The 288,358-nt window shown below is 45.8% G+C and overlaps 2 protein-coding genes and 1 non-coding gene across 3 annotated transcripts in view; 1 reads left to right on the top strand and 2 right to left on the bottom strand.

The window, feature by feature from the left end:
- The window catches only part of RAPGEF2 (Rap guanine nucleotide exchange factor 2), a 242,455-nt gene extending 239,212 nt beyond the window's left edge, over nt 1-3,243 (bottom strand). The window contains exon 1 of the mRNA XM_065877765.1: nt 3,175-3,243. Within this exon, the coding sequence (XP_065733837.1) occupies nt 3,175-3,243 (69 nt within the window). The remainder of the gene's footprint in view (nt 1-3,174) is intronic.
- Nucleotides 3,244-11,282: 8,039 nt separating this feature from the next.
- TRNAQ-CUG (transfer RNA glutamine (anticodon CUG)) lies at nt 11,283-11,355 on the top strand. The gene has a single exon. It is a non-coding gene; the product is annotated as a tRNA-Gln (tRNA).
- A 153,291-nt stretch (nt 11,356-164,646) lies between these two features.
- FNIP2 (folliculin interacting protein 2) lies at nt 164,647-286,258 on the bottom strand. The gene is made up of 17 exons (XM_065878108.1): nt 286,143-286,258; nt 227,665-227,791; nt 224,560-224,688; nt 221,577-221,677; nt 220,524-220,595; nt 218,480-218,580; nt 216,878-216,949; nt 206,126-206,255; nt 194,599-194,800; nt 194,212-194,300; nt 191,912-192,058; nt 191,624-191,793; nt 186,775-187,882; nt 185,810-185,966; nt 170,578-170,778; nt 166,883-166,998; nt 164,647-164,725 (listed from the first exon to the last, which is right to left on the bottom strand). The coding sequence occupies exons 1-17, from the start codon at nt 286,256-286,258 to the stop codon at nt 164,647-164,649; spliced, it is 3,117 nt and encodes a 1,038-aa protein (XP_065734180.1).
- Nucleotides 286,259-288,358: the final 2,100 nt, after the last annotated feature.

Below are 288,358 nucleotides of genomic sequence, written 5' to 3'. Positions count from 1 at the left end.
AGGCATTTAAACACTCTACCTAAAGCAATGTGAAAGGGTCTGAATGCAGTAAGTTAATAGTATGGTTTAGGAAAGTCATTTTATTGTTTAAAGACTTGGGGGGAAAGCTGTTTGTAATTTACTGACATCTTTCACTTCACTTAATTACTCAGGTGACCAAGCTTCCCATTTAAGTGATTAAAGACACAAACCCCAACAGTTTAATAAAGCAGTTACTTAACAGTCCTGTTTTTCAACAGAGGTGCACTGAAAAATATTAATAGAACATTTAGTGCTCCTTATTTTCAAGGAGGTTTGTTATTGAGAATACAGTGCCCCACTGACTAGAACTCAGCCACTTTCCAGACACACAATATGGGACACACATTGGATTAAAGATGGCTTTTCTCGTCCTCTCAGAGTATCAGGTGAAATAGTGACAGCCCCTTAAATATGAATATGTGAGATTTAGCTAAAAATTCGAGTGACAGTTTTGTTTCTCCTTGCCATTCCCCCTCTAGTGACATGCCTAAATAAACGGGAAAATGGGTTTCTGTTTTCCAGGTGGGCAGGAAAAGCTTCCTAATTTCATAACACTCTTCAAAGTTCCTGTGTTTGCACTGAGGCTCTCCCCACCCCCAGATTCTCTTGGAGCTAACCTCTTAGGTTACACGAGTGACAGCACGATTACTTCTAGGCAACTGAGTGACCTTGTACAAAACCACATCTTCACAGCGTTTGGGAGACAAACTGGGTTGGTAGGGTTAAAAAAAAGAAAAAAGGAAGAAAATGAATTTAACAAAGAATATTTATATATTTTCCTCTTTTAAGGCACCTTTCTCTTGCCTGCCGTAAGAATCGTACAAACTCCTTCACCAAATCTATCCTGAGAAACAGAAGGAAGCATGACAGCAAAACTTCCCTAATTCGTATCCGTCTGTCCGTATCAAGTTTATTTCATAACTTGGCTTTTATATTACAAACTTCTAACCCTCGAGCACTCAAGAGAAAAGACAGGGCAGAAAAACTTCCAGCCCTTGCATTCACAAAGCACTCAACAGAAAAGGCACCTGCTACCAAAACATTTATTTTTTTACTTTTGAGTAAATTTCAAACTTTCAGAAAAGTAATTATTTTTGACAAGCCAGGTGAAGGCGGAAAATATTCACATTTCCATCTACTTTCTCTTTAAAATAATAAATAAACACGTAGGTCCGCATTAGTAATAACCAAGGGAGCATTAGTGTTAATAGGGTGGATACTTATGAATGTTCCAAATGTTTGGTAGGCTTCTCTAAGGTGACTTGTTCTGTGAAGGTTTGGTGGGGGAAATGTGCTGCTTTCAGACGGTCAGCGAAGCGTTCACGTTGCGGTGTCAGTAGCAACTGGCCCACTTCTGACTCAGGCCAAGCTCTGTGCTGGTCGGTTTTCACTCTGCTCTCCACAACCGGCGCGTCAACAGGGAAATTTAACAGCTCATTTCTCTGGCACAGTCACCACGCGGTCACAGTGGAGGTTCTGTCTCTTCCAGTTTTGTTGGGGGACACACCCCCCTCCACCCACCAGATAGTAGGTTTGGAGTCATTGCTATTCTAATCAACCAACCTGAGATTCCACTTCCCGGCTCTCTAATTTCCACTAAAGGCCTCTGACATCATTTTCTGACCTGCCTTGCTAGGCTCTAATATTCTCAGCATGTGTGATTTCACTTGGCACTTCAAACACTGAAAGGGATTGAAACATTTCACTGAAATGGGCTCCTCCACCACACTGTGACTGAGAACGTGCGTTTTCAGCTGCATTAGACTGACTGACTGACAACGTAAAACCGACAGGAGATGCAGAAGGCACATGAGAAGCAGTGCAACAAGAGCAAAAAGCAGGACCTTCCTCGTTTTCGATAAAGTAATCCTTTGGATTAGGAACTTTCTGGAGACACTGTGAAATGAATTTGCCTTGCAAGATTACCATCTTCCACAGTCTGGTAAACGAGTGCAATCTACCTACGATCCCCAGATGTGCCGGCTCCATCAGAAAATAAATGAAAAATCAAAAACCGTACCAGGTGCCATTCCTGGGCCTTGTCCAAAGGCAGCCAGTGGAAGCGTCTATTTTATTCTCCTTGCCCTGCATTAAATAATGACAATCAACAGCAGAGGAGGAGAGCCTTTGGCTCTGAACAGATGGCATCCAACACCTAACAAGCGAAGCAACTCTTTCAAGCATTAGATCCTAAATGTCTGATGGTCCCAAGGATCAGGAGGGCTTATTTGTCTTAAGACGGTTGGCAGCAGGATCCCCTGTAGTCACCATCCCAACGCTTAGGAGCATGCGTCATTATCCAGTCAGCAGCTAAAAGCAAAAAAAATCAAACCACCACATTTTTATAAAATTTCCCCCTCTCTAAGTCCAACTTGAGACGACCAGATCCACCACCAACAGCAATTCCTCTACTTAAAGCCAGAGAAAAATAAGCCTGAAGGTAAACGAACGTATGAAGGTTAACAAACTTATCTAATTTTGACAAGGTTGTGCAACACCAAAAGAATCCGCAGGGTAACCTTCCCGGGGCTGTATGTGAATATGCCTGCTCTGCAGTTCTGTCTGCAGTTGAATCTAAAAGCACTAACCTAGCTATTCAACTTCCCCCCCACCAAACCCTTCCTTGCAAAGCGGCATCACTTTTCCAAATTAAAAAAAAAGTTAAAGAAAAATAGTAAACATACAAACATCTCAACCTTTTACTTTAGAAGACCAGCACGGGTTCGCGTTCCGCAGAGCCCTGCAAGTTTCCTCCTACACCTCTGCAAACGCCGAAGAACTCTGAAGGTAGCAGGGGCCACAAGCCCGGGGAGGCAAGGCGCCTGCGGCCGGGGTGGGGGTGGGGGGCAGGAGGGGCCGGCCGAGGGGAGGTGACTGCCCCCCGCCCCGAAAGGCTCCCGGGCCCCGCGCTAGGCTGGGCAGAGGGGACGCTCGGGAGAGACCTCCCTGCCCCGCGGGGCAATCGCAGGAGCAGGTCGGTACGGGGAGAGCAGCGAAAAGGAGGAGAAGATCCAGGAGAGGGGGAAATAACGCCAGGACGGCCAGGGGAGACGCGGAGACGCGAAGCCCCTGGAAGCTGGGGACCTGACGCGAGGCGCGGGCGCGCGGGGCGAACGACGTGGGCAGGAAGCGCGCAGCCGACGCGGGGCTCACCTGGGGGGTCCTCTCGGCCGGGTTCTTCATCACCGCCTGGCGGAAGCTGTTATCCACGTAGGACGCCATCTCCCCCCGCAGCCCGGGCCGGGGCCGCTCCGCGCCCTCGGCCGCCGCCTCCCGGCCCAGTGCCGCCGCCGCCGCCGCCGCCTCCGCCCTGCGCGCTCCGCCCGCCTCGGGCCAACCAGCCAAACCGCGGCGGCGGCGGGGCGGGGGGCGCGCGAGGCCCGAGGGTCCCCGCGGCGCCCGGCTGCCGGGAGCTCCCGCTTCCTCCGCCTCCCCCGCGCCGCGCGGCCGGGAAGGCTCCCCACGGGCCCGGGCTCGACACGCCTCCCCGGCTCCTCTTGGGGACGGCGGCGGCTCCTCCCGCCCCCCGCCGGCCTGAGTTATTTTTAGGGAGTTCGAGCGGCGGGGAGGGGTTGGCTGGGGCGCACGGGCCTCGCTATCCTCCGCGCGCAGGGCCGCCCCCTCCTCTCGGGGGCTCCGGGAAGCACTCGGGGGCGCCGCGGCCGCCGTCCGATGACCGGTTCAGGTCAGGGCACTGCGAAGCCGGGTCGCCTCGGCCGCCGTCCCCGTCGCCGCGCCGCGCCGCGGCTCCGTCTACTGCGCTTGGCCGAGACCCCCGACGGCTGCTGCATCCCCTCGGGCCGCCCCGCCGCCGCCGCCGTGCGCTCCGCCGCCGCCCCCCATCTGCACGCGCGGAGCGGCCAGAGCGCCCCCGGCTGCGCGCTCGGCCCGCTGGCTCTCGGCAACTTTGTTCCCGGGCTGCGGGCGCGGAGGGAAGGGGCCGCGGGCACCGGGTCCGGACTCCTGGCGGCAGGCGTCGCGCACAGCCCCCCTGAGAGTGTTTGGGAAGCGGCGACTCCCCTCCTCTTCCCCGCCTCTTCCTCCTCCTGCGCCCCCGCGCCGCCCAGCCGCGCTCAGGGAGGAAGCGGCCTCCGGGGCCGGGCGCTTTGTGCTGCAACCATGGTGAAGAGCGAGTGACGGGCCGGCAGCCACTGGAAGCGCGCCGCGTCGGCGGGGGCGGGGCGTCCCGGCGCCGGCTCCCGCCCCCGCGCCGCCCGCCCGCCGGCCGGCCGCGCCCTCGCTCCGGAGCTGCACCTTCGGCGGCCCAGGTGAGCCGCGCGCCGGGCACTCGGGGGTCGCCGCGCCCGGGCCGGGCTGGAGGGGGCCCCGCACCACCTGGCCCCGGGGAGGCGGCGCGCCCCGGCTGCCGGGCGGAGGGCGCAGCTTCCCCTCTGGCGGCTCACGCCGCGCCGCCGGCCCACACGCGTCCCGGGGGACCTGCAGCGTCGCGTCGCCCCTCCAGACTGCCCCTGGCGCCACGCCTCGGCCGCCGGGGCGGCACGTCGACCCGGAACAGAAGCCCGGCCCGCAGCTTGGGCCGCCCTGGGCAGTCGTTTTGAACCTAGGGGTTGGCTCCGAGTCGTTCCAGAGGCGATCAGTCCTCTAGGGATTTATTTGGCTTATCCTTAACTTTCTGCAGGGACAGCGTTCCTCTCCTGCCTTCCGTGCTCACCAGGGCACCTTCAGACACTTAAATGACTAAGAAAGGAGGGAGATGGAAACGAGCCAGTTCAACCCTAGACCAAACACCACCCGCAGACGGGCGAACACTCCAGATTTAAAGGTGAGACCCGGACAGCAAGTTATGTGACATAAGCAGAAACACTGGCAGATGTAGCTTGGCACGAGCCGGGTAAACGGCCAGACCCCGGAGTCACTTGGTGCAGAGGCACTAGGACAGAGCCCTTTAAGATGTCACCAGTCCTGCTGTGTCCTCCCCCCTCGCACGCCCACCCGCGAGCCAGGGCGAGGTGTGTGAGCCCAGCCAAGCGGAGGGAGCAGCTCTGGAGGGAGTCCTGGTCCTAGAGCTTGATTTTTTTTTTTTTTTTTTTTTGGGTACGCGGGCCTCTCACTGCTGTGGCCTCTCCCGTCGCGGAGCACAGGCTCCGGACGCGCAGGCTCAGCGGCCATGGCTTACGGGCCCAGCCGCTCCGCGGCATGTGGGATCTTCCCGGACCGGGGCACGAACCCGTGTCCCCTGCATCGGCAGGCGGACCCTCAACCACTGTGCCACCAGGGAAGCTCCTAGAGCTTGATTTTCATCTGGCTCCCCTTCCCCACCCGCATCAAGTTCGTGCTTTGCTGTCTCTATGGAGGCCGCACTCAGAGGAGGATTGCTCTTTTGAGGACCTACCACGCTGAACACTTTTCAAATTTTCAAACATAACTTTTTCGACATCTAGTTTATTGTAAACACTTGGAATAGGTTATGAACGAACGTTTTAGGGTTCCGAAGTCACCTGTGTGGCATTAAACAGATTGTGTGGCTTCCAAGAGATGGGACCATCCTGGCCGAACCTCCTGAAACAATCTTACAAATTATCTCTCTAGACCCTTGATGTTACCCTGTGCTCCAACTGCTTCCTCATATTTCTCTCGAAGCCCTTAGTTGAAACCCAGCATCCAATTCTTTATGACCTAGACCACCACCACCTTGAATAAGTGCCATTACAGCTCTGTGAAGAGAGAGGAGAAGAAAAGTCAGATCCAATGAAGTGAAAAAACATACCTGACATCTCCATCTGGTGCCCGGTAGACATCTCAGAATTCACCTGCGCAAACCAGGCTCCAGATCTCCTGCCCCAGACATGCCCCAGCCACAGACTTCCACATTCCTGCTAATGGCATCTACCTCTGTCACCCCTTGCCCAGGTGAAGAGCCTTGGCTTCTTTCTTGACTCTTTCCTTTCTCTTACCAACCCCCCCACCCCGGGTTTCAGTAAACCTGTCAGCTCAACCTTCAGAGTGCCATATCTGGAATCTAACCTCTACCCACCACCTCAACGGCCATGACCTTGGTCCACACCAGCATCAGCTTTTGCCTGAGCTTTGCAGTAACCACTTACCTGGCCTCCCTCTTTCTGCCCTTGCCTCCAGCACCAGGGAGTCGGGGTGAGTCTTTTCACTCCAGCTCATGTCATTCCTCTGCTAAAAACAACAACAAAGGGCTCCCCTGGTGGCGCACTGGTTGGGAGTCTGCCTGCCGATGCAGGGTCCGGGAAGATCCCACATGCTGCGGAGTGGCTGGGCCCGTGAGCCATGGCCACTGAGCCTGTGCTCCGCAACGGGAGAGGCCACAACAGTGAGAGGCCCACATACCGAAAAAAACAAAACAAAACAAAACAAAAAACAACAACAACAAAAAGTCCATCAGCTCCCCACCACTTTTTTTTTTTTCAAGGTCCTTATTTATCATGGCCTAAATGACCTATAGAACTGGTTCTCCTTCCCTCCCCACCCCCGCCCCCTTTATCTCTCTGACCTCATCTCCTACTATTCTACCCCCTGCTCATTTCCCAGCCACACTGGCCTCCATGCTGCTTCTGGAACACAGGAAGCAAGCCACAGTCTCAAGGCCTTTCCTTCTGCTGTTCCGCTGCCACCTGAATTAGTGACCCACTCCCCTAGGCCACCAGAAAACCAAACCAAACCAAACCTAGAATGGTGTTTCCTCGCCTCCTTCATGTCTTTATTCAAGTGTCACTTTCCCTGTATCTCCACATGCCCTAGTTCTCTCCCTTGCTTTGCTTACCACCATCTGACATATGCCGGATTTTACCTACTTGATTTATTTATTGTGTCCCTCCACCATAATGTAAGCTTCCGACGTCAGTGATTTTTTTGTTCCTTTTGTTCACTGCTGCACCCCCCAACGTGATGTAAATGAATGAATAACTATAGTGCTACCTTGTATGTGTATGGAACTGATACATACATTATCTCTGTTGGGGAAGGGGAGGCTAGGAGAGAAACTTAACCTCTCTGAGCCTGTTTTCTCTTCTTTTAAAAGCAGATAAAGATGGCATACCCTGAAGATTTTCGAGGATCCAGGAGAATCCACGCAAAGTGACGGTGACTTGTAAAGCGCTTGAACCACGGTGTGCGCTCAACAAACGGTGCGTATTTTTAAGATCGTCCTCATCATCCCAACCCTCTGAGGTTAGTGGAACGGTTATTATCATTCCTGTTTACAGATGAGGTAACTAAGACTAAAATAGGTTATGTGACTTGCCCTAGTTCCAGGCCTGCCTGGAAGTTTGGAAGGGCCCAGGGCAAGCTAATGTAGACCCCATCGTAAATGCCTAAAGCTATAAATTAACTGGAACACAGTGTGGCAGTGACTACTGGCTTCTGGCCTGAAACTCACACCCCATTTTCTTCCCATCTCTGCTCCATCATGTATTACAAAAAGGCTCATACACGCGAGGACACCCTAGCCTGCGCACCATACCCCTCACAAAAGCTACCCCCTGGCGATTCCTCCAGCCTTGGACAGTCAGGCCTGGAAGTGGCAGGGCAGTAAGTTCCAGGGCCTAAGGTGTTCAGAAAGCATGGAATTCCTTGTCCCATGGGGAGGGTGAAGCCGGAGCAGGGCCCCTCAAAGCCTAGGCAATGGGCAAGAACTCAACTCACCCAGGCCGCACAGCCAGAAAGCTGTGACTTACAGATGCAAACCCAGCTCGCTCTTCTGAGTGCTCTGCTGTGATACTGAATTGCCCCAGTGACCTCAGGTGAGGCCTAATAGTATGTCTTGTCCACCAACAAAATGACTACCTCGCTGTCAACCTCTAAGCTATCATTTAATTTCAATTAAAGTTAACTTTCCCGCTACTTATAATTACTTATGTAAGTACGTTAATAATGCCATTCGGCATCTAGGACACCTGATACTTGGCATGCATTGCTTTGTTTTATATATTTTATATAATATATTTTATATAATAAATTTTATATAATAAAATATATAGCTTAGGTGTTTACAGTCATCTTTTAAAGTGAGTAGATTTTTTTTTAATTTGTTATTTTTTTATTAACATTTGAGTGCCAGCAGTATGCTGTGTATACCATGGGTGACAGAATTAGACATAGACCTGCCAGTTTGCCAGTTAGCCTAAACCAAACTGCTCCAATAACCATAAAGTAAGCCATTTATTATGCTGCTTCATAAAGGCACGTATAAAGATGACAGCTTCTTTGTTCTGTTTCTACAACCATCATATTATCTAGAAAGTCATTAGGGGATAGAGAGACAGAACACTGTGTTTTAAGTCTAGAAATGCATTTCAAGTTCTGGCCTTAATACCATTCGACTTGTAACTTCAAAAAGCCTTGATGATTCCAACAGTAAAACCTAATATTAATACATCTCTAAATATATTATATAAGTTAGGTGTTTACAGTCATCTTTTAAAGTGAGTAGATTTTTTTTTTTAATTCCTATGGGTCCAGCTACAACATAAGAGTAATACTGATACATCTACATCTATCTATCTATAGCCATTTTGTTCAAAAAAACGCCTTGAACGTTCACTGTTCAGTCAATAAATATTGATATTTATTGCATGCTGTCTACTAGGTACTGATCTCTATGTTTGGAGTACCAATGGTGGATAAGACAAACGTGCTCCGTTTCCTGGCCTTGTGGGAGCTGACTCTGTGCCAGGCATTTGCCTCATTTACTCACCTCATCTAGGAGAATGGCCAGGGCACTAGGATCTCTTGTCTGAGAACAATCTGCGCTGTTCTAAGACAAGAGATCCCTCTCGTTACCATCTTGTCCAGCTGTTACAACTGTCTGAAAGCAAGGTTTAGAGCTGAGAGGGGTGGAGTTCTAGTAAAGGTGTTCCTCCCATGAATCGGGCTCCTCCCAGACAATTTTTATTCACATTGTTTTGCAGTTACTTGACTCTCAGGAGAGTGGAAGGCAATAGTTTAGACACTGTATCGCTTTCAACAGAGCACACTCCACTAGGAAATATTGTATCTACCTGCAAATAGCATTCCAGAGTCCCTGGTGGAGAATACAGTTACAGAGCCCAGGGAGAGACAGTGTATACATAGCAGAGAGCTCATGAAACAAGTTAGATGAAGTGTATCGAATACACAATTAGACTCAGACTCTTAGGTTTGATTTTATAGGAATCCTAATAAATTCAGAGCTGAGGATGTTGTCACATGAGTAAGAACGATGCTAAATCTCGATGTGTAGATATTTTGGACTTGATTCTAAAAGAAGAAACCATTTCTTCCTAATTCACCAATATTATGACCTTGGTTCTGCCTTGGCCACAAAATTAAATAAAAATATAAGTCAGAAATATATATTCGAGCTAACAAATAAAACTGTTTTATCCGGTTACACGATTGCATCCTGCACCCTGACATAACCACTTTCTTCTGCTGATGTGTTTGCATTTGAACTATTGGACCAGTGGGAAAGCACAGCCTTCTTTATTTCCTGATGGTGAGAAAGCTGATGCTGACATTTCTTAAAGGAAATGCGTTGTTAAACTTTTGATCCACTGTCAATTCCTTCTGTTGTTGCCTAGTGTTTGGCATTTATTTTTATGAATCGCCCTGTGGAACTGTAGTGCAAAATCAGTCTGCCAATTTTAAGGAGGCCTCTAAAAAGGTTTAGGTAAAGTATGCAGATTCAGGGTGTTTTTGTTTGTTTTTTTTAAGCCTGAAAATAGGTAAAATTAAGGACTTCAGTTCAAAACCTAACAATGTAGTTGCCACTACACAGTCAATGAGTGTTTAATGCATAGATTTTAAAAGCCCATGCTAGATATCATGAATGCTTAAATTAATTATGCAGAGAGAAAAAAAAACCTTCCATTTCAAACATGCACAATGGAACATTGTATAAAATTGTATCTGGGTTTCTCCAGTTATGTTAAGGTGGTTGCATACAACTGAAATTACATCCACAAACACACCGGTATGCAGTGCAGAATTCGTAAATGTGTTCCAATGAAGAAAAGCAGCTACAATTATCACCAGCTCTGGTCTCCAAGTGGTATTCAAGGGGAAAGCAAGTGTGCTATAATACAGCTGTCTGCTATAAGAGCTGCAAAATCAGACAAGGTCTGTGGGGGCGGGGGGAAGCAGTATTCTTGACCAGCTGTGATTTTTTTAAACACCAATACTAACAATCATTCTGAAGTCATGATTATTTAATATTTGTTAAACCTAAGACTAGTGCTAGACACCATATGTACATAAACAAAGACAGAGAGTCTGTGTGTTGAGCTTGCAAATCTAAATTAGGCAAAGGAAGTGAAGGGCAAACAAGGGCGTGGGAAACATGCACTAAGGGCCCGTTTGGAAAAGGAGGCTATTTTGTTGCATTGTATGTTAGTTTTAACTATCAGAAGGTGCGTTATTTCGCAACACAAAAATTTAAAGGAGGGAAGTCAGGAGTGGGGAGGGGGGGAGCGGGGAGCACATTGCCTTTATGGGGGTTGAAGGAGGAAACCTTCAATATGAAGAATATATCAAGTTAGAGACCTGAAAGAGGAAAGCACCAGTAAATGGCAAAAAACAAGACAAAACTAAAAGCAAAAAAACTCTGACCATTGGCTGGGATCTGATACAAGAAGCAGTAAAGATAATAGGTGAGCTATAGCTCAGAAGAGAACCTTCCGAGCCCTGGAGAGGCACATCACGACGGCCCTGCCCATCCTCAGTGTTCTTCTTATATGAACATTTTACTTATAAGTATGACCAGTGATAAGTGCTGGTAAGACATTTAAGACTGAGTTTGGTTCCGTCTCATGCTTACCTCACCTACGAGGAATGAGCCTGTAGCATCGTAGCTGTCTGTAAGAATCCAAAGGTAATTAAGTCAGGGTAAAGACCGAGTAAACTCAGAGTACTCCACCCACACCTGGTTGGGTGCGTCAGGGACGGGGCTGTTGACACAGAAGGTAGCATAGAAGTGATTGGACTAACAGAACTTTATCACGTTGCTGCAGGGGGAAAAAATGTCATCTTTTTCCCAGTGGAGTCAATAAAATGCAGCTTTATAAGGGCAGAGTGGAATATATGATATAGTGGGAAAACCTTAGAATCTACTATCACACAACCTTGAATTTGAAAGCCTTTTCTGATAGACATGAGCTCTGTGACCTTGAGGAAAGAGCTTAACCTCTCTGAACGTTAGTTTCTACCTTTGTAAAATATAGTTTAAAAATATCTTCCTTGCTAGATTACTATGACAATGACTCAAAACAGGATTTATAAAAGTAATATTCAGGAATTCCCTGGTGGCCCAGTGGTTAGGACTCTGCACTCTGACTGCCGAGGGCCTGGGTTCAATCCCTGGTCGGGGAACTGAGACCCCATGTACAAGCTGTGCGGTCCAGCCAAAAAACACTTTTTTTTTTAATTTAAAAAGTAAATACTCTTTCTCATCTCTCCCTTCCCCTTAAAGGAATAGCTTTAGTCAAAGAATATTTGTATGGCCCTTCAAATTTCTAGGAAAGAAAGATTTTAGGTTAAAAATATATGGACCTAATTGACTTTACATACAATAATTTTGAACTTAGAGATAGTTCTTTTATTTAGTCTATTTTAGTAAATAAACTTTAATTACTTATAGCAAGTAGCCCAGAGCCTCAAAGGTAAATAATGTTTTACCTGGGGCAGTGGTTCCTAGCTGGGGATGATCAGTATTTTCACAAGGCTAAGAGTGCTGGCAGAGCTAGGCAGGGCTGCTGTCTCCAGAAAGAAAGTCTTCTGCGCTCCACAGGGCAGAATAGGAGCTGCTTCTCAGATGCATCAAACCCAAGTCTGATGGCATCTCTGCTTTTATCAAATAAATGAAAAACCAGAATTGACTCTTACAAATATTGAATCTATTGCCAGGTTTATGCCCATTTCAAAAAGCAAGGGATGATTGCCATCTACTAATATGTGTGTTATTGTCCCATTTTTTCATTGTCCCATTTTTGTGTCAGAATTATTGATTCCAAATATGAACATGTGTAAATCTGCACCTAGCACTCCAACGACTAAATCTAAAAAATATGTATACAAAAATTAAATGAACCAGAGATCCTATTTAATTACAGACTAAAATTCACAGTGGTATGTTTTTTTAATGTATTTTATTGAAGTGTAGTTGATTTACAATGTGTTAATTTCTGCTGTACAGCAAAGTGATTCAGTTATACATATTCTTTTCCACTATGGTTTATCACAGGATATTGAATATAGTTCCTTGTGCTATACAGTAGGACCTTGTTGTTTATCCATTCTATATATAATAGTTTACATCTGCTAATCCCAAACTCCAAGTCTCCCACCCCCTCCCCCTTGGCAACCACAAGTCTATTCTCTACGTCTGTGAGTCTGTTTTATAGATACGTTCATTTGTGCCTTATTTTAGATTCCACATATAAGTGATACCATATGGTATTTGTCTTTGTCTGACTTACTTCACTTAGTATGATAATCTCTAGGTCCATCCATGTTGCTGCAAATGGCATTATTTCATTCTTTTTGTGGCTGAGTAATATCCCACTGTATATATGTACCACATCTTCTTTATGCATTCATCTGTTGATGGGCATTTAGGTTGCTTCCATGCCTTGGCTATTGTGAATAGTGCTGCTATAAGTATTGGGGGTGCATGTTTCTTTTTGAATTATAGTTTTCTCCTGATATATTCCCAGGAGTAGGATTGCAGTATCATATGGTAGCTCTATTATTAGTTTTTTTAATATATAAATTTATTTATTTTATTTATTTATTTTCGGCTGTGTTGGGTCTTCCTTGCTGCGCGCGGGCTTTCTCTAGTTGCAGCGAGCGGGGGCTACTCTTCGTTGCGGTGCATGGGCTTTTCATTGCAGTGTCTTCTTTTGTTGTGGAGCACAGGCTCTAGGTGCGTGGGCTTCAGTAGTTGCGGCACGTGGGCTCAGTAGTTGTGGCTCGCGGGCTCAGTAGTTGTGGCTCGCGGGCTCAGTAGTTGTGGCCTGCGGGCTCTAGAGCACAGGCTCTGTAGTTGTGGTGCACGGGCTTAGTCGCTCTGCAGCACGTGGGATCTTCCCGGACCAGGGCTCAAACCCGTGTCCCCTGCATTGGCAGGCGGATTCTTAACCACTGCACCACCAGGGAAACCCCTATTATTATTTTTTTAAGGAACCTCCATACTGTTTTCCATAGTGGCTCCACCAATTTACATTCCCAAGTGGTATGTTTGTGACAGTTGCAATTCGCATATTTTAAACAGATTTTCAGATCACATCAATCTGTGCCTTACCTGGCCCATCATGGGCCAAAGAACGATGCTCCAGGAGCTCTCCATGGTCTCTGCCCAAGGTTAGCGGCAGGGTTACAAGCTGGTAACCGAGCAGAATCTGTGCAAACTTAACTTGAAGCATTTCTTCCACCCATTTATCTTTATGGTGATTTTACACACACACACACACACACACACACACACACACACACACACACATCAACATCTATGGCAATTTGTGAACACAAAAGCACTGCAGAATTTTCAGAACAGATACTAGCAGCAGCACTGATCCTGGGTCCTAGGCCAATTGGTTTTCTCCCGACAATAATTCTACCAGAGATCTCAGCAGAGCACCTGTTTAGCTCTTTGTGTGATTAAAACATCTGCGGTCTACGCTACTATGTCAGATGCAAATTTCGCTGTGAGTCTCTTTCCTGGGACCTGTCAATGTTAGGGTGCATTCCTTTTGCTGTCCAAGATATTCCTTTGACCTTTCTTTTAAACACAATGAAATGGGAATTGGAGAAAATAAAGACTTTCTGAAAGGGTTTCAATTCTTCCTCCCCACCCCTACCCCTGGTCAAACAAAGTGCCAAACAATGTCCAGACCATCCAGTTGTCACTGCACGATTTCCAGAAGTGGGATTCTTATGAAGGATTCTGGGTCCAGGGTTGGGCCAACTCATGCAAAGCTGGAGACAGACTAAACCGGGTCAGTAACCTCTGTGAACAAGGCTAGGCAACCACTGGTGGTAGGGAGGGATAGGAAGTAGGATATGAGTTTTGACCACCTTCCTCGTTTTCTTTCAGAAAGAAATTGCGAGTCCATGGCAATATCCAGTCACAACTCTCATGCTTAATTTGGGAAATGTTGGAAACACGAATCAAAAGGCACTAGCAGCCCTGGTTTCTAAACAAAGAGCTTTTCAGCAGGGAATTTCAGATGCTATATATTCTTTCTCATATGCAGTTCACCCTTGGGAGGGGGGCACTGAGTCCTGGGCCTATATTGTGCAAGAAAAATCAACACAAGCAGTGAATCCCATCTTTTCTTGTGAAGATCAATAGTCATTACCGAACAATGCCAGGACTCTCAAAGACCATTAAGTTTTTTCCAAGGGATTTCCCCAGATGGGCTCCTGGCAATTCACTAATGTGACTAATAACTGGCTGACAGGTATTGAGTGCTCGCCATGCCAAGCACTGTTCTGTGTCCTCCAGATGCACCGTCGTAATCAATTTTCCAGTGACCCTATGAGGTGGCCACTGTTACCGTACATGCTTTACAATTAGGTGAAGCTGAGACTTGAGGTCCCCGAGCCAGGAGCTAAACACATGCTCTCTGGTGCCGAAGCACACGTGTTCAGCCCTCATTGCGGGGTTCTCAGATCTTCCTTGGTTTACTTCTTAAACTTAGAACAAGAACCAGAATTAACCATTTGATAGTAATTAAGATGACTTTTAATCCTCAGCCCTATTTCTTCTGTCCCTGGGAAATGTGACATTCATGACAAATGTGATTATACCAAACCTGAATTCCAACCCAGACAATGCCCCAGACCTCCAGGCTTGCCCACAGGACATCTGCATAAAGATGTACACAGATACCTCAGAATAGGCATGGCCAATAAAAACAAATGAAGTACTTAGGGCTACATACCAGAGCTGTATGCAGAAAACTGCAAAAACTCTGATACAAGAAATCGAAAATGTCTAAGTAAAATAGGGAGGAATACCATGTTCATAAATCAGAAGACTCAATCTTAAGATGTCAGTGTTTCCCCACTTATTTTATTGAATCCGTGCAATGCCAGTCAAAATCTCAGCAAACTTTTATGTAGGTATTGACAGTCTGATTCCAAAATTCACAGGGAAAAGCAAAACACTTCTGATAAAAAATGACCAAAGTTGAAGGACTCACCTTACCCAGTTTTAAGGCTTACTATAAAACAACATTCATCAAGGCGAAGGATAGACACATAGACCAATGGAACACAACAGAAAAACCGGAAATAGACCTGCAAAAATCAACTGATTTTTGACAAAGGGGCAAAGGTAATTCCATGGGGAAAGGGGCCTTTTCAACAAATTGGGCACCCATATGCAAAATCGACACGTTCAAATTCAAACTCAATATCTTTCCTCTGAAATCTCTCTCCAGGTGTATCCGTATCTTGGAGGATGACATAACCTTACACCTAGATGCTCAGGCAAAACCAGGCATCATCTTTGACTCACTTTCTGATTTTCAGTCCCTGAGTTCAATCCTTAAAATTATGTTGAATCAGGGAATTCCCTGGCAGTCCAGTGGTTAGGACTCCATGCTTTCACTGCTAAGCAGTGGGTTCTATCCCTGGTCGGGGAACTAAGATCCCACAAGCCACATGGTGTGGCCAAAAAAAAAAAAAATGTCGACTCACTCATTAAATTATGTTGAATCGCAATGCAATCCTCCCTGCCCCTCTACTGCCATTGACCTAGTCTGGGCACTCTTTCCCCCGAGCCTTATCTCCTGTCTCGGATTCCTCCCCCCGCCGCGCACACACACACACACACGCACAGGCACACACACACACAGTGCCTCTGAAGGAGCAGCATGGGAATTTCAGAGTATTCCCACGCAATTAGCAGAGGAATCTATTGCTTTCCTAGCACCATTTGCAAAAGTGGTACCTATTCAACATTTTTTAAAAGAACATGTTGCCATGATGCTTTTTATGAGAATGATGAAAAGACATTACAATTAGTCATATTGAAAGAAGGACCATAAGTTGTATAGAGAAGGCAGGCAAGGGTAGGACCCCCTTTACCCTGCAGCTGCCTCCAAAATGCGGGCCCCATCTTTCGGTGGGTACCCAGCCAGTGCCTGGCTCTTCCCCCTGGCTGGCTCCCCTCCTGTTAGAAACTGCCTGGGCCTTTGCACAGAAGGATCTTTGAAAAAGGCAAATCGATTGTATAGTCCCAAAGCTGAGAGCCCTTCCTTCAGTGGCTTTCTAACACTTACTCCATAAGATATAAGCCCCTTGTTTCTTATTCCAGAGCCCTGTCAGGTTTTCTCCTCCACCACTTTCCACCCACATAACTTCTATTCCAATCATTTCTAACGATAGGGTCTACAAGGATTTGCCAGACTCTCTTAATTCCTCAATGCCTCGTGTATTCACCTCTCACCCAGAAGTCTCTTCCCTGCAAGGTTCACCTGTAAAATTCTTACTCCTCTTCAAGGCCTTCCTAAGCAAAGGTCTGTGGGCAGGTGACGCTACCTAGCAAGATGGAACAAGCGTCCAAGACGCACGAGTCCTAACCTAGATTCTGTCTTGCTACATGCCAGCTGCTTGTCCAGAGGCAACTCACATGCCTCCCATGAGCCTCAGGGCCTATTTAAACGGAGACAATATTAGCTAGATAACATGAGCGAAGCACCTGGGAAGGGAGTTCATGGCCATGGCAAAATGTTTCAGCCGGGCAGACCTGTTAAAATATTTTCCCCGAGATTTGTATTGGTATGTCCAGGCACCTTTCCTACTAGTAACTTGTTTGACTTCTGCCAAATCCACCGTCCTTTACCCCTGCTTAAGTATAGCTGTTGTAGTTAGGACTTTCCTGTCTAGGACCACTATTGTTCTTGTTGCTGTGACCATCATTGTTTATTATTGTATCACTGTCCCCTGATTCCTCACCGTTCCTCCACACACACACCAGATACTGTAGGGCTTCTCACTCTGTGCTCCCAAAGCAGCTTATATGTACCATACTTACAATACTTTTTTTTTTTTTTTTGCGGTACGCGGGCCCCTCACTGTTGTGGCCTCTCCCGTCGTGGAGCACAGGCTCCAGACGCGCAGGCTCAGCGGCCACGGCTCACGGGCCCAGCCGCTGCACGGCACGTGGGATCTTCCCGGACCGGGGCATGAACCCGCGTCCCCTGCGTCAGCAGGCGGACTCTCAACCACTGCGCCACCAGGGAAGCCCACAATACTTTTTACATTATTCTATAATCATGTGTTATACAACTGCCTCTCCAGGTGACCCTGAACTCCTTGAGGACAGAGCCCATGTATTTTGTGTGTGTTCTGAGAACACTGGCCCTGGCTCAGAGTAGGCCGTCACTAAATTTTTAGTAATTGGATGAATAAAGGAAGAAACTATATTTTATTGATTGGGAGAGAATAAGAAATATTGCTTTATTGATTCCTAGCAGTTTCTGAGCTCCTAGAAAGCTGATGTCGTAGAAGAAATTCATCAAAAGAAACCAGTTAGCTGGCTTTTAAGGGGCTGGACTTCCTCAGAAAGCAATGGGCATTTGGCCCGTGACTTCTAGGGCTGACTGAACTCAGGTCTTCATGTGTGTGTGTGTGCTTAAATCTGTTTATCTAAATGATCTAAAATTACTGAAATGATCTATTAAAGCTTAGATTTCTTTGCTGAATCTAATGAATCAAAGCTATAGTCCTCCAACTATCTTACAGACTGTGGAAAAACCCCAAATCCTAGCTCCATATAATACCAACTGTGTTTCTTTTGATTCTTGGCATTCTAGTTTGAGTGATTATGTCGTTTCTCCCGTACGGAGAAGTTGAAAAAACAGTACGTATCCTACCACATTTTTGTCATATTTTGAATTTTCTCTCTATCTCTAGCTCTTTGTCTCTCTCTCCCTCTCTCTCTCCCTCTCGCTCTCTCTCTCTATATATATATATACGTTACACACACATTTTTTTTTCTGAGCAATTTGCAAGTTACAGACATCAGACAGTAAACCCCTAAATATTTCAGCATGCACTTCCTATCGATGAGAACATTTCCTATGAAATCACAATACCAGTATAATTCCTAAGAAATTTAATTTGATTATAGCTAAAATTTGGTCTCTGTATTCAAAGTCTTTCGATTGCCCCTAAGATACCTTTTTACCGTTGCCAATGCTTCCAACCAGGGTTATGCATTTCATTTGGTTTCTTTTCCCTTTTGAAGGAAGACTAAAGGAGCGGCAGTGGACGCATCTTCATGTTTTGAGTGAGCAGAGACATTTAGACATATTATTGCCATTTATACTAGAGGTGGTTTGTAGGGGCTCCAGCAGACTGAGGACATTTAGAGGTGTGTCCATTACTAGGGAGTGTTGAGTAACAGAATAGACAGACTAAACAAGTACATATTTAGGGCACCAGCATAGCAGGGACATTTTAAAATATATATTTTGAAAGAATTCAAGAGAAAGAAAGGGGGAAATGAAGGAAGGGAGGGAGGGAGACAGGAGAGTAGAAAGAAAAAAGGAAAAAGTGTCAGAAGGAAAATCAGAATTTGTTGGACTCTATCCTATAAATTAGTGGTTTTTTATTGTTACTGTTGTTTAGAATCACATGTGGGGATGAGGCACTGTGGGTTTTTTTCAGTGTTTAGGATTTTCTTTTTTTTTTAATTTAATTTTTATTTGATATTGGGGTATAGTTAACTTACAATGTTGTGTTAGTTTCAAGTGTACAGCAAAGTGATTCAGTTATACATGTGCATATATCCATTCTTTTTCAGATTTTTCCCTTATAGGTTATTACAAGATATTGAATATAGTCCCCTGTGCTGTACAAGATTATTTTATATATAGTAGTGTGTATCTGTTAGTCCCAAACTCCTAATTTATCCCTCCCCCCGACCTTTCCCCTTTGGTAATCATAAGTTTGTTTTCTCTGTCTGTGAGTCTATTTCTGCTTTGTAAATAAGTTTATGTGTATCATCTTTTTACATTCTGCATGTAAGTGATATCATATGATATTTGTCTTTCTCTGTCTGGCTTACTTCATTTACTATGATAATCTCTGGGTCCATCCATGTTGCCGCAAATGGCATTATTTCATTCTTTTTTAAGGCTGAGTAATATTCCACTGTGTGTATATACCACATCTTGTTTATCCATTCCTGGTGTTTAGGATTTCTAAGGATCTGTGACCGGGGTCTGTGAAAAGACAGCCCAGCATGATCTGGGGGCACCTGACCTAACCAGGAACAATGATGTGTGGTGACCACATTGGGAAGGTGATATCAGCCAAAAAAGTGTCTAAGTTCAAATATATGCTTTTAAAAAAACAAAATATAATTTCTTATACGACAGGATGAGTGGTAGGTTGTCTTCAGGTAGATGCAGGGTGAGTTCAACCCTGTTTAACCTCAGGTGTCAAGCATTGTTGTGGTTTCTCTGAGTAAGTTTTGTAACACAAAATCCATTTGATAGCTTTGCCCCGCACATATCCAAACTATAAGATTGCTCCACCCCCTATAGAAATAGCGCATAGGGCTTCCCTGGTGGCGCAGTGGTTAAGAATCCGCCTGCTAGTGCAGGGGACACGGGTTTGAGCCCTGGTCCGGGAAGATCCCACATGGCGTGGAGCAACTAAGCCCGCGCACCACAACTACTGAGCCTGCGCTCTAGAGCCCTCAATCCACACCTACTGAGCTCGTATGCCACAACTGCTGAGCCTGTGCGCCTACAGCCCGTGCTCCACGACGGGAGAAGCCACCACAATGAGAAGCCCATGCACCGCAACGAAGAGTAGCCCCCGCTCGCCGCAACTAGAGAAAGCCCGCACGCAGCAATGAAGACCCAATGCAGCCAAAAATAAATTAATTAATTAAAAATAAATTAAAAAGGGAGATAACCTTCTAAAAAAAACAAAAGTGTACAAACTTTTGTAATCGAACCTCTCCTCTAAGCATACCTCTTCATTCCACACAAAAAGATAATTCATCCTCACTTGTTTTCTTAAATTTGTAGGTAGCTAACTAGTTCATAAAACACAGCATATTGACAGGACCTAATCCTTAGTTTTTTGACCAAGCAGCTTTGAGTAACTTCAACGAGTTCCTTAAATCAACATACCAGATTTCCCTTGCGGTCCAGTGGTTAAGATTCTGCACTTCCGCTGCAGGGGGTGCAGGTTCGATACCTGGTCAGGGAAATAAGATCCCACACGGTGTGGCCAAAAAAATTAAAAATAAAAAAAAAATAAAAATACCATAGTAACATTTACTGCACTTATTGTATGTAACTGTGTAGTTAAACTGGGGAATGTTGTCCCCTGTGGTTCCAGAAGCACTTTAAAAGTAATGGAAATTACAATGCACTCTGGAGAGATTGATGAGAACGTTAATTAAAATCAACTTGTCCTAGTATTCAGTTTTCCAGAATTGAAAAGGATGATGAGTATGGGAAACTGACATGTTTTCAAAATACGACTGCTTCTCAAAGCTATGCTTTTAAACAAAGCCTAATGAATCTTCAGAAAAGATGATTTCTCTGAGAACATCACATTTTTACCTCAGAAAAATTACATGATCATTTATACTTAGCATACATGAGGGTCTCCGCTGAATTAATGAAATATGAAAGAAAGAAGGCAACTTCTGACAGTATCTGTGAAATCTGTAGCATTTCATCTCCCAAGGCATGGCCTATTCATAGTTTTCCTTTGATGTGCACCCACAATATGTATTAACATTGACAGGAGTTAAGCACACAATTTAAAGGAGAAAATTGTACCATTTTGAATCCATCTCCCGGATGATTAAAAAGCATCAAAGAACTACATTTAAATAGAAATATGAATATAACTTAAAATACCAGGAGCCAAGAAATTCAGCTCTGATGATGCTGTCAGGAAGCGGGTGGGGTCCCGGAGATGCACAAGTTTCATTTCATAGCTAGTAAGCACTTGAACTCTGAAATTGCATCAGTTGTTTACCTGCCAATTCACAGCCAGAATTGTTCCTGAAACCTAGTTTTCCTTACGAGCAGATTAATTTCATTTATGGAAATGTAGTTGAAATTGTTTTTACTAAAATTATATGTATTTTATTTGAAGGTAATATTTCAGCACTTCACCAAATACCATTCATTTTTTCAACCTGTTAATTGTTTTATTTATTAATATACATGAATTATATAAATGTATTATTAAATAAAATAAATTGAAAAGTAATTGCACAGGTAATTCAAAGAGGAGAAAGCACATATAGCTGAAAAATAATTGTAAAAATTTTCAGCCAACAGCATATATAGTTCGTCCTTCCAAATTTGCCCTGTCTTGCTGCAAATACTAGAATCCGAGGATGCCCAAGTTCCTTATATAAAAGGGTGTAGTATTTGCATAAAATCTATGCACACCCTCCCTGATACTTTATATATATATATATATATATTTTTTTTTTTTTTTTCAAATACCGTTCTTAACTTCCCACTCCCAGTCCTGAGACCCTTCATCTTTTCTGAACTCGTATTTGGTTAGCCCTCCCCCCATAAGGTCCAAATACAAAACAAAGCAAAACACACACACCACACACACACACAGAGGAAAGGTGAATTGTCAGATTTACATTCTCCTTCCTTCTGCTCAATTTTTTTCTTCAGGGCTTTTTCTCCTCAATCAGAGTAGAACAATTTTTCAAGTGTGCTCGTGTAAGCCAGGTGCATTACTTGTCTGTGTCGTGTCTCAATGGGGACATGACGGGAGGAGATGGGAAAATCAAGATTCTAGCATGCTGTACACTTAGAATCCCAGGCGCTTCTTGACTCATCATTTCATTTCCAGAAATTGATTATTAGGAAATAATCATGATGAATTGGGCGATTGGGATTGACGTGTATACAGTGATGTGTATAAAATGGATGACTAGTAAGAACCTGCTGTATAAAAACATAAATAAAATAAAATTCAAAAAAGAAAAGAAATAATCAAGAGTTATTTGCAGCACTGTTTACAATAGTAATAAAAAAGTGATAACAGGGAATTCCCTGGTGGTCCAGTGGTTAGGACTCGGGCTCTCACTGCGGGGGAAGGGGAGGTGGAGTGGCCAGATTCAATGCCTGGTCTGGGAACTAAGATGCCACAAGCCATGCAGCACGGCCAAAAAAAAAAAAAGTGATAACAATCTAAGTATTCAGCAATAAAGGGCTTATTAAATAAATTATGCCAAAGCAATACAATAGAATACCATGCAGCTATTAAAATCAGATTTTCAAGGTGGTTTATTAACATGAGTATATGCTCACATTGTATTTAGTGAGAATAAAAAAGTAGGCTCCAAACCTAAATTTACAATGATCTCCCAATTTCTAAAAAGGGATAGATAGATAGAGACATAGAAATAGAAACAGGGGCAACTTTCAGGCACTTCCTTACAAAGAACATCAAATGAAAGCAGAGCCTAAAATGAAATTCAGTATTCCCCGAAGTGTGCTTTAAATGCATGGTAGAGCCCTGGCTGGTAAAACCAACCAATTTACCAACCAAAGGGCAACCACAAAAATTCCAAGTCTTCTTGACGAAAAATCAATGTTTTAATGCATCCATGTGGCTTTTAGATGACAAATTGGTTTATCAATTGGAAATATTGATCTAGTAACGAGGTCCTGTTTGAATTGTGTCGTGACCGGCTCTGTCCCCGCAGGGAATGTGAGGGGTTTGTCTTTTTACTGCCAGCCTCTCCCGTGGTGTCCTCCCCACGGATCCCTCACGCTTTCTTCACCTCTTCATCCCCATCCATCCTCTGCTAAAAATTGCCAGGCTTGGAAAGGTTCTCGAAAATTCATTCGGCCTAAGATAAAGTGCTGACCAGCTTAAGTACCTTCACGGCAGGTATTTGCGTTTAGTAGGGGAAGAGCCCTGAATCCCTCAAAGTTTCTCCACTGGGGCACTTTTCGCATTTGGGGCGGGGCTATTGGAGGGCCAGTGTGAACGCCCCACCCCATCACCCTGAAAACCACAAAGTTCATGTAGGTCCAAGATCATCGTGTTCTATTCCGGACACTGGCTGATTGCTCAGGAGTTCATTCGTCTAAAGAATACGTACTGGGGACCCACTCCAGGTGAGACACCGTTCTGGGATTTCTGAGCATCCTCTGGTCCTCACGATTCCTGCACAGGAATCATGAAATAAAACACATAAGACGCTGAAGACTTCATTGAACAGACATGATTCATATGCTGTTCATTCTAGTTTTGTTTTTTATCTCTAATTTTTTGAAGCAAAAATTAAAAACAAAGGCTAGATGTAACTTGGAAAAGATCCATCTCACCAGGCTTCTGCTTTCGATCACATTTAAAGTAATACTTTCAGAGATACCTTGACTTTTGTGCTTTGTCATTTACCTGTGGACTTGAGACTCCTGATCACATCCCCCCTCTGTAAAATGAACAAGAAAATGAAAGTGCCACCTGCTTCCCACCACAACAGATCATTTGCATATCTCGGTTTCAGTAGTGTATTTGAGAGGATGGAGCTTTGTTCCATTAAATTGGAGCCTCTGTTTTTTTTTTTTTTTCTCTTTCTCCCAGATGTTAATAACCACCACTCTGTTACTCAAGAGGTTTTGTCTAGGTAATTAAAGATCTCTTCACATCATGGTTGAATATAAAGTCCTAAATGAGTCATGCAGTGAACTTGGGTCTTTTGAGTTTAATGAGGTCAGTTTTAATGAAGGAAATGATTTTTTTGATAAATTTTAAAACTGTAAAAGAAAAATTCAATTATACATTCCTAATATAGCCACTTAAAATAGAATTTAAGCTTATTCAGTAATGAGAATAATTTGTAAAAACTATTACAAACCTCAAAGTTCAGGTTAAAAAACAAAGAAGAATCCCCCTAGAGACACTCCCTTGAGAGAAAAACTCATTAAAGGAAAACCGTTTATTTATTATTGTTTATATGTTATCTTTAAAAAAAATGGACATCTGGATTTCACCCCAATTTTTTTGTTTTAAATAGTGAAGTGTATTCAATTTGTGGATGAAAATGGTGTTTATTTTATTTTTATTTTTTAATTAATTAATTTGGCGGCATTGGGTGTTTGTTGCTGCGCACGGGCTTTCTCTAGTTGCGGCGAGTGGTGTCTACGCTTTGCGGTGCGCGGGCTTCTCATTGCGGTGGCTTCTCTTGTTGTGGAGCACAGGCTGTAGGTGCACAGGCTTCAGTAGCTGTGGCTCGCGGGCTCTAGAGCACAGGCTCAGTAGTTGTGGTGCTGAGCTTAGTTGCTCCGTGGCATGTGAGATCTTCCTGAACCAGGGCTCAAACCCGTGTCCCCTGAATTGGCAGGCGGATTCTTAACCACTGTGTCACCAGGGAAGTCCAATAATGTTTATTTTAATGGGAACTTGTTTTCTTAATATAATGGTTGTTCCATTAATATTCTAGTGATGACACATTACATGTGTCTTTCAACTAATAGAAATAAGAACGATTACAAAAATAATCCAAAGTAACTGTGAAATCAATTACAGCCTGCCATAAGCTGTATAATAATAACATAAACATATTCATCCAGAATTAAAACAGTAGGTCAGAAGAGCGATCTATTGGGAGTCAATATTCTATAATCATCAGGACAAAGTTCGGAAGCAGACGGGCCGGAATTTGAAAACGGGCTTAAACACTTATTAGAAGTGTGACCTTGTTTTAATAATCCTCTCTGAGCTGCAGGTTGGTCACTTGTAAAATGGGGGCAATAGTGCCTAATCTTTGAATCCAGTTGTTTTGAAGAATTCAGTGATGCTGGCAAGAAATGCACTAGAAAAGTCCCGATCCATCCATATATGTGTGAAAATCGATGGAACTTTTCATCATCAGAAAAGCCTCTGTTGAAATTCAGTATATGCCCTGGGACGTATTTTGGACAAGTTCTTAGTCCAGATCATTTCCCGGAGGGGAAAATGATTGGATTGGGAGACAGCGTATGGCAGTGGGCTGTGCAAAGAGGGGAGAGCTTTCCTTTCTTCTCATTTTTAAATTAGCAAGTGTGGTTAGGTATCAATGACTAATAGTGGTGTTTTGGGTTTAATGCTCATTGTGGAACTTCACTTATTTAATTGTTTGGTTGAGAGAGCCTGAACGAATGTTAAGTAGGATAATAGAAGAAAATTTATTTATCCTAAACATAGTACTTCAAGAAAAGTACAGAGGCAGCACAAGAGACAGAAGTGGCATTTGTTCCATCATAAGAGCATCCCGCCTGCCGCCCCCTTTGCTCTGTGTCAATAGTATTTCCCTGGCAGCACCATTGTGAGGCTAACTAACAAAGCCCTTGAAAAGATAGGAAATGGTGTGTAGCTATTAATAACAGTTTATTTTCCTACATTTAGAAGTAGTAAGCCAACACAACTCACCGCTTTTCATTGTAGTTATCAAAGGACCTCTTTTCAGTAAAATTCTAAGTGTAGTTTTAGAGCATTTATATCATTATTGATGAAGTGGTTCTCTGGAGAACTTGGGACACGGAGTTTATAGGATTAACAATGAGCATCATTAAAACACCGTAACAGAAAAGACAAGATCGAGAAATAACTACAAAGGAGGGTTGGGGAACACTGGGAAAATATTCCCCAAGGAGAGGATGGGCAAGGGAGACATCCAAATCCAAGTTGTCCTCAATCTACCAACTGCTGTTTTTACTCTTGAAATGGATACTTGTGAATTCACTTGGAATTTACAAGAAAATATTCCTAGGGAACCAACGTTAAAAATGGTGGTTAGGTCTCTCGCAGGCCTTGTGAAACCACTAACCCCCATGTAGCTGCACCAAAGAACACTACTTCCCTGCTGTTCCTGAGGGCTAAATAGTGACATTCCAACCTGCTGCCAGGATGCTGGAATATCTCCCAAGCCGCCAACCCCGTAACCCCCCTAAAGTAGTTTCCTCCAGTCTCCTCTCCTACTGGGCCAACACAGAAGAAGAAGTCTTTGGAATTCCCCGTCGGTCCAGTGGTTAGGACTTGGTGCTTTCACTTCGGGGGCCCGGGTTTGATCCCTGGTCGGGGAGCCAAGCTCCTGCATGCCACGTGGTGTGACCACATTTAAGAAAAAAAAAAGAATTCTTTCCCTCGTGATGACAAAAGAGGAAAGAATTCTCAGGCAGCCAGTGTTAACAGGAAGGGGTAGTGACTGACATTTTAGGGATGTTCAAAGTTTGTTTTCAGGGCTTCGGAAAGGCCCACACCAGGGACTTGCTTCACTTTCTTTTACAATAAGTGTGTCATTGCTGCTCTGTGTTTGGTCGAGTTTATGGAAATAGCTGCGTTGCTTGTTGATCGTGAGAGGTGGGCACATAAGAGCATCTATGAATCCCAGGCTACCCCTCTGCCCAGCCCTCTGTCCTCCGCAGAGCCTCAAGGGGAAGGTCACCCTGGACCACTTGAACTGTGGTGCCAGGAACCACAGAAAGGTCCTACCAGCCACCTCACAAGATCCTCTGATGACACAACCTAACACAACCTCCTTTACAGTACTCCAACAACAACCGAAGTCAGAAATAACTCGGACATAACGCTAAAAAAACAAGTAAGCCTCAGAAGCTTTTCTTTTTTTCCCCTCAAAACATTAGCATGCAAATGAGTTAGCTAGTAGTCACTAATAGCTTTTTCCCTGCAGAATTATTGGCTAATTATACCAATTATTACATTCTCAGCCTATCAGGCCATGCTTTGTTCATCGAGAGACAGAAATATTCCCTGGAACCGGTCCACAGGGCAACAAATGAAGTCTGTTTTGGTGGTTCTTTCTTGCCAGGCGTGCTCATAATCCGTGCTGACCACGGAGGCCTGGCCTCGGTCCACAGCGAATGGTTACAGCTCATCATTCAGGGTTCTTCAGAGATGAGTCCTCATTTGGCATCTCTCCCTTCTGAAACATCCATAAAAAGGAGCCACTGCCACATAAACGTGGACTCTCTGGCACACAGAAGGATCGCCCTTATCTTTCAGGATACTGGAAACCATGATTACATGGGTATGGGCACATTTAAATGATAGAGCATCCTTCCCTATACACTGTACTACATTATATAGGGTCATACTGAGGACAATCTAACCAGATTAATGTCTTCGAAGTTAGCAAAATGCTCACACATAATAATGTCCAGGCATTAAAACTTAATCCCCATTCAGAAAAGTTTACTCCATATAGATCAAAGCTTAGTGAACTATTAAAGCTTTTTTAAACATAAGTTTAGGGTGGACTTGTCAAGATTCAGACAATATGATGGGACTATTAGAGTGAATCTCAAAAAAATAAGACATATTTACATTTTATCATTTGCCAGTGTCTATATTATTTTAGAATCAATTAAACACTTGATGACTTTTGATGTTCATTATGCCCAAAGTTTTCCTGACTCCTCTGTATTCACTGTATTGTAAGTGTAGTCATCATTACATTGTGGTTTTTTTTTTTTTTTTTTGCGGTACGCAGGCCTGTCACTGTTGTGGCCTCTCCCGTTGTGGAGCACAGGCTCCGGACGCGCAGGCCCAGCGGCCATGGCTCACGGGCCCAGCCGCTCCACGGCATGTGGGATCCTCCTGGACCGGGGCACGAACCCGTGTCCCCTGCGTCGGCAGGCGGACTCTCAACCACTGCGCCACCAGGGAAGCCCTACATTGTGGTTTTAAACCATTTGATAGCACAACACACTGTAGATTTTTATCTCTGATTTTATTCCTCTCTCACAGTTTTGGTACAAATGTTCTGTTTATGGTCGGGCATGGTAATTCAGGTTTGAGGCAGGTTGTAACAAGAACCATCTGTCCTTTTCCCCTATCTGAGTCCTTCTGTCATGATTAATTGTTGTTACCAAAAAAAAGGACCACCTCTTTGCTGGAGTTTTGCGAGAGGCTGCAGCCACTGCCTCTCTTTAGAGTAATGGAGCTTAAAATATGACATGCTTTGTTCCCTGTGGCCTTAAACACCCAGTCCCTGCTATCGTGGTTCCCAAGGCTTCCAGTAGATTTGAGAGAGACGAGAGATGGGTGGAAACCACTCTTGGTAACATCAGAAAATAGCAAGATGGAGACAAAATTGAAATCGTTACTCAAGGATGTTCCACTTTGTATTAAGCATTTTGGGTGTCTACCTCGTAGGGAATAAAAAACCACTGAAGAAAGTAATATACATATTGTGTTCACATTGATACAAATGAGCTCCTAAAGAGGATGAGAAAATGCTGATATGAAATGCAGCATGGTATATATCAAGGTTTGGTAGAAGTTAAGTTAAAAACACAAATCCACGTTTCCTAAAGACCTGTGTTGTTGCTTAATTTCAAAAGCATCTGAAGAGAAAGAGAAAGGGGCCAGAGCTAGGATTTAATTTTTACTAGAAGGAAATGCACTCTAGGAGGGACCAGTGTGGGAGGGAACCAAGGAAGGGAAAGGTCTGCTCAGAGGTGTTGCATCATTAGCCCTGCAGCTCCCACTGCAGTTCGAGTGGAAGAGTACTGAGTTGTGGTACAAATTCTCAGAAATGCTGCCCGTTTCCTAATTCAACCAGCATTTATCCAACCAGGATTGGATACAGAGAAGGGGGAAGAAGATGCAAAAGGGATGGGGGACGTTGTTGCTTTTGTGTTCAGTCATCAAGGAACTTTAAACAAGTTGGGAAACAGACATGAAACCTAGGACAACCATCTCAGCCTCTAGTGATGTGCTTTGCTAGACCACAAGGCTCCCTCCCTCTTTCCCAGAAATCCCCTTTCCTTAGTCTGCCCATTTTTCTGAAGTCCTCCCTGTTAGAGCCATCGTTCCTACTCAGGCTTTCTATGTAGGAAAAGATGTGGAACACACACACACACACACACACACACACACACACACACACACACACTGAATCCCTATAAAGCCCCTCTTACAATATAAATATGTTACTTACAAGGGCTCATACAGTTCCAAACATCTCAGTCTTGGTATAATGCCAAACAAGGTTCTCAGGAAAAGAGACACAAGATGTGAAACAAAAATATAGGTAAAGAAGGAAAACCAGAATGGTCCAGAATAAGATGTGGGAAGTAGCCAGGGGGAGTCATGAGATTGATAGAGTGAGTTCAAACTACAGCTCCAGGGCTTCCCTGGTGGCGCAGTGGTCGAGAGTCTGCCTGCCGATGCAGGGGACGCGGGTTCGTGCCCCGGTCCGGGAAGATCCCACATGCCGCGGAGTGGCTGGGCCCGTGAGCCATGGCCGCTGAGCCTGCGCGTCCAGAGCCTATGCTCCGCAATGGGAGAGGCCGCAACAGTGAGAGGCCCGCGTACCGCAAAAAAATAAAAAAATTAAAAAAACTACAGGTCCAGTATACAGGGGCATTTCAGTGCCAATGTGATAAAGCTGGACTTTGGCTTATGAAGGGTGAAAAGGCAAAAGAGGTGATTACCAAGAAGACAGTGTTAAGAACCTGGCAGTCACCCTTAGACTGGATCAGAAGAGGTGGAGACTGCGATTAGAGAAGTCAATGAGGAGGCTGTTGAGTTCTTCAGGAATAGAGAGACAGAAATACCTGAATTAAGTGATGTTATCATAAGAATAAATTAATATTTTGAATAAATGTAATATGCTGCAGGGACAGATTGGATATGAGAATTGAGGTTTCCCCTTGGGCAGTGATTCCCAAGTTTTAATGTTAGGTATCTGTGAACTGGTGATGGTGTTGAAAGATACAGGACACTGGAAGAGATACCTAATTTGGTCAGTGGTGGCAGCATGGTGAGATGTTACCTTCCTTTCTAATTACTTTTTTTTCCGCTTTTGTTGAGATTTAGTTGATATACAGCACTGTATAAGTTTAAGGTATACAGCATAATGACTTGATTTACATAGATTGTAAGTAATTACCACAATAACTTTACTTAACATCCATCATCTCATATAGATACAAAAGAAAAAAGAAAAAGAAAAGTTTTTTCCCCGTGATGGGAACTCTTAGCATCTACTCCTAGAAACTTTCATATGTAACACACAGCAGTGTTAATTATAGCGATCACGCTGTACGTTACATCCCCAGGACTTAATGTATCTCCTAACGGGAAGTTTGTACCTTTTGACACCTTCATCTAATTCCCCCTCCCTCTCCCCTCCACCTCTGGTAACCACACATCTCATCTCTTTTTCTGTGAGGCAGTTGTTTTCTTGTTGTGTTTTTTAGATTCCACATATAAGTGAGATCATGTAGTATTTGTCTTTTTCTGGCGAATGTTACTTGAAACACTTTTAGTCATGTAAGCAGCTGGACATTTCCTGTTGCCTTAGGACCCAGGACTGAGTTTTCAGTGAGATATGGAGCAAAAGAGACATGAATCTGCAAGTCACAGAGATTTGAAGCCTTGAGAGTAAATGACCAGCAAGACCAGAGAGCCGAGGACAAGTTTCCTTGGAACGTTCATGGGAAAGGACTGAGTCATCATAACTGAGGGGAAATGGATAATCAGGGAGATGGAAGGAAAGTGACAGCAAGAGCTTTAAGTAGGGTAAGATGATCAGTGGTATGAAAGGCTCGTCTAAAACAGTAATTTTTTTCTCACCCTATAATCGTTGTCTCCAGAATATAGAATTCTGACAGATGGTCTCTTAGTACTTTGAAGTTATTCCACTGTCTTTGTCTTCCATTGTTACTGTTCAGAAGTCGTATGTCATTCTATCCATCATTTCTTTGTGGGTAATTTGTCTTTTTCACAGATTTCTTTTAAACTGTTCTTGTTGTTTTTATTCTGAAGCTTCACTGAAATATATTTTTACTTATACTGCTTGGGACTCACTGTGAATTGTGAATCTGAGGATTATGTCTTTAGCAATTCTAAAAGTTTTTCAGACATTATCTCTTTAAGTGTTACATGTCTCCCATTCTCTTGATTCTCTCTTTTAAGAGATGCAAATGTTTTCTAAGGGTATTTGTGAGTTAGGCCTTATCATTTTCCTCTTCATCCCACTTTCTCTTTATCTCTGCACGGTAGAATGTGGGTCACTTTCCCAGACCTGACTTAGAGTTTACCAAGTCTCAGTTATGCTCTTTCACTTTCCCATTGGTATTTCATTTCAATTCCTTTTGTTTTTCATATTTATAGAGGCTGTATTTAATTATTTCTTTCCAATCTATATGTTGGGTTTTCATAGACTTACTATTTTCTCATATGTTAGAGTCTTTCTTTTATGCTCTTAATCACATTATGTCTATTTTTTTGTCCCTATTTAATAGTTCTATGTTAGCTGATGGTCTTAGGAAACTGAATCCTTCTGCTTGTGTCTGCTGACTCTCAAACTTGGTGAGCTGTTTCCTTGTGTGTACTGTATTCAGGAACCTGTGTTCACCTTCAGCAGGGGAATCCCTCACATCCCGAGCGAACAAGCTGTCCCTTCAAAACAGCTTTATGCTTGTTTCTTCCAGGAGCCTTAGGTGGCCCTGTCCAGTGGAGCCTATCACTGGACAGGACCAATTTTTACATCAATTTTTCAACTTACAGATACTTGGCCCAGGCAGATGCTATATTGGCGTTCAACAAACTACCATCTCTTTTTGTAAATAAAGTTTTATTGAAATGCACACATGCCCGTTTGTCGACATACTGTCAACAACAGCTTTTCTTCTCCAAGGGCAGAGTTGAAGAGCTGCAGCAGAGACTGTATGGCCCACAAGTTGATAATTTACTATCTGGCCCTGTACAGAGAATGCTTGTCAACCTCTGGTATAAATTCAAATCCTAAACCAGAGTAAGAGCAGGTAGAAGGTTACAGAGTCTCAGGGGAGAGACTAATTTTTTCCACTCAGAGTCCAAGCTGACGAGTTTCTTTGTTCACTCCATGTGCTAGTTGGGAGGTTGCCTTTGTTTTTGTTTTTACGGTCCATATTTTCACTAAGAACATAGCTTTTTAAGGTCCCGAACTCATGCAGATTTATTGATTCTAACTCTCTCTTGTATGAGTCTAGAGCCTAAGGCCTCATATCCTGAGGACATTTAAATCCAAATTCCTAGATCCGGGACAGCACATTTTTCTGCCACACCAACACCCCTCCACAGCACTGCTGCACTCACAACTCCTGTCCTAACTGCTCAGTTTTGATTCCTGCAGATATTACTTATAGATCAGCTCTGTATTAGGGTTTTTTTTTTTCAGCAATTATGGGTGTTTTATAGCAAAATAGTCCTCAAGTTATATAACAGGTCATATTTCTGAGAAATAAAAGTTGTGTAAAATGTAACTGGAATCTTGGAGGACTGAAAAATTTTAAACTTTACTAAAAAATTTAGAATATTGAATAAGACTATGTCTATGGAATCATAAAGGTGAAAGCCATTTAGGAAAATTGAGAAAGAAGTGAGCAGTGAGATATGCACCTTGCCACAATGATTGGAGGCCACGTGGCAGAGGGGACCCTGATATCAGACTTGCCCCAATTTGAATCCTGCCCATGTAACCCTTAGAAGAGGTATTTAACTTCTCATAGCCTCACTTTTCTTTATCTGTAAAATCCGGATAATAAAGTCTACAGCAAAATATCAATATGTGACCCTTGCAATGAATGTGAGTGCGTTACAAAGTCTTTAGAATATTAGTCACTCTTCAGAATACCCCTCTCCGGCTTCAAAGGAAAGAAAGAACCATGTGGCGTATATAACAGCAAGTATTTCTAGCTGAATTTAGCCACTGTCGTTTCCATGGCAACTACCTTACTCTGAGAAGAGGGGCAAAATACATCAAGATGCTATCAAAGATTTATAGTCACTTATTTGGGGTGAGCTCCATAATTCTCAGGGCTCTGAGGGAAGGCATTATCTCAAACATGTGGTATTAAAAACTTACAGTTATCCATTCTTTCCCTTGGAAAGCTATTTAGTAATTTCCAATTGTTTAGCAATATGGCCTCACTTTTTAAAAAACTAATCGTTTATTTTTGGCTGTGTTGGATCTTCGTTGCTGCGCATGGGCTTTCTCTAGTTGTGGCGAGCGGGGGCTACTCTTTGTTGCGGTGCGCGGGCTTCTCTTGTTGTGGAGCACGGGCTCTAGGCGCAGAGGCTTCAGTAGTTGTGGCTCGTGGGCTCAGTAGTTGTGGTTCGCAAGCCCGAGAGCACAGGCTCAGTAGTTGTGGCACACGGCTTCGTTGCTCCGCGGCATGTGGGATCTTCCCAGACCAGGGCTCGAACCCGTGTCCCCTGCATTGGCAGGCGGATTCTTAACCACTGTGCCACCAGGGAAGTCCCTGGCTTCATTTTTTAATCATGCCTATGCAACTGTCTTAGAAGGGTATCAGACTGGTATAAGTAATCTGTCTGGGTCTACTCATTAGGGAGGCAACGGGAAGGGAAACTTAGCCAGAAAATACAGGGTGAGGACGGAGGAGATGTTAGGGCTTGAGAAAGGAAGGCAGGGTGCTGGTGCAGACTGTGGTGGTTGGGAAGTGTGGTCCAGCCTAGAAGGAGTAGCATAACGGGGGGGAGGGAGAAGAGGAGACCCTTTGTCCTGTGCACAATGCAGTCCAGTGCTATTCTGATCATACGAGGGGTGTAGAGCCAGTGTGCGCGCTTTGTTTGCGTCTTATTTATCCAGATGGAGCATTTTTCTCTCAGTAAAGAAAGCAGTGACTCATTTCTCCAATAAATTCTTTAGCTCAACTTTGTTTTCAGGCAATCTTTTCTGATACGACTTTTCGTGGTGTGATACAACTCACAGAAAACACCACAAATCATTTTCCCAAATGAGTTTTCTCTATCTTGCAGTAATTTAATCAATCAGTAGTTTTATCTTTTAAAACTTAGACTTGTTTTCAGTTAGAACCTATTCAATTATAATGAATACAAGGATACAAATCCCCTTTGGTTATATATTTTGTCATTTCTAAACACATAATTAACATGGTGTAATTTCACTTCCCACCATGCCAAGAGAAACAGGAAAGCAATATAGTGCTTGAATACTTTGTCTATAAAATACAAATACCCTCAATCCTTATGAAGCTTTTGTTCTGTAGAGAAAAATGCCTTTCAAGAAATGGACTACATGAATAAATTCATTAAGAATATTAATTTTATTTACTATGAAAAGATATTCTTCCTCATGGTAGGAAATGTAGGTTATGATGAACTTCTCTAGAAACATCCAAGACATCTACTCAGAAGGTAGAGAGTAACTTCCACCCACCCCACCCCCCTGTTTTGTTTTTTGTTGTTTTTTAGCGGTACGCGGGCCTCTCACTGTCGTGGCCTCTCCCGTTGCAGAGCACAGGCTCCGGACGCGCAGGCTCAGCGGCCATGGCTCAGAGGCCATGGCTCACGGGCCCAGCCGCTCCGCGGCATGTAGGATCTTCCCGGACCAGAGCACAAACCCGTGTCCCCTGCATCGGCAGGCGGACTCTCAACCACTGTGCCACCAGGGAAGTCCCCCGCCCCCATGTTTAAAACAGGTGCTGCAGCTGGGTCTCTACTCAGTGTCAGATACTCAAAATCAGCTCTGTTTGCTACAGAATGAACGCTTGTGCACCCTCACCCTAATTCATATGTTGAAACCCAATCCCCAATTCGAGAGTATTAGGAGGAGGAGCCTTTGGGAGGTGATTAGGTCTTGAGGGTGGAGCCCTCAAGAATGGGATTAGCACCCTTATAAGGGAAGATGACCATCTATGAACCAGGAAGCAGGCCCTCCTCAGAAACTCAATCTGCCAACTTATCTTGGACTTCCCGGCCTCCAGCACTGTGAGTGATAAGTGTCTATTGTTGATAAGCCATGCAGTCTATGGTGTTTTGTTATAATGACCTGAAAAGATTAAGACAGGGTTCTAAAAGAAAATCTGCTTAGTGAGGAACCAGCAAGACACCTTTGTCAAATGGCTCAGCGCTCTGTACTAGAGAGCAGGTGAGTGCAGGGGTGGCCTCCGTTTACATGAGCAGGTATAAACTGAAACACTCTCAAAGGGCCCCTGACCAAATACACCTTCCCAAGAAGGTAAAATTCTTTTTGCAAATAGCTGCATGCATTATTAATGCAAAGATACAGAACCAAATAGGAAACACCATGTTGTGTTACATTAATGTAATTTGAGAGGTAATCAATGCTTCCTTTTATACCCTGGGTACAGATGTGTATCTCTTCCACGTGTAGAACTTGATTTGAAAAATCTATACAACTTCACAGGTGAAAGAGAGTTATCTCAATGGAATTAGACTAAGACATTTTAATGAAAAGAGCTTTAAAGCAATATACATGTCTAAACATTTAATGTAGTTTTCATAAATTTGGAGGTAGTTTAATTTTTTCAATATGATTAAAATAACAGAATTTGGGGGAGGAATCCCTAAACATTATAAATGTTAGCGAAAAGGTTAACATTGTTTTTTTCTTTTTTTGTTTTGCGGTACGCGGGCCTCTCACTGCTGTGGCCCCTCCCATTGCAGAGCACAGGCTCCGGACGCGCAGGCTCAGCGGCCATGGCTCACGGGCTCAGCCGCTCCGCGGCACGTGGGATCCTCCCGGACCGGGGCACGAAGCTGTGTCCCCTGCATCGGCAGGCGGACCCTCAACCACTGCACCACCAGGGACGCCCCTAACGTTGTTTTTAAAACAATCCTGCCAGTAACCATTTTTGAGTAAGATAAGAGGGAAACTCTTCATCTGTGTTTCAAACAAGAAACAGTGAAGAATTTCAAGATCACTGACACCAGAAGTAGAATTTTCCTTAGTAATTATTTTCTAGCTTACTTCAGTCATTTTTCTGAATAAAACAGAAGACGTGCGCTTCTCTGGTGGCGCAGTGGTTGAGAGTCCGCCTGCCGATGCAGGGGACATGCGTTCGTGCCCCGGTCCGGGAAGATCCCACACGCCGCGGGGTGGCTGGGCCTGTGAGCCATGGTCGCTGGGCCTGCGCGTCCAGAGCCTGTGCTCCGCAACGGGAGAGGCCACAGCAGTGAGAGGCCAGCGTACCACAAAAAAAAAAAAAAAGAAGACGTAACAGAGAAATTTCTTTTAAACACTAAATGAGCATTGAGATAGAATAGCAGTGAAGCTACTTTTGTTTCCATAGGCATTTCTGTCTTTGAAGTTTTAGAGACAATTTACTTGAACTGTTTTAAAATGTTCTAATACATTTTTCTGTTTCCACATGGTGTTTTTGCCTTGGCAAAATTTGAAGGACGCAAACCCCTGACACATTAAGCATCAATCACTCTCTCCTAACCATTTCTCAAACCAATTTTGTTGATTCGAAAATATTCACTGATCATCTTGGTATTCATTATTTATTCGCCAACTCTTATTAATAATACACAATCATAAATGACAAATATCCAAGTTAACACTCTTAGGGCTGTCTTTTGACATTATCCCTGTAAGCACCTAAGTAAACACCTAACGGCTAAAGCTTAAGGAATAAACTTCAATGAAATAAGGCAAGGAAAATGCCACCCTCCTAAAGACAAGTTTATTTATTTTTAGAGTACGATGAAGCTGAATAACTACTACCCTCACATCTTTTTTTTTTTAATTTAGAAATATGTATATATATAACAAAACACAACTAATCTGGAAAATGGTGAATAATCTAATTTACATAATAATTTGTAAACATTTTCCACATACAGTTGTATGAGATAAAGGGTAGACTTTGAAAAAAACAATCACTCATATCAATGTTAATAAGCTACAAATAGGATTAAACTCCTTTCATCATAAAACAGTTGTTGAACCGACAATTCGAGCAATTTATTCCTTAGGTATCTTTTGGGTAAACTGTATTTTCTTTTCCCCCCGATGATGGTTTTTTTTTTTTAACATCTTTATTGGGGTATAATTGCTTTACAATGGTGCGTTAGTTTCTGCTTTATAACAAAGTGAATCAGTTATACATATACATATGTTCCCATATCTCTTCCCTCTTGCGTCTCCCTCCCACCCTCTCTATCCCACCCCTCTAGGTGGTCACAGAGCACCGAGCTGATGTCCCTGTTCTATGCCTACCCTCACATCTTATGCTGCAGTTATCTTTGTGGGGTTGAGTCATAAATAGGTAAACTTAAACCAAACGGTAATTCTTCCTACATTTTTATCAACTTTGGGGGGAACAGACTATTTAAAATGCAATCGGTCTGAATGAACTGAACATAAATGGATCAATAACAGATGGTGAATCAGTTTTCAAGACTAGTCAAGACAGTGCCCTGAGGTACAGAGTTTACCGGGGAGAAGTTAAAGGAGAGGGTAGTGGGGGAAAGGGGTTCGGGAAAAAGGCACCAGACATGAGTTTGAGTCTCAGTTCATCTGCATGTCAATTTCCTTGCCTAAAAAAGGGGGATAGTTAAACCTTTTGTGCGTGTATAAATGGCCTGTGTATCATAATGACTAGCATGGAACAGGTGTTTTAAAATAGTGGCTAATGCGCTATGGAAAACAATCTGGGGTTTCCTTAAAACATTAAAAATAGAGCTACCATATGATCCAGCAATCCCACTCCTGGACATATAGCCAGAAGAGAGGAAAATTCTAACTGGAAAAGATACGTGCACCCCAGCGTTCGTAGCAGCACTATTTACGATAGCCGGGACATGGAAGCCATCGGCAGATGAATGGGTAAAGAAGATGTGGTATATAGATATGTATACACACGATGGAATATTCCTCAGCCATAAAAAAGAATGAAATAATGCCATTTGCAGCAACATGGATGGAGCTGGAGAGTATCATACTAAGTGAAGTAAGCCAGACAGAGACAAATGTCATATGATACCACTTATATGTGGAATCTAAAAAAGAAAAAAATGATACAAATAAACTTATTTACAAAATAGAAATAGACTCACAGATGTTTGGGATTAACATATACACACTACAAGGTATAAAACAGATAACAAGGACCTACTGTGTAGCACAGAGCACTATATTCAATATCTTAGCCTATAATGGAAAAGAATCAGAAAAATATATATGTACGTGTAACTGAATCACTTTGCTGTACACCTGAAACTAACACAATATTGTAAGTCAACTATACTTCAATTTTTTAAAAAAACAGTGACATTATTAATAAGAAAAAATATAACAATTGAAATTGCTTTTGCAACTAAAGCCTATTATCTTGGTTTCAAATCCGTGTAACCCAAGCTTTCTAGGTCAGAGCAGCCCGGCAGGGGACAATCAAGGGATAACTACTGCAAAGGTAATAAAATAGCATCGTGTTTGCCGTTCCTCGCACTGCAGCCACCGCGCCTGTTTCTCTGCTCTGGCAGGACCGCTGGGTGGCCCGTCTCTCCTTGGCAGGCAGCTGTGGTCCTACCCTCTGCACATACACCTGCGTGGGTACGGCCCCGGTGCCCCTGCTGATGTGTTCTGTGCTTCCCCACTGTTGCCGGGCTCTCTGGTCATGCCAGCCTCTGTGCCGTCGCGTGTCTGCTGACGTTGGGTCCCCTGGTCTCCATGCTGCCATGCTCCCCCCGTCAGTCATAGACAGTCACCATTTCCCAGAGGGAAGGCCTCAGTTTCCATGGGGCTCCTGGTGTTTGTGCTCAGTCTTTTAAGCGTTCAGTTCTCTTACAAGCCTGTCATCCTGTTCAAAGGATTCACGGAGGACCCACATCTCTCCCTGCCCACCATGAACGGGCGTCTCGGGATCCAGCCTAGGGCCAGCCGTGGCCCCAGTGTCAGGGTGAGGCAAGTCGGGCCTGAGGGTCTGGAGGGGAAGGGGCAGAGCCGCTCGGGCCTGGGGCTTGGGCGGTGGTGGGACCCGCCCAGCAGAGGCCAAACTCCCCGGCCCTGCCTCTGGTCTGTGGTTCTCCGGCTGCATGCCTTTCCCCCCAGCTTGCCCTGTGTTGTCAGCGTACTCAGATACCTTACATGTACTTAATACTACTCCACGAGGGGAAGTTTGGGGGCAGGACTTACATCCGGCCAAGGCATCTCACGGCTGAAGCTTATGTTAGTTGGTTTGCTTTGTGCGGGGATGTAACCACAGGATAACCTGCACCTGCTGCCCCAGAGTCCCTCAGGTTTGGAACTGTTAACAGCCCCGTCCAGACACAACTGTTCAGAAAATGCTTGTCTTCCTGGTCTACATTTTCTTAGCCGCTCTTCCTTGTTCAAGCTGCCATTGTTTTCCCCCAGCGTCTGGGGCATAATCTCTTCCCTGTTTGGTGCCTGGCTCTAAACCCTGGGCTTTGGGTTCTGGCTCTGTCCGTCTTTGTCCCACCCTGACACCGGACTCCTCCCTGAAGGTCCAGCCCAAGTCCATTTCCCTCTCTGACCTGGCTAGCAAAGTTGGAAGTCTGTGTTAATCCCTTTTACGGCAGCTTCGGAACGTACTCGATTCCTCCTGGACATTAGCTTGGCCCGCCCCGGGGCCTGGCGCCCTGTGCAACAGTCAAGCCTGGCAGGGTTCACTGTGCCGTGCCCTGCAGGCCTGGGGGGCCCCTGCACCCCACCTTGGTTCCGCACAGGCCTCAAAACCACTGGAGAGGCTACTCGTGCTTGGTGCCTGTGCTGCCTCGCATCCCAAAGGCGGAGGTCGGCCCCTAGTCAGGCACTTGCACACCTCCCGTGCCCCTCCAGTCCCCACCCCGTCTTCTGGAAGCCGTCAGCTCTGTCTCCTCAGTGAACCCTGTGATGGTCGCCCCTCCCAGCTCTGACGTTATCTCCCCACGGATGCCTTCACAAAACTCATCTGCCTTTTAAAATCCACTCTTAACAACCTTCACAGTTTGATTTGACCCCATATTTTATCACCCCTAGATTCACAGTCATTCTTTAGGATATGGAGCCTCAGGAAAGCTTGCCGTCTGGGGTCTGTGACAAAGAATAGACTTGGCCCTCAGACTCTTAGAGGATTCCAGTGTCCAGGGAAGTGTCACCCTGTATTGTGTATTGTACAGACTCATAATGTGTATCTACTGGCGGTTCTCTTACCCCTGCCATTGTCTTTTCTCTCTGTTCTCCTTGTGCTGAGCTGTCTGAGGATCTATGTCTACATTCATGTTACCCCTTTCAGAACATAAACTCTCACAGATTAGGTCTGTGTTCAAGATGTATTAGGCTATACATTTGTAGCAACATGGATAGACCTAGAGATGATCATACTAAGTGAAGTAAGTCAGACAGAGAAAGACAAATACCATATGACATCACTTACATGTGGAATCTAAACTATGACACAAATGAACTTATCTACAAAACAGAAACAGACTCACAGACATAGAGAACAGACTTGTGGTTGCCAAGGGGGAGGGGGTGAGGGAGGGATGGATTGGAGTCTGGGGTTAGCAGATGCAAACTATTACATATAGAATGGATAAACAACAAGGTCCTACTGTATAGCACAGGGAACTATGTCCAGTATCCTGTGATAAACCATAATGGAAAGAATATGAAAAAGAATGTATGTATATACACACACACACACACACACACACATAATTGAATCACTTGGCTGTGCCGCAGAAATTAACACAACATTGTAAATCAACTAGACTCCAATAAAATAAATTTTTAAAAGATGTGTTAAGCTATAGAGCATCCATCACAATGACATTTACACTTGGATTTTTTAAAAACTACCGTATAGTCATTATAATCACTATCCTAAAATCAAATTGGGAAGGCAAATTAAAGGTATTATTAGCCATTTGTCGGTCAGTATTTTACTTGACATAAAACTATAAAGATAATGGGTAGGAGCGTGCTTTGTAAAACACTGTTCAAGTTATTCAGTCATTCTTATGCCATTGTTTTTTCATAAATGTGCCAGTTAAAATGAAAAAGTATACTATCCTCTTTGTTATAATTATGCTTTTAACCAGAAATAAGCCACTCTTAGCCATGTTTTCACTATTTTCTTTATAGCTGTTTGTTTTCTTTATCCTGTAATAGCTCTGGTTCTGCAATGATAGTCATAGAATCACATGCCTGAAAGAGAGTTTAAAGTTCTTACCCTTTTCTCTAAGTTTAAGCAGAGCTGCCCGTAAGCCTATTCAGAAAGAAGAAGATATACACCGTTGAAAAAAAATGTAAAGTACATGTTTTCCTGTTTATAAATATGAGGCATACATTTTTAAAAAGAAGTTCTAAAAAATAAAAAGAAGTTCTATACCTTCCCTTCATTCAATACCAGACATTTCTGGTTTAACAATATAAACAAGGATCAAAGACAAAACAAAACAAACAGAAACTGTATTTCTTTTGCTTGTTCTTAGCAGAAGAAGCGCTGATTGTGGTTTGACACGACACTCTTAGCAACCAGTCTGGTTTTCTGTCCCCTTTCACCCTAGTTGCCTGTGGCTACAACCATGACATTTAGAAAATAATACCATTAGAAGATTGTGCAAAACAACAAAACAAGAGTTATAAAGAAAAAAAGCCCAAGGCAATACAATGACCCTTTCCATATTATTCTCCTATACTTACTAATTGAACTAGTTACTTAAAAAACTAATTACTAGTTACTTAAAAATTATAATGACATACTCAGCTTTTTTCCATATAACATTGCGTCATAAATATTTCCATATTCTGACATGGCACTGGTATCTTTCATTTTAATATTAACACACAGTTTGCTTCAATTGAAGTAGCATCTTTTTAAAATTTATTATTTATTTCTGTTTTATTATTATTTTGGCTGTGCTGGGTCTTCCTTGTGGCGTGTGGGCCCTTTGTTGTGGGCTTCTCTAGTTGAGGTGCGTGGGCTTCTCTCTAGTTGCAGTGCACGGGTTGAGTTGTCCCGCGGCATGTGGCATCTTAGTTCCCAGGGATTGAACACATGTCCCCTGCATTGGAAGGCAGATTCTTTACCGCTGGACCACCAGGGAAGTCCCTGAAGTAGCATCTTAATCTGAGTTTCCAAAAATGAACATTTTCAGGACTAGGTCTGTAATTTCAAATTGCTTTTCTAAATGATTCTCCTAGTTTCTCTACCCTCAGCCAAGCACAAGTGCTCCAGCACTGAATGGTTCAGTGATTTTCATTTGCACTAAGTTTGGAATAGGTGTCTGATGTGATTAATCTTTTAGAAACCAAATAAGAGGGAGGAAAATGTCACCTCAGCTGCTGTACACATCAGATTATTTTAAAACTCAGATTAATTTCAGATTATTAGAGAATGATGTAAAATCTTTTATGAGATTATCAGTTATCAGATGTAAAGGGCAGTTAAGAAATGAGAACACTGCTCCTTGCCTGCTCACGGCCCCGTCTGAAAACTTTTCTCTGGAGGCCCTTTGATAAACATAAGAACTGAACACCCTAAAGGTTATTCTGTCTTTTCTGATTATTGTATGTCTCCCTTGTTGAAAAAACCTTCAATGGCTCCAACTGTCCATAGATAAATTCCAAATCCTGAGACCTGGTTCCGAGGCAACAGAAAGGACCCAGGGACCGTGGAATCCCCAAAGGAGCACAGGCCACAGACTCAGAGGACCCAGATTCACGTCCCACCCCTGTGCTAACACTTAACCTTGCAATTTACTCATCTGCACGGTGAGAAGAATAGTATCTATTTTACAAGGCTCTGTAGAAGATTAGATGAGAATTCATTTGAAGGACCTGGAGTGAAGGGCCTCCTGGACGGGCAGGAATTCCTTTCTTTCTTTCCTCTCCAGTCTGGGCTCAGCCTGCTTTATCCCACCCACGGTGGATCCCTGAGCCCACCTGTACCTTTGCTGCTTCTATACATCTGCTTTTCCTCATAGTTTCTCCATCCAATGCTTGTTCCTCAGATCTCTACAATCCTACTTAAGACCCATGTAGGAAGTCTTGCCAGGCTTATCTCCCCAACTGAAATGGACTTGTCTCCTGTAACAGCGTCTACCTCCTAGCATTTATCAAGTTGCCGTGTGATGACTGTACACGGGGCTACACATGCCCCTTGGAAATGAAGCCTGTGTCTCAGACCTCGATACCTGTGTATCCCTTCATCACCTTGCACAGTGCCTGGTAAATAGGTGTCTGTTTACTGTTGGCTTTATTTACTTCTATGCTGTTATATTCCATGCCTTTTTCCCCTGCCCTCCCGTCTCTGCCTTTATTCCTTATATTTCATACGCAGGGACATTCATCCCAAAAAGCAAATGAAATGACGGTTTTAAGAAAGGGAGGGAAAAGAATACTAGCCTTGTCAAAGAAGCAGCTTTTACACGCCTAAACCTGTCTGCTTTGGGATGGGAGCCAAAGTCAGGGTGCCCAAGACTGTTCCAGTTCTTTTTCATTTATTTATTTATTTATTTTCTTATTAGTCATCCATTTTACACACATCAGTGTATACATGTCAATCCCAATCTCCCAATTCATCACACCACCACCCGCCCCCCGTGTTCCCCCCTTGGTGTCCATATGTTTTTTTCTTTACTACTGTGTCTCAATTTCTACTCTGCAGACCGGTTCATCTGTACCGTTTTCTAGGTTCCACATATATGCGTTAATATACGATATTTGTTTTTCTCTTTCTGACTTACTTCACTCTGTATGACAGTCTCTAGATGCATCCACGGCTCTACAAATGACCCAATTTCATTCCTTTTTATTGCTGAGTAATATTTCATTGTATATATATGTGCCACATCTTCTTTATCCATTTGTCTGTCGATGGGCATTTAGGTTGCTTCCATGACCTGGCTATTGTAAATAGCGCCAGAATGAACATTGGGGGGCATGTGTCTTTTTGAATTATGGTTTTCTCTGGGTATATGACCAAGAGTGGGATTGCTGGGTCATATGGTAATTCTATTTTTAGTTCTTTAAGGAACCTCCATACTGTTCTCCATAGTGGCTGTATCAATTTACATTCCCACCAACAGTGCAAGAGGGTTCCCTTTTCTCCACACCCTCTCCAGCATTTGTTGTTTGTAGGTTTTCTGATGATGCCCATTCTATCTGGTGTGAGGTGATACGTCATTGTGGTTCTGATTTGCATTTCTCTAATCATTAGTGATGTTGAGCAGCTTCTCATGTGCCTCTTGGCCATCTGTATGTCTTCTTTGGAGAAATGTCTACTTAGGCCTTTTGCCCATTTTTAGATTGGTTGTTTGTTTTTTTAATATTGAGCTGCATGAGCTGCTTATATATTTTGGAGATTAATCCTTTGTTAGTTGATTCATCTGCAAATATTTTCTCCCATTCTGATGGTTGTCTTTTCATCTTGTTTATAGTTTCCTTTGCTGTGCAAAAGCTTTTAAGTTTCATTAGGTTGCATTTGTTTATTTTTGTTTTTATTTCCATTACTCTAGGAGATGGATCAAAAAAGATCTTGCTGTGATTTATGTCAAAGAGTGTTCTTCCTATGTTTTCCTTTAAGAGTTTTATAGTGTCTGGTCTTTCTTACATTTGGGTCTCGAATCCATTTTGAGTTTATTTTTGTGTATGGTGTTAGGGAGTGTTCTAATTTCATTCTTTTACATGTAGCTGGCCAGTTTTCCCAGCACCACTTATTGAAGAGACTGTCTTTTCTCCATTGTATATCTTTGCCTCCTTTGTCATAGATTAGTTGACCATAGGTGTGTGGGTTTATCTCTGGGCTTTCTATCCTGTTCCATTGATCTATATTTCTGTTTTTGTGCCAGTACCATATTGTCTTGATTACTGTAGCTTTGTAGTATAGTCTGAAGTCAGGGAGTCTGATTCCTCCAGCTCCGTTTTTTTCCCTCAAGACTGCTTTGGCTATTCGGGGTCTTTTGTGTCTCCATACAAATTTTAAGATTTTTTGTTCTAGTTCTGTAAAAAAATGCCATTGGTAATTTGGTAGGGATTGCATTGAATCTGTAGATTGCTTTGGGTAGTAGAGTCATTTTCACAATGTTGATTCTTCCAATCCAAGAACATGGTATATCTCTCCATCTGTTGGTATCATCTTTAATTTCTTTCATCAGTGTCTTTTAGTTTTCTGCATACAGGTCTTTTGTCTCCCTAGGTAGGTTTATTCCTAGGTATTTTATTCTTTTTGTTGCAATGGTAAATGGGAGTGTTTTCTTAATTTCTCTTTCAGATTTTTCATCATTAGTGTATAGGAATGCAAGAGACTTCAGTGCATTAATTTTGTATCCCGCAACTTTACCAAATTCATTGATTAGCTCTAGTAGTTTTCTGGTAGCATCTTTAGGATTCTCTATGTATAGTATCATGTCATCTGCAAACAGTGACAGTTTTACTTCTTCTTTTGCAATTTGTATTCCTTTTATTTCTTTTTTTTCTTTGATTGCCGTGGCTAGGACTTCCAAAACTATGTTGAATAATAGTAGTGAGAGTGGACATCCTTGTCTTGTTCCTGATCTTAGAGGAAATGCTTTCAGTTTTTCACCATTGAGAATGATGTTCGCTGTGGGTTTGTCGTATATGGCCTTTATTATGTTGAAATAGGTTCCCTCTGTGCCCACTTTCTGGAGAGTTTTTATCATAAATGGGTGTTGAATTTTGTCAAAAGCTTTTTCTGCATCTGTTGAGATGATCATATGGTTTTTATTCTTCAGTTTGTTATTATGGTGTATCACACTGATTGATTTGCATATATTGAAGAATCCTTGCATCCCTGGGATAAATCCCACTTGATCATGGTGTATGATCCTTTTAATGTGTTGTTGGATTCTGTTTGCTAGTATTTTGTTGAGGGTTTTTGCCTCTATATTCATCAGTGATATTGGTCTGTAATTTTCTTTTTTGCAGTATCTTTGTCTGGTTTTGGTATCAGGGTGATGGTGGCCTCATAGAATGAGTTTGGGAGTTTTCCTCCCTCTGCAATTTTTTGGAAGAGTTTGAGAAGGATGGGTGTTAGCTCTTCTCTAAATGTTTGATACTATTCACCTGTGAAGCCATCTGGTCCTGGAATTTTGTTTGTTGGAAGATTTTTAATCACAGTTTCAATTTCATTACTTGTGATTGGTTTGTTCATGTTTTCTATTTCTTCCTGGTTCAGTCTCGGAAGGTTGTGCATTTCTAAGAATTTGTCCATTTCTTCCAGGTTGTCCATTTTATTGGCATACAGTTGCTTGTAGTAATCTCTCATGATCCTTTGTATTTCTGCAGTGTCTGTTGTAACTTCTCCTTTTTCATTTCTAATTTTACTGATTTGAGTCTTCTCCCTCTTTTTCAGTCTGGCTAATGGTTTATCAATTTTGTTTATCTTCTCAAAGAACCAGCTTTTATTTTTATTGATCTTTGCTATTGTTTTCTTTGTTTCTATTTCATTTATTTCTGCTCTGATCTTTATGCTTTCTTTCCTTCTGCTAACCTTCTTCTTCCTCTAGTTCCTTTAGGTGTAAGGTTAGATTGTTTATTTGAGATTTTTCTTGTTTCTTGAGGTAGGCTTGTATAGCTATAAACTTCCCTCTTAGAACTGCTTTTGCTGCATCCCATAGGTTTTGGATTGTCGTGTTTTCATTGTCATTTGTCTCTAGGTATTTTTTGATTTCCTCTTTGATTTCTGCAATGATCTCTTGGTTATTTAGTAACGTACTGTTTAGCCTCCATGTGTTTGTGTTTTTTACGTTTTTTTCCCCTGTAATTGATTTCTAATCTCATAGCGTTGTGGTCAGAAAAAATGCTTGATATGATTTCAATTTTCTTAAATTTACTGAGGCTTGATTTGTGACCCAAGATGTGATCTATCCTGGAGAATGTTCTGTGTGCCATTGAGAACAAAGTGGAATCTGGTGTTTTGGGATGGAATGTCCTATAAATATCAATTAAATCTATATGGTCTATTGTGTCACTTAAAGCTTGTGTTTCCTTATTAATTTTCTTTTTGGATGATCTGTCCATTGGTGTAAGTGAGGTGTTAAAGTCCCCCACTATTACTGTGTTACTGTCGATTTCCTCCTTTAGAGCTGTTAGCAGTTGCCTTATGTATTGAGATGCTCGTATGTTAGGTGCATATATATGTATAATTGTTATATCTTCTTCTTGGTTTGATCCCTTGATCATTACATAGTGTCCTTCCCTGTCTCTTGTAAACTTCTTTATCTTAAAGTCTATTTTATCTGATATGAGTATTGCTACTCCAGCTTTCTTTTGATTTCCATTTGCATGGAATATCTTTTTCCATCCCCTCACGTTCAGTCTGCATGTGTCCCTAGGTCTTAGTGGGTCTCTTGTAGACAGCATATATATGGGTCTTGTTTTTGTATCCATTCAGCAAGCCTGTCTTTTGGTTGGAGCATCTAATCCATTCACGTTTAAGGTAATTATTGTTATGTGTGTTCCTATGACCATTTTCTTAATTGTTTTGGGTTTGTTTTTGTAGGTCCTCTTCTTCTCTTGTGTTTCCCACTTAGAGAAGTTCCTTTAGCATTTGTTGTAGAGCTGGTTTGGTGGTGCTGAATTCTCTTAGCTTTTGCTTGTCTGTAAAGCTTTTGATTTCTCCATCAAATCTGAATGAGATCCTTGCCGGGTAGAGTAATCTTGGTTGTAGGTTCTTCCCTTTCATCACTTTAAGCATATCATGCCACTCCCTTGTGGCTTGTAGAGTTTCTGCTGAGAAATGAGCTGTTAACCTTATGGGAGTTCCCTTGTATGTTGTTTGTCGTTTTTCCCTTGCTGCTTTCAATTATTTTTCTTTGTCTTTAAGTTTTGCCAGTTTGATTGCTATGTGTCTCAGCATGTTTCTCCTTGGGTTTATCCTGTATGGGACTCTCTGTGCTTCCTGGACTTGGGTGGCTATTTCCTTTCCCATGTTAGGGAAGTGTTCGACTATAATCTCTTCAAATATTTTCTCAGGTCCTTTCTCTCTCTCTTCTCCTTCTGGGACCCCTATGATGCAAATGTTGTTGCGTTTAGTGTTGTCCCCGAGGTCTCTTAGGCTGTCTTCATTTCTTTTCATTCTTTTTTCTTTATTGTGTTCCACAGCAGTGAATCCCACCATTCTGTCCTCCAGGTCACTTATCCGTTCTTCTGCCTCAGTTATTCTGCCATTGATTCCTTCTAGTGTAGTTTTCATTTCAGTTATTGTATTGTTCATCTCTGTTCGTTCTTTAATTCTTCTAGGTCTTTGTTAAACATTTCTTGCATCTTCTCAATGTTTGCCTCCATTCTTTTTCCGAGGTCCTCGATCATCTTCACTATCATTATTCTGAATCCTTTCTCTGGAAGGTTGCCTATCTCCACTTCATGTAGTTGTTTTTCTGGGGTTTTATCTGTTCCTTCATCTGGTACATAGCCCTCTGCCTTTTCATCTTGTCTGTCTTTCTGTGAATGTGGTTTTTGTTCCACAGGCTGCAGGACTGTAGTTCTTTTTTTTTTTTTTTTTTTAAACATCTTTATTGGGGTATAATTGCTTTACAATGGTGTGTTAGTTTCTGCTTTACAACAAAGTGAATCAGCTATACATATACATATGTTCCCATATGTCTTCCCTCTTGCGTCTCCCTCCCTCCCACTCTCCCCATCCCACCCCTCCAGGCTGTCACAAAGCACCGAGCTAATATCCCTGTGCCTTGCGGCTGCTTCCCCCAGCTATCTACCTTACTACGTTTGTTAGTGTGTATATGTCCATGACTCTCTCTCGCCCTGTCAAAACTCACCCTTCCCCCTCCCCATATCCTTAAGTCCGTTCTCCAGTAGGTCTGCGTCTTTATTCCTGTCTTACCCCTAGGTTTTTCATGACATTTTTTTCCCTTAAATTCCATATATATGTGTTAGCATACGGTATTTGTCTTTTTCTTTCTGACTTACTTCACTCTGTATGACAGATTCTAGGTCTATCCATCTCATTACAAATAGCTCAATTTCATTTCTTTTTAAGGCTGAGTAATATTCCATTGTGTATATGTGCCACATCTTCTTTATCCATTCATCCGATGATGGGCGCTTAGGTTGTTTCCATGTCCTGGCTATTGTAAATAGAGCTGCAATGAACATTTTGGTACATGACTCTCTTTGAATTTTGGTTTTCTCAGGGTATATGCCAAGTAGTGGGATTGCTGGGTCATATGGTAATTCTATTTGTAGTTTTTTAAGGAACCTCCATACTGTTCTCCACAGTGGCTGAACCAATTCACATTCCCACCAGCAGTGCAAGAGTGTCCCCTTTTCTCCACACCCTCTCCAGCATTTATTGTTTCTTGATTTTTTGATGATGGCCATTCTGACTGGTGTGAGATGATATCTCATTGTAGTTTTGATTTGCATTTCTCTAATGATTAATGATGTTGAGCATTCTTTCATGTGTTTGTTGGCATTCTGTATATCTTCTTTGGAGAAATGTCTATTTAGGTCTTCTGCCCATTTTTGGATGGGGTTGTTTGTTTTTTTGTTATTGAGCTGCATGAGCTGCTTGTAAATTTTGGAGATTAATCCTTTGTCAGTTGCTTCATTTGCAAATGTTTTCTCCCATTCTGAGGGTTGTCTTTTGGTCTTGGTTATGGTTTCCTTTGCTGTGCAAAAGCTTTGAAGTTTCATTAGGTCCCATTTGTTTATTTTTGTTTTTATTTCCATTACTCTAGGAGGTGGGTCAGAAAGGATCTTGCTGTGATTTATGTCATAGAGTGTTCTTCCTATGTTTTCTTCTAAGAGTTTGATAGTTTCTGGCCTTACATTTAGGTCTTTAATCCAGTTTGAGCTTATTTTTGTGTATGGTGTTAGGGAGTGATCTAATCTCATACTTTTACATGTACCTGTCCAGTTTTCCCAGCACCATTTATTGAAGAGGCTGTCCTTTCTCCACTGTACATTCCTGCCTCCTTTATCAAAGATAAGGTGTCCATATGTGCGTGGGTTTATCTCTGGGCTTTCTATCCTGTTCCACTGATCTATCTTTCTGTTTTTGTGCCAGTACCATACTGTCTTGATTACTGTTGCTTTGTAATATAGTCTGAAGTCAGGGAGCCTTATTCCTCCAGCTCCTTTTTTCGTTCTAAAGATTGCTTTGGCTATTCGGGGTCTTTTGTGTTTCCATACAAATTGCGAAATTTTTTGTTCTAGTTCTGTGAAAAATGCCAGTGGTAGTTTGATAGGGATTGCATTGAATCTGTAGATTGCTTTGGGTAGTAGAGTCATTTTCACAATGTTGATTCTTCCCATCCAAGAACATGGTATATCTCTCCATCTATTTGTATCATCTTTAATTTCTTTCATCAGTGTCTTATAATTTTCTGCATACAGGTCTTTCGTATCCTTAGGTAGGTTTATTCCTAGATATTTTATTCTTTTTGTTGCAATGGTAAATGGGAGTGTTTTCTTGATTTCACTTTCAGATTTTTCATCATTAGTATATAGGAATGCCAGAGATTTCTCTGCATTAATTTTGTATCCTGCTACTTTACCAAATTCATTGATTAGCTCTAGTAGTTTTCTGGTAGCATCTTTAGGATTCTCTATGTATAGTATCATGTCATCTGCAAACAGTGACATCTTTACTTCTTCTTTTCCGATTTGGATTCCTTTTATTTCCTTTTCTTCTCTGATTGCTGTGGCTAAAACTTCCAAAACTATGTTGAATAAGAGTGGTGAGAGTGGGCAACCTTGTCTTGTTCCTGATCTTAGTGGAAATGCTTTCAGTTTTTCACCATTGAGGATGATGTTTGCTGTGGGCTTGTCATATATGGCTTTTATTATGTTTAGGAAAGTTCCCTCTATGCCTACTTTCTGGAGGGTTTTTATCATAAATGGGTGTTGAATTTTGTCGAAAGCTTTCTCTGCATCTATTGAGATGATCATATGGTTTTTCTCCTTCAATTTGTTAATATAGTTTATCACATTGATAGATTTGCGTATATTGAAGAATCCTTGCATTCCTGGAATAAACCCCACTTGATCATGGTGTATGATCCTTTTAATGTGCTGTTGGATTCTGTTTGATAGTATTTTGTTGAGGATTTTTGCATCTATGTTCATCAGTGATATTGGCCTGTAGTTTTCTTTCTTTGTGACATCCTTGTCTGGTTTTGGTATCAAGGTGATGGTGGCTTCGTAGAAGGAATTTGGGAGTGTTCCTCCCTCTGCTATATTTTGGAAGAGTTTGAGAAGGATAGGTGTTAGCTCTTCTCTAAACGTTTGATAGAATTCACCTGTGAAGCCATCTGGTCCTGGGCTTTTGTTTGTTGGAAGGTTTTTAATCACAGTTTCAATTTCAGTGCTTGTGATTGGTCTGTTCATAGTTTCTATTTCTTCCTGATTCAGTCTTGGCAGGTTGTGCATTTCTAAGAATTTGTCCATTTCTTCCAGATTGTCCATTTTATTGGCATAGAGTTGCTTGTAGTAATCTCTCATGATTTTTTTTATTTCTGCAGTGTCAGTTGTTACTTCTCCTTTTTCATTTCTAATTCTATTAATTTGAGTCTTCTCCCTTTTTTTCTTGATGAGTCTGGCTAGTGGTTTATCTATTTTGTTTATCTTCTCAAAGAACCAGCTTTTAGTTTTATTGATCTTTGCTATTGTTTCCTTCATTTCTTTTTCATTTATTTCTGATCTGATTTTTATGATTTCTTTCCTTCTGCTAGCTTTGGGGTTTTTTTGTTCTTCTTTCTCTAATTGCTTGAGGTGCAAGGTTAGGTTGTTTATTCGAGATGTTTCCTGCTTCTTAAGGTGGGCTTGTATTGCTATAAACTTCCCCCTTAGAACTGCTTTTGCTGCATCCCATAGGTTTTGGGTCGTTGTGTCTCCATTGTCATTTGTTTCTAGGTATTTTTTTATTTCCTCTTTGATTTCTTCAGTGATCAATTCATTATTAAGTAGTGTATTGTTTAGCCTCCATGTGTTTGTATTTTTTACAGATCTTTTCCTGTAATTGATATCTAGTCTCATGGCGTTGTGGTCGGAAAAGATACTTGATACAATTTCAGTTTTCTTAAATTTACCAAGGCTTGATTTGTGACCCAAGATATGATCTATCCTGGAGAATGTTCCATGAGCACTTGAGAAAAATGTGTATTCTGTTGTTTTTGGATGGAGTGTCCTATAAATATCAATTAAGTCCATCTTGTTTAATGTATCATTTAAAGCTTGTGTTTCCTTATTTATTTTCATTTTGGATGATCTGTCCATGGGTGAAAGTGGGGTGTTAAAGTCCCCTACTATGAATGTGTTACTGTTGATCTCCCCTTTTATGGTTGTTAGTATTTGCCTTATGTATTGAGGTGCTCCTATGTTGGGTGCATAAATATTTACAATTGTTATATCTTCTTCTTGGATCGATCCCTTGATCATTATGTAGTGTCCTTCTTTGTCCCTTTTAATAGTCCTTATTTTAAAGTCTATTTTGTCTGATATGAGAATTGCTACTCCAGCTTTCTTTTGGTTTCCATTTGCATGGAATATCTTTTTCCATCCCCTTACTTTCAGTCTGTATGTGTCTCTAGTTCTGAAGTGGGTCTCTTGTAGACAGCATATATAAGGGTCTTGTTTTTGTATCCATTCAGCCAATCTGTGTCTTTTGGTGGGAGCATTTAGTCCATTTACATTTAAGGTAATTATTGATATGTATGTTCCTATTTCCATTTTATATATTGTTTTGGGTTCGCTACTATAGGTCATTTCCTTCTCTTGTGTTTCGTGTCTAGAGAAGTTCCTTTAGCATTTGTTGTAAGGCTGGTTTGGTGGTGCTGAACTCTCTCAGCTTTTGCTTGTCTGTAAAGGTTTTAATTTCTCCATCAAATGTGAATGAGATCCTTGCTGGGTAGAGTAGTCTTGGTTTCAGGCTATTCTCCTTCATCACTTTCAGTATGTCCTGCCACTCCCTTCTGGCTTGTAGGGTTTCTGCTGAGAGATCAGCTGTTAACCTTATGGGGATTCCCTTGTGTGTTATTTGTTGTTTTTCCCTTGCTGCTTTTAATATGCTTTCTTTGTATTTAATTTTTGATAGTTTGATTAATATGTGTCTTGGCGTGTTTCTCCTTGTATTTATCCTGTATGGGACCCTCTGTGCTTCCTGGACTTGATTAACTATTTCCTTTCCCATATTAGGGAAGTTTTCAACTATAATCTCTTCAAATATTTTCTCAGTCCCTTTCTTTCTTTCTTCTTCTTCTGGAACCCCTATAATTCGAATGTTGGTGCGTTTCATGTTGTCCCAGAGGTCTCTGAGACTGTCCTCAGTTCTTTTCATTCTTTTTTCTTTATTCTGCTCTGCAGTAGTTATTTCCACTACTTTATCTTCCAGGTCACTTATCCGTTCTTCTGCCTCAGTTATTCTGCTATTGATCCTATCTAGAGTGATTTTAATTTCATTTATTGCATTGTTCATCGTTGCTTGTTTCATCTTTAGTTCTTGTAGGTCCTTGTTAACTGTTTCTTGCATTTTGTCCATTCTACTTCCAAGATTTCGGATCATCCTTACTATCATTATTCTGAATTCTTTTTCAGGTAGATTGCCTATTTCCTCTTCATTTGTTAGGTCTGGTGGGTTTTTATCTTGCTCCTTCATCTGCTGTGTGTTTTTCTGTCTTCTCATTTTGCTTATCTTACTGTGTTTGGGGTCTCCTTTTTGCAGGCTGCAGGTTCGTATTTCCCGTTGTTTTTGATGTCTGTCTCCAGTGGCTAAGGTTGTTTCAGTGGGTTGTGTAGGCTTCCTGGTGGAGGGGACTAGTGCCTGTGTTGTGCTGGATGAGGCTGGATCTTGTCTCTCTAGTGGGCAGGTTCACGTCTGGTGGTGTGTTTTGGGGTGTCTGTGGCCTTATTATGATTTTAGTCAGCCTCTCTGCTAATGGGTGGGGTTGTGTTCCTGTTTTGCTAGTTGTTTGGCATAGGTTGTCCAGCACTGTGGCTTGCTGGTCGTTGAGTGAAGCTGGGTGCTGGTGTTAAGATGGAGGTCTCTGGGAGATTTCCGCTGTTTAATATTATGTGGAGCTGGGAGGTCTCTTGTTGACCAGTGACCTGAAGTTGGCTCTCCTACCTCAGAGGCAGAGCCCTGACTCCTGGCTGGAGCACCAAGAGCCTTTCATCCACACGGCTCAGAATAAAAGGGAGAAAAAGTAGAGAGAATTAGTAGAAGTATGAGGAAAGAAAGAAGGAAAGGAGGAAAGGAAGGAAGGAAGAAAGAAGCAAAGAAGGAAAGAAAGGAGGGAGGGAGGGAGGGAGGGAGGAAGGAAGGAAGGAGTGAAAGAAGGAAAAAAGACAGAAAGAAAGATGATACAGTAAAAATAAAATAAAGTATAATATAGTTATTGAATTAAAAAATATTTAGAAAAAAAAAAAGGGACGGATAGAACCTTAGGACAAATGTTGGAAGCAAAGCTATACAGAGAAAATCTTACACAGAAGCATACACATACACCTTCACAAAAAGAGGTAAAGGGGGAAAAATTATAAATCCTGCTCCCTGAGACCACCTCCTCAATTTGGGGTGATTCGTTGTCTAAAGGAGGGAGGGAAGGAAGGAAAGAAAGAAAGAACGAAGGTAAAGTATAATAAAGTTATTACAATTAAACTTAATTATTAAGAAAAAGAATTTTTTTTAAAAAAAAGTCATGGACGGATAGAGCCCTGGGACAAATGGTGGAAGCTAGAGTATACAGACTAGATGTCACACAGGAGCATACACGTACACCTTCACAAAAAGAGGAAAAGGGAAAAAAACCATAGATTTCGCTCCTAAATTCCACCTCTTCAATTTGGGATCATTCCTTGTCTATTCAGGTATTCCACAGATGCAGGGTATATCAAGTTGATTGTGGAGCTTTAATCCGCTGCTTCTGTGGCTGCTGGGAGAGATTTCCCTTTCTCTTCTTTGTTTTCACAGCTCACAGGAGCTCAGCTTTGGATTTGGCCCTGCCTCTGCGTGTAGGTCGCTGGAGGGCGTCTGTTTTTTCGCTCAGACAGGACGGGGTTAAAGGAGCCGCTGATTCGGGGCCTCCGGCTCACTCAGGCTGGGGGTTGGGGGATGGGGGAAGGAGGGGCACTGCGTGCGGGGCCGGCCTGCGGCGGCAGAGGCAGCGTGACGTTGCGGCAGAGGCCGGCGTGACGTTGCACCAGCCTGAGGCCCGCCGTGCGCTGTCCCGGGGAAGTTGTCCCTGGATCCCGGGAACCTGGCAGTGGCGGGCTGCACAGGCTCCGCGGAAGAGGGGTGTGGAGAGTGACCTGTGCTCGCACACAGGCCCCTTGGTGGCGGCAGCAGCAGCCTTAGCGTCTCCCGCCTGTCTCTGGGGCTCGCGCCCTCAGCCGCGGCTCGCGCCCGTCTCTGGGGTTCGCGCTTTTAGCCGCGGCTCGCGCCCGTCTCTGGAGTTCCTTTAAGCAGCGCTCTTAAACCCCTCTCCTCGCGCACCAGGAGACAAAGAGGGAAGAAAAAGTCTCTTGCCTCTTCGGCCGGTGCAGGCTTTTCCCCGAACTCCCTCCCGGCTAGTCGTGGTGCACTAACCCCTTCAGGCTATGTTCAAGCCGCCAACCCCAGTCCTCTCCCTGAGCTCCGTCCAAAACCAAAACCCGAGCCTCAGCTCGCAGCCCCGCCCGCCCCGGTGGGTGAGCAGCAAGCCTCTCGGGTTGGTGAGTGCTGGTCGGCACCGATCGTCTGTGCAGGAATCTCCCCGCTTTGCCCTCCGCACCCGTCGCTGTGCACTACTCCGCGGTCCCGAAACTCCCCCCTCTGCCTCCCGCAGTCTCCGCCCGCGGAGGGGCTTCCTAGTGTGTGGAAACTTTTCCTCCTTCACAGCTCCCTCCCACTGGTGCAGGTGCCGTCCTTATTCTTTTGTCTCTGTTTTTTCTTTTGCCCTACCCAGTTACGTGGGGAGTTTCTTGCCTTTTGGGAGGTCTGAGGTCTTCTGCCAGCCTTCAGTAGGAGTTCTGTAGGAGTTGTTCCACGTGTGGATGTATTTCTGGTGTATCCGTGGGGAGGAAGGCGATCTCCGCGTCTTACTCTTCCGCCATCTTCAAGGTCCCCCCTGTAGTTCTTCTTGCTTCTGCTGTCTGCCCTCTGGTGGATGAGGCTATCCAAGAGGCTTGTGGAAGTTTCCTGATGGGAGGGACTGGTCCAAAACTTATCTTTGATGCTACAAGTCAGGGTATTGGTTACGCTTGGAAGCAGGGCAGTGAATGGAAGGGACAGAAGGAGCTTCTGGAGTGCTGGCGACATTCTACTTCAGGTGTCTTCACTATTTTCCCCACGATCCTGCAGCCAGTCTTCAGTCTTGTTGATCGGATTCCCTAGAAAAGCCAGACATCAGATCACCGTGGAAATTCAACTGTTCCAGTTCTATCGCATTCCATTTATTATTTATACGGTGCATATTGCTGCAGTCTCTAAGTGCTTTACAATGAAATACAACATACCTCTGGGAGGGAAAAAGGAAATGAGGGAGGCGGAGGGGGAGGTGCTGGAACATGGGTTATCTCTGTGAGCTGGAGAGATCTAAGCTGACACGAGCGGGCCCTCCCTGTGACACAGGTGTGAGCAGTGTATTGGTCACTGTCAGTGGCATAAACTCACATCGGGAGCTGGAAGCTAGCCTCTGCAGAGCAAGCTTTCTTTATCCTTGGCTTGAAAAATGCACGGTGCTCAGGAAGGGAGAGACCCCTCCTTCCCGGGTATCCACCGGAACTTCTGAATCTGGTCAGAGCACAATTGACACTGACGCTTACCGTATAAACCTTACCCTTCGAGAATTGTTTTTATTCCTTGTGGCAACAGAAACTACAAGGACGAAAGCTTCTGGATGCTGAGGTTTCTTCATGTGGTTCAGTTTCGCGTGGCCTTTGGAAGTCCTCAAAGGGAAGAAGGGAAGGAGTCAGGTGGTGCCACCAAACATCATGGACACCCCACGTCTTGTCATTCCTCCTGCCAGCACACGTGCCTCGGGGCTCTAATGCTTTTCTCCCAACTGAATCCTTCACGAACTCCTGGTGATGCGCCCTTCCTTAAGGAGGTCGAAGGGGATTGCTCCTGAAATAGGAAAGCATTCAGATGCTTTGACCCCAGAGCCCCACGCTTCTGATGGCTTTAAATGTGGCCATCCGGCAAACTCAAACTCTGTGGGGTGGGAGAGGCTTTGATAGGCCTTTTCAGTCCTGCAGATTTTCTTGGGGAAGCCTTGGACCTGGGGAAGAAGTTAAATCACGATGGTTGGTGCAGGGTGTCCAGTATCGTCTCGAAGGATTAAAAATGCTGACTCCATTGCTGGCAGAGCAGCTGCTGTAGAGATTATTATGGTGTGAAGCGTTTTCTGGAGGAGTGATGAGGGCAGGGTGGGAGGGGCCAGGGAACCAGACCAGGAAAGACGGCAGGGCCTCCAGCGAGAAGCCAGGAGGGTCTGGGGATTCAGCGACTCAGCTGGACAAGGACAGAGGCGCTGCGCTCAGGACGCAGCGCTGAGAAGTGGGCGGCCTCTGTGCTCCACATACCAGGTTTTCAGAACCCAAGTCTCCAGTGGTTTCCCACGATGTGTGTAAGGTCCCTCTGTAACTGCCTACCTTTCAGTAAAGAATGTCAAACACGCTGCTTTCTGTTCGCAGTGCATGCTGGCAGGTTAGGGAAGAAAGCGTCTGTGTGTGGGGAAGTGGACTGGAGAGAGAGGGGTGTCAGCAGAAGAGGAACAGGCTGCTTGTGGTCTGGAGTGAGGGGACAGTGCCAGCCAGACGGGCTTGTGGAGCCTGGAAGCAGGATCCCTGGGGTCTCGGGATCGTTAGGAGTTAGGGCTGCATTTCCGCATCCCTGTGAGATGGGGGACGGATGGGAGTAAGAGAGAGGATCGTTATTATACGAATTTTAGAGAAGGAGTTGAGCGGACATGGTGATAAACTGGAATAAGAATGGCTTGGATCTGTTTCAAATCAAAGAAAAGAAAGAAAAGAGGAAGGAGGGAAGGGAGGGAGGGCGGGAAATGTCTGCTGGCTTTGCTCCTGTACCATGCACGGCTTTAGTCTGTTGAGAACGACCCCGGGGCAGGGAGAGCCTGTCCAGGTCTCCCAGGAATGGCTCTAAGCGGTGGGGAGTGGAGAGGAACTCAGAAACAAAGCACACCTGGAGCTTTCGGGAACCCTGCTAGATCCTTGGAGGGGACCTGAAGGGGGACATGTGGGCCAGGTGAACCCACAGATGCGAAGTGCTGGGTCCCGGGTCCTGGCCATCCTTGTGTCCTTCTAGGTACTATTACGAACTCAGAAATCGATATATTAATGATCCATCCATGTCTGTTTGTATTTTTTAAAGAGGAAGCGTACAGCAGATAACACTTAACACCATAGAATGACCAACAAAATGTTTGGGCAGCCACGCAGTTCTGCCGTTCTGCCGTTCTGCATGGACTCGGTACCTTCACTCCAGTAGTTAAAAAACAAATGATCCTCATGACAGCCCTGTGGGGACGGACGGCAACATCACCCAGCCCACACCAAAGGAAGGTCGAGGCTTACATCTGCAAGGTTACACGTTTAGAAAGTGGAGGAGCCCAGTCCTAAGCCCCAGCCTTCTCTCCATTTTCAGTCTGCTTTACCCATACAAATGCGTAGTTACGGTCTGTGGCACTGGGTAGATAGATCCTTTATTATGTGCAAAAGATGTGTGTGTATGTATATGTGTGTGCATGTACACACACATGCATGTGTATGCATGTGCGCATATGTGTATGTCCGCACGTGTGCCTGTATGTGTTTTCATGTGTGTGCCTGTGTATGTGTGTGCATGCAGATGTGTGTACATGTGTGTATGTGTGTTTACACATGTATGTGTATGCGTGTGCACGAGTGCATGTGTATGTCTGTGCATGTGTACATGTATGTGCATGTGTGTTTGCACGTACTCCCCTGGGAGGCTTCTGCCTTCAGTCTGTGTCCCTGGCCCCTCCCGGAGTTCCTCCTGGTAAAGGGGGTAAAGGTGGTGCCCCGAGTCTGCACCCCCTGCCCACACCTTTCTCTCCAGTGGACTCACCTAGTCAGGATGTTTGCCCCGGATTCCTCCTCTCTTTTGCCTATCTCCCTCCACCTGAGTCATTTTCAGTCTTTGGGGGGAACGCTGGGAACTCAGGTGGAGGCCAGGGAGGCTTTAACATCCTGATTGTGGGGCGAGCTGGGTGGCAGGTAGTTAGAGGGGGTGGAGCAGGGAAGGAGGAGGAAGGGTGAGGAAGCTCCCGGCAAAGCGCCACCCCTAAGACAGGAAATGAGAGGATGGAGCTGACACACTCAGTACATATCAAACAGCAATGAAGTAGCGAGGAAGAGGCCGCAAAGACGTGTCGAGAAGCGCTCGGTGGTCTGCTGTCTTCTGGCACACAGCAGGGGACCAGGGCTTAACACACCTCTGCCGACACTGCCTAGGGCTTTGCTTGGCTGGGAGAAAAACCTGAGTAATGAATCCAAGGCCGATGTTCTTGCTGTTATGGAAACAAGCAAATGGTGGAATAAAAATGACAATAAAAGAAAGATATTCTCGTTCCATCATTCTAAATAGATGTTACATCTCATGGCAGATAAGATTTCATTAATTAGCAGCAGTAGATTTTGGAAATAGCCACGGTGTAAATGGTCTTTGCTCTGCATTTGGTAATGAAAATGCTTTTGAATGTGACACTTTAGTCATTCAGGCAACAATATTTCTTAGCTCCTGTTGTGTACCCTGGGGGGGAAGCAGGGAAATGGTAGAGGTAATCTTTTGTTTTTTGAGCAGCTTATAGTCTACTGGTATTAGATGTGCAAGGACAAGGCTCCCCCCGCAAAAGCCCATCTCAAATCTAACAGTTTCAAGCAAAAAAAAAAAAAAAAAAAAGCCTCTTCCAGAAAACATAGCACTTTGCATTCATCTGAACATAATTCAAGCTACATTTACTAAAACTCTTGCTACCCTGTTATACAGCCAGTTGGTTTTATGTTTCTGCAAGAAAATTCAAAGAAGAGCATTTTCTTGGAAGCCTCTTTAAGATTTTAAACAGTAAATTTATACTTACGTGATCTTAAGGCTGAGTCTAGGCTGGAGGTTTCAATGACTTATACACAGTGAGCCTTGCTCCTAACTCACATGTCTCTTTTCACCACCCATCTTTGTTCTGATTATTGTCCTCACACTACCGTGAATTGCAAACATATTTTATCTATTAAAAATGCGATCACTTCTCCCTCCCACTCACCAGGCCAACACTTAAGTTAGGCAGTCACACCTGTCTGCCACTTCTCAAGCCTGCCGGGGTTACCAGTAAGCACAGATGGTCAAAACATAAAACAGAACAATGGTAGCGCTAACCCAGTAAGAAGAATGAAATCCAGATGCTGTCAAAATTAAGAGAGGTTTAAAAAAAATAGGCTTGATTAATGCCACCATTAACTTTATTTTCACTGCCTTCCCAGCTGAGTCAAAAAAAGCTGATGTGCTGATACCAAGGGACATCTTTCAGCAAGGCACAATTTTTAAAATAATGTCTACATTAATTGATGTGTTATCAAAAGACTGTCTTCTTTCACCAAGAAGCTTTAATCCTAGGAGTCAAAAGTAGCCTATACCCCAATGCACATTTCCTACCAAGATTTCTCCAACGTTAAATCTACTTTTGTCTCTTCTGTGACAGCTAAAATAACAGGGCTGTAATGCAGTATATATTTGCGATCTCCAGGGCATCTGTGGAAGTCAGACCCTATTTTCCAGACAGACACAAAATTCATGTGGCTTTTAACTCATTTTTAAGTAGATCCTGACCTAATATAAAAAATTGAGAACAGGTGACCAATATTCCCAAAGAATCATAAAAATTCAAAACATTCTAAAGAATAAATACCTTCAAGGAAAGTTGACTGAAAATCCTAAGTTGGGATCAAATTTAGTGACTGTTTAAAATCACTTGGTCTGCATTCCATTCTTTAATCAATCTCTCTGAATCTCGATATTATCTATACATTTTCAAGCTTCTTTCTTACATCATCTCAGCGATTTTCAAAGCTATTTACTGTGGTGCTTTCAGGAAATCAAAAATGCCCGAGACTTTTGTGTGTAGTGAAAGAAAACACAGAAACAAAAAGCTTAACAGGTCCAGCTGTGCCTTCTTGTTTTTTGTTTTTTAAAGCTAATCTGTGTTGAATGTAGACTCCATTGAGATATGACAAATTGATGTTACTTCATCTTTCTTGACAGTGGTTTTTTCAGAAATCCCTATCATTTAAAAAAAAGTTACATTAGAAAACTGTTGTATTTTCTTTCTGTGGAAATTCGTGATGGATAATATTTTTTTTGTTTGTTTGTTTTTGTTTGGTTGTTTTGTTTTTTGCGGTACACGGGCCTCTCACTGTTGTGGCCTCTCCCGTTGCGGAGCACAGGCTCCGGACGCGCAGGCTCAGCGGCCATGGCTCACGGGCCCAGCCGCTCCGCGGCACGTGGGATCCTCCCGGATCGGGGCACGAAGCCGCGTCCCCTGCATCGGCAGGCGGACTCTCAACCACTGCGCCACCAGGGAAGCCCGGATAATTTTTTATAAGTATAATGAGCAGTAAACTTTTGACATCTATATTTTAAGGAATTCGAATCTTGTATTTCAACCTAAAAGCTTATGTTTTATATTCTGACGTTAAATAATGTCTTGAACTCTTTATCATCTGGTAAATTATCTCAGTTCTCTTTTTAATTGAAGTATAGTTGATTTACAATGTTGTGTTAGTTTCGGGTGTGATTGTCTCAGTTCTTAAAACTATTAGTTATCATTGTAAGCAAACTTCTTTGACAGTATCCTCATAAGCAAACCTAAGGCATTCTCAGTGAGGGTCCTTCTGCAGGTTTAATTGGGGGGGAGGCTGGGGGCGCCCCCTCCCTTTGTCTGCCTGAACGTGGCTCAGAAATGCCTGCGGAAGGGAAGCCGGCTCTGAGCTTGGTTAAGGACAAGAAGACAAAGCCCAACACTGCGGATGGAACTCCTTTAGGACCCTCTCCAGGGAACGGGGCGTTTGGGATGCCCTGCGTAGGAAGCCCGCTCTGGAGGAGCAGTGCAAGGACGCGCCGCCCTGAACTTGCACTTGGGCATCTGCTGGCGCCCGTGCTCACCGGGAAGCATCCCTCCCGCCCCTTCGGGCTCAGATGGGACGGGCATCTCTCCCGTCTGAGACAGAGGCCAGGTCTGTCCTCCAACACCACGCTCTGGCGGATGGAGGAGGATGTCCGAGGGTGACCTGAGCGAGTTCGGGGTCGGGGTTGGGGGGGGCGGGGAGTGGAAGAGAAGGAACAGCAGTTCCTCTCTGGACCACAAACATCAGTTTAAGAAGAACAAGCGTCTGTGCTGTAAGATAAGCACACCAACGGGTAAGCAGCATCTTGCCCACGTGTTGGGAGTTGCAGGACTTTTCCTCTTTGTTCGTTTCTCTATGATGTGCTGTCATACCATGGTTCTCACGTGTGAAACCCTCTCTTGTACGTTTTAACTTATTTAGGATCATGCAAAACCGCAAAAAAAGGAGGACAAAAATCACAGAACATCCCGTAGCAGGGCGGGCACCCTGTGCTTTAAACACCCTTCCCATCCACGTGGGCTCTACCCTGGTTTTTCCTGCAGGGCTTGTCTGGCAGATGCAGGGACTTCTACTCACCAGGAGTTTTAGTTATCTAGGAGCATCTTGGTATTTCTCAGATTACCAAGAGTCTGTTGTAATGTGACTCTGTGACATGACAGTTAAAGAGACCAAGATAGATCACTGATGGAGGCTGCCTAGGAATGGATGATAAGCATTGGCAGATAAAAATGCAATCCGTCAAGTCCTGGAACAAGGCAGGAATCAGAAGAATGCTTCTCAATTTTAAAGTCTAGTGTAAATTTTGGAGAAGATCAGAAGGAATTTTTAAAATATACAGTTAAGGAAGAAAAATATTGCTTAAATAGATGAGCAAATGGTTTTAGACATAAATACATGCATGTATGTATCTATATATTGGGGGAGGTTCCTTCCTTATTAGAATTAAATAACTTTTAGTGTGTATTTGGAGTTATTTAGGAGTTGATTACTTCGTTGGTCAATAGTAACAACCTACTTTTTATAGCTCTTAAAAAATTACTTTAGCTGTACACCTGAAACTAACACAACATTGTAAATCAACTATACTCCAATAAAATTAAAAAAATTTAAATTAAAATGTACAAGAATTGATGCTTGCTTTAGAAAAGCATGAGTGATATTGCTAGCGTTTCTAAATGGCAGGTTCCAGAATACTAGTGGTCTAACAGGACTGATAGGATCCCGGTCACTAAAAGTGGAAGGCTCCAAAAGGCCCCAGAAAATACAGGAATGAAAGAGTGAGACAAGCAAATATCCAAGTCTGGATAACTTTCAGCTCTACCCACCAACCCCTGCCCTCCCACACCCACCTCACCCCACCTCTTCAGTGGTGAGTCAGTCTCCCAGCCCTTGGTATTCGTACCCTTGTGGAGTGCCCTACCCTTCAGGGTGGCTGGGCTTAGTGACCCGTTTCTAGCAGATAGAATGTGGCAGAGGGATGGGATGTCACCTATAAGAGTGGGTGGCACAGTGGCTGTGGTCCCTGTCTTGGGTGCTCCCTCTGTCTTGTGGTCCATCTGGAAAGAGCCAACTGCCACGTGAAGAGGCAACAAACACGGCCCCGGAGCCCTTGAGGAACCAAATCCTGCCCTCAACCGTACTCTTAACACCAAGTCTTCACCTGAGACCTCAGCCTCAGCTGATACCTTCATGGCAACCTCCTGGGAGACCTTGAACCAGAGGCACCCAGCCAGGCAGCTCCCAGGTTCCTGACCACAGAAACAGCAAGATACTAAATAGTTGTTGCTTTAAGCCATTAAATTTTGGGGGTGTTTGTTACACAGCATCAGAGCTAATAGCCTGTTTGTCCCTATCCAGCTTCCACCTTCTCTAGCCCACATCTCTCCCCACACCTCCCGCCCTGTCCCTTTTTGGGCTCCCCTCACACATTCCTTTACTTCTTCTGTGGGACAGTTTAAACCATCTCTGCTTCACATACCCCTTCGGGCCTCACCCTCAGGGCTTCCCGTTCCTCACCTGAAATGGCCCCAAAATTATAAAGTACGAGAAACTCTAGTGCAGGCTGCTGTAAGCATGGTTTTCAGCTTATGTATTTTTTTTTCAAATTGTTTATTTATTTTTTTGGCCATGACACATGGCATGCAGGATCTTAGTTCTGTGACCAGGGATCCAACCCACGCCCCCTGTAGTGGAAGCACAGAGTCTTAACCACTGGACCACCAGCGAAGTCCCCAGCTTATGTATTTTTTTAAATTTTATTTTACTTTATTTTTTTATTGAAGTATAATTGATTTCAGCTTATATTAAGAAACTGTGAATCACGCAAAATAAATAATGTATCTGTGATTTCATCAACTTAAAAATACTCTCGCTTTGGTACATTTTATAAAGTTGAGATTAAAACACCTGATGACTAAATAATCAATTCCCTGATTACTTAAACTTTTTATAGTAATAAAACAAATTATTTTAAAATATTTTAGTTATTTTTGGCCTGCCATTTGATTTGGGTTATTGCTACATGTTACTCTGGGGTGTCTGTACCCCAAATCCTCAGGCTTGTCAGCCTTCTGGGCTCAGCGGTTACTTCAGTACCCCCAGTAAAATGTCTTTAAATACATAAAATAAAAGGCCTTTATTTAAATAAATTAATGTTATTTATCATAAATTATAAGTTTATAAGTTTTAATTTATAAATTAAAATAAAATTAATTTATTAAAATTATAAATTACGAATTGAATAAATTAAATTAATACAATAAAACATTTAAATAAAATAAAATGCCCCAATAAAACCCCTTTCCCTCAGGTCGTGGACATCCTTCTCTCAAGATTTCAGAGGACACCCTGAAGGTTCACTTTCCCATTTGTCTTATCTCTCTGGAATTACCCCTCCTCTGCAGCCTGAGGTGCATTTCCTGCAGAGTTTTGCTCTACAAAGGGCCCTGTCCTGCTTTCTTCAACTTCCCCCAGAGGCCACCAACACTGGCTGCCGAATGGGACTACAGCCAAGCACAAGATAATAAACAACTTAAAATTGAAATGAGTCATTTGCTGAAATCAGACTTCGCCAGTTTCTCGGACAACCAAGCACACGGAAGCATCACCACTGCCCTTCTGGGCACGTGCGCCCCGCCCTCACTGGCCTCCCAAACTAAAAAGCCTTCTCTTCCAGCTTGTCGTTTTTTCCTCTAGTCCAAGAGCCCCCAGACCCACTCCTCACCACAACTTTCATTTTCCTTGACACAGGGCATTTTAGCTTGGTGTTGTTTCAGCTTCTCCCATCTAGGTTGTGTGGGAGTAAATTTGGGGTTGGGTTCAGCTTCTACCACAGGGAGTTCCCAAACCCACCACGTGTCCTTTCCTAGATGCTGTCATCCTTCTCCGCTCAAACTGTTCCTAGACATTTTAAACAACATTTTTAAGTGTTACATTAGAGTTTAATAAAAAGATTAAGCTAAAAATCCTAATAAAATATATAAGAAGAAAAGTTATTTTCCCATTGACATCTAAATGGGATTTGCTAAAAAATGAAGTTTTTCAAAGAAGTCGGGTTTTTTCTTAAGACTATACCAAACACTTGTACTATAAACCAGTGTATAATCCATTTCAAGTGAGAGATAACAGCTATTTTTATTATTAAAAAACTTTTTTCTTGAAGTATATTTGATTTATACAGTGTTTCAAGTGTACAGCAAAGTGATTCAGTTACACATATATATGTTCTTTTTTATATTCTTTTCCATTATGGTTTATTACAGGATATTAAATATTGTTCTCTGTGCTATACTGTAGGTCCCTGTTGTTTATCTATTTTGTATATAGTAGCATGTATCTGTTAATCCCAATCTCCTAATTTATCACTTCCCCCATGGTTCCCCTTTGGTAACCATAAATTTGTTTTCTATGTCTGTGAGTCTGTTTCTGTTTTGTAAACAAGTTCAATTGAATCTTTTTTTTTTTTAGATTCCACGTATAAGTGATATCATAGGATATTTGTCCTTGTCTGGCTTACTTCACTCAGTATGGTAATATCTGTGTCCATCCAGGTTGCTGCAAATGGCATCATTTCATTCTTTTTTGTGGCTCAGTAATATGCTATTTTTAGATTGATTGTAATTATCAGACCTTCTTTGAGGTTCCATACATTTGAATGCTCTTTCTATGTCATGGCAAATGATTGGCAAATACTAAGAAGGTACGTCGACTTTTTCAACATCAAAGGTCAGACATTGGGGCGTCCCTGGTGGCGCAGTGGTTGCGAGTCCGCCTGCCGAGGCAGGGGACGCGGGTTCGTGCCCCGGTCCGGGAAGATCCCACATGCCGTGGAACGGCTGGGCCCGTGAGCCATGGCCGCTGGGCCTGCGCGTCCGGAGCCTGTGCTCCGCAATGGGAGAGGCCACAGCAGTGAGAGGCCCGCGTACCACAAAAAAAAAAAAGTTCAGACATTGAAACGAATCTTGGATTGTAGAACTGCTGTAAATGATGCTTAGTCTCCGGAAACTAGATGAAAATAAGACGCTGAGCTTCAGACATTTGTCCAGGTTTAGAAGAACCTATGGAAGCACACGTACTCTCGATGATATTTAATTGCTTTCCCCCCGGTAAGTATAAGTACTTATAGTCCATTGTAGAAATACATTTGCTCGGAAAGGTAAGAAAGGTTGGTTCCTGGCTGTGCTCTGGGGAAACCACCTTCAGCTGCTGCCTTGTCATTGCGTTCAGTGTTTTCAAAGGGAGCTGCGAGTTTCTCAGGAAAATAACTGGCGAACTGGATGAAGGATAGGAAGAATGGAGCTGGGTGGAGGGAGGGTGCTGATGGAGGGAATTTTCTACAGTAGATTTGTCCTGGCAGGAGGAAAGATTAAGTACGGCACGATGCCCTGGATTCGACAAAAGACCAGGGGGGCTGGAGGAGTCTCCAAATCACAGTGCCCCCCCCCAAAACCCACCCAGTCAGTAGTGTGCTCTTAAGTCATCAGAAGAGCTGTCACCCCAGACTGTGTTGCTCTTTGGGGCCCAAGAAAGTCTGTTGGCGGCCTTCCAAGGGAGCGTGTCATAGAGGAAGGGACTTGTTTCCTGCCCGCTGCATCCAGGAGTCTGGGTCTGAGTGGCGGTACAGAGAATGGCATGGCAGCCAGGAGCCCACCAGTGGTTGGCGTTGCTGGGGAGGGAAGAGCAGAATCCCACTTTGGCCGGGGCCACTGTGGAGAGGGACGCCTGCTTGCACAAAAATGATCTGCACAACAGCCAAGGTAAAACGTAAAGCCTGTAGGAGCGCAGAGAAGGAAGTGTGGGCATTTGAGGACCTCTGGAGATCTGTGCTGGTGGAAGGGGAAGAAGAGAAATTTGGGAGGGGGTTGATTTTCTTAAAGGCAAAGATGGGAAGGGTATTTGCCAGGAACATTTAGGAGGGAATGCTACTATTACAGGCTGAGAAGCTGCAGTAGCACCCAGATGGGAGAATTTCACTTATATTCAAAGTAACCATATTCATAATTTTGATAAATATGTTTATTTTTCATTTGAAATCCTTATACTGTGCTTTTTAAAAAAACTTTTATTGAAGTATAAGTGATTTACAATGTTGTGTTAATTTCTGCTGTACAGCGACGTGATTCAGTGGTACCTATATATACATTCTTTTTCATATTCTTTTCCATTACAGTTTATCACGGGAGACAAATATGTCTGTTGAAGATCAAAATTAGATTTCATTTCTACAACTCAGAAATAATTAACCAGATTTGGAACCCCACATTCTCTGTTATGCACAATGAGACCAGACTTTGACACTAAACTCTCTGGAACACACCGACCTCAACAATAAACCAGGAATAATAATTTTGTGTCATAGCACTGTTGTGCAGACAGTGAAAAAACTTTGGAGTGAGAGAGAGGCATGGACATATATACACTACCAAACGTAAAATAGCTAGCTAGTGGGAAGCAGCCGCATAGCACAGGGAGATCAGCTCGGTGCCTGTGACCACCTAGAGGGGTGGGATAGGGAGGGTGGGAGGGAGACGCAAGAGGGAGGAGATATGGGGATATATGTATACGTATAGCTGATTCACTTTGTTATAAAGCAGAAACTAACACACCATTGTAAAGCAATTATACTCCAATAAAGATGTTAAAAAAAAAAAACAACCTTGGAGAAAGTGTTTTGCACAGTATCTGGCATGCAGTAAGTGTCCAGTGATATTTGTTCACTGCTCAGTGAAAAAGTCTTCACCAGTAAGTTGAACTAGTGGCAGAAGGAAGACCGCATAAACCATTAGAGCAGAACTGCAAGGGCTGTTGACATCCACAGTGCCACGCACGAGAAAAAGAGACGACAGATTCTTGTACAAGATGGAGCAGGGAGAAGAGCGCCCTGAATTGAAGACCAGGCGGGTGGATTCGTCCTGGCTCTTCCTCCGGCTCCCCTGCGCCGTGGCTTAGCCCCTCAGCTGGCCTCTCCCATGATCAGATTGCTCGAGCGGAAGCCGAGGGGCTCTATCTCAGGAGTAGCTACGGTCCCTTATCACAATAACAGTTCACACATTTGTAAGGTATCACCCTGTGGTTGCTAAAGCACTTGCTTTAATTATTTATTGTTTCTCCATGTAGAGTATAGCAGTTAGGGGATGGCAATTCTAATGTGTTGTGGTTTTAATTTTCTAAACAGTGTTTTTATAGAAAAGGCATGTATACTATAATCCCTAATTATATTAACTACAACCGTGGGAGGTCAGGTTGATTGGACGGGCAGGGAATAGCATCTCTGGTGCCAACTTAACCCGAATTCTAGCTACATGAGTAAGATGAAGAATACAGACACTTTCGTGAGCTGGCCTTGAAAGCCCAAATATAAAAAGAAAGGTTATCATGGTCACACTTTATTGTTTTATTTACTTATTTTCATTATTTATTTATTTTATTGAAGTATAGGGTTTTTTTAAAACATCTTTATCGGAATATAACCGCTTTACAATGGTGTGTTACTTTCTGCTGTATAACAAAGTGAATCAGCTACGCATATACATACACTTATAATGTGTTAGTTTCAAGTGTACAGCAGTGATTGAGTTATGCATTTATATATATATAATATATATTCTTTTTCAGATTCTTTTCCATTATAGGTTATTACATGATACTGAGTAGAAGTTCCCTGTGCTATACAATAGGTCCTTATTGTTTACCTATTTTATATATAGTAGTTTGTATCTGTTAATTCCAAACTCCTAATTTATCCCTCCCCCCTTCCCCCCACCCCTACTATCCCCTTTTGTTTGTTTTCTATGTCTGTGAGTCTGTTTCTGTTTTGTAAATAAGTTCATTTGTGTCATCTTTTAAGATTCTGCGTATAAGTGATATCATATGATATTTGTCTTTTTCTGTCTGACTTATTTCACTTAATACGATAATCTTGAGGTCCATGATGGTCACACTTTAAATGTATATTAGTCACATGTATTTTCTAAGGGAAGAACGGGGAGAGGCCAAGGTAAGGGGGAGGTGATGAGACTAACATTACAGAGAATATTTACTGCATGCATGCTACATAGTGTGTCAGGTATTGTGACAAGCATTTTATATACGTTATTCCCTTTGCCCTATAGGGAGGGAGGCACAATTATTCTCATTTTACAGAAAATCAACTTGCCAGTGTTACACAGAAGACTGTTGGGATTTGAAGCCAGGTCTGTATCTCTATTCCGTGAGTTTTCCAGATCGTTGCCTAAAAACAGGAATGTAGGGAAAGGACCTAAAATTATTTGGCGCCTAAAAGTATAAAGAAAGATTTACCGGTATAGGGGTGGCAAAGCTCCCCAGTTTGCAAAGTGTGCTTAGTAATAGGGTATTTGAGCATTAATTTTAGCAAGTACTGACCCTATATTCACCTGGAGATAGGTTCCATTGCTGCATCATGGGAGTTTCTAGTTTGTATCACTTTCCATCATTAACTGTGTAGCTGGATGCGTTCCCAAACACTGGAACAGGCGTTTTTGCAGGGCCTCAGCACCGGGCACTGGCCTCCACAGCTGTACCGTGAAGCAGTTTTCAACTCTCAAGTAACTGTTACATTAGCAAAGCAAGACAACAGCCAACGTTTCATTTGTGCCGAGCAGTAAACCCTGAGCTTCATCAGAGGAGGTTGCGGCCGATTCATAAACAATAGGGATTTTCTCTAATTGAAGAGCATCTGGGGGCCACAGGAGATCGTCTTTAATCCCCTCTAATGAGTTCAGAAGCTGTCGCAGCTTTTGATGAAAATATGGGCTTCATTTTAACTGCTTGGTTATCCTGTCAGCTCCACACCGAGTTAACACCATCGCTTTACCTACTGGCCTTGGTTTTCTCTCTTTCTCTTGTTTTCAGTGTTTTATTTTGTGACCCTACTACTCACGGTCACCCAGGCTGGATAACCGGGGTCCTCCTGATTCCTTACCACCTAGATTCAGCGTGTTTCCCAAATGCATCTCTTCTCCGCTCACATCACCTCTGCCTTGGCCTCACCTGTACTTGCCTGGACCCCCGTCCCCAGGCTCTTCTCCTCAATTCGGTCTCCACCCAGCCAAGCATCTTCCATTTAAACCCAAGACTGACCAGTCTCTGCCTGTTTGAACCTTCAGGGGTCCCCGATGCCTACAGAATAGAGTCCCTGCTCCTGGCATGCCTGGCCGAGCCCCTTAGGCCTCCTCTCCCTTCTCCCCTCTTAGCCATGACCGTCAGCAATGCTGAACTTGTCTTTCTGCCATGTACAGTTCTGTGGGCTGTGTCTCCCCTCTGGGCCGTTTGCTCAAGCTGTCCTCTTTGTCCAAAATGCCCTTTCCGCCCACGCCATCCCCCAACCTCCCATCCCTTGCCTGGGTCCTCATCATTCTTTGAGACACAGTTCAGACGAGAGCCTCGCCCTCTGTCCCAGGAACGGCAGGTGACCCTCCCCTCTGTCCCCATGTCTCCAGGAACAAACTAGGTGTTAAATGTATTCCCGTAACCATCACTGCCCTTCTGACACTTTACTGTGATTCTCTGTTGGTGTGTCTGTTGTCCTTCTTTGGAATGTTAGCTCATTCTTGTAAAAATAGACAAAGCTCAGCTCCTGGTAGTAAATTACACAAGAGGGATGACCAGAAGGTCTTAGAAAATCATGCAAATAGCTCTTAAATATACGAAAAGATGTTCCGTCTTGCTGATAGGAGAGGAACGTCGATTACTATTTGACCAGTTCTTACCTGTCGTAAATCCAGAAGTTTGACAACATACTCTGTGGGTGGGGTCATGTGGAAATAGGCATTCTCTGACATTGCTGGTTGGACAACAAAATGGTACAGCCCTATGAAGGGGGGGAATTTGGCAGTATCAAGCTAACATATATATGCCTTACCCTCTGGTCCAGGAATGACACTTCTAGGAATCTATCCCAAAGATGTACTGCAAAATAAATGAGAACATGTTTGCAGAAACCTATATTTTATAGCACATTTTATAAGAGCAAAATATTGGAAACAGCCCATATAACCATTAATAGAGGTCTCGTTGAATAAAGGGAAGGTGGAAAAACACGTGTTTAGTTTGCTACTCTTTTTCTGAGAAAGGGGAGGATATGATTATAAATATATTTTTCTTTTAGTTTTTACAAGTTTTCCTATAAGGAGAGAGAAGTAACAAGATGTAGATGACAAAGATAAAAGCTAGACTTCTGTAAATATCCCTTATTTTAAGAATTTTACTTTGAAACCATGTAAATATTTAATTACACAAGAATTACACAAGAATTTTTTAATCCCTAAAAAATGAAACAAAGCTAAACAAATGAACCTAAACGTGTACTGAGTCGGTGGAAAGATCTCCCAAAGAACTAACTCTGATTTTTTCTCCTCTATTTTCCCTTCCCTCCAGCCTTTTGCCATCAGAATCCCTGACCCTAAGCCCACAACAGATTGAAAAGTTTGTAACAGTCTCTGAGGCAAAGTGGAAGCCTGCGTTCCTCAGGATGGGTTAAGGGGAGGTCCTGGGCCAAAAGCGAGATCTTTACTTCCTGCTTATTTTACTAAAGAATTTCTTTTTGTCACTCAGGTTCCTCCTTCCTTCCCTCTCCGCATCACAAAAACTGCAGTGAGAAACCAAATGGGCGGGCCCCTGACTTCCAGTAGGAGGTTTCACACTTGGCTGACTTGGAAAGTGGTAGTTCTGAGGACACAAATAGGGAAATTTCAGAGAGAAGCCTAAGGCTGGGGCTGGAGAGCCCTCGACCATAGTAACAAGGACTGGTTAACCTCAGAAAGGGTAGGAAAGCTTCTGACACTGCAGAGGTAAAGAAGAGTGCCATGCAGGGCAGATCAAAGAAGACCAGTAGACTTGCCCATGCTGGGGGAGTAGAATCAGCTTCTGGTTAGAGGGTTGAGGGGTTAAAACAGGAAGCCTTCTGGTGTAACATGTTTGTGCCTGGACATGTTACCCAGTCCAAGATGTACTGCTCGCCACACAACAGGCCAAGAAATCGGGACACAAGGTGTTGGGACAAGGAATAGAGATTTTCTTCAGGAAGCTGGAGATGATGGGGGACTAGTGTCCCCAAGAACCACCTGCTCCAACTTAGCAGTCAGGCTGCTTTTATACTAAAATGGGAGTGGGCGTGGCTGATTGTTGGAAATGTTTTGGTGCCGGAATCCTTTGTTCACAACTGTTATTCTCTGTTCTGCAACATTTTACCTCTGTATGAGTGGGAAAGTGTTTTACCCTTAAAGGTCAGAGCCTTGAGAATAGGCTCTCCTGTATATTTCAGGCTAGAGGCAACAATGTTTCACAAGGTGCAGAGCCGGCAGGTCTCAGCACAGGCAACAGAGCACAAGGCTTAGAGCTACAGGGATAGACCTGATGCGGAAGCAGGTTTGTTCTTCCCTGTTACACATCTGTGCTGTCTGGCTGCCACAAGTCATTGCCCTCCAGAAGTTGGTGGGGGGCAAGATGGTTATTTGGGATCTATGCCCGTGAACAGAAAGAGGCTGAAGCAGGATTGGGCAGAGGAAGAAGCTGAACTGTGGTGAGGGCCCAACACAGCCTCCGCTCACCGGGTGAAAAATGGTCCCATGGCAGGTGGAAACATCTGGACTTCATCCCCTCACCTTACTGAGTCTTCTGACCATGCTGCCCCGAGAGGGCTTGCCTCAGAGAGAGACACCCTGAAGGAGCTGACAGCTGCAGGCTGTCTACTGATGGTATTTCCTGCAGCTGGGGCACAAGTCTTTCCTTGGAGGGGGACTTGGGGGTTATATCCCTTTGCCACCAGGCTAGCAACCCTCTTCATAGTTAATGTAGAGTGTTTTTACTGTAATTTCTCTCAACAAACAAAAGGCATTACATTTTCAGTAAAGACCTCCATATAATTAAGGTTGAATTCAAAATTGCTGTTAGAACTTATATTCCATGGATTATCAGGTGGCCAATATTATATTTCTGGGCAGGCTGGAATTAGCTGTTGGTTCATTTATTCATCTCACAAACATTTCTTAAGCATCTATTGCATGACAGTCTCTGGAAATTGAAATATGAATAAAGATGCTTTTCCCCTGAACTGGGAGTGAGATTCTAGTAGGGAGGCGGACAAAATAGACAATTGAAACAACGTGGTAGCAGTTTAACAGGTAGGTATAAACAAGACGCCGTAGAAGTTAAAGGGGCGTGAAGGAGCCAGTGGTCAGCTGTGTCTGCAGGCATCCTCCTGTGAGAGGAGGCACGGGCTCCGACTCTCAGAGGAAAGAAATATTCACATAAGAACATTATCGGAAGAGCAAATGAATGGGTAAAGGCTCAGAGGAACGAAAGAGCATCACACATGATGGGAACCACAGATAGATTAATATGACCAAGGCACAGATTGTGTTTAAGGACGTGTTGAAATACGGGGCTGGGAAAAATGCATAAACAATGATCTTATTCATTTAAAATATAATTTCTAATTGTCTTTTATCTAGCCAGGGCTTCTCAAATGCCTCTAACCGTGGTTTGTGATTTTTGTTTGTTCGGTTTGTGCAGTGGCAGCCCTCTGCAGAACATTGCTTGGGATATGTTGGAAGACAGTGTTGACTGAGGCTGCCAGGTCTTTGGGGACGTAAGGCTGCTCTAGATCTAGAACCTGAACAGGTCTCTTCTGGACTCGATGTTGACAGGTAAGGAAAAGACTGGATGCCGTTCCTGGGGATGCTACAGCTGTGTCTTGTCCGTTCCTGGAGGCTGGAACACTGAGCTGTTAGAAGGAACACCCTGCCTTCCTGTCATAAAGAGTCCCTAGCAACCACCTAGTTCGGGTCACAGACAGGGAGAGGAGAGACAGAAGAGTCTTTGGCTGTTTCTGGTGCAGATAAACTGGTGTGAGGCAGCTGAGAAAGAAAATCCAGTAGCACAGCTACAACCATGGCAGGTGTATCCTTTCAAAAGCCAGTATCGACCACAGTGGGGAGGCGGATGGTTTTTACAGGTAAAGGGCTTTTGAGTATATTTCACAAGGAGAGTTAAGCTTTCTTTACCCCTCACCTATATGATGCTCACATGACAGTGGACATGAGAACGAAAGAAACACATGTTTATCTTACACGGTTCTGCTACTCTTATGCACTCAGTCTGGGCGTCGACACCAGGCTGCCATGAACAGCTGTTCCCGTTCTCACGACATCTGAGCTAACTTCCACAAAGGAATATTTTTGTATCATAAAGTTTATGTTTTGTGTAATGGGGGCTGCTCCTATGTTGATAAAAAGTATACTTGTGATCAAATTTTCATTAACACTGATTTAAGTTTCTTGCATTTTTATAAACTTTGACATATTTGGTTGATAAAAATTTGAGCAGGACGTGTAGTAAGCTCAGTAAAATTGTCGGCTGGCATCTTGTTCCTTCAGCTTGCTTTAAGTGATTTGAGTGGTGTGTGTGTGTGTGTGTGTGTGTGTGCGATTATGTGTGTGTATAAATGAATCCCTTTGTTGTATATCTGAAACTAACACAACATTGTAAATCAACTATACTTCAGTTAAAAAAGTGTAGTTAGGGCTTCCCTGGTGGCGCAGTGGTTGAGAGTCCGCCTGCCGATGCCGGGGACACGGGTTTGTGCCCCGGTCCGGGAGGATCCCACATGCCGCGGAGCGTCTGGGCCCGTGAGCCATGGCCGCTGGCCCTGCGCGTCCGGAGCCTGTGCACCGCGGTGGGAGAGGCCGCAACAGTGAGAGGCCTGTGTACCGCAAAAAAAAAAAAAAAAAAAGTGTAGTTAAATAGAATATGACTAATTGTGATGTCTGTAAGAAATAAACCATGTTTCATCTTATTTCCTTTATATTTTAAAATCACAAGCCTATTTTTAAGCATGCTGCTTGCATATCTGTAAATTCCCCCTCCAATCGTGAGAAGCCTGGCTCCCACTCGTTGCCGTCCATTCACTTAACTGTTTAATTTTCAGTATATGTATATACACGTATCAGAATCGTTAACCAGTTCTCCAGGGGAGGAAACCTTATCAACCAGAGTATGGTGCTTCCTTGACGTTCTCTTGCCCTTGGGCTTACAGGCTCTGCTCGTTTCCAAAGTTACTTGGGTCGGGACCTTTCCCCAGCCCCTCCCGTGAGGCTGCTTCATACATCTGTAATGCAGTTAGATTCTCCTGTCACTGTCTGAATTGTCCTGGAGTTCCCTAAACTCCTAAATGATTTTTTTTTAAATTTATTTTATTGAAGTATAGCTGATCTACAATGTTGTGTTGATTTTTTGCTTTACAGCAAAGTGATTCAGTTATACATATGCATATATATTCTTTTTTATATTCTCTTCCATTATGGTTCATCACAGGGTATTGAATATAGTTCCCTGTGCTATGCGGTAGGTCCTTGTTGTTGACCCATCCTGTATGTAATAGTTTGCACCTGCTAACCCCACACTCCCAGTCCATTCCTCCCCTATCCCCCCCACCCCCTTGGCAGCCACCAGTCTGTTCTCTATGTCTGTGAGTCTGTTTCTGTTTCCTAGATAAGTCCCCTAAATGATTTTTTTGAAATTGTATACATCAGGGTTTCCTCTTTGTGCTGTGAAGTCTACAGGCTTCGACAGCTTGGTAAGGCTGTGTACCCACATGACAGTATCATACAGAACAGGTTCACCCTTCTAAATGTCCCTGTGCTTCACCTACACACTCCCCACCTTTCTCTCCCTGAGACCCTGGCACCACTGATCTCTTACTGTCTCCATAGTTGTGCCTTTTCCTGAAAGGCCTAGAGCTGGAACCACACAGTGTGTTGCCTTTGCAGACGGGCTTCTTTCACTTGTCAGTAGGCACTGAGGGCTCCTCCATGTCGTTTCATGGCTTGGAGTGCTCATTTATTTTATCACTGAATAACCTTCCATCGTATGGTTGGATCATAACTGTTTACCTAGTCATCTTAGTGTCTGGCGGGTTTTGGCAATTCTGAAAAAAAACACTTCTGTAAGGCTTTTGCACGGGTATGTTTTCAGCTCAATTTGGTAAACACTTACTTAGCAATGGGATTGCTGGATCACGTGGTGAGACCACCTTTAGCTTTGTAGGAAACTGCCGCACTGTCTTCCAGAGCAGCTGCGCCACTTTGTGTTGCCACCAGCCAGCAGAGAGCGAGAATCCCTGTTGCTTTGCAGCCTTGTCAGCATTTGGTGTTTCTTATTTTTTACCTGTAGCCAGTCTAACTGGATGTAATTACATCTCACTGTTGTTTTAATTCCCTGATGACCAATGATCATATACTTATTTGCCCTCTGTATGTCTTCTTTGATGAGATGTCTGTTCACAATGTTTGCCTATTTTATAATTTTTTTTCTTATTGTTGAGTTTTAACAGTTCTGTATATATTTTAGATACAAGTCCTTTATCAGATAGGTGTTTTGCAAATATTTTCTCCTGGTCTGTGGCTTGTCGTTTCATTTTCTTAACATAGTCTTTGATAGAGCTCAAGTTTTTAGTTTTAGTAAAGCACAAGGAATCAATTTTTTCTTTCATGGATTGTGCTTTTGATGTTGTATCTAAAAATTCAAAACCAATTCCAGGGTCCCCTAGATTTTTCTCCTTGTTTTCTTCTAAAAGTTTTTACTGTTTTCATTATATCTGTGATCCATCAAGGTGATTTTTGTGTCTTTTATTTTTTTATACTATTTATTTATTTATTTGGTTGCTCTGGGTCTTATTTGAGCAGGAGGGCTCCTTAGTTGCAGCTTGTGGGCTCCTGAGTCATGGCATATGAACTCTTAGTTGCAGCATGCATGTGGGATCTAGTTCCCTGACCAGGGATTGAACCTGGGCCTCCTGCATTGGGAGTGTGGAGTCTTATCCACTGTGCCACCAAGGAAGTCCCCCTTGTCTTTTAAAGTTTTCATTTCTGCCAGCTAATTGATTTCCTTTTTGCTTTAAGCCAGTTTGGGTTGGCTTTTCTGTCACTTCCAACTGCAAAAGAGTCTTAATTGATACTTGAAATTTCTTCTAATCTATGTCAGTGTGTACTCAGTTTCATGTATTTACGTAGCTCAAATTCTTGTCACCTTTGATAGGTTTAAGGTTTTTCATTATATTGATACAAAATAATTAACTTCATATTCTCCTGTATTTTATATTTAGTCTCCAAATTTTCTCTTATAGTAAAGCTACATGAAAACTTTTGGGTAAATTATTTTTCCCTTTCTGTTATTTTCTTGTGGTATATTTACAAAGAGTGGAATTAGGTGGTGAAAGGTACAGACTCCTGTGAGGCCACGAACTTCAGAGGATTGTATAAAATACTATGAACAATGTATTTGTATTTAAAGCCTGCAAATAGTTTTAAAAATTACTTTTAGTTATTTATATTTTAAATATTTACTTATTTATTTGGCTGCATTGGGTCTTAGTTGCAGCGTGTGGGCTTCTCTCTAATTGTGGCATGCAGGCTCCAGAGCGCCTGGGATCAGTAGTTGTGGCGCGCGGGCTTAGTTGCCCTGCGGCACGTGGCATCTTAGTTCCCTGACCAGGGTTTGAACCGGTGTCCCCTGCATTGGAAGGTGGATTCTTTTTTTTTTTTTGTCTTTTTTGCTGTACGCGGGCCTCTCACTTCCGTGGCCCCTCCCGTTGTGGAGCATAAGCTCCGGATGCGCAGACTCAGCGGCCATGGCTCACGGGCCCAGCCGCTCCGCGGCATGTGGGATCCTCCCGGACCAGGGCACGAACCAGTGTCCCCTGCATCGGCAGGCGGACTCTCAACCACTGCGCCACCAGGGAAGCCCTGGAAGGCGGATTCTTAACCAATGGACCACCACGGAAGTTCCCCATTTTTATTTATTTTTGATAATGGAGAGGTATATATCAATCTTTTTTTGATACAATTTTTAAAAAGTTTGTTATGGGGCTTCCTTGGTGGCGCAGTGGTTGAGAGTCTGCCTGCCGATGCAGGGGACACGGGTCCGTGCCCCGGTCCGGGAAGATCCCACGTGCCACGGAGCGGCTGGGCCCGTGAGCCATGGCCGCTGAGCCTGCGCGTCCAGAGCCTGTGCACCGCAATGGGAGAGGCCACAACAGTGAGAGGCCCGCGTACTGTAAAAAAAAAAAAAAAAAAGTTTGTTATGACTATTTTAAAATATATCCCACTTACCTGTTACTTATGTTCAACAATTTATCAAAATGTTTCCACATTTGATCACATAGCTTTTTCTTTTTCATTTGCTGAACTATTTAAAAGTGAATTCCAGATATTCTATTGATATTATCTCACTCCTATATGTTTCACTGTGCATCTCTTAAAAAAAAAAAAGAACATATTCTTACATAGCCACGTTGATATTATCACACCTAGCAAAATTAACAAGGATCCTGTGACATTATGTAATAACTAGTCCGTGGTAATGTTTCCGTCATTGCCCCTAAAGTGCATTTTGATGATTGATCGTGAAAATACAGATTCAAGCTAGGTCCACACATTCATTGCATTTGGTTGTATTGTCTCTTTTGGTGTCTTGTAAGCTGGTATAGACTTCTTTTTTTTTTTCTTGTTGCAGAAATTGTGTCAGTCATCCAGTAGAAATAACCCAACATTCTGGATGTGGCTACTGTCATGTCATTTAACGTGTTCCTCTATCCTCTGTATTTTCTGAAAATTGAATTTGGCTGTTGAGTCTTGAGTTTAGTAGGTTCAACCCTTTAGGGAAGCTTGTTTCTTGAATGCTGCTGTGGTCAACACATCACACGTTAACTTTTATGCAGGTCAGATGTTACAATGTCAATTTCTCTAAGGCCCATCCCTTAGGACCTTTCTAAGTTATTGGAACTTAGCCTCTTTTCCCTCCAAGTTTGGAACTGATCTCAATGGGAAGTCCATGTTCTTATAAAAGTGTTGGCAAAAGCGGGTATGTACCCTGGTTAGGCAAATGAAAAGTGGATTTGCTGCATATTTTACGTCAAATATTGCATAGTTGCAGTAAAAACATAGAAAATATTTTGTCACTATTAATAACTAATGTAAAAACAATAAAATATCATGAGAAATAGTTTAAACAATTACCTCAAATGCTGATACGTAAGGAAAAACTAACCAGATTATAAGAGGATGAGAAAATAGCTGAGAAATTTTGCAGCAACTTTGAGGATGATTTCAGAGCACCTTTAAGAGTTTTATAGTGTTTTTGTTAATGTCTAATTTAATTTAAAAATCAAATTTTCCCTTTTTTGCCATAAGTGTGACACTCCTCATACTTATCATTGGTAGCTATAATTGTTTTAATTTCAATTTCTTTCATTTCTAGTGAGATTCCATTATTCTGTGAGACGATTCACAGTGTATATTTACTTAGTGTACTGTGACTACCGAACTAACCTGACCACTCGTCAAGTTTTATTTTTCTACCCAATTTTAATATTTTTCCCTTTAAAACATATTTCAGAAAAAAATTTGATTCTCAATTTTTATCATAGAGATTTGAAATCCAGTGTAACAAATAGAAATTGGATCCCTATTGAATACTAAAAAGTTGTCCACGAGCTTCGGAGGATACAAAAATGAACAGGAATAAGTTGTTTCCTGTCTTCTAGAAGCATGTAGAACATTATAGGTTATCCTGTTATCTTATTTAATCTAAATATCCATCACAGGTGTCCCCAGAGTGTAGGGTGACATTGAAAGGAAACACAAACCCAATTCCAAAGGCCTTGAGTAGTCAAGTAGAATAAGTGGGGATGGAGGACCATTACCTCATCGGACACTCCACAAACTACGCCCTGTGCTTTGTTTTCTTTTGTCTCCTACTCATTTCTTTTGACTGTCATAATTAGAGCACAGATTGTCTCCTCCATGATGGATGGATCTTAGATTTTATTTATTTTGCAACTAATAACGGGATAGAGATTCAAATGTCAGTGGGTCCAACTTTGAAAACTTTTTAAAAAGTTGATATGTAACATATACTCTAGTAAGGATGTCCGTCTAGTGTTCAGCTTGATAATATTTTACAAAGTGAACGCGCCGATGCATTTACTTTTCAGATCAAGATCGTGAATATTTTCATCATCTTAAAATGCGCCTTTATGTCACTCCCCAGCCGATCCCACCAAACTCAAACTGTTTTTATTTTTATACTCCATATGCTTTTGATAACTATGAGTTTAATCTGATAAGGTAAATTATTGTCTGTATTTTTAAAACATTTTATTTGCTGGCTTATTCTTTCATGTAAGTTTTATTATCACTTTGCTAAGTTTTATTACATAGTGAAGAGATTTTATAGATAATGTTATTTTGGCATTACAAAGGTCTTACTATGAAAATTAATATCATAAACAAAATTCTGAAGAGACTTTAAAGTGTTTTAGAGCATGGTTATGTATTTTTACAACATCTGTTTGCAAACAACTGATACTGCTTACCCAATTCCAGGTCCCATGCTGCTTTAAAGTTACAAAATTACATTTAAAAAATACATTTTTTCATTAAGAGTTTTAAATGAATTCCCACTTGGTCCAAATTGAGAGATTGATGGGATAATTACTATGGGATGTTAAATTTAAAAGGCACGTTCCTAGAGGGGTGGGGTAGGGAGGGTGGGAGGGAGATGCAAGAGGGAGGGGATATGGGGATATATGTATATGTATAGCTGATTCACTTTGTTATACAGCAGAAACTAATACACCATTGTAAGGCAATCATACTCCAATAAAGCTGTTAAAAAAAAATGGCACCATAACAGATAATCTAATTTAACCAAGATCATTTTTCAGATGAGATTCAGAGAGCTAAGTGACCTGCTCCAGATCACACAGCTTTAACCCCAAGGTCACACAGCCGTGATCAGAAGCGCGGAAGCCTCTGCCTGCTCTTGTTTATATGATGTATTTATGTGTGTTATATCCAGATTACTGACTAAATAAATATATTAATGTATTTTTTCAACCATCATAGATCTACTAGAAAATCTGCATATGTAAACCAGGAATATTGCAGAATTCCACCTTATAAAGGAGTGATCACAACATGGGACTTCTGTTAGAAATATATTAGAATTGGAAATACCGTCTAGGAAATGGCCAAAAACCAATATGATGAATGGAACTTTAGTGATGGGAGAAGTACATAAACGTGTATGTGATGATGAGCAGCTCGCTCCATTAGTCTGGGTTTCAGACCCATTTATTCATCTTGGTGTTTGCCTTGTGAAACTGTCACACTCATAGTCATGTCTCAAATTCAATTATTTTAAAAACAGAAAATGACTTCACACAGAAATGCCAGTGGTTTCCTATTTGAAGAAAGAATCAAATAGTCCTCCTGCAAATGCAGCTTAAGTCTCATCACTATAATTCAGGAAGCAAATACGTCCCGTTTTAAAAAACTAATTCATGACAAAAGCTTACACATTTTAACGGGCCTGACACATTTGGCTAATCTGCGTTTTATTCTGTAGTCAGAGTGTGTGGTTTGCCTGAATCAAAATTTATCTACAAGTGAAAGCAGTTTCAAATCAATCCTACCTTAAATTACTGACCATGTGAATCATCACCAATGTGACTCGCAGGAAAAAAGTATTAGTTGCTGGCATCCCTTTGAAAAGCATCTAAACCAAGCCGTTAGAAGAGGACTTCTAAGGACAAGCTTTGTCTCATACTCTATTTTTTTGTTTTGGGTTTTTTTTAAGACAATATACACCTTTATTGCATGAAGTAAGAGCGAAAGGAGAAGAATTGATTAGAATTTCTGGGCTTTGATTTGATTTTCCAAAGTTGACACTTTGTAGCTTACATTAGTATCGCTTCCTTAAATCAGGGAGAATTGCTCAGGATTAAGCAAAAAATGTTTTTTGCTTTTGAGACAGGGCTTGGAAAAATTATTTTGTCAAAGGTTAGTGGGTAGTTCTGTGTGCTAATGTGCCACCTGTGAGGAAGTCAACGTGAGAAGCCTGCTTCAAGAAGCAGGGCTGTCAGGTTAGCTGTCATCTCAGCTGCTTCTCCTAACCTTTTTTTACTTTCTTTTTATTGGAGTGTAGTTGATTTACAATGGTGTGTTAGTTTCAATTGTACAGCAAAGTCATTCAGTTATACATACATATGTATTCCTTTACAGATTCTTTTCCCATATAGGTCATTACAAGATGTTGAGTAGAGTTGCCAGTGTTATACAGTAGGTCCTTGTTGGTTATCTATTTTATATATAGTGGTGTGTATCTGTTAATCCCAAACTCCTAAATTTTTCCTCCCCCTACTTTCCCTTTGGTAATCATAGGTTTGTTTTCTGTGCCTGTTTGTTTCTGTTTTGTAAATAAGCTCATTTGTACCATATTTTTAGGCTCCACATGTAAGTGTTATCATATGATATTTGTCTTTCTATGTCTGACTTACTTCACTTAGTATGATAATCTCTAGGTCCATCCACATTGCCGCAAATGGCATTATTTCGTTCTTTTTTATGGCTGAGTAATATTCCACCGTATATATGTACCACATCTTTATCCATTCATCTGTCGATGGACATTTAGGTGGCTTTCATATCTCGGCTATTCTAAATAGTGCTGCAGTGAACATTGGGGTGCATGTATCTTTTCGAATTAGATGTTTCGTCTTTTCCAGATATATGCCCAAGAGTAGGATTGCTGGATCATATGGTAACTCTATTTTTAGTTTTTTAAGGAACCTCCATACTGTTCTCCGTAGTGGCTGCACCAATTTACATTCCCACCAACAGTGTAGGAGGGTTCCCTTTTCTCCACACCTTCTCCAGCATTTAATGTTGTAGACTTTTTTTTTTTGGCTGTGTTGGGTTTTTGTTGCTGTGCGTGGGCTTTCTCTAGTTGCGGTGAGCGGGGGCTACTCTTTGTTGCGGCGCTAGGGCTTATTGCAGTGGCTTCTCTTGTTGCGGAGCATGGGCTCTAGGTGCGTGGGCTTCAGTAGTTGCGGCACACAGGCTCAGGAGTTGTGGCTCGTGGGCTCTAGAGCACAGGCTCAGTAGTTGTGGTGCACGGGCTTAGTTGCTCTGTGGCCTGTGGGATCTTCCTGGACCAGGGCTCGAACCCGTGTCCCCTGCATTGGCAGGCAATTCTTGAGCACTGTGCCAACAGGGAAGTCCTTGTAGACTTTCTAATGCTGGCCATCCTGACAGGTGTGAGGTGACACCTCGTTGAAGTTTTGATTTGCATTTCTCTAATAATGAGTGATGTTCAGCATTCTTTCATGTGCTCATTGGCCTTCTGTATGTCTTCTTTGGAGAAATGTCTATTTAGGTCTTCTGCCCATTTTTTGATTTTCTTTTTTTTTTTGATATTGACTTGTGTGAGCTGTTTTGTGTATTGTTGGTTGCGTAGTTTGCAAAAACTTTCTCCCAGTCCATGCATTGTCTTTTCCTCTTAACCCTTGTGACCGCGGTCTTCTTATCGGTAATTTGAGGCTAGGAGTACCTATTTCATAGCATATTCTATGATGATCTAATGAAAGTGCCTGCATATAATAAGAATTCAGTGACTTTTTTAAAAACAATTTATCCTATTTATTTTCTTGAGAAGCTGATTATCTGAAGGGGGGAGGAGCTAGGAGAGGACACAAACATCATCTTAGAATCCTATTTTTTTTCCGTAACAAACCAGCCAAGTACACATTATTTCCTAAAGTCTTAAGCCATAGGTGGGTTTTTAATGGGCACAGAGAGAAATAATGTAAGACTACCTAAGCCGTGGTTTCTAAACTTCAATGTGCACGCGAATCGCGTGGGGAGTCTTGTTAAAATGCAGATTCCGAGTCCAAAGGTCTGGGTGGGCCTGAGAGTCTGCATTTCTGCCAAGCTCTCAGGTGATGCCTGTGCTGCAGGAACCATACCTTGAGTGGTGAGGGTCTGAACTCTTCTGGCTCTTACTGTTGTGGCTTTGGACTAGCTGTTGGACTAGGACCTTGGACTCTGTGCGCCAGTTACACGGTCTATAAAATGGCAATATTAGTATCTGCTTCACAGGGTTGCTGGGAGTTTTAAGTGAGTCGGTGCTCATAGAGTACTTAGAGCAGTGTCTGGCACGTGGTATGCTCCATATCTGCATTAACTGTTACCATGTGACATAGATCACTAGCAATATAAACTAGTAAACTGCTGGCTATGGGCCCAGAACACAAAATATATTTTTTAAGCTGCCAATGATTGGCCTTTGGAATTTTCCTATAAACCTGATCTAAATAGTACTAAGGAAAACAAGTTCCATTAAGACAATGTTGTGATAGAATGGCAGGTTTTAAAAAAATGAATTAGTTCATTAATTTTACTGAAGCATAGTTGATTTACAATGTTGTGTAATATAGAATGGCAGATTTTGGAATACTACCTTAAACCACATGAATGCACGGGATCTTGGTTTGGAAAACAACCCAGCATCCTGTCGTCAGGAAGGATAGAAAGGTCCCCTTCGGGGCCCTGGGTGGGAAGTCTTACCCTTTGTCTGTCTCCTTTGGGTCTGTCCCCCTCCCCTTTCCTGTCTGCTGCAGGAGGAGAGGCAAAAGCACCTTCCGAGGCACCTGCCCTGTGTGATCCTAGTTGATTTCACTCACAGCCAGTGAGAAAGGGTAAAGTTCCTGCTGTCTAGCTGACCCCAGGTGCCAGAATTTATCTCAGAAACGGTGAAACCTACCAAACGGCCCTTCTGACCACAGATACCATCTTTGAGAAAAATACACTCCAGGGAGGAGTCTGAGACAGATTGAAGATTGTCCAGGCTTTTAAGAATAATAGCACTGAAAGAGACCTCAAAACGCTTATGTGGTCGAATCATTTCTTTGGGGCAGCACTTTCTAAAATAAAGGAAATAATTTCTGGAAGCTACAGAATTGCAGGCGAGGCAGTCATTTGAGAAGAGGAAGTTCTGTATCTGGGATTGAACTCGACAGACCTGGCACGGAGCCCCAGCACCCCACTTCCAAGCGGGGGGCGAGCAGGACTGACCTTCCCAGACAAGGACCTAGAGCAGCCTGAGGAAAGCTTCTGGTGGAGGCAAGGCGAGCTCTGGTTTCTTTCCAAGCCTTATTCTTGTCAATCAAGGGAACTGCACTGGGGATGGAGGTGGGGAACCCCGAGTGGCTGGAATGAGTGCAGCACCTCCCAGGTTTGCTAAACAACATCAAAACTCACCAGCCCGTAATTGGGGGAGGGAGGGGCCTACTGAGGAACGGGGAGAAACAGTGCGCCTGGAAATAGGAAGCAAATCCGCTTTCTGCCAGCAATACTAAGACCTCCCCGCTGAGGACTCTGAACTAACCAGTCCCAGATCTAGGGCACCGATTCTCAAAATGTAATGTGCAGAAGAACCGCTTATGGAGACGTTTAAGGATGCAGAATGCCCCAGATTCTGAGTTAGTTTTCCTGGGGCCTTGGAACTTGCACTTATAGAAGCACGTGGAGAGACTATGACGCAGGTGGTCCGCGTGACACTTTGTGGGAAACACGTAGACCCTTGGGCAGCAGGCACTGTTCCTGTTCTACCCCAGGAAGGTCACAGGTCCTCCAAGGCTGGAAGGTCTAACTGGACTCTAGTCAGCACAGAAGATTCAGCTCACGAACATTGCTGTGTTTTTTTGTTTTTGTTTTATTATATTGGAGTGTAGTTAGTTGATTTACCATGTTGTATTAGTCTCAGGTGTACACAGCAGCAGAGTGATTCAGTCACATATCCATATATCTACTCTCAGATATATGTTTTTACAATGTAATCTAAAAGTTTTTCGATGTAATTTAAAGGCTCATAATTTTTTTTAAAAAGGTTGAGAACAGGGTTTCCCTGGTGGCGCAGTGGTTGAGAGTCCGCCTGCCGATGCAGGGGTGACACGGGTTCGTGCCCCGGTCCGGGAGGATCCCACATGCCGCGGAGCGGCTGGGTCCGTGAGCCATGGCCGCTGGGCCTGCGCGTCCGGAGCCTGTGCTCCGCAACGGGAGAGACCACAGCAGTGAGAGGCCCGTGTACCACAAAAAAAAAAAAAAAAAAAAAAGGTTGGGAACATTTGTATAATTCAAATTAGTATGTGTTATATCATTCTGTAAATGATCATATAAAACAAAATATGTCTTTCAGCCCAGTGGATTATGGCACTGATGACAGGATAATTAGGAATCTGAGTAGTCAAAACTTATGCAAGCAAAGCTATCTGAGGTCAAGATTGTTGATGGCAATCGGGTTAGATGAATTCTTTGTTCATAGCAAGGAAATAATCCCTCCCATGTCTCTTCCTTTTAGAGATACCAAACTCTTTCAAACTTCAATTCACAAGCTGAGTAGCCACCCTCTTTTCATAATATGGAAGCAGAATGAAGTAGGCGTGCTAATCACGTGGGCTACATAAAGATGTTAAAAAGCACAGCCTTTGATTCTGCAATCCTAGGGACTGACGTGGTAGATCTCGTTCATTTCCTTTCCTGGGGACTGTGCAGCCGCTTAGGACGGGCTCCACTGCTGGACCACACTCCCTCCCCATCACCTCCTCTGGGAACACGTGGGGGCGGGGTGCACACCGACACCCCCCCACACATTCTCAGCAGAAATCACCCGAGGACTGTCAACCCCTCTTGTCTGCAGGGATTAAACAAAAGTTACCAGTTCCAGATCACAGCGATTTCTTCCTTTCTTTTCTCAATTCCAATGTCTTAGATTTCCTTGAAATGCCCCCCTCCCCAAAAAATGATAGCTTATCATTGACTGTGGCTTATAATTACTCAGAAGAAAAGATTGAAATGACAGTTTGTGGTAAATCCCCAACTTTGTTGGAGGAGAAGTGCTGTGGATATACTGTCTGATTGTATGGATTTCTGGTGTAAGGACTATAAAGTAGGAAGTTATTTACACTAGTCTATGTATTGGTCAAGAACCCCATTAATCATTGTGGTATTTTTAAGAATATTTTTTATAAATTTATTTTATATATATATATATATATATATATATATATATATATAGGCTGCGTTGGGTCCTCGTTGCTGCATGTGGGCTTCAGTAGTTGTGGCTCGTGGGCTCTAGAGCGCAGGCTCAGTAGTTATGGCACACAGGCTTAGTTGCTCTGCGGCATGTGGGATCTTCCCAGACCAGGGCTCGAACCCGTGTCCCCTGCTTTGGCAGGTGGATTCTTAACCACTGCGCCACCAGGGAAGCCCTAATCATTGTTAAATGAATAGTTCCTGCTGCTCCCCACCCAGAGGGCTCTGAGGATGCAGCTTGTCCACAATCAATGCGGGAGATTGGAAGACTCCGCCTTTGTGATTTGGGGTCTGAGCATCTTCTTATGGCTTTCTTCAGCTGAGAGTTGCGTGCCTCTTGTTACACTCTTGTCTTAGTGGCCTTGGAGGGCGGCTTTGGAAGGCTCAGATATTCACACACAACAACCAGCCTTTCAGTCTAACTATCTTTAAACATTACCTCCAAATTTGGGTGGGAGTTTTTACAGCCATTTTTGTGTGATGATATAACGTAGACAAAAACTGTATGTGTAAACATTCACTTCATCACTGTGAATCACCTAAAAAAAAAAGGAGGGTGCCTAGCTAAAATATTTGGAAGTTGAAACATATATTTGGGACTGAGATTGGGCCCAAAGGCTGAGGTTGTACAAAAAGTTAGGACCATGTATTTCAGCAGAAAGTTCAGGGTTCACAGAAGGTGGGATAGGGTAGACACACTGATAAATGGAAAGGAAAGGACGCCCATCCCACCTGGCACAAAGGCAGAGGGTCCAAGGTCGAAGATACTTATCTTCTCACCTCTTGACCAGACACGGTTCAGAAGATAAAATTCTGAGCAAGCGACTTGAATAGAAGGAGGCTTCAAAGACAACTTCTGCCATGATGGCTCTTCCTGTAGTCTGTTTATCAGAAGGGATCACAAACATCGGGACCTTCTGTCAGCTCCTACCTTCATCAAATGACTGGTATACCCTAAACCCCCGTCTTCTTCTCTTCTGCAGTTACAAGGAGATGGAAGAAGAAAGAAGAGCAAAGAAAGCTGCACAGAGATTATCACAAACCCTACTTGGTCTCTGTTTACATTTGTCCAACTCCTACAGAAGGACATTCCGGGAATCCTGACCAGAGCTTTGAATTTCAGCCCTGGTACAGACCTGATTTACTGTAGCTCCCACCCCAGCAGGCAAATCCAACAGCCAGGTGGCTGGTGCCCCCCTCCTTGGTATGTCCTCTGCCCTCTGGCTTTAGTTTCTCCTGTTGTCCAGGCTGAGACCTTGTTCTAGCCACACCGCACTCTGTCTTAGGATGACCAGCTATCCCAGTTTACCCACGAGGAGGAGTTTCTTGGGACACTGGATTTTCAGTGCTAAAGCTGGGTGAGTTGGTCACCCTAATTCCAGCCCTATAACTGCTGCCCTATCCCAGCCTCAACACTTTTACTTGAATTCATTATCTGAATTTTGCACGAAGCAGAGTGGGGAAATGTTGGTGCAGTCAAAGCACCGGCAGGAGTTCCCTCATGTGTAAGCCTTTACTACCTTCCTCCCTGGTACTCAGAGGAAAATAAACAGGCCCAGTGGCTGCCACAGCGATTGCTCAGTAGATGCACCCCTCTGCACTGAGGACATCTCGCCCAGTTCTAGACACGTGTGTTCACTGGCCTCTCTGCCTCTGTCTGATCTGGGGCTGCTACTTCTCTTGACTAAAAACCACTTGTTTTGTGTGTCTGTGGGTCTATTTCTGTTTTTGTAAATTCAATTGAATCTTTTTTTTTTCAGATTCCACATGTAAGTGATATATATTTGTCTTTCTCTTTCTGACTTGCTTTACTTAGTATGATCATCCGTCCATGCTGCTGCATATGGCATAATTTCATTCTCTTTTTATGGCTGAGTAATAGTCCATCATATATATGTACCGCCCCTTCTTTAGGGGAAGGCAAGGGGAGGGATAAATTAGGAGGTTGGGATTGACATGTACACACTACTATATATAAAATAGATAACCAACAAGGACCTACTGTGTAGCACAGGGAACTATACTTGATATTTTATAATAACCTATAAGGGAAAAGAATCTGAAAAAGAATATATATATGTAACTGAATCACTGTGCTGTATACCTGAAACTAACATGGCATTGTAAATCAACTATACTTCAATAAAAAAATAATAGATCTCTTAAAAGGTTTATAAAAAGTTATTTATGAAAACATAGGAGTAGAGAGTAGTTAGACATGATACCAAAAGCACAATCCATGAAAGAAAAATATGCTGCATTGGACTTGGAAAAATTAAAAACTTTTGCTCTGCAAAGGTACTGTTGAGAGAGGAACATAAGGTAGAGTAAAATAAAATAAAATAAAATAAGGACCATTTGTATCAGGCCATCGAGTTCATCATAAACCCAGGAGACCCCGAATCTATCCTAAATTGTTTCCAGTAATCCGAGGGGGCCTCAAATTTTACAGGAGGGGCAAGACAGCATTTTGGGCCGTCACATTTGCTTACAGGCAAAAATAATAAAATCTTCTTTCCCTTTTTATGTTTTGGACTTTTTTTTTTTTGCCTTGGTCTCAACAATCAGCTGTCCATGTATTTGAGTGGTTTCTGTCATCAGTGGGAATGTCCTGCCTAACATGAGGGTCGCATAAATCATGTGAAGTGCAAATCAGAGGGACAGCACAGCCCGTGCGCTATCCTGAACTTGCTATGACCTAAATGAGCTGCGTCTGTGCCTTGTCGACTTAGGGAAGCTGGCACTGCATTTCCCAGAACCTCCTCCTCTGCACAGTTTTGGGCCAGTCGGGGCCAGGGAGCCATTGGCGTGAGATTGGAAGGCAGAAGGGAAGTAGACAGTATGCCTGTGCTGCCAGGTGCTGCTGCGGCTACTGACCATTGGCAGCAGCTTCCGTGACCCCTTCGGCCTCTCTGACTCCTGGGCCAGGTGAGAGACCCACTGGGGTCCAGCCAGCTCTGTCAGGTTCCAGTTTATCCTGCAACAGGAAAGCCCACTCTAAGCGGTCGGGAGCATCTCCGAAGCGCACCTGGGCACGGTGGCCGGCATCCTGGATCTGCGTGACTCATACCTGTGTGAGCCCGGCGGCTCGCTCTTCCTGGCTTCCCTGTGTGTCTTCTGGCCCCAAGACTCCCTCTTTACTGTTTTCAAAGCCACACTGGCTTGACCACAGCCTCTGATCTACTGCTTGTCTCCCAGCATCTGAATCACTTTCCTGACCCTCCACTGTGGGTGTGTCACACACAGAATTATTTTCTTGTGGAGCTGGGGGACCAGGACTTCTGGGACTCACCTTCTTTCTGGTTCCGGCTTCAGAGAATAAGCAGACAGGACATTGTCTTAGCACCAAGGGCAGCCTAATGCAGAGTATGCTGTCAAAAAAGCTTCTAGAAGGAAGGCGTGAATGAACTGATGAACTGACAGATCCTTGAGAAGTTTACCGTCTGGCATTTTCCTTTATCACATTATTCCCAGGCACTAACTTACACGTTTGACCAATCGTTCTCCTATCTAGAGAGTCATTCTGAACGTCTTTTTAATCCCTTAAGGGGGTCAAAAATGATCTCAGCATTAAAGGACGAGGCAGAGGGAACACATCGCTGTCTCCTCTCTGTGCTCCCTTCTTTGCCTGGAGTAGACGTGTGCTTGTAGAAAGCACAGGAGTCCTCCGCGGTATCTCCTTCCTCTCATCCAAGATGTCTCTAACTCTCCTTTCTCCGTGATTTATATGATTTGGTCCCTAATCAAGCACTTCTGAGACCAACATCAAGATTTCAGACAAGGAGTTTCCACCTGCTCCCGTCAATGTACACGCTCGTCACCCATCACCTCCACCCCCAGACCTTTCCAGGGTGGTGGTTATGTCTGTTCATGCTCCTTTGGAGACAGAGATGGGCTTTTTAGTGGAAATGGAAAAGTTAAGGTACTGCAGATGCACTGTGGCCAGTAACGGGAAGAAATCACACAACTTCAAAGGCAGCAAACGCGTTTAAGCCCCTCTTCTTACCAGTGGCCCAGCTGCTTCTCACCCAGTGTCTCCTTGTGGGGAGCGGGCTGTTATAAAAGTGAGAAATTGGGAGCCCAGTAGGACTCCCTACTTCAGCTTTTTAAACTGACAGACAAGCATGAAGTAGCTAGGCTGCAACCGCAAGGGGTTCCTAAAGAAAAGGTAGGAAAATAAACTAGAAAAGATGGCAATCTAGAAAACCTCCCTAAACAACAGAAAAAAAGAAAGAATAACAGAATGAATCCCCTCCCCTCTTCTGTTAACTAGAAAATTGCAAACTAGAAGAAAGAGCTGTCATTTTAAAATTATTGCATTTCCCCCAATAATAATTGACATGAAAAAGTAACACCTGATGGTGCAAAAGTAATGTTATTTTGTAATTTGAACGCTGCAGTAACAAATGGACTAAAGGGAGTTCAGCTAACTGGTCCATGGTTATCGATGTAATTTCTTCATCTGCTGGAGGGAATAGCCAGTGTTTGCCGAGGGTGGAAAACTCCGAGGTGCTTCTGTATGAACCTGTTCATGTTGTAGTGGTCTGGTTAATGGAGGTGATTGGCAGTGATGCTGGAAATCCTCTTTCCATCCCATTTCTCTTACACAGGCAGCAGGAACATTGAACGAATTCCCATCCCCACACTCATCGTGTATTTGACTGTATACATATATTTTAAAAAGTTACAAATTCTAATTTTTCAAACTTTTATGTTGACTCCATCAACCTGTCCAAGTCCTGTTCAAGACCCTGACTGAAACCTCACTCCTTCTTGGATGGGACTTGAACCCAACCAAAACTCAGATTGGGGCTTGAACCCTCGATCCCTGACTTAGGAGGGGACTCGAACCCACTATCTTTTAATTGAAACCGCTCACCTGGTGTCAGGACTTACTGAAGCTCAGATTCTTTTGTCTCGATGCAGAAAGAATTCAGCGGGAGGCAAAGTGACAGGTAAAGAGTGAGTTTATTAGCATAGGATGCTTGTGAGAGATACAAGCAGACAGGCAAGAGGTCGCAGCCCTGAGAACAAAGGGGGCTACATTTTCATAAAGAAAAAGTGGGGAGGGGAGAAGACCACCTTCTTCCTCATTCTTGGGTAGATGTCAAGGCTTACATCATTAGTTCCTCCGTTGACCCTATATGGTTTAACTGGGACTGTCATGGCACTATTTAAATCATATGTATATTAGCAGAAGGATGGTGACAGACTAAAATATGGTAATTCATCTCAGGTTTCCGTGTAGTGTCCACTTTCACCTAGTTTCTTTCCTCTTTCACCTGTATTCCTGTCTTGGCTACATGCAGAAATGCTACTCTTCAAGGACCATAACTTCCTGATTTCATGTAACAAGATTCAGACCCCATGTCTATTGTCTTGTGTTTTAACTGTCAGGGTTTGTGGCTTGAGTGTGCCTGGTGCTTGAATGCACCTAGTCTTCCTTCAAGGTAGAGTTGCTAGGTTACTGGATTCTTTCCTAGAGTGGTCATTAGCTTACAACAGTCTCCCAAACTCCCTTAAAATTCCCTTTCTGTCTTTAATCCCTTAGTGGGATTTCTAAACTAACTAATTATCCTGCTTTATCCCTATCATGACTACTTCTCACTGCTCCTGCCCTGTCTCTGAATTTCTCTTTCACTGCAAGGCAGCATCACCCAGCTTCACTCTGGTTGTTCAGTGGGTACCACTCCTTTCTTAGACTATAAGCTCTCTGAGGGCTGGGCTGGGCTGAGCCTTAGCCTTTTGCCTTCCCCTCATCAGACAGCATAACACTGCACACGTAGTAAGCACTCAATATAATTTTTAAACATTAATCAGTCTAATCACACAAAATTGTAGGTTTTTATCTTTTGTCAGCATTCTAATATACATTATTCATATTTATATGTAAATTACAATGCAAAGCATTACAAAAAGCTAAGTTTCTTTGTTCCAATTCTTTTCTTTCTAATAGATTATTTCTCTTCCCTTAGTCTAGCAAAACTTGGAAATTTTGTATTACAGTATCTGCAAAGACTGTAAGACACATACCCAGAAGTGGCACCAGTGTTCTTGGCTTTGGCTTTATGAAAGGGACTACGTGATACTGAACTAAATTTCATTTCTAAAGGCTTTGCTACACTTGAAAAAAAAATTCTTTTTAAATGGAAAATTATCAGCTGTATTTTACAATAAAAATTGCATTATTCCAGCGAGAGTGTGATACTATTTCAAAATATGTTGCTCTGGGGTCCGCACCTCACTGGTTTGTAAGAGACATTGGATTTCTCCCTTCCTTCAGTAAGGGAATTCTTTCTGTAACCTGCATATCACACACTATTCATTTAGTCCACAAATATTTACTGTAAGTCAGGAACCAGGCATTCTCTGCATTTGTGTATTGGTTGAGGAGGGGAAAGGGACCAAGTGCAAAACAAGCCTGGGACTTTCCAATTCTTCTAGTTTACAGTCAACTAACATCAAAGAATATTGTTAAATTATTTACATTCTCGTAGGGCTTGGAAGTCCCCAAACTGATTTTCCCATAATTCAGTAAATATATCATTTTATTACCATCATTGTGATGCCGACACTTGAGAAAAACTAAGTCACAATTCATACTAAAAATATAGAGATTTTATGGAGAGGTCGACATAGAGATGAAATGCCCGTCCTCTACATTTGAAAAGACAATGTGGAAAAAAAGCATAAACAAATAATTAGACCACTAGCTGATAGACTGAAGACACATCATGGCAACATAGTAAGTGTGTGTGTTTCAGGACAGAGACCCACCAAGAGTGAGTGCCATTTGGGGTCACACACTAAAGCATGAATGTTTGAGTACTTTTCTCATTTTTTTATTTTTAAAAAATTGTGATAAAATGACCATAATGTAAAATGGTACCCTTAAAATTAAAAAAAAAAGGCAGCATTAAGTACATTTACACTGTTGTGCGATGGTCACTCTCATCCATTTTCAGACTGTTTTCATCTTGCAAAATCGAAACTCTGTACCCACGAAACACTCGCTCTGTTTCCCCCTCCCCAGCCCTTGGCAACCACCATTCTCCTTTCTATTTCAATGAATTTGACCACTTGAGTAATCGCATATAACTGGAATGAGATAGTATCTGTCTTTTTCTGACTGGCCTATTTCACTTTGCATAATGTCCTCAAGGTTCATCCATATAGTAGCTTCTGTCAGGATTTCCCCTTTTTAAAAGGTTGAATAATAACCTTCTGTGTGTCATTATAGACTGAACTGTTCCGCCACCAAATTCATTTGTTGAAGCCCCACTCCCCAATGAACCTTCTTTGGAGACAGGTCCTTTATGAAGGTAACTAAGGTTAAGTGAGGTTGTAGGGTGGGACCCTAATCCCGTGGAAGTGGTGTCCTTATAAGAAGAGGGACACCAGAGCTCTCTGTGTGTGTGCAGAGGAAAGTCCGCATGAGGACGCACAGAGAAAGGGGCCTTGCAAACCAAGGAGGGAGGTCTCACCAGAAACCCACCCTGAGGGTACCTTGACCTTGGACTTCCAGCCTCCAGAACTGTGAGAAAACACATTTCTGTTGGTTAAGCCACCTAGCCTGTGGTATTTTGTTATGGTAGCCCTGGCAGGCTAACACACACACACACACACACACACACACACACACACACACACACCACATTTTGTCCATCTGTCCAGCCACTGATGGACACTTAAGCTACGTTACCTTTTGGCTCTTGTGAATAACGCTGTTATGAACACGGGTGTACAAACACCTGTTATGGTCCCTCCTTTCACTCCTGGTATATACCCAGAAGTTGAATCGCTCTGTTGAATTTTTTTTTAATTTATTTATTTTTGGCTGTGTTGGGTCTTCGTTTCTGTGCGGGGGCTTTCTCTAGTTGCGGCGAGTGGGGGCTACTCTTCATCGCGGTGCGCGGGCCTCTCACTGTTGCGTCCTCTCTTGTTGCAGAGCACAGGCTCCAGACGCGCAGGCTCAGTAGTTGTGGCTCACGGGCTAGTTGCTCCGCGGCATGTGGGATCTCCCCGGACCAGGGCTCGAACCCGTGTCCCCTGCATTGGCAGGCGGATTCTCAACCACTGTGCCACCAGGGAAGCCCTATGTTGAATTTTTTGAGGAATTATCATACTGTTGTCTACAGCAGCTTCACCAGTTTACATTCCCACTAGCAATACACAGGGTTCTAATTTCTCTGTATCTCTCATTTTTAAAACATCTAAGTATGATATTTTGGTTACTGGGAAGAAGCCGTGACCACTCAGTAATAATCATAGACCTGGGACCACTGACCACCTATTCAAATGTGTCAGTTAACTTGCTTTCCTGGAAGAAGTAATGCAACAGTACACAGTATTACTTTCGAGGGAGGGTTCAGAATAAATGGGAACATTTGGTGCCATGTTACATCAGCATTGCTTCATCAAAAACTATTGTAAAATTCTGCGGTGCTGTAGATTCACCAGGGTGGTTCATGTTAAAAATGAAACACACCCCTTCCCCAGCAGTGGCTTCATCTGTGTCAACAGAAACCTATTTTCTAATCTTTCCTCTCCGGGTGGTCTAAAGGTATCAGGTCAGATACCATCTGGGACTTCCCTGGCAGTCCAGTGGTTAGGACTCCGCACTTCCACTGGAGGGGGCGTGGGTTCAGTCCCTGGTGGGGGAACTAAGATCTCGCATGGCGTGGCCAAAAAAAAAAAAAGCTCAGATATCATTTCAGAAACCATCCCCCGAACTGAATGATGGTGTTTGTGATCCTGATAATATCTGCTTTCAGCTTCACATTTCCCATGATTATGTAGCTCATAAACAGAACTTAGGAATATGTTTCTTCATTTAACCCGTAAACTCCTCTATGCCGAGTAGAACGTCTTTATAAAATCTTTCTTTATAATTTTCAATTTTCATAGATCTAAGTGGCCACTGGAGGAGTAATTTTCACAAACACCAAAGTAATTAACTCGAAGGAAATGGAAAGAACGAAAACTTTGTAGTCATGTGTTCCAGTATAGTATCAATACCCACTAAATCCTTCAGCGAACCTGGGATCACGATTAAAGCTTTTAATTATTCTATACTGTTCCTAAACTGCCTTTTTCTGCACACATTGAAGAATGTGGGTATGCATTTCAAATATTTAATAGCTGCTGGGGAGTCTGAACGTTCCCTAGGAATTATTTACAGTGACTGCAGCATCTTTATTTCTCAGGCTACTTCAGCTGAAAAGCACTGAGGTAAAACTGGCGAGCGAGAGTCAATATTTAACTGGCACTTCACTTGGACATTTTATTCTGGTTTCAAGCTTTGATGTTTAATAATTGATTGAGGGAGGGGGGTAGGGGTTAGCTCATTCTGTTCAACAGTTTTCTGAGTGATTTGAATAGAGGAAGAGCACACTGTTAGGTTTGCAGAAGGCATCAACCTCGGGAAAGAGAGAGAGAGTGAAAATTAGATGACAGTTTGGGTTGTAAACGATAATATTTTAGAATTAGGGCTGAAATGAACAAGACTGTAATTTGACAGGAAGAAATATGAACCTTGCACTTTGGGTTAAAAATTCCGTAACACAGGTAAAGACTCGGTAAATCGTGGTGTGATTGGTTGGTGCGGAGTTTGTAGCTGACTGTAAACTCAGGGTGAACCCAGAGGTGAGCCTGGTTGCCGACAAAGCTCGCGTTATCACAGAGGTCTCTGTTCCACAGACAAGGGGGTCACACGTAGCCTCATTTTCAGCGATGAGGACCACGTTTTAAGGCAGACGCTGATGAGTGGGGCGCGGGGGGGAGGCATCTGAGCATCATGTCACGGGAACAACACCGGAAGGAACTGGGGAGCCCGATTTGCAAAAGAACCTAGTAAGAGCCTTTTCCCGTGTCCGACAGATGGTCCCCTGAGAGAGGGATTAGCAACTGAGATTCTGATTTCAGACCGATGTGGGACTGTTACAGAAAGGCAGATTTCAGCTCAACAGAAGAAAGAATAATTAGACCTGTCCAAAAATAGAATGTGCAGAAGCTGGGACAATTCTGGCAGTTGGATGAATGCCAGCAGTGGGAGGGAGCCCTACCTAAGGGTACAAGGTTATACCTGCCGACCAGTCCCAAGCCCCAGAACTCTCTGGAAATGTGTGCCTCTCGGCCAGTACTGTGGGTGCCGTAGCTGGCTTTAGGGCTGCAGTAATGGGACTGCCAAAGCTACGGGCAACCCAAGTGGATTGATATATGCACTAATGCAACAGGACATCTCTTTATTTTACACGGGAATGTTGCCCTGGTCTCCACGGCAGAAGCCACCAGAAATCACAACCAGTAGCACTTCACGGTTCATTCTCAGAGCCTCTGAACAGCAGCTGAAACATGGAAGTATTGGAAGATGGGTTACCTTTCCCATCTTCCCATGGGAGTAGTAGCTTGGGGTCCTTTCTTGATTCCAGGAATATATGTTACAAGCTCAAAGGCTCTTAGATGGCCCTAAGAATCCAAACACCATGTTGCTGCAAATGGCAATGTTTCATTCTTTTTTATGGCTGAGTGATATTCCATTGTATATATGTACCACATCTTTTTGTTGTTGTCGTTTGTTTCTGCTTTATAACAAAGTGAATGGACCTGGAGATGATCATACTAAGTGAAGTGAGTCAGACAGAGAAAGACAGATATCATACGATATCGCTTATATGTGGAATCTAAGCTTAAAAAATTATACAAATGAACTTATTTACAAAACAGAAACAGACTTACAGATATCAAAAACAAACCTATGGGGCTTCTCTGGTGGCGCAGTGGTTGAGAGTCCGCCTGCCGATGCAGGGGACGCGGGTTCGTGCCCCGGTCCGGGAAGATCCCACGTGCCGCGGAGCGACTGGGCCCGTGAGCCATGGCCGCTGAGCCTGCGCGTCCGGAGCCTGTGCTCCACAACGGGAGAGGCCACAGCAGTGAGAGGCCCGCGTACCGTAAAAAAAAAAAAAAAAAAAAAAGAATCAAAATACCAATATCGTTAGTGTCAGCACCCTAGCTAATATATGTTAGAAGTTACTGAGCTCCTCTGCTTCTTCAGAAACAACAGCCTGGTGTAAGGCAGTGGTTCTCAAACCCCAGCAGGCAGCAGACTGGCTTGGAGGGGTTGCTAGGACACGGAGAGCTTGGCACCACCTTCGGAGTTTCTGTTTCAGACCATGTGAGGCAGGGCCTGAGATTTTGCGTTGTTACTAAGTCCACAGGTGATGCTGCTGTTCTTTCCAGCTCTGCATTCAGTGACCTCAGATTGGTAGTTTGAAATTGGCCATAGTGGCAATATTTACACCACGGGAATTGGTATAAATTCTGAGAGCTGGTAGTTCAACATTTACCAGTAAACCATCCCTGTAGACTTAGAGCAGACAGAAATTATAGGATGATCAACACTGCTCAACTCACTTCATTCATGGATTTAATGAAGGTTCCCTGAGCCCTGGCTACGTAACCAGAGCAATATTTTTTTAAGCAATATTGTTTCAATTATAATGTGTTGCAAGGATTTACCAAGAATGGAGTTCATGAAATAAAGCGTACTCTTGGATTAAAACAATGAAATATGGTTCCATATATTAATTACTTGCTGTAAGAAAAAGTCAACATTTGATCCATTTCATAAACGTGTATTAAAATTATAAGTGAAAATGAACATAGACTAGTGATTCTTAAATAAATGTACATATCGATTCACCATTACCATCACCATCTAACACTTACTGACTCAGACTCATAACCTGCTCTAAGTTTATGACGATCTCATTTAATTCTTATAAAAATCTGTCATGTAGATACTGTTAAACCCACTGTACAGATAAAAACCTGAGTCACAGCAACAGGCCCAAGATGCTTATGTATCAGGGCGTGTGGAGCATAAGGCAGTCGTGGGTCAGGTGATCTCACATGGAAAGTCCTGGAAATCTCAAATACAGCGTTTCTTGTGTGTGTGTGTGTGTGTGTGTGGCTTAATGAAATTTTTAAAATTTTGTTTTATTGAGGTATAGTTGATTTACAATGTTGTGTTAATTTCTGCTGTACAGCAAAGTGATTCAGTTATATATATATAATATATATGTATATATATTCTTTTTCATCTTCTTTTCCATGATGGTTTATCACAGGATATTGAATATAGTTCCCTGTGCCATGCGGTAGGACCTTGGTGTTCCTCCATCCTATACGCAATAGTTTGCCTCTGCTGACCCCAAACTCCCACTCCATCCCTCCCACCCCCGCCTTGGCAACCACCAGTCTGTTCTCTATGTCTGTGAGTCTATCAAATACCGTTTACTGATGACAACTATATTTTTATTATACAATCACTATATTCTTAAATATATTTTTAATACATTTTAGAAGAAAACATTGCTAGCATCAGCGCTTCCACAACACACTCCTAGAACGCTGGCATTGCAGGGCAAGCTATGTAAACATGGGCTAAATGGCATTAAACCATAATAGCCTGACCATCCTACATCTCCTCTTTAGAGCTGTACCTCCCAAGAGGAGACCCCTCAGCCCTCTTCTGTGGTACGTGGGCATCATCACAGTTTGCCACTCTGACTCCTGTATCTCTGTGCTTCCAGGAGGTTGGCCCGCTATGCTTCTACATCCTTCTTAGGTTATTATCAGTCTCTGATAATAGAGTGACGTTACCATATCAGGCTGACTTCGAAACCTTCTGTCTTGAAGATCCTTTTGTGTCTGATCCCAGCGACTGCAGATCCTGGGGATTTCTGTTTGTCACCACCTAGATTGGCTACAATCCCTCCGTCATGCCCACTGCTTCGTTCAGAGGCATCGTGTGACCTAACACGAGTATTACGTGGAGTGAAAACCTAGATGCTCTCAGGCCGTGAGCATGTACAACATGTCCTGTCGGGAGTGTAATCTCGCTTTAAAAGGATCCAACTGTGAGCTGTCAGCCACAGAAACATGGGCAACAGGTTTGAGGGATGAGCAAGCAAGTCTAACTGTAGTTGCAGGGACAGGGCGTGGCCACATAGCTGCACAGCCAAGCCACTAGCCCTTCCCCTGCAGAAACACGGTTGCTCACTGCAGTCTCCTTTTGGTCGTCTGAACAGACCCTTCGGGACCACGTCTGTCTGACTCTTCAGCCAGTTATGTGCCCTGAAGACCTCGCCCTCCCTAACAAACATTGCAACAATTTCCCCAGTCGCCACGCTTACAGTGATTCACCAGCTTACATACCATAGAACTTCACAGGTTTCCAGACTCCACACCAGCACTGTTCAGTAAGAATCAAATGCAAACCACATATGTAATTCAAAATGTCCCAGTAGCCACAATTCTGTTTTTGTTTTTTTAATTGGAGTGTAGTTGATTGACAATGTGTTAGTTTCAGGTGTGCGGCAACGTGATTCAGTTACACATACACATATATATCTATTCTTTTTCAGATTCTTTTTCCTTATAGGTTATTACAAGATATTGAGTAGAGTCCCCTGTGCTGTACAGTAGGTCCTTGTTGATTATCTATTTTATATATAGTCGTGTGTATCTGCTGATCCCAAACTCCTAATTTATCCCTCCCCCATGTTCTCTTTAGAGAGGAGTATTTTTCTGTCCGCTTTGACGATGGGAAGAAGATTGTAAGGTCTCTTTTGTAGAAGAAGAGTCTTTTTCTTTTTTAGAGTAAGATTAAATCTGATGTCCATCTGTTTGGCACCATGATACTTCCTGTGTAATGTTATTAATCATTTCTCAGTATAATAGTTCAGGGCATCGCATTTAGTTATCTCAGGCCTAATCTTGTATAGTAGCATTAGCAGAGAGGAAGATAGGGCAGGGCAGAAGGTGATGGAAATAGCAGAAATGGGTAGAAGGTAGATAATATGATAATAGCCAACCGCCAGACATCTGCTATGTGCCAGGTTCACGTATAGACACGGCTGACCTAGCCTACGTACAATAGCTCCGAATTCTTACAACAATTGCATGAAGCCGTTAGACGTAGTTTCATTTTTCAGATAAAGAAACTGAGCCTGAGAAGCAGTCTTTTGAAGAAAGTGACAAACCTAGTCTGAAATAGAATCCAGATGAAGTATGGCCCGTTCTCTTTTCCCCAAACCATGATGCCTCCCAATAAAGCAAAACAAATGAAAGAGGAAATGGTTTGCTGTAAACCAACTGCAAACCATAAGACATATTGAATGAAAGGGCAGAGTGTGAATTACACAGAGCGTGATATAAACTTGGTGGGGAGAAATAAAGCATTTCCTCACTTCCCTGAACGACAGGGACGAGGGAACAATTGAAGAGGCAGTGAAAGCAACGGTGTCCTGAGGTGATGACAAATACGCTTCCACAGAAAATGAAGTTTCAGAGGAACAGTGAAAATGGAAGAAGTAGGAAGGACCGAATGTGTACAAGTGAGAAGTATGATTAAGAGACCAAAGCAGACAGAAAAAAGTAATTCCGGTGACCATTACATCAGTGGCATTCAAAGTTTTCTGACTGCAGCCCAGAGTAAGAAATATATTTTACATAGGGACCCAGTTAGCTAACACTGTGTGTGTGTGTGTGTGTGTGTGTGTGTGTGTGTGTGTGTACCACTAAAACACAGGTGCAAAGGGAATTCAGTGGAGAAAGGATAGTCTTTTATTTTTTTTAAGTTTTTTTAAAATAAGTTTTTACATTCTTTTTAAAAATACTTATTTAATTAACTTTATTGGCCGCGTCGGGTCTTAGTTGTGGCACACTGGGTCTTCGCTGAGATGCCGGGCTTCTCTCTAGTTGTGGGGCGCGGGGTCCAGAGCACGCGGGCTCTGTAGTTGGAGGCACGCAGGTTCTCTCGTTGAGGCACACGAGCTCAGTAGTTGTGGCGGGCGGGCTTAGTTGCCCCGCAGCATGTGGGATCTTAATTCCCCGACCAAGGATGGAACCTGCGTCCCTTGCATTGGAAGGCAGATTCTTGACCACTGGACCACCAGGGAAGTCCCCCATTTCAAATATTAAAAAAAAAATTATTTTATATTGGACTGTGGTTGATTTATAATGTTGTGTTAGTTTCAGGTGTACAGCAAAGTGGTTCAGTTATACAATGTATCTATTCTTTTTCAAATTCTTTTCCCATTTAGGTTATTACAGAATATTGAGCAGAGTTCCCTGTGCTGTACAGTAGGTCCTTGTTCTTTATCTATTTTATATACAGTAGTGTGTATCTGTTAATCCCAAACTCCCAATTTATCCCTCCTGCCCACCTTTTCCCTTTGGTAACCATAAGTTTGTTTTCTATGTTTGTGAGTCCGTTTCTGTTTTGTAAATAAGTTCATTTGTATCATTTTTTTTTAGATTCCACATATAAGCGATATCCTATGACACAGTTAGGAGGATAAAAATACAATGACAAACTAGAAGAAAATATTTGCAAAGTGCATATTGATAAATGACTTGTATCCATAATATGTAAATAACTCTCAAAACTCTCCATAAGCAAACAACCCAATTAAAAAATGGGCAAAAGACTTGGACCCTTCATCAGAGAAGATGTACAGATGGCAAATCAGCACAAGATGCTCAACGTTATTAGTCATAAGAGAAGTGCAGATTAAAATGAGATAACCACCACCCACTTATTAGAAGGGCAGAAATTAAGACCAGCTCTATCAAGTTTGGGCATGGAGGTGGAGAAAGCTCTCAGAACACTGCTGGTGGGAATGTAGAATGACATGACCACTTAGGGGAGGAGTGTGGTAGTTCCCTAGGTTGATGCGCCTACTGCATATGGTCCAGCAGTTCCACTCCTAGGTGTTTACCCAAGAGAAATGAAAGCATACGTCCACACAAAGATCTGTACACAGATGTTTATAGCAGCTTTATTTGTAACCACCCCAGACTGAAAACAACCCAAAAGCCCATCACCAGGAAAATGAATAAACTAACTACTGCACATCCGTACAAGAAGATACTATTCAGCAGTAAAAAAGAACAAACTATTGGTACATGTTATAATAATATGGATGATCTCAAAAGAAGTATGCTTAGCGTCAGTAGCCAGACAAAAGAGAGGGCATGCTGTTAGGCAAAACATTCTCTGACATAAATCGTACCAATGTTTCCTTCGGTCAGAGTCTCCCAAGGCAATAGAAATAAAAATGAAAATAAACAAATGGGACCTAATCAAATTTACAGACTTTTGCATGGCAGAGGAAACCATAAACAAAATGAAAAGACCACCTATAGAATGGGAGAAAATATTTGCAAATGAAGCAGCTGACAAAGGATTAATCTCCAAAATATAAAAACAGTTCATACAATTCAACAACAACAACAGAAGAACCCAATAGAAAAATGGGCAGAAGACCTTAATAGACATTTCTCCAAAGAAGACATACAGATGGCCGACAGGCACATGAAAAGATGCTCAACGTCACTAATTATTAGAGAGATGCAAATCAAAACTACGATGAGGTATCACCTCACACCAGTCAGAATGGCCATCATTAAAGTCTACAAATAACAAATGCTGGAGAGGGTGTGGAGAAAAGGGAACCCTCCTGCACTGTTGGTGGGAATGTACGTTGGTGCAGCCACTATGGAGAACAGTATGGAGGTTCCTTAAAAAACTAAAAATAGAATTACCACATGACCCAGCAATCCCACTCCTGGGAATATACTCAGACAAAACTAAAATTCAAAAGATACATGCACCCCTGTGTTCATAGCTGCACTGTTCACAATAGCCAAGACATGGAAACAACCTAAGTGTCCATCAACAGAGGAATGGTTAAAGAAGATGTGGTACATATATGCAATGGAATATTACTCAGCCATAAAAAAGAATGAAATAATGCCATTTGTAGCAACATGGTTGCAACTAGAGATTATAATACTAAGTGAAGTAAGTCAGAAAGAGAAAGACAAATACCATATGATATCACTTATATGTGAACTCTAAAATACGGCACAAATGAACTTATCTATTGTACAAAACAGAAACAGACACAGACATAGAGAACAGACTTGTGGTTACCAAGGGCAGGGGAGGGTATGACTGGGAGTTTGGGATTAGCAGATACAAACTATTACATATAGAATGGATAAACAACAAGGACCTACCATATAGCACAGAGAACTATATTCAATATCCTGTGATAAACCATAATGGAAAAGAATATTAAAAAAAGGATGTATATATGTGTGTAACTGAGTCACTTTGCTGTACAGCAGAGATTGGCATAATGTTGTAAATCAACTATACTTCAATAAAAAAAATTTTTTAAGGGAGTGCATGGTATATGATGCCATTTATATAAAATTGTAGAAAATCCAAGTTAATTTATAGGAACTGAACGCAGATAAGTGGCTTTCTGGGTGTAGGAAAGGGCAGGGAGTGGGAAAAGGTAGAATTTCCAAAGGCAGGTGAGAAAATTTGGGGGTGATGGATATGCTTTTTATCTTGATTGTGGTGATATTTCATGGATAGGGTTGCCAGATTTAGCAAGTGAAAATATAAGGCACCAACTAAGTTTGAATTTCGGATAAAGAATATTTTTAGTATAAGTACGTACCATGCAATGTTTGGAACATACTTATACTAAAAAAAAAAAACGTAGTGTTTATCTGAAATTCAAACTTAACTGGGTGTTCTGTATTTATGTGGCACCTGCTCATGTGTGTACGTGTTTGTAAGACTTAAACTGCAGACTTTAAATACATGCAGTTTATTGTACGTCAGTTGCACTTCAACAAAGTTGTTAAAAGAAGAAGAAGAAATTGTATTAACCAAGGAAGATGTGAGGATTTTCCTAGGTCCTCTCGGCGTGGCAGCCATGCCAAGACCAAAGTCCCAATGTCACTGTCCTCCTGTCCAAGGGCTCTCCTTGCTGCACCAAGTTGATTCGAGAAGAAAAGATTTGCTCGCAGGGAGGGGAGAGTAGATCCCCAAAGTAAGGACATGCAGATATGGACTGATAAGGAAATTTAACTTAGTTTTTTTTTTTTTTTTTAATTTATTTATTTATGGCCGTGTTGGGTCTTCGTTTCTGTGCGCGGGCTTTCTCTAGTTGCGGCGAGCGGGGGCCACTCTTCATCGCGGTGCGCGGGCCTCTCACTATCGCGTCCTCACTTGTTGTGGAGCGCAGGCTCCAGACACGCAGGCTCAGTAGTTGTGGTGCACGGGCTTAGTTGCTGTGTGGCATGTGGGATCTTCCCAGACCAGGGCTCGAACCCATGTCCCCTGCATCAGCAGGTGGACTCTCAACCACAGCGCCACCAGGGAAGCCCCTTAACTTAGTTTTTAATGTATAATCTCTGCTCTCACATGGCTTTGTGAGTCTAATATTTCACCTGTTCACAGACCCATTTTAAAAGCAAAGTGCCACAATGTAGTGAATCTGTTCTTGGAATAAATGAGGACTTGTTTCATTTCAATCCCCTTAACTAGTATCTGGGAACACAGCCAGTTCCCTGGCTGGCTGAGTCGAAAAGGGTAAAGGTATAATAAAAAAGATACAAAAATGTATAGAATGGGTAATTAACAAGGCCCTACTGTATAGCACAGGGAATTATATTCAATATCCTGGGAAAAACCATAATGGAAAAGAATATAAAAAAGAATGTGTTTATATGTATAACTGAGTCACTTTGCTGTACAGCAGAAATTAACACATGTAAATCAACTATACTTCAATACAAATTTTTTTAAAAGATACAAAAGTGTAAAGAGTACTTATCTGTTGATTACTGCTTACATGCTTTTTTACAATTAAACATTTCTCAATAATCCCAATAGCGAGTTTCCATGTTTTTCTTACATCCTACTTTCAGCCACTTTAAAGCCATTTTTACTCACTTATTATATAATTTACAAGGTGGAGAAACACCACTTACTAGTCTAAATTGCCCTGGTCTAAACTGAAGTCACTTACTGTCATCTAGAAATAAACAATCCTTTCCTGATGTCCTGTCTATCCAGGGGATAGAGAAGGAAATGGCCATATTTGATGAAGGCTAAGAAGTGTTATTTTCATAAATTACATTTTAACTTGTCTGTGATGTGCCTTGCTATTAATGCCTACATTTAAAGTAGTAAGTTTCTTTTCTTTTCTCTTTTTGAAGCAAACCTAGTATTAAGTCGATGGTACATTTTACAATCCATAGCAGCTGTTTCCACCCAGCCCAGAGTTAGTTAACTATATTTGCATCTCCTCATTGGTCACTTACACAACTCTAATAATATGAAAATCAGTGATCACAGAGTCAGAAATGAGATGGGCCAAATTAACACCAGCAGAGTAGAATAAAGCAACGCTTTCTCTGGGACCTTTTGTACAAATAAAAGGTAGGCTTTTTGATGCAAAATAGTGCATTTCAATGAAATACTAATTTTTGCAGTCATGTGCTCAACTATTTGACTCTAACAAACAAACGGAGAAGCTTTCTGTCTAAAATATGCACGGAGAAAGTGTCAAATAAAAGGCAAATATGAGACACACTCCAGATCAGAGGATAGTCAACTATGCCCCGTGGCATGCAGGGTCTTAGTTCCCCGACCAGGGATCGAACCCGTGCCCCCTGCAGTGGAAGCGCAGAGTCCTAAGCACTGGACCACCAGGGAAGTCCCTATGGCTCCTTTTTGTGCTGCAAAGACAGAGCTGAGTTGTGGTGACAGACAGGCTAAGGCCCCAGAGTCTGAAATATTTACTCGCTGGCCCTTCATAGCACAGTTTGCCCACCTCTGCTCTAGCTCAGAGGGTTTGAGAGCAACACGGCCCTCTCTCCCCTGAATTTTGTGAAGGTGAGTTCTGACGGGGCCCCTGGCTGGCCTCCATTTCTCTGTTTCCTTGTAAAGTCATATCCTCACGCATGAGAGCATAAACACCAAATGAATTATAATTCAGCATGTGATCGAGAACCAGATGGTAGTGACTTCAAATCATTGTATGTGGTATTAAAAGTAGATTGTAAAGCAGTAAAAAAAAGTCGCATTGGGTGTATGGTTTCCTTTTATTCTGTGAGGAGTTTCCCTACGTGCTCTGTGTCAGACAAGTCAGGGGCCTCACATCCCACTCCTTTCCAGGGAGCCACCGTCTTGTTTGGTTGCATAATTTGGCCTCATATGACTCAGGGTTAAACCCTGATTCATTCATGCCAGGCTCTGAAACCCCAGTCCTCTTCCAGTGCTTGGTTTTAGGAAGAGATAAATGACTCGGTTCTGACCAGTAAAATGAGAGACGAATTCACCTGTTGTTTTCGAGGAAGGGCTTCTCCACTGGTGAAACACACACAACCCCTCTTGGGCATTATGGTACCTGCATTATGATACCTGGAGCTGTGACAGCCTCCTTGGAGCCTCAAGGGGAGCTTGCCTGAAGGCGACCTGCTACCCTGAGGATGCAGAGCACAGACCTGGGAAGAGTCTATTCTTCTGAGGACATCGCTGGGCATTAAGCAAGCCCAGATTCCTCAGACCTCAGACCTTACAATATGACACAATGATTTTTCTTATTATTTAATTCATTTGTGATGACTTCCTGTTACTTGCAGTGCTCTGGTGGGTTTTTATTAGTTTTACATACGTACATCTTAATATCTTTTCTCATGGGAACGTCTGAGGACTGTCTCCATGAATGGTAAAGAGTTCCTTATAATAAATTGACTATTTTACACACATTTATACAGGAAAATTCCAAGTCAAAACCAAACCAAAACAATGAAACCTATTTATTATTATTTTTTTGTAAATTTATGTATTTATTTATCTTTGCCTGCACTGGGTCCTCGTTGCTGCGCGCGGGCTTCCTCTAGTTGTGGCGAGCGGGGGCTACTCTTTGTTGCAGTGCACGGGCTTCTCATTGCAGTGTCTTCTCTTGTTGCGGAGCAGGGGTTCTAGGCACGTGGGCTTCAGTAGTTGTGGCGTGCGGGCTCAGTAGTTGTGGCTCGTGGGCTCTAGAGCGCAGGCTCAGTAGTTGTGGCCCACGGGCTTAGTGGCTCTGCGGCATGTGGGATCTTCCGGGACCAGGGCTCGAACCTGTGTCCCCCGCGTTGGCAGGCGGATTCTTAACCACTGCGCCACCAGGGAAGTCTGAAACCTATTTATTATTATCTACTTAGATTTTGTCTTCAGGTGAGATAAACATGTAGAGAATCACCTGGTTGCAGTTTTGTCAAGATGAGTCTGTCAGCTTTATTTTTCAAGTAAAAGTCCAGAGATGTTTACAAAACGTTTGATCCTGCCTTTTTTCTGTGTTCGCGTGGAAAAGTACGGAATTTTATACTTTTGGATTACATCAGCAACTTGATGTTAAAGTAGTCGATCTTTCAACGAATATTACCAAGCATTTGCTTAGCGCACTGCACCGCCCAGGATGCTCTGGAAGCTTGAAGCAAATAGAAGACAGTTTGAGTCTCTAAGGGAACTAACCCGGGGCTGCTTGACAAGCAGAGAGACAAGACACGCTCCTAAAATAGCTGGACACCCTGACCTCACACATGAAACACGGACCAAGCTGTACTTTACCGCTTCAGGGAATGATAATGTCTGTCCTGAGAGCAGACAACGCTGCTGAAGGAGGAGAACGAGGTCTCTTTAGACTGTATGTTGCACCTGTCCGTTTGGGATTATCCTCTCATCTATGGGTCACCCACCTGGGGATGCTGTGTCTCCTTCCTTTCTATCCGTCTGATTGAGATTCCTTCTTTACATCTTTAGTCGTAGACGATCTTTCCTGCTAGCCTTCTGGTCTTTTGCATCCATAGTTGCTCTGTAAATAGTGGTGATTTTGGCGTGCTGGTGGTTGGGGGAGGGGAACGAGATCAGGGCCTCCCTACTCCACCATCTTCCAAACGCATATCGACAAACTAAGTCTTCCAGGTCGTCCGATGGTTAGACCTATTGAATACTTGCACGAATTGCATTGAAATACGGAGTTTAAAACTGTTCCTGTCCATGAGTCCGCTGTGTGCCAGTTCTTAGAAACGGAGAGTCCTGTGTACATTAGCAGTTATAACAGTTACCATCTCCTCTCCTTTCCCCACGTGCGTATGTCAGATGTGTCCCTTAGAGTTTGCTTCATATTTCACATCCCTCCCCCTGACCTTTGCCTTGGCTTGCTTCCCCCGACTAACCCTGTTGTTCTGCATGGCACATCTGTAGTGGCCAATTTATACCCGTATTGTCAACACGTTTTCAAATATACGTGTTAAAACACTCACTGCCGTGTTCCACTCGAGCCCTGTCGATTTATTTCCTTGGTGTGTTTCATTTGGGTCGCTGAAGTGGAGAATTGGCCTCATGAGGCCATATTATGGGACGAAGTGATATCGCCGTGAGCACTCATCCTTCTCTGTGCCTCCAACTATTCAGAATGAATGTTGTGAAAAGCAGCCCTTTCTCTGGCCTTACCCTGAACTGTCGAATCATGAAGTCCAGACTAGGAGGGTCTAAGGCAGCTCTGGAAATGAGATTGCTTATAGATATTTAAAGAACTGCTCGTTTCTCCCTCAGCATGGCTTTATGTACTTCCCAGCTTATGATGGAATTCTTTAATTCACTTATTCAACAAACAGTTCTCTTCAGCATTCAGCACATGCTTCTTGAGGACCTACTATGTTCCAAGCACTGTGCTAGCAATTAAGACTTTACAGAGATTATATGTGTATCTATATATATAATTCAACCGTGAGAAAGAGGACAGCTGCCATTTGTGACCACACGGATGGACCTTGAGGACATTACGCTTAGTGAAATAAGTCAGACAGACTTATTTCTGTCTGTCTTATAACTGATCTCAGTTATATGTAGAATCTAAGAAAGCCACACACTTAGTGTAGAATGGTGGTCACCAGGGGCTGGGAATTGGTGGCACAGGACAAATGTTGTCTAAAGGTACAAACTTGTACAGAGTAGCAAATAAGCCTAGAGATCTAATGCACCACATAGTGAGTATGGACCACAATATGGTATTATTATCATCAGACTTGCTAAGAGACTAGTTTTAATTAGTCCAACCACTAAAAAGAAATGATAGATGTGCTAATTATCACTACAATGGCAATCATACTAGAATATATAAATGTATCAAATCAACATGTTGTATACCTTAAATGTCCACAGTGTTATATGTCAAATCTATTTCAATTAAAAAAATGTTTTAGGTGTTCACAGAGATAAATAAAAGATACCCTTCACCCTCTAGGAGGTTACAAATGGAATAGATCCAATAAGTATGGTATTTTTAAAGATGAAATAGACTCCTGTGAACGCAGCATGCTGAGTGTCTAATTTTTTTTTTAATGTTTTTTTTTTTGTTTTTTGGGTTTTTTTTTTTTTTTGCGGTACGTGGGCCTCTCACTGTTGCGGCCTCTCCCGTCGCGGAGCACAGACTCCGGACACGCAGGCTCAACGGCCACGGCTCACAGGCCCAGCCGCTCCGCGGCACGTGGGATCTTCCCAGACCGGGGCACGAATCCACGTCCCCCGCATCGGCAGGCGGACTCCCAACCACTGCGCCACCAGGGAAGCCCGAGTGTCTAATTTTGACTTGGGATTAGGGATGTTTTCCAGAAGAGGCGGCACTCACAATAAGCCTTGAAAGATGAGTTCTGATCGTAAGGAAAGGTGAAGGAAGGTAAGACTCCATCACTAGGCTTGGCTCAGTTTATGAAGACACTAGTCAGAAATCCTAGGAAATCTGGATGAAAACAATTACAGGCACCATTATAGAAAACCATTTCGTGATTTTTAGGAGAAGAGATATGTTCTTTTACCTCCATTTTAGATTCCTCCCGGCAGCTGTGTGGAGGATGGATTGGATAGGAGAGAAGCTAGAGCTAAGAGTAGTTAGGAGGTTACTGTGAGAAGCCAGATGAAGGATGCTGAAGGACTGTTTACAAGTATCACCGGCCTCTCAAACACAAGAGAAGCTCCTTGAAGGCAGGGTCTCGGCTTTGTTCACTGCTCTATGCCCAGCACTTGGAACAGTGCCTGGCGTACAGTTCAATAACTGTTTGTTGAAGGAATGAATCAATCAGTGAGAGAATAAAGGAATGAGTTCATTAATTAATTGAAACACTGCAAATGCAGAGGAGAGAAGTCAGAAAGAGACATCTGCCTCAGGATGGAACTTTCTTTCTCTATTGACACATGCCATGGCCCGGCCTTTCCGAGTGTTGGCAACAGGTGACGCTTGTTGGGAAGCCGCCAGGATTCGCCGGTCTGGCCTCTTCCCACCCTCCGTTGCATCTGCTGCGTTTCTGTCCACCATCATCAGAGGTTGGCAAACTATGGCTCCTGGATCAAATTTGTCCTGCCCCCTGTGAGCAAAGAATGGTTTTTACTTTTTCTAATGGTTGGGGGGAAAAGCAAAAGAAGGATAATAGTTTGTAACATGTGAAAATTACGTGAAATTAAAATTTCAATGTGTATAAATAAACTTTTATTGGAACCCAGCCATGCCCACTTGTTTACATAGGGTCCATGACTGCTTTTGCCCTAAAGGGCAGAGCTGAGTAGTTGAGACAGAGGCTGTATGCCCTGCATGCAAAGCCACGAATATTTCCTCTCTGGTCTTTTACAGAAAAAGTTTGCCAACCCCTGATCTAGAAGAGCTCTCAGGAAAGGCTTCGAAGTTTATTCACAATAAGAAATAAATCGTTTATCAGTGAAAGCTCCTAAAATATATTTTAAAAAATGTAACAGGTAAGACAAAGCATCAAATTAAAACAAGAAGCGAACAGACAAGAAAGAGGAAGAGAAACGAATAATAATATTGCTGTATCTTATGTGCCAGATCCTCAGATAAGCACTTCTTTCAATAAAATTATTTCCTCTCCTTCCAGCAAGGCTACCAGACAGGCATCACTATTCTTTTTTTTTTTTTTTTTAACCATTTAAAAAAATTGAAGTATAGGTAATTTACAGTGTTGTGTTACTTTCAGGTGTACAGCAAAGTGATTCAGTTATACATACACACACACATATGTATATATTCTTTTTCAGATTATTTTCCGTTATAGGTAGTTCCGTTGAATGTAGTCCCCTGTGCCCTACAGTAGGTCATTTTTGGTTATCTATTTTATATATAGTGGTGTGTATCTGTTAATCCTATACTCTTAATTTATCCCCCCCCTTCCCCATTTGGTAACCATAAGTTTGTTTTCTATGTCTGTGAGTCTATTTCTGTTTTGTAAATAAGTTCATGTGTATCATATTTTAGATTCCACATGTAAGTGATATCATACGGTATTTGTCTTTCTCTGTCTGACTTACTTCACTTAGTATGATAATCTCTAGGTCCATCCACGTTGCAGCAAATGTCATTATTTTGTTTTTCTTATGGCTACATTCCATTGTATGTATATAATACATCTTCTTTATCCATTCCTCTGTCGGTGGGCGTTTAGGTGGCTTCCATGTCCTGGCAGTTGTGAACAGTGCTGCTATGAGCACTGGGGTGCGTGTGTCTTTTTTCATTTTAGAGATGAGAAGCCTAAACTCAGAGGCCGAATGATGTTCCCTGGGTCACAAAGCACAAGACAAAGCCAGGATTTGACCCTACGGTAGTTTAGCTTCAAAACCACATCTTCGACCGTAACTTGAGAATTTCAGACACTGATGAACAAGCCACGCTGGGCACGTACAGGGGAGACAGGATCTACCCGCTGGCCGTGAGATCACAGTTTCTCCAGGGCAGGAAGATGCAGAAATGAGGACCCATGAAGCCTGGCACAGATGTAAATGGAAGTACCTCTCCTTCCCCCATCATGACGTGGCTCTCCTGGCAGTAGACCAATGCTGGGCAGCTCTGTTTCAGGATTACAGCTGTGGGTTGTCCCCTTGGAGCTGGTCTTCAGGTGTTGACAAGAACTCCAAAGCAGATGGGCACATGAGGGTTTTATTAACCCAGGAGCTGTCAACTTCATGGCTGGCAAATGGGGGCCGGGGTTTTGGGGAAAACAATGAACGATCCAAGAAAACTTGCCATAAGATGAAAAACAGCTAGGAACACCCTAAGGGACATAGCAACAGTCGTCGAACAGAGATGATAGCCGTTAAAGGAAAAATAAAGCGACCATGGATTGGAGAGGAGTTGGAAGTTTGACCTTGAAGCAGGGAATCGGATCCAGCAGAGATCCAGTCTCGGATCCAGTCTCGGCTCTGGAGGGTGAGGGTTAGGGGAGGAAAATATGGGTCATTGAAAGCCAAACACCCGTGGAACTGCCCATCGGGGAAACCCCATGTCTGCATTGCTGGCTGGGTGGTGAGAGTGGATTTTTTGGTTAGGTGAGCAACGGGCCGGCTCCAGGGGACCGCTGTGAACCTGGCCCACTGCAGACAGTGACCCTCAGCTGCCTCTGCTTTATAGGCGGGTGCCTGCGTCAGCTATGCAGCCAGGGAGGGATGTCCCAGAACTTCCTGTGCCATTCACGCTGCATCACGCTATTTCTAAAGCACACAGGAAGACATGGGGTTTCAGGAAAGTCCAGTGACTCAACTGAAATGCCACAGAGAAGCTAGATTCTCTGGGGAGCTCCTCTCCCCACCCTTGGCTTGTAAAGCACGTTCACTTTCTACGATTCTGTCTAAATCGAAGTGTTTAGACTCAGCTGTCAAGTAATTGCTCTTTTAAAAAATGTGGTCTGCAGAGTGACAAGGAGTAACTATAGATATACGTCTGCTCTCACTTTTGCAATAGTGTGAGGTGATGACAAAATTTTAGCAACAACCGAAAATTACATGGAGGATCAATATTTTCCCAAATCTGCTGGTGTCTGCAGGATGCATACAGGTGACCCAACGAGGAAAAGGATCCATGTTTAGATAAGTTTGGGAAACGCTGGATTACATAATTGCAAACAGGTTAATTTACCGCAGGATTTCTCAGAACTTTATTTTTTTTAATAAATTTATTATTTATTTTTGGCTGTGTTAGGTCTTCACTGCCGCGCGTGGGCTTTCTCTAGTTGTGGCTGAGCGGAGGCTACTCTTCGTTGCGGTTCGTGGGCTTCTCATTGTGGTGGCTTCTCTTTGTTTTGGAGCACGGGCTTGAGGCGCGCGGGCTTCAGTAGTTGTGACACATGGGCTCAGTAGTTGTGGCTCACAGGCTCAGTAGTTGTGGCACGTGGACTCAGTAGTTGTGGCACGTGGACTCAGTAGTTGTGGTGCACGGGCTCTAGCGCACAGGCTCAGTAGTTGTGGTGCACAGGCTCAGTAGTTGTGGCTCATGGGCTCTAGAGCGCAGGCGCTGTAGCTGTGGTACATGGGCTTAGTTGCTTCGCAGCATGTGGGATCTTCCTGGACCAGGGCTCGAACCCGTGTCCCCTGCATTGGCAGGCGGATTCTTAACCACTGAGCCACCAGGGAAGCCCGCATTTCTCAGAACTTTTAGCACACTTTCATGTGCTGGGACTCTCTCAACGGCAAACGGATAGTGTTCTCAGGTGTATTTGACAATAGAGCAGCCCCAGTTCATGCCTAGGCTTTGTCATGGTCACTCATGGGAGGGGCATTAGGGGAACATTTGGGAAAACACAGCCTCAAAATACCCTGAAATTCCAGCAAGGCTAATACAGTTGTAATTTCATCCTGTTTGGAGGAGATTGCAAAATTTTCCTTACAGCAGGAGTTTTGTAGGTGAGCCCTCAACACCCATCACATTGGGAGAGAAAACAGTTTTTCATGCTTGGGCCATCCTATACTTTACCTGAGTGAGAACCTGGGACTACGATGGGTCCGTCACGGGAAATGAGGTACAGTGAACACGCAGGCGTCATGGGAGCCGCGGTGACTGGGGAGCTGGGGCAACATCTGCCCCAAGCCTGTGTCTGGGGAGCGATTTCTCACATTTTCAGCTCCCTTGGAAAGCTTGGATGAGGTTGCCAGGCACAGACTTGTAACCACACCGACCACTGCATCGGAGCATGTAGTCAACCCCCCGCCCATCTGTGCTCCCTGCAAACCCTGAGCTCCACGGCCCAAGACAAAATGAGAGGGGCCGCGGGGTCAGGAAGGGCCAGGTGACACCGTGACCACAGCACAGCCTCTGCCTCCGAGGTCTGGGGTTCACCTTGGGTAAGAGGAGTGACGTTTCTTCTTTGTGTTCCCCAACCTGCCCAGACAATCCTGCAGCCACTTTGGTTCCGGGACTTCCGAAACTCTTCCTGGACCAGCGGATCACTGTCTGTTCTAATCAGGACCATTCTGGCTCCTCTTTACATGTTCATGTCATCAGCTTTCAACACCAAGTGTATGGAAGCCGTCTTTTCCGACACCTCCTGTCAATTTTGCTTCACCCACTTCCACAATTCATTGATTCCTTTGTTCATGGTCTTACATTTAAAGTACCGATGTTTATTAAATGCCCCTGCCTTTGGGCATCATCCGTTATGAGCTGTCCTCATCTGACAATTCTCTCCATCTTCCCATGGCTTCTAATACATTTGGGGAATTTTCTAATCCTCATTTCAGGGTTTTATCTGAAAACATCTCGATGTCTAAAGACCAACATCCTGCAAATGTGGTATTAGTGAGGAGTTTTAGTGTAAAGACTGTGTCTCCTATTCAACAGCCAAGACATGGAAACAACCTAAATGTCCATTGACAGATGAATGCATAAAGAAGATGTGGTCCATATATACAATGGAATAGTACTCAGCTATAAAAAAGAACAAAATAATGCCATTTGCAGCAACATGGATGAACTTAGAGATTATCATACGAAGTGAAGTAAGTCAGACAGAGAAAGACAAATACCATAGGATATCGCTTACATGTGGAATCTAAAATATGATACAAATGATAAACTTATTTACAAAACAGGAAAAGACTCACAGACGTAGAGAACAGACTTGTGGTTGCCAAGGGCGAGGAGGTTGGGGGGGATGGATTGGGAGTTTGGGATTAGCAGATGCAAACTATTACATAGAGAATGGATAAACAACCAAGTCCTACTATAGCAGACTTATAGCTATAATATAGCACAGGGAACTATATTCAATATCCTGTGATAAACCATCATGGAAAAGAATCTGAAAAAGAATGTATATATATATATATATATGTGTGTGTGTTTGTGTGTGTGTGTGTGTGTGTGTATAAGTGAATCATTTTGCTGTACTGCAGAAATTAACACAACATTGTAAATCAACTATACTTCAATAAAATAAATTTTAAAAAAAGAACGTGTCTGTGTTAAGTTGGTTATAAAGAAAACCGCGAGACAGCCTGTAGGCTCATTAGCTGTGACTCTGGACAAGTAACCAATCCTTCTGGGCCTTGCTTTCCCCACCTATAAACTGGGGGAAATAATACTCCCAACTTCATTTGGTTAATACAAGGAGTAATTGAATTAACAGATCTAAAAGGCTTCTGAGAGCACCTAGAATATAGTCAATGACATACAAGCATTAGCTGTTATTATTTCCACCATTTAGAATAGAGCATCTTAGAATAAAGTGTGGAGATTTTTTAAGTGCTTTTTCTTTCTGTTTTAAGGCCCAGATTATGTAAAGGATCATCTCCCTAAAGTTGCTCAGCACACCTCCTATATAGGAGAAAAGCGTCCTGCGTTAGAGAAAACTGGAGATCTCAGATATTTACAGAGGCCTGCCTCAAAGAGAAGCTTGCCGGCCAAATATAAACCTGAGTATGTTGGTGAAATTGGTTGGGGAATACCAGTGTATGATTTTATCAACAGAACAAGGCTTCAGACTGGCTTTCGCGTTAAGGTATTTTTCTTAAATCTGTGCTCCTCCTTGCACATTGTTTTCTGGTTTGAAAGCTTTCTGAGTTTGCTTCTGTGGGAAACGTCATGTTCTCGACCTGTCCTTGAGAAGCAATGGCATTGGAGTTTTTGCAGAAAAATGAGTGTGTGAAAAAATGTACTTGCTGCTATCACTCCCTCCGGCCCTTAGTACCGGCAAGGAGAGGTGTGAAGGGAATGAAGCCGAGGGCACTCCAAGAGCATTTGCACTTGGCTTTGGAATGCATCCAGATTCCCATCTACGCTGTGACATTCACACAGGCTCCCCCACCCTTGCAAGGCTTGGCGAGTGGGTGGTGTTAAAGCAGCAGGCCTGTGCTGTGCTTCATCCACCAACCTAGAAACCAGCCGCAGGGCTCTAAAATCCACTGTGTGGGTCATGCCTTAAATCAGACCACCCAGGGCACGTAGTCAGAGGGCTCTCACGAAACTTGTCTGTCTCCGTTTGGTGATGTGGATGTGGGCGTGACCCCACACGTTCTCCTCTTAAACAGGAGAGAGCATGGGTGGTTTTAGAAGCAAAATCTGAGAATTCTGACTTTTTCCCCAGGCGAGACTTGACCTGAAAATATGTATCAACGATGCAGTAATTGGATTTCTTAAGGCAATATAGTACAGCCTCATATAGTAAAGGTTAACAAAGGAAAAAGCCTTTTTCTGGCCAACCCTCGGCAAGTACAGGAGAGGAGCTGGGAGCTCAGTCTTTGAGGTCAAGAAGGGTTCCACTCCTGCCTCTGAGTCAGGTCCAACTCTGCGACCCTGGGCTTGAGTTCACCTCCCTGGGTCTCCATGCTCTGCCCCGTGGTGGTGTTAGAGTGCCCACTTCCTAAGACCCCCTGAATTCCTATCCCACTCCTGCCACCTGCTAGCTGTGAGTGGCCTTGGCCAGTTCCTTGACCTCTGTGCCTCTTCATCATGAATCTGCGCATTTGCTTTATCTGCGCATTTGTCGTAAAGAAACATTTGTAAAGTGCTGGGCACCGTGCCTGGAACACATCAAGGCTCTATGTCTTTTATGTTTCTTAACTTCCCAGCATAAGGTTTTCCTAGTTACATACAAAACCCAAAAAGCGAAAACCCTTTTAGGTTGTTAGGAATAAAAGAGAACTTCCCTAATCTGACAATCTACAAAAAAAACAAAAAACAAAAAAATCCTATAACAATAGCAATACTGAATGATAAAACATTGAAAGCATTTCTCTTTAAGATCAGGAACAAGACACAGATTCCCCAAATCATGATTTTTTCATTCAGCTTTGTACTGGCGGTCTTAACCATGGCAGTAAGGGGGAAAGAAAGTATAAAATGTGTAAGGATTGAAATGGAAGAAGCAAAGCTATCATTATTTCCTAATAATATGCTTGTCCATGTAGAACACCTCAAAGTATAAGAGAATTTGGTAGTCAACAGGATACAAAATCCAGGTATGAAAATCAGTTTTATTTTTATATATGAGAAACAGACAGAAAATGCAATAAAACAGTTACAGTGTCGTCAACAGGTACAAAGTATGTAGGAATAGATCTTAAAAAAGGATATACTGGTACAACATTGTAAATCAACTATACTTCAATTAAAAAAAAAGCTGTTCAACACACGGAGAAAAATGCTAAAACTACTGAAACAAGATCTAAATAAATGGAAAGATATATCATGTTTATGAATTGGAAGATTCAGTATCATAAAGATGTCAAATCTATCAGATTGATAAAAGTAATTCCCATGCGATTACAATAAAAATCCCCATTTTTTTTTTTCTGAAAAAAAAGACTATGTCTTAGCATGATTCTCGTCATGTCGTGACTTCTAAATACATGGGCATGAGGAATGCGCCCTGCATGGTGCCCGGCACGCAGTTGACGCCCCGATTTCAATGACTGGGACTGTGGTTTTGTACTTAATGTCACTCAGGGCCAGTGACACAGAATGAGGGCTCAGGTTCCTAAACTGGGTCTTACTCCACTCAGGCGATAAAGATGAAGATCAGAAACTTGATTCGATATCAAAAGTGGCCACCAGTGAGAAGAGGACAAACGCAGAAGCAAGGCAGCCAGTTTGAACAGATTCCAGAACATCTGTTGCCTTGTTGCTTCTCTCCAGCGACGCCGGGCTTTTGTGCACAGCCCTTGATCTGTTGCCCATCTTGAGCGTGTGCAGCTGTGAATGCAAGATTCACATCAGCCTTGACTTAGCCTTCCAGGAAGGGATTTATTCGGTTTCTTTTGATGGAATTTCACAGACGGCTCTAAATCCCCGCTCTGCGTGATAGCACGGTCCTCTTAACCCTGGTGGGACTGAGTGTGAGCCTTACAGAGACCTCCACCCCGCCACCCAACCCCGTGGCTCACACAGAAGCTGGTCTTGTTTGGCATAGGCTGTGAGGACTTGTCATCTGTGCATTTTCTTGGCCCCAGCATTTTGACAGTAATTGTTTTCAAAGATGTACTTATCTCACTCAGGTAACGATCTTAAACAAGTCTTAAAGGATTCCTTGGACTTAGAACTTTATCATGAGAGCAAAAAGATGAACTGAGAATGACTATACACACAGGTCAAGAACCACATATGATTTACCCACCAGCTAAGGCCTAGGATTTGTCACCAAGACTGCTAACCTCCCGCAACCCTGCACCCAGGGCCTGCTTCCATCCCCTGCCCCCCAAGGTCAGCTTCTGAGTCAAGCCCCAGACTTGGATACCTTAACAACGCAGAGCTCCAGGCAGCCCCTTCCAATCAGTGAGACTTGGCTGGAAGTGACGTTTGAGCTGATAGATACACAGACACTCCATGCCTAGAAACAAGCCCCTAATCACAAATAACACGTGAGCACCTGTGCCATGAATTCACACCTCCTTGATAGGGAGTTGGTCCATTCCTCCGTGCGATGTAACCCAGGGCAACGTCTGCATCTGCGTCCTTTTCTGTCTCTGGCTTCTTGTCCTTGGTAGCCCTCGATCCCATCCCCGTGACGTCTGTGTCTGTAAGAGTCCCACCAAGGTGGCACTTTGTTTCTGTCTAACCTCAGAGATTCCTTGGTGGCTCCCACCGAGATAACTCAGAACTTTGATTTTAAGCACAAACCTTCACCTAGTAGATTTTTATAGCCAGAACAGCTGCTCTTCCTAATTTCCTGCTCTAGGTTCCAGTAAGACCAGCAGCTAAGGAAGCTCGGGCACCTGCAGTAGACTCTCGGTAACATGCCTGGGGCAGCTGCTTCCTGCCCGGGAATGGTCTCTCCTCTCTGGGGCACTGGGACGGGGTCTGTAGATCATCTGGATTTGGGTAGAAAGATAGTAGCTTCCAGGCTGAGTGACACCTGAAAAAGTTCCCACATTGCAGTGGACAGTGAAAATGACACTATCGGGTCTCTCTTCTGGGTCTTTCTGTGTTTGGCTATTTCCTTCTCGGATGTGGGGCTGCAGTGCAATGATGATACACGCGTAATAAACCAGTAAAGATCACTGCTTTTGTTACTGTCTCAGATTTAGGAGCAGTACATTCTTCTTCTTCTTTTTCTTTTTTTTAATGGATTTGGTCTCTGCCAAACTATGTGTGTTGTTTCTGCAACAGTATATGGAGACCAGTGAAACAATTCCTTTGGTTTCAAACTGAGGAGCATGTCTAAGTGGTTCGTAGCTGGGTTCATAGTGGTTTGTAGCTAAGCGGTTCGTGTCTCCCTCCCCTGGCCTTTCTTTAACGCAGGTCTCCCAATGCCTGTTTTCTACTCCTGCATCTGACCTCAGGGCCAGATGATTTGACACTTGGCTTTCCCACAAAAACAATGCGATACTGGACTTGAGGACTGACTCTTCATAGGTGTGGTCCCAAAGACAATATTAAATAAGTGAATCATAACAGCTATTACCACCTTGAGCGATGTGTAGAAGATAATGAAGAGAACCGTGGGGACGTGCCAATAATATATTTATATGGGATACAGTGTCATATCATAAAAAGGAAAGGTTTTGAGGCTTTGAAACTCCTGCCTCCTGTTTATCTGCCCCAAATTCCCATGTTATGAACACAGAGGGCTTCTCTGAGTTTCATGGACATGGGAACAGACTTCCTGATGGATGTCGAATAAATCAATCCAAGGTCGGTGGCTTTATGAGACATTTTTCTCACTGCGGATTTATTTAGAGAAAGTAAACATAAAAAGAGCGCTTGCTGTGGGAATGTAAATTGGTGCAGCCACTATGGGAAACAGTATGGAGGTTCCTCAAAAACTGAAAATACAGCTACCGTATGATCCTGCAATCCCACTCCTGGGCATATATCCAGACAAAACCATAATTCAAAAAGATACATGCTATGTATAGCTGATTCACTTTGTTATACAGAAGAAACTAACACACCATTGTAAAGCAATTATACTCCAGTAAAGATGTTAAAAAAAAAGATACATGCAATGTTCATAGCAGCACTATTCACAATAGACAAGACATGGAAACAACTTAAGTGTCCATCGACAGAGGAATGGATAAAGAAGTTGTGGCACATATATACAATGGAATGTTACTCAGCCATGAAAAGAATGAAATAATGCCATTTCCTCAACATGGATGGACCTAGAGATTGTCCTACTGAGTGAAGTATGCCAGACAGAGAAAGACAAATATCATATGATATCACTTATACGTGGAATCTAAGATATGGCAGAGAGACTTCCCTGGCGGTCCAGTGGTTGAGACTTGGTGCTTCCACTGCAGGGGGCACGGGTTCGATCCCTGGTGTGGGAACTAAGATCCCGCATGTCGTGCAGTGCGGCCAAAAAATAAAATAAAATATGACAGAAATGAGCTTATTTATGAAGCAGAAACAGACCCACAGACATAGAAAACTAACTTTTGGTTACCAAAGGGGAAAGGGGGAGGGGGAGGGATAAATTAGGAGCTTGGGATTAACATGTACACACCACTACGTATAAAACATAAACAACAGGGTCCTACTGTATAGCACAGGGACCTATATTCAGTATCTTAATAATAAACCATAATGGAAAAGAATATGAAAAAATATACATAACTAAATCATTTGCTGTACACCAGAAACCAACACAAGTGTGTATCAACTATACTCCAATAAAATAAATTTTTTTTTAAAAAGAGCTCCCCTTGACTATTTACTGTGTGAGGGAGGCACTGTGATCGGTTTCATCTTACAGAGGAGGGGTCGGAGATAGTGACAGCTGAGGCCCCTTGCCTGAGGCCGTACAGCAGCTGGTCAGTGATGGAGCTGGGATCTCAGCCCAGGCCGAGAGCTCAGGGACTTCGTGGGAGCCCAGCATGTGTGAGAGGAAGTGACAGGAAACGAAGTCGGAACACGGGGCTGGAGCCGCTGGGTGAGGCGCTCATCAGGGCCAGCACTTTTCCCCGAGGCAGTGTCCGCCCGGGTCAGTCCCGGTTGCCTTGTCTCCTAAGGGCCCGTCCTTTCTTCACGGGGCCTCAAGCCTCTCCCGGGTCCCCGCCACTCTGCGTCGTTTGCACACAGATGCCGCATTCATCATAGTAAAATGAATCATCAGTAGTGGGGATCACCCACATATCTGACATAATAAGAAAGAGCTTAGTAATAGTTATTTTCTTTTTTGTTTCTTTATTAAATCTTAAAATTTTTTTTTTGGAGTAGAGTTGATTTACAATCTTGTGTTAGTTTCAAGTGTACAGCAGAGTGATTCAGTTATACATACATATATGTCTATTTTTTCCAGATCCTTTCCCCTTATAGGTTATTACAAAATATTGAGTGAGGGTCCCTGTGCTACACAGTAGGTCCTTGTTGTTTACCTCTCTTATATATAGTAGTGTGTATATGTTAATCCCAAACTCCTAATTTATCCCTCCCCTCCCCTTTGGTAACCATAAGTTTGTTTTCTATGTCTGTGAATCTATTTCTGTTTTGTATATAAGTTCGTTTGTAATTTTTTTAAAGATTTCACATATAAGTGATATCATATGATATGTGTCTTTCTCTGTCTGATGTACTTCACTTAGTATCACAATCTCTAGGTCCATCTATGTTGCTCCAAATAGCATTATTTCATTATTTTTATGGCTGAGTAATATTCTATTGTATAAATGTGCCACGTCTTCTTTATCCATTCGTCAATGGACATTTAGATTGTTTCCATGTCTTGGCTACTGTAAATAGTGCTGCAGTGAACATTGGGGTGCATGTGTCTTTTCAAATTATGGTTTTCTCTGGATATATGCCCAGGAGTGGGATTGCAGGGTCATATGGTAGCTCTATTTTTGGTTTTATTATTTTCCAGTTTCTGTGTAATAAGCACATATCATTGAATATTATCTTTGGCATTCTGGAAAAAAAAAGAGAAGACAGTAAAGTTCCCCCCCTAAACTGTACCTTCTTTCCAGCCCCACCCTGTGCATTCTCCCAAACCCACTTTCACACGACACTGTCCCGGAAAATTTTCAAAATCACCTAGAAAAGAGAAGTATTGTTGGTGTGGAGTTGATCAGTATGTAGACCACCAATCACACATTTTGGAATTTCTGGGTGTTTTTCCCCCCAAGCTTCTTATTTACCTTTGGGTTCATTTGGGCAAATCACAAACAGCCTCATTAAAATTCCTAAGATCTCACACTCCTAATCTCCAGATGTTATCATCAATATAGAAGACTTTTGAAAGATAATAAAGCTTCCTTTTCCAACCAACTTATAAGAGCAAAATAGAAAACAGCTTTCCTAAAATTAGGAGCGCCTTGGGATGGCTGCTGTTTCTTTCCCAGATGGGTGTGTGTTTATTTCTCACTTTATATTTCTTAGAGTTATTTGCATCCTAACAGTTTGTCGTTTAATATAGAAATAATTACATTAGCACCTTTCATCCTTAAGTGCTGTGTAAAGTGATGGCTTTCCCGGTACCATGGGAAGCCTCTAGTAGAGGAGGGTCACATGCTGACCGTCTATGAAGGAGAAGAAACCTTGGCTACAGAAGCCAAATAACCCTCCTTTTTCTTGAAAATAATGTATTACCATCATCAACCCCCTTGTATGCAGGTGTTATATTTTCTCCATTTTATAAAACCTGGCTTTATATAGGATTCCTCAAATAAGTTGAAGGAACTTACTTGTATCCGAACTCCCAGAAAATAAGTGTTTAAGTTTGATGCTTCCTTTCTGGAACAGACCATGAAAACAACAAGCGAGGCACATATCACTGAGATGCACTCTCTGTGCTGTGTTCAAAGCCATTCCGTGAAGAATAGCGGGTTTGGAAGGAGAAGCATCTCTGCTGATAGCTGGGGACACTGCCACTCCACATGTCACCAGGCATCCCAGCCCCAGCCAAATGTGGGCTTCCTCCTTGTGGCTGTGAGTTTATGGATGATTATTGGTGAATTGGAAAAAAAGACATCCTAATGTGCACATCTTTTGTTAGGATGTGGAAATGTGAAAAGAAAGAAAGAGAGAGAGAGAGAGAGAGAGAGGGAGAGGGAAGGAGGGAAGGAGGGAGGGAGGGAGGGAGGGAGGGAGGGAGGAAAGGAGGGAGGGAGGGAGGAAGAAAGGAACTCAGTGTAATTTAGAGTCTAGTGAGTGATTTTATTCCTAATTGAGGAAGGCTGAAAATACACCATGGTGGTCACTAGCTTTTGTACGTCTTGACGTGCATCTTGAGTTCGCATCTCAATGTAAACATCACCTTTTTAAAAAATTACACCTCTTAAAGTTAGTATTAAGCATATGCCATAGGTTTTCAGCGAATAGTATTTGATGATGATAGGGAGATAGAAAGCTAAGAAAAAGTTGTATAAATCAGAATGGGGTCTAGTAAACCTGACGTTGGCTCCACAGCCAGGGTCCTTTAAATTTACTGTCAACAATTTGGAAACTTGTGCGTGATCTAATATCCCAAGCACAGGTGGCTAAAATACCAGGACATATGTTTTCTAAATCTTGGCTTTTTAAGATCTTTGGAGGAAACTCTAATAGCATTATAGATTTAGGATTATACTTTTCCCTACTATTCATATACACCACTTCCGGGGTACCTCCGCTGCTCTGACAAAAATGCATAGAATGCATAGCAATCTGGAGATATCTATTCTCTTCCCAGGACTGAACCTAGGAGCTAAGAAATCTTAATTGAGCAAATTGGAGACAACCCATTCAATAGAGGGGCCCCTGGTATGTGGTCCCCCTGTCTCTGGGCACAAAGAAAATGGCATTGAAAATAAGTGCTTTGGAAGCCTTGTGGGCTCCTGCAGCTGGGGAGGAATTCGTAGGAAGTTTCTCTGTGCTGTGATCGTTGCTGAAGTTTTTGGTGAGACAGTTGGTCTCCACAGTGCCAGCCACATCCCAAACGGCCGTAAGCACCTTGAGGTCTGAGAGCTGTGTCTTATTTGGCTTTGTACTGACAGCATCCACAGCCCTCCGTGCAGTACTTAGCACAGTGTACGTGATCATCAGGAAATGATGGGAGACGGAGACTGAAATCCCATTCTTCTCTCATTCAGAGTCTTTGTTAAGAGACCAAGTTGCAGAAGGGGGGGGATGAGCTTTTAAGTGTGTGTGAGATTGAGAATTATTTTCCTCCTAGCTTATTCAATAGTCATTTGAGAACTACTTAGTCTATATATTTTTTTACTGAAACTTAGTTATGCCGTTATGTTCACAATGCCTGAGCTACCACCCCCAGTGTAATTCTGTGTTGTAGAGCTAATTGGACAGTTAACTTGGAACACTCTTCCTAACCTTTGAATTAACAACAGTGCCAACACATTAGGAAACTCCAAGGGTAAGAACCAACCAGGCACTTGATTATATTTCAGAAACTGTGTACTGGGCACAAGCAGAGACTCGGGAAGCTCCCATGTCGCTTTTCTGTAGGTTGAATAGTTGAATCCACTCGTATTTCAGACCCTGGTAGGGACCTTCTGCTAACTCTGGATAAAGGGCTGGTAGCAGAATGATTGCTTACTCATCACATATCCTAACAATTCCCAACAGAGTAAGTTCTAGTCTTGCTTTAAAATAAAATTCTAGTGTATCTTGAATTATCACGTGAATAAGGAAAACATGAATCTCTCTGGGGAAGTGCAGAAAAAATAATAGAAATGTGCCTTCTCTCTGAGAGTAAATGAGGCAGCGAGGATTCATAGTGCTTTTCAGGGCAAATCTATGCCTTAACGAAAAACTGAATACGCAAAAGTAGCCGGTTGAAGAAATGTTCCTGTTCCCTCTTTTCTTTCTTTGCATGCTAGTCTGCCTACTATTCTTTATAACGTCTCAGTTTTTGCACCTATAAAGCGGGCATTGCGTTAGTTTTCTATTGAGCATAACCTAATACCACGTAGCATCTTAAAGCGACACCATTTATTTGCTCACAGTTCTATAGGTCAGAAGTCCCGGGAAGGCCTGGCTGGGTTCTCTGATTAGCACTCACTGGGCTGGATGCAAGGTGTTGGCTGTGGCTGTGATCTCACCTGAGGCTTGGAGGCTCTTCCGAGTTCATGTGGTTGTGGCAGCTTTCAGTTCCTTGTGGTTGTAGGACTGAGGTCCCATTTCTCTGCTGGCTGTCAGCCAGGGACCAGTCTCAGCCTCGAGAATCTGCCCACATACCACAGCTATGGTCCCCTCCATCTTTAAAGCCAGCAACAGACATTCTCCCTCATGTCCAAATCCCTCTCATGCTTCAAATCCCCTTTGCCTGGAAGAGCCCAGATCCTTTTAAGAGCTCACCTGATGAAGTTTGGGCCACTGAGGATAATCTCCCTTTCTTACAGTCAACTGATTTGGGATCTTAATTACATCTGCAAAATCCCTTCACAGCAGTATCTAGTATTTGGTTGAATATCTGGGAGAAGGTGTATATACCAAGGAGTGAGAATCTTGGGGGTCTTTAGAATTCTGTCTTCCACAGGGATAACAACAATAACTTAGAGTGTTGTTAAATGGATTTGGTGAGATGTGTGTAAAGCACTTAGCATAGTATCTAGTACAGACTCTAGTACAGTCTCAAGAAATGGGATCTAGTATTATTAATGTCTCTATATACTGTATTTTCTTGCCTACATGGATTTTTTTAGCTCACTTTATTGTTTTTTTATTTTTTGGCTGCGTTGGGTCTTCGTTGCCGCACACGGGCTTTCTCTCTAGTTGCAGTGAGTGGGGGGACTCTGCGGTGCATAGGCTTCTCACTGGTGGCTTCTCGTTGTGGAGCACAGGCTCTAGGCACGTGGGCTTCAGTAGTTGCAGCATGCGGGCTCAGTAGTTGTGGCTCACAAGCTCTAGAGCCCAGGCTCAGCAGTCGTGGCGCATGGGCTTGGTTGGTCCTCGGAATGTGGGATCTTCCCGGACCAGGGATTGAACCCATGTCCCCTGCATTGGCAGGTGGATTCTTAACCACTGCGCCACCACGGAAGTCCTGGATTTTTAAGTTATGTTATGATAAGCACATTAGAAACATAATGGAATATGTTTCTCATTATCTGGATACTCCACAGAAAACACATACTGGGGACAGAGTCAAGGAGCTCATGAAACTTAATGTTTAGTCTGTTTGCTGAAAGTTGACGTACTAATTCAAATTAAATAAACAGTGTAGTTAAAAAAAAAAAAAAGGGAGACCAGGATATTATTCATGTTGGTACTCAACTCAGGCTCACATATAATGTGGCATAAAATGAAGTATGAGCCTCTGCATTGTTCAATTTTTGTTTTTTAGTGAGAAAAATGCATCACAGAATCCATGCCTTGAGCACTGACATTTTTCAGAGAGAACTGTTTTGTTTCTACTCCTACTCTGAATATAAAATGAATGCTTCACATGCGCCATGTACACAAAGGCTTGAAGCCCCCCTTTCTCCCTTCAATAGTTCCAGTCTAGAACAGGCAGCATTATGCAATTTGGTGACCCAACGCCAGCAAAGAGAATGCTTCTCACTGGCTGTGGGAAGAAAGACACCTAAGCGGTTAACAGTAATATTTTGCAAATGGAAGCAAGTGAAGAAAAAATTACATTAGCATAAGAAAAGGTAGCCTTACGGGATTTTCCACTCCAGTGTTTGGTACTAAGAGCTCTATGTTACAAAGGAGGAGGATGGCGAAGAGAAACTCTAGTGTCCACCCTTTCTTGAAACGCATTGCCATTGTACTCATTCTGCTGGCGAGAAAGACCTCATCGTTACAGAGATGGAAGACGGTCCTCTCTAGTAAGGAAAGTCAAATTGGGTATATTAGGAAAAACTTCCTGAGCTAAGTATAGCAAGAAAGCAAGAGGATTCCTCAGTGATGGGAGTTCTAGACTAGAGGTGATTTGGGATTAAAAATGACATTTTTAAGCAATGATTTTCATTGTTAACTAGAATGGGCCCCAATGTCTGTGATTAATTTAACTCAAATGTAACAGCTCATTTCAGAAATTGTGTCTCAGTCACAGTACCTGAATGTAATTACCAGACATATCCTTTTAAATTAATACCTAGACTTATTTAAAGGTTGCTTAATAGGGAATATCCAATTTCAAGTTATGATTATTTTCGCTAGTTGAAAACAATCTTTTTTTTTTTTTCAGATTCCACATGTAAGTGATATCACATGATAGTTGTCTTTCTCTGTCTGGCTTACCTCACTTAGTATGATAATCTCTAGGTCCTTCCTTGTTGCTGCAAATGGCATTATTTCATTATGGTTGAGTACTGTTCCTTTGTATATATACACCACATCTGCTTTATCATCTGTCAGTGGTCACTTAGGGGATTTCCATGTCTTGGCTATTGTGAATAGTGCTGCTATGAACACCGGGGTGCATTTATCTTTTCGAATTATGTTTTTCTCCAGATATATGCCCAGGAGTGGGATTGCTGGGTCATATGGTAACTCTATTTTCAGTTTTTTAAGGAACCGCCATACTGTTCTCCATAGTGGAGAAGGTTCCCTTTTCTCCACACCCTCTTCAGCATTCGTTATTTGTAGACTTTTTAATGATGGCCATTCTGACTGGTGTGAGGTGATACCTCATTGTAGTTTTGATTTGTATTTCTCTAATAATTAGCGATTTTCAGCGTCTTTTCATGTGCCTGTTGGCCATCTGTATGTCTTCTTTGGATAAATGTTTATTTAGGTCTTCTGCCCATTTGTCTACTGGGTTGTTTGTTTTTTTGATATTGAGCTATATGAGCTGTTTGTTATTTTGGAAATTTATCCCTTGTCAGTTGCCTCATTTGAGTTTGCTACTTTTTGATGTTACGAATATAGCATCCTGCATCAATGTAAAAATGCATTCCAAAACTGAAGTGAAGGGCTTCCCTGGTGGCGCAGTGGTTGAGAATCTGCCTGCTAATGCAGGGGACGTGGGTTCGAGCCCTGGTCTGGGAGGATCCCAGATGCCATGGAGCAACTAGGCCCGTGAGGCACAACTACTGAGCCTGCGCCTCTGGAGCCTGTGCTCCACAACAAGAGAGGCCGCGATAGTGAGAGGCCGGCGCACCGCGATGAAGAGTGACCCCCGCTTGCCGCAACTAGAGAAAGCCCTCGCACAGAAATGAAGACCCAACACAGCCAAAAATAAATTAATTAATTAATTTTAAAAAATAGACAAAACTGAAGTGAAGTACTTTTGATAATCCTTATCACTGTTTCCCAACCCTAGTATGGAAAATCGAGAATTGATAAGGCCCCAAACCCTTTTCAGTATAAATTTGACACCCCCATTTCCCATGTTTATGCATAAAATGTGTCCTCCATTGACAGTTCCTGGGGAAAAGAGGCCAGTTCATAGTCATCTGTTCAGTTATGAGAGATAATTTCTATGCACAGGGACGGGCACGGGGATATGTTTTCATGTGAGAACTGGTTCTAAGCAACCAAATATTTTATCGATGTTCTGTGATGCTTTCTGAAAGGAACATTCAGAGCTAGACTGCATCACAGGCTGGCTGTCACCCAGCTCTTTCCTGTGCTATAGTCACCACATTTCCTAATTCTGTGAGGGCAAGGTGAAGTGGAAAGAGCTGAGCTGTTTGAATCTAAATGCTAAATTGTGGTTTTGCATGCCTGCTGGTGTAGACACAGAATAATTTGGAGCTTAGAGATTGGGGATGACACTCTTCTTGGGACCCAGCACCTGTCCTTTGACAGAGAGGGAAGGGAAAGCACAGAGGCTCAGAGTTATTTTGCCTCTTATGCCTTTTCCTCTCAGTTCAAAAATCAAAAGACCATCTTCTTTCAACTGAACTTAGCATTTCCTGTTTAATTGCTCAGCCTGACCTCCTTTTTGACCAGGAACCAGACTCTCAGACATGTTTGTGCCCAGTGACATTGGAATCAGGGGACTTAATTCATGTTCTTCCTTTTACAGTATGAAGAGTTCAGTCAAGCTGCTGTTGAGAAACTAAGCCACAGATACCAGAACCCATGGTAAGCACATACTAATACATTTTACATCAATTAATTAATGTGTTTCCTTCCTAAATTAGGAACAGGGTTAATATTTTAAAACTTTTTATGTCCTATAGGTTTCTTTGTATAATTATGAATTTTTATTCCTCATAAACAAAATGTTCACTATCTACTAGGTTTTCATTAAGGGGAGGAAAGAGGTGGGGCAAGTATGGTGAGAGCACAGTGGAGAAAAAGGAACCAGCCTGTTAAGAACAGCCACTGGACGGGTCCAGTAGCTTTAACTATATAAATCTTTTTGTGGAAGAACAAGAATATAATTCTTTTGGTTAAAAAAAACCCTTATGGGACTTCCCTGTTGGCACAGTGGTTAAGAATCCGCCTGCCAATGCAGGGAACATGGGTTCGAGCCCTGGTCTGGGAAGATCCCACATGCCACGGAGCAGCTAAGCCCGTGTACCATAACTACTGAGCCCACGCGCCACAACTACTGAAACTTGAGCACCTAGAGCCCGTGCTCCGCAACAAGAAGCCCACGCGCCGCAACGAAGAGTAGCCTCTGCTCGCCACAACTAAAGAAAGCCCATGCGCAGCAACAAAGACCCAACGCAGCCACAAATAAATAAAAATAATTTAAAAAGTAAATAAAAAAATAAAAATTTAAAAACGCTCATTTCATGCTGTCGGCCTAGAAACCATCATAACGGGTCATGCTGGTTAATAAACATAGCCCTACTGAAGTCACAGCATGGCTTGAATTGACACTCTCTTAAAGCAGCTGGTAACCTAAATTAAACATGCCTAGTGCGAGGTATGTTCAATTATGGGAAAAGCAAAACCTAGGCGTGTCATCTAGATGGAACATATAATTCAGATTTCTAAGAGGGAAAGGGATCAATCAGCATTGCTCTTAAAGACTGCAGATTCAATAATGTCTTTGTTCTCCTTAGACTTTTGCAGGTCAGGGTTTCTGGAGCCAACTTCACCTCCTTTTTAATCATTGAAGATTCCCGTTATTAGCATGGACAAAATTAGTGGATTTTAGTCTGTTTCTGCTATATCACCACAACATAAGCTGCATCAAAAAGAGACAAGACCATAAACCCCATGTCAAATGTCTATTAGTTACTATGATACGATCCAGGACAACAAAAGATATCATTGCACAATTCCTACAACTTACAAAGCATGTCCTATGTTTAAAGCCATGGAGAAATAGTTACAATTATTGCATGCAAAGCACATGTTCTCATTTAAATATTTCACTTCATTTGTTCAAATAACATTGCAAGCACCTATTTACAAATACCCTATCAAATATTTCTAAGCAAAAACAACAAAAATAATGAAAGGCCATTGAAAATCACAGTAACTTCAACAAGCATTGGTGATACAAGTGTGAACATCTGCTCGACTTATTTAAACATAAAAAACTTGTTGGAAAGAATCTGAGAAATATTGACACTTTGAGCATTTTCCTTGGATGAAAGAATGTTGGCTACATTCACTTGTAGGGAATATGACATGGATTGTACCAAGTCATGAGGATGCAAAATGTTTATGAGAAAGACCTTGTACCGAGGGAACTGTGGATTCAGTTGGGAAATTGTAGATAAATATATAGATCAAAATTATGAAACCAAGCTGCATGTGGTGAGTACTAAATTTCTAATGAAGATAATTACAATTAGAAAATTATAACTAGAAAAGTTTTAAAAATTTAAATGTAATTAGAAAATTGTAAGTAGAAAAGTTTAAAAAATTAAATACAATTAGAAAAGTATAACTAGAAAAGTTACAGATTTTTAAATATAAAGTTAAAAATTAGATTTGCCCACAGCCTCTGGCTCGGGTCCTGTTTCTAACTAGTCAGGTGCCAGTAACCTGAATGCTGCCCTCTCGAGACTAAGCACAACTGCTGCTTAAAAGCCTTCCAGGCCCCACCTTCAGGCTGGGGAGAGGATCTTGAAGAGAATGCTGACTCTGACAGGCCCAGGTGTGCCCACCTGCTTGCGTTCTCTCAGCTGGACAGAGGGCCATCTCCATCCTGGGCAAGTTTCGTGCTTCGCCTCCCCGACCGTTTTCATGTTCTGTCCTCTCAGTCAACTGCATTCACTCTATAAATCTAGCACCTCCTGTGTTCAAAGCACTGCTAGATCCTGCAGCCACAGTGCTGAACAAGACAAGCCCGGTATATGCCCTTCTTGGAATTTGTATTCTAGGGAAGGGGAGAGACATTGAACAAGTATGTCATACTGTCTTTCATGCTTTTAAATAATTGTTTTAAATGACAGATATAATGCATGCTTATGGCAACAAATAAAACAATATAGTGGTATATTAAAGAAAAGTTAATATCCTGCCCTATTCCGTCCAGTTCATGATAAAACATTTCATTACAAAGGGTGTTTATGGGATGGAAAGAGAAGGTTTTACCAGGGACATCGACCTGGACTGAAGGTCAGAGAAGTGTTCACCCAAGAAGTAATTATTAAGTTGGCTTGGAAAGGTGAATATAAGATCATTCCTGGCCCAGGGAACGGCCTGAACAGGGCTCAGAGGATGGAAAGAATGTATCTAGGGCTGACCACCACTCATGAGGACTGAGAGAGGAAGGGGAAGAGCCTGGGGGGCCGGGGCGCCCATACAGAGGACAAGGTGAATGAAGGACCACAGAGCCTCAGAGGCAGGACCCTGAGGACAGCAGGAGGCTGTAAAAGCCAGCGAAGAATTCAAAGAGGAGGGTTCCATACGAGGAAATGGAAATCCCAGAAAACAATAACAGACAAATATTTGGAAGTTATCAGCGGTCTCAGAAAAAGCACTGGAGGAAGAGGAGGATGAGTTGAGTCAATACAACCAACACTAAAGAATTTTTGTCCATTGACTTAACAGAGGCAAGAGTCCACCTTGTTTTCGAGACCAGAAGTCCAGTCAAAGACAATGACAGGATTTCCTCCATTCTGGGGCATACTTTTAAAATTTAACTTTCTTGAAATCAGGATGTGTTTTATAATAATTGTTTATAGATGTAGGGCCTCTTTTTCTCTTCCCATGTAAAGCTGTTATTAAATCAATGGTGTGTTCTCCTGTTTATCGCATCTTAAAGACCAGTAAAGATACACTTCAACAGACTTGAGATGAAGACCTTAATTAATAAACAGGGTCCTTGCTCTCAAGTAGCTGACAGACTCTCAAGAGAGATAGATGTAAACAGATTTCAATGCAGTATCCATGGTGGAGAATGACTGCAGTAACTGGGTGTGGGTTGACTCTATTTTTTTTCTTCTGAATTAAAGGAAACATTCTCTTGCTTTAAATACAGAAGTTTCTCTAGACATGTGACCTGATGATTGACTCATTTTTACGTGGTCTCTTCTGTTTGCAGTTGGGTGTTTTCCAATATATACAAACCGTATGTTTAATTTCAATAAGAAGAATAAAAAGCACAGATAGGAGATGGGAGAACAGTTTACAGTCATATTAAAAGAGTCAAATTACAAGAGAACGCACTGCAAATAGTGAATGGGCAGGGCTCTTTGTTTTGTTTAAGGAGTAAGTGAAATCTGTAGAAGCTACACATTATTGAAGATTGTGGGGCATGGAAATATCTTGCTTTCCTTTTCTCTTCCTTACATTTAACACAGAGCGTGGCATACACGGGTACTCAGTACATATTTGCTGTATCGGTGTAAAAGACAAATCCCAGTTCTTCTTGTACTCCGAATGGCACAAACTGGTATAGCTCAGGCTGGAAAAGCTGGATAACTTCAAGTCATGAGGACTTCCTGAGAGAGATGAAATTTAAGCTGGATTTAGAAGGAGCATTTTAGGAAAATCGATGGCCGCCTACCTGGGTAAACTTGTTATCCATGCAAATGAAAGTCTTGCTGAGATTATAAAATCAACAGTCATTCACAGGCAAACCTCCTTCCAGAAAGGAGCTGCTGCTGACGCTGCCCTAATGTCAGTAGATGGCGGGGGTCAGGGTGTGGGTGTCGAGGAGGCTGCAGATTCTAAGGTGAGAGTGATCAGACTAGGCGTCAGCCATGCAGAGGAGAGCACTACGCGTTTTCAAAATCAGAATGAACTACAACCTTCCCTGACTTTTCGGAGGATCACAGCTCTTTTCAGAGTGTTGGCTCTCCTAGTCTGCTTTCTTGCTTTCTGTCTTTTCATAATCAAGTGGTTTGTTAGCCAGTTCCTATCCTCAGGAGGTTGCACAGCACGGCATAGTCTAAAGAGTGTGAATTGAGAATCAAGACAGCTGGTTTCACTAGGAATTTATCCTCCAGGAAAATAATGAAGGAGGTAAAGAAGGGTTTAGCTAGAAAGGAGTCCAACAGTGTTTGCAGTAATGCAAATTCAGAAATAACCTAATATCCCCCAAATAAGGGATTGTAAGCAGTGATGAAGTGGGATCTATAGTGGTTAAGAGATGTGGTACATATATACAATAGAATATAACTCAGCCATAAAGAAAGAATGAAATAATGCCATTTGCAGCAACATGGGTGAACCTAGAGATTATTATACTAAGTGAATTAAGCCAGACAAAGACAAATATTATATGATATCACTTATATGTGGAATATAAAAAAAGGATACAAACAAACTTATATACAAAACAGAAATAGACTCACAAACATAGAAAACAAACTTATGGTTACCAAAGGGGGAAGTGGGGGAGGGATATATTAGTAGGTTAGGATTAACAGATACACACCACTATATATAAAATAGAAAACCAACAAGCACCGACTCTACAGCACAGGGAACTATACTCAGTATTTTTTAATAACCTATAAGGGAAAAGAATCTGGAAAAGAATATATATGTATACATACATATATGTGTAAAACTGTGCTGTACACCTGAAACTAACATGATATTATAAATCAACTATACCTCAATAATAAATAAATAAATACAAATATTAAACAAACAAACAAATATAGTTGATAAAGAAAAAAAAGTGCAAGGCTCTGAAGCAGACTTCCCGCATTCAAGTCCCCACTTTACCACCTGGTAGCTGTGACACCTTGGATGAGTTACTTAAACTATTTATGCCTCAGGTTCCCAATCTGTAAAATGATTAGAATCTACTCTGCTCTTTGTTGTACAGATGTGTTGTTACACATACAGCACTTAGAACAGCACTCGGTACAAACTAAGTGCTCAGTAAATAGTGTGACCATATATTTTATCAACCAAAATAGGACACTTTTGAGAGTGAAACAGGAAGCTAATGGAACTGATCACTTGGACAAGAGGCTAGCCTGAAGATATCTTGAGCAAATCAGGCCACTCTGTTAATAAACATTATCAATTAGTTAAATAAATGAAGTACATTGAAATAATGTAACAAAATGCATTTATTACAATTCCTATTATATTAGCAAAAAAATAAGTATAGAGGTTCAGTATAGGAGAGAAATTTCATGCTATGTAGTTGAGTTAATCTTACAAAAGTAGAACAAAAAGTCCAAGAGACAGAAAAGAAGAAAGTGAAAAATAGTAAAGTAAGAAATCAATTAAAATTAAATTAGTCTAATATCTGACTAATAAGAGACCTCAAAAGAGATCAGAGAAAACAGAAGAAAGAAAATCAATGAGAAAATTTCTCAGAAGGGAATAACATGAATTTCCATGTTATTCAACAACAACTGTGTCAAGGCATGTCACTGTGAAATTTCACTGCTGGGATGAAGCCTACTGTTAAGCCCTCCAGAGGAAAACTAGGACATATATAAAGGATCCAGAATCAATAAGGCATCACACTTCTTGACAGCAATACTGGGCTCTGGAAGACACTTGTCAATGACCTCCCTGTCTGCCAGAAAGTGACTTTCAACCCGGAATTCTATACCCAGCCCAACTATCAAGTGGGAAGGTTGAAAAGAGACATTTTCATGTATGTACATACTCAAAAAAATGCATTTTTTCCTAAGAAGCAACTGGAGAATATTATCTAGCAAGACAATAGGGGGAAATCCGGGAAAGAGAAAGGAATATAATCCAAGAAACAAGAGAACTAACAAAGGTGACAGGCAAAGGGGATTCCCAAAATGGTAATGGAGAGAACCAGGAATGTGGCTGTACAGGGGCCCAGAGGAGGAACAGGGCAAGTGGGAACTCTCCAGGGGGCATTTACTGTGTACAGATACTGGGTGAAGTTCCAGAAGAAGCAAATGAGCTAAAAGTGGGTACTTTGGAGAAGAGAATATTGGGACAGGGAGCAGGGAGAGACAGGGAGTATTTTTAATTATAAGCATTTTAGTACTATTTATTTATTTATTATTTATATATTTTGTTGAAGTATAGTTGCTGTACAATATTATGTGTTACAGGTGTACTTATATAGAGTAATCTTCACAATATTCACTTTAGTACTATTTATATGTATCATGTACATGTACCTAAATGATTGCATTAAAATGGAAAAAAATTAGCACTACATTATGTACAAGCATTTTATCTTGATAAAATTGAAAATTAATTATAAAGTGGGAGAAATAGAAACTCAGTCAACTAGAGTTTTAGTAGTTAGGGTCCTAAGTTGAAAATATTTCTAAAACTAGGGCTTTCAGTACTAAAGAAATAAGCACTGACCTGAATAAACTGGGCTTTCTGTTTATTCAGAAAGGTAGAAGGTGTGCCTGTATTTGGCATTAGTTAAGGGTTGTGTAGAAAATTGCCTGTTTTATTTCATAATGAAATACTGCCAAAGCCAGTTGTTGAACTAGCACAGACTTAATGACAGCCACTATTTAAAAATATATTGGTACATAAATGCTTGCTTTTTTCTTGGAGTTGTTTTCCTCAAAACATCCGTAAATCTTGACAACTTTCTATTTTTAAGGCTATCGGTGACTGGCACATTGGGGGGATTTCAGTGAACCTTAAGGAGCAAAATGTTACAATTTTTTCAGAAATTTATTTTATTGAAGTATAGTTGATTTAGAATGTTGTGGTAGTTTCTGCTGTACAGCAGAGTGATTCAGTTATACACATATATACATTCTTTTTCATATTCTTTTCTATTATGTTTTATCACAGGGTATTGAATATAGTTCCCTGTGCTGTAGAGTAGGACCTTGTTGTTTATCCATTCTCTATACAATAGTTTACAACTGCTAACCCCAAACTCCCAGGCCATCCCTCCCCTACCTACCTCCCTCTTGGCAAACAGAAGTCCATTCTCTATGTCTGTGAGTCTGTTTCTGTTTTGTAGATAAGTTCGTTTGTGTCATATTTTATTATTTATTATTATTATTATTTTTTTTGGTACGTGGCCTCTCACTGTTTTGGCCTCTCCCGTTGCGGAGCACAGGCTCCGGACGCGCAGGCTCAGCGGCCATGGCTCACGGGCCCAGCCGCTCCACAGCATGTGGGACCTTCCTGGACCGGGGCACAAACCCGTGTCCCCTGCATCGGCAGGCGGACTCTCAACCACTGCGCCACCAGGGAAGCCCTGTGTCGTATTTTAGATTCCACATATAAGTGATATCATATGGTATTTGTCTTTCTCTGTCTGACTTACTTCACTTAGTATGATAATCTCTGCAATTGGTGTAATTTCTGCAAATGGCATTATATCACTCTTTTTAATGGCTGAGTAGTATTCCATTGTATTTTTTGAGATCATCAGCACCTGTCCCTCCTTTTGGCTAGTTACCTAAAAACTGCCTTTGTACTTCCTCCCCTGGACCCACCCACCCCCAGCCTCCTTCCCCAGCCACCTCTCCATCATTGTAGTGTCGGGCGAGGGCTCTCAGGAAGCTCAGGTGCAGTAGGGTCAGCGCAGAGCCCCCGTGCTGGTCACTGTTGTGGTGCCACACAGATAGCGGAGGCCCATTTATTCTTTCAGTAAACATCCAACTGCCAACTCCATGCCAGGCACCGTGCTAGGCCCAGGGATTCAGGAGTGAACAAGACAGATAATTCCTGTCTTCCTCATATTCCATCAGGAGACAGGACAGAAAGGGCCTAATGTCTGACTGATCATTTCATTGTAGGAGGCACCATATGGAGAAACACAGGCTGCGCGTAAATGTTTCTTGTTGATCGAGTAGATACTCCTCATCCCAGGATGGAGCATTTATAGCAGAAGGATACGATGCAGCTGTTATTGAAAGGAAAGCCAGGGAAAGAAGAGTCAGTGCTGTTATTCTTGAGAAGAAAACTTCCTGGTTGATCACTTGATTTCCAGGTGGGGAAAATTCAGTTCATGTCAGAACGGGGCCCTTCGCGGCAAAGTACCCTCTGTGGAACTTCCGAAAACTACTGAAGCCTAAAGTGTGTAAGAAGGAGGCACTCGCAGTTCACTGGCCTATGACCTTCCCTGTCTCAGCATTTCGGATGTCAGAACGGTAGCTCTTAGGGCCTGTTTCAGGAGACAGGGTCTCCGAAAGAACAGCTGCTGGTCCTAAAGGAATAGGTTATGGTCTTGAAATCCAAGCACGGCCTGCAATCCAATACAGATGTTAGGCCCAGGCAAAGGCAAAAAGACTGCAGAAAAACAAGGACAAGATGTGTTACAGGTGTTTGGGAATGTTTTATTTCGCTATCTTAGATTCCGTTTTTCAAAGCCATAAACATGCCCCAACTGTGGTCGTTTCGAACATGCTTATGTTACTGTTTTTGGTGAAACTCGGTCCTTGTCTTCTCTGAAGAAAGAGTTCAACAAAGACACCAAGATTGCAAAGCAGGCCCAGCATTTATTAGAAGCACAGTGCGTGTGGGAGAGCACAGGGGCAAACTTGCAGTGAGGTGCACCTCATAGGGGCAGCTTAGGTTGTTAATATGGGGTTTAGATGCGGGTGGCTCCCCTTTCCTTCCCCTGTGATCACATCATCTGCAATTCCTTACTTGGGCTTCCACCAGGCACCGTTCTGAATCTTCCCCGTGAGCGTCCAAGTGAAACCCATGGGGGGAGGGGGTCAAAACCGCAATGCTAATGGTATCATAATGATATTACAACGCAGCCCAGATTACTAGAGGATGACTTGGGACCCCTCCTGCGCATGTGTCAGGCTGGGAAGTCCTCTTGACCACAAGAAGGAGGAGACTGCGGTGGGCTGCTTTGTCTTTCACCCAATCGGGGCGTGTCGTTCCTGTTGATAGTTTATCTCAAAGGGTCAGCATGAAACTGGCTGCAGCAGGTTAACCCGAAGCCCCTGTATCTCTTACCTCATTACCAATATCTATGGGAGTAGTTTACAAAAGATCAGTGATATCACGTGGCCTCCATCTGTCCACGTGACCAGATGAAGCAAGAGAACAGTAACCACGCGGTCCATTTGATGTGCACTGGTTACCGTCCTCTCTGCTTTTCACTGTTTCTTTCACTTGTTCTTTGAAGCCTGCTCATAATGCCAGGTTTTCTGCAGCTGACAGAGTTGGGCAGAATTCCTCCATCTTGTGAAACGTAGATGCTCTCGGACCTCAGTTCGCGGTAAAAGGGGCAACAGTAACACCTGTCTCGTGAGGCTGTCTTGAGGATGAAGTGTGAGCGTGTAAGGCATCCGGAATGGATCTGACACACAGGAGGGTAGCTTCTTTCCCCGTTTTAAGGAAGTCTCAAAATGACTGTAGGATTCGCCACAACATGTATAGAATATGCTACAGCGTTCACGTCCTCTTTTATGGTCTGAGGGTACAGAGGTCAGACTGTAGCGTCCAGCGGCGTTGAGAGTTTACGAGGATGCTATCCATCACTTTCAAAGGTGGCTTCATCCTCATAACATGATCCTCGAGAGGATACTGGGCTTAGCCTCTGTTATTCTAATTCTATGTCCAGTAGTATCTCTTCTGTTCTTTATTCCATCCAAACTGTGAACAAGTGTGGCACTGAGGAAGGAAGACACAGTTCCTGCCCTCAGAAAGCTTATCGAATAGCTGGGGGAAAGGGACACCTAAACGAATAATTATGCTAGAGTATATTTGGATGCAGTGCTAGAAATATTAAATTGTGCCTGGCACCATGCTTTGTGTTTTAGATACTTAAAGTGTAACAACTAAGTGCAATGCCTGTTACAGTAGGAGTATTCTAGCGGGTGTCATGGAAACAGATGTCGGGGAATCTAAACTTTGGGGCGACATCAGGAAGGCTCCATAAGGTCCCCTGAGCTTGAAGGATGGGTGGAAGTTGGCTTCTAGGACAGTTAATTAATTAATTTTGTTTCCATTAAAACTCCTGTATTTGTTTTATTTAAAAAAATATCTTTCTTTTTTTACCCTATGCTTTATTGTTTTATTGAAGTATAGTTGATATACAATATTACATTAGTTTCAGGTGTATAGCAAAGTAATTTCCCTGTGCTGTACAATACATCCTTGTTGCTTATCTATTTTAGATAATACTGCTATATTTAGATTACAAGATGTTATCACGAGATGGAACTTCACAGATCCAGACGAACTACTTTGGAGCGCATAACCATATATTTGACAAAAGCTTCTCATTTCTAGCCTCTACAGCAAAGTAGAAAGATGGCCGAGTTTAAACAGAACACAGCGGCTGTTTTCTGTCTAGCAGCCTAAAGGCTAACGCATTAAAATTCAATGAAGAATTACATGGTGGGTGGCAGAACAAATGTTTTCTTCCCTAAGGCCTTCGAGACAGATTCTCCCAGAATCGGAGTCACTCTTTACAGCTGTTCAGTAAGACACGATTCAGGCATCACCTCCTCCTCCAAATCCGCCACCACACAAACCCAACCCTTTCTCTGGCTTAGACACATAGGGCGACGAGAAAAACGGGAAGGCACTGCTGGCGCCACACTTGGTTTGGCTTTGAAACCATGTGCGTGTCTCACCTTACGTAAGACATATAAGATGTGCACCTCATACCTGAGTTCTTATTTATAAAATAAATGTATTTAAATATAAAATGAAAAACAAACACCCTAAATATGTACCCAGTTGATGGTTTAACCCACAGGGAGGAGATATTCCCAGGGATTGTAAAGCACGGTGATTTGAGTACAGATCTAAGGACAGAAAGAGCTGCAGAAAGCTTGGTGGGCGTGTTAGCTGTGCGAGTCTGACTCTGCTGTGTGCGTGCCGTGTGTGAAAGCAAATGGACAGCAACGTGGGGTTCTTATTTAATCATTCCTGCTGTGGTTGAGGCCAGGATTCTTGGAGTGGGAAAGAGGAAAGACAGATGTTAAGATAAAGCAAACCCTGAATTTGATTGGGATTATATATGTACACATATGTATGATGATGGATGTTTACGTACATCTGGTTCATAGTTCGACTCACTATAAAGGCCTAGATGTAGAAATCGACTCAGTAGCCGTGAGCTCCCCTAGTGCTCAGATTCTGCTCTTCAAGCACCTTTTCCACTAAAAGGAAGCGGAGCTGCTCGGATCTGGAGAGGAAATGGAAAACATGAGCCTGGCACATCATGCTGTACCAGATAAGGAAGCTCTCCAGGACTACTGCAGTCCTGTCTGAGGGACTTGGAAGCCAAGCTTGCAGAGACTCCCACTGGCCAAACGTAGGACAACTTGAGGGAAAGGTAATAACTGCAGTGGATTAACATACATCACACCTTCATACACACAGACGTGAACATCCATGAGTTCACAGTGTCAGTTAAAAAGCCTCAACAAACTGATCACATTGGAGGATTCCAGTGAACCAACCTATTATTTTGAAAATGAGTAAATAAACGAAAAGGATCAAATATTAATTCTGCCTTTCTAATACAAACTGTACCACTGCCAACCAAAGAGAAGATGAATCGACTTAAAAAAAAAGAGAAAAAACAGGAATCTAGCTAATACATAAAGAAGTAACAACAGAATTAGGCTATCACCACTTTGCAAACTCAAGTGAACGAATCTAGATATTGATCATGAGCGACTGCCAAACCCACAAAAAGACAAACGATCCGATATTATATATACGTCTTGATGGAAGGGCACACAACTACCTGGAAAGTTATTATGGACTGACTTGTTCACTCCCGAAATCCCTGTGTTGAAGTCCTAACCCCCCAGTACCTCAGAATGTGACTGCATTTGGAGAAAGTGTCTTCCAAGAGGTGATTAAATTAAAATGAGGTCATTAGGTTGGCCCTAATCCAATCTGACTGGTGTCTTTATAAGAAGAGGAGGTTTGAACACAGACACGCACAGAGAAAAGACCATGTGAAGACACAGGGAGAAGACAGCCGTCCACACACCAAGGAGAGCGGCCTCGGGAGAAACCAGCCCTGCTGACCCCTAGATCTCGGACTTCCAGCCTCTGTAATGGTGGATGCTACATTTCTGCTCTTCAACTGCCTGTCTGCAGCACTGTGTGTTGGCAACCCTAGCAAACTAATGTGGTGGTCTTGCCCCCAAAACCCAGCCTGACTTAGATCAAGCCTCTAAATCCAACCAACACTGTATAGGAAATAAGATGATGGCAGAAAATGTTAAATGACGATTTGGAGAGGTCAGATGTGGGAAATTTCATAGGACAAATGGAAACACCATTTTTGTAGAAATTGTGTTTCTTCAACAAATAATGAGAAGGAGAAAGACAAGGAGGAAGAGGAGGGGGAGGTAGAGGAAAATAGAGATGGAGAGAACCTATGAACTAAAGGAAACTTGAAAGCCTTAAGCAATTACAGGTGTGAAGCTTACATGTCTTCTGTTTCTAACAAACAGGCTGATAAAAAAGTCATAACATTGATGAGCTAGCCAGAATCTTGAATGCTGAATATTTGGTGAAAGTATTTTAATTTTGGGAGAAATAATGGCATTGTGATGATGTTAGCAAAAATAGTTTTTATATCTTTGAGAGTCGATGTCTTAGCGGAGGGAGGATTAGTAAGTAAGATAGAGATTCAATAAGACTGGCTATAAATTGATAGCGTTTGAAGGTGGTGATGGGTCCTTGAGGCTCTTTGAACCATTTTGTCTAATTTTCTATATCCTTAGATTCCAAAGGAACTAAGATGAAATTCTATCAACTTTATCCTTAGTTAATGAAGGTCAGGCTTCACCATCTGGATAGATAAGCATGTCCAAAGCTAAATTGAGTCAATACTGTTATATTCTCCCTACCAGCCTTCCCCAGGATTGCTGCCACACAGCTGAAATACATGTTGCTGCCCTTTCTTCCCCTTGTGGTTTTCTGATCTGGATGCAAAAAAAGCAAGTGTCACCCAGGAAGCACCAGCATGGAGAGATGCCCCGTGCTGCTGAAACTGGCAGGACTTCCTGGATGTCCTACAAAAAATCGCCCACATCTCCAGCAACATCAGGAATTCCATTCAACATTCCTCACAGGTGACCCCAGACAGTCTAACATGCTGCATTGCTGAAAGCTTTTGGACAGCTGCCTCTGAGTGAGCACAAGTGATAGTCACTTCATATAAATCATTTAAAATACTGAACGAAAATCAGTAAACTCCTCTGTGTAGGTCCACGTTGTGGAACAACTCTTGGCAACAAGAACCTTGTGGAGTGTGTTAGTAGGCGCAGGAAGACAGCATGTTTGATTTCGACGGCATGACCCGGGTGACTGGAAGCCCAGCTGACATCCATAAGTGCAACCAGCCGTGAGCTCCACATTCTGGAGCTCGGGGAAGACAAGCTGGCAAAGCAATGAAGAAGTGTTTGTCCGCTGAGGGTCGTGCAAGACCTCTCTTGTTCCAAGAAATTCTCTACTCCAGCCGAGTGGTAGAATATTTAACAAGTCTTTCAAATAAAGTGGTTGTGTTTCCTATGGAATAAAAGCAATAAATCAAATCAAAGTAATCACAATTTGAGGTCTGAAGCATATGGTGTGTAATTTTACAGAACTGCACAGCCTCAGATGCTCTCCTCCTTGAAGAGAGCCCAAGAGAGTGGGTTTTTTTCTACTTAAAGGAGAAATAAATATTCTTACATTTAGTTATCTCTTTCTGTCTTTTAAAAATAGCATTCAGGCAATGTTCTTGTGTCTGAAATAGTTAATGGTGGACGGTGGCAATTTGGGGATGCATCGCTTGTGTTTTCCCCAACATTTCTTTGGGAAGCAATTTCATTTTCATCCTTGAGGTGGTATGTTTCATGCTAGTGTGAATCGCACAGTTTTGTTTATAAGTATAAATAATTCTATCTACTTTGCAAAATAGTTTGTGCCCATAGATATGCAGACCCATTTAATAAGTTTGTTTTCAAATTGTTAATGGTGTAAAACTGATCGTAGGCATTTTTGTTATTTGGGCAAGGAGAGAACTACTAAACAAGAGTAAAAGATTCAAACAGGCATAAAAATGTTCTCCTGGGCTTCCCTGGTGGCGCAGTGGTTGAGAGTCCGCCTGCCGATGCAGGGAACACAGGTTCGTGCCCCGGTCTGGGAAGATCCCATATGCCGCTGAGTGGCTGGGCCCATGAGCCACGGCCGCTGAGCCTGCGTGCCCGCAGCCTGTGCTCCGCAATGGGAGAGGCCACAGTAGTGAGAGGCTTGCGTACCGAAAGAAAAAATAAAATGTTCTTCTGCATTTCATCATGAATGATTAACAGTGGAAGCTTATTGCAATCAAATAACTTCTTAGTAGCTGTTGACAGGTACAGAGGTAAATAAGCAATTGTGGATTCATGCACTGATGTTTTGGTCCCGTGCCATGTGTCTTTCTTACATACGCTGTTAGCCTTCTGCGTGGTCTCCAGGGACCTGGGACACGGATGAGCACATACTAATCTCTGTTCAAAAAACTCAGGTTCAGACTCTTGTTGTCTGAGGACTTGACCAGTCATGCAGGCGGCTTCTGCATCTTTGAGGCTGTACATCTCCACACATTGTCCTAATCACTCAGTTACATTTAACCTTGGACCTTTATTGTAAACTGGTTATCATTCAGAGGTAGAACCTTGATTTTCCCAGCATCTTGAAGACTTCACATTAAAGAAGGAAGGTCGGCATCTTGTAGACAAGTCTTTATAGGCAGCTTTGGGTATGAATTACTAAGAATTAGCTTTTTTTTTTTTTTTTTTTTTTGCGGTACGCGGGCCTCTCACTGTTGCGGCCTCTCCCGTTGCGGACCACAGGCTCCGGACGCGCAGGCTCAGCGGCCATGGCTCACGGGCCCAGCCGCTCCGCGGCATGTGGGATCTTCCCGGACCGGGGCACGAACCCGCGTCCCCTGCATCGGCAGGCGGACTCTCAACCACTGCGCCACCAGAGAACCCAAGAATTAGCTTTTTAAATAAGTCTCTTTCTCTTTCCACTCAGCAAGAATCTCCTGGGCAACAAACAACCTAGGATAAATTCCAGTTGCATTAAAACTTATATTTTAAAAACTGCTAAATATAGTCGTGCACTCACTTTGTCCAAACATGAAACATCAAGATAATTTCATGCTTTTTAATCATCTCCATGACAGCTGCTGATCCAGGATCAAGTAATTGTTACCTGAGGATTAAGACGGTGTCTTTTGAAAGTAAGATGCAACGTCCTCACGTATGATTCTCTAGGGCAGGGAGAGAAGGAAGGTCAATGGGTAAGAAATGAGGTCTGACGTAACTAAATGATGTCACAGCTAACACCGACCCGCAGCCGCCCCAATCTCCCCAGGTCCGCCTCTGTGGTGCCACCCCTCCAAGATAAGTTCTCCTGAGAAGGCTCAGGGGATGACGCTTTATACGACCTCTCCCGACTGTGTGCTCGGGAGGAACCCTGGTCTCTGGCTGTTGTCTCTGAAATCATTGGACATATGTGGCTGCCAGTGTCGGCAGTAACACCCACTCCATCCATGCAGAAGGCCAGTTCAGAAGAGAAAAACACAGTTTTAAACATCGTGAAAGCCCTAATTGTATCCTTGGCAAGATTCTGACTTTAGGTGTGGACTCTACCGTAAATGCAGAGATCTTTTAAAAACTGGGGTCTTATTTTCCTGCAAATGTTCTATAGAAGGCCTGTTCTCCAAGAAAGCAAGGATCCTGCCAAATGGTTTCGGAATGTGTTTCTCAAAAGTTTCCATTGAGCCATCGATGGCTTTTGAGTACTTCCGGAAATGGAGAGAGCAGAAATCAATGACCCTGCCAGAAAGCAAACATTTAGGGGAACTAGCTTGCTGGGGAAATAAGTAGTGGTGCTTTTAAGTCACTATACGGACACAGCCCCAGGCCTCTTCACAGGCTAGAAATGCACAGGGTTACACATCACTTTACAATGCTGCAAGGGGAATGCGGAGCCCAGCAGGGAAGTTTCCACATCTTTCTCTATTGAAACTCTAGTGAGTAACTGTCGCCAGGTATGTATAAGGCAACCAGACTGACTCACTGGGGCTTAAACAGTTGGCGATTTGTTTCCTGAACTTTGGAATCCAAAAGACAGTCATTTTACCACTTATTAGAACAATCTTCACTCAACCAGAGGGAACCCAGATGTCCAAACAGTAGAAAAAGCTTTGCTCCTGGACAAGACTGTTGGGTCATGAACCCAGGTGGCTGCCCTGGAGTCTCCTGCGGGCCCAGCTCACACAAAAAGGTGGGAACCCAGAAGACCAAGCAGAGGGCTGCTCTTCAGCCACCCAGAGTATGTTTTCTGGCACAAGTGTCAACATCAAAGTTCAGTTTGTCCCATCGGTTTTAGACAGTTATGTAAGCAAGTCCCAGCCAGTCATTTCCTAACTCGGTGCTGGAGTCTATTTTATCTTCTGACCTTATTTCTCTGTTGTCCAGTCTGCTAGGAAAATTTTGATCATTTTCCAAACAACCAACAGTTTTTAAGCAACATTTAGTCATCTTTTATTATAAAAAAAAAATTACATGCTCACAGTTTAAAAAATTCAACTAGCAAAAGAGAGTGTGAACTTGAACTCAATCCCACCTCTCTGCAAACCCTCCAACCCATGCAGTCACAGGCTCTCTGCCTTCAGGTAACAACTGACCCTCTTTGGGTACCTTGAGAGAAGCAAGCAAACTCGACTGGAAACGTGTTCTATGTCAGGAACTCTGCTAGACACTGAAGACCCAAAAAAGTACGACAGGGTTCCTTCCCTTTCAGGAAGATGCCCACTAAAGTAGGAGTGAACAATGTGTAAACAGTGTTGAAGGTCAGATAGCCAATCAGGAATGTTCTGTAGGAGGGGTAGCTTGAGCTGCATTTTTAAGGCTGGGTGGGAAATCAAAAGGTGAGCCTGGAGGTGGAACCAGGGAAGCAATCCCATCCATAAGGAAAAGTCTGTCATACAGAGTGAAATAAGAAAGAAAAAAACAAACACCATATGCTAACACACATATATATGGAATCAAAAAAAAAAAAAAAAAGGTTCTGAAGAACCTAGGGGCAGGACAGGAATAGAGACGCAGATGTAGAGAATGGACTTGAGGACACAGGGAGGGGGAAGGGTAAGCTGGGACGAAGTGAGAGAGTGGCATGGACATATATACACTACCAAACGTAAAATAGATAGCTAGTGGGAAGCAGCCGCATAGCACAGGGAGATCAGCTCGGTGCTTTTGACCACCTAGAGGGGTGGGATAGGGAGGGTGGGAGGGAGACACAAGAGGGAGGAGATATGGGAACATATGTATATGTATAACTGATTCACTTTGTTATACAGCAGAAACTAACACACCCTTGTAAAGCAATTACACTCCAATAAAGGTGTTCAAAAAATATAAATGGAACTAATAGATGTGTTTGGTTGGAAAATTCAGACAGTACACAAAGGAGTAAAATGAACAGCTTAATCTCTCTTCACCCCACTCCCATCAATTTCTTTCCTTTAAGTTTTGTATGTATCCTACTTGTGAAAAAATATGAGTATCCCAACCTATTATATGTATGAATCTTTTATTATTTACATAAAAGCAATCATACCATTAAAAAAAAAAAGGCTCGGAGGAGTGAGCCTTTCTCGTGTGCAGAGGGAAGACCGTCGCGTGGCTGAAGCACAGGGTGCTGGTTTGGGGTGTGACAGGAGGTGAGACTGGGATGCAGTACAGGGGCCGGATGGTGCAGTGTTTCGAATTCCCGACGAAGGTTTTGTGCTTAGTTCTGTAGGCGACGAAGCGTTGTTTCAAATTTTTAAGTACGGAAGCGATATAATTAAATCTCTGTGATAGAAAGAATACATGGCACGTAATAGCTGTTGAAAACTGTTCGCCGAGCGGGCAGAGCAGAGAAAGGAGAGCCCGCAGAAGAAAGGCACGTTAAGTAAAATTGGAATAATCACACCGACAGGAGCCCGAGTGAGAGACGGGGATGGTGAGGTCGTTTAGAGAAAGGTTCCACGAGGCTTGGCAACCAACAAAATGTGGGTGGGTGGAGGAGATGTGAAAGTCCAAGGCAGTTCTAATGTGCCTCTCTGGGGGTGGCTGGGGAAACGGTTATGGCATTGAACGAAAAAGGGAACGCAGGAAGAAGAGGGTCTATTTGGGGGAAGAGAGAAAACGGGGAGATGGCAAGATGAGTTGAGAGGCAGCATCCTATAATAAAAATACAAATGGCCAACATTTTATTGAATTTTTACTATGGGCCAGATACTAAGTGCTTTCTAGGTATTGACTCATTTAGTCCTTACAAAGAGTAGGTATTGTAATATGATCCCCATTTTACAGATGAGTAATTATATACGTTTAGAAGCAGACAACTCTGAGTGCAGATCCCAGCTCTACTGCTTTTTAACTGTTTGATCTTGGATAAATTACTTAGTCTAACTTCAGAGGTAAAAAGCAGGAAATGACATCTATCACGTTGGACTATAATAAAGATTAGAGAGAGGTAATACATATCAAGCATCTAGCATAGTGTCTGGAACCTCATGTATCTCAATGAATGCTAGAAACAGTTATCATTATTAGTAATGAGATTCCTGGTACTAGGTTCAGTGAGAAGCTGGGGATTTGTACTCAGATTTTTAGAGCTGAAAGTAAAAAATTTACACATAAGTATATTGTTGGTTGGATCATCAGATAGAAAGGCTATTTCCTGATTTGGAGATGGATGGTTGTATATTGGGAGATGAGAATCAAGGATGGAATCCTGGGGAATACCAGTGATAAAGGAGCCAAAAGAATAAAAGATTATTCCAGAAGAAAAGTAGAGGAAGTAATATGAGAAGTAAGAGGAGAGACAGAAAGAAAAGAGCTTTGAAAGCCCAGTAGAAAGCCAGGAGGAGGACAGTGTTCACAATCAAGAATGCTTCTTGGAAGTCTTACTAGAAAGTCTGAAAAGAGGTGACTTGATCTCAGGAAGGAGGCTGCTGTCAGCTGGGGTCAGAACCATCACGATGAAGTAAAAGCAACACCAAGCAGCATTTGGAGCAGGGGCAAATGGAATGGAAACAGAAGGCACAGATGATTTTTCCCTAAATAGTCTTTGTTTCATTGTAAAAGAATTCAGTTTGGAAACCACTTCAGGAATGGTGCAGTAAGGACCTCCAAAAATATATTTCCTCCATAAAAGAAACAAGAGCAGTGGCAAAAATTGTCAAAATCACCTTTTTCAAAACATTGGAAGTGAATGCACAAATGCTTTCAGTAATCCATGGAGCACGTATTTAAGAAAAATGGCTAAATCTTAGAAAGAAACACGATCTGTGTGACATTTTAAATTTAAATTAAAATTGCTCTATTCCCATCCTCTCTTTCCAGCTTCAAGGTAGCCTTGAAAAAACCAATAGCCTCACAACCATGGTAGCTGTGAAAACTAGCAGCTGACCAGTCACTGAAGGGGAAACACGAGTTTGAAGCGCCTTGAAAAGCTTCCTACTCAGAGAAATGTTATATTTGATTTTGTGTCTGTGTGTGTGTAACTGGTTGGGTTCAAATCCCAACTCCAGCTCTTTATTTTTTTTAACTTTAATTTTTAAATTTTTTATACAATTTAAAAAGTTAATGTCCATTTACAGTTATTACAAAATATTGGTCATATTCTCCGTGTCGAACGTACACCCTTGAGCCCACCTTACACCTAATAGTTTGTACCTCCCACTACCCCCCGACCTCTGTATTGCCTCTTCCCTTTCTCCCCACTGGTAACCACTAGTTTGTTCCCTATATCTGTGAGTCTCCTTCTTTTTTGTCATATTCACTAATTTCTTGTATTTTTTTAGATTCCACGTATAAGTGATATCAGATAGTATTTGTCTTTGTCTTACTTGTTTCACTGAGCATAATGCCCTCCAAGTCCATCATTTCCTTCTTTTTTATGGCTGAGTAATAATCCATCGTATATATACACCACATCTTAATCCATTCACCTATCAATGGACACTTGGTTGCTTCCATGTCTTGGCTATTGTAAACAATGCTGCTGTGAACACTGGGGTGCAGGGATCTTTTTGAGTCATAGTTTTCTCCAGGTATATGCCCAGGAGTGGAATTGCTGAGTCCTATGGTAGCTCTATTTTTCATTTTTTGAGGAACCTCCGTACTGTTTTGCATAGTGGCTGCACCAATTTACATTCCCACCAAGAGTGTACCAGTGTTCCCTTTGCTCCACATCCTTGCCAACATTTGTTATTTGTGTTCTTTTTTAAACATCTTTGTTAGCGTGTTCTTTTTAATCATGGCCATTCTGACAGGTGTGAGGTGATATTTCATTGTGGTTTTGATTTGCATTTCCCTGATGATTAGAGATGTTGACCATATTTTCATATATCTTTAGACCATCTGCATTTCCTCTTTAGAAAAATGTCTATTCAGGTCTTCTGCCCATTTTTTAATAAGGTTGTTTGTTTTTTGATGTTGAGTTGTATGAGCTGTTTATATATGATGGATATTAATCCCTTATTGGTCATATCATGTGCAGATATTTTCTCCCATTCAGTAGATTATCTTTTTGTTTTGTTTCATTATTCGATCTGTCTTGAAAATCCCTGGGAAATCTCCATTCTCAGGGCTTGTCATTATTTGACCTGACTCTGTGTGAACATCTCTATCTCACAAGCACCCGTCAAAAACAGCAATCATTTAATATCACAGTCGCCTGGGGGAGGAGGGCAATACAAGTTGGCGCAAACAAGAAGCTGACCAAAAGTCTTTAAGGAAAAAACTGGGAAACGACATGTCTCTAGAGGATTTCAAAAAGCTCTACCACATGCCTAGAAATCTAGAAGGCTGTGCACACGTGCAGTGCTGTGCACATGCCCAGGCAAGGCCCCAGAAGGTCCTAATCTCTGACCTTTGGCTGACCTTGAAGCTCCATGAAAGCAGGAAACGAAGGCTAAGGCAGAGTTGTAAACTGCTGGGGCATTGAAGGTATGCCTAGACACAAACAAAGACCAGAAAACACATGGATTTGAGGCATTTCAGGAGATTTCTGTCCAATCATTAGCTGACCACTAAGCTAACCAAGCAGAAAATTCAGAGGCCACACATGACAGACTTTAAACCATTAGTCCAGGAAAGTAAACAACAGCAACATCACCACCACCACCACCAAAAACAAACAAACAAACAAAAAGCAACAACAAAGAGAAAAACAAAACGAGCAGGAACAACAAGCCCTGGGGAGAGGGAGAAAATCTCACTTCCAGAATTGGCAGAGTGTATTCTTTCAGATGTCAGTTTATCAACAGAAACATTATGAGGACCAGGAACAGGAATAGGAAAGTACGGCTGATACACAGGGAAAGGAAGCGATCAACAGAAAGTGTCTCCGAGGAAGCACGGGTATATTTAGCTGACAGAGACTTTAAGTCAGCTGATTCAAATAGGCTCAGAATACTAAGGGACTCTGCTTCCGTAGGTGGTTAGACTGTGCCAGAGGACAGGATAGAACAGAACAGAACGTGAGTGTGGCCAGAGTTAACAGGCAGGTAAGTGCCAGCCAGGGAAGGGGCCAGTGCATGACTCAAGGCCACTGAGAGCAGACAACAGGCACGCAGGCTCCAATGGTACATTGTGTACCTACCTCAAGAGGAGAGAGTACACAAGATCCACCTCCTGGCGGTGTGGCAGACCCCCATGGCTCGTGGGTCCACTTGGCAGCTGCAGTGGGCAGCGTGGCTGCATTCGCCTCACTTTGTGCCAACTCTTACCCCTTAGAGTCTGAAATACACAAAGTTGGGGGTGTACCTGTGGGCCATTTACGCATGCATGGCTAAGCGGTTCTGAGAAAGTTTACACGTGCTCCAGATAAAGGGAACAGGTACGTACTGACTGCGCTCTGAGCTCTTTTCATGAAGTGCGGCTTGTGAGCTTGCCAGCATGTCCTGTACTGAGCACAGAGAGCTTCTTGGGAACAGAAGGGAAGGCATGGACTGAACTTGGACCCTCCCCTCACAGAAACCATGTCTGAAATATTAAAGGAAAGTATGAGAACAAGGTCTCGACAAACAGAATATCAATAAAGAGATAGAAATCATACATGTAAAAAATAGAAATTCTGGAGTTGAAAAGTACACTAACTGAAATGAAAAACTCACAATGGGAGCTTAATAGCAGGTTTGAGCTATCAGAAAAGAATCAGTGTACTTAAATGTAGATCAACTGAGATTATACATTCTGAGAAATGGAAAGAAAAAAGAATTTTTAAGAAATGCACAAGGAACAGAGCTCTGAGACTGTGTACCAACATAGCATAATGGGAATCCCAGAAGGAAAAGAGGAAGAGAGGAATGGGCAGAAGGGATATTTGAAATAATGGCCAGAAGCATCCCAAATTTGATGAAAAACAGTAACTAACACATTCAAGAAGCTCAACAAACTCCAAGTAAGATAAACTCAGAGACCCACACTTAGATACATCATAGTCAGACTGTCAAATGGCAAAGACAAAGAGAGAATCTTGAAAGCAGCAGATGAAAAATGAGTCATTGTATACAAGGGATCTTCAAGATTAACAGCTAAATTCTCAGCAGAAATAATGAAAGCCAGAAAGCAGTGGAATGATATATTCAATGTGCTGAAAGAAAAACAAGTTAACCAAAAAATTCTATATCCAGCAAAACTATCCTTCAAAAATGAAGGAGAAATTAAGACATAACAGATAAAAACTGAGAGAATTTTGTCCCTAGCAGACCTGCCCTACACTAAATGCTAAAGGGAGTCCTTCAGGTTGAAACGAAAGGACAATAAACAGTAACTCAAATGCACAAAATAATTAACAAGCCAGTGGTAAAGGTAACTGCATAGGTAAATTTAAAAGTCAGCATTAATGGGGCTCCCCTGGTGGCGCACTGGTTGAGAGTCCGCCTGCCGATGCAGGGGACACGGGTTCGTGCCCCGGTCCGGGAAGATCCCACATGCCGCGGAGCGGCTGGGCCCGTGAGCCATGGCCGCTGAGCCTGCACGTCCGGAGCCTGTGCTCCACAACAGGAGAGGCCACAGCAGTGAGAGGCCCGCGTACCGCAAAAAAAATATATATATATAGCATTAATGTATTTTGGTTTTTAACTCTTTTTTCCTATGATTTAAAAGACAACTGCATAAAATTATGCAGCAAAAGATGTGAATAGACAGCTTTCCAAAAAAGATGCACGAGTGGTCAATAAACCCATGAAAAGACGTTTAACATAATTAGCTATTAGAGAAATGCAAATGGAAACCACACGAGATACTGCTTCACACTTGGATGGTAAAATAAAAAAGGCAATAACAAGCGTTGATGAGGATGTGTAGAAATTAGAACCCTCCTGCGTTGCTGGTGTTAGTGTAAAATGGTGAAGCTGTTATGGAAAACAGTTTAGTGGTTTCTCTAAAAGCTAAGCATAGAATTACCATACAACCCCACAATTCTAGTCCTAGGTAGAAAAAAAGGTGGAACCAACCCAAACATCCATCCACTGGTGAATAGATAAACAAGATGGAATATTACTTGGCCATAAAACAGAATGAAGGTATGCTTCTTACGTGAAGGTAAGAAGCCCCACGAGCTCTCTTGGGTGACAACAGCCTTCCAAAAGAGATGGCAAATCCTTATCCTACGATCCTTCTTGTCCTTTCCCCCAGACCTGGCCCTTTACAATGGGGAAGCAGTCCTCAGGTAATATTCTAAGTAAGGGGCATTGGAACAGAGACCGTGATTTCACTGGGGAAAGAGAGTGAAGCCTGGATCTTTCCTCCCACGCACTGTCCAAAGTCAGATTCTGTCATCGCCAAGCTGGCTTTTCCCTGAATCCCCCGAAGTCTCAAACCCGACACGAGAACTCAAGGCCTCGGCCTGCCCCCAAATTCCCAGCATCTTGCCTACTCGGCTCTAAAGGATGCCAGGAGCAGTCGTGGTACCAGGGTGATGTCATCAACAAGCTTCCTGGATAAGTGTCCACCTGTGCAGGTAGTTCCCTGCATCTCCAGCAGCTGGATGTCTAGGGAAGTGGAGGGGCAGAGTCCAGAAGCTTCTCAGGACACTGGCTGAGGGCTCAGGGCCTTAGCTTTCCCAAGCTCCAGGGCTAGAAGTCATCACAATCACAGCAGACGCAGACAAATTTCAACTATCTGAAAACCGGTGGCCTTGTTTCTAACCATTTTCCGATTTGAGAACCAGCCGATTTGTTCCTATTTCAGGCAACCGAATCCTTCTGTTATGGACGCAGAAGGAAGCTTCAGTCGTGGTTTCATTGCCTGGCATATGGGTGATTATGAGGACACCAATCAAAGGAACTCCAAACGGGCCGTCCTCCTCCGGCAGAGCCAGGTAGCATTGCCAAGAGTTTCCAGACCACCTAAGCTGTCAAAGCTACCAAAAGAGCAGGAGGTACAATCATTTGCTTTTCGGAATCATAGAACAAGTCAAGCTGTCTTAACGTGTGCGTTAGAGAACGCTACTTAGTAGCAGTACTATGAATAATGAGTTTTGTAGCTCCTTTCAACCTATCAGAACGTTTTGTAACTCATATTGGATTTCCACAGTGATGTCCGTATAGGGACTGGGTGGGTATTATTCCCATTTTATAGCTACAGAAAACAGGAGGTGTGGGGCTCAGTCCTTAGAACTGCTTATTTATCACATGGTTTAACCTGGAGAGCACAGCCATCTGCTGTTTCCAAAACCTGAGAAAACTCTCAGGCTGTGAGATGGAGGTAACTCTATAACGCTTCTTAAAACCCCACAGACTGGGCTTCCCTGGTGGCGCAGTGGTTAAGAATCTGCCCACCAGTGCAGGGGACACGGGTTGGAGCCCTGGTTCGGGAAGATCCCACATGCCACGAAGCAACTAAGCCCGTGTGCCACAACCGCTGAGCCTGTGCTCTAGAGCCCACGAACCACAACTACTGAGCCTGCGAGCCACAACTACTGAGCCCGCGAGTCACAACTACTGACCCCACGTGCCACAACTACTGAGGCCCACGCACCTAGAGCCCGTGCTGTGCAACAAGAGAAGCCACCGCAGTGAGAAGCCCGCGCACTGCAACAAAGAGCAGCCCCCGCTCGCCGCAACTAGAGAAAGCCCGTGCGCAGCAATGAAGACCCAACGCGGCCAAAAGTATAAATAAATAAATAAGTAAATAAATGTATTAAAAAAAAAAACACCCCACAGACTGCCTAGCAGAGTAAGAATGTACCAGTTCAAATTCAAGGTTTTTTTCCCCGTTACTATCTATGGAATCTTGAACAAGTTGCATATTTCCCGATGTGGGTTTTTTCATTAGTAAAATGGGGATGTTAGTATCTGTCCTGAATATTTTGTAGAGTTATCATGAGACTCAAGTAAAGAGTGTGTAAGCATGTATTCAAATGAACAACTATTTCCTGAGGTCCTTCTGCATAATACCACAGCGAATCCACTCTGTAGTCATCCAGCGTTTCAATATTGAGTGTGACAACAAGCTTCCATGATAGAAAAGGGAATACACTCAGAGGCTCCTGTTCCCTACATGGAGAGAGGCTCCTTGCTCCGCTGGAGAATCTTGCCACTGCCCTAGAACATTGCTTACCCTCTGTCGCCAGAGATCTGTTCATCAGGAGATGTCTGTTTGACAGTTAACTGTATATCCATCTGAAACACTCTGCGAGGAGCCGTGGACGTCCTCCTTGGTAGGTCCTGCCCCAGGGATGCTCTGTATTGAAGAAGGTAGCGTTCAGCTGCTGACATTCCTATGTGGTCTGAATTTTGAGCTGGGTTCACGTGAGATTTATTGCAGTGTGTGTGAAGGAGTCTTGGATGAGTTATTTTCCACCTGAACTAATTTTGTGTAGGATTAGAGAGATCATGGATTAAACCGTCCCAAATTCCTCCTACTATCATTCACTAAATCCAATTGAGATGTCTTTGTGCATTAAAAAAAAATCTTTTAAAAGGCTGATTTTGAAATGATTTCAAATTTACAGGAGCACAAGAACAGAACTAAGTGAACTGATAGACTCCTCACTCAGAATCATCAGTTCATTTTATTCTAATGCGTTATTTCTACACACACACACACGCGCGTGTGCATGCGTGCGCGCACACACACACAGACGCACACTGGTTTTTACTGAAACATTTGAAGGTAAGTTGCAGACGTGGTTTTGCTTTACCCCTAAATATTCATGGTGCATTGCCTAAGAACAAGGACGTTCTCGCACCTAACCACGGTACAATGATAAGATCCAGGACCAGGTATTACGTTTAGTCCTCAAACCTCACTAGTCTCCTTCAATTAGGAACAGCTCCTCAGTCCTGGTCTTTCATGACACTGACATTCTTGAACAATTCAGACCAGTTCTGTAGAATACCTCTTAATTCAGGTTTACCTGCTGTTTCCTCGGGTGATGTGTTTTGGGCAGGAATCCCAAGGTGAGTGATGCCGTGTCATCCTCAGGGTATCACATCAAAGAGGCACTTGACGTGAGTTTAACTCATCATTGGTGAGGGTAACTGATCACTTGGTTACACCTCTTCCCTTTCAGAGACAAACAAAAGACTGTATCATTCAAAATATACTTTTTTATCAGCTCAGGCTTTTTTTTTTTTTTTTTAAACCGAGGAGCTCTAGCGCCGCACCGCAGCCTCGGCGCGAGCACGTACCGGGCGGTGAGGGAGCGCGAGGGCGGGGCGCGCGACCGAAGCCTAGCAACCCCCTGACACGCGAGTGCCGCAGCCAATCCCGCTGCCCGCTCCGCGTGGCGCCGACCGGACGTCCCCGCGACGCCCGCTTCTGCCTGCGTCGGCCGCCCCGCAGCGCGCCGCACCCGTGCAGCGGCTTTCTTCTTAATTCCAGAGATACCTTAGAAACTTGTTCCCCAAGTCCATCCTAAGTACTCAAGCCCTCCCCCCTACTTTACATAAATTCTCTTCGGGGAAGGTAACTCGGAGCAAATGATAAATTCAAGCTTCCAGCATAAGCGTCACACCAGCCACCTGTGCGTGGCTCCTGTTACTGTACTCCCCTGAGATGCAGCCCATCTGCCATCCTCACGCTGCGAGAATCAGAACCATGCACTGGAAGCAGCCTTGGAAAAACAAAACTTTGCCAATGGTATTGGGGGGTTTGGGGAAAATTTTAAACACATAATCCAACCCACAATATCACAATGCTTTCTCATCAAGATAGATAGTTGAAAATGGGGATATTTTATATTCACGTTGTTGAGTTTGGATTTATTCTTATAAACCTAAGTTTAGAGATTAATTTCTAAAACTTTCTAGAAGTGCAATTTATGGTATTTAACAGTATGTATAATTCTTGTATACATTACCCAAAATGCTCTTAGAAATGATTCTGGAAATCAATTGGGCAAATTTCGAAACTGTTTTTCTACATTTCCCCAAATTTCTTCTTTTAAGTCACAAAATGTCTCTGAAGTTCTATCTTCTATTACATTTGTTTTCCCTTCTTTGGGTTGACCTTTTTTTCTCCACATAAATAATAGCTGCTTAAGTGTCGTGAAATTTATGTGTATATGAGACAGTTTCAACATCGTGATCCATTTCTATTTCATTCCTTTGTTGCAAATATCTTCATTGCCCCCCTTGCTTCCAAAACATGGACATAATCTCAGTAACTGATATGTTCTTTCCCTCACCCACTCACTCACTCACACTGGGTGTGGGGGTAGTGATTCTCAAGATTTTAATGTGCATATGTGTCATCTGGGGATCGTATTAAGGTGAGATCCTGGTTCAGTCGGTCTGGGACAGGGTTTGAGATTCTGCACATCCGTCAAGCTCCCGGGTGAGGCGGCTCTGGTTGATCCAGGGATGCCGAGTAGCAAGGCGCTGGAGGATTTGCCCCGAGCTGCATTTTGAGCCAGAACAGGGGGGCCTTGATGGAGCAAAAGGGAGTGGGAAACCAGGACGAAGGATTGACAGGGCACAGGCAGTGATCAGCTCGCGCCTTTAGGTAACCAGCAGCCTGCAGAGGTGGGTGTCTGATGCTGAGGAGCTTGGATCTTCCTGGGCCAACTTTTAAACAAAAGAGACAGGATTAAACTTTCATTTTGGGAAGGTTAGTTAGACATCAGCCTGGAGGAAGATTGGTGAGAAGTGCTGCTACAAAAGGGAGGTGAGTTTGGAGGGCATTTTGGTAACTCGGGTGAGAATGAGGAAGGACTGAAAGAAGGAAAGAGCAAGGAGAGCAGGTGATGCACTTGGCACCCAAAGAGTGCGAGTTCAGCAGCTCTGGGTGCCGACTGACGTGGGGAAAGACCTCAGTAACCATGGGAGGAGCCAGGGGAGGCTGACGGACCTGACCTTGTGAGGTGAGGGGTGGAGGCAGGGGCCTAGGAGGAAGGTCGGTAGACTGAGTGCTTGAAGGTGAGAGAAAGGGATGATGACTGCTGGCCTGAGGTCCCCAAGAACACAGAGGGCGAGGGACAGCAGTGGGGATTAATCTCCTCTCTCCCACCACGAATGAGCTGGTACCTCCTCCTCTGCTGTCTCAGAGGTTGTCCTAATTTAGGCTCTACCCGTTCTACAGCACCCCCTTTGCACCCCATGTTCAGAGACTATGTGACTTATCTAAGCGGAAACTCTGAAGTCTGTACTCTTCACTATGTTAAAGATCTTTGCTTTAAAGTCAACTCCAATAACCTGGTGTGACAGTGTTCTGACTCCCAACCGCTTTGTTGGGGCCTCATGGATGTCATTGGGCCGATATCTTAAGTACCTATGTTAGTCAGGGTTCTCCAGGGAAACAGAACCGACAGGATGGATGGATGGATGGATGGATGGATGGATGGATGCATGGATGCATGGATGGATGGATGGATGGATGGATGGATGGATGGATGCATGGATGGATGGATGGATGGATGGATGGATGGATGGATGGATGCATGGATGGATGGATGGATGGATGGATGGATGGATGGATGGATGGAGAGACAGACAGACAGATGAATGGATAAAGGGACAAATGGATGGGTAAAGGGACGGATGGATGGATGGATGGATGGAGATAGACATGAATGAATGAAGGGACAAATGCATGGATGGATGGGTGGTGGATGGATGGACAGATGCATAGAGACAGACAGATGGATAGCTTTCTCTTAAGGAATTGGCTCACATGATTGTGGAGGCTGGCAGACCCCAAATCTGCACATAGGCCAGCAGGCTGGAGACCCAGGCAAGAGTGTGAAGGCCGTGGGGAGGCCGAATTTCCTCTTCTTCAGGGGATCTCAGTCTGTTTTCTCTGAAGTCCTTTAACTGACCGGGGAGATGCCCCACCGTATGGAGGGTAACGTGCTTTACTCAAAGCTGACTCATCTGTGTTGCTGTCATCTAAAAAGCCTTCACGGCAACATCACACGGGCGTTAGACCAGGTATCTGGGCACCGTGGCCTAACCAAGGTGACACATCAGATTAGCTGTCATAATACCCACCTCATCCAGGTGTGAGGATCAAATGAGGTGACATATATCAGGCATCCGACAGAACCAAGAAGCAATGTGGTGTGTGTGTGTGTGTGTGTGTGTGTGTGTATATGTGTGTGTCAGGGCTTTCTCAATGGCGTGATTTTAAAGGGAACATGAAAAACACTTGAAATTTACCTTTAATCCAAAAAGGATTTAGCAATACCTAATATTACTCCTTCCTGTATTCTGCAAACAACAGGATTCAGTATGGTCTTATGTAGCTACAAAAGTTACACCTCATAGCATATGTTTCCTGAGGCCGTATGTATCAGTGATACATTTCATAGCAAATATTTTCTAATGCCCTTTATTTTCCTAAAATAAAATTCACAAGATTCATCAACAGAACCACCTTACACACATAACTTATAACAAACCCCTATAATGCCCTAGTTGTACTATTTGACAACTTATATTAACATATACTTTAATACACAGACATTGGGGCACTAGTAGATTAGAAAATATAATGAACGAAGCAGATACTCACTCCTGGATGGAACCTCCACGAAGGCAACAAGCAGAGATGATACGGAGCACTGCTGGGGACAGACGTCGTGAGCACAGCTACGGGTAACAGGCTTTTCCAAATGCACGTCAGTTCCTGCTGAAATCCTCAACCTTACAAAGTAAAATCTCGCCTCAGTTTATATACAACAGTGGCATTCCTGGAAAATTCAGCGTACAGTAAGCTCATGAGAGAAACGCGTGGTGCTCGTATGTAACGCAAAATTAAATTCTCAGCTTAGCTCATTATAAACTAAGGCTTTCACCCACCTGAATGTCAGCGGGATCTTTGTGAGTCACACGGGAGGTGGGATAACGCCTCATTCCGGGGTGCCCTGCACGTGACAAGATGTTCTCCTATCCCCCTCAGCCCCTGCCCACCCTGTGCCAGGAGCCCTTGCCCATCACCATGCTCACCAAAGAGGCCCTACGTTTCCCAAACAGCCCCGCTGAGAGTCACTGACATATACAGTGGGCTTGTGTCAGCATGAATTACCGGAAGTGAGACGTCTAAGTCTGATTAAACGTAACAAACAAATCATCGGCAGTACCAGGAAAACGTTCAAGATAAATTCGGAAGGTTTATTGCACCAAATGCCACATAAGAATGGGTCAAAATGATACGTGAACAAGTTTGAAAAAAAAAAATTTCCGTACATTGCCATTGATACCTATTTAACTGATCAAAAACATCAAGTCCTACCAATTTGTCTTAATGGCGCTTCAGTAGTAACAAATCAATCCCAGAATTTTCTCCTTTTTAAACCACTTAAATTTAAGCATATTGCAATCTTGCTTTCAAGATACACGGTTCACCAAAGGTGGACATTTAAAAATTAACATTCAGAGGGGGCTGCTTGATTTAGGCAAACAGTATATTAAAAGGTCCCCTCCGCCAAAGCACAAGAGAAAACAAATGGTTCACATTTACCGAGAAGCTAAAGGCTTTTTCAGTTTATTGGTGAAAGTATGCATGGACAAAATACTTCCAAAAGGATGTGTTAGTGGAAAAATCCAGATATTTAAAAGAATCGTGGGGTCACTTTATATTCTTTATTTTTATGTACAACCAACTCTAGTGAGGAACCTAAAAAGCTACAGGCTGAATTTTATAAAATCTCAGGACCTAATTAGAAGGGCCTAAACAACAGTTTAGTATCGTTTAGCAGGCAGGGATTTTCATCCCTCGAAAAAAGTTAACTTTGAAAAATATGGAAAGTTTAAAAAGTTGCGATGTGTAAACGGCAGTTCCATGGGATGTGAAAAGTTTGGAGTTACTTTCATTAAAAAACAGCACACTTCAGAAAAATGGATTGAAGCCTATACAAAAAGCTATTTAACACTGATAAAAATAAAATACTTTGGAATTATGCACAAGTATGGAAGCTACATTTTAAGTTTTCATTGTCATGTTTAAACGTACACAATGATCTTTACATTCATATCACCCGTCAGTCTATGAAAAATAAAACCGCGACATGCTAGAGAGAGGCCCATCACGGTCACGCGGGCACACACCGCTCTGTCCTGCCTCCCAGCTTGCGTGGAAAAGCAAGATGCTACAAAAGGTGCACTCAACAGGTAAGACGTCAAAGTTGAAGAAACCCTAAAGGTGGAATCCTGTCAACTGAGGTAGTTTTCTCTATTTGTACATTTTTTTTTTTTTACTTTTTACTTTTGTTTCTTTTCTTGAGGTGGGCCTGTGCGAGGGTGGGTCCCTTCCTTGCCTCTTGGGCTAAGACACACCCAAACCGCCAGGTGGGGTCCGGTGTGTGTCTCCACACAGTCCCATGAGATTCTTTTCCGCTTTTGGGAGGAGGCTGAGTTTGGGAGAGAGCACAGGTGGATGTCCTCCAGGGGAGGGTTTATGAACGAGCAGCAACACATCCCTGGTCTGCTGTGCAGGCGGCAGCCGTGAGGGTCGGGGCTGCCCAGGGTCCTGAGCGCTCTCCCTCCGTCACCTTCTCCCGGGGGAGGCGGGGGACAGGAGATGCGGAGGCAAGGCCAGTTTCCTCAGCTTCCGGGGGCTGGGCCGCATCTGTAATGCGTGGAGTTTAGAATCGGCCATTTGAAGCTCAGCGTCCCCCGGGCCGGGTCTACTGCTCACCGGCCGCCACGTGCACTGATTTTTGTTCATAGTTATTGTCTGTGAAGCCCTGGAAGGTCGGGGGAGGAGGGAGGGGAAGCGCCCAGAACGTGTCAGCGAGGAGAAGGGAACCGAGACTGCGGGTGCTCGAAGCCGGTGCAGAGGGGACGCTGTGACCTCACTCAGCACGGACGGGGAGAGGGTGGCCATGGGCGAGGTCCACGACAACCGCCGCGATGCCACGGAGCCAAGGACTCGGAACACCCGTCTCGTGCCAGACATCAGGCAAGAGGAAACAGAAAACGTAGAAAGAATGGACAACGTCACTTTTATGAGAGAAAGGCATACGATACAAATCCAAGATCTTAAGAGCCTCAACACGCCTCTCTGCATTTCACACCGTAAAAAGAAAAGGGGGGCGGAATTCCCTGGGGTCCAGGGGTTAGGGCTCGGTGCTCTCTCCCTGCGGAGGGCCTGAGTTCAGTCCCTGGTCGGGGAACGAAGATGCTACAAGCCGCCTGGAGCAGCTACAAGAAAGAAAGAAGATTATTAAAAAAGAGAGGGGAAGGCTGCAGTTCTGACCTATTCCTAAGAAAGGAAGAACACACCTGTGTCTCTCCATTGGTCCTGCCGCTCTCCTCTTTCAAACAAGTAACTCGCGTGCGTTTGTCAGAGAGTAAAGACACGGATGAATGTAACTGGGGTTTGGGGATCAGGATTTTATCAAGTAGAAAGTATGAAGTCATCTTAACTCCCGAAAGGGAAGTCGTTTCATATTCTTAGGTGCAAAGGCTACATGGAAAGGACCAGCATCAATTCATAAAAGAGAAGGAAATCAGAGCCTGGTTATAACGAACCGACCTCAAGATCTGCAGGTGTAACAGTTCTGCTGTACTGGGTTAGCCCCCTGCCTTTCAACCATCCATTTACCGAAGAGGCTTTTCCTTTACCCTGGATGACGGCCAGTAAACTACAGTTAACGTCAACAGAAAATTAAGGATTTGTAGAAAGCACACGATGCTCATAAATAAACAATGCTTCATTTTGGCAGGTCTTCATACTACGGGGCAGCGAATTTCTGGGAAGCTGTTTTGAAAAGGACATAGGGATTGGAAGGCACAGAGATGATAGTGTAAAAATTCGGCTCACATCTGGATTGTTTACAAACGTTCAAACCAATTCCTTTCATGAGTCATCCTGCACTCTTGCAGCTTTCATTTCCCACCCGGACAGCTGGGCCTTTTAAGGTATAAATAGTCATTTGTATTAACTAGTATAGGAAGAAGGTGGCTTCCGCGGGGAGTTGTTCAGCCACAGAACCACTCGCCAGCTTACAGAACCAACTTTGGTGAACGGCCCCGCTTGAAAGGCTGCCGAGAGCTGCGAAGCGTCTGGAGAAGCCGGGCGGGGTCGGGCCCGAGCTCGCAGCTGCCGCGGAACCACACGGGGCCGGGCTGAGGACGCCGCGCCGATTCCTGCCTTGATCGCACCAACGACCCGTCCCTGACCTACCCGTGGCTGCACCTCGAACGCGGTAGACTGGGACAAGACGGGGAAGCAGCGGGTCCCTGGAGCTCCCGGCCCCCCGTGCTTTGCGCCAGACGGTGACGGTGACGCCGCAGCCACTGGAGCCGAGGGTGGCACGCGCGGGCTTCACTCGGCCGCTGACCCGGGGTCCCCGCGCTGACCGTCTTCTCAGGACGGTGGGACCCCTCTCCCCAGCGTGGGGAGCTCGCGCTGGAACTCGGAGATGTCTCAGCCCCGCTTCTGGGCCCCGACGTGCTCACACCACCGCCTGGCCCGGCCCAGCGCGGCCGGACCGGCTCCGTCTGCCCTGCCCGGGCCTCGCGGTCCTGCGGAGCGGCCGTCTGTCCTCCCTCCTTCGGCTGAGCGGCTGATCCTTCTTCCACGGAGCAGCTGTCCTGAGCGTCAGCTTATAAGAGTATCTGAGCGACGTACGGAGAGTGAGTGCTGGCGACAGCCGTCAGCAGGGGCAGGTCGTTGGACTCGATCCTGAAGGCGGAGAAAGGAGGGGACGTTGCTTTAAAGCAGCAGGACTTACGGGAAGGGCCCCGGCGCCGGAGCCCAGGGCTGGCCGGTCAGTGCCCAGAACCGATGACGCAGTGAACGAGGCGGGGACACGGGAGCCTGTCCCTGTGACTACGTTCCCCGCATCCCTGCGCGGCCTCTGTGCGAGTCCCCCTCCGGCCAGCCCTCCCGGCCTGCACCCCGAGTCTGCACCGGCTTCACGTTCGTCTCTGGGAACGCATGACGGTGGCAGCGTCTCCAGAACCCCGGAGATTTCTTCAAGGCTGACACGCCCGAGACCCCCATTGAGCGCGTGCCCGACAGTCACAGGTGGGCATGCGCAGAAGGCCCCGCGTCCTGGAGAAGTCAGGGCAGTCTTGCTCCTTGAAATATGTCCTAATGCTCTCCCTTGATTTCCGAAACCAAAAATTTAAAATATAACCTCAAGAGGCAGCTGGCATGAGCTCGTGGGGTTTTCCATGCCTTCTCCAGTAATGCTCCCTCCGGATCTCATTTCAGGGCAGACAGGGAGCTCCCAGCGCCTAGTGCTGCTGGCCTGACCACGGGAGGGGCTAAGGAGGGGCTGGAGGGACCCCCACTAACAAGGCGCTGAGGGGCCTGGCGACGAGGAGGTAAATCCCCCTCGCCATCCTTCTCGGGGTGCTGATGGTGGGCACCTGTCAGTCGGGGCCAGAGGAGGTAAATCCCCCTCGCCATCCTTCTCGGGGTGCTGATGGTGGGCACCTGTCAGTCGGGGCCAGAGGAGGTAAATCCCCCTCGCCATCCTTCTCGGGGTGCTGATGGTGGGCACCTGTCAGTCGGGGCCAGAGGAGGTAAATCCCCCTCGCCATCCTTCTCGGGGTGCTGATGGTGGGCACCTGTCAGTCGGGGCCAGAGGAGGTAAATCCCCCTCGCCATCCTTCTCGGGGTGCTGATGGTGGGCACCTGTCAGTCGGGGCCAGGCAAGCGTCCTGGAAATAAAAGCTGCACGTCCTGCATCGGAAAGCGGATGGGGTGCGGGGTAGGACTACGGTGAGGCTGGTCAAGAGGCCTAAGTAAAAAGTGCAAAGGCACATGCCTCAAAAGGGAGAATAGTGGGCTTCCCTGCTGGCGCAGTGGTTGGGAGTCCGCCTGCCGATGCAGGGGACGCGGGTTCGTGCCCCACTCTGGGAGGATCCCACATGCCGCGGAGCGGCTGGGCCCGTGAGCCACGGCCGCTGAGCCTGCGCGTCCGGAGCCTGTGCTCCGCAACGGGAGAGGCCACAACAGTGAGAGGCCCGCGTACCATAAAAAAAAAAAAAAAAAAAAAAAAAAAAAGGGGGGGGAGAATATTTTTTAAATGATGTAAGAAAAAAAAAAAGTGACAGGAAACGCTAAGAGCCGAACAATACAGTATAAGTCATATCCTGGGTGTGAAAGATGAAAAGTCCGACAGGAATGCAGAGGCCTGAGCCTTGAAATAATACTTTGATTGGCAGGCTTAACAGAGAATTTCAGGGTTGACGCTTTATACACGGTATTTCCTTGCCCCAAAGTGGTGGTGGTGGTGGGGGGGGAGGTCATCATCACAGGTAAGGGAGACAATGCATCATCTACACGATGTTTTTTTGTTACTTCTCTGTGGAAAACTAAGCAGAGAGTAAAACACAAGTCAGAATGTCTTCCCCCAGAGAAGTTAGGGCAAAGCCTCTGGAAAATGATATACGTTATCGATAACATGCACGCCTCCTCTTCTGATGGGCTCATAATAAAAGGGAGGAGAGTACGGTCACCCCGGGATGTGCAGACGGGCCCCCAAGTCCAGGGGAACGGCCTTCCCCGCCTCCTCCAGAAAAAGCAAGGAGAACACAGCTGCTGCCGCGTGTGTGACAGCTCGTGACTCTCACATCTTACTGAAATGACGAGAAATGGGCAGACGGAGTAGGATTACGCTTTTCACTTTCAAGGATAAAATAATCCAGGGGGAAGACTCACAAGGCACCACTAGCTTCAAGGTCTGCATGTGCTTCCGGGTGTGACACTCCAGTATCAGATACAAGAAACATGCCGTTCACTGGGGAGCCCCAGAGGCTGGACAGGTCAGTGGGTAGAGCGCAGGGGACAGCCCCCCGCAGGGGGATGCTGGCACTCCCCAGAACTCACCCCAGAACGACACTTAATTCCTTCACGTGCACGCGCGTGTGTCCACGAAGATACTCAGACAGCATCTTACTCTTCAGGTACATCTCCTGTAGTCTGTCTTCCAGGTGCATGATGCACTGCAAAGCCAATCACGCTCACGGTGAGGGCAAGAACTCGGATCTCTGCCAACATCTAAGAGCCGTAATTCCCTCAATCCATTTCTAAGTGCGCTACTGTCATCTCATCTCTTTAACTTATACTTCAAGAATTACAACCCAGCTCAAACCCTACCATGAGCAGGGATGAGAACAGGTTTTTGTCATCAACAAGGACCTACCGAAAAGCACAGGGAACTCTACTCAGTACTCTGATAACCTATATGGAAAAGAATCTGAAAAAGAATAGATACGTGTGTGTACCACGTGCTGTACACCTGAAACTAACACAACATTGTAAATCTACTGCACTCCACTATAAAATTAAAAAAAATAAAAAAGAATAGGTTTTTGTAAAACAATAAAGTTTAATTTTTCCAGTGACTGTTAAGATCTTCATACATATTTTCCGGCCTTTCTAAAAAAGCATTTGTTTCTACATAGTTAAAATCATTCTATAAGTATACTTATTTCTTGCTTTCAAAAAACTTTCTGATAATCCTTTCTTCCCATGTTATTAAAAATTCTTTATCAATATAATTTTTGACTGATTTTTCAGAATGTGAATTTACCATTACTAAAATCACATAGCCATCTGCATTTTTGTTATTATACATAATTTCGTAAAGAGCACCTTTCTTCTTGTTTTCCTATATCTCAGATTATTTTGGTGCAATTCATTCCCAGAAGAATGATCGGAACAAGGTTATTCTGAACCATTTTCTTTTTTGCTGTCAAGAGTGTATTTTAACTAGGTCTCTAGTAACAATGAAGAAAGGGCAGTTTTGTTCAGAACATCTCTACCCTTGGAACTGTGTCCAGCTTCGTTTTTAGGGAGCAGCAGTCACTCGTGTCTTGCACGAGAGGCAAATGATTTTGCATTTGGCAGGGAGACCGATCCAGGCAGCTCAGTAAGTCACCTGATGGCTCTGGCAAGGGTCACTCCATCAGACATGATTTTCTTCTAGACCATTATGCCTGCTATTTTCAAGGTAAAAAGATTAACAGATGCACTTGAAAATGTTGATCTCGACCACCTGGGCTGATCAGTGACATGGAAAAAGTATCCATTCGAGATGCAATCTTTTCCGTTTTTCCTTGGCTTAAAATCTTAAGTGCCTCGTGTTGTGTGGACGAAACACAACTGGTAAGTGGGTAAGAGTAATAATCAAAGCAAGGAGGATTTCGCCAATTCTCTTGGGGGAAAATGTTCCCCCAGGAAAACAGAGTTAAGTGCGGAAAGGTCTCCTGTTCAGTGTCAGTTCCTCGTGGAGCAAATACAAAGTTTTAGTAAGAGTGTTGTAAAATATTAAAAAGAACACTGACATTACGTTGAATCCTTTATGTTTTAAAATAGTGAGTTTACTGTGCTTTCATAGTCCCCAGGAAAACTGTGTTGCAGTGCGGAAATAAACAGAACATTGGTTCATATGGAATGTGCACGGGACTTGCAATCAGAGCACTTAGAAAGTTTTTTCAAAGCCTGACTATGAAATTGAACTGTTTTGGGATTCCTCTCCCTCCTTTCTGAAATGGATTTCTTCAACTTTAACTTCCGAAATTTTAAATACCTACTTTCTCTTTTCGTACTGAAGGTCCTAACAGGCCTTTAATCACGTGTTTCATTCGAGTGACTTTTAAGGAGAATTTTAAACCGCAGATGAAATGTTCTTTGATCCTGATTTTGTCAAGTCATTCATATTATTAAGTAGTTATATGTAACTTATGTCTAGATGAAGTAAAAAGAATTAACTGTGGTAATTTACTGCTGGGATAACTAAGACATCAAACGTAGCAAGAGATATGGATTATAGAATACAATATAAAAGTTTGGTAAATATAACAGTAAAAAACTGTAAAATCAAATATATCTCTCTTCCCTTACAGAAAAGCAGACTTTGGCCTCTAAACCAGCACGATGCAAGTTGCTACTAGAAGGAAAAACTGCCTACAAATGTAGAACAAACATCAGGTTGTAACATGCCACAGGTGGTGCCTTCTGTGTTACCCCTGAGGACAGGGCTCCTACAGTTTAAAGCCCAAATAAAGGTTTCAGTGAAAAGGTGGTGTCCGCCTTTAAAACCATGAACGCCGTTCACACAACTGGTTCTCACTAAGTTACGCTAATAGTAGCTGTTTCCTGAGTGTGTATAACATCCAACACTACTTCAAGTGCTCTACCCGAATTATCTCACTTAATTTTTATAACCAGACAGGATAGGTTCTGCTGTGCCCCAGCTTCGACAAGGCACACGATTCAGAAGCAGAGAAGCCTGGGTCTGAGTCCAGGCCTCTGAAAGCCCACGGACTGGCCACTACTGTCCACTGGCTGCCAGGGCATCTCATCTCGCCTGAGCTTGGACAGGTAGAAAGCAGCACCTTGGAGGATTCTCACACATGCCTGTTGCCTAGGTACCATCTTCACTTTGCAGAGGAGAAAGCTGCGGCCCCGAGATGCCCAACGAACCAACGGCAAAGCCCGGACGTGACCCCCATGATGTCCAGTGGCGCCCCGTGACGCTGTGCTGTCACCTGAGGTGACGGCCAGCGTTTCAAAGCACCTCCTCCAAGGACACCTTCCGAGGAGTGTGGCGCACCTGCAGATCTGGTCACGAGAGCTCAGGGGAAACCGTCCATGAGCAACCAGGGAGGTGGCTCATATTCAGCCTCCTACTTGGTTGTCAATAGCTCTGCATCTTTTGCGGAGGCCAGAGGCGGGAAGGGAGATGCTGTTTGGTTTGGGGCTGACGGAGGGGGAGTCCAGAAAGCTGGTGAGCGCATCCCAGCTGCAGCCCCGCCAACTCACGGGGCTCTGCCCTGTACGTGCCCTTCAGCTGCGCTTCTGCTGTGGAAACCTTGCTCCCTTCCTTGCTAAGTGTATTTTCTCTTGATCTCTCTGCACGCACGCATGCACGCGCACACACACACACACACACACACACACGCGCACGCACAGGAATTTGTTTTGCATGTTATTCCAGGGACTCAGGGAGAGCTGCTGATCATTTTCTTGGAGTTTAGGGGGTCTGTCTACTGTTTGTATTTAATGTAACGTTATCAAAGTGATTTTAAAATCCCATTCGAAAAGCAACAATTGATACCATCCCCTATGGCTACAGTGCTTCCGCATTTTAAGTGTTTACACGAACGATATTCTATTTATCCATAACAACTTTGGGAGGATGGTCTCTGAACAGATGGAACTAGTCCCTTCGGAAGCTGGCTGGCTTGCATTTGACCTGAGGACGGGAAAACCAACGAGTCCCCCAAAGGAGGATTTTAAATTTCCCTTTATGCTCGATCCCTGCCCCCATACCTGACCTGTTTCTCCATGTAACTTGTTCAAAAAGACTGTGTCACTCTGTGCTCTCTGTCTCCAGAAGGACTATTGCTACTGAATCCAGCCCGTGTGCTGGTTTTGTGTCACACGCTCTGTTTTCACTGATGCTAACATCCAGTTAGACTAAAAATCAATACACAGGAATTCGTGACTTTATAACCACGATGCTGCGGAAATGCTTTTTTAGCTCATTTCTCTGATGGTCTGAGAACGATACTTACAAAGTCGGCGGGGAGGTGAAGCCTGTAAAGCTGGAGGATGGACTGAAGCAAGCTGGACACCTGGCTTGAGACCAGGACGTCCTGGCCGAGTTTCGTGCTGTCCACTGCCTTCCTCTGACTTGTGGCCACCTGGACGCTCCACTTGTCCGTGTCTGCAATGATGCACACGGCCTCGGCGATGGGCTCGTCGAGCACGGGGTGCTGCGGGACAGACACACGGGGTCAACTCTTCACCATGCTTCCGGTGACAACAGAACGTCCAGAACTTTCTGTGCAGCGTCAGACTCAGGGGCAGAGGTGATGGCGGGACCCGAGCTGGGGTGTCATCCCTCAGTCATTTAAATGTTAACTTGACAAAACCGCACCCAGTCATTATTTCCTTCCTGCGCCCCGGGGGCACACTATAAGCGTCATCAAACACGCAGAGGTAAGCAAAAAGGCCTGTGATCTCCCTACATGCCAGGACATTAAAGCCCGTTTCCTTCTGGAAGACTGCACTCGCCTTTTATGCTTTTTGTATTTATTTATTTCTTTTTTTCCCACGAGTCTTGTGGGATCCTAGCTCCCTGAACTGGGATGGAACCCGGGCCCCCTGCAGTGGAAGCGTTGAGTCTTAACTACTGGACTACCAGGGAAGTCTCTGTACTCTCCTTTTAACATGGAGACGGTCAGAAAAAGGTGTAGGAGTCTACTGCCATTCTTCCCATCACAAGGTTTGGCAGGGTAACTTAACAGTCCCTGAAAGGTATAGCTTTAATCACGAGGCAATATTTATTCAGAAACCATGTGCTACACGCATAAATCAACTCCAGGACAGCTAAAATCAGACGGGGCTAGAGAGCTGTGTATCGAGATGAGGCCAAAAGGCACAAGTGTGTCTACTGACGGACATACTTAAAATACCAAATCCTCAGTAACTGGGCAGTGATGGACGGAGCACATAGGAAATGTGCCACGGGGCAAACAGGGTGAACACTGACGCAGTCCAGGAAAACGGCCTACAAGAGGCACGTGAAAAGGCGCTCAACATCACTAATTATTAGAGAAATGCAAATCAAGATTACAATGAGGTATCACCTCACACCGGTCGGAATGGCCATCGTTAAAAAGTCTACAAACGATAAACACTGGAGAGGGTGTGGAGGAAAGGGAACCCTGCTGCACTGTTGGTGGGAATGTAAACTGGTACAACCACTATGGAGAACAGTATGGAGGTTCCTTAAAAAACTAAAAACAGAGCTACCATATGACCCGGCAATCCCACTCTTGGGCATATATCCAGAGAAAACCATAATTCGAAAGGATGCATGCACCTTGATGTTCACTGCAGCACTATTTACAATAGCCAGGACATGGAAGCAACCTAAGCGTCCATCGACAGAGGAATGGATAAAGAAGATGTGACACATAAATACAATGGAATATTACTCAGCCATAAAAAAGAATGAAATAATGCCATTTTCAGAAACATGGATGGACCCAGAGATTGTCATACAGAGTGAAGTAAGTCAGACAGAGAAGGACAAATATTGTATGATATCGCTTATATGTGGAATAGAAAAAAACGGTACAAATGAACTTATTTACAAAACAGAAATAGAGTCACAGATGTAGAAAACAAACTTATGGTTATGGTGGGGGGGGAAGGGGGAGGGGTACATTGGGAGATTGGGATACATATATACACTGCTACATATAAAACAGATAACTAATAAGTACCTATAGCACAGGGAACTCTATTCAATGCTCTGTAACCTGTATGGGAAAAGAATCTAAGAAGAGTGGATCTATGTATACGTATAACTGATTCACTTTGCTGTACAGCAGAAACTAACATAACATTGTAAATCAACTATACTCCCCAAAAATTAATTAAAAACAAAACGGCCTAAAAAATTGAATTTCTCAAAACTGATCACAGTATAACTGCTTCACCACTAGCTCCTGACACACGTGTTCAGGATCCCACACGCGTGCAAATCAAGGGCACAACAGACTTCCCTCCAGCCCCAAACTAGGAGAGAGGAGGGGGTGGGCAGGTACGCAGTGAGCCGGAGACAGACGCAACGCGCCTCGAAGCCGGCGTCCGCGAGCACACCTTTCACTGAAGAGACTCAGTCACTGAAGGCACAGCGGGCGTGGCCTCCTCCTGTCACGCGGTTCCTTCCGCTGCCCTGTGGTGGCCCTTCGCTGCTTTGGCCGCTGGGCCGAAGTTCCTCGCGCTAGGTTCGTCCTGATTCCCCTCTGGAGAAGGACCTTTCCTGGGAAAATCCTGGAGGCCCCTCCCTCCGTCACAGGGTGGGAACAGGGCCCAAGCTGGGCCAATCAGACTCTCCCTCCCGGCCGCCTGCCTGGAGCAGGCGGCCAGGAGGCCGGGAGCAGCTGAGGTCACCACACTCCTGCTCGACAAAAGCCGCCACGAATACCCACAGCGATTCTTGGTTCCTGCACTTCCACAGGTGCCTTGTTTCCTGCCGGCCCCAACCCTAGTTCTTCGGTCTCCTGACCATTTCTAAGAATCCCTAGCATCCCTCCAGTGAAGTCCCTTCCGGCTAAATTGACAAGAGTCGGCTTCTGCTGCTTGCGGCAAAGGACCCACACAGGTGCACGACCTTGTCTCGGGTGACCGAGACCCGAGGTTTTTGAGACTTAACGCTAGTAGTGGGAAGGCCGATGATAGAAACCCAGATGTTTGCTGTCACGCTGTACTTTCACCAGGCGATCTGGCTCCCTCCTTGGGGGCTTTTCCACTCAGTCTTTGTGTTCTTTGTCACAGATGGGGAAGTGACTGAATGAGAACTTTGGTGAGACCAACATTTTTTTCCTCAACTATATCCAGGATGGAAACTTTCACGTTTTAGAATATTTTTCCCATTGAAAAGAAGAGCAAATCAGGCAAAGTCTAGCGGCCCAACATTTGTTTAAGCACAGGTTAAGCGTGAGAAATAAAGAATATGGCAAAGCAGATTCCTGAATGAATGAAGCCCAGTTTCCCAAGGATGGCTCTCATTCTTTAAGACTTGCTACCGAACAGTCGAAATGCTCACGCACACAATGACCCTAAATTCCCACTCTCACCCACAGGTTTCTGTGACCCCTCAGTCCTACGCTGCTCGCACACTCTCCAAAGCAGAAAGTAAAGACCGGGCTGCAATGACTTCCCTTTACACGTTCCTGCAAGTCCTTGCTCAATCCGTGTGTCATAAATTCACAGCAAGAGGACGATGACTTGCCATCGGTGTACCTGGTCCTTATGAGCAAAGGAAATGGAAATTTGGAAATTTAAAGGATTTGTATTTTGAGCTCAAGTTCCTTCAATGCTTTGCATTTATCAGAAATTCACAGTGTGCTGGGTATAGCACACAACCGATCTACAGTGAGACCTTTTCTTCAAGGGACTTACGTTCCGAAAGTATATATATAATCATTAAAGACCAGAGGCCAACGTACGTACGGTGAGTGGAATGCATGCCAATCCCCTTTCACCTGGAGTTCACTCACCTCCCTCTAGCAAGGTGTGGTAAAAGGACCCAAGCCAGGCCAATCAGATGCTCCTCCCCTGAGATTTCCCTGTGAGCAGGGGGCCAGGAGGCTGAGAAGGGTTGGGGTAAAAATCTAGCTTTTGTTGGATTAATTGTCTGCAGTAGATAATTTGGGCCCTAGTTTCCAACTCAGCACAATTTCCTAAATGATTTCCCCAGCATCGTGACAGGGAAGGGAGCAGTGTGTGGACCCGAGGAAAGCACACAGACAGCAGCTTATGGGGCCCCATAACCACACACAGAGCTCCGCCTTCGGAAGTGAGCCACTGGCACGAGGGCAGCGAGGCTCACTGGGGAAGCGATGCATGGAAGGCTGCCCGGGTCCCAGTGAGCCCAGGAGGCTGCAGACCCAGGGGTAGTAACAGCAGAGGAGGGACAGAGGGGTTGGCTCAGGTATCTTACGAGGAAGAACGAAATGGGTCAGAGAACTGTGAAAGAAAGGAAGTGAGCGTAAGCCATTTTTAAATCACTGGTGGAAACCTGAGCACAGACCTAGCACACAGGAAGGCTAGGTCTGAAGGTTGGGACAAACGGACAGGGGGTCGAGAGCCCATCCCCTGAAGGAGGGGCTGACTCTTCTCTCCCTGGACTCTCAGCTCCTAGCCCAGGACCGGGCCCTCGAGAAAGGGGACAAACTTAAGATGGGCCAGGTCAAGCACAGCGGTGACAGGGCAGGGCAGCACATGCAGCCCGAACACAGCATGGTGCCCCCACGTGTGCAGGCTCCAGGGACACAGAGAACCACGGAGAGCTGTCAGCGGAGCACCTTAACAAGGAATTACACAGGGCACGATACTCAGTATCCTGTGACAAACCACAGTGGACGAGAGAATGAGAAAGAATATGTGTACTGAGTCAGTGTGTCGCACAGAAGACGTTAGCAGCACTGTACATCGGCTCTACCTCAGCGAGATTAAAGAAAAGAGGATTACACGTCCTCGGACTCCCAAATATCTAACAAGTAATTACCTGAACACACCCCAACTGCCTCTAAGTACACCATCTAGTAGTTACTTATTTCCTGAAGAACAAACACTTTTACGAGGAAAATGGAAATAGAGGGAAATGTAAATGAATAGTCAAGAAAAAGAAATGAATCCTGGAGAGAGAGAAAACATGTCTATAACTTAGATTAAGTTATAATCTAAGGGGCACCAGGGTGACGGCCTGCCCAGCTCTGATGTGGTTTAAACTTCTCTAAGGTCAGAGAACTGAAGCTTAAGTCCTGGTGATTATGGCGATTTCCGATACATATCTTCCCAAAAGAAACACAAGCCCACGAAAGACAGGGCAGTTTAACCGTATCATGGTGTGGCGGATTAGTCAATGTCTAAGCTTTTAGAACTTAAAGAACTCCATGATCCAGAAGACCATGCCTGGATTACCAAAGGAACACTCACCCACACACGCCCTCGGCCCTGCCTGGTATTCAATGGAAAATTCCTCTTAGAAACGGCTCTACTTTTAAAAATAGATTTATTTATTTTATTTTATTTTTACCGTTGGCTGCATTGGGCCTTCGTCGCTGCACGTGCGCTTTCTCCAGTTGTGGCGAGCGGGGGCTACTCTTTGTTGTGGTGCGCGGGTGTCTCGCTGCGGTGGCTTCTCTTGTTGTGAAGCACGGGCTCTAGGCGCACGGGCTTCAGTAGTTGTGGCATGTGGGCTCAGCAGTTGTGGCTCGCGGGCTCTAGAGCACAGGCTCAGCGGCCACGGCGCACGGGCCTAGTTGCTCCGTTGCTCCGCGGCATGTGGGATCTTCCCGGACCAGGGCTCGAACCCGTGTCCCCTGCATTGGCAGGCGGATTCTTAACCACTGGGCCACCAGGGAAGCCCAAAGGCTCTTTAAGGCATATAGAGAACCACAATAAACACAGGAAACACTGAATTATATGACGCTGCTTCTTATTACTTTTCCTTATGAGCCATATCTTAACTGTAGAAGTAATTAACAGTGAAATCTGTCAGGCGGGTCTCTCAAGTTCATGATTTTATCAACTTCACGTACACACCAGGGTACACACAAATACAGACACTTATCAGCAACAACATACATGGCGCAGTGCTTTTGAGAAATTAAGTACTTTACCAAATGCTGTAAAACGTTAAGACTGAACGATTCAAACACCTACTAGAAGCCCAGTCCCTCCAGCTCCATCCTTAGAGCTTGGATCTGATATTTCACCAAGGAGCCAAGGCTCCGCAGTTGGGCACGATTGGGCTTAACTGTCACCTCCCTCACTTACTAGCCCTGGGCCCTCAGTGACCATTCACCTAGGCCTCAGGGTCTACGTCTGCAAAGTATGATCGCACTTGGTTGAGAGTTTCTGTGAGAAAAATGAGCGTGGAACACGAAGTGCAGCGCCCACCGCTTGTCGGGGGCCTTCTGCTGCTTCCCTACACCACCACCTCCACGTAACCACGTCCCCCAAACCCTCGCCGCACCACTCCCCTCACCAACCCAGAACCCTACTCCAGCACAGACACCCCAACGCTCAGGCTCAGACTTGTCTCTTTCCATCCTGGAAGCTCCCGTCTGGGCCCCCCGTCGCGTGCACACGCTCCCCTCCAGGGCGCCCTCAGAAGAACTCCCTCCTCTGGACACGGAGGTCGCCCACCTGTTACTCGGGCTGTGCCCAGAATGTCTTCCGGGCTGCCTGCTAAGTCTTCCAGTTCTTCAGGGGCCCAGCCTGGGTCCTCACGCCCCACACCCCTCAACAAGACTCCCCGCGTCCACTCTCTGGCATTGAATCACACGGTCTTAACTCGCTCTGGATTTCACATCTGTTTGTCTACTCAGTGATTTCATAAGTAACTCAAGGAGAGAAATCACATTTTTCTTCCATAGTCTCGGAAATGAGCAAAACAAAAGGCAAGGCATGTGCTAAATATCTAACGCATGCCGGCTCTGTTGAACAATTCTCTATTTCTTTATTTTTAGATTCAATCCAGTTCCTATTAAGTCATCCACACAACTATTAACATACTTCTTTTCCACGTATTGCACTTAAATGACTAACATTTCACATAGTTACCTTTTTCCTTTTTAAACATTTTTATTGAAATATAGTTGATTTACAATGTTGCACTAGTTTCAGGTATACAGTAAATTGACCCATTTATACATATATATATATATATATATTTTTTTTTTACATTCTCTCCCATTATAGGTTATTACAAGATCTTGAATATAGTTCCCTGTGCTATACAGTAGGTCCTTGTTGCCTATCTATCTTATATACGGTACTGTGTATATTTTAATCCCAAACTCCTAATTTATCCCTCTCCCCTCCCCTTTGGTTACCATAAGTTTGTTCTCTATGTCTGTGAGTCTACTTCTATTTTGTAAATAAGTTCATCTGTATCATTTTTTTAGATTCCACATATATGATATCATATGGTATTTGTCTTTTTCTGACTTACTTCACTTTGTATGATAATCTCTAGGTCTGTCCACGTTGCTGCAAATGGCACTAATTCGTTCCTTTTTATGGCTGAGTAATATTCCACTGTATACATGTACCACATCTTCTTTGTCCATTCCTTTGTCGCTGGACATTTAGGTTGCCCCATGTCTTGCCTATCGTAAATGGTGCTGCAATGAACATTGGGGTGCATGTATCTTTTCAAATTATGTTTTTCTCCGGATATATTCCCAGGAGTGGGATTGCTGGATCATATGGTTCTATTTTTAGATTTTTAAGGAATCTCCATACTGTTCTCCATAGGGGCTGCATCAATTTACATTCCCACCACCAGTGTAGGAGGGTTCCCTTTTCTCCACACCCTCTCCAGCATTTATTATTTGTAGACTTTTTGATGATGACCATTCTGACCAGTGTGAGATGATACCTCATTGTAATTCTGATTTGCCTTTCTCTAATAATTAGTGATATTGAGCATCTTTTCATGTGCTTCTTGGCCATCTTTGGAGATGTATGTCTTCTTTGGAGAGATGTCTATTTAGGTCTTCTGTCTATTTTTTGACTGGGTGGTGGTTACCTATTTCTAACTCAGGAGTAGGAAAGTACCAGCTCCCATGTATGCTTCCTTCAACTACTGATGAGTTCATCAAACCTTTCTTGCCGTGAGTACACAGGATGCAGTCCTGCTCTACGGAGAGGGACGTGAGGACAAGAAGTACGAGAGCTCATGAAGTATCTTGGCACGTCAGAAAGAGAATCTAGGAACTCATTCAAGTGCTTCTGACTCGTAGCTCAATGAGCCTGCCAAGCCCTCTACTTTGAAACCCTAGGAGCTTGCCAGGGTGGAAATCCCTTGGAAGACAAGATTGCAACAACTGGGAATGACACTTGCAACATAATGACAAGAGGAGAAAACACGGTCACCTCTATTATGACTTTGCTAAGAAACTTCCCATCTTTATGCTGCTGGTATTGCCCAATACATACTCTAAAAGTCCCTTCGGGACTTCCCTGGTGGCGCAGTGGTTAAGAACCCACCTGCCAATGCAGGGGACACGGGTTCGATCCCTGGTCCAGGAAGATCCCACGTGCCAAAGAGCAACGAAGCCAGTGCGCCACAACTACTAAGCCTGAGCTCTAGAGCCCACGAGCCACAACTACTGAGCCCACGTGCCACAACTACTGAAGCCCGCGTGCCTAGAGCCTGTGCTCCGCAACTAGAGAAGCCACTGCAGTGAGAAGCCCGCGCACCGCAACAAAGAGTAGCCCCCGCTCGCCGCAACTAGAGGAAGCCCATGCGCCCACGCGCAGCAACAAAGACCCAACGCAGCCAAAAATAAAAATAATTTAAAAAAAATAAACCGATCCTTCGTGAACCCTCAAAGATGCCAGCCCACACGTGGATCACAGGTAACAGGTGTGCAGACGGACGCTGGTACTCACGACCAGCTCTACAATCTGCTCACTGATTACAACAGCGCCAATTAGCAACCAGGATGAGCCACTGGGTGGCCTCTCTCACACACAAAGGGAGCAGGTGATTTATGACTCAGGTAATGGGAAGAACCTCTCTGTTTCTTTTATTTTTCTCTGAAACACTCAATTATAAAACGTAAGATTCTTGGGTATTATCTGAGTGTCAATTTGCTCATCACTTCCTAGAAGATATTTCTGTCGAGTTCTACAACTTTATTAAACTGAACTTGAGTCAGAGAACGTGACATGACAAAACACCTTCCAAAGAAACCCCCCCCCCCCGTTATGTTATAGCCCCACGACTTAACAATAGCGGCTCTTACATGGCTTCAAGTAAAGCCTTGGATTGGTCACAGAGAGAAGATGGACGATCAGTGCCCTGAGGGCCATAGTCTCAGCACCTGCTCTTGGTTAAACGTCATCGGATCCCGTTTTTATTCTTCTACCTCCGTAGGGGCCAACCCCCCTCCATGTCCTTGGAACCGAGGACTTAAGCAACCCGAGCCAGTCCTTAGCCAGTCCACCCACTTCTGGGCAGCCGAGGGCGCCTACAGGACGCAGACACGTGTGGATGGCTGGCCAGTTTTTATTAAAAACCTTCAGTCTCACATCCGCGCAGAGAACAGGAACCTGATTACCACTCGCCGTTCTCCAACACTTCCTCCAGCCTACAAAGTCATCCAGGATACTAAACACTAAATGCTCGGCATGCAGGCTCTCCCGACAGCAGTTACAGAGACAGACAGACAGACAGAAGCTCCCGTGGCGGCGGCAGAGCCGGCGTCGCCTGTGGTTAGTCTGTAGCCCCCGGGGGAGCCCGGCCCCCTCGCCCTCTCTCCGCTCATCCCCACCGTAGACGTCACTTCCTCCAGGAAGCCCCCAGGCTGTCCCGTGCGTCCCTGCCCCCTCCCCCCTGCTGTGGGCTCTGCTTTCACTGCTTATGTCTTTAATCACCTGTTGGAGTTCAACCTCCTGAAGGACAGGGGCCATGCCTCCTCTCTGGCTGTTGACAAGGGTCCTTTGTCTTTGATGTCCTGCTGCTCGGCGAGGGTTTGTTTATATCTACCCTACTTGGGAGTCAGTGGGCTCACTTCATCTGAAAGATCGCAGCCGTTCTTCCTTCAAAGGCTGTTTCTCTTTCCCGCCTTCTGTGTGCGCGACAGAACCTTCTCACTCAAGCCTCCAGGTCTCTTACTTGCTCTTCCACATTTTTTCACGCGCCTCTGTCTCTGAGCTATAGTCAAAGCGGTAGTTCTGCATCTAGTCACTCTTTCACAAACGCTAATCCTCTCTGGCTGTATTTAATCTGCTCTGCTCTTTAACCTACCCCCGAGTTTTAATTTCCATGACTGCATTTTTCCATTTTAGCATCTCTCTTCGGCTCTTTTACAAATCTAAATAGTCGTGTGTCATAACAGACTGTCTTTTTAAAGATTCCAATTCCTTCTTTTATCACCGTAACCATCTTAAATATACATACTCAACAGTTACTCTGGACTGTTGGAGGAGGGCTAACGCCCCTGCCTGTACTGGTCACTCTCCCTCACCCTGACCATGAGGCCCATTGTGTTGGAGTTGTTTTGTTTCATGTGCTATATGTGTCTCTCAGAAACAGGCTCCATGTCGGTCTCTAAAGGCTTCCGAGTTGTGATAAGGTAGAGAAGGAGAGCGAATCGATCATTCTGGACCACGGGCACTGTTGAGGGGTCCTGGGAAGTGAGGACGTCAGGACCTGGGGCAGCGGGAGCGGGGAGGGTCCAGCAGGGGGGCAGGGTCCAGAGGAAACCCCTGACCTTCTGTGTGTCTGTGCCTGCGGACTTGTGGACACAGGGCGCAGCCTCGGGGACGCCTTAAATGTCAGGACGGTCACATGCTGAGGAAGGAAAGCGTTTAAAGTCGAGGAGCGGTGCTCAAGGTCAAAAAGGGTCATCAGAACAGTTACGGGAGGATGTGCATGACGCCAAGATACAACGTAAGGAGGCTGGCACCTAGATTTTTCTGCAGAGAATGGCACAGACGTCCAAATATTTTGCATGTAATGAAAAAAATTGGGGAAAACATAAAATTAGCCATGCGCCTGATACTTACAAGATGCAAGAGAAATGATGCCTTTGAGACGTATAATAAGCATCTTATCCTCCTTTAGGTAAAGAAAAAGAACACAAAGGGCCCCAGGCGGCATGTCCAAACAGAGGACTCTTCCCCTTTATGTCTTAAAGGCAGACTCTCTGCCGCGTCTCTCTACTTTAGAAGGAGGGTCATACTCAGGGGCACAGCTTCATCTGCAGGAACACACGCTCCTCCACCCAGCGCAGGGGGACCGTGCAGCATCCCTGGGCACCGGGCCAGGCACTGGACGGAGAGACGCCCGCAGGCCTGGTGGAAGAAAGATGCTGGAGGCATATCCAAGCGCCGCGTGCAAAGGGCCTGGGGCAGGTTCAGAGAAAGGGCAACGTTGGAACGGGGGCTGCAAGAGGCACTGGGGCTGCTTCAACAGCGCCTGAGGCAGAGGGAGCAACGCACATGGCAAGGAGGTGAGAGAGAGGGCGGGCCGTTACAGGCTGGCACATGGTGTGACCGAGCGGCACGGGAGAGCAGGGCTGCACGTGTGCGTATGTATCTGAAACACATACAGGGGGCAGTTCCAGCCAAGGAGCCTAGATTTCAGTCTCTAAAGAAACAGGCCCCTATGAGAGCAGAAGAGTGACCGACAGAAGCCACGTTTGAGAAGGAGCCCTCCGTGGCCACGTGCAAGGCTGGAAGGTGGAGGGCAGCTTAGGAGGAGAGGGGTCACCAAGATCTCAGACCGGGGTCGGCGATACCCAGAGATTGGTAGTTTTTTCAGATATTTTTAAAACCCTCATCTGCGGTAAGAAACGCGTTTTAACGGCGTAACCCAGGGATACAGGTGCATCCATACGTACAGCCCCCAAGAGCCAGACGGTGCTGAAGGCCCGCGCCCTGCTGTGCACGCCACCCCGCGCCGGGACGTGTTCCGTCTCGCCAGCAGGTCTGCCCCACAGCGCTACGGACCTAAGGCTGCTGCTGACTCCAGCCACCCCAGCGCTGCCCGCGGTGCTAAAGGGATGCCATTCGGTCGCTGCGCCTCGCTGTCCTCGCGTCGGCTCCCTGGCTGACTGTGCTGCATGGGCAATCAGGTGCTCACGGCACGCGTCCCAGCCAAGCCGCCAGCAAAGCTGCTCCGCTGTGCTGATTTCTGCATATTTCTGCAGTCTGTTGCTACTCTTAAAAAGAAACGAAAGAGGCTGCCATATCCAACCGGGACCTCGCTTCACAGAGTATTCTCAAGACGCCCAAAGCCCCGCAACACAGTTTTTGTTAAAAGAAACACTAATACATGATGTTAATTTTGGTCTCGATGACCCGACCCTACAGAGCTGGAGCGGCCTGGCCGCTCCTCGTGAAGCCACCAGGGGAGGGAAAGCAGCCGCCGTTAGCACTGAATGAATGGGTCCCGCTTCTGTTCCACCACCCCCAGCAGGAGCATCTTGGGAAACTCATTTACAAAGTGCGTGCACGGGTGTCACTGTAACGGCTACCGTCTGTCGGGCGTTCAGTAATGCGCTGGGCGCTGTGTTCAACACTGGATGTGCATCATCTCACGGTCTTCAAGCAGACCTCTAACTGCCGTCATTTTCTAGAAAATGAAACTGATGCTTAGACGATTAAAGAATCCTGTGCAAGGCCACGAAGCCACAAGGGGTGAACCATGGGTCAATCTCAGGTTTGCCTGCCTTTAGAAGCCAAGCTCTTAACTGCTGGGTTACGTTTTATCTGTTCCTCTAAATACATTTTTCTAAGGCTTAGCGAAGCCAACGGATTTACCTGACAACCAGCGAACAAGTGGTAACACCAAAGCATCAGTGTCAAGTCGGTCTCCTCCACCACCTCCACTGCCCCGTAACTTAATACCTGCCCCAGCCCCCGTCAGCAGCACCCACAGGTGGACAAGACACATGAGAAAAAAAGAAGAGAGAAAAAGCTCCTTGAGAGTCACAGGTGCAGAGTGAAGCTGGCTCTCTCCTACCTCACCATTTAAAGCCAAAAGGAAAACAGAAGAAAGAATTCGCGTTTAGATGCGGCAGGAAAAGAATGAAACTAAATATGACTTCAGCCTAATTGAAGGCAGCTGTATAATCTCTATGTTAGGAGGCAAAGAAACAGTTCCAATGACGGAACAGAGGTAGTATGTGGATTAAACAAGAACACGTGTTTAAATATTTAAAGACCATCAGAATCTTACCACGTGGAAGCCAGTAATAAAAATCAAAATGAGTGAAATAAAGTTGATACAGCTTTCTTTCATAAGAGACTAGGATAAGGAAATGCACAAAAAGAAATTCTTAGTATTGGAAGCTCCAGATGCAATGCCTCAGTGAGAGAAGAATCTCCACAAGCTGGTCCACCAAGGCTGCAAAAGTACGCATTTACGTAAGACAGATTTTACAGTCCAATCGTACACAGGCCTAGAGAACAGATCAATAATGTAAATCAACTGCTTTTAAACAGTTACTAAAAATCCTTCTCTAAAAACAATTATGAATCTCAAAGCTGGATGAAGTCCGGCATGAACACTAGAAATTATTAACGTCCGAAAAACAGGTTTTCGAAAGCAAATTACAGTAAAGCAATGTATCCCGAGCCCCTCTTCCTCAGCAAGCTGTTATTTCAGCCCTGACTCTGCTCATGTACTTGTTCTTGGGCCTTTGCGTCTTCCTCTGATAACACACTCAAGAATTTAAATAATTACTAGGCTTTAGGGGCAGTAAATTCAATATAATGCACCCCCCGCAAACCTCCTAATTTACTTTTCCACAAATATTCGTCAACGGCAATTTTTATTTAAACTCTGCCACAGAGCAGAGCCCCAGTCTGAGAAGCAGTCTAAATGGAATGCTTACTTCAAAAGCCAAATCCATTAAGATGAACGTGCCAAAGTGACGTGAGAACTCCGCTAGTGCGACTCGGACACAGCCTGAGTGCAGTACACTTCTCGACATAGTTTATGCCCCTTCACAGCTTCCTCTTAACACCCAAGCCGGCTGCGCGGGGCGTGTCCCCACAAGCTGACACAATACAGGTTTTTGTGGTCAGCAACTTTCCATCTCTCAGGCTGACTGCACAGTCTACAGAGGTGAGAACAGCTGCAGTGTGAAAACACTACTTCTGCAAGGAAGAGAAAATGAGAGATGACAAGTCTTTAAGAGTTACAAACAGAGGAAACATGATCTTGTTTTCTTAAATATAAGAATTATAGAGCTAGATGGTCACCATGGAAACCTAATACACAAACCTCTGAACTTGTCAGCCTATGGAAGATATAAAAAGTGTCGTGTATGGTTTTGCAGATAATAAGGGCAAGACGGGCTATCAGTCGATAGATGCGTGTCCACGGTGGGGCGGGCACTAAACATGCACTAAACATATGCACGGCTCTAGAACCACTGAGCCTCCACGCGTGGTTCAGCCGACCCCGAAAGAGCGTCGTCGAAGGAGGGCATCTCCTTTCTCCGAGGTCACCGACGTATGGGCCTCTGAGGTGACAGGCAAGGACACAGTGCTCTTGACGACTATGGAGATAGAATACTAATGGCACTGCTTCCTTCCAGGGCCAGCCTGGGGAGGGTGGTGGCCAAGCACAAAGCAGGGCGGGTCAGGATCGCGGTACCAACGCCCGCACCGGGCGGGCCCCCAGCCTCAGGCCGCCCTCTCCCCATCTCCCTCCCTCCCCGTTCAGGGGGGTGAGCGCATCTGCTTCACCACCGGGCTTTTCTTCCCATTTCACAGCAACACCTCCAGCCTGCCTGGCCTGTGCCTGATGGGCGTTTGGTCTTCACAGAGGAGAAGCTCAAGGTCAAAGGCAGCACGCACTGCCGTCTGTCCACCTCTCCAAAAGGATTTGCTGGGCGACGAGGAAGGTAGCTAGCCAAGTTCCAATTTTCCTAATGCGCTGAGAACTTTCCCTATTGCCCAAGATACAGTATGTTTCCAATGCAAAACAGCTATTTTTGCACATCTGTCCAAGAGCAGCTCAACTGAAAACAGGCCTGTCAGATCGACAGCATTTCCATCGCCGCTCAGTTCCTGTCACGCTGCAGAGAGCGGAGAAGCGCTTAGCAGCAGCCACAAGGAAATCTTGCAGGAAGACTTGTTAATCTCTACACAGTCATTCTCATGCAGCCATCAAAGCGAACTTAATGACACATCAGTTAAAATAAATTACTTTTAGGATCTTGCAAGGAGCGGCTAAGAGGCAAACCATATGTGACATCCTTTCGGCCCTCCCCGTGAAGGCACACAATTGCCACCATCTGTGCTGACTGCTCTGTCTGCTCCACCCACCCGCCCCCAGACCCACCCTTCACTCGGGTGGCTCGGGAGGTGACCTCTGTGGGCGCTGGGACCGCGTCTGCATCAGCTACGACCTTGCTCTGTGGCTTCTGGCTGGGCTCAGCCAACGGGGGGCACCAAGAGAGCTCAGACGCTGGAGGAGAGCGAGGTGAGGTCCCCGCCCCTGCCGTGCTCCTGCAGCCAGGCGGCCCACCCCCCCCCGCCGCCTCCCCCACTGCTGCCCGCCCGGTGTGCTCACAGCCTCCAGCTGTTGCTAATCCCCGGGTGGCTCACCAGCCTCGCCAGTTCCTGCAACCCTGCCCGCATCTCCAACGACAATCCCTCGATCGCACCCGTTGCCAAGCACACCCCTGGCCGCCCCCCCCCCACCGCCCCGCCCCGGTCAGCAGCCCGAGGCGACCAGCTGGCATCGCTCACCTGGACCGTGTGGACCAGGTCGGCAGCCAGGCACTGCTTCAGCTTCTCATCGCTGCCGGTCCCGTGAAGCACCAGGTCTGGCATGTACGTGGGGCAGTAACCCGCCAGGAGGGAGCGGCCGAAGTTTCTCACGTTCGGGGTGCTGACGCTCTGAGACCTAAGATGATACCGGCCATCAGAACCCACAGCGAAAACGCGCTCCCTTCTTGCACTGCAGCTGGAACAAAGCCCCAGTGGCACAGGTGAGAAAAACAGATTCGGAGTGGTTCGGATCACAAGTCCTCCAGGAAGTGGGTCAGTGGTGCAGGAAAAGGAAGGGAGTTGAAGGGAAAAAGGAGTTTTCCTAAAGGGGAAGAGCAGGAAAAAATGAGTATTCTGGCGGCTGGCTGCGAGCCTGGGCCTGCACCTCACACAGAGCATCCTCCAGCCACCGTGTGGAGAGAAGAAAGGGGGAGTCTGAGCGTGCTGAGGGGATCCTGGCGAAGCCTGGCTTGAGGAACTCGGCACACCTGCTCAGGGTGCAGCCAGGACAGCGAAAGGCCAGCAGGCATCTCTAGTTACTGCTTCACGGACCAAACCTCAACCGACGGCGCCTCAGGAAGAGGGGGCTTTTCCTGACGCATCAGGCACTCTGACCGGCAGGCAGGAGAGACCCGCAGGATGTCACCCACCACCTCCCAGGCTGGGTGTCCGCGGCCACAGATCTGCCGCGGGGACGACGGAAGACGACACCCCTGCTCCCCACTGCCCCCGCGCCCCTTAGCGTCCCCCAGTGTCCCCAGAGCTGCAAAGCCGCCGCCAGCTCCCAGCTCAGAGCTGGGCTAAGGAAGGGCAGGCCGGTCTGGGGACACTAATGCTTGGAGAGAATAATCCTGCCCTGTAGCAGCCCACAGCAGCGGTGCCGGTGGGTGCCGGCTGGACGCACATCAGCTCCCCGGCCCGGCCCGGCCCGCCGCCGGCCTTACCTGGGCAGCGGCAGCTCCACCTCCGGCGACCCTTCGGGCCGGTCATGCTCACTGTCACCGTCACTGCCGGGACCCAGGTCCGGCGAGGCCGGCGCACACGGGTCGTCGTCACTGTCGCCGAGGGCGCTGTCCGAGCTTTCGTTCCTGGGGAGACCTCCTTCCCGCCTGAGGCCGGCGTCCTCGCGCGGCACTGCGGCCGCGCACCCGCTCGGCGCAGGCCCGTCCGCGTTCTCCCCGCCCCGACCCCACGGCTTCACTGGCGCGTGCGCGGGGTCGACAGGTGCGCCCCGGGCGGCAGGTGCGCCGGGCGTCTCCGCAGCCTCCTTGGCGGCCCCGGTCCTGACGCCGCGGGCCCCCGCAGACGCCTCGGGGGCCCAGGAGCACCTCGGAGCCCGCCAGTCCCGGGCCTCCCGGGCCGCGTCGGGCCCAGCCGGGGGTCGGCGCGCTGGCTCCGCACACCTGCAGGCCCGCAGCCGCTCCTCCATCGCTTTGGTGCGACTTTCAAAGTCCGAGTCCGGAGACACGGAGCTCCCGATGTGGAAGGTGACCTTCTCCCAGGGACGCCCCTCAGGGCACGGCCTGGCCGCCGAGCGATCGGGCAGCTTCTTGGGCATCTCCCCTCCCGACCCCTCCCCGCCGGCCGGCCCCGCGCACGCACCTGCGCCGCTGGGGAGTCTCGCGGAGCCGCCGCGGGGCGCCTCCTCCGTACTCTCCTCGTCCCCACACGACGCGCCCCGAGGTCTCCGGGTGCCGCGGGCCGCGGGGCTCTGCTCCGGCCCCCGGCCTCCTTGTCCGGCGAGGTGGGGACAGAGGTCTCCGGTGTCAGTGTGCGGCGGCAGAAGCGCGGGCTCGCTCCTCACCGTGACCACCACGTACTCGGACTCCTCCACCTCGCCCCTCTCCAGGGCCGTGGTGATGCTGCCCCCCGCCAGCGCCTGCTCGTCTGGCCCCCAGGCCCCGCTGCACGTCAGCTGGTTCTCCTGCAGCTCCGAGCACCGCAGGAAGTAGGTCAGCACGTACAGTATGCGCTGCACCAGATCCTTCTGCTTCCCCAGCACCACCGTGCGCGTCAGTCGCACCGGAGAGCCGATGGCCCCGTAAAGGTCGCCTAGAGGCAAAGTGGACAGAAAGACAAGTCGTCTGGGGGAGCGTGTCAAGGGTACGGCAGCCCGAACAGGAGAGATGCAAATGACTTACTCCCAGGCCAGCATCGCTTCTTCACACGCCTGACTGAGGCACAAAGGTAATTCCTAGAAGGACCACCTTTCAGTTTTCCTCTGCAACGTAAAGCCGGCCTGCCAGGATCAGCCCTGTTCTGGGTGCTCAGGTGCAGTGCCCGTGTGTATCGGGTGCAGTGCACTGACAGTGCAGTGCTGGTGTATACTGGGGGCAGTGCGGTGCCAGTGCACAGAGGGTGCAGTGCTGTGTGCACAGTCCCTCGAGGTGCTTGCTGGGCCTTTCCAGGGCAGCTCAGTGGGCTGGCTGATCCCATCTCCCCAAGGTAAGGCTAAAGCCAGAGCCCTGAATATGTGACCAAACCAAATAATTTGTCTTGGAAACTAGAATGGCGAGATCTTTTTGAAGAACCCCAGGACAACAGGCCCTGGGGTGAAATTCCGGGATCTCTGAACAGAAAGCGGAAGTGAGTCAATGCAAAACGCTGAATGAGATGGTCCGCTCGATACACACAGGCACCAAGAAGAATCAATGTGATTAACAAGAAGAAAATCACTTGCTCAGGAATAATGCATCTCATTTTTCTTCCATTACTTCACATGAAAATTCTACTGGAGAAAAATGTCCCATAACTTATATCCTGACACACTGATTAAAAGCCAGCTAATGAAGCATGAACACTTGGCTTAAAGGTGGAAGAAAAAAGGCAAACCTGTCAACGAACCATCAGTGCAGGTTCCTCATCACAAGTGTCTGTCCAGTGCCTATTAAAATTATGGCATGTAATAAAACCTGACAGTTACACTTGGTAAGTCGCACCTTCCATATTTTGATAATAATATTATTGACAATTACAACAAAAAGCCAACACTTCCTGACTGTGCAAGCACCGTGCGGAGTGTTTTACATGGCCTTATCTCATTTACATATCTGTATAAGCAACCCTAAGTCAGAAAGCATTGCAGGAAAAATCAGAATGTTGGAATAAATCAAAATGTGAAAAGATCCTAAATAAAGGAGAGGAGATGCATGGTTAGCACTATAAATAAGAACTCAGGAAGTCGGACTCCATCTGGCGGGAGGAGGAGAGGCATCTGTTAGATAAGACTAATCACACTGTTAAGGTTTAAGACTGACGGAAAAGGGACAGCATGCATCAGAGGTGCCCCCTCTAGAGAGGGCTTCCAGGGTAAGCCTCCTGAGAACAGGTAAAGGGCAGGATAGAAGTGATATCACACAATCCTCTCTATAAAAGGACTAGGTGGGGCTTCCCTGGTGGCAGAGTGGTTGAGAATCTGCCTGCCAGTGCAGGGGACACGGGTTCGAGCCCTGGTCTGGGAGGATCCCACATGCTGCGGAGCAACTAGGCCCGTGAGCCACAACTACTGAGCCTGCGCATCTGGAGCCTGGGCTCCGCAACAAGAGAGGCCGCGAAAGTGAGAGGCCCGCGCACCGCGATGAAGAGTGGCCCCCGCTCGCCACAACTAGAGAAAGCCCTCGCACAGAAACAAAGATCCAACACAGCCAAAAATAAATAAATACATAAATAAAAGGGCTAGGTGAAGGCTTAGTAGAACGTTATCTCGAGGCTTTTGCAAGTGACTGAGAAACCATGCAAGATTTCAGAAAAACAACTCAGAACTGTAGTCTGATGTCAGCACAAGCACTTCTGAGTAAACTTTGACTAAGAGCGTGTTACTGTTACTTCCCGTGATCACATCCGCCCATGGCTGCGGGGTGTCACGGCCACATCAGGGATTCATGAGACACTCTTGTTAAATCAGCCCCAGTGTTAATAAAGACGACGAGATTTACATACCCAAAATCTGGCCAAAAAAACCACTTTGGAAAGTCCACTCAGAATGACAGTTTTTAGCAATGCATTTAACTTTTGGTGGTGTGCGTTACAATAACTAAGTCATAAATGGGAAAAAGTAAAAAGAAAGAAGGCTATTAAAATACAACTGACAACGGTTTAACCTGTATGAAGTGGAGAGCTGTGTATGGAAACAGTGCTGCGACTTCAGAGCCGAACTCCACAGAACAATGCGTCACTAAGGTAACAGACTGAATGGACCTTGACCTTGAAGGCAACTTTTTGAGTCCAGGACTGATGGAGCTACTAATTTTAGAGTGGATGCCTTTGTCTTGCACGGGTATAATTTTACAGAATGAAGAAGAGCGCGCACAATGTGAACAGAACTAACGCTCCGAACTGCAGGCTTAGAAATGGCTGAGATGATAAATGTTAGGGTCTGTGGCTTTGTTTTAACCATACTACCTCCCGTATCTCATGACCCCGGGCACAGGGAAAGACAGCTTTGTTATCTGTGATACAGTGAGGACGCAGTACCAGGGTTAGAATGAGAGTCTAATTAGTTAATACGTGCAGAAAGCACCCAGAACAGTGCTTGGCCCGTGGTGGCAGCTTTCACTACTATTACAACACGCTGTTTCCCGAGACTGCGGTGCTTTTCCCCGGTCTGCCGTTATTTTCTGGAAAATGCTGCCCTTCTACCGATTCCTCAAGTGTGTCTTCCTTGAAGGCCCCCTCCCCCCATGACCCCCCTCCTGGTGCCTCCCCCGTATCAACATCTGCAACGGCGGTGTCGGTAACAGGGGGCTTCACGTACAAGCAGTGGAACTCCCACGGCAGCCATGAGCCATCACCACCCATCTCACAGATGGAGAAACGGAGGCACAGAGGGTTAGGGCACTTGCCCAGGAGGCTGGGAGCTGGTCCAGCCGTCTGCGCATGTCCTCACCCTCTGCACTGCCCTGCATCCCTCGCGGGCTTCTGCTCACCCCAGCAAAGGAGTGATCGGGGCGTTCTGAACACGGCCCTTCTCCTCCACCGGGCAGCAGGCTCCCCAAGGCTGAGCTGCGTGTCACCCGGGCCCTGGGTCCCGCAGAGGGATGGGGCCTGGGACAGAGCAGATGTGCAGGCCTGACGGGTCACTGCAGACTCGGCCAAGTGACAGGCCCTGGAGTGCGCCTCTCCCCGAGCCCTGGGCTCGCAAGCGCACACTCCACGAGCAGCCCCGCGGCACGTCAGGTCCCCGCGCCAGGCCTGAGCACAAAGCTCGGAGGAAGCAGCTAAGGGGGCAATGGAGAGAAAGACAAGGGCTCTGCCCTCAGCTCAAACTTAAAAGGCGGCAAAATCCTAGAGTGTGTTACTCTCTTTTCTGTCCGACTTCCTTCCTATCCGGTCCGCCCTCTAGGGCAGTGGTCCTCAGCCAGGGGCTCTCCTGTCGTGCTGGGGACATTCAGCATTGTCTGGAGACATTTTTCACCATCACAACTTTGGAAGAGGGGTTTTCACTGGCAGCTGGTGAACAGAAGCCAGTGATGCTGCTAAACATCCGACCAGGCATGGGGCGGTCCTCTTCCCCCCTAACCCAACAAAGAATCTTCTGGTCTAAATGTCAACAGTGCCGAGTTAAGGAGCCCCACTGGAGGAGCAGCTGCGGACCTATGTGGCTTTAAAGAGCAGCGAGGCTCTGGCGGGGGGAGGGGAGGACGGGGGCTGCTTTACAGGTAGAGTCTGTGGGCCAGTCCCCCGCTCCCTGCAGCCCAGTGACAACTGGGAATCGCCGGGCCGGATGGCGGATAGCAACAGAAGAGGCTCCCGTCTTTCCTAGTCTGTCCCACATGGTCTCTGTACGGTACTGACCCAGCTGCGCCCAGAGAGGATTGTATGGGTGTGTCTTGGCCAGCGTGTTGACCAGCTGAGAGGTGCGTTTCTCGGAGAAGGCTTTGATGGGAGGGTGGTCAACGGGCATGACGGTGGGCACCCAGGCCAGGTGGTAGGTTAAGACTGCGGTCAGCAAGGCAGCAAAAAACCTTGGAGAAACGGGAGAAAACACAACGGGGTGAGTCAATGCAGGAAGAGGCATGGCACCTACAGCACGTACACCAGCCTTGGAACCGGCATTCAAGGCTCCAGAGCACCGCCACTTACTGGTTCTTGTTGATCTGTTCTATCAGGAGTGTAAATTCCTTGAGGAAGCGCTGGCACAGCTGCGTCTTCTCCAAGGTGCTGGACATCATGGCCAGCCACACGGGCTCGGCTATCCTTGGGACGGAGTACAAGCTCCAGATGGTCCCTCTACAGAAGAGAAGGTACAGGGAACTGTCACAGATGTCACGGTGGATGATCTCTGTGTAAAGGAATCTAGAAGAAAACACTCACCTGGATCTAGGGAGCCCCTAAGGCATCCAAAGCAGAATATTAAACAGGGGTCGGTAAACTAGGACACGATGCATAGGCCAAATCTGACCTTTTTTTTAATAAATAAAGTTTTATTGGCACACAGCCACGCTCAATCATCTCCCTATTATCTGTCGCTGCGTTTGCACCACAGCAAAGCTGAGCAGCCGTGGGGCACAGACCCTTTACAGGAAAGGTATACTAACCACTGATATAAAATAGTCATCCTTAAAAAGACTTATTTGCACGATGCCTTGTGTCAGAATTTATGCCAGTTTTCATAGGAAAAAAATAAAGGAAGAAAGAATAAACATGCTAGACTGAAAATGTGACCAGAGGGAACTCAAGTCACCCAATTTCTGGTTAGTGCTTTTGTTCTTTGAACCAAAGCACCCTATTCACTTTAGATGAAAAAAGAACACAAATAAATGGCTCTTCTTCACCATATTATACACTAGATTGTTACACGGGCTAATAGAATCAAATTCTTAGAACTGTAAGCTGTTAGGGAAAGTGACGAGTCTGGCCGTGTCACTTTACGGCTTAGGAAACTGGAGGTGTAAAGGAGTTCCTTGTGGGAGACACACACGCACTGAATGACAAGGTCCGGATGAGAGCGCCTCGTGCCGGGGACTCTGCTCCAGGCCGCGTGGCTCGTGGCGGTCCTTCCAGGGAGCGCACCAACGAGCCTAGGATCTCCACTGGCACCTCTGCGTCTAGGAGACACCCCGCTTCCCGGATGGGGGTACACGAGGCATATTCTGACCTGAGTTTCCGGCCGTGTGCATCAAGGAGCTGGGACACACAGGATCCTGCCCTGGCACGAGGCAGAGCACCTGCTGAGTGCACTGACAAGTGACAGCTACGTGGACCTGGGCTTCGCTTACCGACACCAAGGTTTCCAACGCTAACACGTGATCCTGTCGCTGTTTCTGGAGCAGCAGGTCACTGAGGTAAGGATGAGACCCGTCTATCCACAGTGAGGCCTCAGGTCCTGTCCGTTCAGATTCCGGACCTTCTACTAAATGAGTGTCCAGACCCTCCAGCACAAGCCAGCTTCGAGCCTGACCACAGCCCGCCCGGCGCTGCCCACACAAACCATAGAAGGTTCGCTAGTCACCACACTGCCATCGAAACACACAGCTTCACACTATTTCTCAAATGTGCGACGTGGGTCTGGATGATCCCCAGATAAGGACTAACGTGCTACTTGAGTACTTTACACATAACCCAGGGTTCAACTAAGGCTGGGTGGGGATTTTGTTCCAAGCAGCATTAGAGTTCACCAGCCTCTACCTTAAGCATCACAAAAACGTTCTAACATTGTAAGAATCGTAAACATTTTTATCCCTGGGCTAGAGAGGAACGGTTGGACTCTTAATTAGCTCGTGACGGCTCTGAAGTGCGATTCCATTCCACACCCAGAAACTGGCCCTAAGAAGCGCTGCAACAGCCCCGCTCAGCATGGTGACCATGGATCCCAGCTACAGCCCAGACAAGAGGGGCAAGACCTCCAGAAAACTGGTCTCCGGGGTACAAATATCAACAGTTAGGAGCTGACAGTGAGGACACGCTAGGGTGACCATACAACTTAATGTCCTGACCAGGACACCCACGGGAAGACACCGGGTGTACACAGGGCTGTCCTGGCAAACTGGAGTGTAACCTCCCTGACGTGCATACTCTCCCCACTTAGGCTGTGGACAAGCATCTCAACCTCCAGTTTCCACATCTGTAAAATGGGCTAAGAGTGCTTCCTCCTAGGGCTTTTGGGAGATGACACGAGACGTATGAATATTAGTTTTCTCCATTCACTCTGTTAGGAACAGTCACATCAGGGACCGTCTCTCTGGCAGTCGTGAGGATTACTCAGTGCTGGTGGCTTACACTTTTTGCTCCACTGGGCCTTAGCTTCAAAGGAAGGAGCTGCTAAAATGACTAGTAACTGCTAGCCCCCCACACTCCTGAGCTGTGGTCTCCACGCATGCCGAGATCCACGGCCGCTGCTCACCAATTTCCCCTGCTGGGGTTGCCAAACCTTGCCAGTTTACCTGAACTCCCCCAGAGCTTCCATCAGACGGCTGACATAAAACTGGACACGGAGACTTGACTCCGCGATCTTCCGGCACGAGATCATGGCCTTCGGTGGAAAGAAAACAAGCCACATTACGTGGAGAAGAAATTCCTCCGTAACCATCTACTGGGCTTTATTAATAAGAGACGATGTTAGAGCCCACACTCAAGCTAGTCATGACCGAAGTCGTTGGGGGCAGTAATTCCCTTTCCCAAAGCAATCAGGATCTGGTACCTGACTTCAGTGTGCCTAGGGAACTTCCTACCACTGCTGCAGCCGATCTACGTGCCCTGGGAAAGCAAGCGGGTACAGAGAGCCCTCGACCCTTACAGCCCCGTGTGACAATGGATTGCATTCTCAGTACCTTTTCAATTGCACTCTTCAGCCTGTTCATGTGAGACTCAAACAGGGGGAAATGAGAAAAAAAGAAGTCCTGGAAGTTCCTCTGGGCTTCCTCCGTCTCGCACAGGGAAAAGATGAGGCTTATGGCAATCTTCTTCCTCCGAGCTATGGCCGGGTTGGAACTGCAGGTTTCTTCGGCCAAGCTGAACGTCTCATCCGTTGACCTGGAAGGAGAAGGGGTTTTGGGAGTCATGCTGCATCAGTGAACCACACCGAGGACGAACCGTAAAGCCAGGGCGACACCCTGGTGGCCGATCCGGGCACGCGGTCCTAACTCAGAGTGTGTCTACCGCCAGGTTGTCCTCCTGCATCAGACTCCACCTGACACTCAGTGTTAGCCTAACGCAAAGAGAAACTTAAGTGAGAACTGAAAGTAATTTCAAACGTCCTCTTGTTAGACTCTTAGCGCTTTTCCCTTGGACTATGTTACATCAGATTGGCCGCATTTAGGAAGGGGTGTGAAGCATCCGTTAGCTGATAGATACCGATGGATAAGAACATCTGAGGAGACATGGTCCTCTGTGGTATTCTGTGTGACCCAGGCATCACGTTTGGACATTTACTAGTAGCTGAGGCTTACTTTCCCAAGGTTATTAAAACCATGAGATGAAGTTACTCCTGTAAATGCTGAGATTAAGCCATGCGACTGGGGATACTCTCTGGGAAACCCCCCGAGCAGAAAGACCCACCTCGCTTCTGCTACAGTCAGATCCTCGACCAACTTAAGATTCTTTGCAGAGACTCTGCTTCTAGGATAAAAGAAGCCAATAAACTCTGAATATGCATTCAATTTGTCATAAGGGGTAAGCCTCACAAATATGGCCAATCCATATCTCTACTTTAACTAGTCTGAAAAACCAGCATGTGACCACACAGCTGCTAACGGCAAGAGTGAAAAAAAGTTTTTTAATTAGTTTGTTTTTTTCTACAAAGACACCAAAGCCAAGGACATCACACTGCAAATGAAAGCGCCTGGCCTGGCACATGGCAGGCGTGCAGGGAGCCTTCTCTTTCTCTCGGGCTCCACCATTCAGCCTTGTCTGTCACCAAGCTTGGTACACCACCTCCTTTACTACAAACTACACCCGAACGGTCATGTCTGCTCATGGGACTTGAGGCAGCCATCCTCCTTGGTCTTTTTTTTTTTTTTTTTTTTTTTTAACCGATACGCAGGCCTCTCACTGCTGTGGCCTCTCCCGTTGCGGAGCACAGGCTCCGGACGCGCAGGCTCAGCGGCCATGGCTCACGGGCCCAGCCGCTCCACGGCATGTGGGATCTTCCCGGACCGGGGCACGAACCCGTGTCCCCTGCATCGGCAGGCGGACTCTCAACCACTGCGCCACCAGGGAAGCCCCCTTCTTGGTCTTTAACTTGTTCTGTAGTGCCCTGCTCACAGCCTGTAATGTTCCCGTGATTTCCAACATACCCACGTCTTAAAAACATACACACATCAGAAGTTTTATGGTCAGGAAAGCTATCTTATTTTTAAAGGAAAGGAGAAGACATCTTGCCCTAACCTCAGAGGGATATGTCATTGTTTTGCTCCACTTTAAGCAAGATGCTGGAGACTTAGGTGTGGCAGGTAAATCAGTAAAAGTCCTCGCGGACAGACATGGCGCAGGAAGGACAGGTTTCCAGATGCTCTTGTAAATGCTGTCCGTTAAAATAAACCAGCAATTGCTTTCTCTGAGAAATCCCTAGATCCTAATCATCTGCTCGTCAGAAAGAAATTCTCGAGGCGCTCTTACCATTTTACTTAACTTCAAACCATGCTCCCTCTTCTTTTCCAGAGTGCTCGTCCTATAACTCTGTTTTTCTGCACCAGTTTACACCTATTCTGTAGAGGAAATTCTGAGCTTATGCTACACCAATTCTTTCTTACAACCCTTTCTTCTTCGTTATCTCCTACTTCCCCCCTTTCGCAAAAGTAAAATGACTCTATCAGTCCACTCATCTTTGGCCAATGTGGTCCTTAATAATCAGACTGCAGTGACCACTGAGCCCTCTGCAGATGTGTGTCAGCTTCAGCTCCACCCTAGAAACAGTAGCCAACTGCACCTAGCACAGCGGATGGTGCCGTCTGCCGAATTTCTGAGACACGCCCGCAGCTTTAATAGCGTGCGTGCCTCTTACTCGCTTCCTTATGTCTCTGCTGAATTCTAAAGCAACTGAGCTTCATTCAACCTGTCGTCTTGGATCAACCACGCGAACTGGAATAAATCAGGTCATGCGGTATTTGTAAATATACTTTTAAGATCAATCTACAATGAAAGCATGTTTCAGAATGTCTTAAAAAATTTAAGTATGCACACAACTACTTCATCCTAGCTTTACCCTCAAGGCAACAGGTAAGATACACAGACCATTCTGCAAATGTGAAAACTGGGGCAGAGTGACTAACCAACCGGCTTCAAAACGGAAAGCTTTGCAGTGACCACGCCGGAGTCACAGCCCAGGGGTTCTGTCTGCTAGCCCTGGCTCGTTGCTCCGACACTGGGAGTGACCAGGGGCTCTGGCGCCACGTCTGACCCATCCACTGGGGGGACGGGCTGGGAGCGGTCACACCAGCTGACAGGCCTTCAAGTCAAGGGAAGACCACGCTACACACTGGATTTTTCAAATAGAATTTTGTTGACACATGAATGAGCATTCACATACCTTGTAAATACTTCAAGATCCTAAATAAAGCAAAAACTGACTATTTAAATACATCTCAGTGACTTGTAATTGGCCTCAGGACTGCTCAGTCTGACTGGTTATGTCAGCTCTGAATGGAGGCGGAATCTACGGGTTATGTTGGTACATATGAAATCGCCATTTCTGCAGGTCAAGGAACATCTCATCAGCGACTCTTTCTGGTTATTCAGTTTACAATTCCGGGCCAAAGACTTTCTGGGACGTCATACCTGCTTCTTTAGGGTTTCACCAGCCGCACTAAGGGGGGAATCCGCAGCTTCTCTCCTCCACGGACAGCACCTCTGCGCCAGCGGGTAAACTGCCCCCCGCCGACTCCCCCCACCCTCCGGTCGCCGAAGCTCCCCACGTGGCACGGGGGTCAGCGAGCAACCAACCGTAAGACTGTGAAGATCCTCCCTGGCCGCCCTGCACTCTCTCAGGAACCAGGTCACTGAGTGCGGTGACTTCCTCTCAGAGCCGGAGGCGATCGCATCCCTGGTACCCAGTGTTCTCCGGTCCCGCGTCAGAAACTAATCCCCGCCCACACACCTGCCACAAGGGAGAGACGGGCGGCGACCCCGGTAATCGAAGGGTCTTCGCGGGCACAGTGACCGAAGCTGAGCGCCCGCGGCTCTTCCGTCCTGGGCGTCAGGCAAGGGTGAGTCCAGGACCACCGGCGCACAGCCTGCGCCCCCCCACCCCCGCCTTGCGGGGCTGCTCTCAGGAGGGCCCAGGCTCCCAGTGACGTTCTCCGGGTGCTACCTTGATTCTTAACCGTGTCACCTTTAACTTGTGCTCTGGAAGTGAAGTCTGATGGGGTGATGACGCATGGGCGTGGGCAGGGCAGACGCCAGGCAGCCGAGCACAGGGCGCGGGGTCGGAAGCTGGGTCGCTGGCCTGGGGTCAGGCACACACCCACGAGTCCAGAACCAAGGCGGTGCCACAAGGCCCCAAGGCTGGGACCTAGGCCCAGATAGGCGGCGGCGGCGGCAGCAGACGGCACGGCCATGGGAGGGGGGAAGGGCTGGGGCAAGGCACAGACCGAGGGGGAGGCAGCCTGTCTGTCCATCATCAGAGCCCACCCCTGTGGAGTCTGCACAACACTTAGCTCTTCGTCCTGAGCCCCAGGGCAGTAAACTATCACAAAGGAAGAGCCTACGGTTCACAACACGATAAAGTACATCAGGGAGTTACTAGAATTCTTTAAAGAGTTTGTTAATCTCGTTTTGAAAACTGCAGCAACATTGCAAAGCAAATATTCACAGGCACAGAAGCAGAAATTGAATGCAGATTGCTGCATTGGCTAGAAAATACCCACATCTTTCATATGAAGCTTCAGAAGAAATTATTAGAAATGAAGCCCATTTTAAAATTAAATTTCCGTATAACTGACGATGTAGTGACACAGTGCGTAAACAGGCATTCTGAATTATATGCAGCCCATGAAGACACTTCCAGTTTCTTGTAAGACCTCTGTAAGTCACAGGAAATGGCAGAGGAAACATTAAAATAACCGTGCATAAAGATACATTTAAAATTCAATTCAGACTTACACAAAATGGATGTGTGTGAAGAACTGAATCTTTAGCAAAATGTTCCATAAGAATCGTCTGATCCAGATGTACTGAAATTTATGCTTTTCTCTTTCTTTTTTTTAACATCTTTATTTCAGTCTAATTGCTTTACAATCCTGCTGTATAACAAAGTGAATCAACTGTATGTATACATATATCCCTATACCCCCTCCCTCTTGCATCTCCCTCCCTATCCCACCTCTCTAGGTGGTCACAAAGCACCGACCTGATCTCCCTGTGCTATGTGGCTGCTTCCCACTAGCCATCTATTTTACATTTGGTAGTGTATATATGTCCATACCACTCTCTCACTTCGTCTCAGCTTACTCTTATCCCTCACTGTGTCCCCAAGTCCATTCTCTACATCTGCATCTTTATTCCTGTCCTGCCCCTAGGTTCTTCAGAACTTTTTTTTTTTCTAAGATTCCACATGTATGTGTTAGCATACGGTATTTGTTTTTCTCTTTCTGACTTACTTCACTCTGTATGACAGGCTTAGGTCCATCCACCTTGCTACAAATAACTCAACTTCGTTTCTTTTTATGGCTGAGTAATATTCCATTGTAAATATGTGCCAACACCTTCTTTATCCATTCATCTGTTGATGGACACTTAGGTTGCTTCCATGTCCTGGCTATTGTAAATAGTGCTGCAGTGAACATTGTGGTACATGATTCTTTTTGAATTATGGTTTTCTCCGGGTATATGCCCAGTAGTGGGATTCCTGGGTCATATGGTAGTTCTATTTTTAGTTTTTTGAGGAACCTCCATACTGTTCCCCATAGTGGCTGTATCAATTTACATTCCCACCAACAGTGCAAGAGGGCTCCCTTTTCTCCACACCCTCTCCAGCATTTATTGTTTGCAGATTTTTTGATGATGGCCATTCTGACTGGTGTGAGGTGATACCTCATTGTAGTTTTGATTCACATCTCTCTGATGATTAGTGATGTTGAGCATTCTTTCAAGTGTTTGTTGGCAATCTGTATATCTTCTTGGGAGAAATGTCCGTTTACGTCTTCTGCCCATTGTTGGATTAGGTTGTTTGGTTTTTCGTTATTGAGCTGCATGAGCTGCTTGTAAATTTTGGAGATTAATCCTTTGTCAGTTGCTTCATTTGCAAATATTTTCTCCCATTCTGAGGGTTGTCTTTTCGTCTTGTTTATGGTTTCCTTTGCTGTGCAAAACCTTTTAAGTTTCCTTAGGTCCCATTTGTTTATTTTTATTTCCATTTCTCTAGGAGGTGGGTCAAAAAGGATCTTGCTGTGATTTATGTCATATAGCATTCTGCTTATGTTTTCCTCTAAGAGTTTTATAGTGTCTGGCCTTACATTTAGGTCTTTAATCCATATTGAGTTTATTTTTGTGTACGGTGTTAGTGTTCTAATTTCATTCTTTTACGTGTAGCTGTCCAGTTTTCCCAGCACCACTTATTGAAGAGGCTGTCTTTTTCCATTATATATTCTAGCCCCCTTTATCAAAGATAAGGTGACCATATGTGCTCGGGTTTATCTCTGGGCTTTCTATCCTATTCCATTGATCTATATTTCTGTTTTTGTGCCAGTACCATACTGCCTTGATTACTGTAGCTTTGTAGTATAGTCTGAAGTCAGGGAGCCTGATTCCTACAGCTCCGTTTTTCTTCCTCAAGATTGCTTTGGCTCTTCGGGATCTTATGTCTTTCCATACATATTGTGAATTTTTTTGCTCTAGTTCTGTGAAAAATGCCATTGGTAGTTTGACAGGGATTGCATCGAATCTGTAGATTGCTTTGGGTAGTAGAGTCATTTTCACAATGTTGATTTTCCCAATCCAAGAGTATGGTATATCTCTCCATCTGTTTGTATCATCTTTAATTTCTTTCATCAGTGTCTTATAGTTTTCTGCATACAGGTCTTTTGTCTCCTTAGGTAGGTTTATTCCTAGGTATTTTATTCTCTTTGTTGCAGTGGTAAATGGGAGTGTTTCCTTAATTTCTCTTTCAGATTTTCCATCATTAGTGTATAGGAATGCAAGAGATTTCTGTGCATTAATTTTGTATCCTGCTACTTTACCAAATTCATTGATTAGCTCTAGTAGATTTCTGGTAGCATCTTTAGGATTCTCTATGTATAGTATCACATCGTCTGCAAACAGTGACAGTCTTACTTCTTGTTTTCTGATTTGGATTCCTTTTATTTCTTTTTCTTCTCTGACTGCTGTGGTTAAAACTTCCAAAACTATGTTGAATAATAGTGGTGAGAGTGGGCAACCTTGTCTTGTTCCTGATCTTAGTGGAAATGGTTTCAGTTTTTCACCATTGAGGACAATGTTGGCTGTGGGTTTGTCACATATGGCCTTTATTATGTTGAGGAAAGTTCCCTCTATGCCTACTTTCTGGAGGGTTTTTACCATAAATCGGTGTTGAATTCTGTCGAGAGCTTTCTCTGCATCTACTGAGATGATCGTATGTTTTTTCTCCTTCCATCTGTTAATATGGTTTATCACATTGACTGACTTGCATATATTGAAGGATCCTTGCATTCCTGGGATAAACACCACTTGACCGTGGTGTATGATCCTTTTCATGTGCTGTTGGATTCTGTTTGCTAGTATTTTGTCGAGGATTTTTGCATCTATGTTCATCAGTGATATTGGCCTGTAGTTTTCTTTCTTTGTGACATCTTTGTCTGGTGTTGGTATCAGGGTGATGGTGGCCTCGTAGAATGAGTTTGGGAGTGTTCCTCCCTCTGCTATATTTTGGAAGAGTTTGAGAAGGATAGGTGTTAGCTCTTCTCTAAATGTTTGACAGAATTTGCCTGTGAAGCCATCTGGTCCTGGGCTTTTGTCCATTGGAAGATTTTTAATCACAGTTTCAATTTCAGTGCTTGTGATTGATCTGTTTATATTTTTTATTTCTTCCTGGTACAGTCCTGGAAAGTTGTACTTTTCTAAGAATTTGTCCTTTTCTTCCAGGTTGTCCATTTTATTTGCATATAGTTACCTGTAGTAATTAATCTCTCATGATCTTTTGTATTTCTGCAGTGTCAGTTGTTACTTCTCCTTTTTCATTTCTAATTTCATTTCTAGTTCTGTTGATTTGAGTCTTCTCCCTTTTTTTCTTGATGAGTCTGGCTAATGGTTTATCAATTTTGTTTATCTTCTCAAAGAGCCAGCTTTTAGTTTTATTGATCTTTGCTATTGTTTCCTCCTTTTTTTTTTTCATTTATTTCTGCTCTGATCTTTATGTCATCTTTCCTTCTGGTAACTTTGGGGTTTTTGTTCTTCTTTCTCTAATTGCTTTAGGTGTAATGTTATATTGTTTGAGATTTTTCTTGTTTATTGAGGTAGGATTGTATTGCTATAAACTTCCTTCTTAGAACTGCTTTTGCTGCATCCCATAGGTTTTGGATTGTCGTGTTTTCATTGTCATTTGTCTCTAGGTATTTTTTGATTTCCTCTTTGATTTCTTCACTGATCTCTTGGTTATTTAGTAACGTATTGTTTAGCCTCCATGTGTTTGTGTATTTTTACATTTTTTTCCCTGTAACTGATTTCTAATCTCATAGCGTTGTGGTTGGAAAAGATGCTTGATACGATTTCAATTTTCTTAAATTTATGAAGGCTTGATTTGTGACCCAGGATATGATCTATCCTGGAGAATGTTCCATGACCACTTGAGAAGAAAGTGTATTCTGTTGGTTTTGGAAGGAATGTCCTATAAACAGCAATTAAGTCCCCATCTTGTTCAATGTATCATTTAAAGCTTGTGTTTCCTTATTCATTTTCATTTTTGATGATCTGTCCATTGGTGAAATTGGCGTGATAAAGTCCCCTACTATGATTGTGTTACTGTCCATTTCCCCTTTTATGGCTGTTAGTATTTGCCATATGTATTGAGGTGCTCCTATGTTGGGTGCATAAATGTTTACAATTGTTATATCTTCTTCTTGGATTGATCCCTTGATCATTATATACTGTCCTTCTTTGTCTCTTGTAATACTCTGTTTTAAAGTCTATTTTGTCTGATATGAGAATTGCTACTCCAGCTTTCTACTGATTTCCATTTGCATGGAATATCTTTTTCCATCCCCTCACTTTCAGTCTGCATGTGTCCCTAGGTCTGAAGTGGGTCTCTCGTAGACAGCATGTATACAGGTCTTGTTTTTGTATCCATTCAGTGTTCTGGTTGGAGCATTTAATCCATTTACATTTAAGGTAATTATCGATATGTATGTTCCTATTACCATTTTCTTAATTGTTTTGGGTTTGTTATTGTAGGTCTTTTCCTTGTCTTGTGTTTCCTGCCTAGAGAAGTTCCTTTAGCTTTTGTTGTAAAGCTGGTTTGGTGCTGCTGAATTCTCTTAGCTTTTGCTTGTCTGTAAAGGTTTTATTTTCTCTGTCAAATCTGAATGAAACCCTTGCTGGGTAGAGCAATCTTGGTTGTAGGTTTTTCCCTTTCATCACTTTAAATATGTCCTGCCACTCCCTTCTGGCTTGCAGAGTTTCTGCTGAAAGATCAGCCGTTAACCTTATGGGGATTCCCTTGTGTGTTATTTGTTGTTTTTCCCTTGCTGTTTTCAATATTTTTTCTTTGTACTTAATTTTTGACAGTTTGATTAATATGTGTCTTGGCATGTTTCTCCTTGGATTTATCCTGTATGGGACTCTCTGTGCTTCTTAGACTTGATTAACTATTTCCTTTCCCATATTAAGGAAGTTTTCAACTATAATCTCTTCAAATATTGTCTCAGTCCCTTTCTTTTTCTCTTCTTCTGGGACCCCTATAATTCGAATATTGGGGCGTTTAATGTTGTTGCAGAGGTCTCTGAGACTGTCCTCAATTCTTCTCATTCTTTTTTCTTTTTTCTGCTCTGCGGTAGTTATTTCCACTATTTTATATTCCAGGTCCCTTATCCGTTCTTCTGCCTCAGTTATTCTGCTATTGATTCCTTCTAGAGAATTTTTAATTTCATTTATTGTGCTGTTCATCATTGTTTGTTTGCTCTTTAGTTCTTCTAGGTCCTTGTTAAACGTTTCTTGCATTTTCTCCATTCTATTTCCAAGATTTTGGATCATCTTTACTATCATTATTCTGAATTCTTTTTTAGGTAGACTGCCTATTTCCTCTTCATTTGTTTGGTCTGGTGGGTTTTTACTTTGCTCCTTCATCTGCTGTGTGTTTCTCTGTCTTCTCTTTTTGCTTCACTTACTGTGTTTGGGGTCTCCTTTTCGCAGGCTGCAGGTTCACAGTTTCTGTAGTTTTTGGTGTCTGTCCCCAGTGGGTAAGTTTGGTTCAGTGGGTTGTGTAGGCTTCCTGGTGGAGGAGACTGGTGCCTGTGTTGTGGTGGATGAGGCTGGATCTTGTGTTTCTGGTGGGCAGGTCCACATCCGGTGGTGTGTTTTGGGGTGTCTGTGAACTTGGTATGATTTTAGGTAGCGTCTGTGCTAATGGATGGGGGTGTATTCCTGTCTTGCTAGTTGTTTGGCATAGGGTGTCCAGCACTGTAGCTTGCTGGTTGTTGAGTGGAGCTGTGTCTTAGCGTTGAGATGGAGATCTCTGGGAGAGCTCTCAGCCATTGATATTACGTGGAGCTGGGAGGTCTCCGGTGGTCCAATGTCCTGAATTCGGCTCTCCCACCTCAGAGGCTCAGGCCTGACACCCGGCCAGAGCACCGAGACCCTGTCAGCCCCACGGCTGGCTAGTGTTGGGGGGTCTCCTGCAGAGGTGGGGGGTGGCTGTGTCTCACTGTGGGGACAAGGACACTGGCAGCAGAAGTTCTGGGAAGTACTCCTTGGCGTTAGCCCTCCCAGAGTCCGCCATTAGCCTCAAGAAAGAGCCTGTAGCCTCCAGTGCTGGATCACCTCAGGCCAAACAACCCAAAATTTATACTTTTAAGGTTTATTACAAATTTATCTCAATGTTGTTATAACCTATAAAGCTCCAGTAACAGCTTCAATGAGCACAAAGAACTTTCCCAAAATAAAAAAGTTATCAAAAATTATTTATCAGCTTGCATTTGCCAGGAGTGACTAATGCTGCTTTCAATTATGTCGACTGACGTACACATTTTGATGACCTAAACGAATGTGCAGAAAAGTGAGCCAGCAAAAACGTATGATGAATGAAGACAGTGACTGAAGTATTACTACTGATTATATTGTATAAAATTTTTACACCGAAACATTTTAGTAATTTATAACTTTGTGATAATAGTCACGTATCACTATTATTTCTATTATATTTTGTAAGTAAAATATTTTTAATGGAAAAGCCTTACATTCATTTTATATTCTGAAAATCTCTGAAGCCCTGGAACATAATGTTTCTTTAAATACAAACAAACAAACAAAACTAACACGTGATGTTACTTTTGGGAGAAGAGGGCCAGCAGCCTGATGCCCTGCACACGCCTCGGCCCCCCCGTTTCTCAGCCTGTGCTTTCAGGTCCCCCCCTTCACGAAGGCTGCCCAAACCCCAAGACCTCCCGCGAGGCTGCATCCCGCCCCCGGGCCGCACACCCCCATGCCCCTCTGAGCGTTTAGCACTTACCTTCTTCACACCACTGTTTATGTGAGCATCGTCTCTGTGAGCTCCTGAAGTGCAGGCCTGCAGCCAGCTCTTTACCCCTTCTCAGAGCCAACACATGCCGACCTCTATTCACTTACTAAGGTAACCAACTGTCATGTGGGTTTTTCATAGGTAATTAATTCCTTCATTTCCTAATTCCCTTTTAAGTTTTTGGGTTGTAGGAAGAAGAGGTGGGAAGGTACTGATGTAACATCGTCATAAGCCAAAAACGTGAGTTTTGCAACATAACTAAACTTTAGATCTGAAAACCAACTGAAATGAAGGCAGAGAATACCTCGATGCTGTCTCTACTCATAATCAGACTGTTGACTGTTTAAGAATTTGTTTCACCAAAAATTAACCATCCTTGAGTTCATATATTTTCAAAGACCACACTGGTGTCACCATAAGCCAAGGAAAGATTTATTCCAGCCTTCTAACTTACAAAGGCTCCACCTGGAAGGGACCCAGTGCAAAGAGAGCACACATTCACTTTAAATCAATGCCAAATCTACCCAGGTAGTCCCAGTGTCTTTCCCGGAACCTCTCACCTGTGAACTTCCAGGCTGAGCTGAAGCCGAGCGGAAAGCTCCGGCCCGTTTGTGGTGACAGCAAGTGAGTGCAGTGTCCGCCAGCATCGCCGGGCCGCCCGCCCCAGTGCCCTGCACAGCCAGGGGAACCCAGCTCACCTCCTGGGAATGATGCCGTTTTCCAAGCTCGTGGTCTGGCTCCGAAGCCAGCGGCGCTGGTAACTGCTGGAGGAGGACGTAGAGGAGCTTGGAGACGGGAACGGTGTGACCAGAAGGCTGCTCAGGGAGGCTGCGGGAAGAAGAATGGGAAGTTGAGAGCTGGGCTCCAGGAGCCCACGTGCACCTACGTGAAAAATAGCTATACAAGCCCCGGGACCTAACCGTTCAGGTTCTACCGGCCACGGCCAGCAGGGGGAGCCCTCTCAGGCTGCCGTACAGCCAAGAAAACACCCTTTAAAAAGAACAGGGGTCGCCGACACGGCAAGGGACACGGCAAGGGCATCGGTGACCAGGCACCAGCCCCACGTTCCAAATGTAAACAAACATTACTCATCCAGTCAGAGGGCAGCCTGCAGATTTCGGATACAACGAAGAGTCCACGGAAGTACTGCTACTGCTGCCCGGGAGCCGGTGCCGCACACGGAGCCGGCTCGCGCGCGTGTCCCCCCCTTGACTACTTGGTCCCCCTGTGTTTCGAGGTGGAATCCAGGCAGAAGGGTACTTGCCCCGCAGAGCACCCTCTCCCGCCGCCATCTCCAGATACACGGCACTTCCCGCCCCTCACGACTCCCTCGGCTCTGCAGGAGGCACATCTGCTCCTAGACGTGCTTTCTGCTTGGATGACTCGGCTGCCCTCAGCCTCTCTGCGGCCTCCGTCACAGTGCGTCCCCAGGTGTGGCTGACGCACAGCCCCACCGGTCCCCGTCAGGGCAGGCAAAGGGCTTCTTTCAAACCCCGGCTGCTTGGAGGAGCTCTGTGGGTTTGGAAGAACAGAGGGACGAAACAGATGTTTTCCCCTTTGCCCCCCAGGGTCAAGGAATCAGGACACTGAAATGTTACTCAGTCGGGGGCAGAAGGGAGTGGAATGTGCCAGTCGGCTGGCTGATGTTTGCACAGGCGGATCACTGGGCACCGGGCCGACTTCAGGAAGTGCAGTATACCATGCTCATGGACACCCCTCGGAAGGCAGCTTCTCCACGTGAACGGTTGCACTTTTATTCACACTTTTACAGGCAGATGGAAAGAAGCTGAGTCCCCGACGTGAGTTCTGAAATCCGACTTGCCTGGCTGCGAGTCAAGTGTCTACAACGTGCCAGGCGCTGTTCAGCGCACAGGGATCCCACACGGAGCTGAAGAGCTGTGAGACCAGGGAACCCCCGGCCACAAGGTGAGATGCTAACAACTCAGGCTTCTTTCTGTCCACCGCAGAGGTGCTATGAGCATCCACAAGATGCTTTTCTTCTGATCCAGTCAACATGCACAGGAACTGGGTCCAGGAGACCTTATTCATCTGTGATTCCCTGTACCCAGGACAGCGCCTGAGACACAACGGAAAATTAATAAATGTTGGCTGAGCGTACGGCGTTTCTGCGCTGAAGTGTTACCAGGTGAGGCTGGCTTGGTTTCAGCCTTGAGGCTGGACTTCAACCTCCAAAATCAAATCCTGGTTTCAAGTATCAGCGAGTAGGTAATTTTACTGAGAATTTTGAAGGGAGATAGAAGAGAGTTTTTCCTCAAAGTCACACAGTACTACTTAATAAAAAAAAAATCCTAATTAGACATGTCTGCCTCACCCCCAAGTTTTCAAAATCCCTTATAAGACCAGAAGATCCTCACCCCCTAGTCCCAAATCTTCAGGGTCCCATCCCTCTCCCGATCTTATGCTGGGCGTAACAGCTCCTTCTTGGCAGGTGGAGAACAGAGGTGAGTTACAGTACTTGTACTTTTTTTTTCCCCTGATCACAGAAGCAAGATGGCGATGACCCTGAGGACCACTTCCTTCTGGAAGTCGTATTGCTGCATGATTCAGTTTAGTAAACCAAGTAAGACCCATGCTCTTGTTCAAATCCCAGCTCTGCCACTCACCGGCTGGGACACTTGGGCAGTCCACTTAACCTGTCAGCTTTCTCATCCGTGAAATGGGGGGCAAAAAAGGACCACACCGCAGTACTTTTTGTGAGACCTGCAACCTGCTAGTGGGCTACGGAGTCTTTAGCGGATCAAAACTGGTATTTTAAAAAAGGAGCAGAAAAGAAAATAGAGTAGGTTGCAGCGTTAACATTAATTGGTGACACTTTTGTTTGTTATATATAAAGATGTTTGTTACTGGACCATGATGATGGAATGCATTAGCATGGGTTGCAGACAAAAGAACACTTTGAAAACCACCGACCTATTTCATATGGCTCCTGCGAGGATTAAACAAATCAATACGTGTAAAAATACGTGTAAAGCACTTACCCCAGCACCCCATACAGTAAATGCTAGCTACTCACTCTCTCTGATAATTCTTGGAAAAGGTGGACTAGGTAAGACATTTCAGAGTACTGAGAGGTCATTAATTCTGATTAATTACGAAAAGAACCAAGAACTTGTAACGGAGACATGAAAAAGGCAAAAAATTAAAATAATAAAACCCCAAGGAGGATGTTCCCTTTAACCCTACTATAAAATGTGGAATAATAATTTTTACGAAATATAATCTAAAGGACTGGCTTAGTGCTCTTCAGCATTTCCTCAAAAATATTTTAATATCATGTAGTAAGGTTTCTATGTAAAAGTACTGTGGTATATGTCATCAATCAGATATTCTAGGAAACAATACAGCTACGACTCTCAAATGCAAGAAGAGGCCTAATTTTGGCTTGTAACCTATTGCCATTTTCACGAGAAAAGGGTGGATTCAATCACCACTTAGTGCGTGTGACAGGCCTGGGCCGTGGTCTTCAAGGCAGTGCAACGTGGAGTGGTGCTGGGGCCCTGGTGTACGTCCCCGTCGCCAGGGCTGCGTCAAGCGTGCCCAGCTGTTTCCCTACCTTTGCTAAGGGGACTGGTACCTCCAGGACACCGAAGCGCTTCTGCATGAGAGTTACGTGGGGTGGGTCCCAGCTTCGTGAGCCAGGTAGAGAAATTCTCCAGTTGGTGCCACAGTTGTAAAATGTGCGACTTTCAGTTAAATTATACCTAGGCTCAGTTTCAGCTTTTAAAGTGCTATGTCTAACACTCCTTAATATTTTTAGTATCACTTTTCTTTTTAGAATAATTTTACAGTTAGAACAAATGTTAATGCATACAGACTGCAAAGACTTTTGGAGTTTTGTACATTAATAAGAAAATAATTTGAGCTTTCATCCCCACCCTCCTGACTGAGGGGGCTCTTCAGCGAGCATCTATTTATTCCTGCAGAAATTAGCAGTGAGAAAAAGAATAAGTCTAAAGGCTTAAAAATGCTGATTGCTGGCTCTTCTTGGCCCATGTCATTCAAGTTCAAGATAAATGTTTAACTCTCTCTGGAAATACGTTTGCTGTTTGGAGAGTTTACTAGAAACACCGTACTGATGATCTGACTACAGGATTTGGATTTTAACAAATAGTGCCCTGAAACTCTTAAATCAAACCCATTCCCTCAACACACATTTTCTGAGCACCTATTAAGAGCCTGGCACCACCTAGGCCTGGGGCAGAAAGTTACAGCATAGAGACAGACAGTCTCTGCCCTTAAGAAGCTCACACTTGTGGAATAAGTAAACAAGATGATTTCAGACGGTGATAAGTTCCTGTGATTTTCTTTAAGCAACGAGGGCAAAGGTTTACTCTCATCAGCAGTCAGAGAACAACACCCTTGTGAAAACGGGACGTTTCAGCTAAGAGTAAAATGCCAGCAAGAGGCATCCATGGAAAGCGCATCCCAGATGTTCCCTAGGAAAATAACTAGATCATCTCAGTAAGTCTTTAAAACAATCCATGTGTACTCCTCCTGGTACATATGGGGGACATATCCCCCCGCCTCACTCAAATATCCATTGAGCATCTCCTATATGCCAGGCAGGATTCACGCTGCTGGGGATGGAGCAGTCAGTGTGGCACAACAGGTGGGTCTCTGCCCTCGGGGAGCTTCTAGGGGAGAAGGACAAACAAACAAACATCCCTAAGAAATTACCAGATAACCACAGAGTGTGGTGAGTCCCAAGGAGCAAGCCTGACACTGGAAAAGGAAGTGCAAAAGTCAAGCACTCAGAAGCTGCTATAATTCCTTCAACGGGAAGAATTCTGAGGTTGGCTTGTTTGTGTATCTGGAAACACTGCCACCAAAATGAAAACAGGCCAATGTGACCAAGCCCCTATTCCTGCCCAAGCTCATCTTGCACACTCGTCTCACGACATCCAGCCTTCCTCTGTTCCTGGTACACAATGGTCTTTCTGCGCCCCACACACAAGCCTGCAAAGCCAGCTCCCACCCCCGATCTCTGCCCCAGCAGCCCCCAGGCCTGAGATGCTCTTTGCTCTGGCTTCACCAAGCTGGCTACCCGGGGCACTCAAGTCAGCTGAAATTTCAGCTTCCGGGAGAGGCCTTCCTTGAGCACCCTGGTGGTGATGAGTGCCTGCCTACATTTTATAGTCTTTCTCTGTGTCCCCTTTACTGAATATAATTCCATGTCTAGTTGATCACTGATCTATCCCCACATCTGACAAAAATGTCTGGCACATAAGATGCTTAAGAAATGTTGCCGTATGAAGAACGAGAAAATGATTATGTGAAGGACAGTGATGCCTGTCTTGATCGGCAAGCATGGCGGAAACAAAGCATTAGAATACAAATTTCTAGAAAGAGTTCAAAGCCTGAATTTATTAAAAAGTTTCCTATGGTCAAAGCTGTATGCAGAGCATTTGAATTTTCTCTACCCCCCCACCCCCCATTAAAAGAAAATCTTTCTTCTGTTTGGTGGTGATGGTGAAGGTGATGGTGGTGGTGATGATGGTGGTGGTGGAGGCAGGTATGGTGATGGTGGTGATGATGTTGGTGATGGTGGTGGAGGTGGTCATGGTGATGGAGGTGATGCTGGTGGTGATGATGTTGGTGATGGTGGTGATGAAGTTGGTGGTGGCGATGATGGCAGTGGTGGTGGAGGTGATGGTGGTGGTGATGGTGGTGATGATGGTGGTGGTGATGAAGGTGATGGTGGTGGTGGTGAAGGTGGTGGTGGTGATGATGGTGATGGTGAAGGTGGTGATGGTGGTGGTGGTGATGGTGATGGAGGTGGTGGAGGTGGTCGTGGTGGGGGTGAAGGCGATGGCGCCCCTCTCCAGAACCAGGGGGACAGAGACTCCCATGCTGGCCCGCCCCGAGCACCACATCCCAGGGCCCTCTCTGTCCCGTCTCTCATAGGCAGCCTCACTCTGCGGGTCATGAATCTCCCTTTGCCCCCACTCCCTGTGGGTGTGATGTGCGCGCACGTGTGTGCATGTGTGTGCGCATGTGTGCGTGTGTGCCATCTGTCTTCACACCCAAATGGCAGAGTGGCCAAAACTCGGGTCCTGTCTGAACACCGTGACGACGTGTGCTCTTGTCCTGAAGGCTGACCGTCAAGCACTTAATAAACGTGTCTGAACATACGAGCTAGACGTTCTCCTCACACTGATGGTTCTACTACTTTCCAGGGCACAGAGAATGAAGGCATTACCTTCCTGCCCGTGATCTGAGTGTGCTGCTGGGGAAGGGAGTCAGCAGCTGGACGGAGGTGATGGCTGACCAGGCTGGGAGGCGGGTCCCAGCCCCAGCTGCCTGGACCTTCCTCTCCCCCTCGCCACGATCGCCAGATTGCAGCTTCTGCCCCACCCGTGTCCTCCTTCTGAACTACGGCTGACTGCTCATGGCTGGGGCACTTGCGGGCACTTGTGACTGAGATACTGGCTCAACACCCGTCTCCCCAGGCGCCTCCTCCCCCGGTATGGGGCATGCCCGCATGCCCCACTCGTCGTCCTGTTAGAAACTGGAGAGTCGCCCTTTGTCCCCCCGCCATGCCCTGTGTCCCATTAGTCCCCGAGCCCCTCCAGGACCACCTTCCAGCACGGCTGAAACCCACCCCTCCTCTCTCCCAAGACCTTACCTGAACATTCCTAAGAGCAGCCGCTCAAATAACCTCTTGAGAATGAATTTACCTTTCTGATTCATCTATGCACAGGGGACACATTCACAGTGTCCAGATGAGAATGCACTCCCTCCATCCCTGTCCCGGGGGGACCCCTTCCAGACACATTCGATGAACACGCTTTTCTATCTTTATATGTGGAGAGAGATCTTGTATATGCCCTTTTCCTCTTGAAACATAAATGACCGTTTACTGCAACTCACTGCTGATCAACTTTTCTTTTTCACTTACAAATATATCTGAGAGAACTGTTCTATTTCGAGGCCTGCTAGGCTGCCGTGCCCTTCCAACCACCGCGTGGGGCTGCTCTGTGGGACGAACGTGACTTAAGCAGGCCCTGGATGAACATCTAGGTCACCTCCAACGTTCTGCTAGTGACAACAGCTCATCGTGTGAGTTTCCTACTCCTACTTTTCACCCTCCACAAAGACACTAGAAAAATGGTTCTCAAACTTGCTATAAGTCAAGTCTATGAAGATGAACATCAGATTTTATAGATGTCTCCCTCACTTGGCTTCCTTAATACAAAAAATCAGGAAATAAGGCAAAGACGGTTGAGTAAACTGCTAATACTCTAAGGTAAAAAACACTGTGAGCTTGGTATTGAGTTTGTTCCTTTACTGAGGAAGTGTCTTTAAAAAAAATAGGTGGATATAGTCTAACCCATTAAAGCAATAAATGGGATATCCTTGTTATTGCTCTACTACTTATTCTGCGTGTGTGACAAGCTATGTAAAGAGGCACTGGGGCACGTATCGTGAAGGGTAAAATGCATGAAGGCATAGAGCAGAATTAAGATTTGATTTCCTCTCTTATTATAGTAAAAGCTACTGAATAACCCAGAAAAAAGTTGGCTATTCTTCTCAGGTACTATTCTAAGAAGGGAAAGAGGAGGAAAAACCCAATGAACTGTTTTTAAATATTTTATGCTAAGTCAGATAATCCTTCTACACTAGCTTTACAAACACATGCGTGTGCAAGCGTGCGCACACACACACACCACACACAGCGGTGAGTTCGGGGGAGAAAAAGTTAATGGGAAAAAAATCTATCTTCTGCCCACCTCCCTCATCCTGTACCCCCTGCCCAACTGATCTACTTTAGCAATGAATATACGGGTGCAGATTTTTCTGGAGCAGTTGGTGAGGCACCAAATAGACCTAAAATATGGAGCCAATCAGGTTCCCCCTTTAGCTGCCCCGAACAAGACTAAGTCCAAGGGCTCACAGGGCGCTGGTGCCTTTTGTGATGAGGCTCGCCCCCCCGCCCCCCAGTCCCCGACGCTGCGGGCACATTTTACCCGGGCAGCCCCAGGACCTACACCCCTGCACAAACGAGCTTCCAAAATGGCGCTTTTGCTCGACGCTGATGCAGTTCTTTCCTCCCTCCCAGCTGTCGTCCCTCGAACACCCCCGTCCCAGGCGCCACAGCCAGGCCCCCGGCTCCCACAGGGCGGGTGAGGCAGCACTCTTCACCCGCTGTTTTAACTCTGGGTTTACATGGAGCTTCCGGAGGGCGGGTGCTAAGGGTCACTCATCTTCTACATCGCCCCAGTTCTGGCAGAGCCTGCCAGCCTAGGGGGTACAAGGTTTTTATTCAATAAATGTAATAAATGTGGCTTCACGGCCTGACTCAGGGCTACCCTGCCAACCCCTTCCCTTCACCTCGATTGTAGCAAACTGGCCCAACTGTGGAAGCCACCACGGTAACTGAGCTCTCCTACAACAGAGGGCCCTCGGGAGTGCAAATCCAGACAGCGCTTTGCAGCCCCGGGGCACACGGTGCACGAGGGGCACGCGGTCAGCACCCACAACATTCCTCCCTGACGCGGGCGGAAGACAGGTGCAGGGAAGGGGCTGGCGGAGGGCGACAGAGACCCTCGGTGTCTTGTCTTTCTGCCAGGGAACCGTACTGTGTGCTCTCAGACTCTTCATCCGGATCGAGTCCCTCTCTGTAGAGGATGATTTAAAAAGCAAAAAAAAAACATAGAAGCTTTTCTAAAGTTACTTCTTTACTGAACTACTGGGAAAGAAAAAGACTCTGAGGTCACTCTTCAGATGTGACTTGTGTGTTCAGAGTTTTGGGGCGGCCGCCATGCAGCCCGTTCATCATGAAGATGAACTGGTGTCAGCTGTGACTTCAGAGCTTCTGCTGGCCTGGTACTGACAGCTGCAAACATTCCCCATCTCCAAAGGCGCCAGCCTAGGTAACCTTGGCAACGAGTGACGTCTGCGGGACAAAAGGTCAGAGGAACTGCACACAAGCACTGCTCTCTCGTTTAAAAAAGGCATTTCCCACAGGAGCACTGGGGTAAGCACCCTGACGCTGCTGTGTGTGCCCTGCAATGAATCCATTACCTAAATGCGCCGCAGGCTGGGAGCCGGGTGTCTCGCCGTGGGGGGCGGTTTGCAGATAAGCCGGGCGGGGAGGGTGGGACGGCCCACGGGCTCACAGATGGCGGGCAACACGGAGAAATCCGCAGCACTCACGCGTCGCTGAATGTAGGTGCGGGCATCGCCGACAGCAGTACGCACAGAGACACAGACACACAGCCGGCACAAACTCACACTCCTGCTTGCTGGCGTCAAGGTGCAACAAGCGTATCTGGGTTCCAGACCCTGGGACCTAATTCCGTCTCCAGTGAAAGGACAGGGCAACACGGAGACACAACTGATTCTAGGGATGGGGCAGGACATACATGAGGCACGTCTGGAGCATCCTGTAGTGCCAGAAAGCGAGGAAGCGCTACACACACACACACACACACACACACACACAGTGAGAGAGGTTAAAGAAACACTGGAGCCAATGGAAAGTGCTCCACGGCTTCCACGGCCAAAGCTGGAGCCACGTGAGCGACAAAATAAAGCAGTACTGGGGTGACCTGAAGTGTAAAGTAAGCATTCTGAGTCCACATTGATATGGACGACTGACTGGCTGCACGGATGAGGAAGGGGGACAGGCTGCCACGCAGAAGAGCTCCAAGCAGCTGACGCAGGGCCCTGCCCGCAGCAGACGGGGAGAGGCCACACAGTCACCGTGCCAGCCAGGTGACCAAGGCCACCATCAGCGGTCATAACTTACGCTGACAGTACGTACCCTTGGTCGGGGGCAACGAAAGTGTCACCGAACCTCCGTGACCTCTCTTCCAAAAGCGGTCCACTCACGTGCAGAGCATCAAACAAATTCCAACAGCGGGCATTCTACACAGCACCTGGCCGCTACTTCCGGAGACTGTCACGGTCGTCACAAAACACAGCAAGTCTGAGGAACTGCCTGAGCCCAGCAGGGTCAAACAGACGTGACAACTGACCGCCCCGTCTCACGGGCTAAGGTGTTAACGACAGGGCTGCACCGCGGTTCCCCACGACCGTCTCGATTGCTCTGCAAATCTACAGCTGTTCTCAAAAACAAATCTATTGAAGATATTTGCCCCGTCTCTCAACTCTGCAGACAGGAAGTTACAAATTACAGAAAACAGGAATAAACCGTGGCTGTAATTTCTCTCCATCTTCCACTGCGAATTCAGCTCAAACAGTCGGAGTCGCTGCTCTGCTCCAGGACGAGGACCCTGGTCCACACAGTGCGGGCGACGTGAGGAACCAGCCACGGCGGGCGCACGAGCGGCCTTTGGTGGAGGGCGACCCTCCCAGGGCTGACCCGGGGGTTTCAGAGCTGCTCCCGGGACGGAAGGGGAGCAGAAGGCCCCCGGGGGCCCCGTGCAGCCAGCCCCCCATCTGCGCAGACTCCCAACAGGAGGCGTGTCACAAAGGAGACACGGTGGGTTCAGGGGCTGAACTGCCAACAAAGCCAAAGTTCACATTTGCATCACGTTCACCTCTGCCCCCTCCTCCCGAGAAAGCGTTCAGATCCGGCTGCTACTGACCTTTCACTTCAATGCCAACGCGGCCCTCAACTGTCCCGCTTCTCAAAGGGCAAGGGACACTCGTCTTGGGAGCAATTTAGAGTGGGACCTGGGACCCTCTGCTGCAGGGCTTGCACCTGGACACACCTCTCCTCCACCCACAGATACGAAGAAACTATAAGGGACTAAAAATAACTGGGGGCACGTGCAGTTGGGGCACATTACGGACAAAAGATACAAAGAGACCAAAAAACCCAACTGCCGCTTCTGAAGAGGCTGGAGCAAAAACAGGGGTTCAGGAGCAAAAGCAGGGTGCTGTACACGCCGTCTGCACTCAGCACCACCTAAGGGGCGGGCAGAACACCGAAGCCGCCCCTCTGGCCTGACTCCTGGACACACCCCTGCCCTCACGCCTTGTAAGGAGCTAGCTCATCCCCGCTCAGGGAGCGAGCCAGCAAGGGAACCTGTCCTTTGCTCTCCTTCCCTCATGGTGCAGCAGGGGCCCCAATAAAGCCTTGCCTCAATTTCTCGTCTGGCCTCTAGTCTATTTCTATTGCTCAAGGAGGCCCAGAACCCTGGTCAGTCACAACTTGCCATGAGGAGAGAAGGGGTACAGGAGACAAAATCTAGAACATCACAACTCCAGGACAGAAGCAGGTCACCGGACAGCCCCCATGGTCACAGCCAGAGAGATTCCCATGCACACTATCCTTCCCCTGGTTGGATGCTCAGGACCCAGCAGGTCCCAGGACCACTGGCTCAAGGAGGCTCCCCTCTTTTTGGCGGGACGCTGCTCGACGTACGTTCGTCTCGCAGGAGCCGTCCCCGTGCACGTCACACCCAGATCTCAGAGGGAGGGCTCGCTCCACGGGCGGCCGGCAAGAGGAAAGCACGTACCTGAGCGGGCGATGCCGCTGTCCCTGTCTTCGCTCTGCCCTCTGCTCGGCATGTCGACCGGAGTGCTGTGCACTGCAGGAAGCAAGGAGACCTGGTCACGGGGCTCGCAGAGGCGGGCTGCTCAGACCGCCTGCACTCGCTTTACGCCTGCTGGCGGTGACCGCACGAGGACACACAGGGAGGGACGGGAAAGCAGAATGCAGTTCAGAAAAGACGGGGGAAGGAGGGGGCAGAGGCCAGCGACCACCTGCCCGTGCCTGTCCCCTGGCAGCACTACAGAGGCTCTTCTGAGGGCCTCTCGCCTCTAAAAGGAGCCGAGTCATCAGCTGTGAGGACACTTCATACGACGAGCAGACATCCTCGAGCAGATACTTCCAGCCATTTTCCTCATTAGTAGTAGTTAGATAGCATTTAAGTATCTCAGTAGTTTCAATGTACTGAAATACTGCAAAATATTAATAAGGACTTTCAAAATGCTTTATAATCAGTTTCAGCAGTAACTACAGGCAACCTCGAGAAGAGAAAGGCTTGAAAACCATTTCAGGAATTTAAAAAACCCTTCTTGCCAGCTATTTTGTGAAGCATGTTTATTTTCACAATTTTAAGGAGAGTATATAAACGTGTTATCCTCACCTGGAAGTAGGCAGGAGGGTGTCAGTCAGTTAAATAGGGTGCCTAGCATAGTTCGGCTACGGTGAAAAGCAGAATGCAGAATACCGTCTGCGGTAAACACAACCCCTAACGTTAGCAATGAAGGCTCCCACACTAGTTCATCACGCCAGCCTGCGGCAGACATTTGGCAGCCTGGGCTAGACGGCCAGGCCGGTCTCAGGATGTACCTACCCAGAGATGGAGGTGGCTACACCTGTAAAGAAGCTGGAAAGTACATTTGAACTACTTAAATGCTACGGACAGAGAGAGGGAGAGGGGGAGGGAGAGGGGGAGGGAGAGGCCGGTCTTCCATGCTCTTGTTAGAGTGACTTTTGAAGACACAGTGCAGGTAAGGGTGCAGGTGAAAAATGGATCAAAGATGCCACGGCAAAGAGAAACAGTTCACGGCAGCGGAAGAGGCCGAGGAAAATCGGAAGATGTTATCCTCTTAGAAACACGAAGGGCTCATTTCGATCCAAACCGGCTTAGGCCGCGGGGGTATTAGCAGAGACGCTTCCAACAGGCGTCCTGGGGTGGAGGTTTCAGAACGCCAGGCGCTCGGCAGCACATGGAACTAAACATCTCACGAGCCCCTTGGATTTCTAGAGAGGCGCCCAACAGATTTGTTTCTAAGAACCTGCCCAGGAGTTACTAACGTGTGCAGGTCGTACCATACTCAGCATTCCACACAAACCTGCAAAGAAAGAGGCACTGCGGCTGAGCCGGAGCGGTCCTCCTTCAGCCGCCCCCGGGGGCAGTTTGCTGCCGCCTCCCTGCAGCGCACCTGGGGCGGAGACACACACGGGGGCGGACAAAGTACACACACAGAAATAAACGCAGATTAAAGATAATGCCACAGCAAAACAACACCACAAACTCAAAGAAAGCAAAACGGACACCCACGACGGCGGGACCCGGAAAGCAAGACCCCGCTTACGTGGCGGAGTTTACCTAGGGTACTTCCAGTACGACAGGGACCCAGGTTATTCTGATTTGTGTTCAGTTTCCCCAGGTTAGGATCTTGGTTGATGTATTCGAAGCTGTCTTGCAAGCTGAGTCCAGAGAGGGAAGGAAGGGAGAGAGAGGAGAAAAACATCAAGGGACGAACAAAGCTGTTTGCTAACAGACAACTTTTCTTTATGAATTAATAAAGTCTCACATCTACCGAAGAGACTTAAACTTTAGGGGAATTTGTTGCAGGAAAAGACAAGAGAGGCTTTGGGAGGTAGTTCAACCTACAGAACTAAATGACACACTCCAAACAATTTCACAGTATTACGTAATGAGGGACACCGAATTCTAAAATCTTCCTCTGGTGACTGATACCTAGGATATGGCTATTCATTTCGAGGGTAATTTTACATAAACCCTCAAAATGAAATTCATTTTAACTCTTAGTTAACATCCACGAGCAATTCAGCAACCTTTTTCAGGAGGAGCATATAACAGAAAGTATGATTCTTACAGGAGTCTGATTTCACAACTTCTGAAAAGTTAGAATTACTCATAAACACACGTGAGAGAAGCAGCTTTCAATAATTTATTGTATTTGTTAACAAATGAAATAAAGATTTCGAGGATAATATAGCATAATGAAGCCAAAATAATTTTTACTTAAATCTGAGCTTGATATTTTATTAGAGGGAGTTAGTATAATAAATGTTCAGGTAATATCAAGGGTCAGAAAAATAATACCTCACAAAAAAATATCAATTCCTATACTGGCTTAAGTCATGACAATCCAGTGTTAAATGCTCAAAAAAGTAAATTCATTATTCTGTTGAAAAGTAAGCAGACTTACTCAAAGGTACCCAAATTTGAAGAGGAACATACTTTTAATTTCCTAGGACTGTAAAAAAATAACAGCCTTCATTTGACCCCTAAGAATACCCCTTTAATTTACAATAAACATTTCTTCCAAACTTACCCAAGTGTAATAAATGTTCTGTTGCTTTATTCAAAAAAGATGTGAAATATTTCTGCTTGAAAAATTCAAAATATACGAACAATTGTGCCAGACTAAGAGTTAAGTTAGACATTTAAGTATTCTTAGTCTACGCAGAAGTGTAAAATTAAGAGGGGGAAAAAAACTCGGGAGTGGGCTTCCCTGGTGGCGCAGTGGTTGAGAGTCCGCCTGCCGATGCAGGGGACACGGGTTCGTGCCCCGGTCCGGGAAGATCCCACATGCCGCAGAGCAGCTGGGCCCGTGAGCCATGGCCGCTGAGCCTGCGCGTCCGGAGCCTGTGCTCCGCAACGGGAGAGCCCGCAATAGTGAGAGGCCCGCGTACCACAAAAAAAACCAAAAAACAAACAAACAAACAAAAACTCGGGAGTGAAAATCAAAATATTGCCTGGCCCGAGTCCTCACCGACCACAGAGGTTACACGGATGGCTCAGACAGACGATCCCTCCTGCCATTCAGGTGCCTCTCAGCTTGGGAAACTCACCCTGTGCCTCCTTCCTTCAGAAATAAATAAACGAGCAGACTGACAGGTGAGATTTTTTTGTTTAGTTTTGTTTTGCTTTGGTTTTGGTTTTGGCCGTGCCACGTGTGGGATCTTAGTTCCCCGACCAGGGATCACACCCGGGCCTCGGCAGTGGAAGCGCAGAGTCCCAACCACTGGACCGCCAGGGAATTCCCGAGATTTTTTTTTTTATAAGATGAAATAATATCCTTTTCCCCTTCACTTTTCATTTTCCAGGGAATGAAAACATGGTGACTGGCAGTAGGAACGGAGTGGGTTAACAGGTGAAGACCCCCAATATATGTATGTAGACCATCACTTGTCTTCAAGGCCACCTGCTAAGGTCCAAGGCCTCTTCATACTCACTATGTATTGGACAAAGGCCACCTTGAAAACCCCTTTGTTAATGTGCACTCATCCTGCTTCTTACCTCAAAAAGCCTTATGGCCCTCAAAGAATGACTCTACCCAGAAACAGCCACTTGGAAAATTGGGGGGATGGGGAGGGGAGGGGGAAAATCCCGCACTTACTTATTTGTACTCCCACAGAAGCTGCCCATTCTGGCGGAGAAGACTTTACTAACCATCAGCTGTGGAGGAGAACTGGAGAAAAAACAAACGGACAGAAGAGGGAGAGATGCATGGGGGTTTTTTTGTTGTTTGGGTTTTTTTTTAACTTTTTCTCAAGCTTTTATTCATTTCTATATCTTATTTTACAGAAAATGAGACGTGCATTTTTCAAATCACTGTATCAATGGGGTGTCTAGATTTTTTTCTAATTTTATCATTTTAAAATCCCAAGAATGTTAAAACCCTGAGAGAGAGCTATGGAGACATTGCCAGGGCCATTTTCCTTGGAGCAAATATTTCAGATGAACAAACTTCGCTTAGCAGAAATATTGCAAAGCAGAAGTTTGTTTTTTTCTCAGGGTATATTTTCCACCTGCCATGTGGCACAGATGAACAGACAGAAGGTTATAAGTGCAGGATTGGGAAAAGGCTTCCTTTCACACATCGTAGAGCGTGTGCATCCAGCGAGTTAAATTCTATTCTGACATGCAGATAAGGAACGTGTTCTTTAATGTCGTCACATTCTGCTTTTTGCAGAAACTTTTATTCTAGACACCATTCCCTAGAAACAAAAATAAAACTCGGCATGCGTTCAATAATTTGAAAAAATATGTATCTCAATACAAGGAAAAAATCATGACAAACTTTAATCTGAAAATGGAAAATTTGTGAAATTCTGACTTTAAACTTTAAACTTAAAATATCTGAATAACTCTGATTAAAAGTATTGCTATTACTAACCTAGCAGATACTCAAAATGCTTTGGTACACATTTTTCACTTACAGTACTTAGCTAAAGCTTAGGATTTTGTCCTGCTAAGCTGATTCAAGGTCAGAGTGATGTAGAAAATGTCAGACTATTTTAACTGCTAAAGATATGCAAAAGGTATCAAGCGCTAGCAAATACGAGATGACAAAGTTTAGATTATTATTTTACTGCATAACAGTTTTGCGCATGTTTGAATGGAGTCATCATCCCCAAGCCACGTCTCACGAGCAGTGGACGGAACTCACCGTATGTAGTGAATCTTCAGGGTGGAGCCTTTGTAGCTCATGGCGACCGAGCCGAACATCATCTCCCCAAGCATGTTGACATCAGAGGCGGGGCGCGTGTACTACCAGACGTGCAAGAAACCAAAATCGTGTCGAGTACAACACGACAGAAAATAACGTGCAATTTTGTTGGTGATTAGAACCATTTCTCAAAGCAGCAACTGATCATTTTACAATCTTAATCTACAATGATGACTGCCTACTCTTTTCCCCAAATTATCACTAATGTTCACGATTTCTTCTTTATACACTATATCCTCGTACAGGATGCAAGCGCTTTACCAGAGTTCACTTTTAATCTGGTTATGAGAAACAATGACTTTCATCGTCCCCATTTACAAAGTCTAAATAGAAAGATTAAGCGACGGAAGAGGCAGAGTAACTCCTCTTGATACTGAGAACACATCCTGAAATGAAATATAGCTCAGGGTTATCCAACCAAAATCAACGTGTGGAACAAAAATGCCAATCGGTGTGGGCAGGGTTTTGTGGGTCCAAAAGATAACGGACAATCTGGTCACCCCAAAGTTTGACTGAAACATTTAAAAATTTTTTGACCCCCTAGCTTCTGACCAGTCTTCGGCGTCGCCTTTATCACCGCAGAGGGTGGACGGCACCTTCCCCCATCCCCCGCTATTCAAACGGCTCCTGTCACAGCCAATGGGCGCTTCCCAGTTGGCTTTATTAAACGTCTCACGGTATCTGATGCACATAATTGCTCTCCTTTTTATATTTTTTAAATTACTTTTTATTTTTTTTAGAAAGGCAGACTGCCACGTGCAGCACCTCATTTGGATGTGTCTGGAGTCTTGGAAGCTCGACTACCCTACGTTCTCCTACAAATGGACCTTGACAGCTTGTCTGCAGGTTCTAGCAGGGGAGCGCAGCTACTTGTATACCCCTGACCGAAGAACGGTCCTCCTCTATCGGGGAAGGTCGTCCTCTCCGACCAAGCGCGCAGCTTCAGGAGGGACACACCTGGAACGGTGAGGGAGGAAGGGGACTCCTGCCTAGCCAGCCCGATCGGCCGAATCAACCCTGGCGATCAATGGGGTGACAGATGTCGCAGCCAGATCGCCCTCACATCTTGCTCTCCCTTTTATTTTTTATTTTTATTTATTTTTTTGCGGTACGCGGGCCTCTCACTGTTGTGGCCTCTCCCGTTGCGGAGCAAAGGCTCCGGACGCGCAGGCTCAGCGGCCATGGCTCACGGGCCCAGCCGCTCCGCGGCACGTGGGATCTTCCCGGACTGGGGCACGAACCCGCGTCCCCTGCATCGGCAGGTGGACTCTCAACCACTGCACCACCAGGGAAGCCCTGCTCTCCTTTTTAAATCTCTACCTTCTCAAGTCATCCCTTGTACAGGGTCACTGTCTGCGTCCTCAACCGCTGCTGTGATTCCAGTTATTCCCGACGGGAACCCCCATACACCTTCATCTCGGGGCCCGGACTCCCCTGGAGCTCAGGCGGCTGGAAGCCAAACGCCCTCACTCACATGACGTAACACTGTGCGTACTGTGAACATATGATGACACACAGGTGCATGCGTTTGGATACAGGATGCTCAGCTCCCACTGTAAGTGATGGTGACACACACTGAGGATGGATGTGAGTGTCAACCAAACCAGTGCGCACGACACCCGCACGGCCTGACCGAAACCGTACCTCCATCTCCTGTGACCCAGGCCACCAGCCAGACTGTCTGCTGCCTCGCTTTCTACCCAAGCAAGACCATGGCCGTCAGCCTTTCAACTCCAAATCCACACACATACACGCATATGTCCACACACACGGACACACATATACACACCTACTTACACCTGCTTGCAAAGGAGGAAAGAGGAGCAGACACCTATCCGCCTGATTTAACGAGCCTGCTACCAACCTCTTCTCGCTTCCTGCAGACAGAAACTAACAGGCTTTCACCTTCTTTGTGAATAACTTCCACCCATCACCTCCATTTCTGAACCTGCTTTTTCTTGGGGTACAAGGTCCACGTGCCAACTGCAATTCTCAACTCGCTGAAAATTTCACCCTATGCTGTTGTACCCACATACTGCTTTGAGAGCCGGCAGCTCTGTGGAATAAGGGCAGACGTACAGCAGCGATCCCGACCGTGAAACGAACAACGTTCTATACACCTGTGGCTGCTGGTATACACCTCCCTGGCTTTGCTGTGTCAGCAACACGGTAGACAAAATTCCTCATAGCTCCGAAAATAAAAATAAACACTCATATATCCTCCATCAGGTAGTACCCTTCTGCTATTCAATATTTATGAAACCTCTTTCCTTGCGCCCAGCTGGCCAACATTTCTCAATATACCAGCCCTTCACACTTCACACTCCAGTTAGGTCTTGCCTTTCCATCTGCTCCTATACAAGGCTTTCTTCCTTCTACTGGCAAGTGCTATTTTCTCAGGATGACAATATTCATCCCCAGAATCCTCAGAGCTCTTAGAAAAAAAACTGGAAAACACATGTGCATTAATCTGGTTCTGACCAGCAAGGAAGCAAAACAGGAGGGTTTACCTCCTTTGCAATATTTCTCTTCATTCGGCGTGTGTTTCACTGGATCCCTGCTGCTCCGTTATAGTTTTTATCAAGAGATAAAGCCAAAGTGTGAGCACAGCACTGGCCTGAAACACCTAAGAGCCCGTTTTGGGGTTTTGTTTATTTGTTTGTTCTATTTTTATTGGAGTGGAGTTGATGTACAGTGGTGTGTTAGTTTCTGCTGTACGTTACACGTTATACACATATCCCCTCTTTTTAGATTCTCTTCCCATAGAGGCCATCACCGAGTACTGAGCAGGGTTCTGGATACTTAGTCTCTACTTAGTCTCCTATCCCAGGGACGGGGCCCTCAAGCAGCCATTATCCCCGAGGAGAAATGTCAGTAAATGGCTTCAGCCTACGGGGTATTCCGCACGCAAGGGTGGTTGTACCTGGTACTTTGGAAGCTGCTCCTTGGCATGTGGTAAAGATCCCCCGGAAGAGCCGTGGGAAGAGAGGCTGCCGCTGCCACCTCCTTGACAGCACTTGGCTGGCGTTTTTGTGGGGACGTCCTCCGTTTTCTGGGTGAACAGGGAGAGGAGGGTAAACACACCGCCACCGCTGAGCGTACCAGGCTCCCCAGCACACGCTCACTGGGGGCCCCTTTCTCACATCGTTCTGTTCTGTTGAGCCTCAGCTGCATAGAAAAACCAGGGTGTTGTTGTTTTCTTTTTAACGAGGACAAAGAGTGGCTCCTGTGAGTCTATAACATTTGGAAGAGGAAGATGCTGAGAAGGGTGACAGAGGTGGTGGGTTATGTATTAAGACTATTCTCTTTATTTTATTATTATTATTATTATTTTGGCCGCACGGCTTGCAGGATCTTAGTTCCCTGACCGGAGATTGAACCCAGGCACCCTGAACTGGAAGCGTAGAGTCCTAACCACTGGACCACCAGGGAAGTCCCCAAGAACACTTGACGTTTTAATTCATATTCTAAAATCATCGATGAAATCTGACCTCTGTTCTGGTTGTTAGAGGGTTTTTTAGTACTATGTAGAGTCATAATCTATAAAATTGATGAGGATACAGACATTGCTTCAAAGTTAAATTTTCCCCAAGCAAACGGAATTGAGAAGGCAGAAGTATTCATTCATTTGGAAAGACCAGCATGTGCTTTAATGACACACCTCCCCCCGCACGGCTTTAGAGAAAGTCATGAGGTCAAGCTTGTGAAAGATGAGGACAAAATGCTGGAACAGGGGCTGCTGTGATTACACAGCATGTGAGGCAACACGGCCTTCAAAGGTCACGGCTTGTAGAGGATTAGCTACTACACGTTCCCTACATGGAGTTCATGGCAGATTTTTATGACAGTGACACAGAGGCATAAGGATACACCTTCACTCACGTTTCCCTTCCTCCTAGGCCAAGGTACATTACTCCCTACGGAAGCAGCCTGTACCCTCCGTGATACGTTGTTTCTATCCTGAGTCTTCTTCGCTTTTTTGTGCGTAGATTTGCTTGGAAAAACATGAATGCAAGTGCAGCTTATCTAATCCCCAGTGTGACAGTCACACTGATGGTCGAATGCAAACGCCTGCAGTCACGTGCCTGCTGCTGACTCCTGACATTTCGTGCCTGCCCATGGGGTGGGGGGGCTGAAGATGGGGGAGAACAGAAGGGGAACGGGAAGCCTGCCCCCAGCGGTCGCGGGCGGGATGGCGATCCACGGCCCTGCAGGGCCCGGAGTGACACGCGGTCCACACCCGCCCCACACTGCTGGGCCCACTGGCCGCGCCGTCCACAACTGGCGACAGCTCCTGGTACAGTGAGCGGAGCCCCCGCTGGACTCCCTCTGCAGCCTTGGGCAGTTTCCAAGCCTCCCCGGGCCCAGCTGCCTCTGTGAGGAAATGAGTGCGTCCATCCCAGGAAGCGTCTGTTCCAGACTCCGGGGTCATCATTGCTCCTACAGACAGGATTCCGGTTATTTTTGCAAACAGGTGAGAATTTTTTCCCTCCACCTGCTGCCACCATCAGGAACCCTAGTGACGGAGCGTGGGTGTGCAACTACACCATCTGTGCAAGGCCTTGGGGAGACAGGAAGTGATGTGGGAAAACAGGGGGACGCCGTGTGCGGTCCACCAAACAAAGGGCCGAGTGCTGGCTCACCTGAACTAATACCAATCTACCATGGAAGCCTTCGCTGAATCACCGAGAGATTTCTCATCCCCCCTGCTCCAGCCACCCACCTAACAAGCCCAGCAACGGCTGTAATGATTAGCCACCTGGCCGGCTTCCACGTGAAAGCACCACGGGATCCGTACAGCTAAACCGCCTTTAACCAGACACTTCCTTCCTGCAGAAACGACCGTATCAGAAGCAGGACGAGACCTCAGCCCTGACGAGACCGAGACCCTGACATAAACTATCCAGCTACTTAGCTGCATGTTCTCTAAACTGCCAGGATTCGGTCAGTACAGGTTTCAGGTTACCGAACATGAAAAGAAGGAACACAAAGGGATTTATTTAAGTTGTAGACGTCTGAATAACTGCTGAAAGGCGACAAGTCAGAAGTACACTGGATGGCCACCCTGAAGACTCCCAGGGAGGACTAGACCCTGCTCCTGCCTGGACACATCACTCTACCTTTCCCATTCTGGCTCCGAGGGATCAAGAGCTGCTCTGTCCCCACTTTACCCACCCTCAGACCCCCACGGCCCATACCACCACCACCAGCACTACGACCACCACCATCACATCACCTCCATCACCATCACCTCCATCACTTCCATCACCATCCCCTCCACCATCACCTCCATCACTATCATCACCTCCATCACCACCAACACCTCCATCACCATCACCACCACCATCACTTCCATCACCATCCCCTCCACCATCACCTCCTTCACTATCATCACCTCCATCACCACCAACACCTCCATCACCATCACCACCACCATCACTTCCATCACCATCATCTCCATCACCACCACCACCACCCTCACCTCTACCATCACCACCGTCATCATCACCACCACTACTACCCCCACACCGCCCTCCGCTATAAAAAGGAAATAAAACTTCCTTGGTCAAACAGGCTTGGGTTGCAGGCCCTTTTGCAGACGACAGTGCATGTCAGCACCCTGCAGCCCCGTGGCAAGGAAAGCGCTCCAGTTTTGTCTAACCCGGTGCTATGTATCACCTCTTACTATCTATGGGTAATACCAGAGCTTCCCTTCAGGCAAACGCTTCATGAATTTTAGCATTCTCAGTTTTCCCATTGACGGCACACGCTTGGCATCAAAGTCCTACTGGATTGCAACTTACCAGCAAATTCGCTTCCGGTAACGTCTAAAGCACGATGCTTAGCGTCTGCACGATGACTTGCTAACAGTCTCACCCGTGTATATTAGTAAGAACGCAGATGGGGTGGGCGGAGGGGCCTCTGCCCGTGTGTCCTCCGAGCCACTGACGGCGCTGTGCGGTTCAGCCCAAGGAGCGGGCAACGGACCAACAAACAAAAAGGAGGAAAGCAAACCCGCATTTCCTACCTGAGCTGCCACCTCCTCGATCTTGTGAACAGCTTTAGAGTCAAACAAGACTTGTCTGCCTCTCCTTTCACAGTCCTGGTAAACTATCAGGCGAATCTCGTTCAGGTCCAACTCCGAACAGGACCAACTGTGGATTCACAAGAGAGAAAGAAGTCGTGTCAGCGGCGACGCTTGGGATGGTCACAGACAGACAAGTCTCCCAGCCGGTGTCCGCCTGCACACGGAAGCCCCAGTGTGCAGAAGGCGTGATCCCCACAGACCCGGGCACACGGCCCTGTCCGTGGACTCTGATGGGCCAGTGCCCATGACCAAGGCTGGGAAGGCTCCTGAGATGATAAACCACTGGAGAGAAAGCTTCTCCTTCCAAAGCAACTTTGGGCAGAGACATCAGGCAGGAGTGGCCAGGGCTGTGAGGGAGCTGAACCCGGGGCCTGGGTTCTGGGGGCGTCACAGCTGAGGTCGGAGGCTCTGGAGCGTTCACGCCTCTGCGCCATCGGGCCAGGAACCTGCAGCCTGTCAGGGGAGCCCTCGCTTTTCCTCTCCCACCCACCCAGGCTCAGGACAGACAGAGAGGGCTCACATGTCCTGAAACTCAGTCTTTTCTTGTATCGTGGCTGGTCTGACACAGAAGTTTGGAAAACCAAGTGCATCACGGTACAGCGTCTGAATGGCGGAAAGTGACCATCAGCGATAAAGCCAACCAAAAGCCACTGGGACAAAACTGCTCCGAACGCAGGTTCGTTCTCGAGCAGCAAGTGAAATCAGAACGCGAGGACTAAGAAAGGGCAACCATCAAGATGCACGGCTTCGGGCATCTTCAGTTATGTGTCTGTGAACCAGTCGACACAGATCTGAGTGCCTGCTGTGTAACCGTCACCGTGCTCGAAGCTAGAGATTGAGCAGTTGTTTAACGAAGCAGACTTTGTCCCTGCCCTCAGGGAGGACACAGTTCAGTGCGGAACACTGGGCGAGTAGTCACGTGTAACTACAGATGTCCCAGTGCAAGAAAGAAAAGGATGCGGTAAGACTCATATTTTCAAGTTTAAGCGGTGCCAGGGAATGGCAGGGAAGTCCCTAGGGTTTAAGGAAGGGACATTTAAGCAGGACTTGAAGAAGCAGGAGTTAAAGAGAGATAACGTGTGGGAATGAAGGACACAGCAGGAAGAGGACGGGACGGAGGAGATGCAGGAAAAGACAGGCAGAGGGAGACAGCGAGCTGCGGAGGGCGGCAGCTCATCCCTGAGCGCAGGCGAGCAGGTCGGGAAACTCAGCCTGCACTTTCCAGAGATCAGTTTGCAGCTCTAAGGAAAACAGGGCTGGGGCGGATTAAGACTGGAAGCAGGAGGGCCAGGTAGAATTTACTCTTCAGAGCTTGGGCCCTTCAAACCTAGGCTAGAGTGACGGCAGCCGGGGGGAGGAGAGGGGACGGGTACCGGCGGCAGGTTCAGTGTGGACGGAGGCCGGCGGGCGCCAGGCACTGCGAGCACAGAAAAGGAAGGTGGTGGCAGACGGAGAGTTAGAGGACAGACGACATCACACTGTAAAACAGAGATGGTGTAACAGAGTGAAGTCACACACATGTGGATACAGATCCACATCCTCTGAGATCCGTTTCTCCATCAGTGCGACGGACATATTAACACCAAGCTCGCAAAGCTGCCGTAGGAATTAAATGAAAGTGCTTTACACAGCGGCTGACACAGGTAAGTGCTCGAAATGCTAATAATTACCTAAAGAACTGTTCATGCTAACGATTTTTTAGAAACATCGCCACAGCATCTGGTCCCCAACCACGAATTGTGCATCACTGGTCCTTTCCTTGTCAGGCTGTGGTAGTTAACACAGAACACATGCTTTTCGGGGAGCAGATCTGTTGTCTTAAATCCTAGCCTCCAAAACATCAAGTTCTGGTTGCACCTTCTCAACAGCCTGTGCTCTAAGCTGCCAGGCCCAGCAGCCTTGGTGCTGGTTTTTTGGGGGTTATTTTGCGGTACGCGGGCCTCTCACTGTTGTGGACTCCCCTGTTGCGGAGCACAGGCTCCGGACGCGCAGGCTCAGCGGCCATGGCTCACGGGCCCAGCCGCTCCGCAGCATGTGGGATCTTCCCGGACCGGGGCACGAACCCGCGTCCCCTGCATCGGCAGGCGGACTCTCAACCACTGCGCCTCCAGGGAAGCCCTGGTGCTGGTTTTGATACAACTCGGCAAGTTTGTTTCAGAAGCTGATCGTCTCCTGCTCTCGGTCCAGGCCTGGCTGGTTGGACACGTCCCCCTAACCCAAACTGGGCTGTGCAGCCGGGGCCTGTTTTTTGCCGTCGCGAGCTGAGAGCTGACCTGAGGACCGAGTCACCAGAGGAAGCAGAGGGGAGCCGTCAGCCAGCTCTCTGTCACCCCAACCCGACAAGTCCCGAAGGAACCATGACATTTTACACCAGGTCATTAAAAACACCGTCTGCAAATTACTAAAGCACAGTACACAGGTCGAAGTCATTCACATCGAAAAAGCAACAAAGATTTAATGGCTTTTTGTTTTCATGCTCAACCTGTTCTGCCCCAACAATGACATCTTGTCAAAACAGCGTTATCATTTACAAAGCAACCTGCTCAGTCCTTATTTCTTTTTTTTTTTTGCGGTACGCAGGCCTCTCTCACTGTTGTGGCCTCTCCCGTTGCGGAGCACAGGCTCAGCAGCCATGGCTCACGGGCCCAGCCGCTCCGTGGCATGTGGGATCTTCCCGGACCGGGGCACGAACCCGTGTCCCCTGCATCGGCAAGCGGAATCTCAACCACTGCGCCACCAGGGAAGCCCTCAGTCCTTATTTCTGAGGGTTAACGGTGACTCAAATGTCAGTCGAACTGAGGACAGCCCCTCTGGAAGAGCTAAGATTTAATAATGATCACAACACCCTATAAAACATTTCACGTGATTTTTCAATTTAAAAAGACGAAAAGAAAAGACGTGGGAAAGGAAAACCATGTATGTCAGATGGTCCAACTTTTTGACCATCCGAATACTTTATAAAGCATTTTCTAAAATACGAGGAAAACTCTATTTTTCTTCTTGCCCATGAATAGCGTCACTGATTTAAGACCTAACTGTAATTCTGGCGTCCCCCGTCTCTGACCTTAGAGGGAGTCACAGTCGAGTCACCCGGGACAGGAAATGCAGGCAGTTAAACGATGCTTCCGAAGGAAGCAAGCTTGGGTCCCCCCTGGGCTCTGGCCTCGCCGCAGGTCACGAGGACGACAGGCGCTCAGGTGCGGCCCCCCAGCACGCCGCGGGCTCCTCCATGCCACCCTCGAGTCACCCGTGGCCACAGCCATACATATTCCCTTCGTGCCCACACTCACCCCAACCCCCAGACACCGTTCCTGGAGCTTTGCTGAGGGTGACTCTCTGCAGGATTGCAAGAGGCTGAAAAATGAGCCTTGGGCCTTTGCCGTAAAACATCTGGCTACGGCTGTAAAGACGCTTACTCTCATCAGAAATACCCTGTGTCTTGGCTTTTGTTGAAAGCAAGGGAAGATCACTGCCCCTGGCATCGGGGGACACGGCATTATTTGTCTACCTTATGGTCACACCTGTACAACCTGAGGCAGAAGAAAATAAGATGGTTTGTCTATCCTTCCCTACTGTAAAATTTAAACAGAAGTACTTAGATAGACCCTTTCCAGTTTTAAAATTCCACAATGTGAAGATTTGCCCGGTTGGAACTAAACCAGATCTTGTTTCTGGAGCTGGTCATCAAGAGCGCGAAGTGAGGGACCAAAGTCTCAATCACTTACCTGAAAGGTGACAAGCAATAATCGTTCAAATGATTGTAAGTAGAGAAAACAGAATCGTCTTTAAGGTAGATATAACCATGTGCTGCGGCTGAACTGTGTCCCCCCAAAAGAGATGTCCAGTTCCTAATTCCTGGTACCTGTGACCATGACGCTGTTTGGAAACAGGGTCTCTGCAGATGTCATCAAGGTGAGGCCATCCTAGATCAGGCTGAGCCCTGATCCAAGGACTGGCATCTTCTTAAGAGGAGGGAAATCTGGACACAGACACAGGGAAGATGGCTGTGTGATGTCAGAGGCAGAGATCGGAGCTGCGGGCTACAAGCGCAGGAAAGCCAAGGAATGCTGGCCCTCGGGGGGTAGGGGGTGGATATTACAAATAAGAAATGTCCTTATTCCTAAGAACTTGAAGAGGCAGGCACGTCGGTGACCAGAGAAAACAAGAGGACAAGGCACAGGAGACGTGCCCGGGAGAAGCAGCGTCTGGACTGGAAGGAGTGAAGGGTGGCCAGGCTCGGACGTGGCAGCGAGTGGGAAGTCGCTGCAGGCCGAGGGCAGGGCACAGGCCCACGGTCGAGCGGCACGGCGTCCAGGGCTGGGGCGGCTAGGCTAGGGCTCTTGCAGCAGGACCGCACAGAACTGGGAAGTTCAGGACTTCCGGAGCAGGACCCTGACTGCTACGTCAAGGAACGTGTGTCCGCTCCACAAGCAATGGGGTGTGTGCCATTCCAGCCTCCTGAGAGAGCGACTGACACGATCAGACCTGTGCTAGGAGAGGACTGAAGCTGCCTGAGAAACCATCTTCTGGGAAATGGAGAGGGGCCCTGACCTGCGCACCCAGGGTTTCCAGGCCTTGAGCTGGCAAGGACCAGGCCAGGAGGTGTCAGGTTTGCTGCAGTGATTTGTCCCCTGGGACCTGCAGGGTGGGCGTCGGGTTCCTCCCCTGAACATTTGCAAGAATCAGGCTGGAAGTGGGCTCAGTACGTCCGGTGGAACCACGGTCTATAAGAGAAGAAGACCTCAAAAATATTCTTCCTCTGGCTCTCACGCAAGGAAACAAAAATCGTCAAAGCCAAGTTCACGGGAGGAGTTGAAAGACCGTCTTGTGATCTGAGAATGTGAATGTTTAAAGAGTCAGGTATGTTAGGGAACTTTAAATGGTCCAAGAGAAAGGAATATGAAACACCACAGAATCAACAAAACCAACAATGATGGTCACAACAAAGACTGGCAAACACCATCCATCCATCCACCCAGCAGCTCCACGCCCTGGGTACGGCCACTGCTCCCATGAACTCACTGTGCTCGTGGTGACGTTTTCCCACCGTGAAAATAAAGGATCAGCAGGGTGGAGGAAAAAGGGAAGTTGTGTTTGATGAGATGGCGATCAGAGCTCACCCCGTCAGCACAAACGTGTCAGCACAAATGTGTGCTAACTTCCCGCCCAGTAGCAAGCTATTTATTGCAAGAAAACAAAATTATGTAGATACATGGCAGTAACATATTTGGAATTCCTTGTTTCTTTTTTCCTAGGTTAGTAGCTCAGGAAGATGGCTAGCAGGAAAAGTAATTTCCAAATGAGCTGATTTGTCTTTTTTCCTCTATTTTGCTCTGGTACAACTTCAGCTCCACAGACTGCCTGGTTTTTAGTTTCAGAAGACCTACACAAAAATTCACCTCTGAATTGCTGTCCTGGGGTCAAGAGCATAGTGAAAAAGTACTTAAAGATTCAGATGCTCATCAGCAGCTTTAATACATAATACGAACCTAAAGGTACAGTTTTTAAACGATTCAAATTAAACGTACCCCGCTGTTATTTTCCCAGAAGAAATTTATATTGGATATTGGCTGCAACTTTTTTTTGTCTTTAAGAAAGCAGGTGATAGGGCTTCCCTGGTGGCGCAGTGGTTGAGAGTCCGCCTGCCGATGCAGGGGACACGGGTTCGTGCCCCGGTCCGGGAAGATCCCCCGTGCCGCGGAGCGGCTGGGCCCGTGAGCCGTGGCCGCTGAGCCTGCGCATCCGGAGCCTGTGCTCCGCAACGGGAGAGGCCACAACAGTGAGAGGCCCGTGTACCGCAAAAAAAAAAAAAAGAAAAAGAAAAAGAAAGCAGGTGATAAATAAAGGTAAATCCTTTATTGCTTTTGTAAAAGAAATGTGGACTGAAAGAATCAATCCCCACTGTGGGCAGCCTGGCTTGGCAAAAGCACTGTAACCTGAGCCCCAGTGACCACGCCTGCATTCGGCCTGACCAGGTGCCATGAAAGACACCGGGAAGCGAAATCAATGAGCTCGGTGCCTACCTCCAAATGCTTACAATCCGACATGGAAGGGCCAACGCACAGACCAATCGGTAAATGCTACCGTCATGGGGATGGAGATAAACATCTACAGAAGGAAGGAGAGGTCAAGTCTGCCTAGCGGGGGTGAAGCGTGGGGCGAGGTCACAGACGACGTGACACCTGGAAAATGGGTGACCCTCTAGGGTAGACCGAGCTCCCAACTCCAGCGCGGCCACTTTCACCCCAGGTGACTCTGGGAAGGCACCGACTCCAAAGCTCAGCTGTCCCCAAAGGCAGCCCTCACCTGCCTCACCAGGTTGCTGGGAAAGACAGAGAATAAGGATGAAAGTACTTTCATAACTGTAACGCAGGTCTCAAAGGTGAGTTCAGATACACGGTCCCTTAACTGAGATCCTTGGGTCCAGATGTTTCAGAATTCGGAATTTTTTTTAATTTTAGAAAGAAGCTTATACCACATATTATATGACAGCTCCTTTAGGGCCTGAGATGTAATCAAACCCCAACGTCGAACAAATTAGAATCTCACCAGCCCAAGTGATGAATGTTTATACTAAACGGATTATCAAGAGACTATTATGAATAGTTCAGGTCAGTTTCAACTTTTTTTTCAGAGGTTTTAGGATTTGGGGACTGTAGGATAAGAGGTTGCTGCCCAGTGTCAAGGCCAGAAGTCCCCTCTACATCACCCCAGATACGAGCGGTCCTAAGGAGCTGGCGGTGGAGGCTGACGCGTAGGGAGGCCGCCGGTGGCTGGGAGCGCGGTTCCCGCCGAGACAGCCCTATGAATGTCCACGCCGGTCACGAGCTCAAACCACACAGCCTTCACGTAATATGTTCACACAGCAAAGACAGAACGTCATGAGTCACCACACGGTCTGAGGTTTGGGAGCTACGAACAGGGAACTGTGAAACACTGAAGAGGAAAGACAGATCCCGTCCATCCTTCCTGAGCTCGGGGTGACGTCGAGTAGGACTCGGAAGCAGGTGGAGTCTGTGTGGCGCTCCCGGTCCCCACAGCCCCTGGCCGGGACCAGGCTGCATGCCAGACGCCCGGCCCCCTGCCCGGACGAGCATCTGACCCCAGTGCCCCCTCCTCTGTAAGAGACGGACTGCGGCCAGAATGATCTCCAAGGTCTCAGCCTTCCGACTCTGACACAAACCATCTACTGGGTGTGCAGAGTACAACTCAGAACAGGTGACCTCAGCCGGGTATGAAGAGGACAGCCACCTTCGTGGACTAAGTTCCATCCCTGCACGGTACCCCTCGCCTTCCTACAGGGAGTCTGCACTGTGATACAGAAGCAGCACAAACACACCTCGAATCGGCAGAACCTTCAGAGATGGCTGGCAAAGTCTGAAGGGGAAAAGCGCAAGTTCTCTCGAGGCAAGAGTGACGCTGAGTGGGCAGGTGTCCCTGAGGGGCACTGCACCAGCCGGGATGCCGCCCTCGCTGGCTTCCCAGGTTCCGTTGTGGTTATCAACAGGTTCTTCCCTTTCTCCTCTTTAAAAACTTACAGAATTTCTAAATACGGCTCATATTTTCCAAAAGCGTTCCTTGAATTTTCAAAAGAGCACTACTAATTCTTTTCTTGTATCTAGAAGCTAGAAACTATTTTTTTTTAAAAGCAGCTTTGCAATCCACCTCCACACATGCATTAATTCACTATTCCCTGAGCTAATTCTTTCACACTCTTGTCAGCATAACCCAAACCATCAATATGCATCCCTGTATCCCGGGACGGCTGAGATGTAATTTTCACCTCCGCTCAAAGCTAACCTGCCTCAACATGACTCCACAGCTTTTCCCGAAGGGAAGGTTTCCCAGCCTCCCCTGCACCCAGGGAAACTGTCTTACTCATAACAGGTAAGTGAATGAATTTCGAAGTAAACATTCAAGACATAGCCTTATACATGAGTTGATTCTAGATCCATTTACCTTGCACACAGATAAGGTAACGATTCTTTTCCCCTAGAGGTTTCTAGAGGTCAGTTTTTCTAGAGGTTTTCAGAGGTTAAAAGCATGATTCTTTCCATAAGAGCTTGTGTTTGCAAAATGGGAAAGTCAAAATAAGTAGAAGCTGTACCTATCTTTGGTCGTAAACTATTATCCCTAGAAGAGACGGGTATAGGCGAGTAGGTGGGGGAGGAGTGGGGGGGCAGTGCTGCAGGGCAGGGGCCAAAATAAGCAAAACAGAGAGAGAGTGGGAGAGAGAGAGAGAGAGATGGGTACAAACACACATACTCACATACTCTGACCCAGCAATTCCACTTTAGGAATTAATCCTACAGATCAACTTACATCGGTCCAAATTGATTACGCACAAAAACGGATCCACTGCAGCACCGTCTGGAGCAGTAAAGGACTGGAGCTAAGTGTTAGTATGGGATGGTACATCCCTACAATGGGGTGCTACACGGATACAACCCCAAATGGGGAGCTCTCCTCATGTGATGACAGAATACGCGCTAGGACATCACTTCAACTGGAAAAAAGAAGTATAAAATGCTGTGTATAGCAAGCTACCGTATGTATTTTTGAAAAGGAGACACAAGGAGAAAACTCTGGATTTTACTGTATTTGCACAGAGTATGTCTAGAAAGACGTGTAGCTGTAAGACTGGTGCCATCTGGAGCAGGGGGCTGGGTTGTTGGGAGAGAGAAGCAAGTGGGCCCCTCCTTCCAGGGCACACGGAGAGGGCTTCCTGACACCACCTGATGCACGTCTGCCAGGGCCGCAGAGCAAGGGAGCTGCAGGCTCGGGGCCGGGCAGCCTGCGTTTGCGCCCTCGCCCTGCCTCTTCCCAGCCGTGCAGCCTGGCAAGCACCTCCCTCTGTGTTCCTCGGCATCCCCACCTGCAGAATGGGGATGACGGTGGGACGCTCCTCACGAGCGCTGACTTGAGGGTTAACTGCAAAGTGCTTATCGCAGAGCCAGGCCGCTGGTCAGCGTGCTGCGGGGATTCACTGAGCCTCTGCAGCTTTGGGGGCTTCCCTGGCGGTCCAGCGGTTAAGACTCTGAGCTTCCACTGCAGGGGGCGCGGCTTCCATCCCTAGTTGGGGAACTACGATCCCGCATGCCTCTCGGCACAGCCAAAAAAATAAAAATAAAAAAGTTAAAAAACAAAAAAAAAAGACACGGTGGCTTTTGAATATTTAACCGTGTGACTGTACTCTCTCTGGAAAAATTAAAAATAAATAATGAAACTGAGGAATACAGCAGGAACACTCTTTCTTTAAATCCATCCAAGACTCAAGTATTGTCTTAAGACAAACAAGCTCAATGACAGTTTGCTCCAAGAAGCTTCTGAAGCTGAGGCCTGAGGCAGTGGGTGAACTCCCTCAGGGAAACGACCTTAATGGATTCAGGACCTTCAGATTCCAGTTCAAATCCGTAGTTCGGCCTTAGACAGTAACATTTAATGAGCTTCCTTCTCAGCATCCATACGTCACATTCTCCCGCCCCTTCCCCCCCCCCCACCCCGCCCGGCTTCCCCCAAAGACAGGGTGACGTTTCTGAGAAAGTGATGCCTCTTCTCATTTATCCAACCTACTTACAGCTTTCAGTTTGTGAGTACCATTCCAGGACTGTACTGAATTGATTTCCACCGTATGAAATAACTGTCCATTTTTACTGCATAATCTCAGAGACTAGAGACACTAGTTCCAGAAGGCCTGACGTCTGGGTGCAGGCAGGGAGGCTGGTGGTGAGAGCCACAGGGCGCCCAAGAAATACCCACCTAACTCCTTTCCAGAATGTACCTAAGCTGGCGTCCACAGATGCCCTGTGAGAGTTGGCACACCACCACCTATTTTGTGCAGAAGTTAGGAGACTTTAAGAAGGCTGGAACCAGTAAGTGGCAAAGGCGGGACTCGAACCAATGTCTCCTGACCCCAAACTCTGCTCTCCCCGCGCTGCTGGGCCATCACCTCCACACCACGAGCAAACCACTCAGCGTCACACGCTCTGCATCCCAAGACCTCCCTCTGCGTTTCCGTCTCAGGGTCTAAAGAAATGCTACATTTGAAAAAGAAAAGTGCTGATGATACAGTGTCAAGACTGAGAAACAGAACGTGGGATTATGTATATAGTATGACCTCAACTGTGTAGAAAAAATGTGATCAAGCACTTTTTGAAAAGTTCACGAAAACGTCAGCGACTCGTATCACAGACAAAGGATTAATCTCCCTAATAGATAAAGAACAACCAGAAATCAATAAAGATTTGCAAACCAATGGAAAGGTGGGCAATGGACACAGACAGTCCACAGAAAAACAAAAATAAGATGGTCCTTAAACACAGGAAAAGGTGCTAACTCTCACTCTTGGAAAGAGAAAAGCAAATTAAATCATGCCCCTGTCAGATTGGCAAAGGTCCAAAAGGTAAGACGGCCCACACGAGAGAAATGCAGGCAGAGGCGCAGACCGGTGCAGGTTCAGACGGAGGGTATGGTCACAGCTCTGAGAGTCACCAGTATCGTTAACCCTGGAACTCCGATCCCGCTTCTGGAACTAAACAGATGCAAACGTGTGATTGTAGCATGTGTGCTAAAAGCAGAGAACTAGAAACAACTGGAGAGAACATGGGCGGGGCAAATTCAATCCCTTTTGCTGGATGCACCCAACTGGACACGGTTGGGGGGGTGTGGAGAGCCGGGTCCCACGGCCAAGTCCACACAGAGGGAGCAGGCCTTGGGGCACACACTCCTCCTCCTGTGGAAGAAGGAAGGACACATATTCGTATTTGCTTACTTCCGCACCAAAGAAATGTAAAAAGATTCAGTTTAAGCAAATTGAGTTTTTAAAAAGTAGGAAGGGGAAGAATAGTTCTGACCTCTGATTGCAAAACTCACTAGAATATTCGGCTCACCCAGGTAAGGAGCGACCTTAGTTTATCAGGAGTGGGTGTTTGCTCCATTGGTTCTGAAAGGGAGTTCCAGACCTTGTGGTCCACGGCCAGCCATGGACAGGAGTGGGATGAAGCCAACGAAACAAGGCCAGGAGCTGGCCCCACACCTCCTAAGCTTGGTGTTTTAACTAAAAGGCCAAGACGGTGGATGAGTTGGCCTGGAAATGCCCTCCCTTGCTGGGTGGAGAAGACAAGCCTCGCAAAAGACAGCACTGGGTCACCGTCCTCCAGAGACCAGCAGTCGGGACCTGAGGCTGGAACACGCGTGATTGCTGTGGAAAGGCCTTGCGGGGGAAGGGGGAGGAAGGGCTCGTGCTCCACGGGGGTCGCCACGAGGTCTCCGTGACTCCACGACGTCGGTGGGGAGGCCCTGAGCCACGCTGGCCAAGGGGGCTGGAGAAATGGCCCCCTGCCGCTTCTCACCCACCTGCCCGCCTGCACCAGGAGGACGCCTGGGACCTGTGTCTGCTGTTCCCGGCATCCCAGCTATCATCTCTTCAACCAAAAAAAAAAGTCCGTATAAAATCTGTCCAGGAATCTTTAGAACAGCACCATTCACGAGGTGCAAAACATGGGAAAAACCACACGTCCCTCGCTGGATAAATAAAATCCGGCCTATCCACTCGACAGAATACGATTCAGCACTAGAAAGGAACGAGTGCCATTACATGCCCAGACACGGGTGAACCTTGAAAACGACATAAATGTAAGAAGTCAACCACGGAAGAACATGCGATATGATGGACTGTACGCTGCTGCTTACAGGAAACGTCCAGAAACAGGCAAATCTACAGAGACAGACAGTTAATTAGTGGCTGCCTAGAGCTGAGGAGACTGGGGAACGACAGCCAACTTTTGTGGGAGGCGGTTTCTTTCAAGGGTCGTGAAAATGTCCCGAAGTTGATGTGGTGATGAGTGTATAACCCTGAGGACACAGCACATCCACTTAAGTATGGACAGACTTCAAATGGGTGGATTGTAGTAGTGAGTGACATCTCGATAAAGCTGTTTTAGAACAAAACGAGATTCCACTTACATTCCCCTTTAACTGACCCTGCGCCAAAGGTGGTGTGCAGTGAGGACGACCACGCACTGCTGGTGGGAAGGGAGTCGGGCACTCACTTCGGAGAATATTGAGTAAAGCCAAAGGGTCACATTTCCTAAAACTTAAACTCCATTTCTTTCACCCTATGAAATCCATGCAGATGTGCAGACAGGGACACGTGATACTACTACACGCTGCCATTGTTTATAATAGTAAAATTTGTAAAAAAAAGAAATGTTCATTAATAGACTAACAGATACATAATTTGTAGCATATTCACACAGTGGAGTGCTATAGTGAATGTGGAATTAACACACTAGAGGTACATGGAGTTATACAAACGGATCTCAAAAACATATAGCTGTATAAAAGAGTAAGCTTCAAAATAATACGTACAGTGTGATATCCACTTTAAAATGTTAAATACGTGTAACCCAGTACGATTTATGGATACATCCCAGCCAGTAAATGACAGATATGCAGAGGAATGTGAAGTACCATATTCAGACCGTGGTTACCTCTGGAAGGAAGGGAGGGAGACGGGGCCCAGGAAGGATGATGCAGGAAGCATCATCTACTTCCCTAATGTTTTAGTTCTTTTTTTAAAAAATCATACATGTGAAGCAAACGTGGCAAAATGTTAAGATTTAAGAAAACTGGGCTGTGGTTACACATATGATTAACATAGCATAGTCTGCACTTTCGGGATGACGAATATTTCATAATAAAATGAAAGCGTTACATGGCTTTTAAAATGAGAAAAAAAAGAAATTTATAGCAAACTAATAAAACTGATTACCTGAATGGGATGGGGAAGAAAAAAGAGGTAGGAACAACAAGGTTCAGATGTATATTTTTTTTTGTTGAACCAAGTGAATGTATTATGTCTGAGGACACGGAGACAAAATGCTCTTCAAAATGTTAAGGAAAAACGCTCACGTTCGTACCCTTTAAGAAGTGACTTGGGAACCTAGAGAAGACGTTAGGGCTGGAGGCCTGCTTATCTTTGCCTCCAGGTTCCCAGCAGAGGCCCAGTTCTGACGAGCCTGCACACTGGCCTCCCGGGGAAGAGGAATCAATTCTGATGGACGACTTGCCTTCACTCTTTGGCATCCACCTGCCTGCAGAGCGCACACGTGCTGACCTGGTCCTCAACTCCCGGCCTCAGGTGCACGGGGCGCATCCCGCGTGGCAAGGCCGGGGCGTCCGAGGATGCTGAGAACCAGTGAGCAAGCAGTGATGACTCTTGAGCGTCGACAGGCCACGGCCCCTTGTAACCCACGCTGCCTGTTTCCCACCTACCTCACCAATTTCTGTGTCTCAATTTTCAAATTCTGTTAGGGAAGGAAAAGGGGTCTCCTTCAGACTTCCTCCAAGGAAAATCTCCAAGGAAAATGCCCTCCCAAGGAGACCATCAGATATTTGAACACAAATAGGGTTGTAACGTCAAAAACTGGAAACCTTCATATCCATTCAGAACATACCCAAGATTTTTGAGGCCATCAATTTCAGATACTACAAGGTCATTAAAAATTGTCTTAAAAATGTTTTATTGGGCTTCCCTGGTGGCGCAGTGGTTGAGAGTCTGCCTGCCGATGCAGGGGACATGCGTTCGTGCCCCGGTCTGGGAAGATCCCACATGCCGCGGAGCGGCTGGGCCCGTGAGCCATGGCCGCTGAGCCTGCGCGTCCGGAGCCCGAGCTCCGCAACGGGAGAGGCCAAAGCAGTGAGAGGCCCGCGTACCACAAAAAAAAAAAAAAAGTTTTATTGACATGGGGAAAATGTCGTGGTATAATAGTAAGAAAACAGATTTTATATGTATATATATATGCATTATATACATATTGTATATATGCGTTATATACATATTGTATATATGCGTTATATATATATTGTATATAGGCGTTATATGTATATTGTATATATGCGTTATATATATATTGTATATAGGCGTTATATATATATTGTATATAGGCGTTATATATATATTGTATATAGGCGTTATATATATATTGTATATAGGCGTTATATATATATAGTATATAGGCGTTATATATATATAGTATATAGGCGTTATATATATATTGTATATAGGCGTTATATATATATTGTATATAGGCGTTATATATATATTGTATATAGGCATTATATATATATTGTATATAGGCGTTATATGTATATTGTATATAGGCGTTATATGTATATAGTATATAGGCGTTATATGTATATTGTATATAGGCGTTATATATATAGTATATATGCGTTATATATATATTGTATATATGCGTTATATATATAGTATATAGGCGTTATATATATATTGTATATAGGCGTTATATATATATTGTATATATGCGTTATATGTATATTGTATATATGCGTTATATATATATTGTATATAGGCGTTATATATATATTGTATATATGCGTTATATGTATATTGTATATAGGCGTTATATGTATATTGTATATAGGCGTTATATGTATATTGTATATAGGCGTTATATATATATTGTATATAGGCGTTATATATATAGTATATAGGCGTTATATATATATTGTATATAGGCGTTATATATATATTGTATATAGGCGTTATATATATAGTATATATGCGTTATATATATATTGTATATATGCGTTATATATATAGTATATAGGCGTTATATATATATTGTATATAGGCGTTATATATATATTGTATATATGCGTTATATGTATATTGTATATATGCGTTATATATATATTGTATATAGGCGTTATATATATATTGTATATATGCGTTATATGTATATTGTATATATGCGTTATATGTATATTGTATATAGGCGTTATATATATATTGTATATAGGCGTTATATATATATTGTATATAGGCGTTATATATATATTGTATATAGGCGTTATATATATATTGTATATAGGCGTTATATATATATTGTATATAGGCGTTATATATATATATAGTATATAGGCGTTATATATATATAGTATATATGCGTTATATGTATATTGTATATATGCGTTTTATATATATAATGTAAAATACATATACATCAATATATGGTTTAGTTAATACAGTGCAGCTTACATCCATGTACCAAAAAGGACTGCAAGGAAATAAATCAAAGTATTAACAGGAATAAAAATTTGTGTGATAGCACTGCTAGTAAGTTAGGTTTTCATTTTTATATTTGCTTGCATTTTCCAAATGCTTTAAAGTAACAAAATTGTACCGTTATGATAATCAGAAAAAATGTTTAAGAAAAATATTAAAAATAAGTTTAGTAACAATATAAAAGAAAAAGATGGAGGCATTTAAAAAGGAGAATGCAACTAGCCTGACATGAATGCAGCCATGTTCTGAAAAATATACCTGTTAAAATATTTTTAAAATATTTCATATACTGGCAATTAACAAGTGGAATTTAAAATTAAAAACACAATACTACTTATACTAGCATCCCCCCACCAAAAGAAATAGTTAGGTATAAATCTAACACAATATGTACAAGATCTATATGAAGAAAACGACAAAACTCTGATAAAGAAAATCAAAGGAGAACTATATAAATGGAGAGATATTCCATGTTCACGGGTGGAAGACTCAAGGCGTCAGTTCTTCCCAAGTTGGTCTAAAGATTCAATGAAATCCCAATCAAAATCCCAACAAGTTACTTTGTGGATATCGACAAACTGGTTCTAAAGTTCACATGGAAAGGAGGCACAGCACCCAGGACAGCCAACAGGACATTGAAGGAGAAGAACAAAGTCAGAGGAATGACACTACCCAACTTCAGGGCTTACTCCAGTTACAGTAAACAAGACAGCGTGGTCCCGGTGCAAGAACAGACAAACAGATCAACAAAGAAAAGCAGAGGACCCAGACTCAGAGTCACACACACTCAAATGACCTTCGACAAAGGAGCAAAGGCAACACATTGTAGAAAAGACAGTCTTTCAGCAAACGGTGCTGAAACAAGTGGACACTCACACTCAAAAGGAAGAATCTCGACACAGACCTTAAATCCTTTACAAAGTTTTAACTCAAAATAGATCACAGACCCCAAATGCAAGACTGTAAAACTCCTAGAATAACACAGGAGAAAACAGATGACCTTCAGCATGGTGGTGACCACACAGAAAGGCACGCACCATGAAAGAAACAGCTGACGTGCCGGACCTCAACAAAATTAAAACCTCTGGTCCGTGAAAGACAACATCAAGAGAAGAAGACAAGCCTCAGACTGCGAGAAAATATTTGCAAAAGACAATTCCGATGAAGGACTGGTATCCGTAATATACAAAAAACTCGTAAAACTCAACAATAAGAAAACAAACTACCCAATTTAAAAACGGGCAAAAGACCTGGACAGCTCACAAAAGATGTACAGATGGCAAATCAGCACATGAAAAAGGTGCTCCACAACATATGTCATCAGAGAAATACACATCAAAACAACGAGATACTACCACAGACCCATTAGAGTGGCCCACATCCAGAACACTGACAACAGCAAGCGCTAAGAGGTTGTGGAGCAACAGGAACTGTCACTCGCCGCTGGTGGGAACGCAGCATGGCGCAGCCACTCGGCAAGTTTGGTGGCTTCCTACAAAACTAAATAAGCTCTTACCTTACGACTCCGCAACCATACTCCTTGACATTTACCCAGAAGAACAAAACTTAGGTCCACACAAAACCCTGCACATGGATGTCTACAGCAGCTTTAGTCACAACTGCCAAAATGTGGAAGCAACCAAGACGTCCTTCAGTACATGACTGGATAAATAAACTGGTACCTCCAGATGATGGAACATCGTTCAGTGCTGAACAGAAATGAGCTACCGAGCCATGAAAAGACACAGAGAAGACTTTAACGCATATGACTGAGTGAGGGAAGCCAACGTGAAAAGGCTACGAACTGCATGATTCCCACCAAATGACATTCTAGGAAAGGCAAAACTATCGAGACAGTTGAAAAGATCAGGGCTGCCGGGGGGTTAGGGGAAGCATGAACAGGCAGAACACAGAGGATTTTTAGGGCCGTGAAACTACTCTGTATGACACTCTATTGATGGGTACGTCTCATTACACGTTTGTCCGGACCCACAGAATGGACGCCACCAAGAGTGAGCCTCAAACGTAAACCGGGGTTTGGGGTGATGATGATGTGTCAGTTACAGGTTCACCCGCTGTAACACATGCTGACAGTAGGGGAGGGGTGAGCGAGGGGCAGGCAGGAGACAGGGGCTCTGAACTTTCTGCTTAACTTTCCAGGGCACCTAAAACTGCTCTAAAACACAGAGTCTATTTTTATAAAAATTCAGTGGTCAAGGGGACTTTTAAAATATAGGAACTCTGAGTAATAAGCACTGGTTTTAAGTGTGCAATAGGATTATTCTCTGAAGATCATTTAGACTGCTAGAGAATTCCCTGTGAAGACGAGAACCAAGGACACGTTACTTGAGCTTGCACGCGGCCGCCAAAGGTCTCTGTGCCTGGTTCAGCAGAAGCGCAGGCCACCTCCCCTGGGGCCCGTGCGCCCACCTGGGAGGAGGGGAGCCTCGCACCGGGCTCTGCAGAGCCTACCGTGGTCCTCCATCAGCTCTCGTAAAAGCAGTTCACACGAAGGCAGCAGTCACTGCCTGGAGAGAACGATGGTTAGATACAAAGAAAAGAGGCTCAGTGGCAGGAATGTTTGTTCTCAAGCAAAGGCCAATGGGCGAGAGGCTGGGGGGCAGGCAAGCTGCGCCTTCCTCTCACACCACAGTGCACAGCTGCAGGCCCGACCGCCCATTCACGGGCCCACGGAGGACCGCTCACTGGCTGCATCCCTCGGGCATCACTGTTTAGGGTGCACGCCAAGCATGTTCCTGCCTTAGGAGCTCTGCACTTACTCCTCCCTTTCCTGAGAATATGCTTCCTCAAATGCCCACGTGGCTTGCTCCCCAGATGAGACAGTTATGACTCCCTCGGTTGCCAAGGCCCTCACGTCTGTCTGACATCCCTGGGTCCTGTCAGTTCCTGACAGACAGTTGGCATGTTAGAGCTGGAGGGGCTCAGACACCCCATCTGGTGGTCCCAGACCTGACTCTTCACTAGACCTAACCCCAGAGGCTCTGCGTGTTTGTTTGTAATGAACAAAGCTTCCCAGGCTCCACTTCCAGGAATTTGGTCCAGTGGATCTGAAGTGAGGCTCGGGAATCTACATTTTAAAGAACACATCTTCGGGGATCTCCCACCCGGTCTACCACTTTAATTTCTTTTAGAAGAGAAAACAGAAATACAGAGAGATGAGGTGACCACCCAGAAGACACAGCGAGTTCCAGGGGGAGATGAGCCTGAGATGGTGAGATCAAGGCAGACAAGATCCCAGATCAGAGGAGCTTTCCCTAAACCTGGTGCCACATTCTATGTTCTCACATGTTAGGGGTGAGTTTCTTTAAAAAATCACTAAGTGGAAAAACTAGCTTAGCTCTACCAAGGTTTCGGGTTTTTATTTTTTTCTTTTGTTTGCCTTTGGGGAGGGTGAGGCATGAAAGTGAAAGAAAATGTCATAGTGAGAAAAAAAAAAAAAAAAGACCGCATTTTAATTCACATCTGTTCTGTAAAGACCTGAGTGTAGTGTTTTGTGGGTTATTTTTAACCTTTCTAAACTAAGAAAGGTCAGAGAGTAAGAGGAGGAGGAAACCCTTCAAGATGTAAATGTCTGATGGATGGACATACCCCTGATGCGCAACATTCCATATAAACCCGGGATCCCATAAAGGGGAGGCGCATTGCCGGGAATCCCTCGGCTGGGTCCCCCTTGGTGAGTTCTGGCTGGGAGTCTAATGACAGCATCAGGCGGGTCACGGGTTATCGCTCTCACCAACTCCCACGAGGCTTGCTTCCCCTTGTTCAGCGGTTATTCAGCTTCTGTTACTGTAACAATAAAGCGATAAGGCTGAGCGTCAGCCTGACTCACAACAGGACTCACCAGGAGACCCAGGAGTCGTGGCCAGCGCACCCGGCCGAGCAGAGCTTGGGGAAAAGCCTTCGGCTGCCGCCCAGCGCCTGGCTGTGGACCCCAGAGCTGGAGGCACCTGCCTTCTGCCTGGAACACGGTCACTCTCCACACAGTTCTCTGTGGTGACGAGTAACAAGGGCTTTACCCTGCTTGTCGTCGATACTTATCAGAATGAGAGCCAGACAGAGTGTCAGCCGGTTGGCAGCTTCGATGCAGCAGCCCCCGTATGGAGGCTGCTCTGATTCATCCCTGAGAGATGCGGCCTCAAAGATGAATGTTCTCTGAATCTCAAGCAGCAGGACTCTGCAGCAATACCAACTTCCACTGCATTCCTGCAACCATTCACTCATCCTCAGATGATACCTCGAAATCCCATCCAGCAACCAGTGGAAACAGACTCTCTTAATGAGTCAGAGAAAACTCCTCGTGGCACAGGGAGTCAGCGAAAAGGGAAGGCAGGCAGGGAGGGCAGGGAACTTGTGGGGCAATGCCCAGGCATCTGGGAGAGTCCCCCCTGCCCCCGCCCCCGCATCTGCAGCCCCCTGTGGAGTGGGTCACCAGCACGGGGCTGTCGGCTGGCCGGGGCGGGGCTCTGCCTAGGCCCTGCACTCAACCCGTCCGGCAGCTCCATCTCCTAAGCAGGAAGGTTTTCACGGTGTTTCTAGGTGGAAAGCACAGTGAAACACCCCCCGCCCCTCCCCACCCCAGCCTGCCTGACCCTCCCTTTAGTAGCCTTTTACTAAAATCTTCAGAACCCCAAGTACCCTAAACAAAGACGGTGGTGCAGTCACGGCCAGCGTATCTCCGTGAGGCGCGCACGGGGGAAAACACAGCCCGGTTTCTGTATTTGTCTTCTCCGTAAGATCCTTCCACAGACAAGCGAAGGCTCTACCTTGTTCAATAAAACTAGTTCATCCAAATCGTAGATAAATCAGAGAGCTACACTCATTACTTCTGCTCCCTCCGTCCTGGTGCCCGTAAAGCAGTACAACGGATCTCTTCTGAATCTAAATGTCAAGATGTGAAACTTCAGGCACCACTGACTCTGAAGGGCTGTTTCAGTTCCTCCTCGGCATGTGTGGGGTACACTTTTCAGGGCCAAGATGTGTCGAATTTTCTCCTGCCATCAGAGAAACAGCAGTTCACGGATAAACGTGGCAAATCCTCCCAGAGTCCGCATAGAAGCAGCCCTATGGATGTATCTAACTTGCTGGGAAAGCTGGGAAAATCAAGTTATTAGCAGCTTTAAGAAAGCAGATTGGAAGCAATTACATTTGAAGCCCAGCATCGTCGTTCAGAGTTCCCGGGTCTGAAATGTTTCATTCCACAAGAACCACGGTGGGAAGATCGAACATTTCTCTCTCTGCCCTGCACTGTGCCAGGTTTACACCGTGCCACTGTTAGGTACCTGGAACCTCTCCACCGTGTTTGTGGAACCTTTCTCTTCACCTTTGCCTAAGTGGAAAATCATGAGAGAAGGATAAAGCAAAAAGGAGAAACTGCTCATCAACGAGCTCAGCGAAGACGACCACCCGAAACTGTGGATTTAAGGTAACCCAAGAGCAAAGCAGGCGTTGGGAGTCACACCTGGCTGGCTGCCACCTGACCTGGACACACAGACAACTCGTGAGCACTTGGAGCCAGATCCTTGGGGCACAAGCGCCTAACGGTAATTCACTCCATCCTGAGACCGACCCGAGTCCTAGAGAAGCTCAGGAAACCAAGCACAGTACTGCACACAACGCACACCTTTTCCAGACTGTACAAAGGGGAAGAGAAAGTGGGAAAGGGACCAAGACAACTGGTCCAACGAGAGATGAATTCCAACTAAATGACACACACGTCACCACTGTACAGAAGTCTAAGAACGTCTCAGCACCTGAGAAGTAAATCTAAAGGAAATTAAACTAAGGAAAGGAGCTAATGGATGTGAAAACTTCTTGTTAAGTTAAAAGTACTGTTTACATAAAAATGATTAAAATCCTGCCTCAAACAGCAAATTCACTGAAAGTGAGAAGCAGAAGTTCATACCGAAAACTTTAGAAGTTCTGTAAGAATTGGTGTGGCCCTGCACGTCGCCATCTTCTCATGTGGGTGCCACGCCTGGAACCCCAAATACCTACTTAGGGGAATCGAGAATTGTCTGAATAACAGGAATAGGAAGTTCAGAAGGTCCTGATGTTACCCTGTACAATCTCAGAGAAGGAGAGGATTTCAGAAGTAGTCTGAACCAGCTACACAGCTGAACAGTTGAGAGTGAGACCCAGAAAAGGAGGGGACTCGCCAGGGTTACACGGCCTCCGGGCAGCAGAGCTGGGATCAGGATCGGATCCAGATCAAGACTCGAGACGACTGAGTGTCAACCCACCACCGGCTCCTCCTGCCACGCAGCCGTCCTTTCTAGATGAGAAACAGACACGGAGAGCACACAAGTGAAGCTCGTATCTGAACACTCAGGCGAGTCTCTGTGACCGAGTGGACAGCACGGGATTTTCGATCTATGAGCGCCTACCCTGCGCGGACTATATACCATTTTACTAAGTTTCCATTGAAGAAATACAACAATTTTTACATGACAGAAATCATATGCTGATTATCTGTCAACCACGAACTACCTTTATGGGATAAACAGTTTATGAGTCATAGTAATTTTGAGAAAACTTCTACAAGGAGAAAAGCAGAAACATTTAAGCGAATTTAGAAACTTATACTAATCGCGAGAATCAGAGCTTACTCTTTGGCCCTCCTCACTGTCTATCTAACTAAAATTTGGGAATGAAATGCACTTCCCAAAGGACTTTTCTGTTTCACTGATATGCACTAAAATTCTTTACAAGTAGTGTTTTAATTAAGAGCTACTACTAATAAAATGAATGAATTCTTCCAAAATGGATGAAATAATCAACCTAAAAGAATACAGCAAGTCATGGAAGCAGCCTAAATGCCCATTGACAGACGAATGGATAAAGATGTGGCACATATATACAATGGAATATTACTCAGCCATAAAAAAGGAATGAAATTGGGTCATTTGTAGTGACGTGGATGGACCTAGAGACTGTCACACAGAGTGAAGTAAGTCAGAAGGAGAAAAACAAATATCGTATATTAACTCACATATGTGGAACCTAGAAAAATGGTACAGATGAACGGGTTTGCAGGGCAGAAATAGAGACACAGATGTACAGAACAAACGTATGGACATCAAGGGGGGAGAGCGGCTGGGGGGTGGTGGTGGGATGACCTGGGAGATTGGGATTGACATGTATACACTAATATGTATTAAAATGGATAACTAATAAGAACCTGCTGTATAAAAAATAATAAAAAACATCAACAAAAGTACAGAATGAAAACCAAAATAAATAAATAAGTTATATGGGCAAAAAAAGAAGTATGTAATTACTGATTACCAAAGATAAAAAATAACGTGTTTTTCTTCCCCAAAAAGGTATTATTAAATTTACGGTGAAGTAATTGAGAGATATGTACCACAGAATTAGCAGGAGTTTGGAATAAACCACTATTTGCACATCAGGAAAAACAAAGAATACAGCCAGAACAATGCTATTCCTTTGATGGGCTGCATTAGGAGCCCCGGTTCATCCCAGCGCCTTCCTTCCTGCCGGTGGAAAGGATTTTCCAGAAGAGGAAGCCCGAGCTCTCCGTCACCACCCACCTCCAGCTGGAGATGCCCAGCCCTCCACACACCGTCCAGACTGAGAAGTGAGGCCCCTGGCCCCGCGCCCCATCTGTCAGCGTGCTGATCCTTCGGGGCCGCACCTTCTTTCTCCGACAGCCCCTGTGGGACCACTGCTCAAGCTTCCACACAGGACAGGCGGCACCACTGCTTGCAGGTGGCTCCAGCAGGGGCAAAGGAAGGGTCAGGAGGAAGCACAGGGCAGCAGAATCCAAACAGCCACTAGGAAGTGCCCATCCTCCACTTTTTCCGTAAAGGGAGGACGTGTCTGCACACCTACCAGCCACCCCGTGCCTGTCTGCAAACTCAAGTTTCCCATCAACACGCTTTAATCTCCCTGGTGCCCAGTGAATTACAGAAACATTTCTGTGAGATTCTGAGATAGAACTGAAGTTTCAAACCTGTTGTCGAGTTCCGGGGGATCGGTGACCCTTCCCACCCCGGCGCACTTCCAAATCCTCGAGCGCGCAAGTGTCCTGTGCGTCTGCCCATCGCTCACACCCCCGGCCGCGTCCCGCCGGCTCCCCGGCCGGGCTGTGGTCCTGGCTGAGCAGCCACACATCTCCTCGGCAGGCCAGCCCTCTTCTGGGTGGTCCTGACTCTCCGCGTGGACCTGGAAGGTCCCGTTGTTGGAGGATTTCCTCAGTGACCAGCTGTGCTAAATGATCCCTGCGCTCCCCGTACAGATGCGGGAGGTGACACGAGCTCCCCGGCTGCAGCCTACTAATTTCCTCTTCCAGAAGTTACAAAAAAACAAAAACAAAACAGGAACATTCGCTTGTTAGGTAAATTAAGCCCTCTGATGATTTGGGAAGTCAGACGCGTCCCTCACACTGTAAAACATGCTCTCAGCAAAGCCATTACAATCTGACAAGTCCAAGTCCCACTTCCTACTTCTGTTCCTGGGTTTGTGCTCCGGTTACAAAAGACAAAAACACTCAACCGGCTGAGCAGCTCGGACTGACTCACTCCATCTGTGGCCCTGCTGGGGATGACGTCGTAGCCAATTAATTCATCACAAGACCTCTGAATATGGCTCACAGGGCTCACAGGGCTGTGAGAGAAATGCAGTGACTCGCCTTCAGCTGCAAGGTTGTTCTGACACTGGCCACCACCCTGTGAATGGCTCTCCTGTGACCAAGTGTCAGCTGACAGGTCCTACTCCGCAACCTTGCAAAACGCCCCAGAGCAAGGGAGAGAGATGGTTACCCTCAGCAGACGGACGTAGGGCTTAATGCACAGGGGGTGACATGGGGGCGGGTGGGCAGGGACGCATCCTGGCTTTAATACCAGTATAGAATTTAATTTATTTATGCAAGAAAAGCAATAATAAGCTGAGAAGCCATAAACCCTCACAACTCTTGCACTGGATTCTTAATTCCTAAGCATATTCAAGCTGAGAGAGCCCCGAACTAGCAGAACCCAAGAACAAAAGCAGTTCAGTTTTGACTTCTGACATGAATATACTTCATCTGTAAAATGAGAATAATACTATGGTATCATATATCAATATGATATATCTGTGATATATTGATATATACTGATATATCACATACTTCAATATTTTATATGATACATATTTTATTTTTGTTATATTTTAAGAGATATATTTTATATGATACTTATATTTTATGCATTTATGATATATTACATATTTCCATATGATTTTTATAATACATATTTTACATTTTTGTTATATGTTGTGATATATATGCTATTTTATGATACACATTTATATTTTACACATTTTATATGACATATCGATATGTCATACATATCAATATGATTTTTCCATAGTATTGTGAATTCATGGAAAAAATAATTTTCTCTTTTAGAAGAAATAAAAAGCACTGGTCCTTAAAACACAGGTCAAGTCTTGATACAAAAAACTACAAGGGTCTGTCCCAACTTGTTTTCCTCTTGTCATCCTGGAATCTGGCTGAAGAAAATATTAACAGAGCCCTAAAATCTGATGAGCCCTCAGCTGGGTCTTTAGTTTGAGGAAATAAAATCCACACTTCATGGCAAGACAAGAAAAATTTAAACATAAAATGTCCCTCTGCCCGTGTGGGCCTCCTTGCTCCCCGCCAGCAAGCGCCGTGTGTCTGCACTGACCACACCTCCTTAGAAGACTACATTCCTTCTTAATCCTGTGCGGGGTCTGGATGGCGCTCTACTAACCCTGCGTGAAGATCTGGGTTGTGTAAACTGTCTATACGTCATCCGACGTGTAACCCTTTGTCTCACAAATGTATCTAACTGTGCCGTGACCTCTAACGGGCGGGCGGTCCTCACAGCTTTCTGAGAGACCGTCTCCCGGGTTATAATCCTCAGGTTGGCTCGAATAAAATTTTCTATTTCTTTCGTAGATCGACTATTGATTAATTTTTCATTGACAGGCTTCAGAGGGCTTTTAAGTGCATCGACACATGGCAGCCACATATATTTCACTCTGCAAGCGTGACGAGGTCTAACGGCCTTGTGGCAGAAGTCTCAGTTACCTGAAGACTTTACTGTACATGTGACCCTAAAGTTCCTCTGTAACAAACCCACAGAAGATCTTAACTACACCCTCCTCTGAGAGAGAAAGACTGCAACACACCTACGATGGTGACCAGCTCCTCTGCGGCACAGGCTCAAATGACAGACAGGACCAGGTTAGGAGAAAGTGAATCCATTTCTCCAGGGAGGGAACACATTTGGAGCTCAAGGCTTAACTTCAGCGGCCACGGTGAGCTCACGGGTTCCTCTTTTCTTCCTCTGAACTGTCTGGAAAACCACTCTCGCTTTTTTACAAGAGGAACAGAGAGCACCTCAGCAGCTCTAACCTGTCCACCTCGGCCTAGGCAGCCCAGCAAGCAAAGGCCAGAAGGAACCCCCTGCACCATCACGCCCACCTGACAGGAGGCCCAAGCAAGGTCCCAGGCGGATGCCTCCAACTCACCAGGGCCTGGCTTGCCTTGTCTAAAATCACGGCAGAAATGAAAGCACCGTTCCATGTGGATGGGGGCAGGGCCTTTAAAAACGCCCAAGTAGCTAGATTCTATAAAATATGTAGAGGAAACACTGGGGGAACACATCCCACTTTCTATGTGTAAAAAAACAAATTCACTTTTAAAACTTCAGTCTCTAAAACTTATTTATCCAGGCCCTGATGAAAGGACATAAACCCTTTCTAAATATGTATTCTGGACATACACCTTCCTAGCAGTTAGCTGCAAAGCCGTTCAATCATTCTAACATTTTACATCTTCCCAAGGCTTCAAACACTGTTATAAAAATGCAATTGTATCCCCTATCCAGACGATGCGAACACTTTTATTTTTTTTTGCGGTACGCGGGCCTCTCACTGCCGTGGCCTCTCCCGTTGCGGAGCACAGGCTCCAGACGTGCAGGCTCAGCGACCATGGCTCACGGGCCCAGCCGCTCCGCGGCACGTGGGATCCTCCCGGACCGAGGCACGAACCCGTGTCCCCTGCATCGGCAGACGGACTCTCAACCACTGCGCCACCAGGGAAGCCCCGATGCGAACACTTTTAAACGACAAGAATTATAAGAAAATGACAACGTGGTTACAAAGGACATTTGGATGAAATAAGGATGGAACTGCATTGGGAAAGAATCCCCTTAAACAGAAACTGAGCTGACTGGCATGGGAAACTCTGACCCAAACTCAGCCTTCAACTAACATGCCAGGATGAGCAACAGAAGGAATCAGGATGGTGCCCCGTAGTCTTTGTATCGAGACTTAAGCTGTGTTTCAGTGACCGGTGCTTTTCCTTTCTTCATCGGTGTTTCTCCCTAACTTCAGCCAGCGCAGCTTGAGCCTCCATTTCCCTCGTAGGTGGTGCTCAAACTTCACAGGCTCCTAAATGCCCAGTGATGGGCCAACCCCACCCCCGGTTTCCAATTCAGCAGATCCGGGGTGGAATCTGAGAATGCGATTCTAACTAGTTCCCTCCTGGCCTGGGAAGCACCTGCTGGAGGACCACTTCCCCAGCGAGCATCCCAGCTTCCCCGTGAAGACGTCCCAGGCTTGAATTCTGCCCTGATCTTCCAAAAACACACTTTTAACACTTAACACATAACTGCTTGGCAGTAGAGAAGTGTGTGCATCTTAAGATGCTACCCAGATCATACATTCTTTGAGGATAAAAACTGGGTCTCAAGACCAGTTCCCTCTGTGCAGGTCTCACACATGACCTTTTAATTGGGTTAGCACCACTGAGTATTTACACATTAAAACTAGGGCATGAATCCAGCCACAGAAAGCTGCCTGCCTCTTGACAGTGTATTCTGACCAGAGGGCGCCGCTTGCACTCAAACTCTCCCTCTCCTCTTACTTAGCACAGCAAAAGTTCCTTTAGAAGCTTTAACATCTCGCGTTCACTCCAGTCAACGTGACTCGTGCTATTTTACCATTTAACGTTTCCATTTAATGTTTCCCCCTTAAGAACCCTAATTCCACAGTCCAAAATCTGATTGTATGTAATAAAGTAGAGATGTACATCAAAACCACTACCGCTGTACTCAAAGGGGATGCCACAATATGGCTCTAAACTTCTTTACGTTTAAACGGGAGCTTTAAAATGTCTTCAGTAAATGGAAAAACAAGTAATAATGATACTGTCATATCCACTCTCCTGAGACACGAGAGCAGTGCGTGGAGTAGATGAGAGAAAGGTAACCCCGCCTCCCGTGACCTCCTTCTTCTCTTTCCCAAAACGGAATCCTCTCCTACGGGCTCCATCGCTCGTTACCACGCTGGATCCCCTGCTCTTCCACAGAGGGTAACAAGCACGCGACCATTCATCGCGGCCCCTCCTCACGGTCAAGCTCTCCATCTCCCCACACGGCTCAGCCAGGCTCACACGCTGGGAGAAGGGTCCCCGGTCACCCGCTGGCTCCGGCAGCCCACCCGCAGCTCTGCACGCTGGCTGGAGCAGCTGCCGCCCTCACGGACACCGCCCCGACGGGCGAGCTGTGTCACAGGCTGGAAGGGAGGATGGAGCAGCGTGGCAGCGTGAACCCACGGGCCAGGTGCGCAGAAGGCAGGCTCCTGGTTCAGGTCTGTGAGCTGCATCTGCCGCGCTTCCAACCTCACAGCCCAGGACTGGACCCAGTGGTCCCAGAGAAGAGCAGAAGCGCCACTTAGACCACACGAGGCAGGTTCCTGGCACTCAAGATCCTGGTCCAAGCCAGGACCTCTCTCTAGTCCTTCCAGCGTGGCGCTCCGGGGCCACCTCCAGCCCCCAAGACGTGGTGGCTAAGGACAACTCCATCCCCATCCCTGACTCAGAGTTGGGAGAATTAAAGTGTCACCCTTCAGGTGACAAAAAACAGTGATCACCGTGTGTAAAGAAAAATCAACTCAAAAACCACAGCTGAGACGTGGGTTTGCAGAGAGAAAAAATGAAGGCCTTAACACAGTGCCCCCAAAAGTCCAGTCTCATCAGTCTTATCTAATGACTCTCCCTCTGCCTCTTCACACTACCTTGATGAAAAGAAGGGAAGCATAAACAGAGAGGAGGGGTGGCGGGCAGGGTTTAGGACCCACAGCCGTGGCAGCAGACCCTCTGACGGGCTCATCCCCTCCCTCCCTAATGCCTTTCCCACACCCAGGAATGACTGAGAGCAAGCCCTCCTCCCAGTGGCTCTCGAAGCGCGGTCCCCAGCAGGAGACACCAAGGAAGTTACAGGATGCTCGTAAACTCTTTCTTGATCTGGGCACTGCTGCTGTGAGCATGCAGGCAGCAGAATACGTACATTTCCTGTCTGTATATTCTCGCTCAGTATGAAGTTAAAAACACGCCTCCAACAAACACATGAAAGGACGCTCAGCATCACTAATCATCAGAGAAATGCAAATCAAAACCACCATGAGGTACCACTTCGCACCGGTCACAACGGGCATCATCAGAAAACCTACAAACAAGAAATGCTGGAGAGGGGGTAGAGAAAAGGGAACCCTCTTGCACTGCTGGTGGGAATGTACACTGGTGCAGTCACAACGGAGAACAGTATGGAGGCTCCTTAAAAAACTAAAAATAGAGCTACCGTATGATCCAGCAATCCCAATCCTGGGCTTATATATCCGGAGAAAACCGTATTCGAAAAGATACATGCGCCCCAATGTTCATTGCAGCACTGTTTACAATAGCCAGGACATGGAAGCACCCTAAGTGGCCATCAACAGATGAACGGATAAAGAAGATGTGGTATATATATATACAATGGAATAATACTCAGCCATAAAAAAGAATGAAATAATGCCATTTGCAGCGACATGGATGGACCTAGAGATTATCATACAAAGTGAAGTAAATCAGACAAAGACAAATATTATGATATCACTTATATGTGGAATCTAAAATATGACACAAACAAACTTGTCTATGAAACAGAAACAGACTCACAGACATAGAGGACAAACTTATGGTTACCAAAGGGGCAAGGGGGAGGGATAAACTTAGAGTTTGGGATTAACAGACACACATTACTACATGTAAAATAAACAACGAGGACCTACTGAACAGCAGGGGGAACTACAGTCAATATTTTCCAATGACCTATAAGGGAAAAGAATCTGAAAATGAATACATATACGTATGTATAAGTGAATCACTTTGCTGTACACCTGAGACTAACACAACATTGTAAATCACCGACACTTCAATGAAATAAGTTAATTAAATTTAATAAAAGTATCAAATTTGAAAAAAGAAGGCCTCCTGCTGGGCTAGAGCTATGGACTCAGGCAGGGGGAGGCAGCATGCTTTCGGGGAACGGGCTTGCAGACAGATGCGGGACGAAGACCACGTCTGCCAGGACGTGGCTGCTTGAGCCTCGGCCCACCCTCAGGACAGCAGTCAGTGGGCGGCGCCCACCGGACCTGCGGAAGCCCACCAGACGAGCTCGCACTCGGGAAGCCCGGCAGTGCGCAGCCAGCCACGTGGGCAGTGACAACCCGCTGGCTCGCCGGTCACAGGGAGTGAGCGGCACTGATTTCTGCAGCAGACGGGCCAAGGCGCCAACCGCCATGGGCCGGGCAAGCCGGGACTCGGGGCACCCTTGCCAGTGACAGGGGGGCCATGCCTCCCCCCAGCCGGCCTCGGTCCTCAGTCCTCAGGGGCGGATGTCCCCTCCTCCATCCAGGAGGAGGCTGAATGTCCCCGGCTCGACAGTCACGTCCGAGTCTCTCTCCTCCAGCTCTGACCCCGGCCCCGACACGTCCAGATTCTCACCCACTCAGTCCCAGTCTGTGCACTGCGGTGACCAAGTCTCTCGTGGGGCACCTCGCCGGCAATGAACCCTGCCCCGAGAACAGTCCCCACGCAGGGGCACCCCTCCCGGGCACTGCTCCGCCCTCCTCTCCCGACCTACCCAGCTGAGGCTCGGACTCCTAAAGGGAGGGACTTTGATCCATACCAAGTTAGATGGAATAGACAATAAAATCAACCAATATGACTGCTTTGATTTAAAATGAGGAAGCAGCTGAGAGAGAACTGAGCTTTCAGATTCAGATCAAAGTTACTTGAAAGTTCACAGCCCTGTGCAGTCCCGATCACGATCCAGATTGTTCCCACTCCCGTATCCCCGGACTCTGAGGACAGAGCACGCAGCACCCAGCATGGAAAAGGCTCTCAGCCACTGAAAGAATGAATGCATGTGTCACACCTTCATGAAATCTGTGAAACACAGAAAAATTCTTCTGTTACAAAGCCGAATAAAAAGAACCGGATACAACACAAAATGGTGGAGGCACTCTGATAACTAGCGTGAGTTCAGAAAACCAAATGCAGAAAAAGGAACCAAAAAGAAACTTCAGAATGGCTGTGTGCAGCGAGACTCAGAATGCTTTTCCTGTTACAATTCTCCATTTTCCAACAACAGCTATGCCTTACTTACAAACCATGGGGAAAACGACTTCACGTTTTTAAACTCCTGCTGCCAAACCAGTAATGATCACTTCACTTCTCTGTTCTATCACAATTCTGAGGGCTTTATTGTAAGGAAACTGTCAGAGTCAAAACAATCTCAGATGGCTGGAAGGAAAAGCAAAGCGTGTGCGCTATGAAACTGCTGTACTAGTCACACAGCTTCTCCTTCCGTGTGATTGCTATCATTCATACTTACATAAGCCAGCAAAGGCAGAGAGCTGCAGCTGTAGACTCCTTTAAAACACCTAACTGAAAACAAAGCTCCCCATTTCCCGTTATTTGGAGACTCAGCAGCAGCACAACGTGTATTAACAGCGAGACGATTTCTTTTTTTCTTTTTTGCGGTACGCGGGCCTCTCACTGCTGTGGCCCCTCCCATTGCGGAGCACAGGCTCCGGACGCGCAGGCTCAGCGGCCATGGCTGACGGGCGCAGCCGCTCCGCGGCACGTGGGATCCTCCCGGACCGGGGCTCGAACCCGCGTCCCCCGCGTCGGCGGGCGGGCTCGCAGCCACGGCGCCGCAGGGGAGCCCCGACGAGAGGGCTCTGAAGCTGCACACAAGGAAAGGAAAGGTGAGACCCCAGGAGGTCCCCAAGCTTGTTAAGTGAACAGGGGGGTGGCTCCGAGGAGCTCGCAGAGAAACTGGGGCTCTAACTGCTTTGTACCTCAAGCTTAACAGCAAGGGAGACGGCAGCCAGGCTCGCTAGGGCCAGGTCAGAGGCTCTCTGGGGTGACACTCTCCACCTGCGGGGAGGAGCACTGCTGGTTTTGCCATCGCAGTGAAGTGATTCACTCTTCCTGGAGTCAGCCTGATAACCGGCAATTCAGAGACAAGCTTCCGTCACTTTTTTAGGCCCAGTATCAGACCTCGATCTACAATCCTCCCTCCCTATGACTTTTACAGCCTGGCCCGGCCCCCCCACCCCTGTTTCTCAGAGATTAATGACAACAAGGATTACTTTTAAGACTTCCAGAAGTTAGAAACACACTGGTGACGACAGATTACACAACTTTTAAAGTTTAACTCTGACTCCGGGCCAGGCTGCCACTAGCGTGTGGACCTGAGCAAAGTGTCAGCGGGCCGGGTCGGGGAAGAGGTTCGGGGCTGAGCTCCAGGGCCGGGGCGTCGGCCCGGGAATCACCCTCTGCAAAGCATGTGACCGGGGCACACGGTGACAGAGTCAGGTGGAAGAGTCAAGTCCTGTCCAGCACAGCGCCTCACTCGACTTATTCGACCTCAAGCAGCTCTGCGGGATGGCCAGTTTTCAGGGGTCCCATCTCTCCTTTCAAAACTGCCTTAATTCTCACCCAAACTGTGTAACTCACGAGAAGTAAGTTTTGAGAAATACCTAGGAAGGGGCTCCCCGTCTGTCTCTGTCTCTCTTCCGTTGAACGTATAGCTAGAACATCATTAAACTTTTCCGTTGATGCTTTGAAGCAGATGCTGGACTGCTCAGGGTACAACGCAGAGCTGTACGGGCAAAGGCACGTCCTAAGGTGCTGTCCCTATTGAGACACGGCAGCTCACACCCCCAGGCCACAGCCGAAGCTCCAGCCCCCTTGGCTGAGCACACAGACCCCCTTGCTTAGTAAGCCCTCCCATCGTTCTGGAGCCCCTCACAGGCCTCGTGCTATTCAGGTAAAGTACACGCCTGTGTCCCACGCTGGACTGGTCTCTGATCTCCCTGGAGAATAACTCTGTTGTGAAAAGGACTTTCCCCCCGCCCACTCTCTCTTACATTTATAACATTTTTAGAATGCTTTGAAGCATTTATAATTTTTTTTAACATTTATAACATGGGGATACAGCTATTTATCTCACAGTGGAACAAAGAATTCAATCAAATTACTGTTAATGGTATCACACCAACAACTATTATTATTCTAACTATTATAGCCATTGGGATAATTTTGTAATTACTAGGAGCTATCAATTAAACCGTGCTGTAATGAAATGAACCACCAAATGAGATGGAAAAAAAAAAGCCATTGACGCTCTTCTACAATTTATCAAGATAATCTCATTGGTTTTGCAGAGTAACTGGTGACCTTGCCTTGGAAACATGCTCTCTAACGACGAGGGCTCCATTCATTCACTCTTTCAGACGCTGATGCGCCAGGCCCCGTTCAGGATGCTGACGACACAGAGGGAGGTGGAGTGAGTGTGGGAACAGTCTCGAAGCAGGTGTGCGATGGTGTGACGGGGCCGTCCGTGTCCTGTGGGGTGGGAGGGGGAGAGAGGGTCTTCCTAGAAGTACCCAGGCCCGCTCTCCCCTCCCCACTGGTGATATGGAAGCTAGGGAGGGAGGGAGCCTTACGTGGCGCACGTGGCGCTCCTGGCCCCCTCCTGACGTCCCCCCCCTCACAACCACGGAGACAGGGCAGCCGCATCACCTCCCCGGCTACACCTCGTCCGAGCCCCGGGTCCACCAGGACTATTGCAACAGCTTTCTTACTGGCAGCCCTCCCATTCTTGGCCGGCTACAAGTCCAGTCAATGGAATAGTCGACGTACACAGCAGAATAAAGGTAATGAGAGTAATTCAAGGAACCCGACTAGAGGTTAGGTTAAGAGTAAAGTTAGTGACAGAAGGTGCTTCTCGCCTGTTCTTCTTCGGTCTGGTTTAACAGAACCGCAACAGCAATGCCACCGTAACAGAGCTAACTAATATGCAAAGCTTCTCGTGTTAAGTTTATCACTGGCTAATTAAATGCACCAGAGTCCCCAAGCGCTCTGAGAGCTGTCGCAGCCCCAGGGACGGAGGGGGCTGCTTGGGAGTCGGCAGAAGTCAGTTACACGCAGAGAGAGCTGGGAAAGGGTGTGAGCTCTGATCAGCAGACGTGCTCCTCGCGACTCAGTTCCTCATGACGAGGCTGGGGACCAGGCGACCCAGCAGCCCGAGGGCCAGCACGGTCGGTGGGTGTCACATGAGGGGAAGGACTGTGGTCTGGGGGGCCCAGGGCTGTGTCCGGCTCCGGCCCCCTCACTCAGGGGCCATGTGACTCTGAGCCTCCGTCTCCTCAACTGGAAATAAATGGTGATGGTGAAACTCACTCTGCCCGCCAGGAAGGTGGATAAGGCTGCTCGCTGCGAGCGTGCGAAAGCCCCCCTGAGAAACCGTACCGCTCAGACAGATGTGGTGCATCCTACTTTCTACACGCCCATCCAAAAGCACTCACTGTCCCGTCTGAGTGGCTAAGCTCACGGACGACTGCACTGCATTTATACAACACGAAGCCAAGAGAATAACTTCGGCCACAATGACATCTGGCAAATCATTTTATCCGAGACAGTCAGTCGCCTCCCACCCGCCTCCTCAAACAGGGCCAAGTCTCTGGAAGCTGCAGGCGATTAAGCCTTCCAAAGCAAACTCACTGCAGAGCCCCTCGGGAATGATAAGCTCTAGAACAAATCAGTGCAACAGTTGGGAAGTGAAATCTATGAAATCATTAGCTTTCGAGCGAACGTAAGGCACTCTTTCTTCCACGGATCAGTTTCTTTTCCAGCTCCTGGGTCCCTTCCACCACCCCGACTGCGCCCCCTAAAACACCCTGTGTGCCTAACTCTCCGAGCCAAAGCCTCCGGGTTCTTCCAGGGCCCAAACCCAGGGCCATCTATCCTGTAAACGCTCCCCACAAGGACCCTTCTCCTGAAGATGCTCCAACATCTACAACGGGAAGACTGGACTCACAGACAGACAGAGCCCCCGAAGGAGGCTGGCTGTTTCCAGCAGCTCAGAAGCCCTCCGAGGCCCTTGCTGTAACCTCCCCTCGGCCGCACCTTGAGCCACAGCCCCTGCGTCTCACACAGGGCGACGGTCCCGCTGCTGGCCACGCACAACCCCCGAGAGAGAACACACGCGAAAGCGGTGCTGACTCAGAGTGACCCTGAATCTGCACGTGGTGATAAACAGTTGTCAGACTGCAGTGCTTTAGCTGCTACATGTCAGGTACTAATCTCTCCCCAGCAGGATGTCAGAATGTCCGCTACGAGCTTCTAAACCAGACGATGAGCTTCTTGAGGACGTGAGCGCCACGTCTTTCACTTCTTTTGTGTTTCACTTGTGCTGCTAAAAGCTAACAGCGAGCAGAGAGAAGGCACTCGGAAGTGGTTCTGAAGTTAGAAATAAGCCCTCTTCAGTCGTACTCACTAAGGCTGCCTCACACACAGCTGTTCACCCAGGTTCAGGGACAAGGAAACCGCATCATGGCTCAAGGCGGTATAGAGTCAAGTGCTCCTGTGAAAAATCATCACGCATTTAAAAATCCGACTGGACTTGGTCCAAAACGTGAGCTAACGCTAACATTTGTTTCGGGTACGGTCCCCCCAGTGCAAATGAATGTTGCCTGTGACACCGAATTACACAAGAATTTCCACAAGAAAAGAGCAAACTTCTTCGGGGAATTTTTTCTCCGCAGAGAGCTTTTTCGTCTTCACGACAGTACTCCTTTGGTTTACAAGAGCTACGTTCAGGCACACCGGCCACTTCCGCGGAATTACAAAGACAAGTGGACCTAAGAATTTGGTCTTTAGAAGTAGTACCATGGAACAGCGTTTTCAAATTATTCCTAGAAATTCAAAGGGAGCAATGAAACACTGTCCCGCAGAAGTTGACGGGGAGCCACACGTACAATTTAAAATTTTCTAATACTCACGTTTGAAAAAACACAAAGACGAAATGGACGAAACATGAATTTTACCCTCGGAGCACAGCTCCGTTCGGGCTGGCCCCAGGCGGCCGCTGGCCGCGGCCCCAGACATCCCCGAAGGAGAAGGCCAGCAGCGTGGACGTGTCCCACCGGCGGCTCCTCCATCTCCAGCCCGGAGGATAGTTTGGCAGGGAACGCGGTGCAGGGCAGGGGGGACGCCAGGAAGGCCGGCCTTGCGCAGGAACCTCTCAGAGCATCAGAGGAAGCTGCTCAGCCCCACCCCTCGCAGGAGAACCGAGGGGAGCGGCTCCCTCTGTACCGAGCCACAGGGTGCCCGCCGCCAGCCTCGGGCCGGGCCAGCAACAGTCGCAGGACAGGGGAACCGGGAACGGAGGGGCCGTGGGCGCCGGCGGAGAACAAGGGAACTGCAAGCGAGAGCTCCCTCCGCTCTGCGGAAGGCGGAGCATCTCAACACCGGCCCTCACTCCCTCCCCGCCCCCCCAACCTAACCCGCACACCTGGCTGACTCTGGGTCCCTGTCCCACTCGCCCCGGCAAAGGGGGCGGGGCTTGTCCGCCGGAACAGCACGCGTGTCTGTGCAGCGAGACCCCGCCCCTCCTCCGATGCCTGCAGGGGCCTCTACGCAGCCGCGTCTACACCGCGACTTGCTCGGTTCCCGATCTCGCCTGAGGGTGCGTGGAACCTCCGGGAAGGCGCCCACGGCCGCACGCGGGGGACCCTGGCATCGCCTCCGCACCCGCGGGCTGCCGGCGGGGCCGGGCGTGCTGTGCCGCGGGCGCTGCCTCCCCGTCTGCCCCGCAGCCGTCCAGGCCCTCCGCCTGCGGCCCCCCACCCAGGCCCACCCTCCATCGACAGCATCCACCCACAGTCTCCCGGTGCCAGTCCATCCGGGCTTCGCTTCTTTACCTCCAAGCCCTACGAAGCTTGGCTCTGAGGCCACCTCGTCAATCCTTCAGCCGAAACAAGCCCAGGGCTCATTCCAGGAGCCGGGGCCCACTCACCGCCTCCCGGCGCCAGCCAAGTCCAACGCGGTGCACGCGCGCTGTACACCCCCAGGAAGATGGACTTAGCCAGCGGGAAACCGCTGCTTTCGGGGGAAATACAGGGTCTGGCCACAGGCCTTTCATCGGCCGATGAGCACTTAGCCTTGTTTCACGCGCGGTTCTGTCACTGCACAGGCGCCGTTGCTTCCTTCACCCTGAACTCGCAGCCAACAGCGCCAGAGCGCAGGCCAGGCTCGCAGCGCATCCGCACGCCTTCTCCGTCGGGCCGTGCTGCCTGGGCACACTGGACAGCGCGCTGGCACCATGCTTGGGGCCGTTTCCACAGCCACGTCACCAGCAAAGGGCACAACAATGCAAAGAGAAACCCACCTCGACAGGAAACAGGCTGCGAAGAGGCCGTGTGTCTGCAGGGAAGGCAAGCACTACCTCTGCCCTCAGCTGGGAGGTGCACGTCGGGCGGCAGCAGGATTCTGACAGCCTGCCCGCGGCCCTGATCCACCATAAAAGCGGCCCGAGCACTGATCTGAGGGTCACAAACCAATTTCAGGGAGTAGGCGAGCTTGCACACACGGAATCCACGAGTGACGGGGGACGACCACCTGGCAGCCGGGCCGGCTTCCAGGACCACTCCCTCTGCCCTCCGCAAGCTCCAGAGAAGCAGCTCGTGTCTCTGTCCTCCGGGGGTCCCAGAGACACCCCCCCCCCCAGTTGCGGGGCGAGTGCCAGTTAGCCAGAGCCCTGCCCACAGTCACCTGCGCCTCCTCTAGCGAAGGGGAAGGACTAGCGGCCCCTGTTACCTGGGTCTCAGTGTCTGCGACCTGCTCAGGCCCCATCAGATGCGCACACACACACCTGTCACCCACGTGCAACCCTTCCGGGTAAGGCCCACAGAGCACAGAAGATGGCAGACGTGCGCGGCCCTCACGGTTCACCCCACGCAATGCAGGGGGCGCGTGGGACGCGGAGCAGGACACAGAGGGTCACCGCCGAGGTCGGTGTGGCGGGCGGGGCTGGGAGGCCCCACGGAGGTGGAGACTTTGCAAAAGCATTTCCTGCATCTGAACTGTCGCTGGTCACAACTGGCAAAATTCCTAGTATTGCAAACGCACCAACAGTGAGAACGCCCTACAGGCTCTCACTGCAGAAGAAACGTCTGAAGCCTGGAATATATGGGGACCCTGAACAGAAAACGAGGACAGATAGGGGACTGGAAGCAACTCAGCCTGAGGGTCTGGGGAGAAACCGCAAAGTCCTGCAGGAAATGCCACGTCCCATCCACTGCCACTCCTCTCACCTAACACTCATCCCACACTGTCCAGCTCCCTGAGTCAGGTCTGCAGGGCACTAGCGGACACATCTGAATCACGTGAACTTGGCTTTCACTTTTAATAAATCATCTGCAGATGAGATGGAAGGACAACAAGGATTTAAAAACTATGAGCTCAAATATCAAAACGACTTATATATATATTTAGTATCTAACTCTCCAAACGGAAAGATAAAAAAAAAATCTAAGAAAGTGCTGGAAAAAACAACAACAACAACCTGAAAAACGAAGGCGTCTACCAAGCTTAGAGACCTTGATCACATAAGAGACATGTACTGGGCGCTTCTGTAAGGCCCCCGGCCTCTGCCGCATGGCACACTGTTAACTCCTGTTACAATGGAACTGTATGGAATGAACCTTCGTGGGCCGAACTGCTCAGGGCAGTGATGTGCCTCATTCACCCCTGTATCCAAACAGCTCGCTGTACCTGGAATATGGAAGACGTTCAACAGATGCTTCTGAATGAAGATTTACTGTGCAGGGTCCTGTAAGTTCACCCGTGACTTTCAGAGCTCAGAATGCACGCCAGAAGCATCATTATAAGAGGTGGTCAGAGTACTGGCCATCCTGCCAATCCCCCTGTGATATACCCATTATTCTAAAAGCGCATGGACTAGCTGCTCTCCGTAACAGAATAGCATCTTTACCATCTTAACTATGTGAAAGTCGCTTCCACGTGGTAAGAGCCTGCTGCGTCTCTCTCTCTCACCCACCCCAGTCCTCCCCTTCTGGAGGCTGAGGGCCGGGCAGGGTGGCAGAGACTCTCAGACCCCGGGGCTGGGGAGCACCTGTGGAAGGCGGCGCGTCTTAGAGAAGAAGGATGAAAGGAGCTGGGCTGCCGTGAGCGCGTCCGGTCCCTCGAGCTCTGGGGGCAGCTCAGCGAGGTGTGAGAGACAAACAAAGAGACGCAAGAGCAATGACAAGGCGGCCAGGGGCTTGGGAAGGCAGAGGGACAGCGCTCGCGGCCCCTACTGGCAGAGGCGCAGGTAAACGCCCCTCATGAGCTTCCCGGCAGGGGCTCTGAGGGGTTCCGTCCACCTCCCGGGACACCAGTCCCAGCCAAGGGTCACGCCCAGCGGGGGGCAGCACCGCACGTGGGACCGCTCGCTGTGCTAACCCGGCCTGGCACGGTACCGCGCTCGCACCGTCTCATCAGCAGGGATTCTATCTCCACCTGCAGATACGCAGAGATAGGAAGCAACCCACCCAGAGTCACATAGCGGATGAGAAGAGGTGGGACAGGCGCGCCTGCGCATGCGCACACACGCACGCGCGCGCACACGCTCGTAATCGCACCCGGCGGGCCACACGGACAGTGCTCAGAGCCGTGGGCGTGCGTGGCCCATCACTCCACCAGGGCAGGGGAGGTGGAGGAAGGCTGGACACACTCAGAAGCGGTCCCTGTCCCACCAGTGGCTCTGCCCTGAAAGCCCAGCCTGCAGCTGGTCTTTGCTTTCCACCACCGCCCCGATATCCGAGAGATCTCACAGCAATTGATTGCCGGTATCACTCTTCTTAGCGGGCCGAACCTCCAACGGCTTTGAACAAAGGAATCACGGCGGCCCAGCGAGCCCCGTCCTCCTCCCCCTTGCCCCTAAGAAAGGCATTCTTTTCACCGAGAACACCCCACCACGGGGTGGCTGCCAGGGCGAAGCCCTATCTCCACCCTGGAGCAGAAAACGCTTCTCTCTCGTTACTTCCGGCCAGAAACTCTTCTCCTCTTGCATCAGCTTCTCCCTCTGCATTGTCTTCCTTCCTGACTAAGGCCAAGTGGCTTCCAGGCTACACGGTGCCCAGAGCGTGCCTGACGGCCGACAGAACCCCCCGAGCACGGGTTTAGAGCCGGGTGGCGTGGCCGTGACCAGAACGAGGGGATGCCAGACACGGCCAGCGCGGACATGGCGCTCCCCTCGAGTCCAGCCTGCTCCAGCCCAGTGAGCGGAGCCCACTTCAACCTTGGCTCCGAGGCCACGGCACCTCTCGCAGGGGCCTGTCGGTATGCACCGCCTCTTCCCCAGGGATGAAGTGCCCAAAGCAGCAAAGTCCCAACCCCAGAAGCTCCCAAAAGAACCCCAGGCCCAACAAGGGAACTGCAAAACAAGTGCAAAACAAGGGAACTGCTACAAACAATACATGCCGGAGAGGGTGTGGAGGAAAGGGAACCCTCCTGCACTGTAGGTAGGATGTAAACTGGTGCAGCCACTGTGGAGAACAGTATAGAGGTTCCTTGAACAACTAAAAATAGAGCTACCATATGACCCAGCAATCCCACTCCTGGGCTTATATATCCAAAAAAACCCATAATTTGAAAAGACACATGCACCCCAGTGTTCACTGCAGCGCTATTTACAATAGCCAGGTCATGGAAGCAACCTAAATGCCCATCGACAGAGGAACGGATAAAGAAGATGTGGTAGATATATACAGTGAAATACTACTCAGCCATAAAATAGAATGAAATAATACCATTTACAGCAACATGGATGGACCTAGAGATGATCATACAAAGTGAAGTAAATCAGAAAAAGACAAATATTATATATCACTTATATGTGGAACCTAAAAAAATGATACAAATGAACTTATTTACGAAACAGAAACAGACTCACAGACATAGAAAACAAACTATGGCTACCAAAGGGGAAAGGGGGGGAGAGATAAATTAGGAGTTTGGGATTAACATGTACACACTACTATGTGTTAAATAGATAATCAACAAGGACCTGCTGTATAGCACAGGGAATTCTGCTCAATATTCTGTAATAACCTATAAGGGAAAAGAATCTGAAAAAGAATGGATACACATATATGTGTAAGTGAATCACTTTGCTGTACACCTGAAACTAACACAACATTGTAAATCAACTATACTCCACTATAAAATAAAAATTAAAAAAAAAAAAAGGGAATCGGCCAAATCTGTGGGGGTGAAAACTGTCCACAGTGCAATGCAGGAGCCCAGAGGTCTATGTTCCCGACCCAGCCCTCCCTGCATGGGCACCCAGCACCCCGGTCAGGGGGCCCGTGGCCTGCTGTATGAAATAAATGCAACCACTTTGGAAAACAAAATCCACGTGATGTGAACTATTACAGTTAAGTCCGTCTCATCAATGTACTCTCTCTGAAACACTGGCCCTTAACGCCCAGCAGCACGTGTAACCAATACGCACCTCTCTCTCATCCCAATTTTTAGAAAAGAAACCCATGGGGGGACATTGGTTTACGTGGCAATGTGATTCCTAACCGCAGCACTCTAAACCTCCAGCACAGCTTGTTTCTACTCTGAAACCATCACCACTACATTTCCAGGGCTAAATAAGTCTTTGTCTTTGCCAAGGAAAAGAAATGATTAGAGTAAGAGGACCTCGGGCCAGCTGCACTCGGGGTGCATGTGGGGGGTACTTTCTCAGCAACGTCGAAGTGCAAGACGCTGCAATGCCTGTCGGTCTCCCCACCTCCAGGCTTCTGGAGCCACAGGTGCTCCTGTGTCAGATGTAAAGGTCAAATCACAGACTTGGGGATTAAAAGAAAGCTTCGGGCCTTGAGAAGCAGTGCTAAGAAAATCATGTCTCCCCATTGTGTCTCCTGTGTCCACACCCCACTGAGAAGTTACCACATCTGAGTCGGTAACATGGCAAATTAAGGGTATAGCATCATGAGGAGGAAACCACAAAAAGTCAAAAGGAGACGGAAAGCCCCAGAGACGAAAACTGCAATACCAGGGGCTTCCCTGGTGGTGCAGTGGTTGAGAATCTGCCTGCCGATACAGGAGACACGGGTTCGAGCCCTGGTCCGGGAAGATCCCACGTGCCGCGGAGCAACTAAGCCCACGAGCCACAACTACTGAGCCCGCGAGCCACAACTACTGAAGCCCGCGTGCCTAGAGCCTGTGCTCCGCAACAAGAGAAGCCACCGCGATGAGAAGCCCGCGCACCACAACAAAGACCCAATGCAGCCATAAATGAATAACTAAAATAAATAAATTAAAAAAAAAACCTGCAATACCTCTGACACCAGGGAACTTGTCACTACTTTTTTAAGAGATGGAGCAAGAGTCTCAAGGAATAAAGGCCGCAGAGGGCGACTATCGGAGCTTCTTCCCAAACAAAGCTGTGCTCTCTGGGAAGTAAAAACCACTGTCAACTCTTACCACTATGTGAAGACAGCCACAATTTATGGGTGAAATAAACGCTCTCGGGACTTCCCTGGCGGTCCAGTGGTTAAGAATCCACCTTCTAATGCAGGGGACACGAGTTCGATCCCTGGTCAGGGAACTAAGATCCCACATGCCGCAGAGCAAGTAAGCCCGTGCGCCATGACTGCTGAGCTCACGCACCTCAACTAGAGCCCAGGCGCCCTGCAGCCGGCGCGCCACAACTAGAGAAGAGAAAACCCGCACACCACAACTAGAGAGAAGCCCGAGTGCTGCAACGAAAGATCCCCATGCCTCAGTGAAGATCCTGTGTGCCGCAACTAAGACCCAACGCAACCAAAAAAATAAGGTAAATAAATTAAGTAAATAAATATTTTTAAAAATATAAAATATAAATGCTCTCAAGTCCTAGCTGGCCCTCACATTTCAAAACTGACATCCACAAAATTCAAATGGGAGGAACAGACGTCTGTTCCTGAAGCTGTAAGTGTATATAATTCATGCACTAGTAAACTTAGGTGGCTTGTGTTTTTAAGTTGTGGCCATGAGAATCCAAAACAAGTGTCCCTTTATGCATCCGAGAGTCACCTGCCATTAACGTTTTCACTCTACGAACCACAGGTATCTGATCTGGTCACTTGTTTTTATGAGGATAAAACAGTGTGAAGCCAGTAAAATATTTATCTTGGACAGAAATCTGGATTAGGACGAGAAAACGGAAGTAGGCATAAACAAACATTTCTCTGGACGGAGAAGTATAAACAGAGTGGTCTTTTCAGTGATGTGTGAAGAGCGAACTCAACATTTTCAAGGCTGACCTGAGGGAGAGGCTGGCCAGGGATAGGGCCACGTGTATCTATGGCACTAAACATTTCCAGCAGGAAAATGCCCAACTAAAGTGGAACACACAGCAAGTCCTTTCGGGTTCTTTGAACAAACAAACAGACAAGTAAATGGTACATGAGTTTTAGTTTGAGCAAAGGTCTGATCAGCTTAGAGAATGACGGCATTCGAGCCAGTCTTATGACAAACCCAAGCTCTCAAAAAAGTCTATCCTTAAGAGAATACATCATACGTTTCTTGGCAGTGAACCTCAGAAATCTAAACTGGAACTAGCATAGAAAAAGATAAAACGGTCTATAGGTCTAAGGTTGAAGAAAAATTACATAACCCTGTAACTGAAAAGAAAGAAGAAAAAGGGGGTAAACACAGTCAGAGGCACGACAGGGTAAACACACTTACTGGTTAAATTCTGCAACGTAAGCGTGGGGAGATGTCCTTAAAGCTTTAAAGAGGTAAGTTTATGCACAAAAAGGAACTTTATATAATGGCTAATAAATTTATATTCCTCTAAGTAGTGATACTAGCTGAGAAAGAAAAAAACAACAGGCTCAAATAAATATATTTAAACATGACTGAGCTCCAATCAGTGTTCTCAGTGCTATGCAGTGCACTACAGGGACGTACATCGATATAGTCTGCTCCCTGCACTTACCATATAATCTGGCTGTGTTTGGTTAATTAGAATACCAGCTGGTAGAATGCTGTCGGTGCCATAAAGACAAAACAAAGAAACAGTAAGTGCAGGCGATGGGAGGGTGAGCCCTCTCAGGGCTCAAGACAGTTGGGGGGCATCTGAACTGTGTCGGGAAGAGCAAACAGAATTTGGACAAAAGTAACTTTGAGGGAGGGAACAGAAAAAGAAAAGTCTTGTAATGTACAGCATGGTGACTACAGTTAACATTGTATTGCATATTTGAAAGTTGCTAAGAAAAAAGGTCTTAAACGTTCTCGTGACAAAAATTTTTTTATAACTACGCAAGGTGACGGATGTTAACTAGACTTACCGTGATTGTTTCACAATATATATAAATAATCATGTTGTACACCTGAAACCAATATAATGTTGTATAACAATTATACTTCGATTTTTTCCCACAATTTTATCTTTTTTATTCTTCATTCTTTACTTTTTGGCCGCGGGGCTTGCGGGATCTTAGTTCCCTGACCAGGGATCGAACCCGCGCCCCACGCATTGGAAGTGCAGAGTCTTACCCACTGGACCGCCAGGGAAGTCCCTCAATTTTTTTTAATTACACACACACACACAAAAAACGGAAAGAAGAAGAACAGTCTTAAGAGCAAGATGTGGATTTCCTAGGCCCTCTGGCAAATACTGGCCTGAACTGTCCCCTGAACGTCATCACTGGGGTGTCCAGCTGCACCTCAAATTCACGCGCAGAAATAAACATACGCGTTCCTTTTTTCAAGTCATTTCTCCTTGTAACTGCCCTACTTGCATTAACTACACTGTTCGCCCCGGTTACTCTGGCTCAAACCCTGGAAGTTATTTTATATATTATATTGCTCCTTTTTGAGGATTCTTTACTCTTTTTGTTTACAATTCCCTGTCCCTCTCACTTCCTGTCCCTTTTTCCTCTGAAACATGCCTGATGCACAGTCCTCCATGCATACCATTTAGGCCCCCCGGGGAAACTACCTGCAGAGAATGCAGTGGAGGACAGACAAACCCAGGATTACTTGCTGAGCTCTGACGCCCGGTCTCAGCCTTAAATCCTGGGACGCTGGACTGCACTGGGCTCAGAACAGATGGAGAATTCCAGCCGTGAGGATCTCAGAGCCTAACCCGTGTAGGTCAAAGGCCTCTTGCTCTGCCCCCCAGAAGGCCACAGGGAATTAACCTGATGGTGAGGAAGGACCCTCACTGAGAATGTGGGCTGGCAAAAAAAAGAACTGTGAAGCCTGCCCGCCCCAATGCCCAGAGCAGAGGTGGTCAAAGTCCTGCACCCCACATATTTCTAGGGTGGGAAGGAAAGGTGAGTCTTCTGAGCAGAGGGGTGATAACTGACAGTTTAACAATACTTTGGGATTTCTTCTGAAGGACAGCAGTGATCCTGTTATTTTATCCTCGGGGATACCTGTGCCTCCACCCCCCGACGATGTCTCTGGGGTCCTGGAAGCCCAGGGCCCTGCGCACAAAGGTTTCTAAAACACAGGGAGAGAGCTCGGACCTAACATACGTTGGACAGCAAGACTGTCACCCCCAGGATGTCACCTGCTACGGCCTGCTGATTGGACCACAACCATCAAGTGCTCCTTCTGACGTAATTCTGAAAAGAAGCTTCCTGTTAAACAGCTACTGAACATTCTAGCAGTCAAGGCAAGCTCAGGGCAACTCACGTGGCCACCACCGTGTTAAACACACTACCGACCTTTACGGTCCAGGCTGTAAAGCTCCATCCTCGATGCAGCGATCTGAGCAGCGGGCAGTCATCGGCTGTGAGAGCGAAGTCCAGCACCGCCCGGTCTGAAGGGAGGCGGCTTGGAAGAAGGAAGACGCGATGCTGAACGCACTGTGAAATGCGGGTGCGGCTGCACCTGCAGGAACCAGGCGGCCTTTGACAGCGTCAGCTGCAGGAAGGCGGAGGGTGCGGGCTTTCCGAGCTGCAACCCCCAAGCCCGCTACAGTGAGAACCAGTGCCTAGCGCTTCAGTTCGATGAGATTACGGGACAGCTGCAAGGCTTCCCTTCATCTAGCTTCGGAGACAAACGCCTCTCTCTCTTTTCCCCTTGCTCCCCCTTCCTGCTTGTGAAAATCTAACTCGTATTCAAGCTCAATCTCCTCTCCTTGGTGCAGGCCTGCATTTCAGGAAACCGTTCATCAATACAGGAAGCAGAACTACTGGGAAACTGCTTTGGGGGAAAAATGGAGCTCCTGAGCTATAGAAAGAGATATGTGGGGGTTGGGGAGAGATGACGAGGCCGGGCACAGAGGGTTGTCAGGACCATGAAAATTCTCCGTATGATGTTATTATCATGGTGGACACGTGTCATTACACATTCGTCCAAACTCACAGAACAAGAGCGAACCAAGAGGTAACCCCAAGGTAAACTAGGGGCTTTGTGTGATCATGGTGTGTGGATGCAGTTGGTCATTGGTTAAAAAACGGACCGCTCTGGTGAGTTTGCTGATAACTGGAGAGGTTACGCATGTGCGGGGCAGGGGGTACAGGGGAAACCTCGGGGCCTTTCTCTCAGTCTTCCTGGACGCCTAAAACTGCCCTAAAGAAAGTCTTTATTTAAAAAGAGAGAGAGCGCACTCTCTACACGTGCTAGGCTTACCAAGTATGGGTTCTGCCACGGGCTGGGAGGGGAACCACACAGGTGACATTGCTGGCTCGGATCCGTTTTGGTTTTCTCCCTTTGGAGATAAGAGAGTCCTGGGATTGCGGATGAGGGGAGACTGAGGAATACCATACACAGTAAAACTGCATTAACTTGGATCCCAGCCCCCAAGTTAAGTGAAGGCGTTGGCGCTGCTCTGCTGTACAGCCACCCGCGCTCACGCCTGCGGTGGCTCCCCGGTGCCTGCCGAGAGGGAACGCCGCCCCCTGAGGAAGACAAGCCGCCCGCGGCCGCCACAGGCTCGGCACCACCGAGTCGGGGTGGACGCAGGGAAGCAGCTGGAGGAGCTGCGCGCAGACACGGAACGCTGGGCCCTGAGGGTTACGAGACCCGAGGCCCCGCAGGCGCTGAGCGCTGTGCGCCAGGTGTACCTGACGCGTGTAATCTCCAGTCCTCAGACCGTGCAAGGAAAGCCGTTTTACACCCATCTTACGGAAGAGAACCCTCAGAGACGACATGCCCTACGTGGTAAGTGGGAGAGCAGGCTTTGACTCAAGAATACAGACCCTACCGGAGTCTCTCTACTCTTTCTATTAACCCTCAAAGTGTAGACCGAGGACGCTCACCTACTCGTCGAGGCCACCTAAGTTTAAAACTGAGCAGGGGTCTTCCCTGGTGGCGCAGTGGTTGAGAGTCCGCCTGCCGATGCAGGGGACACGGGTTCGTGCCCCGGTCCGGGAAGATCCCACATGCCGCGGAGCGGCTGGGCCCGTGAGCCATGGCCGCTGAGCCTGCGCGTCGAGAGCCTGTGCTCCGCAACGGGAGAGGCCGCACGGTGAGAGGCACGTGTACCGCAAATAAAAAAACAAAAAAAACACCTGGTCAGGAATAATGCCTGCGAGGCCCTACAGAGTCCGGCCCCAGTGGGCCCTGCCTCCCAGGAGCACTATTATTTCAAAGAATCCGGCCCATTCCCTGACCCAGGAACACCTCCAAGGTAAGAGTTGTCTTCATCCTCTCCACCCGAATCCTACCCATCAGATCCCAGCTCCTGGGTAAAATAAAGCCTGCCCTGAAGCAGCCGGACTAAAGGGCCCTCACCCCTGCCTGACACCTCAACAGGACCGTAGAGACTTGGTCCTGAACTCCTTACTGCTATGTCTTATCAGTCCGTTTTTTAAACTTAATACCTATCATTTGCACAGTTAAAATGGAAGCCCCCTAGAAATAATAGTTAGAGCTCATACTTCCTTATAAACCCCACAGAACATCAACCTCCTAGGAACTTCAAATGTCCACCTGCAGAGAGGGAATACAGACCATGGACCATGGACCGACTGGGGTTTTAATTCCCAGCACCACTAGTCACCCACACAGTGATCTCCAGCAAGCCTCAGTTTTCATCTGTAAATTATTACAACTTTATACCTATAAATTAGCTAATGAAATACCCAAAACCTCAAAGGGTAACTTCGAGATGATGTAAGCAAATGCCACGCGGCGCGGTTCCCTCCTCCACAAACACTGCAGGGGGCTCCGTAAACATTCTGGAGAAGCAGCTACTTACAGGCGTCTTAAAAGACTGCAGAGATGCTGTTTACATACACAGCCCAGAATACGTCCACCAGTTAATGAGGTTCACAACACGAAAATACATCTTTAAAGTCACAAACGGCTACTTGCATTACAAAAGAATTTTTTCTCATTTTTTATTTTTTGCCCACGCTATCTTATAACAGTAAACAAATTTTTTAAAAGGATATTTATCCACAAGTTCATTACCCCATCAAATCAACTCTTGTATTTTCCTGTTTTCCTTTCTAGTCCTTGGTCATATATTTATATATTTTACTAACATATTCATCTTGTAGGTACCAACTGATTTGGGATTTTTTATTTACCATATCAAACATTTGATTATATTATGTTATATTAAATGTGAATATATTAATTATAACATAGTACATATGTATTACATTATATATGTATATTATATAATATATGTTATAATTAACATATTTTAACATATAGTATTTAATGTATTTGTTGACATATTAAACATGTATTTTATATATTATATTAAAACACAATGTGACCATATTAATACAGTCTTCATAATCATTTAGCCATCATATAATATCCTACAAAGCTAACATCACAATTTAGCTACCTTCCTGCTGTTAGACAACTATTATAATTCTTTTTAGATGTTTATCGTTATAACAATAATGTCTAAAGAACATTTCCATGTGTGAAAGCTTTTTTGCTTTTTTTTAACATCTTCACGCAGAGAACTTCTTTCTTTTAAATCTAGAACAAGCTAGACAAGGGGTCAACAGCTATCAAGCGAGGGGTAGGGTCCGAGTTTCACCACCACCCACCAGCACAGTTTCCTCCGGTCACTTTAAATCACCTCCACTAAACAGCCACTCACGTGATGCTGCCAGGAGTGTAAGTAGGTACAGCATCTCTGAAGAGCGATTAGGCAGAAGTTCCACCCTGGGTCCTGACCCTAGACATATACTTGAGCTTATGAATAAGCATCTTCTGGCCAGGAAGTTCACCGTCTCTAACAAAAAAGCCTGAAAACGATCTAAACATCCGTCAACAGGGGACTGGTTAAACATAGTGTAGTTGTCTGCCCACTAACATTACCTGGGGGGTGGCAGGGAGGTGTCCATAAGGACAGACCTGTAGGCAACCTGGATTAATGAGATCAGGATCTCAGAGAATGGTCTGGGCATTTAAACCTTGCTGGGTCCCTGCAATGTCCAGCCAGACTTGACAGCCACTGAGTTAGTCTTCCACGCACATTCACTCAGTGGAAGCCGGGCACCTATCAGCAACACGCTGGACGGTGTGTACAGCAACTACCATTTCTGTGAATGAAAGAGAATGTATGTGCATCGAATATTTCTGGAAGGATACACTAAAAGAAACTGGTATAATAAGGGTGGCCCTTGGGAAGAGAGATTAGGGGTGTGAAATGAGAGGCTGGTATTTCAATGTGTATCATTTTATACTGTTTGAGTTTTAATCAGGTACCCTGAAAAGTTAATACTCTTGAAAAAAATCATAATTTGTGAGCCGTTTCTCAACGCCACGTGGCACTGGCCAGTGCCCGTGCTCTCAGGGTCTCCACGGAGCCCTGCACGCGCGGAAGGGACCAAGTGCCCTTCTTGGCCTTGTGCTCACTGCTGTGGCCCTGGCAACTCCCTTACTCAACGTGCCAACCTAAAGCAAACAGTCACCACCTGATACGCCGGGGAGATGTTTGCCTGTGGCTTCCCTCCTCGCCTCTGAGGCCATCACCAATGACACGTGGTCTGGGCCATCTCTTCCTAAAGAACATGTCAGATTTACAAACTCATTTTTAAGTGAGTGTCTCAGCTGCAAAGCAGCGACAATTCCATCCTTTTTCTAAAGTGCTTACTTCAGGTAGCATGCAAACGCCGTCTCTGCGGGATTCACAGTACCAACATTGTTTTCAGAACTAAGTGAGCTCCATCTTCTATGTGAAACAACCGCTTAGCTAATTGCATTCCATCATGTATTTCAGTTCAACAAGCCACACAGAAATTCAAGGAATCTAAAAGGTATAGAACGCAGTTTTACAGTTATCAACACACAGCTGATAATTTCAGAGGTTCGCAGAGATTATTTAAATAAAATACTTTTTTCTACATGTTGCTTTCAACAGCTGTGGGAGTTTATAACTGAGTCTCAGATATATTACTTAAGTGTCTTTTTTAGGTGTTTTTTGTTTTACTTTGAGGAGAGGGCAGGTCCCTTTAGAGTATTTACCTTATGATTTTGATACCAAAAATAGATTCATTCATATTAATGGAAAGAAGGAAACTGTGTGGTCTATAACAAAATGACAATACATGCCAGAAACATCAAGAAAAAGAATACTATAACGAGAGGTCAGATTCTGGAATACCAGAGAATCTTTAAGGATCGTCTGTTTGCAAAACTCTTAAACGTATTCATTCGTTCATTCATTCATTCATCGAACAAGTATTTATGAAGTGCAACCTCCTGCCAAGCCCTGCACTAAGCACTACAGCCACGACAAGAGGGCTAGGATTAGAAGAATTCCCATATCTACCCACAACGTGGACATTTTCTTGTTTCATTCGGTTACTCAAATGTATGCTTAAAGCGGCAAATTTAAATGATATTCTTGTTATATTTCTCAATCATGTTTTATAAGAGAACTTGAGTAAATGAAAACAGTGAATTAAGAGCTACATGCAATCAAATACACTACATTTGCTCCCCATCACCCCAAAGGTTTCAACTGTAGGTTAGAAAAAAGAAAATGGCCAATTTTCTGGGTACACCAGGGAACCACAGTTGGCAACCTGAAGTATTTATAAGGTGTTAAAGGCAGAACACATTAGACTACTGCTTCTTCCTAACACATCCTAAAATGAAACACCTGTTTCACCTCTGGAGGAACAAGCAGGTTAACGTCTAACTTGTCTCCAACTTGTGAAGGAACAGAGTTGCCATGACAACTGAACGAAAAGTTTAGTGAGCAGAATTTACCAATGAAATGCAAAATTCCACCCAATTCCATTTAACTGGCATGTGTGTACTTGTAAGCAAAGGCTAGTTTTCTGTTTGTTAAACCATCAGAATAAATGATAATGTGTTCTGTGAAAAGTGTCATGGATAAAATGTTTAAAAACACACACTCCTTTTTGTCAGAGTAAGCCACAAATAAATAAAATTGAACAATGACTGTTTGACAAGTCAATATTGGCAATGCGGCCTTTCACATGACAGGGTCTCGAGTATACTTAAATCAAGGAAAACCAGATACTTCTAACGTTAGTACCTTTCTTAGGTTGTGTTAAATGGTCAGGTAAATTCAGGGACATGTTTCATTTCTACTGATATCCATTACACAATGTCACCTAGGGTATAATCAAATAAACAGACTATCAATTTTCCTAGAAAAATCCTTCTATCATAAACACACAGTACATTTATGTTGTGCACACATGCTGCAGGATTACATTATTAACGCCCAACATTATCCTCACTGGAAACTAGAGTGAGGTCCCCATCAGATAAGCAGGTTTCCCATCCGCCCCCGTCAGCTTTGAGGGCCGAATTTCTACTGCCCCAGTGACCGCCCTGCATGAACTGGTGGTCATTTTCAAGTAGACATCTGTGAATAATCAGACACCAGTGGTCACTGATTTAAAGATGTATTACTTCAAACACAGAAATGCTCTTATTTATGATTAAAAGGTCTCAGGCGTGGTGATAAAATCATCTTCGTAAAGCAGACACGTATCTCTTTATAACACTACACTGGACACAAATTCTAGAGCACGATGTACAAATTAAGCAAGATTCAGGGACAAATAACAAGAAAAATATTCCAAATGTACATATGAATGAGAAGCACATGGTTAAAGAGAGAGAACATGATAGCCGGGGACCCAGACTCGTGCTAATGCTAAAATCTTACGTAACAGAAAGCACCTGCCATACAACACATCCCCACAACATTAGAGTATTAATGGCTGCATTTAATGGCTGCATTTATTGCGCTTAATAGATTATACTATTTTGGCACAAACAGAAAGTGTGCAGTAAGAAAAACGTATGTGTGAGAAGGCACACTGCCCCTTCCAGAAGTCCATCACACAGGTAGGTGGACAGCTTCCGGCTGAACACAGAGGGTCGGCAGCCCACCGGCTTCCATCCCCCCCGCCCCCGCCCCCGCCTCCCACCGAGCACGCCTCACAAGAGTGCCTGTGTGGCTTGAGCAGTGAGTCGTGGACGTTCCGTTTACAGAGGGGTGGGGTTGAGGGAAATCGCCATTCCATGCCCAGTAAGCTGGAAAAGTCCGTCCTGTTTTTCCTCTTCTCCAGAGTAATCATTTCTCACGGACCAGAGATAAAAAGAACGCTTGGTAAGTAGGAGCTCACTAAATATTTCAGCACTCTTACCCGCAAGGGAAAGACTGACTTTTACAGCCAAGGACACGATCTCACCCTGAGGGCCTAACCACTCCCGCCCGCCAGGGACTCAGACAAGCGCGATGAAACATTTGCTCCTTTGCGTCCACACCAAGAAAACCAGTGGCTGGGGAAGTCAGCGCGGTCCCAGGTCCCAAATCAGACGCGCCCGCCAGGAGCTCACACTGGCAGCCGGAGCACTTCACGAGCGCAAGGGCGACCTTTTACACCCCCTTGGCCGAGGAAACACAACTGCAAGGGCTTCCTTAGGCTGACCTCACAGGCAGACCATGAGAAACACAACCCAAAGCCACAGCGACAGAAACCAGCGCCCTCGCTACATCCACACTCTGTGCATTAAAAAACCACAGGCCCGGCCCACCTCTCAAGACCACCTACTCAGTCTACTGACAACGTGTAACATGACTGACTCGGATTTCAGAACCGAAAATTAAAATGCCTGTCTCAGCTTTCAAAGCGTCCAGTCCAAGCCCCTCAGCGTACCCAAGGTACCCCAAATCTCAAAGGTCGTGTCACCATTTTCCGTATATTTCAAATAAATCTTACCTAGGTCTCTCTCGACCGCCGACTGGAGAGCTGGGTGCAGCTCCTGAGCCCTGCTGGAGACCAGGCTGCCTGAGGCTGGAGGAGGGCCGGGACCCTGCCCCGCAGATGAAAACTGTGCACACAGATACCGCCTACGCTCACCAGCCTCCCCGGTTACACTGGCCTCCTGAGGGTCGTCACGGACTTCGGTGTTAAGTACCTCAAAGTTCACAGCATACTGCTCTCCGTAACACGGACTACCACTTATTTTTACAAAGAAGAGGAAGTCTCTAGAGAGTTGTTACTCAAATCAGGTCTCTCCGCCAGTGTTACACTCAGTCCCTCCCTCACGATGCAAAATACTCCAAAGACTACTTAACATCTAAAATAATGTGGTCTTTTAATGCACAGAGTGTAGATGTAGAGAGGCGCTGGTTTCTGTCGCTTAAATCACAGAGGCAGCACGAATTTGTTAGAGCAAAATCCAAAATACCAACAAAATATAAAACACAGAAGAGTCGAATGAAAGCTTCACCCGCCGGTTGACCACCCCTGTTAAAATGCTGGTGTGCAGGGCCGCTCACCTTCGTACAGACACACACAATCAACCCCACACGCCCATCTTCAATATCTTCAAGACATGTGTGCATGTGTATGTGCATGTGTGTATACACATAAATACACGTGTACGTGTGATATAGACATATAGATATATAGATATATATAAACAGACATAAAATAAAGATTTGGTGGCTGCAGAGTATCAGCCATCGTGCAGCTGTGTCACTTCACTTAACACATTTCTCCTGCTGCTTAAATAAGATTTTATTCTTGGTAGGAAAAACTTGCAAATAATTCTGAAAAATACACTGTACTCCTAAAACCATTCCTGACTGTCCAGGCCCCTCCACCCGGGTCTCAGTGACCGGTCTTAACGCTCCTCTGAAGACTCAGTCTGTTTCATCACGGACACCATCCAAGTGGAAAAAAAAAAAAAAGTAAAATCACGGGGCTTCTGTTCTGTCTCAAGTCTCCCATCTATAGAAAGAGAAAACAGTTCAATGTCCATAAAGCCTCAATATGAATGATACTGAATTCCATGACTTAAGAGGCTCTCCGTAATACTTAAAATCGTTCTGTACTGCATTTTATTCTCTTCACAAGATTTTCAAATATATTACCTCCTCACCACAACCTTATTACACAGGACGGGTGCGTTACAAACGCCAAAACTGAGGCCCAGAGAAATGGAGAGACATGTGGGTCCCATGTCGACATGGTGCACGAGACAGGACAAAATCGACGGCCTCCGCCATGAAAAGAACCCACGACGTGAGCCCGGACCGGCCCCAAACCCCTAATACCCCGCCGGGACCCAGGGCACGGGTCAGGACCAGGAGATGTGATCGGGGGGGTGTGCTCACAGATCCAGAGCAGTGCGCAAGGAAGCCTCCAGGAAGACTTAGGAAGTAGTAGGAAGAAAGCAACAGGGGCCTTCTGCACAGCACAGGGAACTATATTCCGTATCTTGTAATAACGTATAATGGAAAAGAATATGAAAAAGAAGATGTATGTACAGATGGATAACTGCGTCACTGTGCTGTACACCTGAAACTAACACAACATTGTAAATCAACTGCAGTCCCGTATAAAATAAAAATTAAATTAAAAGAAGATAGTAAGCCATGATTCCTTTCCTCATGTTCTCACTGTCTAGGGAAGGAAAACTCAGGCACGAATCCAGATTCAATTCAGACCACCTTTTGGGTTATCACGTGTATTGCAACTAAATAAACAGGCTCTCACCACGTATCCCCACAGCAACGCCAAAGAAAGAGATGAAACCTGTGATTTCTGTGTCATGTGTCTTCTGTTACAGTCAGTAAAAACGTGAGCGTAGTGGGGCTAATCTGCGTTTCTTCCAGAATATCCCCCGACCCCAGGACAAGCTCATTCGAAATGCTAGCGTCGTGGGAGCTGGCAGCGGAGGCTCCTCCGGGAGGGAAGAGCGAATCCTCGGTCCCAGCAAGGGTGAGAGCAGTGCATCCTCCATGTGTGGTCCTTGACGCAGGGGTGAGCTCCTCATCCGCGTCGGAATTACCTTCCTGTTACGGTTTCCGGTGTGCTCTTTGCTGTTCGTGCATCTCAGCAGGACCTGCTGTCCTCAGACTGTCCTACCTTGGTCTGCATGGGCGGAGCGCAAAGCCACAAGCCCAGGAGATGAGCATCAGACGCCACTGGATAACAATGGTGCGTGGATTAAACCGTACTTACATAACACTAACCCTGGAACGGGCGACTTAATGTTGTTCTAACAGAACCGTCTGGATTAGCACTAACTCGGCCCTGTGGCCTCGGATATTCAGGACTGGAGAGGCGCAGGGGCGGGGTCTCTCCTTCCCAGCATTTACACAGCCACCTACCAAGCAGCTGAGATGCTCTCCTTTACCCCTCACATCCCAAGCAACACGCATGCTTACTCGCTTCGTCTAACTGGTCCCAAATAAGACACTGCCTAACCGGTGACCTCTTCCGCCTCCCTCTTGCATACACATTTGAGGTGGAAACTGGTCCACTAATTTACCAGAGACATTAAAAAGAAACACCTTAAGATAAAACTTCAAACTTGAACCAGACATGCAGCTCAAGAAGTCAGTGGGGGTCTTCCCTAGTGGCGCAGTGGTTGAGAGTCCGCCTGCCAATGCAGGGGACACGGGTTCGTGCCCCGGTCCAGGAAGATCCGGGAAGATCCCACATGCCGCGGAGCAGCTGGGCCCGTGAGCCATGGACTCTGAGCCTGCGCGTCCGGAGCCTGTGCTCCGCAACGGGAGAGGCCACAGCAGTGGGAGGCCCGAGTACCGCAAAAAAAAAAAAAAGAAGTCAGTGGGCACACCTTGGCTTTTAAAAGTTCCTAAATGAACATGCTTCCCTGAGATGCAAGGGAACCAAGAACCCAATTCTACTTGTTTGAGCCTCAAGACAAATAACCTCATTTTGTTCTCGTTTATCCTTCCAGAAAAAAGAGTTATATCACACACACATATATGTGTGTATGTGTATGTATATATCAATTAGGTAAAAGTGAAAGCACTGTAAAGACCAGCAAATAGAGAATTCTCTCAAATTTCAAGACCACGATGCAACTTTATAACTTTAGAGCTTACACTTCACAAATACCATAATCGCAGAGTGTCCCATCTCCTTCTCCCAAACTTGAAAATTCAATCTCTTCTGATTCTTTTTCTGTCTTCCTAGCAAGCTCTTTCCTCAAAGCTATGAAAAGGGCTTCTCGTCGAGATCCTGAAAAAATACACTTAAGAAGGAATCCCAACTGTGATGACTCTTTGCAGGTGGAACGCTGGGAAGCACAAAGATCTGAAAATGACCTGTGAGGTAAGCTACTTACACCAGGCCTCAAAGTTCCTCTCTAATCAAGTCCAGTGAGTGCGAACTGGAGGGACGAGCGGATGGTGAGTAAGTTGGGGAGGTGACAGGGCCGGGCACAGGGCGAGCAGGGCACCATCCAGGGCACGACTGCAGAGAAGGGGGGAAGGGCTTAAGATGACTAGTGGAAGTCCACCACTGAGAGGAGAGAGAGAGAAGAACTCTAAAACGAAAAGATGTATATACAAACTGGGTCTTATTTTTACTTAGGCTTTTCCCCAAAATGCATGGAGATCTATGCTACAAAACCGCCCAAAAGCCAGCCTGAATCTTCCTTTCATTCTCGAGATCTACAAGGTACTGCCTGTATTTAAAGGCAGTAAAGAATACAAAATCAGGGACTTCCCAGGCGGTCCAGTGGTTAAGACTCCGCACTTCCACAGGTTCCATCCCTGGTCAGGGAACTAAGATCCCGCGTGCCGTGCGGCGTGGCCAAAGGGGGGAAAAAGAAGACAATTTCACAGACACAATTTAAAAGAATACAAATTCCCGTTAGGCGTGCTAGAGGTTCAACCTAAGGGTTGCACCTTAACTTCTGAAAATCTATTCAGCTACAAAGTGGGCCCCCAAGGGCAGCTCATTGCCTGTCTGAGGTACCCCTTCCCCCAAAAGCACATGCGAGCTCCTATTTCGTTAAATCTGGATAGATATGAAGTGCGAGGTCATCATTCTGTAGGGTGAGAGAGGGAAATTTTCCACTCTCCCAGGAAGGCTGCACAGCATCTGAGAGTTCACCCAGGTGAGGAGAGCAGGAAGAAAGACTCGCCCGGGTGCCCTTGGTCGACGTGGTGTGACACGGTTGATTTGGCCCTCATCTTCCTGAGTCTTTACTGCATTTCTTTTTCCAAGGGGAACCCTTAGCAGGGACACTGCTGAAGGGCCCTGAGACCTCCAGTTTTCTCCTGGGCATTCACCTCCCAAACTTGCAGAAAATCCTAATGAGGTCAACAAAAACAAACCTCCAAAACCATTCCCTGGCCCAATTTTGTGTTCTTCACTAGACACCAACAGGAAGTCAGAACACTACACTGAGAATGTTCCCACAAAGTTAGAATCAGTTTCCCTAATATGGCCAGGCCCTAAATATAGCCACAGTTTTTCTGTTCAAAAGACACTCCCTTACAGTTGTAGATGGAGGAAACAGTGGTGGGAAAGTGACCGTAGAGCACAGGAAACCACGACCATGCATTCAGAGGGCTCTTGTGTCCTTGACAAGGGCTGCCCAAGCAAAGACACCTGGAACACATGCCCTGTCCTCTCCAGGCTTTGTTCCCTCCAGCGAGTCTGGGTTACCAGGAGGGAAGAGGAGAAATTACACACCCTGGGCCAGAAGTAATTCTACCGAGTTCTGAGAAGCAACACAACATCACTAGTACCCAAAGCAGTGAAAGGAGTAGAATTCCCTCCTTGAATTGTAACGATTCAGTTCACCTACAGAACACACGGGAATTCAACGAAGGTGTGTCAAGTCTTCACAACTTACCTTCCAAATAACAACACACACCCACACACACCCATGGTCACAAAAGACTGGTAACGTTCACGTAACTGCCGTGAAGGGCTTTGGGCGCTTTCAGCGAATGGGATTTACGCGGAGCAAAATCTAGAACACAAAACTTGGCCCAAAATGCAGTCAAAGTTCCGCTTGAAACTTTTGAAAGGTTAAGTACCCTGGGTCTACACTTCAATTATAAACTCCTTCTGCAAGACATTTTAGCCAAAAAGCACCCAGCAGAGTATCCAAGTTGGAAGTAGATGCTCAGTAAAACACCTGCTGGGAAAAAACTGTTACAGGGAAGTAAATGAACTTCTCAACACAAGCGTGCTGAAAGGTAATACAGGCCGTTTTAAGGCCCCGTGTTAAAGTTAGCCCGGGAGGGCGGACGGGCCTAGAGCGTTCAGGCTGGACTGTGCGCTCAAAGCGCGCAGGTCAAATGCTGGGTCTGTCGCCCCCATCTGCGGGTCGCTCTCTCTGCGACTTAACGTTCCCTCGGCCGTGAAAGGGGGATCCAATCACACCCGGCGCCCAAGGCTGCCGGGCGAGCAACCGAGAGAAAGCAACCGAAGGCACCCAGGATGCCAGCGCGCCGCCCGCGCGCGCGGCGCGTCTCCGGAGGCGCGTACCGGGGGTCAGTCCGTGCGCACACGCACAAGCTTCGCTGCGCGGGTACCTCGGGCCCCGCACACGCCCCGCGCAGCCGGCGCCCCGCGGCCGGGAAGCGGCTCGCTGCCAGGCACGCGTCCGAGAGCCAGTCCCACGGCGAGGGAGGAGGCGGTGCCGCGCTCGCGCCACGGCGTCTCCCACACAATAGGCTGCAGCGGCGCCCCAGGCCCCCCACGACCCGCGAACCCCGGGCCCGCGGCGGGTACCCCCGGAGCCCCGGCACCTCCAAGTGGGTGGGGAGGGGCGCCGCGCGGCGCCTGATTGGGGCCCACGGTGCTGGGTCGGCGGCGGCGGCGTGCCGGGCGGGCCCCTCCCCTCGTCCCTTCCCGCTCCAAGCCCCTCCGTCCCGCGGCCCCTCACCTGAAGGCCGGCCCCTCCCGGGGCGCCCGGCCCGGGGCCGCCGCCGCCGCCGCCGCCGCCGCGGAGCCGCCGCCGCCCTTCCTGTTGAAGAGCCTCTGCAGCAGGGTCGGGGCCATGGCGCTGCGGCTCGGCTGCGGCTGCCGCTCCGCGGCCTCGGCCCGGCTCAGCGCGCGGCCGGGGGCGGCGGCGGGGCCATCGCGGCGCGGGCAGCTGTGCTCGGCGCCGGGGCCGCCGGCCGGTCATATGACGGGGCTGGCCCGCCGCCGCCGCCGCGCGCTGACAGTTCTCCCCGCGGGAGGAGCCGCCGCCGGCGCGGGAGGAGCGCGGCCGCCATTGGCCCCGGGACCCCGCCCGGCCCCGCATCCGGGGGCGGGGGCCGCGGGGGCAGGGGGCGGGGCGAGGCGCTTAAAGGGGGCCTGGGGAGAGGCGGGTGGTGGGGGGGGGGCGCTGGGCGCTTAAAGGGGAGGGGGTGGGGCCTCGGGGAGGCGGGAGCAGGGCACTTAAATGGGGAGGGAGCGGGGGCGGAGAGGGGCGGTGCTTAAAGCGGGGGCCCCGAGGGCGGGGTGCGGGGCCAGCTGGGTGGGGGCCCTGGTGGGCAGGGGGCGGGGACCCGGGGGGTAGGGCTGGGGGCTGGAGTTTGGGGTGGAGGTTGTGGTGTTGGTGGGACGGGGGCGGGGCCCGGTGGTGTTGGGGCGGGGGGGCGGGAGGGCGCTGGGACGCGGGGCGGGGGAGCGGGAGGGTGCTGGGACGCGGGGCGGGGGGGCGGGAGGGCTGTGGGACGCGAGGCGGGTCCCTTGGGGGGCCGGGGTGGAGGGGTGGTGCTGGAACTGGGGCCGGGACCCGTGGGAGGGGGCAGGGGGGCGCGGCTCCGAAGGCGGCGGGGGTCCCCGGGGCGCTGCGTCCCTCGGAGCCCCGGAGAGCTGCAGGGCGGGTCTTTGTCGCGTTGAGACAAAGCCGCTGAACCTGGGCCGTCGCCTGTGCAGGTGCGCGGGCTCGTTCGCGGGAGGCGTGCGCTGGGGGAGCGGGCTTCCTGCACGAGGTCGCCGCTCAGGGGTTGATTGGACGGAATCTCGACACAACCCCGGGCACTGGCGCTTGTGCCGGGTCCACGTGAGAGTTCTCCGGGTTTGCTTTTATGAGGTTTTGGGTTTTTTTAATATTTGGTCGAGTAATTTGTTGTTTGGCATCTTGGGCCACCATCCCATAGTTACGTAAAAAGTTGCACGTGGAATTCACTATGTAGATTTAGAAACTTAAGCTATTTTAGAACAAGGGACTGCTTTCCTAATCATGTAACAGAGCACATCCTAACCTGATAACAGGCAGACGCTGTTTGGTGTGGGGAAGGGAGGTCTTACCGTGGTAACTGAGTTCACTCACCTGCCAGCCCCTCCCTGGGTCTGTGAGAACTCCCGGCTGCGGTGTGAGGGACCAGCCTTCCAGCGCTGGCTGCCCAGCTTTTACACGGTGGTGAGATCCCGACCCACACCATGTCCTGCATGAGCCGCGGTCACTGAGCGCTTCACCTGGATTCTCTTAGACTTGTTGGAAGGAGGACTCCTGGAGACTCAAAAAGGCAAATGTATTTCCATGAATAGAAATATAATCCAAGATATCTCTTCTGGGCCCAATTTAATTTGCATTATCATTTTTTATTGCGTAGGTTTCTGGCCTTGGTGGGAAACTAGCTGTGAGTGAAGATGTGCTGAAATTTCACAAAAGTATGGGAAAGGTGGTAGAAATTGAAACGCAGTCATTTTTCTTTTCCTTCAGATTTTCACCATTAAAATGGTGAATTAAATGTTCATGCTGGTTCATCCTTTCCCATGATGGAGTGTGCACAGAACCCTGATTTGCAGCTCTGCTGTTTCTCTCTGTTTATTGAAAGCATCTGCCTCACAGGACTGCGAGTACTGGTCAGTATCCTGTATTTCAGGTATTGGGCTCATCTGTTATGATTTTATTAAGACAAGGTCCTGAGTCATATTATGGCTGGCCACACACCACCATTCCTTACCCCATCCTTGGTCAGAAAATGTCTTTTATTCTTAAAACTAAAATCTGCATACTCGTGGTGTGCCTAGCAGCTTTTGCAACAGCGTACCAAAAAGGAATTTGGTATGGTGTCCTTGGTTCCTCACCTCCAAGGGCTGTTCCTGTCCCCCCCCCACCCCGTCCAAGTCTGTGGGATCATCCACAAGGGACAATTAAAAACT

This window comes from Phocoena phocoena, chromosome 5 (assembly GCF_963924675.1).
Source record: "Phocoena phocoena chromosome 5, mPhoPho1.1, whole genome shotgun sequence".
NCBI classification, from domain to species: domain Eukaryota; kingdom Metazoa; phylum Chordata; class Mammalia; order Artiodactyla; family Phocoenidae; genus Phocoena; species Phocoena phocoena.
Note: the sequence above shows the minus strand (reverse complement) of the source record. Positions and strands in the feature narration are given on the sequence as shown.

Coding starts and splice junctions, on each gene's coding strand:
- FNIP2 (XM_065878108.1), bottom strand. CDS start 286,258: ATGGCCCCGACCCTGCTGCAGAGGCTCTTCAACAGGAAGGGCGGCGGC. Junction 227,792..286,142: donor CGGGAGGGGCCGGCCTTCAG/GTGAGGGGCCGC, acceptor GTGAATCCACAG/TTGGTCCTGTTCGGAGTTGG. Junction 224,689..227,664: donor TCGAGGAGGTGGCAGCTCAG/GTAGGAAATGCG, acceptor CTGTTCACCCAG/AAAACGGAGGACGTCCCCAC.